Source organism: Puma concolor, chromosome F2 (genome assembly GCF_028749965.1).
Source record: "Puma concolor isolate L17-30 chromosome F2, mPumCon1.1.hap2, whole genome shotgun sequence".
Classification (NCBI taxonomy): Eukaryota; Metazoa; Chordata; class Mammalia; order Carnivora; family Felidae; genus Puma; species Puma concolor.
In genome coordinates, this window is record NC_141684.1 from 63,055,731 (window position 1) to 63,299,523 (window position 243,793).

General features: G+C 38.1%; 3 protein-coding genes, 2 long non-coding RNA genes and 5 pseudogenes across 6 annotated transcripts; 3 read left to right on the top strand and 7 right to left on the bottom strand.

Moving 5' to 3' along the window:
• Positions 1–104,192: 104,192 nt before the first annotated feature.
• Positions 104,193–143,536, bottom strand: XKR9 (XK related 9). 2 transcript variants are annotated; one of them, XM_086695682.1, is made up of 5 exons: positions 143,385–143,536; positions 140,900–140,980; positions 134,321–134,855; positions 113,364–113,584; positions 104,193–104,889 (listed from the first exon to the last, which is right to left on the bottom strand). In XM_086695682.1, the coding sequence occupies exons 3-5, from the start codon at positions 134,590–134,592 to the stop codon at positions 104,261–104,263; spliced, it is 1,122 nt and encodes a 373-aa protein (XP_086551808.1). In that variant the 5' UTR covers positions 134,593–134,855; positions 140,900–140,980; positions 143,385–143,536; the 3' UTR covers positions 104,193–104,260. The 2 variants fall into 2 exon arrangements, with proteins under 2 accessions (XP_086551808.1, XP_025778701.1); XM_025922916.2 differs by lacking the exons at positions 140,900–140,980; positions 143,385–143,536 and adding an exon at positions 138,132–138,337.
• Positions 136,131–136,670, top strand: LOC112859329 (mitochondrial import inner membrane translocase subunit TIM14 pseudogene; annotated as a pseudogene).
• A 68-nt stretch (positions 143,537–143,604) lies between the features above and the next one.
• LACTB2 (lactamase beta 2) lies at positions 143,605–176,514 on the top strand. The gene is made up of 7 exons (XM_025922615.2): positions 143,605–143,805; positions 156,447–156,610; positions 162,552–162,678; positions 169,481–169,659; positions 171,891–172,039; positions 175,610–175,691; positions 176,300–176,514. Exons 1-7 carry the CDS (start codon positions 143,684–143,686, stop codon positions 176,341–176,343), a joined length of 867 nt encoding a protein of 288 aa, XP_025778400.1. The 5' UTR covers positions 143,605–143,683; the 3' UTR covers positions 176,344–176,514.
• LOC112859647 (large ribosomal subunit protein uL15 pseudogene) lies at positions 163,007–167,832 on the bottom strand (annotated as a pseudogene).
• LOC147572058 (uncharacterized) lies at positions 169,686–191,143 on the bottom strand. The gene is made up of 2 exons (XR_015246852.1): positions 191,003–191,143; positions 169,686–170,156 (listed from the first exon to the last, which is right to left on the bottom strand). It is a non-coding gene; the product is annotated as an uncharacterized LOC147572058 (long non-coding RNA).
• A 240-nt stretch (positions 191,144–191,383) lies between these two features.
• On the bottom strand, positions 191,384–201,868 carry LOC147572059 (uncharacterized). The gene is made up of 3 exons (XR_015246863.1): positions 201,489–201,868; positions 192,221–192,383; positions 191,384–191,422 (listed from the first exon to the last, which is right to left on the bottom strand). It is a non-coding gene; the product is annotated as an uncharacterized LOC147572059 (long non-coding RNA).
• LOC147572060 (small ribosomal subunit protein uS2 pseudogene) lies at positions 196,764–198,328 on the bottom strand (annotated as a pseudogene).
• An 84-nt stretch (positions 201,869–201,952) lies between the features above and the next one.
• On the top strand, positions 201,953–234,806 carry TRAM1 (translocation associated membrane protein 1). Its single transcript, XM_025922753.2, has 11 exons — positions 201,953–202,224; positions 210,077–210,140; positions 212,155–212,276; positions 212,399–212,515; positions 213,967–214,025; positions 215,691–215,775; positions 223,023–223,093; positions 223,195–223,299; positions 224,856–224,999; positions 225,346–225,506; positions 233,235–234,806. The coding sequence occupies exons 1-11, from the start codon at positions 202,102–202,104 to the stop codon at positions 233,306–233,308; spliced, it is 1,125 nt and encodes a 374-aa protein (XP_025778538.1). The 5' UTR covers positions 201,953–202,101; the 3' UTR covers positions 233,309–234,806.
• Positions 231,148–231,489, bottom strand: LOC147572061 (small ribosomal subunit protein eS8 pseudogene; annotated as a pseudogene).
• A 1,538-nt stretch (positions 234,807–236,344) lies between the features above and the next one.
• Positions 236,345–237,517, bottom strand: LOC112859330 (spermine synthase pseudogene; annotated as a pseudogene).
• Between the last annotated feature and the right edge of the window lie 6,276 nt (positions 237,518–243,793).

Below are 243,793 nucleotides of genomic sequence, written 5' to 3' on the forward strand. Positions count from 1 at the left end.
CACCATTCAAGCTGAAGGTACATAATTTTTGTAGGTAAGTGTTTAATTTTCAGCCAATGGCTTGTGTGGCCAATATTCACTATAGCCATCAAGTAAAATCAGAAAATGAAAAGGTCAGCAAATGAAAAGAGCAGTGTGGCCTTGAGGATACAACCTGCCAGTTCTCCTTCTTCCGGCCCCAGAGCCAAAAGGGCTACACGCGTGCATGGAAGCTAATATGATGCTTTTTTTTTTTTCCATTTTGCTTTGTCAGCCCTCATAGAATGTTCTATAAAGTTGAATAATATGCTCAAGTCTGAGAATCACATGATCGAATTCTTCCTATTCCAGAAGAAGACTTAGACCTGTCAGACAGGTATTTAAACTCTACTTAAGGATACATGAGCCAAGTATGCTAACATGTTGGGGTTTCTTTTTAATATATCATTTTTGCATTGGCTGCCAAGGGTGAAGAATGTAGACTAAATAAAATCATAAATTTCCAACATGTGGAAGATCTGAGTGATTTTATTTAAAACCTGGGTCGAGGGGAGGGTGGGGAGGAATTGACCCTTCTAGCTAAACACAATTCCCAAGCAGTTATCAGAAAAAGGAACACAGTGGTCAATAAGTTATGAAAGAATGCTCAGCCTTGACCATTGTGAAAAGAAACGTAAATCAAAACAAGAAACCTTTTAAGGGGCTCCTGGGCGGCTCAGTCGGTTAAGCGTCCAACTTTGTCTCAGGTCATGATCTGACAGTTCAGGAGTTTGAGCCCTGTATCGGGCTCTGTGCTGACAGCTCAGAGCCTGGAACTTGCTTCACATTCTGTTTCCCTCTCTCTTTGCCTCTCTCTCTCTCTCTCTCTCTCTCTCTCAAAAATAAATCAACATTAAAAAAAAAGATAGCTTTTTTCACTTATCAAACTGCAAACATTTTTAAGTCTCCAGTCAAGCATGGGTGTGGAGAAATGGGCATTCTCAGGCACTATTTGTGGAGGTGTGTGCACATATCCTTCAAACTATGATTCCCTAGCTAGCAATTTAGCCTACAGATGTACTCACAAAAATATTCCAACGCACATGTATAAAATGTTGTCTCAGCATTGTCAGTAGCAAAAGATAAACAACTTATTAAATAAACTATGATATAGTCACAAAATGGAGTACTCTGCCACTTTAAAATGAACAAAGCAAATCTGTACGTGTTGATATAGAAGCATCTGCAAGATGTCAATTTTTAAAAACCAAAGGCGACAATTCCAGCCAAAATGGAATTAACTCTACTACTGCCCTCTCTCCCCCTATTGTAACTAACAACTCTTTACAAATTAAAAAGCAACTACAAAGGAACTGTGGAGAATTAATAATTGGAGCCAAATCGCACAGGGGACTCTTGACTTCGACTCAGGTCATGATCTCATGGTTTGGGAGTTGGAGCCCTGCATCGGGCCAGCGCTAACAGCGCAGGGCCTGCTTGGGATTTTGTCTCCCTCTCTCTCTTCCCCACCGCCACATTTCCCTCTCTCTCTCTCAAAATAGATAAAAATAAACTATAAAAAACAGTTTTTTCAAAAAAAAGAACGATCTATATATAATAGGGCTGAGTTTTGCCATTTTATTTCCTCCTTTATCATCCAGCTTTGACCCAAGGGTGACCCCAATGCAAAACTGAACAGTGGATACAGGCAGCAAAACCTCTGATAAAAAGCTGTCTTTCTGGGGAGAGGACTGGGGAAAGGGATCACAATAAGTAGAAGAGTATAGGAGACACCCACTGATTCTTTTTTGTTGTTCTTTTCTTTTAAGCCATTGAAGTCTCCGAAGGAGAGAAGAAAGAGTTTGATGCAGAAAGAAATATTCTAAGAAATTTGTTGAAAGTCATGAATTTAGAAAGTCATGAAACTCAACAAATCCTAAACAGCAGAAACCCAAAGAAAGGCACGCACAGACATATATCAACCAAATAACTGGACAACAAAGATAAAATTTCAAAATCTTGAAAGCAGCCACAGAAAAATGCCGTATTACACATAGGAGAACAAAACTTTGACTGCAGAATTCTCCTCAAAAAGCATGGAAGCCAGAAGGGAATGGGACATCTTTCAAGCAGTGAAAGAAAAGAACTGTTGAGTTCTACATACAGTAAAGCTATCCTTCATGACAAAATAAGGACACTCTCATCTAGAGAAAAAAATTAGATAACTTAAGTAACAAATTTAAATGGATAAAAATCTCAGAAAGTATGCTCTTGGACCATAATTAATTAGATATTACACTAGATATCAAAACAGAAATATATCTAGAAAATCCCCAGTTTGTAAAATGTAGACAGTACATTCTAACTAAGCCATGGGTCAAAGGGGAAGTCACAGAGGAAATTAGAAAATATTTTGACTTGGAGCACCTGGGTGGCTCAGTCGGTTAAGCGTCCGACTTCGGCTCAGGTCATGATCTCACTGTCTGTGAGTTCGAGCCCCGCGTCAGGCTCTGGGCTGACAGCTCAGAGCCTGGAGCCTGTTTCAGATTCTGTGTCTCCCTCTCTCTCTGCCCCTCCCCTGTTCATGCTGTGTCTCTCTCTGTCTCAAAAATAAATAAACGTTAAAAAAAAAAAAAGAAAATATTTTGACTGGATGAAAACGACAATACAAGGTACCAAAATTTGCAGCATACAGCTACAAGACTTCTTAGAGGGAAATGTATAGCATTAAATGCCTATGTTAGAAAAAGAAAGATCTCAATAATGAAAGAAAGTGGAAAAGGAAAAAGCAAAGTAAACCTAAATAGAGGCAAGGGAAAGACAAATCTGAGAACAGAAATCAATAAAATTTTAATAAGAAATTTGATGAAACCGAAACCTGGTTCTTTGAAAAGGTCAATAATATTTGTAAACCTCAAGATAGGCTGACAAAGAAAAAAGAGAAGACATAAATCAGTGGCAGGAATAAGATATCCCACAGACTTTAAAAGGATAATAAGCAGGGGTGCCTGAGTGGCTCAGTTGGTTCGGCAGCTGACTTCATCTCAGGTCATGATCTCACAGTGCATGAGTTCCAGCGTGAGTTCCACCGTGAGTTCGAGGCCCACATGGGGCTCTGTGCTGACAGCTAGGAGCCTGGAGCCTGCTGCGGATTCTGTGTCTCTGTCTCTCTGTTCCTCCCCCACTTTCATTCTGTCTGTCTCTCTCAAAAATAAATAAAGATTTTTAAAAAAATAAAAGGATAACAAGCAAATACAACAAGCAACTCTATGCCCGTTAACTCAACAACATATCAAATGGGCCGGTGCTTTGAAAGACAGAAATTAACGAGGTGCCTGAGTGGCTCAGTTGGTTAAGCGTCTGACTTCAGCTCAGGTCATCATCTTGCGGTTCATGAGTTTGAGCCCCATGTCAGGCTCTGTGCTGACAGCTCAGAGCCTGGATCCTGCTTTGATTTTTGTCTCCCTCTCTCTCTGCCCCTCCCCCAGTCTCTCTCTGTCTCTCAAAAATGAATAAATGTTGAAAAAAATTTTTTAAAGAGACAGAAATCAACAAAACTCACTAAAAACGAAAGAAATAACCTGAATATTCCTTTATCTATTAAAGAAATTGGAAACCTTCCTACAAAGAAAACTCCAGGCCCAGATGGTTTCACTGGAGATTTCTACCAAACATTTCTAGGAAAAAATAATGTCAATTTTATGCTATGTCTTCCAGAAAATGAGTTGAGACAATACTTCCCAACTTATTTTATGAGCCAGCATCACACTGATACCAAAACCAGAAATAAGACATTATAAGAAACTACACACCAATATCCTTATGACCATAAATGTCTAAATCCTCAACAAAACTCCAGCAAATTGTATTCAGCAACATATAAAAATATAACACATATGAGCAACCTGGAGTTTACCCAAGAAATATAAAAACTGGTTCAATAATTACAAATCAATGTAACTCACCATTAAAATTTTATCTTATTTTATTTTTAATGTTTATTTATTTATTTTGAGAGAAAGAGAGAGAGAGTGTGTGTGTTTGCTTGAGAGGGGAACGGGCGGAGAGAGGGGGAGAGAGAAAATCCCAAGGAGGCAGTGACAGTGCAGAGCCTGATGTAGGGCTTGATCTCACAAACTGCGAGATTATGACCTGAACTGAAATCAAGAGTCAGACACATAACAACCTCAGCCACCCAGGCACCCTTTTTTTCAAATCATAGATAATCTCAATTAATGAAAAAAGGAAGCCTTTCACAGAAGTCAACATCCATTCATGATAAAAACTCTCTGCAAAGTAGGAACAGAAGAGAATATCCTCAACCTGATAAAGGGCATCTACAAAAAAGCCTAGAGTGAATATAATACTTACCCAAGTCTTAATCCAAATTAAGCCTTAATCATATCATCTGTAAGATGAGGATATAAATATTTCCCTCCACTTATGAAAGTGAAAGTTGTTAGCATAATGCCTAGCACATTAAAGTTGGTGAAAATAATAATTATTATAGATGCACTAATAATTATTACATATGCAATAATAATAAAATTTGTATTCGTCACATATCACTACTGCATTATTGGTTGGAATGTTGCATAGTCCAGATCTCAGAATGTCTCCAGCATTAACACCACACACACACACACACACACACACACACACACACACACACACACAGCCTACATTGTAAAAAGCACAAGATGACTTTTAAAAAATCAAACAAAAAGGAAATAAAACTGGAAAAGGGAAATAATACCCTATGATTGATCACTCTTTATGGTAATGAGCATTAGTAGTCACTTTCTAAAATCTGACTCCATTGAAAAATAAAATGGAAAACTGAAATGGATTTGAGAAGAAACCTGCTGAAATAGTTTGAGACTCACAAAATCAGTTTCCTAGTGAAGGTGTTACACTTGTGGCTTTTCTTAAATCACAGTTCTCATGAAAGTTCCAACCAGTCTTCTGGAATTTGTGTCAGTTATGGATTTATTTCATTTAAAAAATGTTTTAAATGTATAGATGTATTTATTTTTGAGAGACAGAGAGAAAGAGCATGAGTGGGGGGAGGGACAGAAAGAGAAGAAGACACAGAATCTGAAGCGGGCGCCAGGCTCCGAGCTGTCAGCACAGAGCCCTACACTGGGCTCGAACTCAAAAGCCGTGAGATCATGACCTGGAGCCAAAGTCAGACGCCTGACCAACTGAGCCACCCAGAAGCCCCTGGATTTATTTCTTTCAGTGAGTTGAAATAGGATTGTCCAGATTTCTTCAAAGAGGAAACTTTTATTGATATAAACTAGGGAGCATTTTTCATGCTGGAGAGATTAAACAAGAGCCAAATCTGTGTGAGAATCAAGGGAGAAAAAGGATACCTGTCCACCCACCCACTTGCTAAGAATAAATCTTCTGATAAACAAAAGTAAACTTTCTGAAGTTCCTACTTCTTGCATCCAAGACTCAGTAATTCTAAAACTTCAGGTAGTATGAATCCTTCAGATACTTTATGCTTTATTTCAAAATATGGAATTCATACCACCCAATACCACCTTTCTATTGTGTGGGAATTATTTCTGTGTTATATATTTTTGGGTATTTGTGTGCCTATTATACTCTATTTACGTCCTCCTGAGTTTTTCTTCCCCTATATTTATGGTTTACTGATATACTAGGAATCTAGCTCAGTTTCTACCACCCTCAAAAGGAGTTTTTCTGTTGAAATTAAATAATGGTTTGGGGGTTATTTATTTATTTATTTACATCTTGAGTACCTCACACTATGACAAGGACTAGTTTAACTAAAGAGTTTTAGTCTTTGGGACTGCAGAAATTCATACAGAAATAAATTACTGAAGGGGGGACAGCAATATAATGAAACTGAATTGAATAATTCCAAATATATTCTTTAATGGAGTATACTGATCTTGTATCCTCATGGAAAGTTAAACTTAAAAGTTTCATACTGTTCTGATTGTTATGATGTATAGATTCCTTTATGACTCCATTGGCAGATGTTACTATTTTAAACACTCAGAAATCCATGAGGTTACATAGAACCATCCAGTTGGATGCAAAATTTAATTTTATAGAGCAGGATACATATTTTGTGTCCTCTTTACAAAGATTTAAAACTGCACCTCCTCAAAGAAAAAGCATCATGAAGTTGTGTAAATTATATTAAAAATAATTTGAAATGAAATGAATATAATCACACAACTTCATGATGCTTTTTCTTTGAGGAGACACAGTTTTAAATGTTCTTTGTAAAGAGGACACAAAATATGTATCCTGTTCTATAAAAGTTGATTTTATATCAATATCAAGGGATTTTGCTAACATAAGAATACATGTCTTCGCACCAAGTCAGGCCATATGGCCAAAAAGCACAGAGCAGTTTTTCTTCTATAAATGGAAACATTCTCCACTTAAGGATTTCACAGCCCTGAAAATCCCTGGTTGTAAACCATGGTCTCATAAAAAAAACTAATGAGCAAACCCAAATGTGTAAGATAGAGAAAAATTGGTGCACTGGGGTAAGAGAGAGGCAGCTGTCTGTGGAACCCACTGCTGTGATATAAGGCAAAGAACAGATAGGATCTTTCTAGATACTACATATTGCTAAAAATAATATAATGGACATCTGTATTCATGCCCTTTCCTTCTAGTAGCAGAAGTCTGATATTCCTCATTCTCAGCTCATGTGGTTTGGGTGAGACTGACACTCACCAGCTCCAAGAATGGGCATGTGACTCAAGACAGACCAACCAGAGCCAACGAAACTCAATTCTTATACTTGAATTGTTGCCAAAATAGAACATAAATCTAGAACTATTGACAGCTATTTTATCACCATTGGGGAAGAACTTGCTCCATAAAATGGGGCCAACACAGAGAAGCAGAGCCAAGAGAGAAAGACAACCTTACTGACATCATTTGGATCCCTGGATCAGACCATGTAGGTAAAGGTCTTGGCTTTTCAGATATGGAGTCAATCCTTTTTTTTTTTTCTTCTTCTTCTTTTTTCTTAAGCCAGTTATCAAACAAAAGAAAGTCCTCTCTAAAGGATTAGTCTAAGATACACTCATGGTTCACACTTTTAAATACTTGAGGAGAGTCAGTACTACAGTCACATAGCTCATATTCCAGTCTTAAAAGATGCTTTTGTTTGCAATGGGAAGAGTCTCTAGCAAGCACCATACTTTTGTGTTATTATTTATTTCTTAATTTGTGTATATTTCTACTTACTACAGATATTTCAGAGTATTCAAAGGCTTTCCTGTATTCATAGGAATCCTTGGTAAAGAATAAGCTTCTTCATAAATAAAGAGAAATGTACATATTAACAGAAATATCAGGATAGCCTATTTTTAACTTTCATAAGTTATTCACATATTAATAAGGAAGAAATTAAATGAAAAAAACATGAGACTAGTTATCTTTTTATCCTCATCACCTAGCTTAGTACTGGGAACTTAATATTGGCTAAATGAATAAATGTATGGACAAATAGATGAAAAAATGAATTTTTTAAATTAATGAAAACTCATTACCCAACATCCGACTCTTGTATTTTACCCATATAACATTATTTTTGTTGATTCAGTTTCTCTACAAGTAAAGTGTAAGTATAAATGACAACTTGGAATCACTGTATGTTATTAGCACAAATCTGGGAAATCCACTAACACTTTTACAAATAGTCCACGCTTGTAGCTGGAGAAAATACCATGCTTTCAGAAGATTTTGCAATTGACACACTTCTCATTGCCAGTAAAGAAAGGCTTGCCCTTATTTTTCTTTTTTCTTTTCTTTTCTTTTCTTTTCTTTTCTTTTCTTGTCTTTTCTTTTCTTTTCGTCTTACGGCTTTTAGCAAAGAAAAGTGAATGATAAAATCCTATGGTCTAAGTTCCACTTGTTACATTTTAGCAAATATGAGCTTCTAATTTATTCTGATCTTTCACAGGCTAGGCAAATATATAATAACCACATAGTTGTAGAAATAGAACTTTCCCAGATTATTCTATAGTCATTATCAACCTCCACAATAAACTGATGGTATAAATGTTAATATCAACTTTTAAAAAATTAATAAACTGAGAATCAAGATGCATGACTGACCTTCACGTGGCAAATTACCAGGCCTAGAGCACAAAAGCACCTGGCCTCCACATTTAATGAGACCACGCAATGGCGGGTCTCACAAACACAAGAAGTAATGCAAAAGTCCCACTAATATAACAAGCTTTTAGAGAATTCTCTTCCTTCTATTTGCCAGCCTAGGGGAACTCGGTTAACCTCCTCGATACTTGATTTATTTGGTTTTTTTTCCCATCTGTAAAACAAAAATAATAAAACCTACACTACAAAGGTGCTGTGAGGTTAAAAATAATGCATTTTTAAAAAGCTTCATACTTAGGACAAGTCCCATAAATGGCTACTGTTATTATTTATTTAAATATCACACTTCCGTTTAGCAGGGAGCTGTTCTATTGTTGGAATGCAATATTTCTTTCCATTATTCCATTGGTCTGAGACAAGGAAATGGTCCAACCACTCTTTAAATGAATCTTTCTAATAGATTATGCTCCCGAGCTCAGTGGAAATTCCTCAAGCTAGCTTAACTGGCTCATCCACAGCTCTCCACATTAATATCCAAATATGTAACTCTCCAGTGAAAACACCACTGCATCCATAATCACTTCCATCCCCCAGCCCCACGTTCTAGCCTTTCACATTAACCTCTCCACTTTTATTCTCAAGAAGGTACAGCAGGAAGTAACTGAGCCTTTTGTAGGCACGGTGCATAGTGGAAAGGGCATGGGCACCAGAGACAGAGTGGGTCACAACGGCAGCTCCTCCGCCGAGGAATTTCAACCCAGACAGGTGAACTTAGGCAGGTGTCTTAGTCTCAGTTTTCCTTCTTTATAAAATGGAGATGATAATGTACAGTTTACAATGTTATCAAGATTAATGAGGCTTTACATGCAAGGCACGAAGGAAACTCTCAGGGAAACAGAAACTACTGTTATTTTGAAAAGTGTTTTATTTGTCCCTTCTAAGGCTAAATTGTTGAATCTTATAACTTGACCAAATCAAACTATTTTATAAAGTAAATCAGCAATAGGATCTTATTTTTTCAGCACAGACAACCTCAGTACTCTCCTTCACCCTACATATTTAAAAACACGCAGGGGTACTTGGGTTGTTCAATCGGTTGAGCATCCAACTTCGGTTGAGGTCATGCTCTCACGGTTCGTGGGTTTGAGCCCCACGTTGGGCTCTGTGCTGACAGCTCAGAGCCTGGAGCCTGCTTTGGTTTCTGTCTCCCTCTCTCTCTTCTGTTTCTCCCCCACTCGCTTGCTCTGTCTTTCTCTCTCAAAAAATGAATAAACATTTTTAAAAAATTTTAAAGCATCCTAATCGGATTAATTTTTAGAAAAAAATTAATGAGCATTGGGTAAAGGTATATAGACATCTCACTTTCAGAAGCACAAGTCAGGTTTCAATATGAAGAATGCATAGGGATTTTTTTTTCTTCTATTATCCCTTTCAATTGAGATCATGAGTACTCTGGCTATTGCAGATATATTAATTTTACTAACCATCACTACTCTGCTCTACCTCTTTAAACTCATTCAAATGGGATGAGTATTTTCCAGAAAAACTGCAGTGAATCACCTGGGCTTGCCCTTTCTAAAAAGCAGAAAAATAAAATAATTCAGTAGTTGTAATTTCTATTTTTTAGTTTGAGACTGTGGAATTCAGTCTTGCACTGGAACTATATGCTCTAGCTTTATAATATTAAGAAGTAATTATGAACATCATTAGATTTTAAAAGATCTATTAGGATGTAGAAATCTTGAGTGGGACAGAATTTCAGGGTTGATCCCAGCTTCAGAAGGCATCTGATTTCCCTTTATCCTTCAAAAAAAAAAAAATGTTGAGAAGGACTTTTGATCAGTACATATAAAAGATTCTTTCTGTTGTCTGTCCAAAAGACAAATTCTTCCTTGGGGAAAATGCTTCACTCCTTTAAGTAAATCTCTCTACCAGCAAAGAAACTGTCAAAAGCACTACTCTCTCCCCACCCCTTTCCAGGTAATCAGTTTCAAAACCTGGGCAAATATGAAAAGAAAGGCACTTTGATACAGAACAACTGTCTCCTGGAAGAAGTAAACAGAGGAAGATGTCAAGCTGCCCCACTTTCTAATTAGAATGATTCACAGAAAATATCATGTTTTCTTGCCTGAATGAAGGCCACTTTAGGCCAAAAGGGTTGAAGTAAGCCTGGTAGGATAGTTTTCAATGAATTTCTGTGGAAAGTTTTTTTGATAACACATGGTGCTGCGGTTAAAACTTTAGGATCTGGAAAGGTTATTCTGGAGATCATCCACCCTGGGTAATGTGGTATCTGGAGACCCGATAAGGTTAATCCAAATTATCCGGGAGATTACCCCTGAGACAGCAAATGGTTCCATAAACATCACCATTGCTATCCCAAGCGGAGAGATGATATGCTTCACTTTTGTTAGCATTTTCAAGGAGACTAAACCTGAAAATGTCAGTGAAATGAAGGCTTGAGTTTATAGGCAAAGCTGTCACTGGACCTCTGAATTATGAGGCTAGACTTTCAGTAGCTGCCAAGTTATAGGTCAAGCACTTCTAGGTCAACTTTCACCTCTTTCACAAAACCCACGATGAAATTTCAAAGGCTTTCATGTGAAGTTTTATTAACTTAGGTTAGTTTGAAAGAAAAAGGTAGGCAGGGCAAAATGTGAAATCTCATTATCTTTGTCCATTGTTTTCTGCCCTTTTTGCTGCAATGCTTGTAGGATCGCACACGGATAATCAATTAGTCCGGACACACAGTGGGAAGGTAGACGAAAAGGCTAAAAGGATTCTTAAAACATTTAGGACATCTGGCACACAGTATTCAAGAACTAAAAAGTTTAACTTCTTTTTCCTTTTACATTTTAATACTTTTAACCCCCAAGCTTTTTAAAACTAAGTTGAAATGCTTTTGATTTTTTTCAGAATTAGCATACATGTTATAAAATTATGGGGGGATACAAATTTACAGGTCATAAACTAAAACCCGTTATTACCTGGCACAAAGCAGGTGCTCAGTAAATGTTTGTTGGCAAATTCTGTTTAATTTCTGCATTAACAACAAAGCCAAAGTGTTAGCCTGTGCTAATACTGACATGTGCAAATTTTGTTATTTCCATATCAAGTGGTTGTTTATACATACAAATAGTTGTTTGGAAAATGAAAAGTCTAAAATATATCCAGATATGCAAACATGAAAAGACAGTTTCATGTGGAGGAAAAAAAAAAGAATCACTATATTGGTGTAATTTAGGGAATCTTGTTTACCTTTCAGTCAGGTTACCTAATTCTAGCACTAATATGGGGATAGCATTCTATGAAGTCCTAACTTGTGGTTATTCTCTGTATTTCATTCGAAACAAAGACTAAACCAAGCCACTTGTGTCTTTCCAGCTCCACTGCCATCACCCGCCATATGCCTCCAGCATCTATTATCAGGACTACTGCCAACAGTCTCTTAATTGACCTCTCCAAATTCTCACGGGCCCCTCTAAAATCTGGTCAATTTACATTAAGAGTGTTTTTTCTTAATATGTATGCCTTGACTGCATCACTTGCCCTTGCATGCAATATTTCACTAGTTCCTTATTCACAGCCTATCTGAGAGACCACATGGCCTCACATTCATGAAAAGCCACACATTTAAAGTTTGGCCCTACCTCCAAGTGAGGATATATATATATACAGTCACGGAGACACAGTGCCAGGATTGAGAGAAGATGCTCATCATATAACTTAAGGTTTTTTTTAATGTTTATCTATTTTTGAGAGAGAGAAAGCATGTGTGCCTGAGCAGGGAAGGGGCAGAGAGAATGGGAGAGAAGATCTGAATCAGGCTCTGTGCTGACAGCAGAGAGCTGGATGCGGGGCTCAAACCCATGAACTGCGAGATCGTGACCTAAGCCAAAGTCAGATGCTTAAACGACTGAGCTACTCAAACGTCCCTCATTATACAACTTTAAATTGGTGTTTTATTACCAACCCATACCACCTGCTATATTACTTTAAACTGATCTTTTGTAAATTCTGTAATTTTCTTATGAATAGCATGCTTATATGGAATTGTATTTGTTTATATTTTCAGAATATTAAAATTAAAGCCTTAATTATTAGCGCTTTTTTTTGGCATTTCTTCATTTTTTTTTCATATACCAGAATCCATGGCCTAAGCTTCTCTCAACATCTGAGGGGTCCTTTCCCAGAGAACTTGGGACAACACGGGTACTTAATATGGCCCACAAAGCCCTAATTGCTCTGGACTCCTACCTAACTATATGATCTCATCACTGAGGCTACACTACACCCGTCCTTGCCTCTGAACTCTGGCCATTCTCACCTTCTTTCCCCTCTTGAGACAATCCATGCTCCCTCCTGCCACAAACTTTTGCATACAAATGCTCCTGTCTGCAATAATCTCCTTCCTTAACTCCCTGATGGCCCTGCAAGGTTATTCTCTGCTCATCCTTTTGACCTCAGCTCAAGCGCCCCTGCCTCAGGAAGCCTCCTTTGGCCTCTCCTAATACATACTCTCTCAATACCATGTTCTTACCCCAGGTATAATTATTCTTTTACTTACATGATGCTTAGATTACTATCTGTCTCCCCATCTGATGTAAGTTATAAGAGAAGAAACATCTTTTCACCAGAAGCAGGAGGGGCAGCGATGTGTGTGTGTGCACATACTTTCTCTTCACCCAGTACAGCTGGCTGACATTTATTAGAAGCTTAAAAGAGGAGAGCCTGGGTGGTTCAGTTGATTAAGTGCTGGACTCTTGATTTCAGCTCAGGTCACAATCTCATGGTTTATGACATTGAGCCCCCCATGGGACTCTGTGATGACAGCGTGGGGCCTGCTTGGGATTCTTTCTCCCTCTCTCTCTACCCCTCCCTCTCCCTGTCTTTCTCTCTCTCAAAATGAATAAAGAAATTTAAAAAAAAAAAAAGAAACTTAAAAGATATTTGGTTTTTTGTGTGTTTTTTTAAGGATATTTGTTTAATGAACGAATTTTCTTTATCTTTCCACGCTGCCTCTTTAAAAATGTGATCAGATTAATTATAATCTACGTTTAATTATAATTATATATTATAATCTATGTTTAATTTTTTTACTGTTAATTTACTTTTGAAGGAGAAAGAGACGGAGTGGCGGGGTGGGGGGGTTGCAGAGAGAGAGGGAGACACAGAATCTGAGGCAGGCTCCAGGCTCTAAGCTGTCAGCACAGAACCAGACACGGGGCTCAAACCCACAAACCGCGAGATCATGTCCTGAGCCAAAGTCAGACGCCCAACCAACTGAGCCACCCAGGCACCCCTACAATCTACGTTTTAGAGGGCAATATATCCAAAGTCTAATCTGTACTGGCCCAATTTATCTAAAACAAACAACTTTTCAAAAAATAGGTATAATACCAAAATACTGTCATACCCATTCAAAAAAGCATCTCTTTTGCTACAAATTTGCAGTTCTTAAATAAATAGGTCATAGGAATACAATGTCCAGCATGGTGATTATAGTTAACAATACTGTACTGTATATTTGAACGTTGCTTAAAGTATAAATCTTAAGAGTTCCCAACACAAGAAAAAATTGTAACTATGTGTGGTGATGAATGTTAACTAGACATAAGATGGTGATCATTTTGCTATATAAACAAATATCAAACCATTATGTGGTATGCCTGAAATTAATGTAATATGTCAATTATATCTAGATTTAGTTAATTAATTAAACAAACTTTACAGTAGCCTTAGGAGATAACACTACTTAGTTCCATTTTATAGTTAAGGAAAACAGGGATCAAGGTATTTGAGGCACGTTCACCAGGTCACACAGCCAAGTCCAGAGCCCAAACAAAAGAACTATGCTCTGTGGTCTTCTGAAGTTCTAGATTCTACAAAGCCCCCAGAATTTAGGTAACATATTTATCCACAAGCAGGATAAAATGGGTAGAAACAAAGCAGAGTTGTAGGGATGAGGGGCCTAAATTAACTAATTTCCAAGAGAATGCCTAATGTAGCAGGAGGAAATTTAATCACTGAACTAGTGATGTAGAAAAGAAAATATTGCAAATAAAGTTTAGAGAAGGTTTGGGAGGGCAGCTTTTAAAGAAATTAGAGATATGACAGTAAAAACTCAAATAACTAGTATTTGTATAAGAAAGGACTTGGGAATACAAATAATAATCACAATAGCAATAATCCTGATAGTGTTTACTAAGCATCAGACACTATTCTAAAGACTTTACATTTATCAACTCATTTAATTCTCAAAATCACTCTGAAAGACACATATTATTACTATTCATATTTTATAGATGAGGAAACTAAGGAACAAAGTTTAATTAACTTAACCATAGTCATACAAAAAGTAACTTGGGCAATTTAAGACAACCTATGCTATACTTACCTTTAGGATATTCATAGTGGGAGGCTGCATTTATCTGTTTAATAGGTGTATGTGTGATTTCATATGCCAAGTTCAGGTTAGAGGCAATCATTTTCATTGTGCTTTTTAAAAATAGTCTCTTAAGTCTGTATATTTCTTTTTTGAAGAAGGGATTATGATAATTTTCTGTGAAAGTGTGCTTTAGTATGAAACTTAAAAGGAACTAGTAAAGAAGAAATAGGAAACTATGGGCATGCTTTCTAACTTTAGTGATCATTAAAATCCCTGTTATCTATTTTAATCTATAATTTCATAGGTCTCCATTCTTTTTTTCTTCCTTCTCTCCTTCTTCAGTATGAAATTCATCAGGCAGACCTCATTAGGACTCAAATGGCATCAAAGTTGTGGAGAAAATGCAATCTGAGCAGCCTAACAGTGGCACCTCTTAAAGATGGTATTTAAACCATGTGGTGAGAGAAGCCTGGCTACAGCTGGTAATGACAGCTCATGTGAAGATGATGTTGGAGTAGGACAGCAGGCACAGTCTGACAAGGTCAGCAGTTGGTTATATAAAAAGGATTGAGCAAATGAGTAAATATATTGATGATAATGAGAACCAGGTTTCTCAATGATTGGGAAGAACCCCATGGTATTGGAGTCATTAATATGAATTTATAGCCTCAGAATATATAAATATAGATGTAAAAGGATGTGTGTATTTGTGTGTATTTCTTAGTTCTGGCCTGGGAACAGCAACACCCCATTTGCAATGAGCACACCCAGCACCCTGAACTTGGTTTCTAAATACCACTTTGCAGTTAAAGGAACTAGGACTTCTTGAGGGAATGGCTGAATCCAGGGCTGGGCAAGGAAAGTACAAGATGAGACTAAAACATTTTTTGGCCTCAAATGCTAAAAGAATGGTAAAGATATGTCAAAAGGACACAGAAGCTAGCTTGAAGGGGCAACTGAATGCCAAGTCTGGGTCATCAAAATAATAATGATAATAACAGACTATAAACCATTGAATAAAATAGGAATCAGTGCATCTATACTGATGTAAGTAAATAAACAAATGAGTGGAAAGAAAAGAAAACTCTGCCTATAGTGTAACAACAGCTAACAAATGTAAGAGAAATGACAGAATTAGAAACAACACCACTTAGAAACCATCATACTGATAATTAATTCAAGCATGAACAATAGATGCTAAAACTTGAGTGTGAAAGTGAGGTGAAGATCAGGTATTTATACAGTTTCAAAGAATTTCCACAAAAAACACTTACTTAATTACAAAGAAAAAAAAGCAACTTCACAGTGGAGACTCCTATGGCAATCAAGTGATCAGAATTTACACTACCACTGAGGGGACAAATCAACATCATGTGCCATCTGATTGGAATGCCGCATCATTCTGTAAAATTTTTCCCAAAACTGCATAACCTGATCATCAGGAAACATTTCAAAAATTGACTGACATTCTACAAAGTGACCGATCTATGACCTTAAATTTGAAAACGATATGAAACTCAAAGGAAGACTGAGGGACTGTTCCAGATTGAAAGAACCTAAGGAGATATGACAATTGGTTGCAGGGTGTGATCCTGCGTGGATCCTTACACTATGCAGGATATCAGTCGGGCAATGGTAAAACTTGAATGCAGGCTCTAAGTGAAGAACATACAGGAGATTTTTGTGCTGTTTGTGCAATTTTTCTGTAAGTTTGATATTACTGCCAAATAAATCGTTTCTTAAAATCTCAAATAGTTGATAATGTTGAATATGACATAGCATAAGACTAAATTGCAATTTGTACATTAACCAGAGGGTTCATGGATATCTGATAAAGTACTTAAGTAGGCAGAAATACTTATTTTTAATTATATACATACTAAAAGCTGAGAAATCACCCACTCCATCCTTTATACAGTTGGAAACTGAGGCTGCGAAAATAAGGAAAAATTGAATGTTATGATTTTATCAGATTTACAGAATATTATTCAGAGATAATGTTTTCTTTTAAAAATCTGATGTTTTTCTCTCATGCTTTAAAATTATCAAAGCAAGGGAAAGGGGGGTTGCCTTGGTGACTCAGTTAAGTGTCTGACTTTGGCTCAGGTCATGATCTCATGATTTGTGAGTTCAAGTCCCAGGTCGGGCTCTGTGCTGACAGCTTGGAGCCTGGAGCCTGCATCGGATTCTGTGTCTCCCTCTCTCTCTCTGCCCCTCCCCTGCTCATGCTCTGTCTCTCTGTCTCTCTCTCAAAAATAAATAAACATTGGGGCACCTGGGTGGCTCAGTCGGTTAAGCATCCAACTTAGGGGCATGGTCTCACAGTTGGTGGGCTCGAGCCCCGCATTGGGCTCTGTTCTGACAGCTCAGAGCCTGCAAACTGCTTCAGATTCTGTGTCTCCCTCCCTCTCCCTGCCCCTCCCCTGCTGGCACTCTGTCTCTCTCTGTCTCTCAAAAATAAATAAAATGTTTAAAATTTTTTTAATAAATAAATAAACATAAAAAATATTAAATAAATAAATAAATAAATAAATAAATAAATAAATAAATAAACTCGAAATATTAAAGAAAAGCGTTCCTGGGTGGCTCAGTCAGTTAAATGTCTGACTCATGATTTCGGCTCAGGTCATGATCTCACAGTTTATGAGTTCAAAGTTGGCATCCGACTCCACAATGACAGTGCGGAGCCTGCTTAGGATTCTCTCTCTCTCCCTCTCTCTCTGCTCCTCCCCTACTTGCTCACACTCTCTCTCTCTCACTCTCTCAAAATAAATAAATAAATTTTTTAAAAAATAAAATAAATATTAAAGCAAAAGCCTACTATTCACAGTGCAAATAATGCCTCAAGTAATTTCCATAAAGGATAGACAGAATGATACACATTTTTCAGCTACTGACCCACCCGGAACTCTGCAAATTTACAAAAAATTTACTCACATAAAAGGCATTTATTAATCTTTCATTAGAAATTACTATTCTTTTAACACCTTTTCCCCAAATTTCCTTGAGACTGAAGGAGCATATAGATCAACTTTAAAATAGATTTGAGAAAGAAACGATTTCCACAGATACTGTAGTGAACATTGTGAATTTCTCCTTAACTTCCATTCCAGTCCAAAGGATTACTGTTAGGCAAGCATTTTTTTTTTTAATTTTTTTTTCAACGTTTATTTATTTTTGGGACAGAGAGAGACAGAGCATGAACGGGGGACGGGCAGAGAGAGAGAGGGAGACACAGAATAGAAAACAGGCTCCAGGCTCTGAGCCATCAGCCCAGAGCCTGACGCGGGGCTCGAACTCACGGACCGCGAGATCGTGACCTGGCTGAAGTCGGACGCTTAACCCACTGCGCCACCCAGGCGCCCCATAGGCAAGCATATTAACCCCTATCCCCTTGCCAGTAGTTGGTTCAAGGATGCAGAGGCCTCTAAAGGGGTTTGGGGCACAGAAGTGAATCTTCTCTCCTGGATGATGCTGAACTGCTAGAAGCCATGTTATGATCATAAGACGGAGCCTAAGGATGGAGCAAAAGCTATGAGTAACAAAGTAGAGCTATAGAAGAACCTCAGTGTCCAGTAACATTGTTTATCCACTAAATTAACCAACCCTGAAAATTGTTTTACCTTAGGATTTTCTATTATAGAACATAACAAGTATCCTTATTATTTAAATTAGTTTGTTAAGGCGGCCGAGGAGGGTGCTCAGTTGGTTAAGCGTCCAACTCTTGGTTTCGGCTCAAGTCACGATCTCACAGTTTTGGGAGTTCGAGCCCCACGTCCAGCACTGCATTGACAATGCAGAGCCTGCTTGGGATTCTCTCTCCTCTCTCTGCCCCTCCCCCACTCGTGCTATCTCTGTCTCTCTCAAAAATAAATAACTAAACTTTTAAAAAAAGAAATAAATCATTTAAATTAATTTGAGATAGGTTTTCTGTTGCAACCAGAAGTTATCTCAATACATACACGTCAATAAAAAAAAGCGTAAGATCAGAGAAAATCGCCTACAAAATGAATAAATCTTAAAATGTGCTTTAAAATAAAAGAAAATATCAGCCATAGTTTTAAATTACTTAACACAGTTTCCATATCTCAACCAGTTTCTGGAAGGGTACAGTCCAGTGCAGGTGGATATCGTAAGCAAGAGTATAGAGGTCCGTAGAAGATAAAGGAGGGACATGAGGAGAGCTAAACCAGTCAACCAAATTCAAAACGACAGCCTTTTTGTTGTGGGGAAATCTTCAAGGTTCTTATTGATATAAAACATCAACATATTCTGCTTTAAGGTTTGCTCACAAGTTACGGTAATTCAATGCTTAGCATCCCAAAACATGGGTTCGTCAAGTGCAGGAGATCACAGAGGTGAGGACAGCAAATAGCCCCATCAAGGTCACTGTGGAGAGCAGTTAACATAAGTTGCTTGTTAAAAACGTGTGCTCCTAATACCAAATCCAGGCATCACGTTCAAAGCACCTACCCTAGTAGCCATGTTTGACCTTTAGGATGGCCGGCCACAAAATGCTGAGTGGAAGAATTGTCAGATGGAATGGAGAGATGAGATAATAGCTCAGAGATAATGTTAAATGGGTTCCTACCCAACCAAAGCTATCAGGTTTCTCTGAAATGGCATGTGACTTCACTGAGGTATCAGTTTACTTAGGTACTTGCCATGTGTCTGCAAGGAGATTCCATGTAGGGGGATTGCCATCTGCTGGTGGCTCCCTACATAGGGACAGATGCCCTTGAAATTTAGGGACTGTGCCTTACGCCAGAGCACACAGAATCACGCAGCAAGTAGCAGTTTCTTTTTCACTGTTAAAATTAGACTGTCTTCTCTGTTGATTAGACAGATAGAAAATTCCCCTGAGGAACTTGAACAAGATATCTCAAAAACCAGAAGAGGAAAAAAATAGGTAACAAATGCATTTTTGTCCAAGTGCCACACTGAAATCCTGCAGATAAAATTGTCATATTTAAGCAAGTAGTAACAAATTTTTACCAAATGGATGGTGATTCCTATGCATGGAAAAAGCAATGTAGTACATTGATTTATCTGAGAACATACCTAAGACTAAGTCTTAAAACCTCCTAAGAGACCTAATCTCCCAGGGAATATATTTTCCATGTGGCATATAAAAAGAAAAGAGAAACACTAGCTTCCAAGCACATAGCTGCACAACCAACCTTCAAAACAGAGGCTAAAATTCCCTTTTTTTTTTTTTAGTGAAATTCCTTGGAAACATACTGTTTTATATTGTAAATACAGTCATGCAGGCAAAACTCAGCCCTTCAGGATAACAAATATGGATTTTAGAATTATGAAGTTTCCCTTACTCTCTGTCCAGTATATCCCCAAGTCATAGAAGTATAAAAAATATGGAATTAGGTCATCGTATTTCACCCACATATTATTCTTCAAAGCAACACTTTTCTCTGGAACAATATTGCAGGACCACTATATCAGGAAACAGCCCCTCAGAACACACCAGGTTATGCTGTTTTCTTTAATGTTCAGCAACAACACAAAAAATCAAAATAAAAGGATAAGCAGCCTTGAAGCAGAAAGAAATCCTGTCACAGGCTACAACATGGATAAACCTTGAGGATGTTGTGGTAAGCGAAATAAGCCAATGACAAAAAGACAAATCCTGCATGATTCCACTTATATGAAACATCTGAAGCAGTCAAATTCATAAAGACAGGAAGTAAAAAGGTGGTTGCAAAGGACTTGGAGGGAAGGGGAATTGGTGTTTAATGAATATAGACTTTCAGTTTTGCAAGATGAAAAAGTTCCGGAGGTCTGCTTCACGACAATGTGAATATAATTAGCCCTACTGAATTATACCCTTAAAATGGTTAAGACAGTAAGTTTTATATGTTTTATTTGATCACAATTTTAAAAAGATAAGCAAAAATATTGGATGCTGAAAACATGAGCTATAAGTGAAGGGTAAAGGATTTGCCATCACAGTATTTAGTCTAGCAAAACCGAGCATATGCGGTTGCTTAATCACTTGGATTTGAAAAGAACAAACCCTTGACCTGTTTTCTCTACCTCTGCAGAGGACAGAATGAAGAAACAAAACAAAACCACAGAGCAGCTGCAGGATGTAGTAGAAAGAAGAACCAAATTTCGAGTAAGAAATTCCACTCTGCTAATTGTGTGACCTTGGACAGATTAAGTATCAGAAAAAGAACATCATAACTTTGAGGTAACATGGACTTTGGGAAAAGATGTGACTGCTTTTGATGTTCAGTTTTGCTTCGTTTCTGTTCAATGAATTTATGAGTTTGGGCCAGTCCCAGAGCCTCAGCTTTCACATTCGTAATTTTGGGGTGAGGGTACCTATCTGACAGGGATGTTACGAGGCTATGAAATTGAACTAACAGTGATAAAAATGCACTAAGAATGCCTGGCACATAGTAGGTGTTCAGTAAGTGTCCATTCCCTGAGTCTTTTTCAGCCTGTTTTCTTTTCTGTAAAAGTGAGGGCAATGATATGTACCTAGCAAAATAACATCCTAAATACCTGATATATGCTCTTTCTTTGCCTTCTCTGAGCCTCAACCTGGCCATCTATAAAAAGGTGCAATAATACTTACTACATAAAGAGAGACAATAAATATAAAATTGTTCTGCACTGAATATGGCACTGAGTAAGTACTCAACAAATCTGTGTTATCATCATTATTATTCTTATTTAGAAACATATTCAACAATCAGCTCTCAAAAAATTTGATCTATAATCATGCCTGTGTGTAGATCAGCTGGTCTTTTCAGCACCCTTGAAGTCTTCTCTAAAGGAACAAATATTTTTGTCACAAACCGTTAACATCCAATGACTGAACTTTTGTCTCAGCAGTGATATTCAAAATGTCAAGCCCTGACTAGGAAGGTGATTTTCAGTAACAGTGAAGGATCATGAACATGTAAACAAGAGATAGTGGTTAAAAACCTCAAGATATCTCATTCAACATCAATTGATTATTATTTTCACCACTTCTACGTTAGCTGCTTCTAATTAGCTCAATGTTGGAACAGAAACAGGGAGAATGTACATCCTCCGTGGCCTGGAGATCCTAAGAGAACACTGCTTCTCTCTCAATTTATATATAGGATCCACTGAAATCCAAGGGTAACAATAATCCACTAGGTGTTTTTGTTGCCTCCAAACCAGAACTGAGACCAGCACAACCAGGATTTGACTAATTGTGAAGTTTGCTAAGTTTGTTTCTCTTGCTCCCTTCCTTCCTTTTCAGTCCCTCAACCCATACCTCTTACCCTTTAAGTCCTTTTGCCAGGGCTGAGGCTCAGTGACCTGCCTCCAGAGCAGCCTTCTATTTTATATCCCACCTTCTAGAAGATTCATGTCCTCTGTCCCATCCCTTCAGCTTTCTGCTCTGTACACTAATAATCTGACAGACAAATCCACAATGCTATGACAGCATGTGTTTACAGGATTTCCTGCTTCAAGTTTCTCATTTAAATCCTTACAAAGCCTTGTCGGCACCTATGTCTTAACCCCAAATAGCTGTCGTAAGTCATTTATTCATCAGACATTTACTGAGTACTTGCTATTTTCCATGCAGTGAGCTTGGTACTAACATTATGCACATAAGTGAGAGACATAGTTGATTCAAGAAGCCCACAGTCCAGTACAGGAAGCAAGTGTGTGTGCAAATAATTGCAATACAATTAAATGAGAGGTATTGGAAGTATGTACAGGAGGCTATAATAGCAGGTAGTTGGGGGATAAAGGAGTCAAATAAACTGTTCCAGAGTACATAGCTGTGAGTGGTAGAACTGGGATTTGAGGGGCGCCTGGGTGGCTCAGTCGGTGAAGCATCCGACTTCGGCTCAGGTCATGGTCTTGTGGTTAGTGAGTTCCAGCCCTGAGTGGGGCTCTGTGCTGAGAGCTCAGAGCCTGGAGCCTGCTTCGGATTCTGTGTCTCCCTCTCTTTCTGTCCCTGTCCCGCTTGCGCTCTGTCTCTGTCTCTCTCAAAAATACATAAATATTTAAAAACTTTAAAAAAAACAACTGAGATTTGAACCCAGGTATTCAGGCTCCAGAGCCTGTGGTCTTAACCACCATGTAGTAGTGGGAACAGTCTCTATTGAACCTACTATTTTGAAAGAAGAATTACAAAATAATGTAGAAAATGTACCTGATCAACTTCATAAGATAAAACCTAAAAACAATACATTAAACCAGTAGGAGAAAAAAACATGACACACATTAGAAGATCAACTAGCCTTCACAACTGTATCCCTCCCCACTGCCTAACACAGTGCCTGACATATAGTAAGCAGCCAACAAATATTTAGTCTTTAAAATATGAAATAATATTTATAAAACTAAATGTACATTTACCTATAACCTAGAAATTCCACACCTAGATATTTACCCAAGAGATACAAAAACCTATGTCCAGAAGAAATACTGGTACAGGGGCGCCTGGGTGGCGCAGTCGGTTAAGCGTCCGACTTCAGCCAGGTCACGATCTCGCGGTCCGTGAGTTCGAGCCCCGCGTCGGGCTCTGGGCTGATGGCTCAGAGCCTGGAGCCTGTTTCCGATTCTGTGTCTCCCTCTCTCTCTGCCCCTCCCCCGTTCATGCTCTGTCTCTCTCTGTCCCAAAAATAAAAATAAAACGTTGAAAAAAAAAAAAAAGAAATACTGGTACAAAGATGTTTATAGCAACTTTTTTTGTAATAACTAAGACCTGGAAACAACCCACCCAGCCACCAACATTTGGCTTATAATGGATTTTAAAAACTGTGGTGTATTTATTTAGTAACAGAATAATAGTCAGAAATAAGAAGAACAGACTACCAATACAGGCGACAACACTGATGAATCTCAAAAATAGTATGCTGAGTATAAGAGACCATCACAAAAAGTAAATAGAGTACTTCTATTTATGTGAAGTTCTATAACAGGCAAACTAATCTGATATGAAGGGAAAAAAAAGAACAGTGGTTACCTTTGGGAGGGGCCAGGGATTGACAGGAAAGGAACTTGAGGGTAACTTCTAGTGTGATGGTAATGCTCTATACCTAAGGGGAGTTTAGGTGACACAGGTGTATTCATGTGTCAAAATTCTGCAAAGGTTCAGTTAAGATTTCTGTATTTTTGCACGAAAATTTTACCTTTAAAAACCTAAACACATATTGAACTCTACTTGTATATTATACATACTGAAGTGGTTAAGGGGAAGCATACTAATGTCTACAATTTACTTTGCAATGTACCAAAAAATAAGATGGATAGATAATGATAAGACAAATAGAGCAAAATGTTAATGGTAGAATCTGTGTAGGTAGTATATGGGTATTCACTATATGTTTAAAATTTTCCAGGGTGCCTGGTTGGCTCAGTCAGTTGAGTGCCCCACTCTTGACTCCAGCTCATGCTGGAATTCATGCCCCACTCTTGATTCCAGGTCATGACCCCAGGGTCGTGGGATCAAGCCCCACATCAGGCTCCTCAATCAGTGTGGAGTTTGCTTAGGATTTAATACAGGAATCTTCTCTACAACCTCCCAAAACAAGCAGATTGTGGCAGCCTCAGTTGACAAATATACGGTGCATGGAAGCTTGCTACACCCCAAGGTAGACTATTGTATCTTTGAACATGGCTAAAAGCAGTTAACTTACATTTAGACTATACTTAAGCAGAGCATGTGAGAGGGAGAGTATGAACATGGCTAAAAGCAGTTAACTTACATTTAGACTATACTTAAGCAGAGCATGTGAGAGGGAGAGTAAGAAGTACAGTCCAAGGAACTAGAAACCTGAGATTTAGTGTGATATCCCTCTTCCCAGGTCCTTACCCTGTTAGGTACTTGTTTGCCTAACAAGTCTATAGATTAGCCTATATTAACCTACCCAGCCTATAGATTTTTATGTCATTCATTTATTCATTCATTCAATAAATAAATAATTACTGAGTCCACATTATATATCTTAAGCCTTAATACCTGAGTGCTTTAAGGCAAAGAGGTAAACTGGATGATGCTGAGATCCCTGTCCATTCTAAAGCCTAATGGTTCCAGATGAAAAACTAACGAATTAGCTAATTGGTCTATTCCATGTATCTAACCAATTGAAAAAGAAGAAGAAATTTACTTTTTTCTTAGTGGAGGGGTTATATTTGAATTATATGTAACTCTCTTGTTTCTTTTCCCTTTGAAAATAAAGACTAGCTTACACATTTAAAATTTCCTCTATAAATGTCATTTTTGAGAAAGATCATTTTCTAAGATACGGCCTCTTTTCTAAAAGATTATCTTTGAGCTGCCACTCCCAATCAGAAGCCAGCCTCTTCCTTATTAGATCATAGCTCCTCCTTGTGGTTGACAGATGTAAGACCCTTAAATTCCAACCACAGAAACAGTTTTTTAAAAATTTAATATGATCATACTAGGATTAACTATGAGGTGAAAAACACCAGTATGATTTTGTTTTTATTCCATTTCCCTAGATGCTCATTCATTCACCTTTTTAACCAATCCAGCTCAATGAGTGTTACTTGAGAGACAATCCAGAGTATGATTTTCAGTCTCAGGATCTTTCTTCAATCTGTGGTGGTTTAAAGTAACATACATCTTTTAGCTGCTCAAATCTAGTTCTAAACAATAAATTCACTGCTTTTTCTTTTATCTATGCTAAATCCACACTATAGCATGGTAAATTATAGACTGCTTCATTGGGTAACAGGTCCTATCCTACTCAACATAATTCTTATCAATGGCTTAAATAATATATAGAAGGACTTTGTATCAAATTTGTGAATAACACAAAGATGGAAGGGGAGTTAAAACACCAGGTGACCAATTAATCCAAAAATAGTTTGACAAGCTGAAAAATGAGATGAAACTAACAAGAGAGACTTTTAAATGAAAACACAACCTCAAAAGCTTAAACATGAAATATAATTGGGACAAAATATAAATTGAAATGAATGAAAATGAAAAAATAAATTTTTTTCAGAAAATGAATTGCAATGGGATGAGAAAATCATAGATTAGCAGCAGCATATGGAAACATTAATCAAAAGTGTGAGTTGTTTATTCGAAAGGTAATATTAATTTGGACAACATTAAAATAAATAGAAACAGCCTAAATGTCTGTCAGCAGAGAAAGGATAAATATTGGTATAGTTACTACGATAGAATCTGATGTAATGATGAAAATAAATGGACAAAATCTTCATATAGCAACATAGTTGAATCTTACAAACATAACAGTAAGTTGGGATAGAATATACATATTATATACATACACATATATGTGTATGTATATAATATATATGTGTATATATATCTAAAGGTTCAAAAACTTTTAATGCAAAATGATGTCGTATATTGCTTAGGAATACATAGGTTTATAATTTAAAAAGAGAGAAATCCACGGTTACTTTGGGTGAGTGCATTTGAGGGAGTTTCAACTATAACTAGTTAATATACCATATGCTTAATCTGGTGGTGGGTCTATGGATACCCATTGCATTATTCTTTATATCTCTTTGTATGTCTTAAGTATCATGTTGATATTTCTTATATCTTAGATTTCATTTAGAGAAAGAAGGTAATTAAAAATCCTCTGTATTACACTAATTAAACCATATATTGACTTTCATGTTCTTTTCAGGGATACTAAGTGTTTAAAAAGAAAAATTAAGTACAGTGAGAGGGAAAGGCGCTATGAAGGTATTCAAATCCATGTCATAGTAGAAATAGTTTTTAAAAACTTATTTTTCAAATTTTTCAACTATAGTTGATACATAATGTCACATTAGTTTCAAGCGTTCAACATAGTGATAAAACAAGTTTATACATTATGCTACGTTCACAAGTGTAGCTATGGTTTATCCCCATACATCACTGTGACAATATCATTGACTATATTCCTTACACTGTGACTTTTATTCCCAACACTTATTCATTCCATAACTGGAAGTCTGTATCTCCCATTCCCCTTCACCCATTTTGTCCAACCCCTCAGGTCTCTTCTCTCTGGCAGCTATCAGTTTGTTCCCTGTATTTATAGGTCTGATTATGCTTTTTGTTTGTTTATTCATTTGTGCTTTGGTTTTTCTGAGTTTTTTAGATTCCACTTATGAGTTAAATCATACGGTTTTTGTCTTTCTCAGTTTGGCTTATTTCATTTTGCATAACACCCTCTAGATCTATCCATGCTGTCTCGGCACAATCTCATCCTTTTTTATGGTTGCATAATATTCCTGTGTGTGTGTGTGTGTGTGTGTGTGTGTGTGTGTGTGTAGACATACACCACATCTTCCTTATCCATTCATCTGTTGACAGACACTTAGGTAGCCTCCACATCTTAGCTATTGTAAATAACGCAGCAATAAACAAGTGTTCATATTTCTTTTTGAATTAGTGTTTTCATTGTCTTTGGGTAAATACCTAATAGTGGAATTATTGGATCACATGGTGTTTCTATTTTTAATTTTTTGAGGAAACTCCATACTGTTTTCCACAGTGACTGTACCAATTTACATTCCCACCAACAGGGCAAGAGGGCTCCTTTTTCTCCATATCCTCATCAACACTTGTTTTTCTTGTGGGGTTTTTGTGTGTGTGTGTTTTATTTTAGCCCTTCTGGCAGGTGTAAGATGATACCTCATTGTGGTTTTTATTTGCATTTCCCTGACAATTAGCGATGGTGAGCATCTTTTCATGCGTCTGTTGGCCATCTATATGCCTTCTTTGGAAAAATGTCTATTTAGGTCCTCTACATTTTTTTTTTACTCAGATTGATTTTTGCTGTTGAATTGTATAGTTCTCTTATATATTTTGGATACAGACACTTTATCAGGTATATCATTTGCAAATATCTTTTTTCCATTCAGTAGATTACCTTTTTGTTTTGTTGGTAGTTTTTTTTGCTGCGCAAAAGCCTTTTTATTTTAACAGAGTCCCAATAATTTTTGTTTGTTTGTTTGTTTCCCCTGCCTTAGGAGACATATCTAGAAAAATGTTTTACAACCAATGTCAAAGAAATTACTGCCTGTGTTCTCTTCCAGGATTTTTAAGGTTTCAGATCTCACATTTAGTGTTTAATCCATTTTTTCTCTATTTTTGTGTATGGTATTAGAAAGTGGTCCAGCTTCACTCTTTTTCCCAGTATATTCTTGCCTCCTTTAATTGACCATAAAATCATGGGTTTATTTCTGGGGTCTCTGTTCTGCTCCGTTGATCTAAATTGCTATTTTTGTGCCAGTGCTGCACTGGCACAAAACTTTTTTATTTTTTGGTTTTTTATTTTTTTATTACTACAGCTTTATAGTGTATCTTGAAATCTGGAATTGTAATACCTCCAGCTCTATTTTTCTTTCTCAAGATTTCTTTGGCTCCTTAAGGTCTTTTGTGGTTACACACAAATTTCAGCAGTGTTTGTTCTAGTTTTGTGAAAAATTCTGTTGATAAAGATTGCATTGGGTAATATGGATGTTTTAACAGTATGAATTCTTCCAATCCATGAACATGGACTGTCTTTCCATTTATTTGTGTCATCTTCAATTTCCTTTATCAGTGTTTTATGGTTTTCAGTGGACAGGTCTTTCATCTCTTTTGTTAAGTTTATTCTTAGGTATTTTATTACATTTGGTACCACTGTAAATGGAAGCTTTTTTAATTTCTCTTCTACTACTTTGCTATTAGTGTATAGAAATGCTACTGATTTCTTGGTACTAATTTGGTATCTTGAAAATTTACTGAATTCATTTATTACTTCTGGTAGTTTTTTGGTGGAGTCTTTAGGGTTTTCTATGTATAGTATCATGTCATCTGCAAATAGTAACAAAGATTGTTGTATTTTTTTAAACATAAAAGGGCCTAGCTCAAATATTAAGGTAGGCTCTAGACATATTATTCTATAAATTTTTTTAACATTTATTCATTTTTGAGAGGGAGATGGAGCATGGGTGAGGGAGGGGCAGAGAGAGAGGGGGAGACATAGAATCCGAAGTAGGTTCCAGCTCTGAGCTGTCATCACAGAGCCCAATGCAGGGCTTGAACTCATGGACTGAGTGATCATGACCCAAGCTGAAGGTGGACATTTAACCAATTGAGCCACCCAGATGCCCAGGCTCTAGACATATTTTTACAACTCCTCCTGATTCTATTGCACAGCCAGAGTTGAGAACACTGAGCTAGACGTTGGAGGCTCTACCTTTTATAAGATACTTCACATTTCTTATGATTTTTTTGCAATCTAACACATCTCAAAACAGAGTACCATCTATGTATATTTTATCTTTTATTTCTGATATTTAAAAAGGCTTTGAAAAATAGTATGTCCTTTATTATGTTAAATTCAAAAATTAATGAGGATCTGACATAAATCGCAAGACTAATAAATAGACAATAAGTTCCATGCAGGTCTAGATGTCTGTCTCAGTCATTGCTGTGACACTATCACTTGTTCATTCACCTGAATTTCATGAAAATCATAGAAATCAATTACTATAAATTATAATTTTGAGAAATACATCGGACTCAAATTGGTAAAATTCTAAACTTTCTCTCTACCATCTCTACATGGAGGTAAACTCAATATTTAGAGGTGGGAAGGAACCCTCTACTGATTAGCTAAACCTCTTCCCTGAATCTATAAAAGCTTCAGGGAAATAATACAAAAGTGCTTGAAGGAAGACCCAACTAACCGATGAGAGATTTTTTTATTCAGCTTTTAATTCCAGTATACTTAATGTGCAGTGTTATATTAGTTTCAGGTGTACAATATAGTGATTCAACAATTGTATACATCATCCAGTGTTCATCATTATAAAGCCACTCCTAATCCCCATCACCTATTATATCCATCCCTCCATCCACCTCCTGTATGGTGACCATCATTTTGTTCTCTATAGTTAAGAGTCTGTTTCATGGTTTGTCTCTCCCTCTTTTATTTTTCCTTCATTCATTTGAGTTATTTCTTAAATTCCACATATGAGTGAAATTATACAGTATTTGTCTTTGTCTGACTGCCTTTTTCGCTTAGCATCATATTCTCTAGCTCTATCCATGTTGTTGCAAATGAGAAGATTTCATCCTTTTTATGGCTGAGTAATATTCCATTGTATACATGTATATATATATGTATGTGTATATATATATATATATATATATATATATATATATATATATATATACCACATCTTCTTTATCCAACAAGAAACTTTTTATACATTATTAGAAAAGAATTAGTATGGTTCTGAGATTAGAATGGGTTTTATTCACTCCTCATTCATTCCTTTATTCCATAAATATGTATTGAATAAGCTCTAAGTGTCCACCCATGAGCCAGGCACTGGGGATGCAGCAGTAAAAAGACATTGCTTTCCCCTCATGGGGCTTACATTCTGGTAGAGGATATGGATAATAAACAAATAATAACAAAGCATGGTAGGTACTATTAAGGCTTTGTGTAGCAGTTCTACCTTACCCATTCTGTGATCTTGAGCAAGTTATTAACCTCTCTAAATTACATTTATAAAACAGAGAAAAAGTGTACCTTGCTCACAAATTGTTTTGAGAATTAATTATGAGTTAACTGTATAGAACACAGCAACACTTAACAGAGATTAACTAGTAATCTTAATATGAATATCCCAGTGATTTCACACAATTCCAGGTTTTTATATTTTTTATGTTAAAAACTGCTACAACTACTGAGGGTTGATGGGGGGTGGGAGGGAGGGGAGAGTGAGTCACAGGCATTGAGGAGGGCACCTGTTGGGATGAGCACTGGGTGTTGTATGGAAACCAATTTGACAATAAATTTCATATTAAAAAAAAAACTGCTACAACTAAACTTCCTTTCGGCTCATTCTCTCCTCAACATAAGTCCTTTTTTAATGTAAGTAAAGACTTCCTCTCTCAATTATCTTTTGTCTATATTGTGGGAATTAAGCGCCTTTCATTCCATTTTTGAAAATCTTTTCTTCTACTCCAACAGCTTTCGTGTCTATCTTTGCCAAGTACTTTCCATTTCTCTTTTCTTTTGCTTGTATCCAAAAAAAGAAAAAAAATCAATGTCCAGGTCTAATGAATGTCCAAACCCAGTTGTCTGTGGAAATTTGAAGACCAAGAGGGTTTGAAAACTGTAGGTCAGTATGTCCTCATCTAGTCTGGAATAATGCAAATGTGATACTCTCTAAGAATGAGCTCATAGAAGAGTGGGGCAATGTATTCATTTATAGAAAGGAAATTGCACTCAGGATACCTGCTTTCTAGATCAGTGAATAGATGGCTATCAAGCTAAAGTAAACCTCTTAAAAGTTAATTTTTATGTGTAAGTCAAGCTGTGCAGAATGACCCTGAGATGGAATTAGGTTTATGGGATGGGAACCAAGAAGTGCATTTACAGCTGCTCAGACACAGAAGAAAAACTGCTTCTAGGATCATAACAGGTGAAAAGAATTTCAATCATCCCCGCCAGGAGTCAGCAGGGTGCAACAGGAAAACACCTGAACTCTGAACATGGCACCAGGATTTACTAGCTGTGAGGCCCTGGGCAAGTTGGCAAACCATGTTTGTTCATCACCAGTAAGATGGAAAAGATAGTAATATCTACCTTCTGAACTACTGTGAGAATTAGAGAAGGTAAGGATTATGTATAGCATCCTGGATTTAAACATTTATGAGAGCCAGACATGGGTTTTATCACTGATGGAAAGAGAAAGAAGTGTGACTGATTTGGCAGAAACCAGCACAGATAGCTACAGGGGTAAAAATGCAGAGCCTTACTGAAAGATGATTTAAAAAATAAAAGAGAGAGATAGAGAGGGTTTATAACATGGAGATGACATGAATGAAAAGCCCTTACAAATAAGACATGATATAGTTCCTGACAAAGGGAAAATAAAAAGGAATTAAAAGATATGTTAATGAAAGCTGATGCCCCAATGTAAATATTTTAAATATAGATATTAGCTCAACAAATGTTCTTTCCTTTCCTCATCTCTAGCAAGGTACCTGGAGCAGCAAGAATTTGAAATTTTAAAACCCAAAGAAGTTATGTCCTTAAAAAAATATTTACTTGGTATATGTAAAGTTTTTCAAAAACATTCCAACAAATGAGTGAAGCACAGATTTGGAACGGGAGGATACGGATTCAAGTTCAGACTCTGCTATTCACTAGTTGTGTAACCTAAGAGAAGATACACTCTTTCTGAGAATTGGATATGTGATAGTATACTAATATCTATCTTCTACTCCATAAGGCAGTTGTAAGATATGAAATAAAAGTATAGAACGTATGTTAGAAGTGTTTTGTAAACTATAATGTGCTATGTCAACAGATACTGGGTACCTGATTGGCTTATATAAATATAAATTTATAGGGGCGCCTGGGTGGTTCAGTCAGTTGAGCGTCAGACTTCGGCTCAAGTCATGATCTCACACTTGACAAGTTCGAGCCCGGCATCGGGCTCTGTGCTGACAGCTCAGAGCCTGCTTCTGATTCTGCTTCTGATTCTGTGTCTCCCTCTCTCTCTACCTCTCCCCCACTCATGCTCTATCGTTCTCTGTCTCAAAAATAAAGATAAACATTAAAAAAATTTAATATAAATTTATATTTAATAAGAGACTTTTGCTGTGATTGTTGGTGACAAGTTTCAATCAGTAAGAGTGACTTCTTAAGCTCACACAAAGAAATGATTCCAAGACCTTGAAACTAATGAGTAAATTACTCCACTCTAGGACTTATTCTGAACTAACAGTTGTTTTCATAAATCATAAGAATGGGGGGCTTTTCAGTGGAAGAAACAACAAAGGAAAAAGATCAAGATATTTCACTATATAAGCACTTGAAATTTCTACATATGAAATATAAAATTAAAAGGAAGAAATATTTACAACAAATATGACAAAGGGCTAATATCCTTAATAAATAAAGAACTAATAAAAATGAATGATCAAAACAAGAAGACCTCAAAGAACAATAGGACAAGGACCTTTTACAAATAAGTAAATAAATTCATCTTTTTAATGTTTATTCATTTCTGACAGAGAAAGAGAGAGCAGGGAAGGGGCAGGGAGAGAGAGAGACACAGAATCCAAAGCAGGCTTCAGGCTCTGAGCCAGAGTACAGAGCCTGACGTGGGGCTCAAACCCACAAACCGTGGGATCGTGACCTGAGCTGAAGTCGAATTCTTAACCGCCAAGCCACCCAGGTGCCCCAAATTCGTTTTTTTAAATCAACCTATTTAATCATCAAAGAAATGAAAATTAAAGCCATAATGTGGTATCACGTTTGAACATAACAAAGATTCAATATAAATAATGGTGTGTTGGTATAGGTGAAATGGGAACTTTCACGGGTACCTTGGAAACATAAATTAGTAGAATCTTTTTGGGGAAACAGTGAATAATACATATCAAGAAGTTTAAAAATAGTCAAAGCCTTGGTCCAAAAAGTTATATTTCTTAATGCAGAGCTAGGTCGTAAAGACTCCCAGAATTTCTTTGTAATTAAAGTATGTAGTAACAAACAATAATTGTTGTAGCCAGCACTCATTGAGTGCTAATTGTTTTCAGTGACTTACTTGTATTTTCCTGTTTATACAGAAGTCCTATTATCTTTTTTTTTTTTAAGTTTATTTATTTATTTTGAGAGAGATTGCACACACAAGCAGGGGAGGTGCAGAGAGTGAGGGGGAAAGAGAGAGAGAGAATCCTAAGCAGGCTCCCCACTGCCAGCGTGGAGCCCGTGTAGGGCACAAATTCAGGAACCATAGATCATGATCTGAGCCAAAACAGAGACGTTTAACCAACTGAACCACCCAGGCACCCCCAGAAGCCCTATTATCTTCTTTATCTCAAATGGGTTGAGGCAGAGAAAGATTAAGTAATTTCAAAGGCTACACATTTGGTAAGAGAGGAACTAGGATTTAGTTCACACTTGGGCAATAAATTTCACTCTTTTTTTTAAATGATAAACCACAATGCAAGCATTTGTGACAATAAATGCCAAAGAAATATCATATGTGCCATCTATTTTGTTGGCAAAAACTTTTGTGACTTTCAACAGGAGGATTTCCCTTTCATGGAGAAAACAGTGAATTTCTTTCACAATGAAAGCAGTTTACTTCTCTAAATGGTAATCAGGGAAAATTGTTGGGGAAGTAACAGGTAGAGATGGAAATCAATAATGTATGTAAAATTCTTAGAATGGGCACTTGATTTTATTCTGAGGACTCTTAATTACCCAATAGATGATACAACTAGAAATAATTAAATTTTCACGGTCATTATATACTGTATTCTCCTAAGCACCATTTCCTGTCCCCACCCCCAACAAATCCTTTTTACACATTAAATCGAATGGTTAGGTATTCGACCCACAGCCCCAACCTAAACCTTGGAAGTCCCTGTCCTACTCCCCATATGGTACCCCAGCCACTGGTCTTCTCCTTATATATTCATAAGCTGCAGAAGGGAGACCAATCATATGAAATCAGTGTAAACTAAGGGATTTATGAATTGATTAATCATACATCTAAAATCCAAAGTTTACTTGGAATTTAATTTTTTATTCATTGAAAACTTTTCATTAACCTTTATCTTCTTTGAAAATGGAAGCCTTGGGGCGCCTGGGTGGCGCAGTCGGTTAAGCGTCCGACTTCAGCCAGGTCACGATCTCACGGTCCGTGAGTTCGAGCCCCGCGTCGGGCTCTGGGCTGATGGCTTGGAGCCTGGAGCCTGTTTCCGATTCTGTGTCTCCCTCTCTCTCTGCCCCTCCCCCGTTCATGCTCTGTCTCTGTCTGTCCCATAAATAAATAAAAAGGTTGAAAAAAAAAATTAAAAAAAAAAAAAGAAAATGGAAGCCTTACCTATAAATCAGTATACTGTTTGAAATCCTTAAAGGAGTACCCAGCTTTGGTCAATTCTTTCAAAAAGTGCCATGAAAATACCGGAAAATGCCAAGCAGCAAAGTTGAAATAAAAACCTAACTCTACTCACCCAATTGTTCCTATGTTACATATTAGAAAGTGTCTTACATGATGTTCAGCACTCACATTTTATGACATTGTTAATAATGAAAATCTTGTGCAAAAAGCATTATAAAAGTATAAAGTGATTTATTTATAAATAAGGTGCTCACTGGATTTATAAAGAAATATTAAAATGGGATCACAAAATTTGATATTTTAACAAATATCTGTGATAAAAATGGGAAAATCCCATTTAAATTCTAGGTTAACTATGGATTAAGCATTTTTTTTTTTATTTTTCTTGCTTAAAACCTTTCCTTTCTTGGTATATTTTCATATATATTAGCAATATGAAAATGACTTCCTTTTTAAAAAAAATACATTAATAAGCAGTGCTGACATTTCTCTGGACTTTACTTAAACTGCCAGAGATTTTTGGCATTTTGCCAAAAGTCTAATTGCAGTGTATGTGGATGCCAAGAAATGAGCTTTTTTGCTTCAAAAGAAGTATGTATCTGTGATCACTAAAGTGACATATAAAAATACACTACAGCCTAGATAGAGGGCCTGAGGAATATTTCCAATGTCTCACAATATAGCTAAAAGATTTTTTCAACATCACAAGCTTACCATACATCCCTCTACTCTCCTAATTAAATAAGCTACATATGTAAAATGCCTGCACACGATAGCCTCTCAGACATTAGTGCTCTTCTCTCTACATATATATGGAGGCAGAGAGAAGGACAGGGTGGAAATTGAAAGAGCACTGGATAATCTTGAGTCTCAATATTTGGTAAACACATTCACATCCAGACTTGACTGACATTTGTTTGTGTCATGCTGTTTTTCTTTCCTGCCTATCAGTTTTCCAAGAACTAAATTTTATAACTATTTATTAAAATAAACAACACAAATAATATATACACACATACACTTATATATTTTGGCATAATACATATATATGTGTATGTCTGTACATAGGGATAGATTTTAATCATGGAATAAATATTCCATCAAAGAGACTTTTATGTTCCACAGAGGCAGTTCTCAAATGACTTTCATGGTATCATGTTAAAAACCAGAACACGGTCCATTTTTACAGTAGATTTACTGAATCACAGTTACTAATCAGATTAGCACCGCTTTTATGTCTAACAAATTTTAAAAGTTGGGGGATCATTAGAGAAGCTACATATTATGAGCCTGTAGCCTGCACTGTGCTTTACTTGTTAACCTTTAAAAAAATGGTCTTCAGAAAGTCACTTCAAGGAATTATTTTTCTTTTTTAAACTATACTTAGAATAGGATACAAATGCATCACCAAAAAATTATTCATTTTTAATGTTATAACATAAGCATTTTTATTTTAAAAGTTGTTAATCCTTTATTTATATTAATATATTAAACAGCTAATCTCCATTTCTATATACACACTATTTGAGACTAGGACAGCAATGTTACCTGCCGAGTTTCTCAAATTAGCTGTAACAGAAAAAAGATCTTCCAAATATGGACAATGGAAAGCCTGCAAAATCAACCAGACTGGCTTATTATAACTCTTAAAGGAAGTAACATAAATCAATATAAAAGATTTTACATGGATAGAAAAGGCAAGTTTCCATGCCTCTAAATTTCTCATAATTGAAATATAAGAAATATTTAAGTCATTTTGTTTGACTTAAATTAGGCTAAACTGATGTCTTTTATCCAAAAAAAGGCAAAATTTATGTTATCTACTTATGTCATTAAAAGTTGGGGGATCATTAGAGAAGCTACATATTATGAGCATTTGCTTGATTGACATTCACTTGACAATGAAAAAACATAGTAGACAAACCAAAAGAAGTCAGTGTTTGATTTGCCAATAATAGAACAAAAGCAAATAGACCTTTTACAAAGGTCTTCCAACATATCATAAAACTAATTAGCTCAAATTTCATTTCCTAATTTCTACACTCCACACTTTAAAGGATATAGCAAGATCTAGTCAAAATTTGGGAAACCAGAGCAGAAATTTAACATTTGAGAGTTTATTGTACAAATGCCTTGACCCAACACAGTTAATACAGTTTTTCCTTAGAAGACAAAGACCCAAAATAAGCTGTAATTACAGCCTCACTTTTATCAACATACATTTATCTACTACTCTGAGGTTTCTGATTCTAATTTTTCCTAATGAATTATTCTAACTACATACCCTACTTGAAAATCTAACTACATACCTTTATTTAAAATCAGTTGCAAAATAAATTATAAATATATAATACATAAATATATAATTTATAAATATATATGTATATGTGATATCATCAAAAGAATAAACTGGACCTTTCTAAAGGAAGTATAATTTGTTTTTAAATCGCTTTGCAACAAATTCCTTTTTCCAGCATAATCTTTGCAGGACTGGAGGAAAGAGGAAGGAAGTTGGATAGTTAATACAGCGTGTCCATAGATCCCACAAATGAATGATCAATTTTCAAAGGATTCTTAAGTTTCCAGGTGTCTGGTAGATTTCCCCATGGCTTATCTATTAAAATTCTAGATGACAGCAATGACATTCACAGACATGGCTGTGCAATTTGTTTGGGAAACATAGAAGTGACTGAATCCTCATCAAAAAAGCTCTTCAGGGTGGTCCCATGAAAGAACTAAAGGAACTCTGAAGAGATGACTAATAGCCAGTCTTCAAGGAAATGTCCTTTTTCCTAGAATATGAAGATAATAAGATGAGATATCTTGCCTGGATTCTATGAAAGAACTTTATGAGTTTAAAATATTCTCTTAAATCTAGAAAAACTTTGAGGGAAGGCATAAAAGGAGGAAATAAATTTACTAGGCAATGGGATTTAGAAAAGAATTCAGGCTAACAAATTTTCAAAATATCTGAGCAAAATGTTCAATGAAGTAGGATGAGCAAATCAACCAAGTCCAACTGAGAACCCCAGCAGCAAGAAGAAAGTGTGAGATATGATCAGTATGGGAGCAGAGCAAAGTGGAAGGGGGAGGAAGGAACAGCTACAAGCTACAATTTATCATTCACCAAATAACTCAAACAGAGCAAAGAGAACTTCTAGAAAATCTTCAGTCAAAAATCAGGCTAACAAGTCCACACAAAGGAGAAACCAGAAAATCATGATGAATATGGAACTCCATTCAGCTCAAAATAAGATACTCTTGCCACTGAAACTATCCTGGATGTTTTAACCTTATTTTGAGGGTTGAGAAACCACAGAAATTTGCAGGACCTCTGTTATCTTATGATTATTAACATTTCTATTAGTACTAGAGAGTATTTGATCCCCTAAATAGCTATTGTACTTGAGAGTTACTTCTCTTAAGAAGTGCTTCCGTTTAAATTGAGCCCACCAAAATCTAAGACCATATACCACAACTCAAGACGACCATAAAATAGTTTTCATCATATAATCATAGCTATTCACTAGATTTTTTTTTTTGCCCTTCCTAACATTCTAGGGTATAAATGTCTGCCCATGAATCCTATACAGAATTTGAAAGAGAGAATATATATAATTACTTAGTCTTCAATTTCCTTTAGGTCTTCAGTATGTAGTTGGCAAGAGGATATGATCCTCTTAACAGAAGATTTTCAAATCAACACAGTCCTCATTTTGGTCTTTTACATAAACCTATTTTGGGGATCTATCTGAACTAAAGCAGTAAAAAGCATTTTGCTTAACGTGGTTGTTACGGGCTGAATTGGATTACTCCAAAATTTATATATTGAAGTCCTAACCCCCATTACTTCAGACTGTATTTGGAGATAGGGCCTTTAAAGAAGTAGCTAAGGTAAAATGTGGTCATATGAGTAGGTGCTAATCCAATATGACCGGTGTCTTTATCAGAAAGAGAGATCAGGACAAAGACAACACACACAGAGTCCGAAGGAGGATCATGTGAGGACATAGACAGAAGGCATCACCTGCAAAGCAAGAAGACAGGCCTCAAAAGGAATCAAATATGCTGACACCTTGATGGTGGACTTCTAGCTTCCAGAAATACGAAACAACAAATTCTGTTGTTTAAACCACCCAGTCTGTGGCATTTTGTTAAGGCAATCCTAATAAAGTACTACAGTGCTAATGAAAAAAACTTCAAAATATGATTATTAGACTAGGAAGTAGAGAGCTAAGTTAGAAGGATGAGTCCTAAATTAAGAACAGAGCTATAAAACCTAATGAAGAGAAAAGCAAGCATAGGCTCCAGTTCCTCTAAGTTCTAGATTGAAGACAATAATCTTGTGTTAGTATTATACTAAACAATGTATAAGTGTTGTGTACTTACTTCATGTCAGACACCACACTAACATTGAAAACAGGTAAAATAGAGTATAGAATCAACCAAATGTTCACATATTCCTTTTCTAAAAGACACAATGTCTGAAAATGGTCAGTGGTGTTTTCATAACCAAAAATGGTCTGTTTTGTATCTCCTTAGGCACTATCTCAGAATCATAGTGTATACCAGCTAATTTTTTTCCAGTATTCTCTGCACAGCATTATATTTAAGCTAATCCACCTCTAAAGATATTGTGATCTAATTTTTTTCATTAAAAAATTCTCAAAAGACTACAAATTAGTTTGATAATACATTCCAGTGATTCACAATTCCATGGCGAGAAATTTTTGCTATAGAAACCAGATTTCAAGTTCTTTGAGAATGGAAGTAAAACAGTGAAATGGACAAAGTTTATCTTCAGCATTCTTAGTGCCCTTCCTTCAGCATCCCCCTTAACTCCTTTATATAATCCCTGTCCACTTCATGAAGGACTCAAGGGCTCTTGTTCCCCTTTTCCTCCCCAATCCCCATCCCCATCCCATCCCCATCTAAAACTTCTCTCAGGGGGGGCGCCTGGGTGGAGCAGTCGGTTAAGCATCCGACTTCAGCCAGGTCACGATCTTGCGGTCTGTGAGTTCGAGCCCCGCGTCGGGCTCTGGGCTGATGGCTCAGAGCCTGGAGCCTGTTTCCGATTCTGTGTCTCCCTCTCTCTCTGCCCCTCCCCCGTTCATGCTCTGTCTCTCTCTGTCCCAAAAATAAATAAACGTTGAAAAAAAAAATTAAAAAAAATAAATAAATAAAACTTCTCCCAGGGGATAATCTCATAAACCCACCTACCTAATTGAGATATGAAAATATTGAAAAAATACTAAATAAAAACAGTTTTCCCCAAGTACAAGAATCTTTTTCCAATGACAATTTTCTCTAACTAGAAATTCTAGTCTCCCGCACGCTTTTTAGCTACCATGCGCATTTGAGTTCCAGAGTCCCTAAGTTATACCTCATTCCTATGAGAGTGAAGTAAAAAAAGAAGGAACTAGTGATTAGGATTGGAAAAGATAGAATGGAAGGGCCAGCAGCAATAAGAGTTGTCTCATTGGCCCCTTCCAGAGATAAAGGAAGCTAAGGAAAAGTAATTGTACTTGGAATTGTACTTCTACTCCTGTAAGGAAGGAAGTTGAGTTATTTTGCTGGTGGTATGTTTTTATGAACATTGCAGTGATCAGAGCCAAGGACATAGAATCTTGAGTTGAGGACATCATTTAGGAAATATCTATTTAGTTCTGTCAAATATGTAAAATAAGGCTACCCAAAGTTTGGTAAATGTAAATCCATAAACTATGCTGCATTTCTGGGACCACAGTGGAAACTGGAGATTGGAGTCAATATTCTGGACTATTTTTTTTTTTATTAAATTTTTTTTTTCAACGTTTATTTATTTTTGGGACAGAGAGAGACAGAGCATGAACGGGGGAGGGGCAGAGAGAGAGGGAGACACAGAATCGGAAACAGGCTCCAGGCTCTGAGCCATCAGCCCAGAGCCCGACGCGGGGCTCGAACTCACGGACCGCGAGATCGTGACCTGGCTGAAGTCGGACGCTTAACCGACTGCGCCACCCAGGTGCCCCTATTCTGGACTATTAAAGTTCAAACAGCATTCAAACAGAGCAACAGACACAAAATAAATAGCCCTTTAGTATTTGTGCTATCTCCCATAAGGCCAACTGGACATATTTTTACATCTCACCGAAACTCAAGTATATAGAGATCCTGAAAATGTTCTAAGAAGCAAGCAGATGATTGATGGAAATTAGTTGTAAAGTGTCCATTATTATTAATCTCAAGTGGTTAAATGATACTGACTCTTCTCTATTTCATGTATTATGCTTGTTGTTTTATTTTCTTGACTTTAAGATTATTTATAAGAACTTTTCTAGGATCCTAAAATCTTCAATCTTTCTAACTGTCTTATATTCTTTAACTATGAATTGTCCTACCAAAGAATCAGGAACTTGGCCCTCTCAGTGTGTGTGTGTGTGTGTGTGTGTGTGTGTGTGTGTGTGTGTGTGTGTTTGTGTGTGTGCACGCGTGTGTGTGCTGGGATTGGGGTGAGGAATCTGCTCTTTTGCATTTTCAGAGTACATAAAGTCTTAAATCTGGAGTCTGGAGCAGGGACAGAAGGAAACAAGTCTAGTTGTTGCTAAAGCTAACCTTGCTGCTCTGAACCAAGTTTCACTGAGTAGTGACAGTGTCCATTTCACTATCCTGGGCAGTTATTAAGTTAAAGTGATTATCTAACTTATATTCCTGCTGCCATAATTGGAACCAATTCCCTTTTTCTTTTCTTAATGTAAATTATCATTATTATTTATCATTATATTTATCATTATTAAATTATTACAAAAATATCATCAATAAATTATATTTCTAAGTTTTATGGAAAATGTAAGTAATATAATAATTTGGGGGAATTAGATTCAAATATTTAAAAAAGAGTCCTTTATCTTCTACTTGTATTACTGATGGCCACAAATATTTCTGTTCTTCCCAAACTATCTGAAATAATTTTGATAAGATCTTTTTCTATGACAATTATGATAAATGGACAAGATCTATAATTAAACCACTAAAACCGTACTGATGAAATTTAGATGAAGAAAATAAGATTGTTTTTCACCAAAAATTGTTGCTTGGGGAAAATATTAAAAATATTATGCAACACAACAAGCTAAACTGATTTTTAATTAGGTTGATAAATATGTCAAGGGTATTTCTGTTTTCCTTTAAGTAAAGTGATGGGTTAAGCCTATTAAAGTAATGCATCTGTAATCCCCTTTAATAACTACATGCTAATGATGCTCTTCCAAGTATATGCTTTGTATCTGAAGTCTGTACTTCCATAGGGGCTTTGCTAGAAGAGACATGACAAGGAAAAGGATTTTATACAAGCCTTCTTTTTGAAAGCTGGCAGGTCACTTAAAAGACTCTAGGGTTTCCTCCAAATTGCATCATAGAGTCTGACACCTGTTCTGTCTGAAAAAAAAAAAAAAAAGTATGACCCTAGAGGAATAACTAACTAATGGTTGAAGAATGTTAACATTTTCTTTAAAGAAAAAGAGAGGGGGGAAAAGCTTTGGCAAGGACATAGTACTTTACATTTGCAAATAGCTTTACAGCATACAAAAATCAAATAAAATAATGGATGTGAGGACACTGAGTTAGGTAGAACAGCTGTTATTTCCATTTTACATAAGGAAATTAAGGCTCAGAGATGTTAAGTGACTTTTCTAACATCCTCAAACTGTTAAGTAACAGAATCATAATTTGAACCCTTCTTTAAATTCCATGAGCAACACTCTTTTCTCCACCACTCAGACAATTGAATACTAGAATACCAGTGGACAGCTTCCTGGAAATACCATCCAGGTTCAGAATGGCAACTCTTTATATGTTATTAACATACTAAAGATTTCTAAGAGGTATGATTCTTTTTCTCAATTTTCCTAAGATATCATTAAACCTTTTATTTTAAGGAAGCAGCAGAGAAACAGGAATGTTATCTCAACTTTTCATCTGAAGGTGGAAAACTCTAAGACATCTACAGTCATCTTATCAATAAGTCAGACAGAGAGAAGTTGGAGGTGTAATAAACAAAGCAGAAAATCAGTTCCATGCAGTGCTAAACAAATAGCTCAAGGGGTGGAAGAACAGATCCAGGCTGCTGTTCATTGGGCAGCCAGCTCTCTTTCTTCTCAGCTTCCTGGTGTAAGTCTTTGCCTGTAAGCAGTGTTATGAAATAGTGTGATTTTAATCAGCTTTGACTGTACCTTGCTCTAAAGGTTTACTCAGTGCAGTCCTTAGAGGCACATTACCATTCGGCCCCATTCCAGGGAAGAAGTCTGTTCTTCATCAGCTTTAGAAAGACAGCAGTGCTTTTGTCTCACCATTCCAGAGCTACAAGAAGGACCTAAGACACAGATGGCCAGCCATAGACTCGGCCTTGCCAAACTGCAACCCCACTGTAAATAGGCCAGTGTGTAACCCAATTTGGTAGCAATGACTTAGGAGAGGTATGTCAAACTGGCACTGTCTCTAAGACCATTCAATCCCTAGTTACATTTCCCAATAGCAAGCTAGTACAAACCAAAGTCCCAGACTATCAAATGTATTCTGCATAACACAGCATGAATGCTACCTAATGCTACCAATATGTTTGGCTCTCAGATTTCATAGATTTCTTCAGAATCTCTGAGAACCTTCAGATATATTAATTCATTCATTTAACAAAGTACTAGACACTGGTTATATGCTGATAAACAGTCACAGTTTAAGAGTTGGTTACATTACAATAAATAAAAATGATAAATCACTACACTCATAATGGTTTTTTTTTTTTAATTTTTTTTTTCAACGTTTATTTATTTATTTTTGGGACAGAGAGAGACAGAGCATGAACGGGGGAGGGGCAGAGAGAGAGGGAGACACAGAATCGGAAACAGGCTCCAGGCTCTGAGCCATCAGCCCAGAGCCTGACGCGGGGCTCGAACTCACGGACTGTGAGATCGTGACCTGGCTGAAGTCGGACGCTTAACCGACTGCGCCACCCAGGCGCCCCCTCATAATGGTTTTAATCCAGGTGAGAGATCGTTAATAAATGATTAAATTAGTAGATAAACAGAATGTAATTATAAGGTAAGAAAGATGCCACAAAAGAAAAATAAACAAAGCACTGTAATAGGAAATAACAGTGCCTGGATGGGGAATGATTTTTAGATAGGGTGACCAGAGAAGGATTTTCTGAGGATTAGCTGAATTTTGAAAGGTGAAAAAGAGCTTATCATGTAAAAAAATCACTTTGGAAAGCACTCCAAGTACTGCAGGATCATTGAGCACAACAGTCGAGAAATAATTCTTGAGATGTTTTATAGTGTAACTTAGTTTTTTTTAAGTAGCACAGGGACAGGACCAGTGGGCAGAAAGAGCTGCACTTTTGTTGTATAAGCTGGTGCTTATGAGCTTAGTGCTCAAAGGGGAGGGGACATGCAGGGAACGTTAGATCATAAATTTTTTTTTCAAATTTCTACTCGTAAAACTACTTCCAAGATATTTCTCTGATGCTTATCATTCAGTTCATATTAACTATCAGTGAGATGTACAGGCAGTCAAGAGACCCTTTAAGAATGTGGCAACCAGCATGTATTTGATCCTTTTTGAAACTATGCAGGCTATAGGGCGGCCTTCTGGGCTAAAGATGAACATGTTTTTTGCTACTATGCCTCATCATTCCCCCTGACCAATATTCAGTTCTTAAATCTTTAAGGTTGTGAAAGGGTGAAGGGCTCATCCTCTTAAACTTTTTCAAACTGGCAGGCACCATAGAGATGTCCCTACTTATGGACCAAAATTGGTCACTCTCTGTCCTTACAAGTAACTATTATGGAAGGCCATTGCTGAGAGTGCGGACTGGACATCAGAATGAATTTGTTTCAAGTAGTTAGGACCATCTGTCATCTGGGTGAAGGAGTCAAGAAGTGACTGTGTTTATCTCAACAAAAGGACAGAATAAAGCAAAAGAGACAACATATTAGGATTAATATTATAATTTAAAAAAAAAGAGGTGTGATAAGAAGACTCTTTAGGGTAGAGCACAGTCCACCACCTGACCAAAAATTTAACCAATTATTAAGTGACAATGTAGGGTCTAAAGGCACCAATTTGGTTATTTATTTCAGCGAGTAATTCTATTATATTTTTATCATAATCTGGAACGTAGACACAAATTCCAATTTAATAATGGCACATGTTCCTCCTTGTGCTGCTAAAATATCTAATGCTATTCTACTTTGTATAATTGTTATACTCATTTGAGTTACCTTAGTGTTCAATAATGTAATACTATTTTGAGTCATTGAAGGTCTTTTGTTATTTTATTTTTTTAATGTTTATTTATTTTTGAGAGAGAGAGAGAGAGTGAGTGGGGGAGGGGCAGAGAGAGAGAGGGAGACACAGAATCCGAAGCAGGCTCCGGGCTCTGAGCTGTCAGCACAGAACTCCACACGGTGCTCAAACTCTCAGGCCACAAGATCATGGCCTAAGCCGAAGTCAGACGCTTAATCAACTGAGCCACCCAGGCGCCCTAAGGCATCATTTAAGGTCTTAATTGTGTATTTATCAAGGGCTTCCATATGCCTTATGACATCTTCTAAACCTACTGATGTAAGAAAAATAGATGTCAGACTGTCATACCAACAGAACAAAGATCTTGTCTGTTGTTGTTTTGTATATGGAAGATCAGCTGGACTTGTGATAGGCCTAGCGCTACAGCCATGCATCCGGGCATAACCCATAGTACATTTTCTGATCTGGCCTGGTGGAAGCCATGACCACAAATTTTGCCCACATAACCACTGTGTTCCATTAGGTTCTAGCCATCTGATGTCTGGTTGCCTTGTCCAGTCAGTAGTAAACCAATCAGTTGCCTGTAAAACAATGGTGTGGTCACAGGCTTCTGGAGAGAGCTATCTCATTTGATGAGTACTATTGGGCCTTGAAGAAGGGTATGATTTTTCTGTTTCCATCATGAAAGGGCCTTTTGGCTTAGTTGTCCTATTGAGTAAGCCACATATATCCACTCCATATTTGATATAATCCCTCCTGGGGGTATTGATGGGAAGGACTACATAGTCAGGGAATTTGTTGTCATAAGCTTACCTGTGAGTTGGCATATTCAGTTAAAATTTTGATAGTTTGAGGATAAAAGCCCAGAGAGTCCCATGTAACATTTACCATAGGGCAGCAAGAAACATTTACCATAGGCCAGCCCATCCCCAGCTTGTGCTCCTTCCTTCAAAATAAATAAAATAAACTTTAAAAATATATATCAAAATGTATAAAACCATTAAGAAGACTTGTTTGCCTGATGTCTAGCCTTAACAATATCCTAAATACAAGAACCTATTAGCAAGTGGGAGATAACTTGTCCCAGCAGATGAGGGCATCCCCAATGTATTTTCCAATCCAAATATAAGGAACATGGGACCATCCATTATCTCCACAAATTCATAGTTAACCCAGTGGAAGAGGGTACACTCTAACTTTTAAGGAACAATTTTGTTATCCCAGCCATATCAAATTGATCAAGGTGACAGCTAAGTTATACAATTGTTGCGGAGTCCATCCCATTATCCAGCTGTTTAAATAATCATATGTCCATGGGGTCTCTTTTATTATCTGCTCAGGGTAACAAGGAGGAAGATTGTCTATATATGAGCTATTATGGGAATTTCTCTGAAGTTTATCTCTAGTTGTCTAGTTTAGGCAAACAAACATTTTTTTGGTTTATTTTTTTTTTTATTTTTTTTAACGTTTATTTATTTTTGAGACAGAGAGAGACAGAGCATGAACGGGGGAGGGTCAGAGACAGGGAGACACAAAATCTGAAACAGGCTCCAGGCTCTGAGCTGTCAGCACAGAGCCTGACGTGGGGCTCGAACTCACGGACTGCGAGATCGTGACCTGAGCCGAAGTCGGCCACTTAACCGACTGAGCCATGCAGGCGCCCCTGGTTTATTTATTTTTGAGAGAGACAGAGACAAGAGCACGACCAGGGGAGTAGCAGAGACAGAGGGAGACACAGAATCCAAAGTAGGCTCCAGGCTCTGAGCTCTCAGCACAGAGCCCAAAACAGGGCTTGAACTCACAAACTGTGTTATCATGACCTGGGCCAAACTTAAACACTCAAATGACTGAGGCACCCCTAGGCAAACAAACATTTAAAGACAATTAATCAAAACTAGAATCTGGGGGCCGCCTGGGTGGCGCAGTCGGTTAAGCGTCCGACTTCAGCCAGGTCACGATCTCGCTGTCCATGAGTTCGAGCCCCAAGTCGGGCTCTGGGCTGATGGCTCGGAGCCTGGAGCCTGCTTCCGATTCTGTGTCTCCCTCTCTCTCTGCCCCTCCCCCGTTCATTCTCTGTCTCTCTCTGTCCCAAATAAATAAATAAACGTTGAAAAAAAAATTAAAAAGAAAAAAAACTAGAATCTGGAGCTGCTGGGAAAATGGCTGCGTAGGAGGACACTGGGCCCACCGCATGTCCTGGTGATCACTTAGATTCCGCCTACACCTGCCTAAATAACCCAGAAAACCGCCAGAAGACTAGCAGAATGGAGTCTCCGGAGCCAAGCGCAGACGAGAGGCCCACGGAAGAGGGTAGGAAGGGCGGTGAGGCGGTGCACCCTACACGGACTGGCTGGAGGGAGCCGGGGCGGAGGGGCTGCCCGCTGGCAAAGCGGAGCCCCTAAGTCTGGCTTGCAAAAGCAGAGGGCCCTGACGGAGTGTGTTCTGACAGCAAGCGGGACTTAGCATCTGGAAGGTTATAAGTTAACAGCTCTTCTCAGAGAACCGGAGGGCTGGAGGACAACGGGAGGGAGAGTTGTTGAGCACAGCTTGGTTGGGAACAAAGGTGCTACCCAGCACCATCTCCCTCGCCCATCCCCCAGCCAAAATCCCAAAGGGAACCGGTTCCTGCCAGGGAACTTGCCTGCACCTCGCAAACACCCAACTCTATGCTTCTGCGGATCCATCCCTCCGGTGGCGGGTCTGACTCCCTCCCAGTGCCTCAGGGCCCCTCCTGAAATGGATCTCAGAAGGAAAAGCGAGCTGAGTCTGCCCCTCCCGCCCCCATGCACCTTGCTGATCCACCCCAGCTAATACGCCAGATCCCCAGCACCACAAGCCTGGCAGTGTGCAAGTAGCCACGCCACCCCACAGTGAATCCCGCCCCTAGGAGAGGGGAAGAGAAGGCACACACCAGTCTGACTGTGGCCCCAGCAGTGGGCTGGGAGCAGACATCAGGTCAGACTGCGGCCCCGCCCACCAACGCAAGTTATTCAAGACAGCACAGGAGAAGTGCCCGGCAGTCCCACACCACTCCAGGGACTATCCAAAATGACGAAACGGAAGAATTCCCCTCAAAAGAATCTCCAGGAAATAACAACAGCTAACGAACTGATCAAAAAGGATTTAAACAATTTAACAGTGAATTTAGAATAATAGTCATAAGGGGCGCCTGGGTGGCGCAGTCGGTTAAGCGTCCGACTTCAGCCAGGTCACGATCTCGCGGTCCGGGAGTTAGAGCCCCGCGTCCGGCTCTGGGCTGATGGCTCAGAGCCTGGAGCCTGTTTCCGATTCTGTCTCTCTCTCTCTCTCTCTCTGCCCCTCCCCCGTTCATGCTCTGTCTCTCTCTGTCCCAAAAATAAATAAACGTTGAAAAAAAAAAATTTAAAAAAAAAAAAGAAGAATAGTCATAAAATTAACCGCTGGGCTTGAAAACAGTATAAAGGACAGCAGAGAATCTATTGCTACAGAGATCTAGGGACTAAGGAACAGCCAGGAGGAGCTAAAAAATGCTATCAATGAGCTGCAAAATAAAATGGAGACAACCACGGCTTGGATTGAAGAGGCAGAGGAGAGAATAGGTGAAGTAGATGATAAAGTTATGGAAAAAGAAGGTGAGAAAAAGAGAGATAAAAAAATCCAGGAGTATGAGGGGAAAATTAGAGAACTAAGTGATGCACTAAAAAGAAATAATCTATGCATAATTGGTATTCCAGAGGAGGAAGAGAGAAGGAAAGGTGCTGAAGGTGTACTTGAACAAATCATAGCTGAGAACTTCCCTGATCTGGGGAAGGAAAAAGGCACTGAAATCCAAGAGGCACAGAGAACTCCCTTCAGTCATAACTTGAATCGATCTTCTGCACGACATATCATAGTGAAACTGGCACACTACAAGGATAAAGAGAAAATTCTGAAAGCAACTAGGGATAAACGTGCTCTAACATATAAAGGGAGACCTGTAAGACTCGTGACCGATCTCTCCACTGAAACTTGGCAGGCCAGAAAGGAATGGCAGAAAATCTTCAATGTGATGAACAGAAAAAAATATGCAGCCGAAAATCCTTTATCCAGCAAGTCTGTCATTTAGAATAGAAGGAGAGATAAACGTCTTCCCAAACAAACAAAAACTGAAGGAATTCGTCACCACTAAACCAGCCCTACAAGAGATCCTAAGGGGGATCCTGTGAGACAAAGTACCAGAGACATCGCTACCAGCATGAAACCTACGGACATCACAATGACTCTAACCCGTATCTTTCTATAATAACACTGAACGTAAATGGACTAAATGTGCCAACCAAAAGACATAGGGTATCAGAATGGATAAAAAAACAAGACCCATCTATCTGCTGTCTACAAAGACTCATTTTAGACCTGAGGACACCTTCAGATTGAAAGTGTTGAAAGTGAGGGGATGGAGAACTATTTATCATGCTACTGGAAGTCAAAAGAAAGCTGGAGTAGCCATACTTATATCAGACAAACTAGACTTTAAATTAAAGGCTGTAACAAGAGATGAAGAAGGGCATTATATAATAATCACAGGGCCTATCCATCAGGAAGAGCTAACATTATAAATGTGTATGTGCCGAATACAGGAGCCCCCAAATATATAAAACAATTACTCACAAACATAAGCAACCTTATTGATAAGAATGTGGTAATTGCAGGGGACTTTAACACTCCACTTACAGAAATGGACAGATCATCTAGACACACGGTCAATAAAGAAACAAGGGCCCTGCATGATACATTGGATCAGATGGACTTGACAGATATATTTAGAACTCTGCACCCAAAAGCAACAGAATATACTTTCTTCTCGAATGCACATGGAACATTCTCCAAGATAGATCACATACTGGGTCACAAAACAGCCCTTCATAAGTATACAAGAATTGAGATCATACCATGCATACTTTCAGACCACAATGCTATGAAGCTTGAAATCAACCACAGGAAAAAGTCTGGAAAACCTCCAAAAGCATGGAGGTTAAAGAACACCCTACTAAAGAATGAGTGGGTCAACCAGGCAATTAGAGAAGAAGTTAAAAAATATATGGAAACAAACGAAAATGAAAAGACAACAATCCAAACGCTTTGGGATGCAGCAAAGGCAGTCCTGAGAGGAAAATACATTGCAATCCAGGCCTATCTCAAGAAACAAGAAAAATCCCAAATACAAAATCTAACAGCACACCTAAAGGAAATAGAAGCAGAGCAGCAAAGACACCCCAAACCCAGCAGAAGAAGAGAAATAATAAAGATCAGAGCAGAAATAAACAATATAGAATCTGAAAAAACTGTGGAGCCGATTAATGAAACCAAGAGGTGGTTGTTTGAAAAAATAAACAAAATTGACAAACCTCTGGCCAGGCTTCTCAAAAAGAAAAGGAGGATGACCCAAAGAGATAAAATCATGAATGAAAATGGAATTAATACAACCAATCCCTCAGAGATACAAGCAATTATCAGGGAATACTATGAAAAATTATATGCCAACAAACTGGACAACCTGGAAGAAATGGACAAATTCCTAAACACCCACACGCTTCCAAAACTCAATTAGTAGGAAATAGAAAGCTTGAACAGACCCATAACCAGCAAAGAAATTGAATCAGTTATCAAAAATCTCCCAACAAATAAGAGTTCAGGACCAGATGGCTTCCCAGGGGAGTTCAACCAGACACTTAAAGCAGAGATAATACCTATATCCTTCTCAAGCTATTCCAAAAAATAGAAGGGGAAGGAAAACTTCCAGACTCATTCTATGAAGCCAGTATTACTTTGATTCCTAAACCAGACAGAGACCCAGTAAAAAAGAGAGAACTATATCTCTTTTTACAACTACATCATCAGGCCAATATCCCTGATGAATATGGATGCAAAAATTCTCAATAAGATACTAGCAAATCGAATTCAACAGCATATAAAAAGAATTATTCACCATGATCAAGTGGGATTCATTCCTGGGATGCAGGGCTGGTTCAACATTCACAAATCAATCAATGTGATACATCACATTAATAAAAGAAAAGATAAGAACCATATGATCCTGTCAATCGATGCAGAAAAGGCATTTGACAAAATTCAGCAAACTTTCTTAATAAAAACCCTCGATACAATAAAAATTCGGGATAGAAGGAACATACTTAAAGATCATAAAAGCCATTTATGAAAAGCCCACAGCTAACATCATCCTCAACGGGGAAAAACTGAGAGCTTTTTCCCTGAGATCAGGAACACGACAGGGATGCCCACTCTCACCGCTGTTGTTTAACATAGTGTTGGAAGTTCTAGCATCAGCAATCAGACAACAAAAGGGAATCAAAGGCATCAAATTTGGCAAAGATGAAGTCAAGCTTTCCCTTTTTGCAGATGACATGGTATTATACATGGAAAATCCGATAGACTCCACCAAAAGTCTGCTAGAACTGATACATGAATTCAGCAAAGTTGCAGGATACAAAATCAATGTACAGAAATCAGTTGCATTCTTATACACTAACAATGAAGCAACAGAAAGACAAATAAAGAAACTGATCCCATTCACAATTGCACCAAGAAGCATAAAATACCTAGGAATAAATCTAACCAAAGATGTAAAGGATCTGTATGCTGAAAACTATAGAAAGCTTATGAAGGAAATTGAAGAAGATATAAAGAAATGGAAAAACATTCCATGCTCATGGGTTGGAAGAATAAATAGTGTTAAAATGTCAATACTGCCCAAAGCTATCTACACATTCAATGCAATCCCAATCAAAATTGCACCAGCATTCTTCTTGAAACTAGAACAAGCAATCCTAAAATTCATATGGAACCACAAAAGGCCCCGAATAGCCAAAGTAATTTTGAAGAAGACCAAAGCAGGAGACATCACAATCCCAGACTTTAGCCTCTACTACAAAGCTGTAACCATCAAGACAGCATGGTATTGGCACAAAAAGAGACACCTAGACCAATGGAATAGAATAGAAACCCCAGAACTAGACCCACAAACGTATGGCCAACTAATCTTTGACAAAGCAGGAAAGGACATCCAATGGAAAAAAGACAGTCTCTTTAACAAATGGTGCTGGGAGAACTGGACAGCAACATGCAGAAGGTTGAAACTAGACCACTTTCTCACACCATTCACAAAAATAAACTCAAAATGGATAAAGGACCTGAATGTGAGACAGGAAACCACCAAAACCCTAGAGGAGAAAGCAGGAAAAGACCTCTCTGACCTCAGCCACAGCAATTTCTTACTTGACACATCCCCAAAGGCAAGGGAATTAAAAGCAACAATGAACTACTGGGACCTCATGAAGCTAAAAAGCTTCTGCACAGCAAAGGAAACAACCAACAAAACTAAAAGGCAACCAACGGAATGGGAAAAGATATTTGCAAATGACATATCGGACAAAGGGCTAGTATCCAGAATCTATAAAGAGCTCACCAAACTCCACACCCAAAAAATAAATAACCCAGTGAAGAAATGGGCAGAAAACATGAATAGACACTTCTCTAAAGAAGACATTCGGACGGCCAACAGGCACATGAAAAGATGCTCAACGTTGCTCCTCATCAGGGAAATACAAATCAAAACCACCCTCAGATATCACCTCGTGCCAGTCAGAGTGGCCAAAATGAACAAAACAGGAGACTATAGATGCTGGCGAGGATGTGGAGAAATGGGAACCCTCTTGCACTGTTGGTGGGAATGCAAACTGGGGCAGCCACTCTGGAAAACAGTGTGGAGTTTCCTCAGAAAATTAAAAATAGACCTACTCTATGACCCAGCAGTAGCACTGCTAGGAATTTACCCAAGGGATACAGGAGTACTGATGCATAGGGGTACTTGTACCCCAATGTTTATAGCAGCACTCTCAACAATAGCCAAATTGTGGAAAAAGCCTAAATGTCCATCAACTGATGAATGGATAAAGAAATTGTGGTTTATATACACAATGGAGTACTACATGGCAATGAGAAAGAATGAAATATGGCCCTTTGTAGCAACGTGGATGGAACTGGAGAGTGTGATGCTAAGTGAAATAAGCCATACAGAGAAATACAGATACCATATGTTTTCACTCTTATGTAGATCCTGAGAAACTTAACAGAAACCCATGGAGGAGGGGAAGGAAAAAAAATGAAAAAAAAGAGGTTAGAGTGGGAGAGAGAGCCAAAGCATAAGAGACTCTTAAATACTGAGAACAAACTGAGGGCTGATGGGGGGTGGGAGGGAGGTAAGGGTAGGTGATGGGCATTGAAGAGGGCATCTTTTGGGATGAGCACTGGGTGTTGTATGGAAACTAATTTGACAATAATTTTCATATAGTAAAAAATAAAAAAAAAATTTTAAAAATGTCGAAACTACCCAAAGCAATCTACATATTCAATGCAATCCCTATCAAAATAACACCAGCATTCTTCACATTCTTCACAGAGGTAGAACAAACATCCTGAAATTTGTATGGAACCAAAAAGACCTTAAATAGCCAAAGCAATCCTGAAAAAGAAAATCAAAGCTGGAGGCATCCTATTTCTGGACTCCAAGCTGTGTTACAAAGCTGTAATCATCAAGATAGTATGGTACTGGCACAAAAACAGACATTCAGATCAATGGAACAGAATAGAGAATCCAGAAATGGACCCACAAACATGGCCAACTAATATTTGACAAAGCAGGAAAGAATATCCAATGGAATGGAATAAAGACAGTCTCTTCAGCAAATGGTATTGGGAAAACTGGACAGTGGCATGCTAAAGAATAAACCTAGACCACTTTCTTACACCATACACAAAAATAAACTCAAAATGGATGAAAGACCTCAACGTAAGACAGGAAGCCATCAAAATCCTAGAGGAGAAAGCAGGAAACCCTCTTTGACCTTGGCCACAGCAACATCTTACTCAACATGTCTCCAAAGGCAAGAGAAACAAAAGCAAAAATGAACTACTGGAACCTCATCAAGATAAAAAAGCTTCTGTAAGGCAAAGGAAACAATCAGCAAAACTAAAAGGCAACTGACAGAATGGGAGAAGATATTTTCAAATGACTAATCAGATAAAGAGCTAGTATCCAAAATCTATAAAGAACTTATCAAACTCAACAACAAAAAAATAATAATCCAGTGAAGAAATGGGCAAAAGACATGAATAGACACTTCGCCAAGGAAGACATCTAGATGGCTAACAGACACATGAAAAAATGCTCAACATCACTCATCATCAGGGAAATACAAATCAAAACCACAATGAGATACCACCTCACACCTGTCAGAACGGCTAACATTAACAACTCAGGCGATGACAGATGCTGGCAAGGATGCAGAGAAAGAGAAATCTTTTTGCATCACTGGTGGGAATGCAAATTGGTGTACCCACTGTGGAAAAGAGTATGAAGTTCCTCAAAAAATTAAAATAGAACTACCCTATCTTCCAGCAATTGCGCTACTAAGTATGTATCCAAAAGATACAGGTACGCTGTTTCAAAGGGGCACATACACCCCCATGTTTATAGCAGCACTTTCGACAATAGTCAAAGTATTGAAAAAGCCGAAATGTCCATTGACAGATGAATGGATATAGAAGATGTGGTATATATACACAAGAGAGTATTACTTGGCAATCTAAAGGAATGAAATCTTGCCGTTTGCAACAATGTGGATGGAACTAGAGGGTGTTATGCTAAGCAAAATTAGTCAGAGAAAGACAAATATTATATGACTTCACTCATATATGGAATTTAAGATACAAAACAAATGAACAGAAGGGAAGGGAAACAAAAATAATATAAAAACAGGGGGGAGGACAAACCATAAGAGACTCTTAAATATAGAGAACAAATTGAGGGCTGCTGGAGAGATTATGGGTGGAGGGATGGGCTAAATGGGCAAGGGGCATTAAGGAGGACACTCATTAGCATGAGCACTTGGTGTTATATGTAGGGGATTAATCACTGGATTCTACTCCAAAAATTATTACTGCACTATATGCTAACTAACTTGGATACAAATTAAAAAAATAAAAAGTAAAAAAAATTTTTTAAAAAGGAAAAAAATTCTATTTTATGAATCTACTTGAAGATGAAACACATTTTTCAAGAACATCAGAACAATAACTATAAATGACAAACCCAGAAATGGACGTAGTTAACAGTCTGATATGAGGATTCATTATAATGAAATTGACAAAGAAATCCAGTTATTTCTGTGACACACATTTCAATAATTCAAATAGTGACCTTTTACCAGGATATACTAAAACTTCAGGAATTTCATATATTTCTTAGAATAATTAGAACATTTATCCATACAATGCAACATAAGGCCTATCATTATGGGCTTGACAGTGCTTTCCAAGTAATTTAACATAGCAAACAAACAAGCCTAACTAGTCAAAAAGACTTTATTTACCATTTAAATATTGGGAAGTTTGTTAAAAATCTCAGAAAGTTTTAAAGCATGTGCCTAAATAGGATTACAGAACATTATAAATTTAATATTTATATTTAACAAATGTGGCAATAAGGGGTTCTACAGGAAGCTATATAGTTGTTAGCAAAACTTAGCTCCTTTAACACTGAGAAGATTTAACTTTCTTAAGTAATCAAAGACCTGATAAAGACAAAACAAGAACTTTGGCTTTCTGGGCAGATAAAGAAAAAAAACTTTGTTTATATTTTCTTATCGAAAGCAGACCAACAATCCAAGAAAACTTACTCTTTTTAACAAAGAGAAAAGCAGAATTTCAGGCTTATACAAGTATATTTTTAAAATTCATTCATTTCAAGCTCAGTCCTGACCACACATAAAACTCTTTTTGAAAGATTTCCCCTCACAAACCTTCTACAATTTTCTTTTTCATTCTGATTTTGTCCTAAGCCTTTTCTCTCTAAACAACCAGTCTCAGGACAAAATTATTGTCTTTTACTCACAATAAAATATATTGCTATTCCTTATATATTTTTCATATATCTATTTTCCTACATACAGATTCTTTCCTTGTTTTCATCAGTCTTAATTACATTGAGCAGAATTTTAACTCTTAGAAACCTTAGTTCCAGCAAAAATTAAACAGTAACTAATTATGAAGTATTACACAAGAATTCTTTAGATCTGAAATACATTAATGCATTCCACAATTTCTTTAAAAAAAAAAAACAAAAACAAAAAACAAAACATGTTTTTCCATAGTACAATCTTTCAATAAAGCATACTTACCAACAGACCCAAGTATCTTCAGTTTCTCCATGATAAGAAGTCAGAGTAGATAAACCTACATTCAGGAATCAATGTTTTAGTATTTTATCTTATTTGGAAAAGACTTATATATCTAATGAATTCAATCCATTTAATTTGGCCAAACCTCAAAGTTTCAGGTTACCAAAAATTTCAAAAGTTATTTAAAAGTTTTACTAATAAAGATACCTGGGTGATTCAGTCAGTTAAGCATCTGACTCTTGATTTCAGTTAAGGTCATAATCTCACAGTTCGTGGGATAGAGCCCCGCACTGTCAGCACTGAGCCTGCTTGGGATTTTCTCTCCCTCTCTCTCTGCTCCTCCCCCGCTTGTTCTCTCTCTCTCTCTCTCTCTCTCTCTCTCTCTCCCCCTCCCTCCCCCTCCCTCTCTCTCTCTGTCTTTCAAAATAAATAAAATAAACTTTAAAAAAAAAAGTTTTACCAATAAACATTTTTATTTATTCAACTTATTTGTTCTCGACAATTACCCATGAAAACTCTTATGAGACAAAATTAACCAATCATTTAAGTCATCTTTTTGCTGACAAATTGCAAGAGATACCATAAGCATATTTGATCTTTAGTAAACATTGGTAGAATAAAAGTTATATTTAATGCTGATACGTCTGAAGGTATGTCTACCTTAATTAAACTAAAAAACTTAAATTACTTTAAATACTGAATATGTTGCAGCTGGGTCCACTAAAATTCAATTTATTCTCCACTCTCAATTTTTACTTGGAGCACCTGTGGGGGAAATCAAGTGGGCAGTTTAAGTCCAAGGGAACCTTTGGGTCCCTTCGTGTTAAGGAGGTGGCCCAACAGCTTGGGGTGCCCTTTGCTCTTTGGTAGAGTAGGAGAAACAGGAGCCAATGGTGCCAGAGGCATGGAGGATAGTATAGGAGGTGGTTATGCAAGCCGAACCCATGGTGATGCAGAAACAGGAGGAGGGGCAGGTGGGAGCAGAAGAGTTGAGGTGCCACCACAAGGCTGAACACAGATAAAAGCCCAGAGGGCAGAGAAAGAAAACTCCCAGTCCTAAAGCTTGTCCACTCAGACAGATGAACAGACACAGTTTCCTTCCACCAACAAAAAGTGAAAGTAGTCCATATTGGGCCAGAGAAGACAGGGAACCTCCCCAAACAAAAGGAATTTCAGCAGCTTCTTTGGAATATTCCTTCAAGTCCCTGTCCCAAGATAGACTAACCAGACTATTGGCTCCAATTATCATAGCCATTAACTTGGGTAATGAACGAAGGAGAAAACCCCACATACAACAAGTGCCAGGCAACATTCATCCAGTCCTCTCAAAATATATTCCAGATTTGACACACAAGAGAAGCCAACATTGAGGAGACGAGTGACTCAGGAAAAACATAGACAGGCATGTATAGGATCTTGGCAGCAACCAGCTTACAGGAGAGCTGCATACCCTGAGGGTTGGGTTTCTATCTTTTATAGCCCAAAAGCTTGGGGTGCTTTTTCTCTAAATACAAATTGATGCCAGTGTGCTAAAAGAGAGCTCCAGAGGGAATATTTTGAGATCAAGGAAGCTGATCCCAAGGCTGATTCCTACAAAACGAGGAGAGTACATTAACTAACTAGGAGTCCATTACCAAAAATTCCCTTCAGCTTCTGAATGGCATCCCATCAGGAATACTGCTGAAGGTTCCTGAGGTTCAGAATGGCAGGAGGCATCCCTCTTTCTTGAACGCTCTGACACCTTTGTACTACCTCCCTTTGCTTCCCCATTGCATTCCAGATTACAATAGGTGTTGGTGGATGAACTGAAATGCCAAAGAAATTGGGGCTGCCTCTTTCCATTTTGGAGTAATCGGTACATTTGGTGACCAATAATAATACCGTTTGTAAGCCTGTAGATCTAGTATTAATGAATGGGGTAGAGATTCTGGCCTTTGTTAAGAAGGGGCAGCTATTTTATATCATATTAAGCCACATATCTAAGCTAGAAGTACTTTCATTCTGAGAGCAGGACCAAGAACACCAAATCACCCATGGGTAAGAACAAATGAAAAACAATGGAAAAAAATGAAAGTATGGAACTCCTATCTAATTCAGGCACCTTTCTTGTGAGTTTTGTACATGATCCAGTCCCAAAGGAGTACACCAGATTGGATGAGTGCCCCAACTTGGTAATAGCTCCAACCAGTCCCTTTCAGGAAGCTCACAGTCAGATGTATCTTGGATTTTTCCTCACCAAAAGATCACACAGGGTTATTTAGAAGGAAGACTTACATAGGAGTCTTCAGATTCATAACTGTCCTAATAACATGCGTGGTCATCCCATGCCCTAGGAGAATACAAGTATTAAAAGAACAGGTAAAAAGAAGGATTTCCTGATTTCTGAGCTCAACACCAGTATGGCCAAGGTACTGGTGTCCAGCTGGGTGGCAGGAATTTGTCCCTCCCCATAGTGTATTCACAGGCAAGAGATTCCTGAGCACTCAGGAGAGACACATTTTGAAGGGTCATACTATTCAGGATATCCTCAAAAAAGAAAAAGAAGAGGTAAGAAACAAAGACTGGCAGTAAAGAAGACTTACCAAGTCTCATTGACACTCTTGAATTCACTCCATTGTGCCGGTCCAGGCCACCAAAAATGTTGCAAGATTGTTGAGCACAATGGTCAAGGAAGAATTCTTGGGATGTTTTATAATGCAACTTAGTAAGTTTATTTAAGTAGCATGGAGACCCATGGGCAGAAAGAGCTGCACTTTTGCTGTATGAAACTGGTGATTACATTCTTAGTGCTCAAAGGAGAGGAGAGATGCATAGAGTATTAGATCATAAACATTTTCTTAGAATTTATACTCCTAAAACTACTTTCACAAGATTTCTCTGGTGTTTATCATTCAGCCTGATATTAACTATCAGTGAGATGTACAGATGGTTATGAGACCCTTTAAAACTGTAGCAACTAACATGTTTTTTATCTTTATTGAAATTATGCAGGCTATAAGTCAGCCTTCTAGGCTAAAGGTGAACATTTTTCTGCTTCTATCCCACACCACAAGCAGATGACCTGAGTTTTTACGACACCTAAAGACCTGAAAGGAGATCATAGTGGATAGAGTATAAGCAAAGAGAAGAACATTGAGATTAGAAAGGCTAAATATCATAGGATAGAACATGTAAGATCTGCAGTCCATGACACAAAGTTTTGATTTTATTTATAAATACAATGTAAAACCAGTTAAGTGCTTTAAGCTAAGAACTAACATAAACCTACTTACATTTCTAAAAGCATTGACTCTCACTAATATGTGGAAATCAATTGGAAAGAGATAAGACAAAAAGAAAAACAGTTGGATGCTATTGCTATTTATACATGAAATGATGATGTACTGCCTAAGAAAATGGCAGCAGAGATGCAGAAATGTAAACTGATTCAAGATATATTTTGGCAATTACACATACTAGATTCAGCTAACATAAAAACTCTTAGTATGAAACCATTTTTAGAGAAAATAGTATGTTTTATAACTCCTTGTCCCTGTTTGTTATCCATGGATAACATATCTACCACCTTACTATACCTTATATCTCCAAGTTGTTTCCCAATTTTTATCTGACAAACAACAGCCATATGCCAGGTGTATGCTAAGAACTTTACATACACAATATCATTTAATTTCATTTAACAATTATCACATTTGGCAGATGTGAAAACTGAAGCAAAGAAAGGCAATAAAACTTGCCTATCTTCACATAAGTAATAAACTGAGCTGGGAAACTCAATTGACCAAAATTTATTTTCTTCCAGAAGTTTACACCTGAGACAACCAATATTTATGGTGTAATATATTTTTTATTAAAAAAAGTAAACTCATGTGGTAATAATGAAAAAAGTCTGGCGATGTATATAGATATAGAGATATAGATATAGATATATAGATAGATATAGATATAGATATAGATATAGATATAGATAGATACACACACACATATACACATACACACACACACTAGAGGGTTAGTTGCAATTATCTCAGGGGATAGAACTATAAATTATTTTCTTTTCCTTCTTAAGAATTATTTACATTTTCCATGATAAACAGGCATCACTTTTATAATCAGGAAAAATGTCCTTTTAAAAATAATAGCAATAACAAAATACTACTACTGTTGGTACTGATAATAATAATAAATAACAGTATGTTAACTAACAGTATAGAAATATACCTTATGTATATTAATTCATTTATCATCATATAACCTCATGAGGATTAATACTATTTTTTATTTCTCTTTTACAGATGAGGAAACTGAGGTATAGAGTAACTTGCCCACATTTACACATCTAAAAAGTCATGAGGCAGATATTTGAACCCAGTCAGTCATGCTACAGTCTTATTCTCTTAATCATTATGCTACATATACTATAAATAACATAGTCTATTGTTATATACAAAGCTCTCACTAGTTAAAATTAAAGTTTTTTGTGTGTTTATTTAAAAATCAAAATGGGAAATAGTCTAACTCATATTATTTGGCTAGTCGAGTTTCTCTTCTGTGACTGCAATAGTTTAAAAGCCATTCACAGTTACCATGTGCTCAAATAATTTTTGTAAAATTAATTAAAGGCTAAAAGTTCTTTACAAATGCAAACTATTATTATCCACAGTACTCAAAAGACTATACTATGTCACTTAGCATCATCACTACGTATGAATTTAAAGACTGTGCTTCAGGAAAAATGTTTTTGCAGTTAATGTCACTTGCTATATCTTTAATTTTTTTCACTTAAGTTTATTTATTTTGAGAGAGAGAGAGAGCAAGCAGGGGACGGACAGACAGAGAGTGAGAGAGAATCCCAAACAGGCTCCACACAGTCAGCACAGAGCCCAATGAAGGGCTCGAACTCACAAACCATAAGATCATAACCTGTGCTGAAACCAAGAGTCAGATGCTTAACTGACTAAACCACACAGGTGCCCCTAGATTTTTAATTTTTATTTGCCCTTATACAATACGAAAGTTTTAGGCATACCATCCCACTAGTATTAATAGCATTAACCAAATTTTATATATATGAATTCCTTATCACAGCATACAAAAGCTGATCTTTACATAGTAATTAATCTGTGCCTGGAAGGGTCCTAAGCAATTTATATAGATTAACTCATAGTAATCCTGTGAATAAATACTACCACTATCCCATTTTATAAATGGTAAACTAAAGCAAAGGGAAGTCAAGGAGTTCCCCAAGATCACACAGCTGGTAAGTAGTGAAGCTGAAATTAAAAACCAAGCAAACTGGACTAAAAGTCAGAGCTCCCATGTTTATGCTTAGCACAGTAGTATATGTAGTACTTAATTTCCAAGGCCCTTGGGTTAGAAAAAATATATTGCTGGAAAATCAAATAAGACCTAAACAGATGAAGAGATATCCCTTATTCACAGGTCCAAAGACTCAATATTAAGATGTAAACTCTCCTCAAATTGATCTATATTTCTACACAATTTCAATAAAAGTTTCAGCAAGACTTTCTTGTAGAAATTAACAAGCTAACTCTAAATTGCATATAAAAATGTTAAAGACTTAAAAAATGTTAAAGACCTATAATAGTCAAACAATTCTATGAAAAAAAATGATAAGAAAGTTCAATAATTTATACTACTTATTTCAAGAATTATTACAAAACTGTATAATCAAAACAGTATGGTGTTGGCATAAATATTAAACAAATACATCAATGGAAATGCATACAGTCCCAGAAATAAATCCACACAGAAATAGAAAACTGATTTTTGACAAAGGTGCAAAGAAAATGTAGTGGAGAAAATAAGCCTTTCCAATAAAACGTGATGGAATTACTGCATATCCATATAGAAAAAAATGAATGTGGATCCACATCTTGCAATAAAAAAAAACTAAAAATGGATGATAGATCTAAATGAAAAATCTAAAACTATAAAACCTCTAGAACAAACATAGGAGAAAATCTCTGGACCTTGGATTAGACCAAAGGTCAGCAAACTTTTTCTTTAAAGGGCCAGAGAGTAAATATTTTAAGCTCGGGATCAAGAGGGAAAAAAAATAAGAATATTATATAGGTACTTATATGGCAAGAAAGAAAACAAATTTCCATAAAATTTTGAAGAAATTCAAAATAGAATCATGATAACTGAGTGCAATCATTGTGGTGCATGTCCACAATATGGTTGTCAATATGAATAATGGAATTGGTGGAGGGATAATATTTCACTTAATTGGACCCCAAGTTAGTGTTTTCTAACATCAAAACTGATTTCAGAATGACATCAATGAAACTGGCAAAGTACATCCACAAGTTTGCCTCTCCATAAAAGCAACCAAAAAATGCCCCCCCAAAAATTGTCAAAATTAACTTTTTTGGAACTCTGGAAATTAACAAAAGGCTTGTAGCAATCCAGGAAGCATTTAATCAAAAAAAAAAAAAAAAGACCTAAATCTCAATAAGAAATTGAGCTTTGTTTTAACTTGCATTAGTCCCATAACCTATCCCAGATAGTCTTGAAAAAAAATTCATAGCTCACATTCTCAATTCCAGAGGGAGTACAACAAAATTCATCTCAAAGAATTATTCTTTGACCTATCTGGTGGTTCCCTGGAAGATTCCACTTAAAATACCTGCATTTATTGATCTCACTTGAACTTGTCCAGTACCAAATGTCTCTTTCTGGGAAGCATTTGCCAAATGCTTAATATCACACATACCTGAGGTGATGGATAACAGTTGGAGCAAACAATATACTAATCAAAAAGTTTAAAAGGAAAACCTGAGAAATGAAATGTCCATATGGGCTTTGAAAAAAAGATCTGACATATTCCCAGGCATGTAGAAGGCCATATGCCTGCCCAGGGCTATAAGTATGTTAAGGAAAAGACCTCAAAATGCCCCATTCTCTCACTTCTAACTGACCTCAAGTCTCTGTACAAGTAGGAAATGAAGGGTAAGGCAGTGTTGTAAACTTCTTGGCTGAGGGTTGAAAACATGTCTCAAAAAGCATTCATAATCCCTTGGAAAATACTGGGAAACCTAATGGTTCCAGATATTTAAGGAAATTTCTGTTTAATAGTTAGCTGACCACTCAGCTAACAAATGAAGACTTCAGTGGATTCACATAAAAAAGATACAAAGTTAGGTCAGAAAAGCCACTTAACAAACAAACAACCACCACCACAACACCAACAACAAAAAACTACTACTACTACAAGGAACAGTAAACCTAAATTCTAGTGATGGGACAGAATCTAATTTCCAGAGCACTACACTATATTATTTGAAATGTCCGGTTTTTCAACAAAAAATTTTTCAACAAAAAGTTACAAGACATGTGAAAACACAGAAAGAATTAGAAGAACTCAGGAAAAAGTTATCAACATAAACTGTCCCTGAGGAAGCCAGACATTGGACATACTAGCCAAGGACTTTAAATCAGCTATTTTGAATATGCTTAAAGAGCTAAGAAAAATATATTTAAATAAATAAAGTAGCAAATTATGTACATTCAAATAGAAGATATCAATAAAGAAATATAATTATTAAAAGGAATCAAACTGATTCTAGAGTTGAAAAGTAAATAAATGAAAACTTTACTGGAAGAACTCAACAGCAGATTTGAGCAGGCAGAAAAAACAATTAGCAAACTTAAAGCTGGTCCATTAATATTATCCAGTCTGAAGGACAGAAATAAAAAAGAATCAAGAAAAATGAATAGAACCTCAAAGACATGTGAAACACCATCAGATATGCCAACATACACAATATTGTAGGGGGAAAGAGAGAGAAAAGAGTAGAAAGAATATATGAAGAAATGATGGTCAAAAACTTCCAAAAATTGTTGAAAAACATTTATATGTACAATCAGGAAGCAGAACAAATTTTAAATAGGATAAGAATTAAAGATATCCACACTTATACAAATCATAATAAAACTGTTGAAAGCAGAAGACAAAAACAGAATCTTGAAAGCAGTCAAAGAGAAGAGACTCATCACATCATCACATACAAGGGAGTCTCAATAAGATTAACAGCTGATTTCTCATCAGAAATCATGGCGGCCAGAAGGCATTAGGATAACATTCAACTAGTGAAAGAAAAAAAAAAAACCTGTCAATCAAAAAGTTTAAATCAGGCAAAATTATCCTCCAAAAATGAAGGAGATAACACTAAACCTGTTCTTTTTTTTTATGTTTTTATTTTATTTTTGAGAGAGAGACAGAGCACAAGTGGAGGAGAGGCAGAGAGAGGGAGACACAGAATCCAAAGCATGCTCCAGGCTCTGAGATGTCAGCACAGAGCCAATGCAGGGCTCAAACCCACATACCATGAGATCATGACCTGAGCCGAAGTTGGACACTTAACTGACTGAGCCACCCAGGCACCCCTAAACCTGTTCTTTTTTGTGTGTTTTTCTTTTTTTAAAAATGTCTATTTTGGGCACCTGAGTGGCTCAGTCAGTTGAGCATCTGACTTAGGTCAGGTCATGATCTCATGTTTTGTGAGTTCAAGCCCCCCATCAGGCTCACTGCTGTCAGTGTAGAGCCCTCTTTGGATCCTCTGTCTCTTTCTCTCTCTGCCCCTCCCCCACTTGTGCTCTCTCAAAAATAAATAATACATTAAAAAATTAATGTCTATTTTGTAAAATGAAGAAGAAATTAGGATATTCCCAGATAAACAAAATCTAAGAAAATTTGTTACAAGCAGAACTGCCTTACAAGAAATACTAAAAGGAGTATTTCAGGCTGAAATGAAAGGATACTAGATTTTGGCTCTGGTCATAACATCATGATTCATGAGTTTAAGCCCCCCATCAATCTCCATGCTGATAGTGTAGAACCTGTTTGGGTTTCTCTCTCTCTCCCTCTTTCTCTGACCTTCCCCCACTCATGCTCTCTCTCTCTCTCTCTCTCTCTCTCTCTCTCTCTTTCTCTCCCTCAAAATAAATAAATAAACTTTTTTTAAAAAGATTAAAAATATATACACCAAAAATTTATAAGAGAATTAAAACATGTAGAAATATCCATTTAACACAAAAGGTAGCATTAATGGAGGGACTGAGGGGGAAAAAAAGAAATATGAGAAACAAATAGTGAATTGAAAGTATAAATTTTACCTTAGCAATAATTAAATTATATGTAAATGGATGAAGTTCTCCATTTAAAAGTCAGAAAATCGCAGACTTGGTTTTAAAAACATGATCTAACTATACACTGACTACATAACAGCTTAAATTCAAAGACAAAAATATGTTAATAGTAAAAGTCAGCAAAAGAAAATTAGAGAGTCTACACTAATATTAGACAAATTAGACTTTAAGACTAGTATTGATACTAGAATCAAAGAATGACATTTATAATGATAAAAGGGTGAATCATCAAAACGATATAACAATTATATAAATATATATATATATATATATATATATATATATATATAATAAACATCCTAAATTACATGAAAAAAAACTGCCAGAAGTGAAAGAAGAAATAGACAATTCAACAATTGTTGGAGGCTTCAATATCTCACTTTCAGTAATGGATAGAACCACTACACAGGAAACCAGCAAAGAAATCACAGGTTCAACAACAACTTAAGCCAACTAGATCTGACAGGTATCTACAGAACAACAGCAGAATACACATTCTTCAATGCACATGGAACATTTTCTATTATAGATCATATGCTAGGCTGTATAACAAGTCTCGATAAATCTTGAAAGATTGAAATCAAACAAAGTTTGACAATGACAATGACAAAAGTTTGAGAGGAAAACACATAGAGAAGAAAATGTGATAAATTTACAAATATATGGAAATTAAACAGTACACTCTTTATTTTTATTTTTATTTTAGAGTGAGAGAGAGAGAGAGAGCACCTGAGTGGGGGAGAGGGGCAAAGGGAAAGAGAGAATCTTAAGCAGGCTCCATGCTCAGTGCAGAGCCCAATGCAGGGCCTGATCCCACAACACTGGGTTCATGACCTGAGCTGAAATCAAGAGTTGGATACTGAACCAACTGAACAACCCAGGCACCCTCTAAACAGTGTGCTCTTAAGCAATGGTTCAAGGAAAAATCATAAGGCAAATTTAAATATAGTTTGAGATAAGAGAAAATGAAGAAACAGCATGCCAAAATCTATGGAATGTAGGAATAGCAGTATTCAGAAGTAAATTTATACCTGTACATGCTTATATTTTTTTTAAAAACCTCAAATCAATAACCTAATAATGATTACAGCTAAAATAATGAAATAGAAAATAGAAAAATAAACAGTAGGAGCACCTGGGTGGCTCAGTCAGTTGTGTCTGACTTTGGCTCAGGTCATGATCTCATGGTTAGTGAGTTCAAGCCCTGCATCACACTCTGTGCTGACAGCTCAGAGTCTGGAGCCTGCTTTGGTTTCTGTGTCTCCCTCTCTCTCTGCCCCTCCCCTGCTCATGCTGTCTCTCTCTCTCTCTCTCTCAAAAATAAACTTAAAAAAAATAATAACAATAACACAGTAAATCAATGGAACCTAAAGTTTGTTGTATGAAAAGATAAACAATTGACAGACCTTTAACAAAGGAAAAAAGAGAAGAAAACTCAAATTACTAAAATTATTAATAAAAGGAGAAACATTCCTATTAACCACACAGAAATATAAAGGATTACTAGGGAGTATAATGAACAATTATATGCCAACAAATTAGATAAATAAAATGGAAAAATTCCTAGAAAGACACAAACTGCCAAAATTAACTCAAGAAGAAATTAAAAATCTGAATGCACATATAACAAGTAAAGAGATTTAGTTAGTACTCAAAAAGCTTCCCACAAAACATTCCACTAATATCTATGAATCATCAGAAAGAGAAATTAAGAAAACAATCCCATTTACAATTGCATCAGAAAGAATTAAATACCTAGGAATTAATTCAAGCAATGAGGTGAAAGACCTGCACACTGAAAACTATAAGACACTGAGGAAAAAAACTGAAGATGGCATAAGTAAATGGAAAGATATTCCATGCATATGGAATAGAAGAACTGTTAAAGTGTCCATACTACCCAAAGCAAACCAGTTTCAAGGCAATCTCTATCAGAATTCCAAAGGCATTTTTCACAGAGCTAGAACAAATAATTCTAAAATTTGTATGGAACCACAAAAGGTAACAAATAACCAAAGCAATCTTGAGAAAGAACAAAACTGAAGGTATCACACTTCTTGATTTTAAACTATACTACAAAGCCATAGTAATCAAAACAGTATGGTGTTGGCATAAAAAGAGACACACAAATCAATGTAACGGAATAGAGAGCTCAGAATCAAACCAACACATATATAGGCAATTAATTTGCAACCAAGGAGCCAAGAATAAGCAACAGAGAAAGGACAGTCTCTTCAATAAATGGTGCTGGGAAAACTGGACAGCAACATGCAAAAGAATGAAACTAAACTATCTTAATCATACACAAAAATTAACTCAAAATGGATTAAAGACTTGAATGTAAGACCTGAAACCATAAAATTGCTAGAAAAAAATACAGGCGGTAAACTCCTTGACATTGGCCTTAGTGATATTTTTTGTGAATCTGATTCCAAAGGCAAGGGTAACAAAAGAAAAATACACAAATGGAATTACATCAAACAAAAAGTTTCTGCACATAAAAGAGACCATTATCAAAACCAAAAGGCAAACTACTGAATGGGAGATTTTTGCAAATCATATATCTGAACAAGGATATAATATTGAAAATATATAAAGAACTCACACAACTCAACAACAACCAACAACCTGATTAAAAAATGGGCAGAAAAGCTGAATAGACATTTTTCCAGAGTGGACATACAGATAGCTAACAGACACATGACAAAATCTTCAACATCACTAATATTAAGGATATGAAAATCAAAACCACAAAGAAATATTACCTCACACCAGTTAGAATAACTATTATCAAAAAGACAAGAAATAATAAGGGTTAGAGAAGATGTAGAGAAAGGGAACTCTTGTACACTGTTGATAGGAATGTAAATTGGTACAGCCAATATGGAAAACAGTATGGAAATTCCTCAAAAAAATTAATACTAGAACTATCGTATGATCTAGCTCTTCCACTTCTGGGTATTTATACAAAGAATTAAAAATGCTAATCTAAAAAGAGATATGTATCCCTATACTCAATGCAGCATTATTTATAATAGCCAAGGGTTGGAAACAAACTAAATGCCCATCAATAAATTAGTGGAAAAAGATGTGGAACATAGAATGGAATACTATTCAGCCACACACATACAAAAAAATCATTTATGACAACATGGATGGACCTTGAAGGTGTTATGCTAAGTTAAATAAGCCAGATGGAGAAAGACAACATGATTTCACTCATATATGAAATCTAAATAAGCACAAAAAACAAAAGAATAAATAAAACAAAACAAAATCAAACTCATACATACAGAAAACAGAATGGGAGTTACCAAAGTGGAAGAGGGGAGGAAGAATGGGTGAAATGAAAGAAGGGGGTCAACTGTATGGTGATGGATGATAACTAAACTTTTAGTGGTGATTCCTTTGTCTTATATATGTATGTCAAACTATAATGTACACCTGAAACATAATGTTATGTAACAATTTTACCTCAATATATAAAAAAGAAAAGAAAAAATCTATTAGAATAAACGAGTTTAGCAAGGTTGCAGGATACAAGTTCAATAAAAATCAGTTATAACCTGGCAATGAACAATCTGAAAATGAAATGAAGAAAACAAATTCATTTGCAAAAGCATCAAAAGATACCAAAATATTTAGGCATAATTTTTTTTTAATTTATTTATTTATTTTGAAAGAGGGAGAGCACTTGCATGTGTTAGAGAGGGAGGGGCAGAGAGAGAAAGGGAAAGAGAGAATCCCAAGCAGACTCTGTGCTGTCAGCATAGAGCCTGACCTGGGACTTGATCTCACCAACAGTGAGATCATGACCTGAGCCAAAACTAAGAGTTGGGTGCTTAACCGACTGAGCCATCCAGGCACCCCTAGATATAATTCAACATAAGAAGTATAAGAATTATACTTAAAAGAAATTAAAGAAATAAATATGTGGCAGATACACATCCTGTGTTCATTGAATGGAGCATTTAATATTGTTAAAATACCAATACTTCCCAAATTGATCCAGAGATTCAACACAATCACTTTTAAACTTCCAATTGCCTTTTCTTTCATAGAAATACAGAGCTGATCCTAAAATTCATATGGAATTACAAGGGATCCAGAATAGACAAAACAATCTTGAAAAAGAAGGGCAAAGTTGGGAGATTCACACTTTTTTATTTCAAATTCTACTACAAAGCTGCAGTAATCAAGACAGTGTGATACTGGTATAAAGACAGATATATAGATCAAAGGAATAGAGTTGATATTCCACAAGTAAACACATGCACTTTTAGATAGAGGTACCAAGATCATTTAATGGGGAAAGAATAATCTGTTCAGCAAATGGTGCTGGGACAACTGGATATCAACATGCAAAAACATTAATTTGATCCCATACCTCACACCATACACAAAATTAGCTAAAAATGAATCAAAGACCTAAATCTAAATGGTGAAACTATAAAACTCTTAAAAGAAAACATAAGTTTAAGTCTTAATGACCTTGGATCAAGCATGGTTTCTTATCTATGACACCAAAAATACAAGCAATCAAAGAAAAAAACATTACATGACTTCTTCAAAATTAAAAACTAGTATGTATCAAAGAATAATGAAAGACATTCACAGAATGGGAAGTGAAAGTGAAGAGACATCCACAGAATGGGAGAACATATTGTAAGTCATATATCTGATAAAGGTCTAATATCCAGAATATATAAAGAACACAACTCAACAATAAAAAGACAACCCAATTTAAAAATAGGAAAAATTTTTCAACAGATATTTTTTCAAAGAAGATACACAGTGACCAAAAAGCACATGAAAAGATGCAAACCACCATTACTCATTAAGGAAATGCAAATCAAAACCACAATGAGATACCACTTCACACACACTAGAATGGCTATATTAAAAAAAAGTATTAGCGAGGATGTGGAGAAGTTGAAGCCCTCAAATACTGCTGATGGAATTGTAAAATGGTACAGCTGTTGTTCAATCAGTTTGACATCTCTAAAAAAGTTAAACATAAAATTATATAACCCAGTGTATTCGTTTCATAGGGCTTCCAAAACAAATTACCATAAGATGGATGACTTAAAACAATAGAAATTTATTCCTTTACAGATCTGAAGCCTAGAAATTCTAAATTAGTGTGTGATTTCAGACCACACCCCTTCCAAAGATTCTAGAGAATAATCCTTCCTTGTCTTTTCTAGCTTCTGGTAGTTGCCAGCAATCCCTTGCTTTCTTGGCTTGGAGTTGCATCACTTCAATTTCTACTTCTGTCTTCACATGGCTGTCTTCTCTCTGTGTATGTCTGTCTCTCTGCCCAAATTTGTCTCTTCATATAAGGACATCCATCACTGGATTAGAGTTCATCTGAACCCAGTATGACTTCATCTTAATTTCATTATACCTACAAAGATCCTAATTTGAAATACAGTCATATCACAGGTCCTAAAGGTTAGGACTACAACACATCTTTGGGGAAGATACAATTTAACCCACAATACTCAGAAATTCCACTATAAAGTATATACCCAAAAAACATTAATAACAGATGCTCAAACAATGTCTTGTGCATGAGCACCCCCAGGAGTATTTTTCATAATAGTAGAACATGGAAACAATCCAAATATCTGTCAACTAATAAGAGAATAAATAAATGTGGTATATACATACAATGGAAAGCTAGTCAACCAGGAAAAGGAATGAAGTACTGAAATAGGATATCCCTGTATAAATCTTGAAAACATTATGTTAAGTGAAAGAAGCCAGGCACAAATGGCCATATATATATGATTTCATTTATATGAAATGTTCAGAATAAGCAATTCCATAGAGACAGAAAGTAAGTAGTGGTTGCAGGGGATGGGGGAAGGGGGAAATTAGTAACTACTAATGGTTATGAGGTTCTTTTGGTTCTGACGTAAGTGTTGTGGAACTGGATAATAGTTGTACAACATTGTGAAAATACTAAAAATGATTGAAGTGGATACTTTAAAATGATGCATTTTCTGATACGTGGATATCTCAATATAAAAAATAAATTTTAAAAAATATTTGCAAATGTGCAACTGTTAATGCTCATCTATAATGAGATTTTATAGATTTTTACCTTTGAAAATATCTTTCACACAGGTACTACAAACTACTGATATCAATCCATAATTATCTGATATTAATTGAGTATATTTATCATTATACATTTGCAACATAGTCCAAAATATGCTGCTGGAAAAAAAATGTCTGCTACAAATTTGTGTAGGAAAAAAGATCTCATTTCTTTTTTTAACTTTCAAAATAGAGAAAGTATATAAAATAGCTTGACATTACTTGTGATTCAAACAACAAAACTCAAGATGACTTTGCCTTGGTACAAGTTACATAAGTGCTGTTTTCCTTGTAATTTTAGGTTGAACTCATTAATACATTTTATAAGTTGCAGCAAAAGCCAATTTCGAAAGCTACTTGGTGCTTGATAATAGTAATTCAAAGACATTCTTCTCTTTCAGAAAAATTTCAATCTTGGCTCTGGGCTCAAAAAAATCACAATAAAACATTACCACTGCTAAGTCATTGAATTGTTATGTGAAAGAGAAAACGAGGATATTTCACTTCTGTTTCTGACAAAAATTCACAGAACTCATGATGGTTAAGTCCACAAGAGTGAATGAACTCCACTGTTAACACTACTGGTTCAATAACAAATGACAGATTGAAATATATCTTGCAAAGTGCCACTGAATAACCAAATAAACATCTTTTGTTTTCAAATGTTTTGTTAATTTGTTCAACAAAATCTTTCCTGCTTCACACATATTTTTACTACTATCAGTTGCAATACATTTTAGCAGATATCATCTTCAGGTTGTACTATATTAGCATTTTCATAACTTATTTAAAAATATTCTCACCTGGAGCTGTTCCATACAGACTATTCATAGGGCTAATACTTTACCATTTCAAACTTGGTATTTAATCTTGGAATAAGTAAAAACAATTGAGAAATATTAATAACATTTTCAACTCATCAAGAGTCAAGGAAAACCACTTGAAATAATTTGCCTTCTTTTTTAACTGATTACTGATGTTACTATTAATATATTAATATCCTCAAATCTTTGAGAAATTGCTTTTGCCAAAAGATTAATAATCTTTTTTTTTTTTTTTTTAACATTTTATTTTATTTTTGGGACAGAGAGAGACAGAGCATGAACGGGGGAGGGGCAGAGAGAGAGGGAGACACAGAATCGGAAACAGGCTCCAGGCTCTGAGCCATCAGCCCAGAGCCCGACGCGGGGCTCGAACTCACGGAGCGCGAGATCGTGACCTGGCTGAAGTCGGACGCTTAACCGACTGCGCCACCCAGGCGCCCCAAAAGATTAATAATCTGAAATGTTTTCTCTAGACACACTTTTTCTTCAACTGCTACAAACATGATTTAATTAATTCAGCATCAGAAATCCTTGCTTGGCTAACAAATGGGCCACTTGAAAACTAACTCTGGTTGCAGCTTCATTTTTTATTTTTGGAATGAAATTTTGCCATGATGAGATATTCCACATTGAATTTTCTAATTTTTTCTGTTTCTTTCCTATGAGTCAGGAACATTGTGATAGTCTGATAATGTTCATGTATTTTTCATTCTTTCAGCAGAGGTATGGTGTCACTGCATAATAAATACAAGGCTTTACCATCTGGTTTGTTAAGAAAATAATCTAAACTCCATTGTGCTTTATAAGCATGATATTCAAAGTCTGCTCTTCCTTTCTTTTCTTGTTACGACATGATGGGAATGCACTGGAAATTAAAATGAAATATAATGTAATTGTACGGTGATGTATGGTACACAAAATGCTGTCAAATTATAACTGCATCGTTACAATTTATAGTTCACTGAGCAGCAGAAGTCAATGAGATCACCACATATGGTCTCTGTAACAACTACTCCATTCTTCTATCGTAGAGCAGAAGCAGCCATAGACAATACATAAATGAATAAATGTAGCTATGCTTCGATAAAAGTTACGGACACTAAAATGCGAATTTCATATCATACTCATAAGTCAAGATATATTATTATTTTGACTTTTTCAACCACTTAAAAATGTAAAAACTGCACCTGGCTGGCTCACTCAGTAAGCATGCAACACATGACCTCAAGATTGTGAGTTTGAGCCCATGATAGGCATTGAGTTAACTTAAAATGTGAAAATCATTCTTACCCACACAAATGAGTACAAGTAAAATTGGAAATCTTAATAAGGTTTGTGGATTCTGTCAATGTCAGTATCTTTGTTGCGATATTAAATTGTATCCTTTTTACCATCCTTTTTACCATCCGGAGAAATTAGGGAAAGTGTTCATGGATACTGAAAGGGCGGGCCTACGCCAGCCGACTCCATCTTGTTCTGTGTCCTTCACCTTGACCACACCTCCTCCCCTTGAGTAACCCCCCCTCACCTGCCTAACAGGACTCGGACCCTTCCCCAGGACCCTTCCCCAGCCAATTGGCTGAGGCCACAGCCATTACCTCACCAACTGCCCCTAGGCCCCAATAAAACCTTTGTCCTTTTGAAACTCGCTCTCTTTCCCTGGTATCTCACCGCTGCATCGGTGCAGGTAGGGGATTGAGCTCGAGCTAGCTCGAATAAAGGCTCTTTGCTTTTGCATCGGACTCGGCTCCCTAGTGGTCTTTGGGGATCACGAATTCTGGGCATAACCAATACCTTGCTACATTTTGTTACAATCGCACATGAATCTACATTTACCTCAAAAATTTCAATTAAAATAATTGAAATAATACAAAAACAATCAGCAGGCCAGATTTGGACTCCAGGTCACAGTTGGCTGATTCCTGGGTTAGGCTAAAATTTCTTAAAGATAAAACAAAAAGGACAATTCTTTAAAAAATAAATTAACTGCTAAAAATAAATAAATTGACTAATTGTACTTCATCAAAATTAAAAACTTCTACTCTTTAAAAGACTGATAAGGAGAGGAAGATGGCAAAATAGAAGGAGCTCTAAGCTCATCTTGTCCCACCAACACAACTAGATAACTATCAAATCATCCTAAGTACCACCAAAATCGACCTGAAAACTGACAGAACTCCACAACTGAAAGGAGAGAAGAGACCACATTGAAGGTAGGAAGTGTGGAGACACGGTTTAGGGGATAAATGGATCAAAGGTGCTGCAGAGGGGAGGGAGCCATGGTCACAGAGAAGGGCAAGAGAGAGAGCAGCATACAGGGGAACACAGGAGGACATTTTCCAAAGCCATTGGCTTAGAAAATAAAAGGGGCTGAATTTTGTGGGTTCTTGCAACCAGCAGGGCTTAAAGCCTGGAGTTTTAAAGGTCATCAGGCTTGGCTGGGATATAGCCTGGAGGGCACTTCCCTGCTTCTGGAGAGAAGACAGGTAAACAACCTGAGCTGGGGGGGGTGTGGTTCACAGTGTGGGAACAGCATCAGAAGAATTCCTGAGGCACACACAGGGGAGATTAGTAGCTCTACTCTGAGCATGTCCCTGAGAGGCAGCATTCATGGAGACACCTCTGCAGGAACAAAGAGTGGCTGGCAACATTTCAGCCCTCACCTCTCAGCACAAACATAGAACCACCCAAATGAAGCAGCACAGCACTAACATGGGCTGACTAACTTGCTGCTTAGATCAAGCCCCACAACCCTACACTCTGGCAGGACTGCCCTTCTCAGTCAAGCTTGCCTCAGTCCCAGTGTGGTGGGCCCCTTCCTGAGTAGACCAGCACAAACTCCTGCCCACACCACATCTCTCAACCAGAGAGTTCTGCAGGACCTCAGTTCTGGTGGAGTTGGTGTCAGATCTCATTTCACAGGCAGACCAGAGCATACCTAGTTAAAACTTGCCACATTCAGGCCAGGGACCAAACACTTCCCACAACAGGCAAAGAGAGCATCTGCAGATAATTGGCCTGAAGGACAGAGCAGCCAAAACACAAAGGCAGAGTACATACAGCTCACACCAGAGACATTCCTTGAAGTGCCATGCCCTGGGCACTATATGACCTCTTCTTCATAAGGCCATTACTTTCAGGAGCAGGAGACATGCAGAGACTTAGATAAAATGCCAAGATGGAGGAATTTATACCAAATGAAAGAACAAGACAAGGCCATGGTCAGAGATCTAAGCAAAACAAATATAAGTAACATGCCTGATGGAGAATTTAAAGCAAACATCATAAGGATACTCACCAGGCTTGAGAAAAGAATAAAAGAAATCATTGAGACCTTTACCAGAGAGATAAAAGAGTAAAAAAAAGAATCAATCAGATGGAGAATGCAATGAACAAGTTTGGAAACAAGCTTCATGCAATGAACTGCAGGCTGGAAAAAGCAGAAGAATGAAGTAGATATGTCTCCTCAAGCAAGGGCAACAAAGGCAAAAATAAACTATTGGGACTACATGAAAGAAAGAAAGAAAGAAAGAAAGAAAGAAAGAAAGAAAGAAAGAAAGAAAGAAAGAAAGAAAGAAAGAAAGAAAGAGAGAAAGAAAGAAAAGAAAAAAAAAGAAAGAAAGAAAGAGGAAGGAAGAAAGAAAAGAGAAAGAGGAAGTGAGAAAGAAAGAAAGGAAGGAAGGAAGAAAAGAAAAATGGAGAGGGAGGGAGGGAGGGAGGGAGGGAGGGAGGGAGGAAGGAAGGAAGGAAGGAAAGAAGGAGCATACAGTCTGAAAGAAAAAGGTAAAACTGTCTTAATTTGCAAAAGAAATTACTGTGTACATAGAAAATGTTAAGAAATCTATGAAGAAAAAGCGACTAGAATTAAGTGAATTTAGCAAGTTTATAGGATACAAGATCAATATGAAAAAAATCAGTGTATTTATATATATCTTAGCATGAACAATTGGAGAAATTGAGAAAATAATATCATTTGCATTAGCATGAAAAATTAAATATGTACATTGAAATTACAAAATTACTGAGCAAAAATGAAGACCCACACAATGAGAAAATATTGGGAAACTCAATAGGCTTAAGATATAAGATATAAATCATCCCTGGGGTGCCTAGATGGCTCAGTCAGTTAAGCATCCGACTTCGGCTCAGGTCATGATCTCACAGTTCGTGGGTTCGAGCCCCGCAACGGGCTCTGTGCTGACAGCTAGGAGCCTGGAACCTGCTTCTGATTCTGTGTCTCCGTCTCTCTCTGCCCCTCACCTGCTCACACCCTGTCTCTCAAAAATAAATAAATGTAAAAACAAGATATAAATCATCCCTCCCTAAATTGATCCAAAGATTCAATGCAATCCTAATTAAACCCCAGGAGGCTTCTTTATAAAGGCTGACAGGTTAATTATAATATTTATATGGAAAATCAAAAGACCTAGAATAGTGAAAACAGTTTTGAAGAAGGACAAAGTTGTAGAACTTACACTACTTATTTCAATACTTACAGCTTATTTCAATACTTATAGCTACAGTTATCAGAACATTATTAATTGACCTTAGGACAACAAATAGAACAGGCTAAACCAGTGGCTATGGGCATATGTATGTATGTATGTATATGATGTATATGTATATGTATATATATACATATACATATATGTACGTGTGTGTGTATATATATATATATATATATATATATATATGCACACACAGTCAATTCATTATTTATAAGGGTGCTAAGATAATTCAATGGGGAAAGGACAGTCTTTTCAACAAATTTTGCTGGAACAACTAGAAAGCCATATGGAAAAAAAATTAAATTCACTCCTTACCTCATACCACACATAAGAATCACTCAAAATGGCTCACAGAATTAAAGTGAAGATTATAGAGCTTCTAGAAGAAAACACAGGAGAAAATCTTTGAGACTTTGGAGTAGCAAATATTGACTTGCTTTTGCCCAAAAAAAAAAAAAAAATGTGAATGGATATGAAGGGGCAGATTTAAGTGCCAGGGTATGATATAACATGTTCCTTTTCTCATGTAATCATGAAAGCATCTTTCAAAATGCAAAGTGCAGAGATCCTCTGTAGATGCGTAGCATGAGTGAGACTTAAACCTTTGTTATGTTAAACCACTGATATTTGGGCATTCTTTGCTACTGAAGCATATTCTAGACCAGTCAGTAATAAATGTTTTGGTTATACAGTTCATATGCTATTTTTCTTAGAAATGTAAGATCTTATTGGCACTTTTAATCTATAAATCTGGCAAATCATCAGTTGAGAACTTCAATCAAGCATGATATTGGAGGTAAGACTTCAATAAAGAAAAATGCTGTTAAAGGTGACTTGGGAAAAGAAAAAAAAATAGAAAAGTATTATTAAAAGAACACCAAGAGAAAAGTATGAAATCATTTCTAATAAACCACTGCTCTAGATTTTAAATCTCCATACTTTTATTCTACATAAAGATGACTCTGTACCAATAGCTGAGTTCTGTTTTCTAACTAAATCTTACCAAGATTACAAAGAAATGAAGACACCATTGCAACCAACTGGCTCAGGGACTAGTTAAATAGCTGGACTTCATGCTGGACTTTAATTCCAAATATTACAATGACACACTCATTTTGTCCATTCATTGTCTTTGTAGGTAGCAAATAGATCAATGTTTTTGACTCTGAACACTTCTCTTTTTTAACTGACAAATGGAAGTTAGAAATGGTATGCCAACATTTCACCATGGAGCTATCAATTTCTTTCCTGGAGTCTGATCCACACACATTCCAAAAGATTAACACACAAAATTTAATCCAAGCATTTCTTCCTTTTCTCAAAATGCACAAGTTGAGTCCATTTTACAACAATCGGGATCATCCAATTTTGCATGTGGAGTTTGTTAAGTGCTACGCCAAAAGAAAAGTCAGCCTGATGGGAAGAAAAAAAGCTGTGTTCCTCTATGACCATGGCCAGTAGATTGCATTCAGTTAACTTCTTTCAGGCATAATCCATCATTGACAGAGCCAATTTGTTAACACATGTTCTCTGCTGAATTAGGCCATAGCCCTGTTGCCCTGCATACCATTATATCCATAGACATGCCAAATAATACTCCTTTTTCAGTCGGGCAACCTTAATTAAAAATCCCTCAATGACACTTATAAACTGTTTACCTCACCATATCTGTTGGTTAGATCTGTTTATAACCACTCAAAGAACATTTCTGAGCACTCAGTAATCACAATATTGGGGCTTTTTACAAAGTAACAAGACCTCTCTCATAGTACAATAACTATACAGTAAGTTCATCATAAAAATGCATTTCCCTTACATGTATAAATAACCTTATACCTTAATATTTTCATGATCTATTAATTTCCTATCCAGCCTATGGACACAGCATTAAAAAAAATCAATTCTCAAAACAATTATTCAACTGGAACCAACATTTTTTGTCCTTGCCATTAAAATTCTTTGTTTCATACCAAAATATTCCCCTTTACTGGATACCTGGCTAGAAATGGGGAAAACTAAAAGATTTTTCAAGTCCTAACAAGCAAAGACTTACAACTCATAAATTAGAAATCAAAGGACTAATTTTGCTGTTCATCTTTACACAGATCTTTTTATATTTTAAAAATATTTGTATGAATAAAAAGAAAGAGTCACCATGGTATTTCAGCATGATGTTATGAGGAGATATCACAATTCAGAATATTTGCAGTCCATCAAATGAAATCTTACACAGCATACATTATTAAACTCCTATCAGTGTCATAAACATTATAGGATTCCTGGCTTGTTAGCTTATGGAGGCTGTGATAACCAAAGCATTTCATGGTGTTTTAAACTAGAGTACATTGCCAAGAAATCTGTTTCTCCCCACTATCCCTGCCTATTATTAAACTGGGCCATCCAAAATCCTTTCGGGGTCAACACAAGTTGAAATTCAAATCATTAGGTTCCTTTGTCATGGAGTATTATCCTAAGCATAAAACACTAAAAAGAGATATACATCATTTCCTTTGTGTTCTCTTTTACGAGTCTTTTGTTCAGAGATCAGCAAAGATCTATACAGACATCAAACATACCTTAAGTATTTACAGTGTTCCAATTATCATGCTACAGTCTAAGGTTGCAAAAGTGATTAAGGCACAGTCCTGGTCTCAAGTTGCTTACAGTCTAATAAAGAAAACATCCTTTAATTACACAAAAATAGAGGCATTTTCGTGGTATTATTGTATTAACTTTCTGATATATAAGTGTAAGTTTGGTAGTTAGCCAGACCATCTTAAATAAAATCTAACTATAAAAGTGTTCAATGGTACATTATACATGGCAAACAAAACATTTTTATTTTGTATATTTTATTTTGTTTACCTAAAGCCCATTTAGGAAATTTTCTTGGGGTTTTTTTATAAGCCAATTTTTATTTTTTTTAAAAGACTGGCAAAGATCTGTAAATATCCACAATTATCTTTTTGCCAGGTCCTAAACAATTCATGCTACGGCAGGACTGGATCATCTGCTTCACCCAATTCCCAGAAAACAGGGCTTGACAAATGTGAGTGGGTTCTCTGAAGGTCTACTCACAGGACACCATTAGTGGAACACACAGTCAAGGAACATTTTAGGTACTACCAGCCTTCTATCAATGGGTATAGGCCACATTTTCTTCTGAGATAGTCTCACCTTATCTTCATTTATAGGCTAATATCATATTCAAGCCAGATTAACTAAGAGTCACTTGATCTATATATAACAAGCATAATACTTTTTATAGTGTATCAACAGCTTTCCTCTTTTATATACCACAAAACATCATAAATTATCTATCTTCTTTGAAATTGGGTGAGGAGATTAGGATTGTGGCAGCATTAAAATAAGTAGAAATAAAAATTAGTAATCACTTAGACCACAACATAGAATTTTCAAGTCAATCTTTTCAAGTCAATGAGGATAAGAAATAGTCTTGAAAGCAGGCTTTGTAGGAGAGAAAAGGATTTTCTTAATTCCTTGAGGTCCCTGTTTAACAAATGAAAATGCATATCTGACTCCATCACAGATTTTTCTATAAAAGAAGTCTATCCACTCTCACCACTTTTATTCAACATAGTACTGAAAGTCCTAGCCACAATAATTAGATGACAAAAAGATATAAAAGGCATCCAAATTGGTAAGGAAGAAGTAAAACTTTCAAATTTGCAAATGATATGATACTACATATAAAAAAACCCTAAAGCAACAAAAAAACTCCTAGAAATGATCGATGAATTCAGTAAATTTGCTAGATACAAAATCAATGTACAGATATCTGTGGCATTCCTATATATAAATATTGAAGCAGCAGAAAGTGAAATTAAGAAAACAATCTCCCTTAAAATAAAGAAAACAATCACATTTACAATTGTACCAAAAAGAACAAAATACCTAGGAAAAAACTTTAACCAAAGAGGTGAAAACCTCTTTTTCAGGTGTACTATAAAAACTATAAAATATCAATGAAATAAATTCAAGACAATGCAAAGAAATGGAAAGATATCTTCATGGATTGGAAGAATAAATATTGTGAAAATGTCTATACTACCCAAAGCAATCTACAGATTTAATGCAATCTGTGTCAAAATACCAACAGCATTTTTCACAGAACTAGAAAAAAACAATCCTAAAATTTGTATGGAACCACAAAAGACCTCAAAAAGTCAAAGTAATCTTGAAAAAAGAAGAACAAAACTAGAGGAATCACAATTCCAGACTTCAAGCTATATTTTCAAAGTTGTAATAATCAAAACAGTATGGTACTGGCATAAAAATAGACATGTAGGGGAGCCTGGGTGGCGCAGTCGGTTAGGCATCCGACTTCAACCAGGTCACGATCTCGCAGTCCGTGAGTTCGAGCCCCGCGTCAGGCTCTGGGCTGATGGCTCGGAGCCTGGAGCCTGTTTCCGATTCTGTGTCTCCCTCTCTCTCTGCCCCTCCCCCATTCATGCTCTGTCTCTCTCTGTCCCAAAAATAAATTTAAAAAAAAAACGTTGAAAAAAAAATTAAAAAAAAAAATAGACATGTAGATCAATAGAACAGAATAGAAAATCCAGAAATAAACCCACAATTATATGGTCAATTAATCTTTGACAAAGGAGGAAAGAATATGCAATGGGAAAAAAATAGTCTCTTCAACAAATAGTGTTGGGAAAACTAGACTGCTACATGCAAAAGAATGAAACCACACCACTTCGTTACACCATTCACAAAAATAAAGTCAAAATGGATTAAAGACCTAAATGTGTGACCTAAAACCATAAAAATCCCATAGAAGAGCACAGGCAGTACTTTCTCTGACACTGGCCATAGGAACATTTATCTATATAAGTCTCCTCAAGGGAAAACAAAAACAAAAGCAAACTCTTGGGAGTACATCCAAATAAAAAGCTTCTTCATAGTGAAGAAAACAACAAAAGTAAAAGGCAACCTACTGAATGGGAGAAAATATTTGCAAATGACATATCCAGTATAGGGTTAGTGTCCAAAATATATAAAGAACTAATACAACTCAATACCCCAGAAAAACAAATAATCCAATTAAAAATGGTCAGAGAACATGAATAGACATCTCTCCAAAGAAGACATACAAATAGCTAAAAGACACATGAGAAGGTGCTCAACATTACTCATCATCAGGTAAACACAAATCAAAACTGCAATGAAGTATCACCTCACACCTGTCAGAATGGCTAAAATCAAAACCACAAGAAACAACAAGTGTTTGATGAGGATGTGGAGAAAAAGGAACCCTCTTACACTGTTGGTGGGAATGCAAACAGATGCAGCCACTGTGGAAAACAGTATGGAGATTCCTTAAAAAAATTAAAAATAGAACTACCCTAAGATCCAGTCATTGCACTACTGGATATTTACCTAAAACACGAAAACACTAATTCCGGGGCACCTGGGTGGCTCAGTCAGTTAAGCGTCCAACTTTGGCTCAGGTCATGATCTCACGGTTCATGAGTTCAAGCCCCATGGTGGGCTCTGCACTGACAGCTCAGAGTCTGGAATCTCTCTCTCTCTCTCTCTCTCTCTCTCTCTCTCTCTCTCTCTCAAAAATAAAATTAAAACATTAAAAAAAAACACTAATTCAAAGGGATACATGCACCCTGATGCTCATTGCAGTGTTATTTACAACAGCCAAATTATGGAAGTAGACCACACGTCCATCGATATATGAATGGATAAGGAAGATATGGTACACACACATGCACACACACACACACACTGGAATACTATTCAGTCATTAAAAAAGAATGAAATCTTGCTATTTGTAATGACATGGATGGAGCTAGAGAATATAATGCTAAGCGAAATAAGTCAGAGAAAGACAAATATCATATGATTTCACTCATATGTGGAATTTAAAAATCAAACAAGCAAAAGGAAAATAAAAAAGAAAGAGGTGTGCCTCAGTTGGTTAAGCATGGGACTCTTGATTTTGGCTCAGGTCATGATCTCACAGTCGTGAAATCTGGGCCCACGTCCAGCTCGATGCTGGGCAGGGAGCCTACTTAAGATTTTCTCCCTCTCCCTCTGCCCCTCCCCAGCACGTGTTCTCTCTCTCTCTCTCTCTCTCTCTCTCTCAAAAAAACCCCCAAAAAACAGAGAGAGAGACAAAGCAAGAAATACACTCTTATCTATGGAAAACAAACCAATAGTTACCAGAGGGGAGGTACATGAAGGGATGGGTTAAATAGGTTTGGGGATTAAGGAATGCACTTGTGGTGATAAGCACCAGGTGATGTATGGAATTGCTGAATCACTATATTGTACTGAAATATAACACTGTATGTTAACTAATTGGAATTAAAATAAACACTTACAATGGTTAAAATCCTAAATTCTATGTTATGTATATTATGTAACAATAAAAAAGGTAGTAACTAGTAAGTATTAAAACAATGCTTCATATGGTGTTTTGTAACAATGCACCCTACAAAAAGTCTCCAAGGGATACATGCTGTATACATTACAGATCTTAGTTACCGATGTGAATTTCCAACAGAAACAGATGAATCTGTTAATGGGAATACAAGTAAAACAGCTAAAATATTGAAAATAAAGATCAATAATTATCTCCTTATCAGAAGCCTTAACAATTTACAGACTGGATTGAGGGCAGTGTACATTTTGTTCTTACTTAGATGTACACTGAATAAGAAGAGATAAAAATATGTTGTAACAGAATTTGAAATAGCTAAAGAATGATACCTTTTAAAGATATGCTAGTTTCACAACTAAATATTTTTAAAAGTCACTATGTTTATTCTGTAATAAGTACCTCAACAAGTAAATATTAAAATATATATCTGAAAGTAAAAATATGAAATAATATGGTGAATACAAGCAAGTTAGAACACTAAGTCCTCTAAAGAGTTAAAATAAGCTGTAGTCTGTGAGCGGTCACCCTCTAGAACTGTGTCTTCATAAATTTGAATCATTTATAGAGTGTTTTTGATGATAGGCAATTCTTTGTTGAAAGTTAAGTGCTCTTTTATATGAATAAATAAAGAAGGCTTTGGTTTGAACTAATACATTATTTTGACAAATGTTTATTGGAAACCCAATTATGGGTTCATAAATCAGGGTTCATTGTGGCCCATCAGGTGAGCTCACCAATGCCACCAGATGTCATGGCACATACCGATAGGATAATTAAAACAAGTCCATGGAATGCTGTCCTTCTCCTACACAATGACAGTAGGGAAAACAGAGGAAGAAATAGCTTATTATCTTTAAATTACTAAAAAATAATAAAAGCTTATTATCTTTAAATTACTAAAGATGTCATAACCATACCTTAAAGGAAAAAGAAACACATTGCTTTCTATTTACTGCTGGATTAAAATAACAAGGTCAAGAATGATACATGATCTCTCAGACAGTTGATTCCTCATAATAAAAAGTGAAAAAAATCATCTGCATATATCCCCTGTCTGAACTATGTCCTTAGAAGAACTGTTCTTTGTTTATTTTTATTCTTCCCTTCCTTATCTTCCATCCCCCTTTTAAATAAGTTATTTCCTGAAGAAGTGAGTCTTATTAATAAGGCCTAGTGTACCGGGACCAGTATAGCACAATTCAGCAATATATTGCATGGATCTGAGTTGTATGAAAAATTCTATAAAAAAACTTACATTCTTCATTGCCAAAAAAGAAAACAGTCGACAAGAAAATTCTGGCAAAACCACAAACTCATTGCAACTGAAAATTGGAAAGACTCTTAACTCTAAAGACTTGTCAATGTCCCTCTATAGGCCAAATGTACCAACCATGAAAAGGTAGGGGAATGCGGTATGTAATGAAAGCACAATTTGTGTATTGTAACCAAGAGTAAGAAATTTTCTTGACATTAGACTGTCTAAACCTAGTGAAAGATGTAGAAAAATCAGATTTGAGTGACTAGCATGATAAATAAAATAAAATCTAAGAATTCTGCCTCTTAATATTACAAATTTGTTATAATTATCTCTAGCCATTATAAATCTTTCCTTGTTATAAGTGTTTTAATGACTCAGTTTTATTTTCTATGTGGGTATTTTTTCCTTTATAGAAAGAACAACACATACAATAAAAGATATTTGACTATATTCTGTGATGGAAACAGAAATTTTATGCTTTCTCATACAATACAACTAAAAAGGGCTTCTGCCCTTTTTGTTCACACACCACGACTTAGCAGTACAAAACGAAGGATCTCTGCCTGTCACAGATTGCTAGACAGACCTCTGCATAATTCATCCCAAACAATTGCAAGTAATGCAGGCCAACACATCAGAGTTCTGCCACTAGACCAGCCAGACAGCTCCACATGAAGTGCCAGCTGAGTCAGGCCACAAATACAGAACCCTGCCATTACTATATAACTGCACTGCTCAAGCCCGCTGGCTTGGCTATTGCTGATAATATAAACAAGAGGGTAAAGGACAACTGAAAATGCAAGGTGTTAAGCCACTCCAATCTTAAACCCAAGAAATTGTGTCACCAAGACTGACTTTTAAAAAGGCAATGTCTAAATGTAACTGTTATTTGTGAAAGACAAAAAAATGTCACCATCGTGTCACAGGAAAAGTGTTTAGAAAGAACGGAAATGGGAGCTGGGTCTCCAAGCACCCTTGATTTCAAACTATCTGGACAGTTTCGTATAAGGAAGAGCTCTATTTAAATGGGTGCCTAAACAGCCCTGAATTCTCATAATGAATTAAGAGACTTTCTTATTGGCTTGAGTTGGATGAATCTTCATAATGTCAGGTTAGTGGACAGTTGTCAAGAGCAACAGACCGCTATGAAAGCGGCATAACAGCACAAACAGCTCCACTGACTCATTCCCAAACTGGACAGGATTATTAAAAAGCAAGCAACTGAAGCCTCTGGAAATGGTCCTGTGGGTAAACAGCAAATGAAGAAAAACATCTTTTCGATAAAACCTAAGAAATTTCTTACAAGATAAGTGACAGTCTGTGGCATTTGAATGAAGACCACTTCTTCCACCCCACACCCAGCACAGTGAGGCAGACACTTCATTCAAGACTGCTGTGGCAGGGAACTCCTCCCTCTGTCCCCTGTTCTCTCCCAGAGAGAGAGAGAGCTTTCTTTCTGGAAGCTAGCAAGATTTCAGTGCTTCTCATCTTGCACCCGGCTGCCCATTGCTGGGGATAAGTCCCAGGCAAGTACAGTCACGAGGTGGGAGCTCTCTTCTTTCACCCAACTCCCACTTGTGGAACTGAGGTTCCTATGGTGGTATGTCACCCAAACAGAACCTGTCATTGTCCCCACTCCCAGCTCCAGAGCCCTTAGCCCACAGATTTTGCCTAGGGGAGAAGCAGCCATAAAACAGATAGTTCCTGATATTTTCGCAAAGCAATTGACTTCATCTGCAATAGAGCTTTGGAGAAGTTTAACCTAAGAGCACTCTTGAGAACAGTAACCTGGGTGTCTCAGTCAGTTGAGCGACTCTGGCTTAGGTAATGATCTCACGGTTTGTGAGTTCAAGCCCCACATCAGGCTCACAGAGCTGTCAGCACAGAGCCCTCTTCGGATCCCCTGTCCCTCTCTCTCTACCTCTCCCTTGCTTGTGCTCTCTCAAAAATAAATAAAACCTAAAAAAAAAAAAAAGAAAGGAAAGAAGGAATGAAGAGAAAGAAAGAAAGAAAGAAAGAAAGAAAGAAAGAAAGAAAGAAAGAAAGAAAGAAAGAAAGAAAGAAAGAAAGAAAAAGAAAGAACGAACGAACAGCGGAGGCTATGGTAAAAGGCCATTGGGAAGAGAATCGTGTATGTAAAGAAGAAAAGGCCTGGACTGTGGCCTGGCTAGTAATTTAGAGAACTGGGGAAGTAGAGAGCCCTCCTTGGGTCAGGACAAATATCACCCTGATCTCAGAAATGATTCTGTCCAAAGAGCCACAGTCTGATTGGATTCATTTGTAGATGAATGTATGCCCCAGGACATTTTTGTAAAAAAAAGAGTAACAGGCAGCAATTACAGGAGTTTTAACAGCTGAGTACAGTCAGGGAAAGAGTGGAAAAGAGCCCTACCACTGCTGCTGTCTTCCCAAAGTGATGGTGGGCACACCTAAAGCTGTGCCTCCCTGAGGAGCAACATCAGATTCATAACCTTGGGGGGGTGAGGAGGTGGGTGGGGAAAGCAGGGAATAGATTTCACTAAAATGATCCAGACAATCACTAAACAAATAAATAGGCAAGTAACAATAACAAGCTCCAGAATGAGGGGAACACTGCCCAGGGTTGCTACAATATATTGTCTAAAAAGGCCATAAAATTACCATATCAATAATACCAATAAAAATTAAGAAGCATGCAAAGAAGTAGAAAAGTATGACCCATACCTCAGAAAAAATAAAAGCAGGCAACAGAAACTTCTTGTGAAAGCAACCAGAGGTCTGATATAAAAGAAAAACATTTCGAAATAGCCATTATAATTATGTTCACAGAACTAAAGAAAACCATGTTTTAAGAAGTAAAGCAATGGGGCTCCTGGGTGGCTCAGTCAGTTGAGCGTCTGACTTTGGCTCAGGTCATGATCTCACAGTTCGTGGGTTCAAGCCCCGCATTGGGCTCTGTGCTGATGGCTCAGAGCCTGGAGTCTGCTTCGGATTCTGTGTCTCCCTCTCTCTCTGTTCCTCCCCTGCCCTCACTATGTCTCTCTCTCATTCTCTCAAAAATAAATAAAGATTAAGAAGTAAAGGAAGGTATATTGACAATATTGTACCAAAAAGAAAATATCAAAAAGAGATAAAAATTACTTAGGCATGAGTGGCTCAGTTGGTTAAGCAACTGTCTCTTGATTTTGGCTCAGGTCATGATCACACAGTTCATGGGTTCGAGCCCCATCACGGGCTCTTTTCTGACAGCATGGAGCCTGCTTGAGATTTCTCTCTCCTTCTCTCTCTGCCCCTCCCTCACTCATGTGTTCTCTCTCTCTCTCTCAAAACAGATAAATAAATAAATAAATAAGTTTTTAAAAATTACTTTTTTTCCAATATAAAATTTATTGTCAAATTGGTTTCCATACAACACCCAGTGCTCATCCCAAAAGGTGCCCTCCTCAATACCCATCGCCCACCCTCCCCTCCCTCCCACCCCTCTTCAACCCTCAGTTTGTTCTCAGTTTTTAAGAGTCTCTTATGCTTTGGCTCTCTCTCCCACTCTAACCTCTTTTTTTTTTTTCCTTCGCCTCCCCCATGGGTTTCTGTTAAGTTTCTCAGGATCCACATAAGAGTGAAACCATACGGTATCTGTCTTTCTCTGTATGGCTTATTTCACTTAGCATCACACTCTCCAGTTCCATCCATGTTGCTACAAAGGGCCATATTTCATTCTTTCTCATTGCCACGTAGTACTCCATTGTGTATATAAACCACAATTTCTTTATTCATTCATCAGTTGATGGACATTTAGGCTTTTTCCATAATTTGGCTATTGTTGAGAGTGCTGCTATAAACATTGGGGTACAAGTGCCCCTATGCATCAGTACTCCTGGATCCCTGGGGTCAATTCCTACCAGTGCTACTGCTGGGTCATAGGGTAGGTCTATTTTTAATTTTCTGAGGAACCTCCACACTGTTTTCCAGAGTGGCTGCACCAATTTGCATTCCCACCAATAGTGCAAGAGGGTTCCCATTTCTCCACATCCTTGCCAGCATCTATAGTCTCCTGATTTGTTCATTTTGGCCACCCTGACTGGCATGAGGTGATATCTCACTGTGGTTTTGATTTATATTTCCCTGATGAGGAGCGATGTTGAGCATCTTTTCATGTGCCTGTCGGCCATCCGGCTGTCTTCTTTAGAGAAGTGTCTATTCATGTTTTCTGCCCATTTCTTCACTGGGTTATTTGTTTTTCAGGTGTGGAATTTTGGTGAGCTCTTTATAGATTTTGGATACTAGCCCTTTGTCCGATATGTCATTTGCAAATATCTTTTCCCATTCCGTTGGTTGCCTTTTAGTTTTGTTGGTTGTTTCCTTTGCTGTGCAGAAGCTTTTTAGCTTCATGAGGTCCCAGTAATTCATTTTTGCTTTTAATTCCCTTGCCTTTGGGGATGTGTCAAGTAAGAAATTGCTGTGGCTGAGGTCAGAGAGGTCTTTTCCTGCTTTCTCCTCTAGGGTTTTGATGGTTTCCTGTCTCACATTCAAGTCCTTTATCCATTTTGAGTTTATTTTTGGGAATGGTGTAAGAAAGTGGTCTAGTTTCAACCTTCTGCATGTTGCTGTCCAGTTCTCCCAGCACCATTTGTTAAAGAGACTGTCTTTTTGCATTGGATGTTCTTTCCTGCTTTGTCAAAGATTAGTTGGCCATACGTTTGTGGGTCTAGTTCTGGGGTTTCTATTCTATTCCATTGGTCTAGGTGTCTCTTTTTGTGCCAATACCATGCTGTCTTGATGGTTACAGCTTTGTAGTAGAGGCTAAAGTCTGGGATTGTGATGTCTCCTGCTTTGGTCTTCTTCTTCAAAATTACTTTGGCTATTCGGGGCCTTTTGTGGTTCCATATGAATTTTAGGATTGCTTGTTCTAGTTTCAAGAAGAATGCTGGTGCAATTTTGATTGGGATTGCATTGAATGTGTAGATAGCTTTGGGTAGTATTGACATTTTGACAATATTTATTCTTCCAATCCATGAGCAGGGAATGTCTTTCCATTTCTTTATATCTTCTTCAATTATCTTCATAAGCTTTCTGTAGTTTTCTGCATACAGATCTTTTACATCTTTGGTTAGATTTATTCCTAGGTATTTTATGCTTCTTGGTGCAATTGTGAATGGGATCAGTTTCTTTATTTGTCTTTCTGTTGCTTCATTGTTAGAGTATAAGAATGCAACTGATTTCTGTACATTGATTTTGAATCCTGCAACTTTGCTGAATTTATGTATCACTTTTAGCAGACTTTTGGTGGAGTCTATCGGATTTTCCATGTATACTATCATGTCATCTGCAAAAAGTGAAAGCTTGACTTCATCTTTGCCAATTTTGATGCCTTTGATTCCCTTTTGTTGTCTGATTGCTGATGCTAGCACTTCCAACACTATGTTAAACAACAGCGGTGAAAGTGGACATCCCTGTCGTGTTCCTGATCTCAGGGAAAAAGCTCTCAGTTTTTCCCCATTGAGGATGATGTTAGCTGTGGGCTTTTCATAAATGGCTTTTATGATGTTTAAGTGTGTTCCTTCCATCCCGACTTTCTCGAGGGTTTTTATTAAGAAAGGGTGCTGGATTTTTGTCAAAGGCCTTTTCTGCATCGATTGACAGGATCATATGGTTCTTATCTTTTCTTTTATTAATGTGATGTATCACGTTGATTGATTTGCGAATGTTGAACCAGCCCTGCATCCCAGGAATGAATCCCACTTGATCATGGTGAATAATTCTTTTTATATGCTCTTGAATTTAATTTGCTAGTATCTTATTGAGAATTTTTGCATCCATATTCATCAGGGATATTGGCCTGTAGTTCTCTTTTTTTTACTGGGTCTCTGTCTGGTTTAGGAATCAAAGTAATACTGGCTTCATAGAATGAGTCTGGAAGTTTTCCTTCCCTTTCTATTTCTTGGAATAGCTTGAGAAGGATAGGTATTATCTCTGCTTTAAACGTCTGGTAGAACTCCCCTGGGGAGCCATCTGGTCCTGGACTCTTGTTTGTTGGGAGATTTTTGATAATTGATTCAATTTCTTCGCTGGGTATGGGTCTGTTCAAGCTTTCTATTTCCTCCTGATTGAGTTTTGGAAGAGTGTGGGTGTTTAGGAATTTGTCCATTTCTTTCAGGTTGTCCAATTTGTTGTTATATAATTTTTCATAGTATTCCCTGATAATTGCTTGTATCTCTGAGGGATTGGTTGTAATAATTCCATTTTCATTCTGATTTTATCTCTTTGGGTCATCTCCCTTTTCTTTTTGAGAAGCCTGGCTAGAGGTTTGTCAATTTTGTTTATTTTTTCAAAAAACCAAATCTTGGTTTCGTTGATCTGCTATAAAGTTTTTTTAGATTCTATATTGTTTATTTCTGCTCTGGTCTTTATTATTTCTCTTCTTCTGCTGGGTATAGGCTGCCTTTGCTGTTCTGCTTCTAGTTCCTTTAGGTGTGCTGTTAGATTTTGTATTTGGGATTTTTCTTGTTTCTTGAGATAGGCCTGGATTGCAATGTATTTTCCTCTCAGGACTGCCTTCGCTGCATCCCAAAGCATTTGGATTGTTGTCTTTTCATTTTTGTTTGTTTCCATATATTTTTTAACTTCTTCTCTAATTGCCTGGTTGACCCATTCATTCTTTAGTAGGGTGTTCTTTAACCTCCATGCTTTTGGAGGTTTTCCAGACTTTTTCCTGTGGTTGATTTCAAGCTTCATAGCATTGTGGTCTGAAGGTATGCATGGTATGATCTCAATTCTTGTATACTTATGAAGGGCTGTTTTGTGACCCAGTATGTGATCTATCTTGGAGAATGTTCCATGTGCACTCGAGAAGAAAGTACATTCTGTTGCTTTTGGGTGCAGAGTTCTAAATATATCTGTCAAGTCCATCTGATCCAATGTATCATGCAGGGCCCTTGTTTCTTTAGTGATCGTGTGTCTAGATGATCTGTCCATTTCTGTAAGTGGAATGTTAAAGTCCCCTGCAATTACCACATTCTTATCAATAAGGTTGCTTATGTTTGTGAGTAATTGTTTTATATATTTGGGGGCTCCTGTATTCAGCGCATACACATTTATAATGTTAGCTCTTCCTGATGGATAGGCCCTGTGATTATTATATAATGCCCTTCTTCATCTCTTGTTACAGCCTTTAACTTAAAGTCTAATTTGTCTCATATAAGTATGGCTACTCCAGCTTTCTTTTGACTTCCAGTAGCATGATAAATAGTTCTCCATCCCCTCACTTTCAACACTTTCAATCTGAAGGTGTCCTCAGGTCTAAAATGAGTCTCTTGTAGACAGCAAATAGATGGGTCTTGTTTTTTTATACATTCTGATACCCTATGTCTTTTGGTTGGCACATTTAGTCCATTTACGTTCAGTGTTATTATAGAAAGATACGGGTTTAGAGTCATTGTGATGTCTGTAGGTTTCATGCTTGTAGCAATATCTCTGGTACTTTGTCTCACAGGATCCCCCTTAGGATCTCTTGTAGGGCTGGTTTAGTGGTGACGAATTCCTTCAGTTTTTGTTTGTTTGGGAAGACCTTTATCTCTCCTTCTATTCTAAATGACAGACTTGCTGGATAACGGATTCTCGGCTGCATATTTTTTTCTGTTCATCACATTGAAGATTTTCTGCCATTCCTTTCTGGCCTGCCAAGTTTCAGTAGAGAGATCGGTCACGAGTCTTACAAGTCTCCCTTTATATGTTAGAGCACGTTTATCCCTAGCTGCTTTCAGAATTTTCTCTTTATCCTTGTAGTGTGCCAGTTTCACTATAATATGTCGTGCAGAAGATCGATTCAAGTTATGACTGAAGGGAGTTCTCTGTGCCTCTTGGATTTCAATGCCTTTTTCCTTCCCCAGTTCAGGGAAGTTCTCAGCTATGATTTGTTCAAGTACACCTTCAGCACCTTTCCTTCTCTCTTCCTCCTCTGGAATACCAATTATGCGTAGATTATTTCTCTTTAGTGCATCACTTCGTTCTCTAATTTTCCCCTTATACTCCTGGATTTTTTTATCTCTCTTTTTCTCACCTTCTTCTTTTTCTATAACTTTATCATCTAGTTCACCTATTCTCTCCTCTGCCTCTTCAGTCCGAGCCGTGGTCATTTCCATTTTATTTTTCATCTCGTTAATAGCGTTTTTCAGCTCCTCCTGACTATTCCTTGGTCCCTTGATCTCTGTAGCAAGAGATTCTCTTCTGTCCTCTATACTGCTTTCAAGCCCAGCGATTAATTTTATGACTATTATCCTAAATTCACTTTCTGTTATATTGTTTAAATCCTTTTTGATCAGTTCGTTAGCTGTTGTTATTTCCTGGAGATTCTTTTGAGGGGAATTCTTCTGTTTGGTCATTTTGGATAGTCCCTGGAGTGGTGTGGACCTGCAAGGCACTTCCCCTCTGCTGTGGTGTATAACTGGAGTTGGTGGGCGGCCGCAGTCAGACCTGATGTCTGCCTCCAGCCCACTGCTGGGGCCACAGTCAGACTGGTGTGTGCCTTCTCTTCCCCTCTCCTAGGGGCGGGATTCACTGTGGGGTGGCGTGGCCCGTCTGGGCTACTTGCACACTGCCAGGCTTGTGGTGCTGGGGATCTGGTGTATTAGCTGGGGTGGGTAGGCAAGGTGCACGGGGGCAGGAGGGGCAGGCTTAGATCGCTTCTCCTTAGGTGATCCACTTCAGGAGGGGCCCTGTGGCAGCGGGAGGGAGTCAGACCCACTGCCGGAGGGGTGGCTCCACAGAAGCACAGCGTTGGGTGTTTGTGGGGAGCAAGCAATTTCCCTGGCAGGAACTGGTTCCCTTTGGGATTTTGGCTGGGGGATGGGTGAGGGAGATGGCGCTGGCGAACGCCTTTGTTCCCCACCAAACTGAGCTCTGTCGTCCGGGGCTCAGCAACTCTCCCTCCCATTGTCCTCCAGCCTTCCTGTTTTCCAAGCAGAGCTGTTAACTTATGACCTCCCAGATGCTAAGTCCCGCTTGCTGTCGGAACACACTCCCTCCGGCCCCTCTGCTTTTGCAAGCCAGACTCGGGGGCTCTGCTTGGCCAACGGGCCTCCCCTCTGCCCTGGCTCCCTCCCACCAGTCCGTGAAGTGTGCACTGCCTCGCCGCCCTTCCTACCCTCTTCCGTGGGCCTCTTGTCTGCTCTCGGTTCCGGAGACTCCGCTCTGCTAGTCTTCTGGCGGTTTTCTGGGTTATTTAGGCAGGTGTAGGTGGAATCTAAGTGATCAGAAGGATGCGCTGTGAACCCAGCGTCCTCCTACACCGCCATCTTCCCTCCTCCTTCAAAACTTACTTTTAAAAAAGAACCAAATGGAAATCCTGGAGTTAAAAATGCAATATCTGAAATAAAAATTTACAAGAAGGGGATCAACGGTAGATTTGAGCTGGCAGAAGAAGGAATTGGTAAACTTGAAGATAGATTGATGGAGATTATGGGAACTAAAGAACAGAAGAGGAAAAAGAATGAAGAAAAATAAACAGCCTCAGAGAAATGTGAAACACCACTAAGCACAACAACATACAGATAAAGGCAGTACCCGGAAAGAAGAAAGGAAAAATCCATGATCAAGTGAATTTTTCCCAGGAATTCAAGATTGGTTTAGCATCTGAAAATCAACTAACACAGTACATCATACCAATAGAACAAAAAACAAAAGTCATCAATAATCATCTCAATCACAAAAGAATCTCAAGAGATTTTGAAAAAACCCATCACCCCTTCATGATTAAAAAAAACATTAAATAAACCAGGCATAGAATGGGATTTCTTCAACTTCATAAAGGGCATCTATGAAAAACCCACAGCTAACATTATAATTTATGGTGAAAGACTGAAAGCTTTCCTTCTAAGATGAAGAACAACACAAAGATGTCTGTTCTCACCACTTCTGTTCAACACTGTACTGGAAATTCTAGCCAAGGGAGTTAAATATGAAAAAGAAACCAAAGACATCCAGATAGGAAGGGAACAAGTAAAACTATCTCTACTTGCAGGTGATATGCCCTTGTATAATTGAAAATCCTAAGGTCCCACTAAAAAGTTATTAGAATTTTTTTTTTCAACGTTTATTTATTTTTGGGACAGAGAGAGACAGAGCATGAATGGGGGAGGGGCAGAGAGAGAGGGAGACACAGAATCGGAAACAGGCGCCAGGCTCTGAGCCATCAGCCCAGAGCCCGACGCGGGGCTCGAACTCACGGACCGCGAGATCGTGACCTGGCTGAAGTCAAACGCTTAACCGACTGCGCCACCCAGGCGCCCCTAAAAAGTTATTAGAACTAATAAATGAGTTTAACAAGTTTGTAGGACATAAGATCAATACACAAAAAAACAGTCGTATTTCTATACATTGGCAACAATCTGAAAATGAAATCAAGAAAATCATTTCATTCACAATAGCAACAAGAAGAATAAAATACTTAGGAATAATTTGATAAAAAGCAGTGTAAAATTCATACTCTGAAAAGCATAAAACACTGTTGAAAGAAATTAAAGAAGATCTAAATAAATGGAAAAACATCTCACATTCATGTACTGGAAGATTTAACTCTGTTAAGATAGTATTAGTTTCCAACTAATCTATAGATTTAACATATTCCCTATTAGAATCCCAGCCAACTTCTTTGTATAAATAAACAAACTGATTCTAAAATTTATATGGAATTGCAAAGGATCAGAATAGCCAAAACAATCCTGAAAAAGAAGAAAAAACTAGGGGCACCTGGGCAGCTCAGTCAGTTAAGCGTCCAACTCTTGATTTCAGATCAGGTCATAATCTCATAGTTTGCGGGATAGAGCCTGCTCGGGATTCTATCTCCCACTGTCTGTCTGTCTCTGTCTCTCTGTCTCTCTCTCTCTCTGCCCCTCTCCAACTTGCACGTGCATGCGTGTGCTCGCTCTCTGCTCCCCTCCCTCTCAAAATAAAAAATAAATAAAAGAAGAATAAAAAACTAAAAGGACTCATACTTTCCAATTTCAAAATTTACTACAAAGCAAAAGTAGTCAGCACAGCATGGTTCTGGCACAAAGAAAGACACATAGAGCAAAAGAATAGAATTAAGAGTCCAGAAATAACCCCCTTACTTCTGTTGTCAACTGATTTTCAACAAAGATGTCAAGACCAGTCAGTTGGGGAAAGAACAGTCTTTTCATGATCTCGAAGTTGCAAATTATTCTTAGATATTATGCCAAAATTATGAATAGCAAAAGAAATAATTGATAAATTGCACTTCATCAAAATTAAAACTTTTGTGTTTCAAAGGATACCATCAAGAAAGTGAAAAAGCAACCCCTGAGTGGGAGCAAATATTTGTAAATCATATATTTGATAAGGGACTTGAATCTAGAATATATGAAGAACCTTTACAAGTCAGTAATAAAAAGACAAATAACCCAACTAAAAAGATGAGCAAAGGTTCTAAATAGACATTTCCCCAAAGAAGATATACAAATGGCCAATAAAAACCTGCTGCTAATATCATCCTCAATGGGGAAAAACTGAGAGCTTTCCCCTTAAGGTCAGGAACAAGACAGGGATGTCTACTCTCGCCACTGTTATTCAACATAGTATTGGAAGTCCTAGCCTCAGCAATCAGACGACACAAAGAAATAAAAAGCATCAAAAACGACAGGGAGGAAGTCAAATTTTCACTCTTTGCAGATGACATGAAACTCTATGTGGAAAACCCAAAAGATTCCACCGAAAAACTGCTAGAACCGATTCATGAATTCAGCAAAGTTGTAGGATATAAAATCAGTGCACAGAAATTGATTGCATTCCTATACACCAACAATGAAGCAACAGAAAGAGAAATCAAGGAATCAATCCCATTTACAATTGCACCAAAAACCATAAAACACCCAGGAATAAATCTAACCAAAGAGGTGAAAAATCTATACACTGAAAACTATAGAAAGCTTATGAAAGAAACTGAAGAGGACACAAAAAAATGGAAAAATATTCCATGCTCCTGGATTGGAAGAACAAACATTATTAAAATGTCAGTACTATCCAAAGCAATCCACATTTTCAATTCAATCCCTATCAAAATAACACCAGCATTCTTCATAGACCTAAAACAAGTAATCCTAAAATTTGTATGAACCAGAGAAGACTCCTAAAAGACAAATCAATCTTGAAAAAGAAAACCAAAGCTGGAGGCATCACAATCCCAGACTTCAAGCTGTATTACAAATCTGTAATCATCAAGACAGTATGGTACTGGCATAAAAACAGACACTCAGATCAATGGAACAGAACAGAGAACCCAGAAATGGACCCACAAACGTATGGCCAACTAATCTTTGACAAAGCAGGGAAGAATATCCAATGGAATAAAGACAGTCTCTTCAGCAAGTGGTGCTGGGAAAACTGGACAGCGACATGCAGAAAAATGAACCCGGACCACTTTCTTACACCATACACAAAAATAAACTCAAAATGGATGAAAGACCTCAATGTAAGACAGGAAGCCATCAAAATCCTCGAGGAGAAAGCGTGCAAAAACCTCTTTGACCTTGGCCACAGCAACTTCTTACTCAACACGTCTCCAGAGGCAAGGGAAACAAAAGCAAAAATGAACTACTGGGACCTCATCAAAATAAAAAGCTTCTGCACAGTGAAGGAAACAATCAGCAAAACTAAAAGGCATCTGACAGAATGGGAGAAGATATTTGCAAATGACATATCCAGATAAAGGGTTAGTATCCAAAATCTATAAAGAACTTATCAATTTAGTAATGTTCTAAAATTGACTGTGGTAATGGTTGAACATGTCTGTAAATACACTAAAAAACACTGAACTATACAATTTAATAGGTGAAATGTATGTGAATTACACTTCAATAAAGCTATTTTTTTTTCAAAAGGACAAACTACCACTAATACCACCACTACCACTAATCTCCATATCCTTGGAAAATGCAAACAAATTATTTTACCCATAATTCTCACTCTACATACACAGAAACTGAGACTTAGAGACATTAAATGATTCATCAGGGTCACATAGGTAATAATGTCAAAGCAGGGAATCAAACTCAAGTCTTTGGGCTTTCAAATCAAAATTTCTGCAACACAATGAAAAACAATCGCTGGTTCAATCTAAGAAAGAGGCCTACTCAGAAAGATGTCTATGTCTACAGCCATGATCTATCAAAAATGATTTTTTAAACTAATAACAGCAGCACTAAAGGCAGCTTTCAAGTTCTGTACTAGGCCAGGCAAACAAAAAATATAACAGCCCTACAGACTACATCTTTTGATTTTTCTCTAATCCTTGTCTACTATCAAAGCAAGTATCTAGGAGAAAAAAATTACAAATTCCATATACTGTGTGGATCTTTATGTTTTGTGAGTTCATGTTTAGTATAAACTTAATCTACTAAGTTTAGTATCTTTAAAAAGTACTTCGATCTCGCTTTCATAAAATAAAAGGTGGGTCTTAAAACAATACCACTTAAGTGTGGCATTATCTCCATAACAAACTAAACCTATTATCAAAATGTAGTCTCTTTGGGAAACCACAAATAGTTCCTTTTAACCTCAAAGACTACTAGGTATATGTGCAAATGCTCACTTAAAGAAGTCCAACTTTTACTTTATCATGATCACTAAATGGGCTTCATCCAGAGTTAGAGCTGCATTATACATCTCTGACCCCCACAATCATAAGGACAAGCTTTGATTTATATTACAATTGAGAATGAGCTTCAAGATATTGTACAGGAAATTAATGTTTGGCTTGGGTATTCTCATGGCTTATAGCAATATTGTAGTTTATGGCATAAACCAGGGAACCTATTAAGCAGCACATCCAATTTGTCCATGGTTCCATTGCCCTCTAGTGGAGATTTTGCAACTAGTTATTAACGGTAGCCTTTGAAAGTCAGCAAGTGCTTCTCAAAGCGTGTAAGCAGATCAACATCATCAGCAACATCCAGGAACTTAGACATACAAATTTCAAGCCCTACCTAAGATCTAGTGAAAAGAAACTCTGTGGATGGTACGCAACAATCTGTTTCAATGTACCCTCCAGGCAATTCTGGTGCACAGTAGCTTTTGGGAACCACTCACTAGTCTAAGGGAAGCATTTTATTCAATTTGAAGTAAATGTGAATACAGATAGGTGCATGTGATGGTTAGTTCTGTGTGTCAACTTGACTGGACTAAGGGATGTCCAAATAGCTATTAAATAAAACATTATTCTTGGCGGTTTGTGACGGTATTTCTTAAAGAGATTAGCATTTGAGTTGGCGAACTGAGTAAAGCAAAAGTCCTCCCCAACATGGGTGGGTATCATCTACTGGGTCTAAAGAGAACAAAAAGGCAGAGAAAAAGCAAATTTGCTCTCTCTCTACTTGAGCTAAGACATCCATATTTTCCTGCCCTCAGATATTGGCATTTCTGGTTTTAAGATTTCAGACTCAGATGAATAATTACACCATTAGCCCCCCAATTCTCAGGCTTTCAGCCTTAGACTGAATTACACCACTGGCTTTCATGATTCTCCAGCTTGCAGACAGAGATCATGGGACTTTTCAGCCTCCTTAACCATATGAGCCAATTCCTATAATAAATCTCCTCTTGTATGTATGTATGTATGTATGTATGTATGTATGTATGTATCTATCTATCTATCTATCTATCTATCTATCTATCTATCTCCTATTGGTCCTTTCTCTGAAGAAACCTAATGCAGTAAATATAAGTGTTCTTTTATAAGAGTACTGCTCATAATTATTCCTATGCTTTTTCTGAATTTTGAAAGGTCTTTTATATGCACAGAATACTCTAAGAAAAGCTTACATTCATTTGGGGAGATTTAAAAGTGCTAAAAAGCCATGACTAACTGATACAGAAAAACATAGGATAAAATGAATAAAAGTAAATTCATTTTAAGACCTTGCTGACTAACCAAAACATCTGATCAGGATCTACCTATTTGTTACTTGTCTATAAGTCAGTGAGAAAATGTTTGTTCAATGAACTAAATATTAAATCCAGGTTTGGGTGGGGAATTTAATATCCAAGCTCTTTAATGGATGTATATTATTTTCTACCCATTTTTCCATTACGTAAATTGCTACTTCCCATTACATATATTGTTAATTGAATTATTCAAACGACCAGAGACAGTACCTCAGCCACATCCGGAGCTAAGGCCAAAAACTATGTAAGCCAGACTTTTTAAAAATTATATTTTGAATAAATATTTCAATAATTTTTAAATCATGTATAACTTAGTGTCAGCTCTAGGCTGCTAATGGTCACTTACTCTGTTCATCAGATAAAGATGGTGTGGTTCTACAAAAAGCAAAATAGACTTGAGGTAAAAAAAAACATATATATATATATATGAGATTTGATCTATGTGACCTTTGGTAAGTTACTTAAACTCTATAAGTCATGGTTTCCCAGCTAAAGAGTAGTGGAAAAAAATGATATCTATATTACTGAGGTTTTGTGAGGGTCAAGTACATAAGACTAAAGGAAGATTGAATGTTAAAAGAAACTTACACATCATGTTTAAGCAAATATCCCAGAAAGAATGGCATATATTACAGAGTATTAAAATTGTTATTGATTAATAAAATGATGGCCGTATCTCCTACTGCACAAAACCCTTACAAATAACCACTATGAACTCTGCACAAAATATAGAAAAAAACTACCTGAAAGCACTTGAGGGAAAAAAAGCAAGCAGACATTGAAGAGGGGGTCAACATTTATAAGAAAGAATGGCACTGAGCAAGGATAGACCCCAGTCAACACACTGAGTACACAAACACGGAAAACCTGAAGTCTTAGTGGTTAAAGCCTAGAAGACAGAGTATGGAGTGACCACAGCAGCTGAAAAGTGAGGGTGAAAATCCTAGGGAAAGAGAGAGCCAATAGAAAGTAAGCCTTACTCCATATATTAAATAGTCTTCCTAATTCTCTGACTCTGAAAAATATATAGAAGGGCAAAATCCAATCAGCACAATGAAGGCTAAGCAAATAAAGACCGTTCAGAGTTTGAAGTTCAGGTTAGCTGTCTGCTAAAAGAAAAAAAAATATTCTTCTGAAAAACAAACATGATCAAGGGAGGTCTAAAATACATCATTCATAACATCCAGGACACACAAATAATTAGTAGACCTATGAGAAAACAGGAAAATATGACCTGTACTCAAGAGCAAAGGCAATCAATGGAGACCACACCTGAGATGACTCAGATACTGAAATTAACACACAAGGATTTTAAAGCATCTATTACAGTTATGGTCAAGGATATAAAGGAAACATGCTCATAGTAATACAAAATCTTAGCAGAGAAATAGAAACCATAAAAAATGAAAATTCTAGAACATAAACATAAAATCTCTGAAATTTTTTAAAAATCCATTGGATGGGAGTGCCTGGTGGCTCACTTTGTTAAGAATCCAACTTCAGCTCTGATCATCATCTCATGGTTTGTGAGTTTGAGCCCCACATCAGGCTCTCTACTATCAGCACAGAGCCCGTTTCTGATCCTCTGTCCCCCTTGCTCTCTGCCCCTCCCCCCTCACATGCTGGCTCTCTCTTTTTCTCTCTCTTTCAAAAATAAATACAAACTTTTTTTAAAAATTCACTGGATGAACTTAACAGTAGATTTAAGATGAAGAAGTCAACGAACTTGAAAACAAATCCAGTAAGAACAGAAAACATAAATTGGAAAAAAAATGAACAGAACTTCTCAGAAATCTGTGGGATAACATCAATAAGTCTAACACGTGTCAATGGAGTCCAAGAAGAGAAGTAAAATGATAGAAAGAATATGTGAAGAATAATGACTCGAAACTTTCTAAATATGGTAAAAGACTAAAATTTACAGGTTCAAGAAGCACAGAGAGCCCCAATTAGGATAAATACAAAGAAAAACTACACCCATAAACACAGTAGTCAAACTACTGCAAACAAAACACTAAAGGTAAAACCTAAAAACATCCAGAGAAAAACAACCAATTACATATAGGGGATATAATTTGAATGATAACTAACTTCTCATCAGAAACAATGGAGGCCAGAAATTAGAAAAATGATCTTTAAAATGCATAAGGGGAAAAGAAAACTGTCAACCCAGAACTCTGTATCCAGAAAAAATATAAGAACAAAGGAATAATAAAGACATGTTGAGGGGCGCCTGGGTGGCTCAGTGGGTTGAGCGGCCAACTTCAGCTCAGGTCACGATCTTGCGGTCCATGAGTTCGAGCCCTGCGTCGGGCTCTGTGCTAACAGCTCGGAGCCTGGAGCCTGTTTCGGATTCTGTGTCTTCTTCTCTCTGACCCTCCCCCGTCCATGCTCTGTCTCTCTCTGTCTCAAAAATAAATAAACGTTAAAAAAAAATTTTTTTTTTAAATAAAGACATGTTGAGATAAGGGGCACCTGCGTGGCTCAGTTGGTTAAGCCTCCAACTCCTGATTTCCACTCAGGTCATGATCTTATAGTTTATGAGCTCAAGCCCTGTATCGGGCTCCACACTGTATTCTCAGTCTCTCAAAATAAATCAATAAACTTTAAAAAAAAAAAAAAAAAGACATGTTCAGATCAAAGAAAACAATTCATCATCGACAAACCTAAACTACAGAAAATGCTAAAAGATGTTCTCTAGGCTAAAGGGAAATGATAACACATGAGTATTCAAATCACCAGAAAGGAATAAAGAGCACTTTCTGTTTATGCCTCAAAGTGTGTCTTTTAAAATGACTCAAAGATTCTGATTAAAGTGCTACTAAATGGGCCTAACTTCTTTTCCCAACTTCACTTTCTCAAACATACATGTATACACAGCACCAAACATGCAGGGATGGGGAGATATTCAATAAGTGGTATTCACATATACAAGGATTAGGTGCCCAAAGTAAACTGTAGATTCTCTAGTTCCTGCAAGGTTTTTCCACACTGCCTATCTTTCTCAATGGAGATACTGAGTTTATATACTCTATAAATATAACCACTTTTGTTAGTCAATATTTTGTTTCACTTACTATAAAATGAAAACTGCAAACATTAAACATTCTGAAAGATAACTCATCAGTTTCTATAAATGCTTCAGTATATAACCTTTTCAAGGAACAGAATTCTATTATACACTTGTTTTTACCCTGAACAATACCTAACAGAATGCTGGGCAGAGTGAGTGTTTAACATTTACTTATTGTTTTCAAATAGCTTTCATAGTTAAAATGTGTTGTATCCAGTTAAGTTTAATCTCATCCCAAAAGTTATACGGTAGTTTTACATTAATTTAGAAGACTAGGGATGCCCAGATGGCTCAGTTTGTTGAGCGTCCGACTTTGGCTCAGGTCATGAGTTTAAGCTGCGTGTTGGGCTCTGTGCTGACAGTCCAGAGCCTGGAGCCCACTTTGAGTTCTGTGTCTCCCTCTCTCTGTCCCTCCCCTGCGCGCTCTCTCACGCACTCTCTCTCTCTCAAAAATAAATTTAAAAAAATTTTTAAGTTATAAGACTAAATGTGGAAATGGAAATTTTTTCTCCTGGTATTAGAGAAGGCTATTGTTTGAGGACTCATTCATTAACAGCTGACCCAAGGAAAAGAAAAGGTAAGAAACTGAAAAAGAAAAGAGAATCTGATGGAAAAAGTTTGATTATTTCCAGAAGTTCAACGTAATCTTATTGTCCTATTTACTCCTAGGACCAAAATTTACTTCTTACTGTAAGGAGTAATGCAAAAAACTATTAATATATGATTTGGTTAAAGTCCTTTCCCTATTTTTTAATCAGGCTATTTTAGTTTTGTTATTGTTGAGCTGTAGTTCCTCCTCCATTCTGGATATTAATGCCTTATCAGATACAGACATTTCCCTGAAGAAGATATACAAATGGCTAACAGGTATATAAAAAGATGTTCAACATCACTAATAGAGAAGTGCAAATCAACACTATAATGAGATTATCACCTCACACCTATTAGCATAGCCGCTATCAAAAATAGAAAAAATAGAAAATGTTGGTGAGGACATGAAGAAACTGGAAGAAACCCTAGTATACTATTAGTAGAACTATAAAATGGTGCAGCCAGCCACTATCAAAAAATGGTATGGAGATTCCTCAAAAGATTAAAAATAGAGTTTACTATATGATCCAGCAATCCCACTTCTGGGTATACATCCAAAAGAGATGAAAGCAGGATCTTGGAGAAATATTTGCAAACCCATGTTCACAATGGCATTATTCACAATACCCAAGAGATGGAAGCAACCCAGTGATGGATAAACAGAGAAAATGTGGCATCTGCATACAACAAAATATTACTCAGCCTTTAAAAAGAAAGAAATCCTGTCACACAGCACAACAGACAACATGCTACATAAAATGTACCAGTCACAAAAAGACAAAAACTCTGAGATTCCCCTTGTATGAGGTATCTAAAGTAGATACCTGTTTCAAATTTATAGAAACAGAAAATAGAACTATAGTTCCCAGAGGCTGGAGAGAGGAAAATGGGAAGTTGTTCAATGGGGAAAGAGTCTCAGTTTTACAAGACGAAAAAGTTATAGAGATGCACAAGGTGAATGCTAGTTAACACGATTAAACTGTGCATTTAACAATGGTAAACTTTATGTTTTGCTTTCTTCCTCTTTCTTTCCATTCCCTTTCCCTCTACCCAATCTGTCCCAAACTCAAAATATATGCACTGAATCAACAAAATAGAGGAAGGAAAAATGAGCATTCTGTTCTTCTCCTCCCTTTGCAGTTCTCCACAAGAAGCATTAGTTTTGGTTCAGAAACAGTGAGGGGAAAATTGGAGGGAAGCTCAATTCCAGGCTTCTGATTTGGGGGAACCAGAACATTTCTTCCAATTCAGGTCAAGTTGGCAACTCTACCAGGCAATAGGGAAACGTATCTGAGTACTCAAGATCTTTAAAGCCCAATGAGAAATTAATTTAAATAATAAAATATTACAATACTCTCTCATATTCATAGTTAATATACCAAAACTGATCTCAAAATAAAGGAAAGAAAGAGAGAGGGAGGGAAGAAGAGGGTACGAAGGAAGGGGGGGCAGGAAGGAGGCAAAAATAAGAAACAACACATACATATGACATTTTCTTTACTAACCAATGAAACAAAAAATAAAAAAACATATCTCATAAATGAATAGCTATTCCATTAGAAAATACTTCATTCTACAATCTCTTTCAGCTGCTATTCCATCAATTTCATCAGGTTTTGTTTCTTCATTTCTGTTTGGATGCAAAGTCCCATAATAAACAATAAGAAAAATAATTCCAAGGACCAGACTAAGAGCTATAGTGATACTGATAGGTATAAAATAGTCTGAATTAAAAATAGAGACTGGGCAAACCCAAAACACAATTGATATCCCCACTGTGACCAGTACCCTTCCAATATAATAACAGAACATTGGATATTTGGTGTTCTGTCCCTTAATATTAAAAAATGTAAAGGTAAGTATGAATCCAACAACAACTCTGTATAAGAATTCCATACTTATAGAAGCACAAAACTGAGTTTGCTTTTTAAATGCCCACAATATCCCTAAAAACCAAAGAAATAACAACAGAAATAATGCAATCTTAACATTTATGAACAAAAGAAGTACAACACTCAGCATCCAAGATAATAATGTAAACAATTTGTAAAAGAGGTATGTGAGTTTAGGACAGAATCCATTAAGGAGATTTTTATCAGGCAAGGATTTTCTTAAAGCTACTTGATAATCAACAGTCGACCAAGAAATAGCACAGCAAGAAACCATGATGGCAGCATCTACAAAACAAAAAATAAAAACATATATTGTTATAGGAATAATAATAGCAATATCAAATTACTATATGCCATACATGCTTTATCTGTATATACACATGCCCACAAACATGTCAGGTACCTTATATATTCATTTCATCTAATCTTTGAAGTAGAAATTAATATTCCCATATTACATATGAAAGAATTGATGCTTAGAGAATATACATATTACTTGACCCAAGTCACACAGCTAGCAAGTTGCAGAGATCTGAAGCTAAATCTGCCTGAGGGTTCCAAAGTTGGTTTACTTAAATGCTGTATTAGACTGCTTTATAAAATTTTAAATAAATTCACTGCACAAATCTTATTGAGCAACTTATATAATGAAAACTGCACACTCTAGGGGCGCCTGGGTGGCGCAGTCGCTTAAGCGTCCGACTTCAGCCAGGTCACGATCTCGCGGTCCGTGAGTTCGAGCCCCACGTCGGGCTCTGGGCTGATGGCTCGGAGCCTGGAGCCTGTTTCCGATTCTGTGTCTCCCTCTCTCTCTGCCCCTAGCCCGTTCATGCTCTGTCTCTCTCTGTCCCAAAAATAAATTAAAAACAAAAACAAACAAAAAAAAAAACGTTGAAAACTGCACACTCTAGAAGTTCTCTAAGAGACTACAGTTACAGTCCTAGTCTTTCCAGTCTTTTTGGCTTTGACCTTGGACATATACCTAATTCTCCAAGAGACAGCAAGATGGGGGATGGGGGTAGGAAGGGAAAGAGGAAAAGAGGGATGTTAAACAGAAAATTTAATGTCAGTATAAGGTATCAACAAGCTTAATTTCCATTTCTATAAGACGAGTCAAATGAGCAAATATATTCTAAAACTTACAAATTTCTATAGGTTTGACATCTTTGTCCCATTTTTTCCCCAACAAGTAACAGAAGAGTAAGTTCATTACTACTGTAAAAAGGTATGCCATTAGCCCCATTGCCAAAGCTGAGAACTTTAACAGAACTGAAAGCAAAGACATTAGAGAGTTAGAATTTAAAGCAGACTACAGAATGCTATTCCTTCCCATTTAGCCTCATTGGAGGTCTATATATTATGATAAAAAGGCAGACTTAAAGTAAACTGACCTATTAAAGAGGATTATGATGATTATAAATGCCTTCATCTACCCTCCTGGTTTTAGCATATTCCACTCTGGACCACACAATCAGCTGGACTTTTTTTCTTCTTCTTTAATTCAAACATATTTTAATTAAAGCATCTCTTTCCCCTAAATTTTGTTTTTTTCTAATTAGTTTTATCTTCTACCAAATACATATACATAACAATTGAACAAATAAACAAAAACAAATTAATACACATATATAACTTAAGTCAGTAAGTACTATAAAACTTATAAGAAAAATACCCTGTTCTACCCGCCTCCTCACTTCTCAGTCGCAACCCCCAGAAGAAATCACTATCAATTTCTAGTTTTTCTTCTGACACTTATTGCCATATTTGCAAATAAAACACACCTATTCTATTTCATAATTTATCTGCTTTAGACAGTACTTACTGATTTTCTATTTGGAAAGAGAAAAACTTAGCACATATACACATATATGCACATGCTCCTTGCATTTTCCTCTCCCTCCATCTGCCCAACAGAGTAACATCACAATTTTTGGTAAAAGTCTATATTCGGTGTTTATCTTACTATAACTACACAAGTAGAGCTTTTTTTTTTTTTTTACTGCTCAGCCAAGTATTACATTCATTATATTTTCTTTCCTTTAAAACTGCCCATTGCTCCTTTACTTGTTTAGTTTTTTATAACTGTATTAATATTTCTTAGGAAAATCTTCAAATTAATAAAACTCCCCTATATATATATATCTATCAGTTCTTATTTTTTTAAGAATATAATCCTCCTGGTCTAAGGTGGTTGTTCCCAAGGTTTGCTTCCTGCCTTCCAAGAACTTCCCTTCACTTCTCTTCGGTGTTGACTTCTGTTTCCTGTTCTCATGTTTCTTTCTCGCTTTATTCCCGTGTTTTTACCAAGCATTCTCCAGATATTCCTGAGAGAAGCTGCATCTAAGCAAAAATTTTTAAGACCATGTATGCCTCAAAATGTCTTTACTCTACCTTCAAATTTGATACACAGTTTTGCTAGAAATAGAATTGAGTGTTTAAAAATGTTTTCCAGGGGCGCCTGGGTGGCACAGTCGGTTAAGCGTCCGACTTCAGCCAGGTCACGATCTCGCAGTCCGTGAGTTCGAGCCCCGCGTCAGGCTCTGGGCTGATGGCTCAGAGCCTGGAGCCTGTTTCCGATTCTGTGTCTCCCTCTCTCTCTGCCCCTCCCCCGTTCATGCTCTGTCTCTCTCTATCCCAAAAATAAATAAACGTTGAAAAAAAAAATTAAAAAAAAAAAATGTTTTCCATTAAGGGGCGCCTGGGTGGCTTGGTCGGTTAAGCGTCCGACTTCAGCTCAGGTCATGATCTCACGGTCCGTGAGTTCAAGCCCCGCGTCAGGCTCTGTGCTGACAGCTCAGAGCCTGGAGCTTGTTTCACATTCTGTGTCTCGTCTCTCTCTGCTCCTCCCCTGTTCATGCTCTGTCTCTCTCTGTCTCAAAAATAAACGTTAAAAAAAAAATTTATAAAAAAAAAAAAACGTTTTCCATTAAAATTCTAAAGTCATTGCTCTATAAGCTCTAATTTCAAGTACTAGGGTTAAGAATTTCAATGCCATTCAGTTTCTCTATCCTTAAGTAATCTTTTTTTTTCTCTCAAATCTTACAGAAAGTTATCTTTATTCTTGCTTCTCTGAATGTTATAATGATGGGCTTGGTATGCCCATTTTAATTCATGCTTTCAATCTAATAACCCACATCCTTCAGTGATATGCTATTTTATTCTTTGGTGGTTTCACTACAAATCACAATATGCATATCAAATATATCAAAGTTATAAGTTAATGCTCTACCTCAGAGGTGGATTTACAACAATGGTAATGAAGCTTAAATTTCAGGGACTCACACTTGCCCAGGTTCCTTCCAAGCCTAGCAAAGCCCTAGCAATGTGTTCACTTTGTCATATATTTTTATAAGATTCAGGAAAATAAAACATTTTAATTGAAGTTGATTAAAATTCCTGTCTCTACCCCTACTTACTCTCTCTTACATTTTCCCTTGCTGTATTGAAGTAGTTGTGGGTCATTTTGGAGATCTGGCTAAAGGGAAATTGAGTTGAGAATACATTAAGTGTAGGTCTGAGGGACATGTTTATAAGATCTGTTTCAATAATTAAGATTAGTAAGTGACAGAGCTAGAATTCTGTTTGCCTGATTTTAACACTTCACTAGATTGCCATCAACAGGCCTTTGACTATGTAACAGGAAGGCACGATGATCTTGCCTCATCCAGTAGACGTTATTAGTTTGACACTACTTCCCATTTCTTACTAATCTATATGCTCTAACATATTTTTCTTGTAATTTAGCTAATGTAACATTGTATTATACTCTATCCAAACTGAATTCCTTGTCTTTGCCAAACCATGTCTTTGCCTATGTATTACACATACACAGATCCTTATTAATTTCTTTTTGATTTGACATTATTGACACCGGTGAAGAAAACCTAAGACTCTCAATATTTACTGAGCCATCAACAATAAACTAATGTTGTCAATTCACACAATATTTAAAATTAGTTACTTCATCTAAAAAAATTTTATATACTCTGATATTATAGCACATTATTGACAAAATTGCCAGGGTTTTTCCCAAATTTAACAAAATCAAAAAACTATGCATATTATTAATAATCTATGACATTGAATGAAGCTTTTCTAAGTTAAAATAAAAAACAAATTTCAATCAACTATGCTAAAAATCGGATTGAAATTTTCTATTCTCTCCATAAATATTATAAAATGATTATCAAATCAAGTCAGTCAGAGAGTACATGCCAAAAAATTTAGAAGAGTATCAAAATAATAAAAACATATTACTTTTTTCTCTCTTGTGAAATTTATAGTATTTGTCACTTTTCTTATATCTGTAATTTACTACAATTTATTTTATTTTTTAAAAATGTTTACTTTCGGGGCTCCTGGGTGGCTCAGTCGGTTGAGCGGCCGACTTTGGCTCAGGTCATGATCTCGCGGTCCGTGAGTTCGAGCCCCGCGTCGGGCTCTGTACTGACAGCTCAGAGCCTGGAGCCTGTTTCGGATTCTGTGTCTCCCTCTCTCTCTGACCCTCCCCCGTTCATGCTCTGTCTCTGTCTCAAAAATAAATAAACGTTAAAAAATTTTTTTTTTTTAATGTCTACTTTCATACCTTTTATGGACTGAACTGTGGTCCTCCAAAATTCATATGGTGAAGCCCTAACCCTCAGTGTGACTCTGTTTTGAGACAGTGCCTTAAAGAGGTAATGAAGATTAAATGAGGTCACATGGGCATGGCTCAAATCTGATAGGACTAGTGTCCCTATAAGAAGAAGAAGAGACACCAGAGAACTTTCGCCACACACAGAGGAAAGGCCATGTGAGGACACAGCAAGAAGGTGGCCATCTGCAACCCAGAGAGCCCTTACCAGAAACCAACCCAAATGGCACCTTGATCTTAGACTTCCTGTCTCCAGAACTATAAAAAATATATATATTTCTGATGGTTAAGCTATAAAATTCTATTATGGAAGCCTACACAGACTAACACAATACCTAATTTGTTTACATATTACATTCTTTTTCTTAAATAGGGTCTTTCTAAATGTTTTAGCTTTACACTTCAAAAAACCCAGATCTACCTTTGCTTTACCTTTTTTCTGGACTACACAAGGAACTTAAAACACTTTAGCTCATTATCTTTTACCGGACTTACACATTTTTGCTGTTTTATACTTTCATTCTATCTTTTTCTTAACCACATAGTATTATTTTCCTCTTATACAATCTTCATGTAGATTTACCCACATATTTACTATTTTCTTTCCTCTTTATTCCTTCTTGCATTTCAGAACACCTCCATTCTGTATGAAGTACATTCTTTGGAATTTCCTTTAGTGGGGATATGCTAAGGTATGAATTTCTTTCTACTTAGTTGCTTGTGAGATAAAGGGCTTCCTGAATCTGTAGGTAAGTGACTCTCATCAGTTCTGAAATTTTTTCAGCCATTAACTTCTCAAATATTGCCTCTGTTCCATTCTTTCTCTCTCCTTCCCAGACTCTGTTCAGATGTATATTAGACCTTCTCATCTCTTCTTCCATGTCTCTTAATATCTCTTACATATTTCCCATCTCTTTGTCTCTGTAAACTATAATCTGGATAATTTCTTCTGATCTAGCTTTGACTCACTAATTGTCGATACAGTTGTGTCTTATCTGCTAAGTTTTCATTTTCAATTCTTAAAATTTTTAATTCTCAAAAATTCTGCTCTTTTGTCAAATACACAATTCATTTTTTTTATTTTTTTAATGTTTATTTATTTTTGAGAGAGACAGAGACAGAACATGAACAGGGGAGGGACAGAGAGAGAGAGGGACACAGAATCCAAAGCAGGCTCCAGGATCTGAGCTGTCATCACAGAGCCTGACATGGGGCTCAAACCCACAGACTGGGAGATCATGACCTGAGCTGAAGTCAGACACTTAACCGACTGAGCTACCCAGGCACCCCTACACAATTCATTTTTTATAGCTTCCTATTCCATATTTTCAAGTTCATCATTTACCTCTTTCAACATAATAGGATGTATGTCATACATACTTGGCAACCATTAATTTCCAATATCTAAAGCCTTACTACATACATTTTTTTCTATTTCTGCTGATTCTTACTCATGATGCCTTATTCCTTCTGGTGCTATAAATTATTGTAAAACATTCATTCTCCTTGGAAAACTGTGAAAATTATTTGAGGCCTAAGAGAAAGTGAACTCCTCCAGGGAGGATTTATACTTGTTTGTGCTAGACAGGGTCACTATCAGTCTGGAACCACTTTAACCTATATTCATAGGTTATAGGCTTTTATTGGTTTGTTTTTGGGGGGGGGGTTTTGTCTTGTTTTGTTTTTTGGACTAACCAAAGGTGAGAATTTTGATTGCACAATTGTTACAGTGTGATGTTTACCTTCTCTACTCGGCGCCAGGCAATATTCCTTGCTGTCTCTTCAAAGTAGAGAGGGAGGTAAGTAACTTCACACTTTTATCTTGAGGAGGGTACGTTTTAGAGTACCAGTTTTACAGATTAGAATTTTCTACCAGATGTCCTTCCCTTGTGAGGACTCTGAGTTTTGTCTTCAGTCTTCCACACACTGGAAGCTATTGAAACTGAATCTATTATTTATAGGTTTGGTTAAAACCTCCAGGTAGGCCTTCAAAGTCTTACTTAACCCTGCTGTGTTCCCACTTTCACATATTTTGGCTTGTGGTATCAGATTGTTTTATGGCTTTAGGAAGGCTTTTGAAAATATTTATCCAATTGTCTTACATATTTTCAGAGAAAGGATTAATTCAAGTAATTTAGCCTTTCAGTGGTAGGGTTTATTTAAATAATCTGAGTTTTCCATCTGCTTTCCATCTTCTAAACATTTGTTGATATTTCTAATCTGCTATTCTACTCTGCATTCTCTTTGTCCTTGTGGGTTTATATTGTTTTTACTCCTTTACTCTCCTTTTTAGTATAATTTCAGGAAAGTGAAAAGATAAAGAATATGTTCAGTCTTCTGAAGTACTTCTATATATAACCTGATTATTTTTTACATTTTGAATTATTCTTCCTGATTGTCAAAACAATATGTGATTTCTGCAGAAAATTTTTAAATTCAGAAAAGTATAAAGAAGATGAAATAAAATCACTCATAATCCTACTACCCAGAAGCAGCCACAGTTAACATTTTTGCATATTTTCTTCCAGACATTTTTATATAATGATTTCTTTGTATCCTTAAAAGTATGCTGATAGAAAATTTCATAAACTGCTTTTTGCCTAAATTTTATTTTATTTTTAAAATTTTTTTTTTCAACGTTTATTTATTTTTGGGACAGAGAGAGACAGAGCATGAACGGGGGAGGGGCAGAGAGAGAGGGAGACACAGAATCGGAAACAGGCTCCAGGCTCTGAGCCATCAGCCCAGAGCCCGACGCGGGGCTCGAACTCACGGACCGCGAGATCGTGACCTGGCTGAAGTCGGACGCCAACCGACTGCGCCACCCAGGCGCCCCCCTAAATTTTATTTTAGATTTACTTTCTTGTCATCAAAAGTTATCTGTAAGTACTATTTCTTTTTTTTTATATATCATTTTTTATACTAACAGTGTACAATAATTTATTTGCTAATTCCACTGTTAGCCAATTAGGTTTCTCATTTTTGCTATTTTTTACTAATACCTCAACTTCTTACTTCATGAAGAAACTAAAGGATGAGGATAGAACCGTAACATAGAGCTAGCTGTCATTTGAACCCATTGCTAGTCTGGATGCTGTGTACTACTCAAAATCATCAGAAGATCCACCATAATATAGGCTGTAAATTCTAAATGTTGATCTTCCAGCTTCAGGAACTATATGATATAGAACTTTTAAGCCCAAACCCACAAAGTCTTTGTATCACAAGGAATAAAATGTCTCATAAGTAGGTTCTCTTCAATCTCTTACTATCAAAGGTAAAAACATTAAAAAGGGCTGCAGTCTAAAGGTTTATGGGAAACCAGAAACGGGAAGCCTGGGAGAATGAACTGATCTCATGGGTGACTCTACCACAGAAAGAACTCCAGGGAAGATGATAATCTGTTCCTCTGAGATGAATCATGTCTGCACAGAACAATAGTCATTATTGAAAACTGGGTCTATTATTTACCAAGTAGGTTTTTTTAATATCTAAATTAAATACCTAAAAAGGTTTTTTTTTAATGGAAATACCAGATTCTGGAAATTCCCAGAAGTTACCCTATGAATAAACTTCACACATGCAAAATGATGACTACATAAGATTACTCATTGTAATTTTACAATAGTAAAATATTAGAAACAACCTAAATTAATGTAAATTTGGGACTTGTTAAATAACTCATTGTACATCCATAATTTGTAATCCTATACAGATAATAAAAATGAATGAGGGAGCTCTTGCTGTACAGATATGGATAGATTTCCAACACATACTGTTAAGTTCAAAAAGCAAAGACAGTTTTTATGTTTACCATTTCTGTAAAAGAAACAATAGGAAAAAAGGATATGGGCTTTTTAAAAATTTTTCTGAAAGAATCATCAAAAAATTGACAATAATAGTTTCCTTTCTGGGCAGATGAAGAAAAGGAATGGGAATAAGGGAGAGAGAGACTATGTCTTCATATACTTTTTGATATTTCCACAATGTACTTCTTTTCAAAAAAAAAAAGAATAATTCTAAAAAGAAAAAATGTAAGAAAAATTCTAAAACCTGCCAAAGAGCTGTGTAGTTGACACAAGATCTCAGTGTATTCATTTAACATAGGGTGTGAGGAAAGACTTACACTGAGTGAAATTTGCTTGACCATGTTCCAGAAGGGTGTAGAGCTGCAAAACAAGCTGTGGGCAGCCTTCCAGGTAGGTCTCAAACAGCCTGAGCATGCTCAGATCAGTCATTCTATCTATAACTTCTTTATGCTGATCAATTTGTTCTTCCATGAAGTTATCAGTTTTGCTGCTGTATTTGAAAGCCACATGATAACCTTTTTTCAAGGCAAACCAATACCTGTAAACACAAACGTTTATCTCCAGTAATATATTCTTTTTTAAAAAAATTTTTTTAATGTTTATTTTTGAGACAGAGAGAGACAGAGCATGAATGGGGGAGGGGCAGAGAAAGAGGGAGACACAGAATCGGAAGCAGGCTCCAGGCTCTGAGCCATCAGCCCAGAGCCTGACGCGGGGCTCGAACTCACGAACCGTGAGATCGTGACCCGAGCCGAAGTCGGACGCTCAACCGACTGAGGCACCCAGGCGCCCCTCCAGTAATATATTCTTTATAAATGTATGTTAATATACATAATAATTTTGGAAAAGGTAACATGTTTAAGTATAGAATTTTCATACAAACTTTGTCTACTACAAAATTTCTTTCAATTCTGAATATTTCATAGTGGCTATATTGAGATTCAGACTCCATAAACTTTAATTGCATGTTTGATTTGTAGTTGTATGCTAGCACACATGCTAAGCATACATGATCTCAATTCATCTTCACATTAATTATAGGAAATGAGTAGGTATTATTCCATTTTCACAGATGAGAAATCTATGGCTGAGAATGTTAGAGTGATTCACTGAAAGCTATGCAGAGCATAAGAGGCAGACATAGACTCCAAACGTAGATCTTAAGATTCCTAGTCTTAACCACTACTTTCTGAAAGACAAATTGCAATTTTCAATTCATGCAATTTATCTTAAATACAAGACAGATACATGGTTTTATGATAATGTCAAGGTTGAAGATAAGACTGAACCTAGCAAACAATTACTCAATATCTGCAAAGTGCTACGTTCTTTGACCACTACCATCCTAGAAAAAAATGTAATTTCTCAAAGACTTTTAAAACATTCTTGCTCAAGCTCTTTTTAAAGAATTTTAAAATGAACATGATTTTTCACCATGCAAGTAAAACTAATAACAAAACATATTGAGACACTTATTTAGAAGAAATCTGGAGCTAGCAACAAGGCAACCAGGATTCTAGCCCAAAGCTTATCAAAACTCTTTATCTATTCCTCAGTTTCCTCATATATAAAATAAGGGCAGTGATATATACCTTCTTTCAACCTGCCTCTTCTGTCAATTTTTCCCATTTCAGTAAATGGTACCAACATTTACCATGCTGCTCAGACCAAAAACACGGAAATAATTTCTAACTCCTTTCTTTTTCTCACAACCTAAAAAAATTCCTCACCAGGTTCTCTTGGTTCTTGGTTCTAACTTCAAATATATCCAAATCTAAACACATCATCACTTCCACCGCTTCAATCCTAGTTTAAGCAGCCAACATCTCCAGTCTATATTACCTCAATAGTTTCATAACTGGGCTCTCTGATTCTATTGCTCCCAATGCATTCTATTCCATAGATAGCATCTAGGTTGAACCTGTTAAACATAGTTCTGATGTCACTCTGCTCAAAATGTTCCAATGATTTCCATCAAACTTAGAAAAAAAAACAAAGTCTTACCACTTTTTACATAGCCCTTCATAATCTGCCTCACATGCATTACTCCCGTTACCTTTCCATCATATTTTTCTCACACTTTTGGTATTCTCTTCTTGCTATTTTTTCCAATTTAAAGGCTTTATCTTTGCTACCCGCCTCTGCCTGGAACTCTTCTGGGTAAGATGTGGCAGACGCTGCTCCAGGAAGTTCTACACACGTGTGGCACCATCTCCTGTGAACACCCATGGGAGGTCATGCCTGATCTCTACTTCTACAGAGATCTTGAGGAAACTGGAAAAAAGAAGCAGGCTACTGCTGAAAAGGATGTGACCAAAGAGAAATTTTAGGGTGAATGGACTGCTCCAGCTCCTGAGTTCACTGCCACTCAACCTGAAGTCGCAAAATGGTCTCAAAATCTCAGGTGCCCTCAGTGAGGTCAGAGAGGTCTTTTCCTGCTTTCTCCTCTAGGGTTTTGATGGTTTCCTGTCTCACATTCAAGTCCTTTATCCATTTTGAGTTAATTTTTGTGAATGGTGTAAGAAAGTGGTCTAGTTTCAACCTTCTGCATGTTGCTGTCCAGTTCTCCCAGCACCATTTGTTAAAGAGACTGTCTTTTTTCCATTGGATGTTCTTTCCTGCTTTGTCAAAGATTAGTTGGCCATACTTTTTTTTTTTTTTAATTTTTTTTTCAACGTTTATTTATTTTTGGGACAGAGAGAGACAGAGCATGAACGGGGGAAGGGCAGAGAGAGAGGGAGACACAGAATCGGAAACAGGCTCCAGGCTCCGAGCCATCAGCCCAGAGCCCGACGCCGGGCTCGAACTCACGGACCGCGAGATTGTGACCTGGCTGAAGTCGGACGCTTAACCGACTGCGCCACCCAGGCGCCCCAGTTGGCCATACTTTTGTGGGTCTAGTTCTGGGGTTTCTATTCTATTCCATTGATCTATGTAGACACTCTTTTTTAATAAAATTTTTTAGTGTTTATTTTTGAGAGAGAGAGAGAGAGAGAGAGACATAGTACAAGCAGGGGAGGGGCAGAGAGAGAGGGTGACACAGAATCTGAAGCAGGCTCCAGGCTCTGAGCTGTCAGCACAGAGCCCGACACGGGGCTCAAACTCACAAGCCATGACATCATGACCTGAGCCGAAGTCAGACGCTTAACTGACTGAGCCACACAGCCACCCCACAATAGACACTCTTTAAACATAAATATACAGATAGTTTGAAAGAAAATTAGAAAAAAGTAGTTGGTAGGGTTATATTAATATCTCAGACAAAAGAGACCTCAGATCAAGGATTATTACCAGGGAAAAAGAGGGTCATGTCAAAACGATGTAAGAATAAATTCTTCATGAAGACATCTGTGTGTACCTAATATTGGAGCTTTAAATACCTGAAGCAAAAATTATCAAAAATAAAGGGAGAAAAAGACAAATTCATAATCTTAGTTGAGGATTTTAACATGCATCTCTCAGTAACTGAAAGAAAAAGGCCAAAAGAAAAAATCAATAAGCATACTGAAGATTTTAATAACACTATCAGCCGGGGCGCCTGGGTGGCGCAGTCGGTTAAGTGTCCGACTTCAGCCAGGTCACGATCTCGCGGTCCGTGAGTTCGAGCCCCACGTCAGGCTCTGGGCTGATGGCTCAGAGCCTGGAGCCTGTTTCCGATTCTGTGTCTCCCTCTCTCTCTGCCCCTCCCCCGTTCATGCTCTGTCTCTCTCTGTCCCAAAAATAAATAAACGTTGAAAAAAAAAAAATTAAAAAAAAAAAAAAATAACACTATCAGCCTAAACGCCCTAATTTACATGCATAGAACACTGCACCCAACAATAGCAAATTATAAATTCGTTTCAAATGCACATGGACTATTCACCAAGTTAGACTATATGCTGAGCCTTAGAAGAAGTCTCAATAAATTTGAGAAGGCTGAATCATACAAAGTATGATTAAATGAGAGATCATCAACAATAAAATATCTAGGAAAATCCCCAAATATTTAGAGTTTGAGGTAAAAGATCCAGATCCTAAAGTTTCATAAATATTGCAACCTAGGAAATTTGAACATTACTAAAGGACATGTCTGTAAAGAGTTTCAGGTAGAAAATAAATAAGAAAGAGGGTTCAACTATTTAATGCCCATTTGAGAAACTCTATAAAGAAGGGTGTAGGGATCTGTGGGAAGGAAGAGACTCATCGCCCATTGTATTCTGTTTTATACAATTTGAACTTTTTTTTACAATGTATTCAAAAGGAGCAAAAATAAATTCCATATTTTAAATAATTCAAATGTCTTTCATGTATCTATCAAAGGGAAGTCTCCTTTGACAAAGAAAAAGGTTTTATCACAAATCATACATAAAATGGAAATGCGAAAGGGTCATCTAATTTATATTCTGAAAAGTGAAACATTTTTTTCCACAGACCCCTGAGCAGTAACAGCATACTTACTAACAACAGGCACTTATATCTAATAAATAATTCATGTTGATATTCCTTGTCTTCCATTCTTTCATCTACCAACACAAACCCAATTTAGCTATCCTATAAAGAAATGAATCCATAATTCAGTATGTCTCAATTTTTTCTCTACTTAGTCTGGACAAACCCCGGGATAATTTGCCCATTTTTACTGTTTTAATTTTTGCTTATTTCTATTTGTCTCAGTATTCTGCCACTTCTTACACTAACTAAAACACAAAGAAAAAGAAAGACAAAAAGAAGGAAGAGTTTTTATCTAGCTGGCAGGCATTTTTCACTAAGAGCCAATCTAATTCAACTTTTTCTTTTCTTCTTTTGTTTAATTCTTTGAGCAGGCAAAATACATAATTCAAAAATCAAAAAATACAAAAAGTTATTCACTGAAAAAACTTCTTCCCACTCCTCTGGCCCAACTACCCAGTTTTTACCCTCCCCTATGACCACAAGAATTCACTGTTACTGGTTTCAGGCATACCTTTCTAGAGTTTGTTAATGTGTATGCAAACAAAAACAAGCATATAAGCCTTTCACCACCTTCTTTTACACAGATTGTATCATATCATACTTACTGCCTGCACCTTGTCTTTTCACTTAAAAATATATCTTAGAGGCACCTGGGTGGCTCAGTAGGTTGAGCATCCACCTTTGGCTCAGGTCATGAACTCATAGGTCATGGGTTTGAGCCTCGCGTCAGGCTCTGTGATAATGGCTTGAAGCCTGGAGCCTGCTTCAGATTCTGTGTCTCCCTCTCTTTCTGCCCCTCCCCTGCTCGCTCTCTCTCTCTCTCTCTCTAACTCTCTCTCTCAAAAATAAATAAACATCAAAAAAATTTAAAAAAATATATATATATACATACACACATACACACATGTATATCTTAGATAGCCTTCAACAAATGGTGCTGGGAAAAATGGACAGCAACATGCAAAATAATGAAACTGGACCACTTTGATACACCACACACAAAAATAAATTCAAAATGGATGAAAGACCTAAATGTGAGACCAGAAACCATCAAAATTCTAGGTGGTAACCTCTTTGACATCAGCCATAGCAACTTCTTTCTAAATATGTCTCCATAGGCAAGGGAAACAAAAGCAAAAATAAACTATTGAGACCTCATTAAAAAAAAAAGCTTCTGCACAGTGAAGAAACCAATCAACAAAACTAAAAGGCAACCTACAGAATGGGAGAAGATATTTGCAAATGACATATCTGATAAAGGGTTAGTAACCAAAACATATAAAGAACTTATCAAAATCAACATGCCAAAAAACAAATAATCCAGTTAAAAAATGGGCAGAAGACATGAAAAAACATTTTTTCCAAAGAAAATGTACAGATGGCTAACAGACACATGAAAAGATGCTCCACATCACTCATCATCAGGAAAATACAAATCAAAACCACAATGAGATACCACCTCACACCTGTCAGAATGGCTCACATTAACAACTCAGGCAACAACAGATGTTGGTAAGGATGCAGAGAAGAGGATCTCTTTTGCACTGCTGGTGGGAAGGCAAACTGGTGCGGCCACTCTGGAAAACAGTATGGAGGTTCCTCAAAAAGTTAAAAATGGAACTACCCTATGATCCATTAGTTGCACTACTAGGTATTTACCCAAATGATACAAAATACTGATTTGAAGGGATACATGCACCCCAATGTTTATAGCAGCATTATTAACAACAGCCAAACAATGGAAAGAGCCCAAAGGTCCACTGACTGATGAATGGATAAAAAAAAATGTGGTGTGTGTCTGGGGTGCGACACACACAGACACACACACACACACACAATGGGATATAACAAAGCCACAAAAACAATGAAAACTTGTCATTTGCAATGACATGGATGGAGAGGATTACACTTACCTAGAGAGTATTATGCTAAGTGAAATGAGTTAGAGAAGGACAATTATCATATGATTTCGCTCATGTAGAATTTAAAAACCAAAACAAACATATGAGGCGAAAAAAAGAGACGCAAACCAAGAAACAAACTATTAACTATAGGGAACAAACTGATGGTTACTGGAGGCAAGGTGGGGGGGGGCATGGGTTAAATAGGTGATGGGTATTAAGGAGGGCACTTGTAATGAGCACCAAGTGATGTAGGTGAGTGATTAGTCACTAAATTCTACACCTGAAACTAGTATTACACTGTATGTTAACTAGATGGAATTTAAATAAAAACTCAGAAAAAATACATCTTGGAGATCTTTTCATCTCAGTACATAAAGTACTTAATATTCTTTGTAATAGCTATGAAATACCCCATTGCCTTGGATATACCATAAACTCTCCCAACAGACATTTATTGAGACTGTTTCTATCATTCGCCTTTTACAAAAAAAAAAAAAAAGCTATGACTGAAAATTGTGTTCATATGTGTCATTTTACATGTATGCAGGTATGATAAATTCCCAGAAGAGGAACGTCTGGCCAAAAGGTATATATATACATTTGAAATATAATCAAATTGCCTTCACAGGGATTGTACCAATCCATCCTCCCATCAACGAAATATAAGAGTACCTGTTTTCCCATGCCTTTCCTACAGAGTATATTATCACTTGGATTTTTGCCAATCTGGTAAGTGACAAACATCTCAGTGAACTTTTAGTTGGCATTTTTTAAATTATGAACAAGGCACAGCACCTTTCACATAATTTAAGAGCCACCTGCATTTCCTTTTTTTATGAAGTATCTTATTCTTTTCGCATTTTTCTATTGGAAATTCCCATTTTATACAGGCAACATAATGGCAATAAATTCATATCTTTCAGTACTCACTCTAAATGTCAATGGACTAAATGCCCCAATCAAAAAGACACAGGATAACAGAATGTATAAGAAAACAAGATCCATCTATATGCTGTTTATAAGAGACCCATTTTAAACCTAAACAAACCTGCAGATTGAATGTTAGGGGATGGAGAACCATCTATCATGCTAATGGTTGCCAAAAGAAAGCTGGAGTAGCAACACTTATATCAGACAACCTAGATTTTTAAATAAATATTGTAACAAGAGATGAAAAAGGGCATTATATCATAATTAAGGGGTCTATCAAGAGGATCTAACAACTGTAAACATTTATGCTCCAAACATGAAATCTCCCAAATATATAAATCAATTAATCACAAACATACAGAAACTCATTAATAATACTATAATAGTAGGGAAATTCAACACCCTACTCTCAGTAATGGACAGATCATCTAAACAGAAAATCAACAAGGAAACAATGGCTTTGAATGACTGGACTGGATGGATTTAACAGATATATACAGAACATTTCATCCTAAAGCAGAATACATAGTCTTCTCCAGTGCACATGGAACATTTTCCAGAACAGATCATATACTAGGACACAAATCAGCCCTCAAAAGTACAAAGAGATCAAGATCATACTGTGCAAATTTTCAGACCACAATGCTATGAAACTCAAAATCAACCACAAGAAAAAATCTGGAAAGGTAACAAATACTTGGAGACTAAAGAACATCCTACTAAAGAATGAATGGGCTAAGACGTTAAAGAGGAAATTAAAAGTACATGGAAGCCAATGAATATGATAACACCACATCCCAAAACCTCAGGGACACAGCAAAGGCAGTCATAAGAGGGAAGTGTATAGCAATCCAGGCCCTCCTAAAGAAGGAAGAATGATCTCACACACACAACCTAACCTTACACCTTAAAGAGCTGGAAAAAGAACAGCAAATAAACCCCAAAACCAACAGAAGACAGGAAATACTAAAGATTAGAGCAGAAATTGATGCTAGTGAAACCAAAAAAGCAGTAGAACAGATTAATGAAACCAGGAGCTGGTTCTTTGAAAGAACTAACAAAATTGATAAACCCCTAGCCAGTTTGATAAAAAAAAAAAGGGAAATGACCCAAATAAATAAAATAAAAAATGAAAGAGGAGAGATCACAACCAACACTGCAGAAACACAATAAGAGAATATTAAGAGCAATTATATGCCAATAAATTGAGCAATCTGGAAGAAATGGACAAATTCCTAGAAACATATATATTACCAAAACTGAAACAGGAAGAAATAGAGAATTTGAACAGACCAATAACCAGTAAAGAAACTGAATTAGTAATCAAAATCTCCCAAAAAACAAGAGTCCAGGGCTGGATGGCTTTCCACAGGAATTCTACCAAACATTTAAACAAGAGTTAACTCCTGTTCTTTTGAAGCTCTTCCAAAAAATAATGGAAGGAATATAATAATGGAAAGATAATAATGGAAGGAAAACTTCCAAACTCATTCTACGAGGCCAGCATTAACTTAGTCCCAAAACCAGACAAAGACCCCACTGAAAAGGAGAACTACAGACCAATTTCCCTGATGAACATGGATGCAAAAACTCCCAACAAGATACTAGCCAACCAGATCCTACAATGTATTAAAAGAATTATTCACCATGATCAAGTGGGATTTACAGCTGGGATGCAGGGCTGATTCAATACCCACAAAACAATCAATATGATACATCACATCAATAAAATAAAGGCATGTACCACATGATCCTCTCAATAGATGCAGAGAAAGCACTTGACAAAATACAGCATCCTTTCCTAATAAAAACCCTCAAGAAAGTAGGGATAAAATTATCATACTTCAAGATCATGAAAGTCATATATGAAAAACCCACCGCTAATATCATCTTCAATGGGGAAAAACTGAGAGCCTTTCCCTTGAGGTCAGGAACATAACAGGGATGTCAACTCTTGCCACTGTTATTCAACATAGTATTGGAAGTCCTAGCCCCAGCAATCAGACAACACAAAGGAATAAAAGTCATCAAAAACGACAAGGAGGAAGTCAAACTTTCACTCTTTGCAGACGACATGAAACTCTATGTGGAAAACCCAAAAGATTCCACCAAAAAACTGCTAGAACTGATGCATGAATTCAGCAAAGTTGCAGGATATAAAATCAATGCACAGAAATTGATTGCATTTCTATACACCAATAATGAAGCAGCAGAAAGGGAAATCAAGGAATTGATCCCATTTACAATTGCACCAAAAACCATAAAATACCGAGGAATAAACCTAACCAAAAAGGTGAAAAACCTATAAATTGAAAACTATAGAAAGCTTATGAAAGAAACTGAAGAGGACACAAAAAAAATGGAAAAAGATTCCATGCTCCTGGATAGGAAGAACAAACATCATTAAAATGTCAAAACTACCCAAAGCAATCTACATATTCAATGCAATCCCTATCAAAATAACACCAGCATTCTTCACATTCTTCACAGAGCTAGAACAATCCTGAAATTTGTATGGAAACACAAAAGACCTTGAATAGCCAAAGCAATCCTGAAAAAGAAAATCAAAGCTGGAGGCATCATAATTCCATACATCAAGCTTATCACAAAGCTGTAGTCATCAAGATAGTATGGTACTGGCACAAAAACAGACACTCAGATCAATGGAACAGAACAGAGAACCCAGAAATGGGCCCACAAACGTATGGCCAACTAATCTTTGACAAAGCAGGAAAGAATATCCAATGGAATAAAGACAGTCTCTTCAGCAAGTGGTGCTGGGAAAACTGGACAGCGACATGCAGAAAAATGAACCCGGACCACTTTCTTACACCATACACAAAAATAAACTCAAATGGATGAAAGACCTAAATGTAACACAGGAAGCCATCAAAATCCTCAAGGAGAAAGCAGGCAAAAACCTCTTTGACCTCAGCCACAGCAACTTCTTACTCAACACGTCTCCAGAGGCAAGGGAAACAAAAGCAAAAATGAACTACTGGGACCTCACCAAAATAAAAAGCTTCTGCACAGTGAAGGAAACAAGCAGCAAAACTAAAAGGCAACTGACGGAATGGGAAAGGATACTGGCAAACAACATACCAGATAAAGGGTTAGTATCCAAAATCTATAAAGAACTTCTCAAACTCAACACTCAAAAAAAAAAAAAAAAAAAAAGATCCAGTGAAGAAATGGGCAAAAGACATGAACAGACACTTCTCCAAAGAAGACATCCATATGGCCAACCAACACATGAAAAATACTCAACATCATTCATCATCAGGGAAATACAAATTAAAACTACAATGAGATACCACCTCACACCTGTCAGAATGGCTAGCATTAACAACTCAGGCAACAACAGATGTTGGCGAGGATGTGGAAAATGAAGATCTCTTTTGTACTGCTGGTAGGAATGCAAACTGATCTAGCCACTCTAGAAAACAATATGGAAGTCCCTCAAAAAAACTAAAAATAGAACTACCCTACAACCCAGCAATTGCACTACTAGGTATTTATCTAAGGGATACAGGCGTGCTGTTTCAAAGAGGCACATGCATCCCAATGTTTATAACAGTGCTATCGACAATAGCCAAAGTAAGGAAAGAGCCCAAATGTCCACTGACGAATGAATGGATAAAGAAGATGTGGCATATACATATATATATATATACATGCAGTAGAGTATTACTCAGCAATCAAAAAGAATGAAATCTTGCCATATGCAACTATGTGCAATTAGTCAGAGAAAGACAAATACCATATGACTTCGTTCACATGAGGACTTTAAGAGACAAAATAGATGAACATAAGGGAAGGGAAGGGAAGGAAAAATAATATAAAAACAGGGAGGGGGACAAAACATAAGAGACTCTTAAATATAGAGAACAAACAGAGGGTTGCTGGAGGGGTTATGGGCTAAATGGGTAAGGGGCATCAAGGAATGTACTCCTGAAATCATTGTTGCACTATATGCTAACTAACTTGGATGTAATTTTAAAAAATGAAAAAAATGAATAAAAAAAATAAAATTCCCATTTTCTTATTCTATTTCTATTATATTTTTCTTTTACTTTTTACTTCACAAGCTCTTTAAATATTAGAAGACTAGGACGCCTGGGTGGCTCGGTTGGTTGAGCGACCGACTTCGGCTCAGGTCATGATCTCACAGTGTGTGAGTTCGAGCCCTGCATTGGGCTCTGTGCTGACATCTCACAGCCTGGAGCCTGCTTCAGATTCTGTGTCTCCCTCTCTCTGCCTCTTTCCCGCTCATGTTCTGTCTCTGTCTCTCAAAAATGAATAAATGTTAAAAAAAATTTTTTTTTAATATTAGAAGACTAGCACTTTGTCTGTTATAAGCTGCAAATATTTTTCTTCCCTGTTAATGTTGCCTTTTCTTCTTGCTTTGCTTTTGTTTTTGTTGACTTGGGGAATTTTTGTTTTTGTTTATTGACATGCATTTTTATAGGTCAAACCTATAATTTTATGGCTTATGGGTGAGTTATGGTTAGAAAGTTCTGACTCCAAGGCTATAAAGAAATTCTCCCATGTTTTCTTATAGCACCTTTTTTTTTTTTTGCTTTTTTACAGTAACTATTTATTTAATTGGAATCTATCCTGGTGTTTGATAACTTACCTAGAATATAATCCATAACATGCAATCTTAAATTATCCCTACTCTAAAGTTAATCAAAACTTTACTGTTCTAATGCTGCATATACTTCCTATTGTTTCCTCCTCTAGTCTGGTATATTTCTACAATCTGTGGTCTTTACATGGCATACAGACAAAAACACCTCTTTTCTTATCCTTGTGGTTTGGATTTGGAGGGGTAGGGAGTAGTGCTACCCTGGAAACAAAAGTCTTCCAATTTATCCTTTCATATGTTCTTCTGTCTAGCAGGAATTAGAACACATATTTTCTCACATAAAAGACTGGGAGGCTGAAGACATAAACTGCAACATTTTAAAATTCTCCCAATACCCACCTGTATGTTTCTATCAAGCTACTTCTAAAGAGTTCACCTTTATCACTGAACAAGCTAAACCCTTTTCAAGACCATGTGCCATGCTAGGTTATGGGCTAAGCCTGACTTTTATATGAAGGTCCAATCTAATTATAATTCACATATGCTTTTTTCCCCCAAATGGCTACCCAGTTCTCCCAACACACCTAACGACAAAGCAAGAAATCATTAAGAATGTAGAATTTCTATGTGATACTATCAACTACATTTACTAAATTTCATTTATAGAATACTACAACTAACAACAACAGAACACATATGTTTCAAGTACACATGAAATCATAACGATGGACCATATGTAGGACAGTAAAACAAACCAAAATAAATTTCAAAAGATTGAAATGTCAAAAGTATGTTAGCTGATAATAATGGAATTAATTAGAAATCAATATTAAAATATCTACAGAACACCTGAATACCTGAAAAATTCTTTAAATACAGCCTAAGATTTGGGTAAAAGATGAAGTCACATGGAAAGCAGTTTTTCAACTGATTGATAATAAAAGCACAAACTATCAAAATGTCTGGAAAACAGCTAATTCAAAGGTTTGGAAAATCTTTATAGCTTAATTACTTTTATTAGAAAAAAGAAAGGGTTAATAGTAATGATATAGGTTTTCATAGAAATGAACTACAAAAATAGGGGAAAAAAAGCCCTAAACACATAGAAAGAACAATAAAGATAAAAGCAAAAATCAATAAAATAAGTAAGAGACAAACATAGAAAAAACAAAGTCAAAACTTGGTTCTTTAAAAAGACATTAGACACTGATAAACTTCAAACAAGACTGCTGTGGGGTGGGGAGAGGTAAAGAACACAAAATGCCAATATCAGGAATAGAAAAGGTGATAGCACTAAAGAGCCTATAGAGAGCAAAACTACAATAAGGGAATATTAGGAGCAAGTTTACACCAATAAACTGAACAACTCTGATGAAACAGAAAAATTTCCTGAAAAACACAACTTACTAACACTGACAAACGATCAAACAGAAAATCTGAATGAATCTAATTGTTCTAAAAAATCTACTCCATCCATTAACTCCATCCAATACATTTTTTCAAACATTTATGGAAGAAATAGCACCAGCCTTATACTAACTCCTTCAGAAAATAAACAAAGAAGGAACACTTTCCAACTTGGGTTATGAGGCTAGCATAAAACTATCTACAACCTGCCAGTGAGGGGTGCCTGGTTGGCTCAGTTAAGCCTGATTTTGGCTTAAGTCAGGAGATCCAGCCCTGAGTCCAGCTCTGCACTGACAGCGTGGAACCTGCTTAGAATTCTCTCTCTCCCCCTCTCTCTGCCCCTGCCATCCTCCTTCCCTCCCTCTCTCTAAGTAAATAAACATTTTTTTAACTAAATAACAAAAAATAAAATCCGCCAATGACATTAAAGGAAAATTGTAGGGCACCTGGGGGGCTCAGTCACTTAAGTATCTGACTCTTGATTTTTGGCTCAGGTCATGATCTCACAGTTGTAAGATCAAGCCCTAAATCAGATTCTCTCTCACCCTCCTCCCTCTGCCCCACTTGCACACATGTGCACACTCTCCCTCCCCCACCCCCCCACCAAAAAAGAAAAAGAAAATTGTAAAACAATTTGTTGTAAAACAAATATCCCTTATAAGCATGGACACAAAAATGCTTGATGAAATATTTGCAAATGAAATTCAGCAATGTATTAAAAAAATCAAGATCGATTAGGGTCTGTCCCAGGAATGCAAAGTTGGTTTAATAGCCTTAAATCAATCAATGAAAAATGAATTAATGAAAAACCATATGATCTCAACAGGTACAAAAAAATATTTGACAAAATTAAACATCAATCCATAAAAATAAATCTCTCAAGATTATTAAAAGAGAATGAAATCTCTTTAATCCGATAAAGGGCAGCTATGAAAACCTTACAGCTAACACCAAACTTAACGGCAAAACATGCAACACTTTATCCCTGAGATCAGAAACAAACCAAGAATGTCACTGTCATCACTTCTATTCAATATTTTACTGGAAGACCTAGACAGAGAATGATGCAATACAAAAGATAAATAAAAGGAATAAGCATTTTTAAAAAGGAAATCAAACTATTCCTATTTGTAAATGACATGATGATTAACACAGAAAATACCAAGAAACCAAACAAACAAAAAATAGACTATGTGAGTTCAGCAAGTTCTCAGGAGATTAAGTTAAAAAAAAGGTCAGTTGTATTTCTACTCAGTGGAAACAAATAATTGAAAAATGACATTTTAAAGACAATGCCAATTATAATAGCTGGAAAACTGATTCAAATTTATGTAGAAATACAAAGGCCCTAAAATAGACAAAACAATTTTGAAAAAAAACATAATGAATATATAACTTCAAGACCCAACTATACATTGTCTAGAAGAAACACAGTTTTGACATAAAGACACATACAGATTGAAAGTAAAGATATGTCAAGAGAATGAGAAGACATGCTAAAGATTGGGAGAAAATAATTGTAAAATACATATGATAAACAACTGTTATTCAAAATATATAAAGAACTCTTAAAGCTCAACAATAAAAAAATGACCTGATTAAAAAAATGGGCAAAAACCTGAATAGATACCTCACTTGAGAAGATACATAGATAGCAAGCAAGCATATGAAAACATGCTCCATATCATATGTTATTAGGTAAATGCAAGTTAAAATGAGGTACCACTACCCATCTATTAGAACGGCCAAAATCCAGAATACTGACATCAAATACTGGCAAGAATGTGGAGCAATACAAACTTTCAGTCACTGCTGGTGGGAACAGAAAATGGTACAGCCACTTTGGGAAATAGTCTGGCATTTTCTTACCAAATTAAACATACTTAGAGCACCTGGGTGGCTCAGTCAGCTGAGCGTCTGACTCTTGATCTCAGCTAAGGTCATGATCTCACAGTTTTTGATTTTAAGCCCCATGTCAGGCTCTGCACTGATGACATGGAACCTGCATAGGATTTTGTCTCTTCCTCTCTCTGCCCCTCCCCCACTCATTTTTTTCTCTCTCTCAAAATAAATAAACTTTAAAAACACACACACATACTCTGTTAAAAAAAAACAAAAACTTACTCTTACCATATGATCCAGCAATACATACCAGTTCCTTGGTATGTATCAAATTAGTGAAGATTTATGTCCATACAAAACCTATACATGAATACTCACAGTAACTTTATTCATAACTCCCAAAACTTGGAAACAACTAAGATATCCTTCCTTGGGTAAATGGATAAATAATCTGTGATACATTCAGACAAAGGAATATCATTTAGTGCTAAAAGAAATGAAGAGATACAAAAGAATGTTAAATGCCTATTGCTGAGGGAAGGAAGCCAATCTGAAAGGCTACATACTTCATGATTCTAACTGTATAATGTTCTGGGAAAGAACTGGAAGACAGTAAAGAGATCAGTAGTTGCCAGGGGTTAGGGAGGCAGTAGGGATGACAGAGCCCAGAGGATTTTTAGGGCAGTGAAACTATTACATATGATACTATATGGTGGATACGTGTCATTATACATTTGTCAAAACCCACAGAATGTACAACACCAAGAATAAACTCCAGTGTAAACTATGGACTTTGGGTGATGATAATGTGTTAATATAAGTTCATCAATTGTAACAAATGTAACATTCTGGTAAGGAATGTTGCTAGTATAGAAAGCTGTTGATGGGGGATTAGGGGATATATGAGAACTTTACTTTCTACTCAATTTTTCTTTGAACCTAAAACTGCTCTAAAAAAGTAAAGTCTACTCTAAAGGAGTGAAAAGCATACATGACATAAAGAAGTATTATAAAGCTACGGTAATCAAGACAATATGGTTTCTTTCGAAACGGCATGCTTCCCTATGTAAAAAATTCCTAAAAAAAATTCCTAAGGAGTCTACAAAAGAGTTACTGTAACTAGTAAATGTCTACAAAAAAAGCTATTAGAACTAATAAGTGACCCTATCAAAGTCATAGGGTAGAAGATCATTATAAAAAACAAGAACGAAGGATAAAAATCATGATCATCTCAAGAGATGCAGAAAAACATCCGACAAAGCACAACATCCATTCATGATAAAAACTCTAACAAATTGGGCTTGGAGGGAACATACCTCAACATAATAAAAACCATGTATGACAAACCCAAAGCCAATATCATACTCATTGGTGAAAACCTGTGAGCTTTCGTCTAAGATTAGGAACAAGACAAGATGTCCACTCTCATTATTTTTATTCAACCTATTACTAGAAGTCCTAGCCACAGCAAAAAAGGAAATAAAAGGCATCCAGATTGGTAAGAAAAAAGTTAAACTGTCACTATTTGTAGATGACATGATACTATATATAAAAACCCTAAAGACTCCACCAAAAAACTATTCGAATTGATAAACGAATTCAGTAAAGTTGCAGGATACAAAATCAACATACAGAAATGTGTTGTGTTTCTACACACAAACAACTAACTGGCAGAAAGAAAGAAAAATCCCATTTACAAATGCATCAAAAAGAATAAAATACCTAGGGGGGTGCCTGGGTGGTTCAGTCGGTTGAGCATCCGACTTCAGCTCAGGTCATGATCTCGCAGTTCGTGAGTTCAAGCCCCACGTTAGGCTCTGTGCTGACAGCTCAGAGCCTGGAGCCTGCTTTGGATTCTGTGTCTCCCTCTCTCTGCCCCTTCCCTGCTCATGCTCTGTCTCTCTCTGTCTCTCAAAAATGAATAAACATTAAAAAAAATTAAAAAAGAATAAAATACCTAGGAATAAATTTAGCCAAGGAAGTGAATTTAACCTGTACACTAAAAACTGTAAGACACTGAAGAAAACACAACAAGTGAGAAAATATACCATGCTTGTGGATTGGAAAAACAAATATTGTCAAAATGTTCATATTACTCTAGTAATCTAAAGATTCAACACAAAATACCCTATCAAAATACCAACAGTACTTTTCACAAAACTAAAATGAATAATCCTAAAATTGTATGGAAACACAAAAGATCCTGAAAAACCAAAGCAATCTTAAGAAAGAACAAAGCTGGAGGTGTCATAATCCCAGATCTCAAACTATACTGCAAAACTATAGTAATCAAAATAGTATGGTATTGGGGCACCCGGGTGGCTCTGTCGGTTAAGCCTCTGAGTTCAGCTCAGGTCATGATCTCATAGTTCATGAGTTTAAGCCCCACATCAGGCTCTCTGCTGTCAGCACAGAGCCCGTTTTCAGATCCTCTGCCCCCCTCTCTCTCTGCCTTTATCCCGCTCATGCTTTCTCTCTCAAAAATAAACATTTTTTAAAAATACAGTATGGTATTGGCACCAAAAAAAAAAAAAGACACATAAATCGATGAATAGAATAATGTCCAGCAATAAACCCATGCTTGTATGTCAATTAATCCACAAAAACTAAGCAAGAATATACAATGGGAAAAAGACAGTCTCCTTAATAAATGGTGCTGTGAAAACTGTACAGCTACAAGCAAAAGAATGAAACCGGACCACTTTTTAACACAACAATAAACTCAAAATGGTTTAAAGACCCAAATGTAATACCTAAAACCATAAAACTTTTAAAGGAAAACACAAGCAGTAAACTCTTGACATCAGCCTTAGCCACATTTTTCTGGATCTGTCTCCACAGGCAAGGGAAACAAAAGCAAAAATAAACTACTGGGACTGCATCAAACTAAAAAGATTTTACAAAACAAAGGAAACCATCAACAACAAAAAAAGGTAACCTATCATATTTGCAAATGATATATCTGACAAGGGGTTAATATTCAAAATATGTAAAGAACTCATACAACTCAACACCAAAAACCCACAATGATCTGATAAAAAAATCGGCAGACAACCTGAAGAGATATTTTTTTCCAAAAAAGACATACAGACACATGAAAACATGCTCGACATCACCAATTATCAGGGAAATCAAATCAAAACCCACAATGAGATATCACCTCACACCAATCAGAATGACTAGTATCAAAAAGACATAAAATAAGTGTTGGCAAGGAGGTAGAGAAAAGCAAACCCTCATGCATTATTGGTGGGAATATACATTGGTACATCCACTATGGAAAACAACATAGTTTCCTCAAAATATTAAAAATAGAAATCCTGTACAATCCAATAATTTCACTTCCACATTTACCCCCCCAAAAATACTAATTCAAAAAGATATATGTACTCCTATGTGTACTTCAGCATAATTTACAATAACCAAGATACGGAAGCAACCAAAGTATCTATCAATAGATGAATGGATAAGGATGATGTAGTATATTCACAACAGAGTATTTTTTTAATATTTATTTATTTTGAGAGAGAGTGCATGTGCACGTGTGCAGAAGTGGGGAAGGGGCAGAGAGGGAGAGAGAGAATACCAAGCAGGCTCCATGCTTTCAGTGCAGAGCCCAACACAGGGCTCGATCTCAAGAACCGTGAGTCATGACCTAAGGCAAAATCAGGAGTCTGGCAGTTAACCGACTGAACCACCCAGGCACTCCCACAATGGAGTATTACTCAGCCATAAAAGAATGAGCTCTTGCCATGTGCAACAACATGGATGGACCTTGAAGGCATTATGCTGAGTGAAATAAGTCAGAGAAAGACAAATATCATATGATTTCACTTATCTGTGGAATCTAAAAATCAAAACAAGACAAACAGAAACAGACTCATAAATACAGACTGGCAGTTACCAGAAGCAGGGAATGAGAGGATAAGCAAAATAGGTGAAGGGGAGTAAGAGGTACAAACCTCCAGTTATAAAATAAATGAGGATAAAAAAGTACAGCATAGGATATGTAGTCAATAATATAATAACTTTGTGTGGTGACAGATGGTAACCACACTTATCCTGGTGAGCATTTTGTAACATATATAATAGTTGAATTACTGTGTTGTACATCTGAAACTAATATATAAACTATACTTCAGTTTTTTAAAATCCATTTAAAAAATAAAAACTATACTTTTATATATCAGCAATAAAAAATTGGAAATTAAAATTAAAAATAAATAGCACTTATAATAGCATCCAAAAAAATGAAATAATTAGGGATAACTATAACAAAGCATATATAAGACCTATACATTAAGGACACCTGGTAGCTCAGACTGTTGAGTGTTAGACTCTTGATTTCTACTCAGGTCATGATCTCGTGGTTCATGAGATCAAGCCCTACATAGGGCTGTGCACCGACAGTGCAGAATCTGCTTGAGATTCTCTCCCTCCCTCTCTCTCTGCTCCCCTACCTCTTACACATGCTCTTTCTCTCTCTTTCTCTCTCTCTCTCTCAAAATAAATAAACTTTAAAAAAAGACCTATACATGAAAAAAACCACAAAACTTTGTTTAAGGAAATTTTCAAAAGTTTAAATAAATGGACAGAAAAACCTTGTTCATGGACTAGAAGACTAAATGACTCAAAACTCTTAAGATGCCTTTTATATAGGTATATGCGCATCTTATCATATGTAAAATTATACCTTAATAAGCTGATTTGTTTAAAAACTGATCAGTATATTTATTGTTGACACAGACTTTCCTGGAACAGAGTCATATACCAGTTATGCATTACCTAAGTAAGACCAAGGAACCTCAAGCTAAGAATTTAAATGTAGATCCCATCTGATAGACCTTTTAGGCATCTCCTAAGAATAAACTCAAAGCCTCTACAGAGGGCTTGGTGAAGGCCCCACAAATAATTTTTTCAAGAGCAATGACCGGAACATGATCATTGACACCAGGTACACAGGAAAACAAGGCAATATGAGTACTCGATAGCAGAAGCAGAACCAGTTGGAACAAACCTGAAAAGGCTTCAGACATTGCAATTATAAATGAAACAACTAAGGAAATTATAAAAAGTAACAGAGCAGACTTGAAAAGAACCAAATAGAGTTTCCAAATATAAAAATTATAATAGTCAAAATTTGAAACTCAGTGGTTGGATGTAATAACATTTTGCCCACAGCAAAACAAAGTACTAGTGAAATTTTTTAAAGAGTTATGAAAAAAATTCACAGAATGTACCACAGAGAGTCAGAAAATAAAAATTGAAAACATCTAACATGTAACACTCACGTTAGATAGTGTGAGGTCTAATTTATATTTTCTTGGAATCCCAGAAGGAAATGTGGCAAAACTTTAGAAAAGACTGGCATTTAATTTCTGAATAGCAACAATGGAAACCCAAGAAAATATAATATGCAGAGACAAAATAACTACTCACTAGATTTCTAGAGCCACTAAAATATCTCTCAAGATAGATGGTTATTAAAATAGCCCAAATTCAAAATCTAACTGTAACAAAACAATTAATCCTATCATCTTAATATTTGTCTTTAATTTTTCTCTTTACCTAGAATATATATATTGCTTTTAACATAATTAAATTCCTTAATATAATAATGAAAATGTCAGATGAAATTAGACATACAGAAAATCACAGAATTCTCAGGACTATTTGGATCCTAGTTTCTTTAACTATAAAATAAGGTTTTGAACAAGATGATTCTTAAGGTTGTTTTTAGTTCTGCACATGGCTACTGCATTATTGCAGTAAAAATTTCATTTAGTTAAATCAGTGGCATAAGTAACTTGAAAAATTAAGTGCTCTATCAGAGTTGCAAGTGATAATCTATATTTACGTTATCAGGCTTAGAATATAAAATAGAAGATAAAAGATTCACAAGGCACAGAAAAGAGTCATTTCCCTCCTATATTAAGTGAATACATATCAGAAAAAATAACTTAATTAGGTAAATTAAAACATTCTATTAATGAACCTGGAAAATTCTAACAGTACAGCAATGACTCATATAAGCACTGATACTAAGGAGCAAGTAACCTTTGTGCTACATGCAAATAGGGGATCTTTGTACATTTCACTACCCAAACACAGAAACATAGTTTTTATTTGGATGAAGGAAAAATAGTGTTAATGATCAAAAGTGTATGCTCACCTTGTAAAAACTCCTCCTTGCAAGCAATGAAGTAGAAGAAAACAATGCTGACTTTCTTGGCCTGCTTTTTTTAAATCAGCCTTGAACCAAGAATAACTAAAACACTGAACCACAAGTGTTCCAAAGAACATAAAGCTTACTGTTAAAATACCAAAAACATATTGTCCTTCATGGAAAAACCTGACAGACACCCAGATGTCCACAATTAAATCAGTTATATAGATTACAATGCCAAGAACTGACATCATAAAATTCAATTTAGTGTATTTCATTATGAATCACTATAGCTCTTGGTTAGCTACTTTTTTCTCTCTCACACACACACAAAGAACAAATATTTGTGTCCATTAGGATAGCAATGAATTTTAGTTTCTGTTCCCTGAATTTATTCAGAAGAAAGAATAAATATTATGAGATTGGAACACTAAAACTAAAGTGACTAATTTTAATTTTCTTTTCTAAACCTCCTATCCAGATCCAATGTTAAAAGTCTTCATTCAGTTTTCTCAATGATCTTCATTACAGATGACAACACCTAAAATGAAAGATACATAAAAGATTCTAAAAATCTTGAGTATAATATTAGTCCATGACTTTATCAAACATGTACTTTTTCTAAAAACAACATATTACCACTACATACAGTTCTTATAATAGCTTTGGTAAAGTAAAGCCTCAGAAATAAACTTATTAGTTGACAACTTCCTGTCAGACTACTTACCTTTTAAAAACCATAACCTACTAACAAAAATATTTATCACTTGTCTATCTAAAGTGGCAAAAAACTAGAAATGATCTAAATGTGGCAACATAAGGAATTGGTAACTAATGGTAGATTCACAAAATGCAACATTACACAGCTACCAAAAAATATTTAACAAAGTTGCAACAGCTGTGAAAAATTTTAATATGGTTCTTAAATTTTATTTTAATTCATTAGTTAACACACAGTGTTATATTAGTTTCAGGTGTACAATATAGTGATTCAACTATTCCGTACATCACCCAGTGCTCATCACCACAAATTCACTTCTTAATCCCCCATCATCTATTTCACCCATCCCCCCACCCACCTCCCCTCTGGTAACAATCAGTTTGTTCTCTATAGTTAACTTTATATAGTTTCGATTCAGCAATTCCACTGAATCAAGCCTAGGGAAATAGTCACAAATGTGTACAAAGATATGTGCTCTTTGCAAAACCTGTTTTTAGAACAGCAAAAAGTTGAAAACTATTTAGATGACAAGAGTCCTAGTTCAAGAAGTTAATTTACCTCCATAGCAAAGAATATACTATGCAACTTTTAAAAAGAATGAAGCAGCTCTGTATAAATTGACTTCAGAAGATCTCCAAGATATGTTAAGCAAAAAAAAGCAAGTGCCAGAAGGAAAAATATAGCATTTATGGTTTTCAATTATATATGGAGAAAGTAAGGAAGTTGGGAGTAGAAAGTAAATGCAATTTCAATCCTGTAATTAATTACTCTTTTATATTGTTGGAGTTTTTTCCAGAGACATGTACTCATGTATTACTTATATAATCTCTTAAAATAAAAATAATAGTAAATGATACTTTTAAAGAATTTGAATGACTGGAAAAAATGCTTATGCTACTAATGTTAGCTAACATTTACTTAGCCCTATGTGTCAGGCATTAAACTAAATCTTATACAAGATTTAGATGTAAGGTTAAATTTGATGTAAGATTAATTCTTACATGAAATTTAGGAGATAGGTACTACTATTATGACCCCTATTTTATAAATGTGGGCTGAATGCAATCCACAGACAAAATCTGTCTGACTTGAAAGATGCTCCCACATTTCGTGGGGTGTGTGCGTCTGGGCCCTTTGGACTGGCCAGTGGTGCTCTCTGGTAAAGGCATGGAATTGGTGGCTGCAGCCTCTAGGCTGGGTAGAAGCAGGGGACTTAAACCAGACCCAGAGCCAGAGCCAGTACAGTGGTAGCAAATGGATTGACCATTACTGCTGCAGGATTTGCAGGCTGTTATAATTTTGTAAGCCATAAACCATACGGAGCCTAAAGCAAAACAAGCTTTTCAAAGTCTACCAAAATCTGCCTTCAGTGGTCGCTATTAGAGAGGTGGGTTTGAACCCGAAATGACAAAATGAGAAGCAGCACTAATAGCAGGAGTAAGCTAAAAAAATAATAGTAATAAAATAAAAATAAAAAATAAGTAGTAGGCATAAGCTCTACTGCCAATAAAGGAAAAACAAGAGATGCTCATCAATGAATTACGATTTTAAATCACCTAGAAAAGAGAGGATCTCCTTATAGCAGCCAAAATCAATGAAGCTACAGATTTACTACAAGGTCAAGCTAAAAAATGAAGTAAATATGCAATGATTTTTTTTTAATTTGAGAGGGGGGGGGGAGGGGCAGAGAGATAGAGAGAATCCCAAGCAGGCTCCATGTTCAGTATGGAGCCTGATGTGGGGCTTGATCCTGGGATCATAACCTGAGCCGAAATCAAGAGTCAGACACTCAACAAACTAAGCCACCCAGGTGCTGCATGTGCAATGAATTTTAAGTTCTTATTAGTTTATGTTTAAGAGTGCCAGCTTTTTATAATAAAAATGTTTCAAAGCTACAAAAAAAAGGAAAAAGAAAAAAAAGTTTGAGTCAACAGTGTTTTTTTTTTAATTTTCCTAAGTAATTGCCAATATTTCATATAAAAATCCAGATTTTTCACAGCTATCAAAAAACTGAAAGATCTGCTACAATAGGCTAATATTCCTTCATTAGTAGTGGATGCCTCCTACTAATGGGGGCATGCTCTCTCAAGTTCACCACAGTAGCAAGCCACCTAACTTCAGTCATTTCAGCAGCTGGGTCTCAATGCTAATACAGCTACCTACTAGCTGTGTGTCCTTAAACATGTTCTTTTACCTGCCTATGCCTTATTTTCTTTCACCTGAAATATGGAAATAATAATGGCATATACCTCACAGGGTTGTTGTGAAAACTAAGACAGGTAATATGTATAACACACATAAACCTCTAGCACTTGGCATACAGTTAGCGCTCAATAAATGTTAAGTTACCATCATTACCTTGCCTGCCTCCCTGATCCCTGTAAGCATCTGAGTTTGGCATCTTTGACTTCACTTTCAAGAATGTTAAGTAAAAATATGGGGCGCCTGGGTGGCACGGTCGGTTAAGCGTCCGACTTCAGCCAGGTCACGATCTCGCGGTCCGTGAGTTCGAGCCCCGCGTCAGGCTCTGGGCTGATGGCTCGGAGCCTGGAGCCTGTTTCCGATTCTGTGTCTCCCTCTCTCTCTGCCCCTCCCCCGTTCATGCTCTGTCTCTCTCTGTCCCAAAAATAAATAAAAAAACGTTGAAAAAAATTTTTTTTAAAAAAGAATGTTAAGTAAAAATAAATACTGTGGCATATTCTTATGTTGAAGTACTAACCACCAGTGTGACTGTATTTAGAGATAGGCCTCTCAGGAGGTAATTAAGTTTAAAAGGAATAATAAGGACAGAGCCCTAATCCAATAGGACTGATGCCCTTATAAAACAAAGTGACAGAGGTGCCTGGGTGGTTCAGTTGGTTGAACATCTGACTCTACCCCAGATCATGATCTCGCATTCATGGGTTCAAGCCCCATGTGCTGACACAGCCTGGAGCCTGCTTCACATTCTGTGTCTCCCTGTCTCTCTGCCCCTCCCCCTGCTCGCACTCTGTCTCTCCCTGTCTCTCAAAAAATAAAATAAAACGTTAAATTTTTTTTCAATGAAGTGACAGCACAGACCTATCTCCCCCACACACCCTCCTCCCATACACTCACATGAGGACACAGCAAGAAGGCAGTCATCTGCAACCAACAAAAAGAGGACTCACAAGAAACCAACCCTGCTGGCAACATGATATTGGACTTCTGGACTCCAGAACTGTAAACAATTAATTTCTGTTGTTTAAGCCACATAGTCTGCGGTATTCTGTTATGGCAGCCTGAATAGACTAACACCTGATATGCTCTACAAAGAACATTTATTACTTTAAAAACCAGGAAGGGGCAATGTTACTAAAAACACACACAAACCAATACTTACAGTGTTCTCGTTATTTTACCACGTATAAGTATTTTGTTTAAAAGTCTTCAAAATTATATTAAAAGGTATTTCACTCTTCTTACAGAAAAAAAAAAAAAAAACAGCTCGCTATTACTACTTTTCCTGTCAAGAATGCTGTGGCCAACAGGATAGAAAAAAATAATTTTAAAATCTGAGTTTTCCCTATCCAGCAGGCCATGAATTTCCCTGCAGTATGCTTCTTATTTTAAAATGAAAGACATCATGCCCAACATAAGCATGGAGTTTAGGAGGATGAGATTTAATCAGAAGGTTCTGTTCAATTGAATTAAATACTTACTTAGAACCTACCATGTGCTATTTTAGGCTTTTGGGATATATCAAATGACAAAAGAGACAAAAATTCCTGCCCTTGTGGAACTTACATCCTAGCAGAGGAAGACAATCAATTAACAACAAAAATAGTAAGTGAATGAAATATTATACTGGAAGGTGATAAGTATTATGGAAAAAAACACAACTCTAGGAGTTGAGAGTAGAGATAGGCTCATCATGAGTTGAAATTTTATTTTTTTAATTTTTTAAATATTTACTTATTTTTGATAGAACACAAGGTGGGGGGGGGGAGGAGAAGAGAGAGGGAAACACAGAATCTGAAGCAGGTGCCAGGCTCTGAGCTGTCAGCACAGAGCCTGATGAGGGGCTCAAACCCACAGACCATGAGATCATGACCTGAGCTGAAGTCAGTCCCCCAATTGACTAAGCCACCCGGGTGCCCCCCATCGTGAGTTGCAATTTTAACTTAGAATAGTCAGGACAGGCCTCACTGAGGAGGTAGACAAATGAGTAATGAAATTAGTTATGTCTATATCATGTGGAAAAGTTTTCCAGGTGAAAAGAACAGCTAGTTTGAAAATCTAATGTACTAGATTTCAAATATATCCTCCAGAAACAAAAGCTCCACCAAAAATTGGCAAATTCCTTACCATGGTCATACTGGATGTGTTCAATGTGCATCCAAACCCTGTTCTAATATCATTCTAAAAAATATAGTATTTTTGTAAGTTTTTATTTAAATTCTAGTTAATATATAGTATATAATATCAGTTTCAGGAGAATTTAGTGATTCATCACTTACATGTAACACCCAGTGCTCATCACAAGTGCCCTCCTTAATACTGATCACTCATTTGGCCCATCGCCCGCCCACCTCCCCTCCAGCAACTCTTAGTTTATTCTCTATCAATAAGAGTCTCTTATGGTTTGCCTCCCTCTTTTTTTTCTCCCTGCCCTTATGTGCATCTGTTTTGTTTCTTAAATTCCACATACGAGTGAAATCATATGGTATTTGTCTTTCTCTGACTGACTTATTTTGCTAGACATAATACACTCTAGCTCCAACCACATCACTGCAAATGGCAAGATTTCCTTCTTTTCGATGGCTGAGTAATGTTCCATTGTATAGATATACACATCTTCTTTATCCATTCATCAGTCAATAGACCTTTGGGCTCTTTCCATAATTTGGCTATTGTTGATAATGCTGCTGTGAACATCGGGGTGCATGTGCCCCTTCCAATCAGTATTTTTGTATCCGTTTTGGGTAAATACCTAGTAGTGCAATTGTTGGGTCACAGAGTAGTCCTATTTTTAATTTTAAAAATGAAATTTGTTAAGCTTCACTACCTAGGGAAAAGAATATCACATATATAATGGAAGAACAGATAATGGTAACAATAGCTACCACTGCTGAGGGTTTACTATGTGTGAAGTATTTTTAGACACATTTTATTTAATACTCACAAATCTCTATGAGAAGGGTATTATTGGCCAGAATTCTGAGGCTTGTGAGTTATCTCTAATGAGTAAACTGACTTTAATGTAGATAATTTCCTTAACGTTACAGACCTAAGCACTCCATGGGTACATTTCTTAATCACTATCCCCACAAAGATAGTTTCCTTTACCTGGCCTGGATATGGAAATCACTTGCAATTCTGAAACAAATTTTACAAAATGGCAAAAATAATTTCTAAGTTATTGGCAAAACATCAGACTCAATAGACTGATCTGACATGGCAACTTCTATATTCTTAACTTAGGCAGAACGTAATGCCAACTGGAAAGAAAACTACATAGCAAGGAAATAAACATAGCAGCTCTCATAAAGAGGCTCTCCAGCTCCTTCAATGACCACATAGTTGTATAAATTATATAAAGGATGGTTCCTATCTATCCCTACAGTATAATCACTGTTCCATTTATCACCTTAGGACAAATAATACCACCTACAAAATTTGACTTCATAAAGAATTTGTGATACGTGCTGACTTAATAGGACAGTTTCAATCCAATTTCAGTCAAAGGTCAACCCAGCTATGTGGCTAACTGGCTGCCAGCCAAAATAAATAACCTTTGCCCGCTGTGTGGGATCTCTTTGCAATAATCCAGACATCCGAAGAAATAAAAACCAGCAAACTTTCGTTTGTTAACCAAATTCAATACATATAAAATACAGACTTACTTGCCAAGTATAAAAAGCTGTCTTTAACTCAAAGTCCCTTCTGGAAAATCTTCATCCTTGGCATCTTTTATTTCTTCTTCACTGAAAATAAGTGTCATTAAAGGGTATGTAAACCTTTAAGATCGAATACTAAAATGAAACTGAAATCATCTGTTAGTCATATTATGGGATTTCCTCATCTAGTGATAACAGAGTTTATGTCACTGGAACTTACAGTACACCCTTTCATAACTATCACATTGGGAGAAGGAATCACATGGCCCCTTTTATAAGTTAACTAGGTTACAAGGTTTTACTGTATTCAAAATTTAAGTTTCAAGAAAATACAATTTGCTTCCCAGCATATCCAAGGAGATGACAAGTGTATGAAAAGGAAGGAGAGAGATTGTTCAATTTGAAGTACTCTGATAAAGAAATTTACGAAGTATTTTTAACTTAGTACCACCTACCTTTTTCAAACTATATACCTTCTCAAACCCTATGCCCCAAGAACATATGACTACTGGTTTCTCTTCCCCAAACAAATACTACAGTTCTTCTATTTCCAAGCCTTTTCTCAACATTATTTACTGTTTAGAATACCCTTCCTACCTCCATCTATCTGATCAAGTTCTATCAGTCCTTTAAGAATCAGTTCAAAGCCCTACCACCTTTAAGCTTTCCCAGATCTTCCCAGTTAATTTGATTCTCCCCTTCCCCCTTGCAATCCCACCACTTCAACTATACTTCTCTAGGATTTACCCACACATGCTTTAAAATAAGATAATGTATGTCTCCTTCCTAGTTATAAACCTCTAGAAAGCCAACTAACATTTTTAACACCCCCCCATATGTCTACAACAATACGTTGCACATTGTAGGCAGATGATAAATGATTGTAAATAAATTAACTGAACAGAATATAAAATATTTCATCTTATTTCTTGAAGAAGGGCTTTAACTTCAAGTCACATTTCTAAACATATCCACAAAGACAATTTTGTATCAGCAGCCTAGAACTCTTCTGAGCTCAACACATATATCCAACTGTCTATATATTTCTTTACCAGAATATCCCATAATCATCCTAATTTCAGTTTGTCCAAACCAAGTTCACTACCCAATCTCTGTTCCTCCTCTTCTGCTGGTGTCTAATGTCTCAAATCAAGTCACTCAACTTTTATATTATTTGTTGGGTCCATTCTCTGCCAAATGAAGAGCTTGGCAACGGATTAAAAGAACTTGAGATGGAACCCACAAAGGAAAGTCTAACTTAAAACAAAAAGTCGAGGGATAGAAGAATGGAGCTGCCCACAAGTCCCAGAAATTATTGTTCCACCATTTTCTCAAAGGTTGGCTGACTTTCCAGCTCAGGGATTTTAAAAAGGGAAAATGGAAGTAGCTTCCTGACTGAATACCCATTAAGTGATGGCTACAAATAAATAAAATTGGGAAGTTGAAAATGCCTGATGTGGGGAATTTTTATGATTCTTCCAAACATTTTTTTTAAAGGGCATATTGCCAGCCTTCCTATTACAAAGGGAATAATTTACGTGATTATTTCAGCAAAGGTTTTTGAAACACTTTTCCATTAAAAGTACATCTTTGAGACACAAGGCAAAGAAAATGTTATACATGATACAGGTGTGTCTTTCAAGAAATCTGGAATAGTAAACTAATAATTTGCAAAATAAATATTGTACAAATTAATAGCAGTCTTTTCTTCAGAAATACCCGCAAAAAAAAAAAAAAAAAAAAAAGTTAAACTGTGTTTCCTAAATTTTAGAACCACAAGCAACTACTGTCAATTTCTCATTTGTTTTGAAAAAGAAGTGGGCTGGGACAGTGGAGATGATCTAGATCGCTTTTGAGGTAGGGCTTACAGACGATTGTCGTAACTCAATGAAACTGGTCATAGGATCTGTGCATTTCCTTTCAGGTAACTTCTAACTAGATTTTTTTTTTTTTTTTAATAGGTAGCAGTGGTTAATACTGGGATAGTTAGTGCTGAACAGCTTAGAAAGGGACTCCTTATAGAGAAAATAACTCCCTTAGGTCTTAGGCACACAACTCCTCACGGCCGACCGAGGTGTCTGGGCAGGAACACGGCCCGCGGAGGGAGTGACAAGCTCCTTGAACGTGACCAGATGGGGGCAAAGCAGCAGACGCTGAGCGGGGGTTCATAGCTGTCACCTGGGCAAGTCTCCAAATCGTTTTTCATTTGTAAAGCGGCCATAAAAATAGCGCCTACGTCTTAATGTTGTGAGGGTTAAATAGTGTCTAGAGAAAGCACTCAGCATAGCAGTAAGGACGAAGTAAATATTAGCTGCCGCTATTATAAAAGATTCACAAGCTCCTTCTCCCTCACACACACACTCACACACCGCCATGGCCTAAAAACAACGAGAGGCCAGTGTTTTGTAACCAACCCCACACCTGCCTGCCCTTTGCTCCACTACAAGACTTCCTGGGTTAAAACGTCTCTCGACCACTGAGATGAACTCGCCTGTCTGGACACAAATCCCTGTGAAGGCACCAGGCTCTGTGACAGGCGACAGCGCCCGACGAGCCGGAACCCAACCCGGCCTCAAGAGGCCTCGAGCCACGCGCCTTCGCTCGCCCGCCCTCCCGCCAGTGCCGGCGCAGCCCGGGAGGCGTCCTTTGACCTCTGGCCCCGCCCCCAGCACAGCTGAGTTCTCCTCCCGTCGGGCGAGCGCTGCGTCAGCTGACTGCCGGCCCCGCCCCGAGCCTAGTCACCAGTTCCGCGCTCAGGTCTCCGCGCGTCGGCGGGTGGCGGAAACCGAGATGTCGACTATCCTGCAGCGCATCGAGCGGCTGTCCAGCAGGGTGGTGCGCGTTCTGGGCTGTAACCCGGGACCCATGACCCTGCAGGGCACCAACACCTACTTGGTAGGGACCGGCAGCAGGTAAACGTCCCTCTTCCTCTCCGACAAGCACCCGGGCCTGCGGGACACACGGAACTGGGGTTGCGACGACTGCTCGCCGGAGACGGAGAGGCTGTGAGCCGGCACCCTGGAGCTCGGTGACCTGCCCGGGCCAGGCTGCCCCACTCAGGACCACCGTCAGATGCCCCGATTCCAGCCATCCCCTAAATCACTGTAGTACCGGGTGATAGCCCCTCTAACTGACAAATAGCCGATGGGGGAGAAATAATGGAGGAGGGGGAACCTTCCTGTTTTTGAAACCCCACTTACTTTGCTTGGTGTTGAATGTCAGAGTGAGTGTATTTAAGATGTTGAGAAATTAGGATCGCCTAGAGTTAGTAATCCAGAAAAGCGTTTACTTTGCTCACCTTCTGCCTTTGACCTAGTGTTTTGCTCAGAGTATAACTTGCCCTTCACGAAAGTAGATTTCTTGTGCTGAGACCTTTTTCTTAATTCAGCAGCAGAGGGCAGGATTTTCTTGCTTGCAAATTGCTCAAGTCTAGAGCCCCCCCCCCCCCCCCCAGCTCTTGGGAAAGAGGAGCCCACTAACAGATTTTGGGTTTTGTTACTATTGTGTGGCCTCATTTAAGTTATTTTGTTGGTGGAATAACCTATCTGTATTTCTAAGATTTTTCTCTTATTCAGCTGCATTGTTTTAGTGTAATTCTGCAGAAGTGGGGAGGTGTTGTACTGCACAAATGTGCATTGAACAGTTTTTGTAGGCTTCGTCTTTAGTATATATCCTATGTAATACAAAATAAAAATAAGGTAATAGTTTTCCTTGAACCTAGAATTGAATCGTATATTTCAAGATGTGATTTCTAAAAACAGTTTAGTAAGAATAATTGGAGTTTTCATTTGAAGTGTCTGCTGTATTTGCTGAATGTTAGATAGAGCAGGATGAAAGGAAGTGGAAGTATTAAAGTCAGGAAAACAAAACTTAAGGAATCGGAAATGCTAAAGTCAGGAAAACAAAACTTAAGTTCAGAGTAACAAGGTAGGATCAAGTAGGTACAAAAGCTTTGCTTTGGGCTGCCTCCAGAACTAGAAGGATAGAAAATTCAGCAGAAAACATACCTCAGAGCTAGGATAGACTCTGTCTTGGCTGGGACTCCCTCACCCCAGGAAGTCCCTAGGCATTTCTTCTCTCTTCAACGTGTCATCTTAAACTAGTTCCCACGTCAGTACCATGATAAAATGGAATATAGTCAGAATTACCCTGAGAAGTCTCTTAGGAGGCACTAAGTTGGAGGTCGTGTACTATCTAACAATGAGTTCAGTGCAGCCTGCTTTTCTTCCAGCAATGAAGCAGATGGCTGGTTCTGTTTGAAAACCAGATGACGAAGTTGGCTTGCATTTAGGGGCCATGTTGTATGAAAAATACATACTGTATCTTTAAACACTGGAATCACTTTCACTGTAGCAGAGTGCTTGTGGTAAAAGGGACATAGAGAACCTGGAAGTGACTAAGGGAAACGTTCATAGTTTCCCACTTTATACTGCTTATGTTACCACTCACGTCAACTCATGGGGTGAAATGGCCAGTGGAATCGCTCATATATGACATATATATGACGAATTCCTACAGTGGAGCTAGAATAACGTGCAGATGATGTTACTCTACCGTATAAAGTAGAAGTCAGGTGGCAAGAGATGAATATTAATTTGGTACAAATAAGAGATCAGATATTGGTATCCACTTGTTCTGCACAAAACAGTTCTAAGATCACAGGTGGTGCTTATATCACCAAACCTAATGATATTTCTCCATTCCTATCTTACTTGGACTTCAGTACCTTTTGACACTATTGACCATTCCCTCGATTTACTAACACCACAGTCTCCTGGTTTCCTGTTACCTCTCTAGCTATTATTTCTCAATCTTCTTTATAGAATCAGCCTCTTTACCAGATCTTTAAGTGTGTGAGTTCCTCAGGATATAATCGTAGTTTCTCTTCTATTCTCATGCTATATTCTCTATCTAGGGGATCTTGTCTACTTCCTTGGCTTCACGTATTATCTATCCATTAATAGCTCCCAACGTTATAGCTCCAGTTTGAGTGAAATACAAACTTGATCTTCAGACTAGGATATCCAGCTCCTTTTCTTAAATCTCTACTTGGATGACACAGCCACTTGAAACTCAGTGTTTCACAAGCTGAACTCCTGTGCTTTCCACCAAACCTGGTCCTCTTCCAGTCATCCATATCTTGGTAAACAGAACCATCCCCACATTTGATCGGTGCAAATGCTTAGCACCCTCCCTGCCACTTCTCAGCTTCCTGCACACACTTCCATGCCATTTGGAGGATCTCTCCATGTCCACTTCTGTCACCCAGACTGCGCCAGTATGACTGTTCCTTACGCTTCTAGAAAGCCTAACTGGCTTCTCTGGAACTGTTTTTGTCCTTCTTTAATCCATTCTCCCCCATGTGGCAGGAATAGTATTTTCAAAATTAAAATTAGAAGGTCTTGCATTTGTGGCTTCCACTTGTCTCATCAACCTCATCTACAACCTTTCTCCATCCCAGCCAGATGGGTTGTATTCATTCTGCCCCCTGGCTTTCATGCAGGTTTTCCCCTAAGTCTCCCACTTATCCCTCTCCTCTTTACCAAGCTATCTTCACTCATCCTGTAGAGTTCAGGATGAACTCTTCCAAAATGTTTCTTCAAGGAAGCTGTCCCTGGCCCCTTAGACTATGTTAGGTTGACATAATGCACTGTGTTAGCACTCTATGCTTTTCATGGTCCTTGTCTTAGTGGGGAAAAAAATGATTTTTTTTCTTTTTTTTTTTGTTTTTTGTTTTGAAACTTATTGTCAAATTAGTTTCCATACAACACCCAGTGCTCATCCCAAAAGGTGTCCTCCTCAATACCCATCACCCACCCTCTCCTCCCTCCCACCCCCCATCAGCCCTGAGTTTGTTCTCAGTTTTTAAGAGTCTCTTATGCTTTGGCTCTCTCCCACTCTAACCTTTGTTTGTTTGTTTGTTTTTTCCCCTCCCCCATGGGTTTCTGTTAAGTTTCTCAGGATCCACATAAGAGTGAAAACATATGGTATCTGTCTTTCTCTGTATGGCTTATTTCACTTAGCATCACACTCTCCAGTTCCATCCATGTTGCTACAAAGGGCCATATTTCATTCTTTCTCATTGCCACGTAGTACTCCATTGTGTATTTAAACCACAATTTCTTTATCCATTCATCAGTTGATGGACATTTAGGCTCTTTCCATAATTTGGCTATTGTTGAGAGTGCTACTATAAACATTGGGGTACAAGTGCCCCTATGCATCAGCACTCCTGTATCACTTGGGTAAATTCCTAGCAGTGCTACTGCTGGGTCATAGGGTAGGTCTATTTTTAATTTTGTGAGGAACCTCCCACTTTCCCAGAGGGGCTGCACCAATTTGCATTCCCACCAACAGTGCAAGAGAGTTCCCGTTTCTCCACATCCTCGCCAGCATCTATAGTCTCCTGATTTGTTCATTTTGGCCACTCTGACTGGCGTGAGGTGATATCTGAGTGTGGTTTTGATATGTATTTCCCTGACGAGGAGCGACGTTGAGCATCTTTTCATGTGCCTGTTGGTCATCTGGATGTCTTCTTTAGACTTTAGAGAAGTGTCTGTTCATGTTTTCTGCCCATTTCTTCACTGGATTATTTGTTTTTTGGGTGTGGAGTTTGGTGAGCTCTTTATAGATTTTGGATACTAGCCCTTTGTCTGATATGTCATTTACAAATATCTTTTCCCATTCCGTTGGTTGCCTTTTAGTTTTGTTGGTTGTTTCCTTTGCTGTGCAGAAGCTTTTTAGCTTCATGAGGTCCCAGTAGTTCATTGTTGCTTTTAATTCCCTTGCCTTTGGGGATGTGTCAAGTAAGAAATTGCTGTGGCTGAGGTCAGAGAGGTCTTTTCCTGCTTTCTCCTCTAGGGTTTTGATGGTTTCCTGTCTCACATTCAGGTCCTTTATCCATTTTGAGTTTATTTTTGTGAATGGTGTAAGAAAGTGGTCTAGTTTCAACCTTCTGCATGTTGCTGTCCAGTTCTCCCAGCACCATTTGTTAAAGAGACTGTCTTTTTTCCATTGGATGTCCTTTCCTGCTTTGTCAAAGATTAGTTGGCCATACGTTTGTGGGTCTAGTTCTGGGGTTTCTATTCTATTCCATTGGTCTAGGTGTCTCTTTTTGTGCCAATACCATGCTGTCTTGATGGTTACAGCTTTGTAGTAGAGGCTAAAGTCTGGGATTGTGATGCCTCCTGCTTTGGTCTTCTTCAAAATTACTTTGGCTATTCGGGGCCTTTTGTGGTTCCATATGAATTTTAGGATTGCTTGTTCTAGCTTCGAGAAGAATGCTGGTGCAATTTGGATTGGGATTGCATTGAATGTGTAGATAGCTTTGGGTAGAATTGACATTTTGACAATATTTATTCTTCCAATCCATGAGCACAGAATGTTTTTCCATTTCTTTATATCTTCTTCAATTTCCTTCATAAGCTTTCTATAGTTTTCAGCATACAGATCTTTTACATCTTTGGTTAGATTTATTCCTAGGTATTTTATGCTTCTTGGTGCAATTGTGAATGGGATCAGTTTCTTTCTTTGTCTTTCCATTGCTTCATTATTAGTGTATAAGAATGCAACTGACTTCTGTACATTGATTTTGTATCCTGAGACTTTGCTGAATTCATGTATCAGTTCTAGCAGACTTTTGGTGGAGTCTATCGGATTTTCCATGTATACTATCATGTCATCTGCAAAAAGTGAAAGCTTGACTTCATCTTTGCCAATTTTGATGCCTTTGATTCCCTTTTGTTGTCTGATTGCTGATGCTAGAACTTCCAACACTATGTTAAACAACAGCAGTGTCGTGTTCCTGATCTCAGGGAAAAAGCTCTCAGTTTTTCCCCATTGAGGATGATGTTAGATGTGGGCTTTTCATAAATGGCTTTTATGATGTTTAAGTATGTTCCTTCTATCCCGACTTTCTCGAGGGTTTTTATTAAGAAAGTTTGCTGAATTTTGTCAAAGGCCTTTTCTGCATCGATTGACAGGATCATATGGTTCTTATCTTTTCTTTTATTAATGTGATGTATCACGTTGATTGATTTGCAAATGTTGAACCAGCCCTGCATCCCAGGAATGAATCCCACTTGATCATGGTGAATAATTCTTTTTATATGCTGTTGAATTTAATTTGCTAGTATCTTATTGAGAATTTTTGCATCCATATTCATCAGGGATATTGGCCTGTAGTTCTCTTTTTTTTACTGGGTCTCTGTCTGGTTTAGGAATCAAAGTAATACTGGCTTCATAGAATGAGTCTGGAAGTTTTCCTTCCCTTTCTATTTCTTGGAATAGCTTGAGAAGGATAGGTATTATCTCTGCTTTAAACGTCTGGTAGAACTCCCCTGGGGAGCCATCGGGTCCTGGACTCTTGTTTGTTGGGAGATTTTTGATAATTGATTCAATTTCTTCGCTGGTGATGGGTCTGTTCAAGCTTTCTATTTCCTCCTGATTGAGTTTTGGAAGAGTGTGGGTGTTTAGGAATTTGTCCATTTCTTTCAGGTTGTCCAATTTGTTGTTATATAATTTTTCATAGTATTCCCTGATAATTGCTTGTATCTCTGAGGGATTGGTTGTAATAATTCCACTTTCATTCATTATTTTATCTCTTTGGGTCATCTCCCTTTTCTTTTTGAGAAGCCTGGCCAGAGGTTTGTCAATTTTGTTTATTTTTTCAAAAAACCAACTCTTGGTTTCATTGATCGGCTCTACAGTTTTTTCAGAATCTATATTGTTTATTTCTGCTCTGATCTTTATTATTTCTCTTCTTCTGCTGGGTTTAGGTTGCCTTTGCTGTTCTGCTTCTAGTTCCTTTAGGTGTGCTGTTAGATTTTGTATTTGGGATTTTTCTTGTTTCTTGAGATAGGCCTGGATTGCAATGTATTTTCCTCTCAGGACTGCCTTCGCTGCATCCCAAAGCGTTTGGATTGTTGTCTTTTCATTTTTGTTTGTTTCCATATATTTTTTAATTTCTTCTCTAATTGCCTGGTTGACCCATTCATTCTTTAGTAGGGTGTTCTTTAACCTCCATGCTTTTGGAGGTTTTCCAGACTTTTTCCTGTGGTTGATTTCAAGCTTCATTGCATTGTGGTCTGAAAGTATGCATGGTATGATTTCAATTCTTGTATACTTATGAAGGGCTGTTTTGTGACCCAGTATGTGATCTGTCTTGGAGAATGTTCCATGTGCACTCGAGAAGAAAGTATATTCTGTTGCTTTGGGATGCAGAGTTCTAAATATATCTGTCAAGTCCATCTGATCCAATGTATCATTCAGGGCCCTTGTTTCTTTATTGACTGTGTGTCTAGATGATCTGTCCATTTCTGTAAGTGGAGTGTTAAAGTCCCCTGCAATTACCACATTCTTATCAATAAGGTTGCTTATGTTTATGAGTAATTGTTTTATATATTTGGGGGCTCCCGTATTCGGGCATAGACATTTATAATTGTTAGCTCTTCCTGATGGATAGACCCTGTAATTATTATATAATGCCCTTCTTCATCTCTTGTTACAGCCTTTAAAGTCTAGTTTGTCTGATATAAGTATGGCTACTCCAGCTTTCTTTTGACTTCCAGTAGCATGATAAATAGTTCTCCATCCCCTCACTTTCAATCTGAAGGTGTCCTCAGGTCTAAAATGAGTCTCTTGTAGACAGCAAATAGATGGGTCTTGTTTTTTTATCCATTCTGATACCCTATGTCTTTTGGTTGGTGCATTTAGTCCATTTACGTTCAGTGTTATTATAGAAAGATACAGGTTTAGAGTCATTGTGATGTCTGTAGGTTTCATGCTTGTAGCGATGTCTCTGGTACTTTGTCTCACAGGATCCCCTTTAGGATCTCTTGTAGGGCTGGTTTAGTGGTGACGAATTCCTTCAGTTTTTGTTTGTTTGGGAAAACGTTTATCTCTCCTTCTATTCTAAATGACAGACTTGCTGGATAACGGATTCTCGGCTGCATATTTTTTTCTGTTCATCACATTGAAGATTTTCTGCCATTCCTTTCTGGCCTGCCAAGTTTCAGTAGAGAGATCGGTCACGAGTCTTACAGGTCTCCCTTTATATGTTAGAGCACGTTTATCCCTAGCTGCTTTCAGAATTTTCTCTTTATCCTTGTATTTTGCCAGTTTCACTATGATATGTCGTGCAGAAGATCGATTCAAGTTATGTCTGAAGGGAGTTCTCTGTGCCTCTTGGATTTCAGTGCCTTTTTCCTTCCCCAGTTCAGGGAAGTTCTCAGCTATTATTTCTTCAAGTACACCTTCAGCACCTTTCCCTCTCTCTTCCTCCTCTGGAATACCAATTATGCGTAGATTATTTCTCTTTAGTGCATCACTTTGTTCTCTAATTTTCCCCTCATACTCCTGGATTTTCTTATCTTCTTCTCAGCTTCCTGTTTTTCCATAATTTTATCTTCTAGTTCACCTATTCTCTCCTCTGCCTCTTCAATCTGAGCCATGGTCATCTGCATTTTATTCTGCAGTTCATTTATAGCATTTTTTAGCTCCTCCTGACTGTTCCTTAGTCCCTTGATCTCTGTAGCAATAGATTCTCTGGTGTCCTTTATACTGTTTTCAAGCCCAGCAATTAATTTTGTGACTATTATTCTAAATTCACTTTGTTATATTGTTTAAATCGTTTTTGATCAGTTTGTTAGCTGTCGTTCTTTCCTGGAGGTTTTTTTTTTTGAGGGGAATTCTTCTGTTTTGTCATTTTGGATAGTCCCTGGAGTGGTGCAGGACTGCGGGGCACTTCCCCTGTGCTGTCTTGAATAACTTGCGTTGGTGGGCGGGGCCGCAGTCAGACCTGATGTCTGCCCCTGGCCCACCACTGGGGCTGCAGTCAGACTGGTGTGTACCTTCTCTTCCCCTCTCCTAGGGGCGGGATTCACTGTGGGGTGGGGTGGCCTGGCTGGGCTACTTGCACACCGCCAGGCTTGTGGTGCTGGGGATCTGGCATATTAACTGGGGTGGGTAGGCAAGGTGCACGGGGGGCAGGAGGGGCAGGCTCAGCTCGCTTTTCCTTCGGAGATCTGCTTCGGGAGGGGCCCTGCAGCACCGGGAGGGAGTCAGACCCGCCGGAGGGATGGATCCGCAGAAGCACAGCGTTGGGTGTTTGCGCGGTGCAGGCAAGTTCCCTGGCAGGAATCGGTTCCCTTTGGGATTTTGGCTGGGGGATGGGCGAGGGAGATGGCGCTGGCGAGGGAGATGGCGCTGGCAAGCGCCTTTGTTCCCTGCCAAGCTGCGCTCTGTCGTCCGGGGCTCAACAACTCTCCCTCCGGTTGTCCTCCAGCCCTCCCATTCTCTGAGCAGAGCTGTTAACTTATAACCTTCCAGGTGTTAAGTCCTACTTGCTGTCCGGACACACTCCGTCTGGCCCCTCCGCTTTTGCCAGCCAGACTCAGGGGCTCTGCTTTGCCGGCGGGCCGCCCCTCCGCCCCGGCTCCCTCCCGCCAGTCCGTGTAGCCCGCACCGCCTCGCCACCCTTCCTACCCTCGTCCGTGGACCTCTCGTCTACGCTTGGCTCCGGAGAATCCGTTCTGCTAGTCTTCTGGTGGTTTTCTGGGTTATTTAGGCAGGTGTAGGTGGAATCTAAGTGATCAGCAGGACGCCATGAGCCCAGCGTCCTACGCCGCCATCTTTCCTCCAAAAAATGAATTTTTGTGTAAGAAGAAACTTCATGTCTTTCCTCACTTCCACTCCCCACCAAACTAAGTGCAATGAAGGCTTACTCATCACTGTATCCCCAGCACCTCACACAGAGCTTTGTACATGGTGCAGTAGTACAGTAAATATTTGCTGAATGAATGAATGAGGGTTCTCTAGGTTTTCTTTTCATTTTCAGTACTATGATGCAAAGATTTCTGAATAACTGCAGTTGTAGCTGGTATTCTTCATTCTCATTAGCCTGTGTATGCCAAATAAATTTCCCTAAAGCATTACTAACCATCCTGTGATGCCCAGTACACAGGTATTTGGTAAACATTTGAGTGGACAAATAATAGCCAGATCTTCTGACAAGTGTTTCCGTGTTCCTCCTCTGCTCAAGAATCTCCAAAAGCTGGGGCACCTGGGTGGCTCAGTCGGTTGAGCGTCCGACTTCGGCTCAGGTCATGATCTCACGGTTCATGGGGTTCGAGCCCCGCGTCAGGCTCTGTGCTGACAGCTCGGGTCCTGGAGCCTACTTTGGATTCTGTGTCTCCCTCTCTCTCCCTGCCCCTCTCCCACTCATGCTCTGTCTTTCTCTCTCTCTCAAAAATAAATAAACATAAAAAAAAAAAAAGAATCTCCAAAAGCTGCAAGTTTAACCTTTACTATCAAAATTGTCACTCCCTTGATGGCAAATAGTATATCTTTTAATAGGAAAAGGCAGTCTAATGTAGCAACTAGAGTTAAGACTCTGTACCTAAATCTGGATCCTAGCTTATGACTTCGGACAAGACAGTTGACTCACTTAAGCTTCAGATTCCTTATTTGTGCAATGAGAGTTGAATAGTATCCACCTCAAAGGGTATTCCTCATATCCAAAGAAAATGTGCATTGCAGTTAGAAAGGTATGGATGCAATTATATTCTCTGCTAGAGTTTGTGACTCTGAGCAAGTTACTATATTACTTATATGTCTAACTTGTCAAGGCCTCAGTTTCTTCATCTATATAATGAGAGAAGAATCTCAGGATTGTTTTGATAATTAAATAAGATAAAAATAAAGCCACTGCTTCCAACAAACATTTATTCCCTAGTACATGCCACTATCTAGGTTCCAGCAAAGCCAGACAAGGTTTCTGTCCTCAGAGAGCTTAAATTTGTAGGTTGTGGGAGGGTATGGAGATAGGCAATAAATAAATAAACATGTAAGTATATAACGTGTCACATGGTAATAGGTGCTACGGAGAAACAGCAAGGGAAGATGGCTGGAATGTCATCAAAATTCACCCTGGCCCAAACCAGATTTATGTCACATTTGTTCCCTCCAGTGTTTACAGTCCTGGTTAATGACATACCAGTCATCTCACCTAGAAACCACAGAATCGTCAACTCTTTCCTTTCCCTTCCGACTCCAGTTGTTTAAAAAAAAAATCCTGTTGAGGTGCCCAGGTGGCTCAGCTGGTTAAGTGTCCAACTGTGGATTTCAGCTCAGGCCACAATCTCATGGTCGTAAGAGCAAGCACAAGTTGGGCTCTGCACTGAACATGAAGCCTGCTTAAGATTCTCTGCCTCTCTCTTTGCCCCTCCCCACCACATGCACGCACAGATGTGCGTGCACGCTCACTCTGTCTCCCTCAAAAAAAAAAATCCTGCTGATTGTGTCAATGTTTTTTAACCATCTCCTCCTTACGTTTCCACTGCCTACAGGACCTCGTAATGCATTCTTGGGCCAATATAACCATCTAGTTTCCCTGTCTCCAGAAGGGACAGTTAGAATACTATGTACTTGTGAAGTATGGCCACTGCTCCATGGAACTTAAGGTGTAGATAAAAGGCTGTGGACCACAAGGCCATTCATACCCCCCCCACACACACAGAAACACCCCAATCCTCCAAGCAGACAGTTTGTTTTTATTGGGTCTCTGGGAATAGGGTTAGGGAAACAAGCCATCCAATATAAAAGAGCCATACGGTTTCTTCCTGTCATTTACCCCATATTAATGTTCTGCAGAATGCTGAACTGTTTATCTGTCAACTGTTACTGTTTGTTTTCATAGCTCTTCCCACCCTCCACTAGTATAAACAGGATTTTTTGTCTTGTAAGAAAGGCATGGCATATAGTAGATAATTCATACAGTTATTATATTAATGAATGACTCAGACTTTTCATTAAGACTAATCTTCTCTCCCCCAATATAAATTAGGGAGGTGTTACTGTGAAGCAGCATAAATTAAGAAGTTTGTGAGCTGGTTCTTTAGTTCAGGAAAACCTCACAGAGAAAGAACATCATCCCATAAAATAGTGAGGAAGGACAAACAAAGTATAAGGAAGGTTCAGAACCACAAAGCCGAAAAATATAACAGGGTTGTCTAAGTCAAGAAATAAAGCAACTCAGGCATTTCCCCATGTTTCCCTCCTACCTTCATTTTTATGTGGAAGGGAACCAATGTAAAACTTGAGTGTAAGTTTTTATGTAGTGCAGAAGACGAGGTTTCTTTAGGAATACTGTTGAATCTAATTCTTCCATATCTATGAGACATTTGAGGATGTCATACAAGATCTCAAAGGGTGGATAGGAGCACCTGGATGGATCAGTCAGTTAAGCCTCCAACTTCGGCTCAGGTCATGATCTCATAGTTCATGAGTTCCAGCCCCCCATCGGGCTCTCTGCTGTCAGCGCAAAGTCTGTTTTGGATCCTCTGTCCCCCTCTCTCTGCCCCTCCCCTGCTCATGCTGTCTCCCTCTCTCAAAAATAAACATTAAAGAGAGAGTGCATAAAAGCACATTCTGGAGCCAGAATATCTGGGTTTGAATGCTGGTTTGGCCATTTATTTGCAGAGTAACCTTGGGCAAGTTACTTAATTTCTGGATATAATAATGAAATACCTATTTTTAAAACATTTTCTTAATGTTTATTTTTGAGAGAGAGACAGACAGTGTGAACAGGAGAGGGGCAGAGAGAGGGAGAGACGTAGAAATGGAAGTGGGCTCCAGGCTCCATGCTGTCAGCACAGAGCCCCATGCAAGGCTCAAACTCACAAACTGTGAGATCATCAGCTGCTGAAGTCAGAGGCTTAACTTACTGAGCCACCCAGGCACCCCATGAAATACCTATTTTAAATAGTTTTATGGGAGTGAGGTGGCCTGGGTGGCTTAGTCGGGTAAGCATCCCGTTTCGCCTCAGGTCATGATCTCGTGGTTTGTGGGTTCAAGCCCCACATTGGGCCCTGTGCCGACAGCTCAAAGCCTGGAGCCTTCTTCAGATACTGTGTCTCCCTTTTCCCTTTGCCTTTCCCCCCGCTTGTTCATGCGCACTCTCTCTCTCTCTCTCTCTCTCTCTCTGTCTCTCTCAAAAATAAACATTAAAAAAAATAGTTTCATAAGGAACATAATTGTTAAAATATGTAAAGTCCTTAGAACAATGCCATATTTAAGTGCTATGTAAGTATTCAATATTATTGTGCCTTGAACTTGCCAAGTTGAGACTCACATTTAACTATAGGTTTTGTTTTGTTTTGTTTTTTCTTTCTTTCTTCTTGAAAGAAAGAGCATACACACACAGGCTCTGGAGAGAGGCAGAGGGAGAGAGAGAATCCCAAGCAGGCTCCACAGTCAGCACAGAGCCCGACATGGGGCTTGATCCCACAACCCTGAGATCATGACCTGAGGGGGAATCAAGAGTCAGACGCTCAACCGACTGAGCCACCCAGGCGCCCCTATAAGTTTTTTTCAAAGAACTTTTCTTACAGTGAGATTACTGTGGTTAAGGCAAAGTATCCTTTAGTTGGTTTTTGAGGAGGTTGAAAGCCAAGCAATTTATGTAGTTTCTTAAATGTAATATGAATTATCTATGTGAGACATATGCTGATACTCTCTGTTCCAATTGTGTGATTATCTTCCATTTAATTTTCAGGAGAATCCTCATTGACACTGGAGAACCAGCAATTCCAGAATATATCAACTGTTTAAAGCAGGCTCTGACTGAATTTAATACAACAATCCAGGAAATCGTAGTGACTCACTGGCACCGTGATCATACTGGGGGCATAGGAGATATTTGTAAAAGCATCAGTAATGGTAAACAGAAAGCATTAATTGAGCTCATTGAGGAAAAGTACGTTTTCAGAATAATTTATTTCAGTTACATAATTATGTAAGCTAGTTGGTCATTTACTGAGTACCTTATATATTTATGTCATACTTTTAGAAGTTAATATACTTTAATACTGCCCCAATGTTAACAAAAGAGGAGAGGGAAAGTCCTGTTTTCTTTTTTTAAATTTTTTTTCAACGTTTTTTATTTATTTTGGGGACAGAGAGAGACAGAGCATGAACAGGGGAGGGGCAGAGAGAGAGGGAGACACAGAATGGGAAGCAGGCTCCAGGCTCTGAGCCATCAGCCCAGAGCCTGACGCGGGGCTCGAACTCACGGACCGCGAGATCGCGACCTGGCTGAAGTCGGACGCTTAACCGACTGTGCCACCCAGGCGCCCCGGAAAGTCCTGTTTTCTACTTCAGATCTCTTATCCCGCTTATTTTTCCCCTTTGCCCAATGATGAAGGTCGGTTTTAATTTTGTCTGTGTGACAGTTACTACTTCAGATCCAATAACTAACCAGTATTGAGCATTTACTATGTGCCAGGCACTGTGCTAAACGCGTTACAGGGAGCAGCTGTTTTTGTCCACGTTCTAAACCTGGTCTCAGGTCCTCTGTAACTTTAAGGCACTTACTGCAATACACTGAAATGCTGGTAAATTGCACTGATAATTCTCTGTACCTGAAACCCATTCAGAACTGACACTTTACTGTTTCTCTCTTTATTCCCCCATCTCGCCATCACACACAGATTCATTCATTCCTTCCTTTAACAAATACCCAAGTGACCACTATATCCAGACACTGTTCTTGGCACAAGGGATATAGCAGCGAACACCACAAAGGCTCTGCTGTCCCGAAGCCTGCATTCTAGTAGGGAAGGTAAATGGTAAATACATAATAGGTCAGATGGCGATAGGTGCCATGAAGAAAAAAATAAAGCTAAGTAAAGTAAAAGGGGAGAGAAGCCAAAGTGGTGGAAGGGCAGTGGTTTGTATCAAGAGTGGACGGGGAGGGGGAGTAAGCCATACAGTATGGCTGGCTGGCTGGCGTGTCTGAACAGATAGAAGGCATTGCAAGAGCAGAGATACTGGAATTGGGGTGTGCTTGGCAAGTTCAAGACACATGAAGGACAGAAGGTCAGGAGCATTCATTCACAAAAGGAATGCACATCTGCATTCAACTCATGTTTTAAATATTTTTAAGTGTCATCTTTTTTGGGCTTGAGATTACATTTGGGACACCAAGATATTTTCAGCCAGGGCACCCAATATCACCAGGCCCATTATTTAAAAACACTCCAACATTTGTTACCTTCTTAGCTCCTTTTTTTTTTTTTTCTGATGTTTTATTATTTATTTTTGAGAGAGAGAGAGACAGAGTGTGAGTGGGGGAGGAGCAGAGAGAGAAGGAGACACAGAATCCAAAGCAGGTTCCAGGCTCTGAGCTGTCAGCACAGAGCCCCATGAGGGGCTCGAACTTACAGTGAGATCATGACCTGAGCCAAAGTCGGACACTTAACTGACTGAGCCACCCAGTCTCCCCCTCTTACCTCCTTTCTTACAATCCTAGGGGACCGTATGCCATAGGAAATCATTATCTCTCAGTGTCACTTTTCCTCACCCTTCTCTTATCTGTCTACCCATTAAATTTTGTGAATTAAAAATCAATGCTGAAGGTTCTTGACTAGCTTTGGCCAACTCTTTTAGCATGAGGGTCAGTTTGAAATTTTTTAATGTTTATGGCCTACTGTTTCATAAATCAACCTCATTGAACTTGAATTTATATACATAAAGTGTGCCCATTTTAAAAGTATAGTTTGATAAACACCTTTGTGACCAATCCAGTCAAGATAAAGAACACTCTCATGCCCCTAAAAAGAGGTCCCCTGGTGCCTCTCTGCAGTGAGTCTCCCTCCAGCAGCCATTAATCTGCTTTATTTCACTATAGATTAGTTTTGCCTGTTTAAAATGTCACATAATGGGGGCGCCTGGGTGATGCAGTCGGTTAAGCGTCCTACTTCAGCCAGGTCACGATCTCACGGTCCGTGAGTTCGAGCCCCGCATCAGGCTCTGGGCTGATGGCTCGGAGCCTGGAGCCTGTTTCCGATTCTGTGTCTCCCTCTCTCTCTGCCCCTCCCCCGTTCATGCTCTGTCTCTGTCTGTCCCATAAATAAATAAAAACGTTGAAAAAAAAAAAATTTAAAATGTCACATAATGGGGGGCACCTGGGTGGCTCAGTCTGTTGAGTGTCTGACTTTGGCTCAGGTCATGATCTCGTAGTTCGCAAGTTCAAGACCCACATCGGGCTTGCTGCTGTCAGCGTAGACCCGCTTTGGATCCTCTGTCCTACTGTCTCTGCCCCTCCCCTGCTTTTGCTCTCTCGCTCTCTCTCTCTCAAAAATAAATAAGCATTAAAAAAATGTTTTTAATAAATAAAATGTCACATAATAGAAGCATACAGAATCACTCTCTGGCTTCTTTCACACAGCGTCTTGTTTTTGAGATTCACCTAGGTTTCATATATCAGTAGTTTGTTCCTTATTGCCTAGTGGTAATCCATGGTGGGACTATACCATGATTTGTTTATCCATTCACCTGCCAATGGACATTTGACCTATTTCTTTAAATTAAAAATTAAAAGTTTTGGGTTCCATATAAAATAATGAATATTTGTATAATAGATTACCTATTAGGTTGATTTAAAGAAAATTGAGAAGGGGCACCTGGGTGGCTCAGGTCATGATGTCAGGGTCGTGAGTTCAAGCCCCAAAATAAAGAAAAAAATTTGACACTGCTCTATAGCCACTAAAATTTTAATATTTTGAGAAGTAACTTGTTGACTTTCATTCTGAACTTTATTGAAGCTAGACCAACTGTATACAGACCTTGAGTTGCTCAGCACTGAAATCATACAAAGGTACCTTTCAGAATCTCCCTGCAAGAGTCCCATGTATTTCTTCATTCTCTAAATCCTTAATTACTGGCATTCTTGTTCCATTTTATTTTATTACTTTCTTTGCTCCATATCATTTTACTATTTTTGTTAACTATCAGATGGCAGAAATTTTTCAACTGCTTTATGATGCTAACAACCTGTGGTTTTACAGGCCACACCTAAATTATGAATGCCATTTATAAGACTTCTGTGACCAGGTGCCTGGGTGGCTTAGTTGGTTAAATGTCTTACTTCGGCTTAGGTCATGATCTCACGTGGGTTTGTGGGTTTGAGCCCCACATCAGGCTCTGGGCTGACAGTTTGGAGCCTGGAGCCTGCTTTGGATTCTGTGTCTCTCTTTCTCTCTGCCCCTCCCCTGCTTGCTCTCTCTCTCTCAAAAATAAACATTTAAAAATTTTAAGAAAAAAAAAGACTTCTGTGAGAAGATACAGTAACTTCGAAGCATCCTGCTTTCAAACGTTTAATATAAATCAGTGTATAATTTAGGAACTCCCAGTAGCTGGCAGGAAACCAGAATTTTACTAGACATGAGAACTATATAGCCCCAGCCTGCCCCAATATTTTGGTTTATTTTTAAGTAAATCTTACAAAATATATTTTGTAATCTGATAGCTGTTATTTTGCAGCTAAAGCTGGGTCTTTGCCGTTTATTTCCCATCCCAGTCTTAAGAGTCAAATGTTTGCTTCTATGCCATTCAGTTAGAATGTATTCTCATTAGAAGGTATTATAAACAATATCACTTGTATCAGCTTCAGTGATTAGCATTAACAATGATGTTATAAACCATTATTCGAACCTTAACAAATGACTGAGGGTTTCCCCCTGTTAAAATAATTATATGATTGATACAGAAAGTAGGTAAGTGGTTGCCAGGGGCTGGAAGAAGGAGAGAATAGGGAGTGACTACAGTTGGGTAAAGGGTTTCTTTGAGGGATTTTGAAAACCTTATAAAATTAGATAGCGGAGATAGTTATACAGCTCTTTGGATATACTTTTTTTTTTTTTTTTTTTAGTTTATTTATCTTGAGCGAGAGGGAGAGAGAAAGAATCCTAAGCAGGCTCCGCGCTATCAGTGCAGAACCAGATGCGGGGCTCAAAGCCACCAACTGTGTGAGATCATGACCTGAACTGAAACCAAGAGTCAGATGCTTAACCAACTTAGCCACCCAGGCACCCCTGGATATACTTTAAGGACACTGAACTGTACACTTTAAAAGGATGAATTTTATACTATTGAATTATCTCTCAATAAGCTTTTTATTAAATACAATTATTATTATATGATTGCTTTCAGCATGCCCTTCTCCATCCTGCCTATATAGATTGTTAATTTGAGGAGGACATGTGTTTTCATATTTGCACGTAACTTTAAAAACTAACACAAAGTTATTGTACGACATTTGTTTTATAATTTTGAGATAACGGTGAGTTTTTTGGAAGGATTGTGTACCAAAGGTCTCATAACCAGAAGAAATGTAATACCTCTTCTTCTCTACTGAAAGACAAAATTATACAGATTAAAAATAAACACATACCAAAAAACCTCCCCATCTCACTCCAGAATGAAGACAGCCTTATTATGTAATGCCAGTTCCCAGAATAGCATATTATTTTTTGCTTCAGCCTCCAAGATACAAAATAGTGGAGTTTGGGGCTGGAGAGGGAAGGTCTGGTCCCAGTTGTTTTATTTTTATTACATTTGCAGTATTTCTATCTCTTTTCTCTTCCATTCTAGCCTGATTTCTGTGCCTTGTCAGTGTTTCCCTGAATGTCTTCTTCTCCATGTTGTCCACTGCTGTCACCTTAGTTCTGACACCTAGTCATCCCCTCCTGGTCTTTCTGATCTCTTCCCCTCCATTGTCCCACCTAGAGCTGCCATATTGATCAACGGGTTAACATTATTTCATTTTCTTTCCAAAGAGTGTACAGTGGCCACATACGGTAAAGTTTAAATTCCTCTATTCTGTGAAAGGCAATATAAGGCCCTCCATGGTCTGAGCGCATCTAATCCCACTTTATCTCCGCTTCTCAGCCAGTGTTTTGCATTAGACAGGTTGGTAGACGCACGTGGTCATCTCTGTGCTTTTCCAGATGCTGTTCCCCTTATCTATAAGTCCTTCTCAGTACCTTTTCCCAAATTACTCATCCTTTACGCCACGCTTCAAGTTATATCAAGTCTATGAATTTTTTTCCTAATTGTTTCTTCTTTCTCTTAACTAGCATTGCATTTATGAGCTGAATTGTCCACGTAGTATTCATTAAATGAGACCAAGGATAGTTCTTTAATTATTTCTGGTTTGTAAATTTTATGTCCCCAACTGTGACAGTTTTTAAGCATCTGGATGTCATGGTGCTTCTATTCACTATGTATAGTATACCGGTTAGATAATTCACACTCAGCTATTGATTGGTTAATTGATTTTCTTAACGTCAGTGAGAGGTCCAGTATGGGTTAAATTTATTTTAACAATTTAATATCTTAGCCCCGGGTTTGAGGCTTCCGTTCAACATTCACAGAAAGAACACTGTGCTCTCATCCTTTTATTATTAAGTACTGCCATGATGCCATGACTACTTCTACTCTATGTTAAGACCTAGATAGAAAGAAAATTCTCAGGTACTGTATTACTGCCTCTTCAACACCCATCTTGATAGCAAAACTAGCTGAGATTATGAAGAACTACTTTCAAACTTTTGTATAAAATAAGGGTGATTAGAAAATCTCAAGGGCGTTTATGTAGACCTAGAAGCACATGAAAGAATAAAAAGCTCTTTTGTTGGGATAGAAAAAATACTATTCCAGAGGTAACGCTGCTATAACCCATCATTTACTCTTGTCTCTCTCTTAATGTTAGTATTTTTTGCCGTCATGCACAGTGTTAGTTCTATGAAAGCTGATCTCTTAAAAGGCTGAATTGTCATTGAAAGTATGACTTAATCTATTTTACATGTTTTGTTACTAGACACTGCCTATTGCATTAAAAAACTCCCACGGAACCCTCCAAGAGAAGAAATTATAGGAGATGGAAAGCAACAATATGTTTATCTGCAAGATGGAGACATGATTAAAACTGAGGGTGCCACTCTCAGGTCAGTAAACATCCTTTAGCCAGGGAAGGGGGGAGGAGGTTATGTATGTCTTATAAAAAGTAAATAGGGGAAGATTTCTGCATATTTGCTTATAAGAGTGAAGAGTATCTCAAGAAGGATATAAAAGATCTGATAACATTGGTTACTCTGGGAAGAAAAACCAGTTGCTTGAGAAATAGGGGAAGAGACTTTTCACTCTATCTACCCTTTTAAAATTAATTTGTTTGAATTATAGGATTACCATTTTTTAATAAAATTTAAATTAAAAAAATAGATCAGCATTTCCTGCCAGAGTGGTTTAGAGCTCTCAGTCAAATTAAGGACCTTCTCATGCTGTCAGTTCCAAAAGATGATCCGTACCTAAAGTAAATACATTTTAGGCCAGACCCGTAATCTCCCATAACCTAAGTGAGATTGAAGAGTTGTTTCAAACTCAGTAGTTTAAAAACCGAACTACTGATGGTTCTCCTCTGTCCCCCATGATCGACTTGCTTTCCGACTTCAGAACACCTATTGCTCTCAGCACATAAGATTTTAATTTTTCTTCTAAGATGAAAGCTGGCTCTACTTCACCTTTATCGCTCCCCCTTTCCCCACCCACCACATCTAATGAGGTTAGTTTTTACCTTAAAAATATTTGTCTATTCTGTCCCCTTTTCTTCGTGTCCACCACCACTGCTTCTTACTTAATATTTCTGTCTCCAGGCTCCCCTTTTCAATCTACCCTTCACACCCCATGTCACTTGAAACCTTGAATAACTCTCAACTGCATACAAGATCATGTTTATTCTCCTTACCATGTCACTGTCTGGCCCCAAACCACTTTCCTGGCCTGAATTCTACCACTTCCTTGTAAACACAATTAACCGTATCCAAATATTCCAACTTCAGTTCACATGTTACTTACCCAGGCAGAATTAACTGCTCCTTCCTCTAACTTTCATATAACTTGTATTTTATTATAGTAATTATTGAGTTGTATTGTAATTTTTGTGTGTGTGAGTAGGTATTTCCTTAAACGGTAATAAACCCCTTAGGTTCACAGTGTTAGTTAATGACAGTTGCTGTAATAAACCAATCCCAAAATGTATGATGGTTCATACATGAATTAAGTTTTCTTCCCAGTCACATAAAGTCCAGAAAAGCTTCCTGATTTATCCAGTGCCCCCTGCCCCTGCAAATAATGTTTCGGATACCTTTCATCTTACGACTCCACCATCCTCAATAGTTGGTTTTCAAGGTCACCTTGTTCACCTCAGTCAATCCATTGGGTTGTAGAGAAGGAGCATGGAAGGGATCTTTCATGGGAGGCTTTCACAAACCAGACCTTTTGTTACATCGGCTGTAAATTCAGTCATGGTGGGCCACTGCTGACTGCAGGGAGGCTGGAAAAATGGTTTAAATTCATGCCCAGGAAAAAGAAGAAAGGTTTGATGATAAGCTGGCTATTCTCTGACACAAGGCAGATACCAGATTCATCTTCAGATCCTCAGTCCCTGGCACATAGAAGGCACGGAATATTTACCAACACATAGTAAATATCTACAAAGAGGGAAATAGATGAACAGATGAATGAGAAAGAGAAGATGAAGAACTAGGTATCCGGGCCCTCTTTCAAACCAGTGTTCCCTTTTTCCTACTATGCCATTGATTTATAAATTTAATTCATAAACCATACATTTATGGGCAATTTTCTAAAAATGCTCTTGTTGGAAATACGGTAGTATCTCCTATAATTTGTTCATGATACCTAAGGATAATAAACATTACATTACTACTTCTTCAGGGAGTATTCTCAGCAATGATGAATTTCCCCCATCACACAGTAAGGGTCTGTCTCAAAGGCTTGGGAACCATGGTACTGGTTTATTAGTTATTACAGAATCATGGATATTAGATTTATACCTAGTTTGCAGATTGAGAACATTTGGTCCCAGGTAACTAATTACCACCCATCTGCCATGAACAGACCATATCTTTTTAAGCTTTTTATTAAAGTATACAAAAAGAAAAGTGTACATATCATCAGTGTGCAACATGGTGAATTATTACAAACTGGACAAACCATGTGAGCAGCACTGGATCAAGTGATGACAGTATCAGTGCCCTAAAGCCTCTCATGTGCGTGCTTCGTGTCACTGCCTCCCCCTCACTTGAATGTGATCTTAGATTCATGGGGTGAATTGATGCCAAAGCCCTCGATATTATCTGAATTGCATTTAATTTTTCACTGAATTCTGATTAAGATGAATTATGGGAATCTATTTTAAGATCTGGGAGGTAAATGAAAAGAATCAAAAAAAGTAGACACACTTTTTAAAAATGACTTAGTAAATAACCTTTGCACAAAAATCTAATTATACCAGAGTTTGATTCTCCTTTTTTTTTTTAATGTTTATTTATTTTTGAGAGAGAGAGAGGCAGAGCACAAATGGGGAAGGAGCAGAGAGAGGGAGACACAGAATCGGAAGCAGGCTCCAGGCTCTGAGCTGTCAGCACAGAGCCTGACGCAGGGCTCGAATTCACAGACTGTGAGATCATGACCTGAGCTGAAGTCGGACACTCAACCGACTGAGCCACCCAGGCGCCCCAAATTATACTAGAATTTGAATAAAACATTTAGTTTACTGATGACACGGTTTCCAATTTCCATCTTTAATAAAGTTAGTAAAACCCAGTTTTAAATGTTAACGAGAAGATTCGTTAAGCAAAAGTTCCATAAACAGAAGATTAAAATCTACTTAAGTCCTCAAGTACTTCATGTCCAGTTGATCTGGTCTACTTGCCAATTTGGGGGGAGAAATACAATAGAGATAGAGACAAGACCCACCAAGAACCCTTTAGTGAAAAAGAAGAAAGCAGGTGTTTCAGTAGGATTTGATTCTGAATATAACCTTCAAGAATTTTCTAGTGACCTAAATTCAATTTCTCAAAGACAAGTCAGTCTGACAGCTTTTGTTACCTGTTCTAAATCTTTTAAATCTTCTAAATCCTTATAAAGTCTGCTGTATCACACAAGTGGCAGAACTAGATAAATGTGGCACCTGATGAATGGGAAGGCCACAGCTGCAGTCCCTCTGATCTGTGGCAAAGCACCTCTGATGTCATCTCCTTTCCTCCCCCTGCCTATGTGAAGTGAATTTTAATACCGTTTTTATGCAGATGAAAGCATTTGCTGCCCAGGTGACTGGAGAACTGGAATTTCTGATCCCCTAATTTAAGAAATCTTATTGCCTTGCTTATCAAAGAAAACCATTACTGAGTTCAGGAGTAGGGAATGGGAGGGAAAAAGAAAGGATGCATTGCAAGCACAGTGACAGATAAGACAGTCCGCAGACTCTGAAAAAGAGTGCTTCTCCTGATCAATTTTTGTAGATAAAAAAAAAAAAAAGATTGGGGTTCTGTTTATAAATGCATTGGATGTGTGATTGTTCATAAGATTGTCCATAAGATATCAAACAACCCACACATGTTTATAGCTGTGAAAATACGCCTCCCGGAATTATTTTCATGTTAACATTGAACCAGACAAAAGAGATGTCTCCGTATCACTTTTTACTTTCCCTGCCCCAGACCTGGAGCCAGCCATGTCTTCAAGAACCCTGACTTCATTAAGTGGGAAATGGTATTTAGAAACAAAGAACTAAGTGTGAGGTGTGCTCATTACTACCGGAGTATCATTACTTCTGGGCCTTTCATGGAGCTAGAAAAAAAAAAAAATGAATTCATAATGATTCCTCAGTTCAGATGAGAAACAACCCAAAACCTTAATTCCCTCATTCATATATATTTCTTCCTTATCCCACAGTAAAAACCTTGCTTCTCAACATCAATTTACTTACTTGTTTATACTATGATACAATAAACACAAAATAATCTCAGAAACACGGTAACCTTCACACTGCCAAAAATAAACCTATTAAGCCAAGTTCAAAATCCTTCCAGTTCTTTTAATCTTGGGATATATTCTATTAAGGATGTATAATCTTAGTACTTAAAAGTTACTGGAGTTAACATTAGTATGGCTGTTATCTATCTGATGCATAGTAAGATTGGCTTCTTTCTGTATTCAATGTTAATGTTTTCTTTCACCTTTTATTTAGTTTCATGTTTAGAATATATTAGCTTAAAAGTTAAAACCAATAAAAAGTTACTATCAGAGACTTCTTGCTTGTATCTTTGTTCCCTACATCCTACCTGCCTACCCCTATAGGCAACTACATTCATTCATTTTATTTATCCTTCTTTTCTTTTTACAAAAATAAGGAAATAGATACATTTTCATTTCCCTAACTTTCTATACAAAAGAGCAATTATCAACACTCTTGCACACTTTGTTTTTAAGAGAAAAGCATCTGTTAGCCTTTAATGAACCTCCCTCCACATGGCTTCAAGCTACCAGGACACAGCCCCCCCCCCCACCACACACACACACACACACACACACACACACACACACCCTTAATCTTCTGCTCAGCTCTCCCACTGTCACTGTGTCTTCAAGGTGACAGGCTGTCTGGGGAATTTTCCCTTCCCCAAAACTTTGTAGTACCCCGATCACACCACGCCAGTGATAGGAGCAGCTCCAGTCTTATTCTTGGCAGCATGTACCCGTGTCTGCCCACTGGCTACAGTCCACAGTTTATCAAGGTTTACGGTTGGGCAGAAGCCCCGGTTCCTCTGTCGTGATGCCTCATATCAACTTTCCCAAAGCAAGCTGTATGATACTTGTCAAAGTCGGTCCCGTGGTGATGCATGCCACCAGCATTATCCCAGCCTTCTGGGCGCTTCCGTGCTTACTGATGGGTCTGTGGCTGTGGCTCCCGTGGCCCTGAAATTTCCAGGTCTTCCTCAGTCTGGATGGCTGTGTGGAAAAGGTGCTTGGTGATAAGGCCAAATGGAGACAGGGCAGGGGGAGAGCTTACCCAACTGTGAGGGGTCTGTAGGCGGAGGGAGGTCAAGGATCTGCTTCGTGGCACATTCAGCAAAGTTGATGTTAGGGGCTGGCCCAGGGCCACGCGCTCTCATCAGGGCAGTGCGGGGTGCCGGAGTACAGCTGCCTGTGTGTCTCCGGGGTCCAAACGCCAGGCCAGACATGCACCCGCAAGCTCCCAGAACCATACCAGCCACCTCGTCCTGAGGCCCACCGCGCATGGCCTGAAAGACCGGGGTGCGACGCCAAGTAGACTTGGCAGCCTGTACCAGCAACAAAGCAAAGCATGAAAAGAACCACGCTTTGCTCTCTTTTTTTTTTTTTTATCACTTGACCGTATATCCTGCGGATTACTCAATATCAGTTCATAGAGAGTTTCATCTTTTTTTTTTTAATTTTTTTTTTTTTAACATTTATTTATTTTTCAGACAGAGAGAGACAGAGCATGAACAGGGGAGGGGCAGAGAGAGAGGGAGGCACAGAATCCGAAACAGGCTCCAGGCTCTGAGCTGTCAGCACAGAGCCTGACGCGGGGCTCGAACTCACGGACCGTGAGATCATGACCTGAGCCGAAGTCAGACGCTTAACCGACCAAGCCACCCAGGCGCCCCTCATCATTTTTTTTGATGGCTGCTGCATATATTCCATTGTGTGGATGTACCACAATGTGACCACAGTGTCCTATGGATGGGTATGGGGTTGTTCCTAATACTTTGTTTTTATAAATAGCGTGATGAATAACTTGTATATATCTTTTGTTTTTGTGAAGGTATATCTTCAGGGTAAACTTCTAGCAGTGGGAGCGATGGGTCAAAGGGTTATGTAATTTTGCTAGAAAATGCCAAATTCCCTTCACTGTGGGCTTTACCGTTTTGCTCTCCCACCAGCAACTCACGAAAGTGCTTTTTTCTCATAGTCTTGCCATAAAGTATATTGTAAAATAAACATATGCAAAGGAAATTGAAAAAAAATTGTTTTTAAATAATAAAAGCACTGTCTTTGAGTAGTGCAATGATTGTGAATTGTTGTCTCCTTTAAGTATTTTCCTTTCTCTTTTCAAAATTTGTTGTAATCAGTGCATGCTTATTATTGAGAAAAAGGTGGGAAAGTATTGAGTTTGCACTTCAGAATGAGAAATCTGATTTAAAGGAGAGAATTTTCTGGTGATAATTTTCAATGGGCCACAAGAAAAAAAGGACTTTTTGTTTGTTTTTTGGTTTTTTTCCTAAGGCGCCTGGGTGGCTCAGCTGGTTAAGCCTCCAACTTCGGCTCAGCTCACAATCTCCTGGTTCATGAGTTCGAGCCCCACATTGGACTCTGTGCAGACAGCTCAGAGCCTGGAGCTGCTTCAGATTCTGTATCTCCCTCTCTCTCTCTGCCCCTTCCCCACTCGTGCTCGCTCGTGCACTCTCTCGCGCGCGTGCTCTCTCTCGCGCGCGCGTGCTCTCTCTCGCTCCCTCTCAAAAATAAAAACAGTTTTAAAAAAAATGTTTTTTTTAATTTTTTTTTTCAACATTTTTATTTATTTTTGGGACAGAGAGAGACAGAGCATGAACGGGGGAGGGGCAGAGAGAGAGGGAGACACAGAATCGGAAACAGGCTCCAGGCTCCAAGCCATCAGCCCAGAGCCTGACGCAGGGCTCGAACCCACGGACCGCGAGATCGTGACCTGGCTGAAGCCGGACGCTTAACCGACTGCGCCACCCAGGCGCCCCAGTTTTAAAAAATTTTTAAAGGAGCTTTCTAACAGGTTAACATCATTTATTTGTGTCTTACTGAGATGAGGACAGAGAATAGTTTACTTCTCAAAATTTCTTCTAAGCCTAAGAGTCTATAATTGTTACTATTTCTTCTTTGTCTTTTAACTAGAGTTATACACACACCTGGCCACACTGATGATCATATGGCTCTACTTTTAGAAGAGGAAAATGCTCTCTTTTCTGGAGATTGCATCCTAGGAGAAGGGACAACTATATTTGAGGACCTTTATGATTATATGAACTCCCTAAAAGAACTGTTGAAAGTCAAAGCTGATATTATATATCCAGGTGGGTAGTTTCTTACATGTAGCGATCCACGTGTGTGACATGATGGAGAAGGTTCATTTTGGTTTGTCTGTATGTGTATTTATGTTTTCAGGGCTTGAAGAGATAGACAGTGCTTCTTTAAATCACCCCCCCCCCCCAGGTCTTATCAAGCCATGCAATTAAAAAGGCTGAGAGTAATATTAGTAACTTTATATAAAGATATAAGGGTTATTTTTTAATATCTACACAGCTATTAATAGAACTGTTAAACAAAGGAAATAAGTTTACATTTTCATTCCACAAACTGTCTTCACTTCTGTCAATTTGATTTCTGTTGTAGACTGCATGTTAGCAGTGAACTCTGAGCTCTAGTTTCTTTAACTCACGCTATTGAAATATCAGTAGCTTCCATGTCAACTGTAAAATTGTGTATTCATTTCACTTCTCCAGAAAAAGAAGCCTGTTTTAGTATCTCAGCTGTCACGGCATTGCTCTTCAATATGAACCTCCCTTTTATCCTAAAAGTGAAGAAAGACATAGGACTGGACAAGAGGGCCCAGAAGGAAAAAGAAACGAGGTTACCTAATTGTTTAAGTCCTTCCAACTTGTTCCTAACCAGAGAGCCATGGAGAGACTTGTAATTACAGTGTCTTCAATCCCCTTATATTCTTTCATGAGTTTCTACTGCTGAGGGGATAGGAAACATAGTGGAGCTGGGCATTTGGATTTATTATGACCTAAGAGGAATGGAAGCTGACAGCTGTTTTTAAAGAGAAGAGAGCACATGTTTGATGTACTCACATTGGAGTAAAACTAATGAGAGGCTGCCTTGGTAAAGGTTCTTAGAGTGTTTGCTTTAGTGACTCCAGTGAACTGGCCTACTGGCATAGCAGGAACTTAAAATACATTCTGTAACCATAGCTACTATATATTAAGGCCTGCTACCTCTCAGGTACTGTGCAGGGACCTTTACAGTGTTGTCCTCACAAAAACCCAGTGAAGCAGGTCGTGGGATCTTCATTGCACGGCAGAAGAAACAAGCTCAGGGATTCAGACTTCTGATGGCCACGCAACTAGTAAGTGATAGTCAATATTCCAACCAAAGCCCATGCTCTGTATATGGTAACAGGTTAGTCTGCTGAATTTGTTCTCAAGTATTTTAAACATCCCTCTTGCAGACTTGGGTCATACATAATTTGCACTATCTGAAAGAGCAACTAAATTTCAATATGACTTAGGGGCACCTGGGTGGCTCATTCAGATAAGCATCTGGCTCTTGGTTTCATCTCAGTTCGAGCCCCACGTCAAGCTCTGCGCCAATAGCATGGAGCCGGCTTGGATTCTCTGCCCTCCCCCCACTCGTGCTCTCTCTTTCTCAAAATAAATAAATGTTAAAAAAAATTTTTTTTTAACTTAAAAAAAAACTTTTACTAGAACTTAATCGGGGTTGTCAGCATTTCTGAATGACTAGCCTATACATAAGATGCTTAAAGTTTTACTGTGGTTCTTGTGAATTTTTAATAGATCTTGGTCACTTACATGAAGCTACTTTTTACATTCCTCCTTTCAATCTTTTATAAGTGTGGCATGGTGGGTAAGAGCACAGAGTAATTAAAAGCTCACAAGTCAGAACCCCAGCACCGTCCCCTCCTCACTGTTGAACCGTGGGCAAATTATTTACCCTCCTTACACTCCCACTTCTGTTATAAAGAAGGTATGATAAGAGTGCCTACCTCATCGGACTCTTATAACAATAATATATAGAGGGTGGGTGATGGGCATTGAGGAGGGCACCTTTTGGGATGAGCACTGGGTGTTGTATGGAAACCAATTTGACAATAAATTTCATATTTAAAAAAAACAATAATATATATTATGCATTTAGAGCAGTGCCTGGCAGATAATGAGCACACTATAAATAGTACCTATCCTTACTCATGTGCTTACTGTTTTTGTTGTTAATTTTTTTTTTTTAAGTATATAGTAACACTTCATGCAGATTTTATCTGATATAATACTCTGGTTTTGGCCAGAGTTTGTATGTAATTTTTAAATTTTGTATGTAATTTTTTAAATTTGTATGTAATTTTTAAATCTCTTACACCTGTATCATTTTCCACAAATTCATATTTAGAACACTTAGTATGCTTTTTCAGTACATCATGTGCATTATTTTTAAACAGACTGAATTAATTTCAGTTGTACTTAGTGTTTTTTATCTGTTTGAAATAAATATTATAATTCTAATTCAGGACACGGCCCAGTAATCCATAATGCCGAAGATAAAATTCTGGAATACATTTCTCACAGAAATATGCGAGAACAGCAAATTCTTGCATTACTTCATGATAATTTTGAAAAATCATTTACAACAATGGAGCTGGTAAAAAACATTTACAAGGTAATTTTCATTTATCTTATTTGTACATAGCAACAGTTTTATTAGAATACTCTACACAGGGGTACCTGGGTGGCTCAGTCGGTTAAAGCATCAGACTCTTGATTTCAGCTCAGGTCATGATCTCACAGTTTGTGAGTTCAAGCTCCGCATCAGGCTCTGAGCTGACAGAGCAGAGCCTGCCTGGGATTCTCTGTCTCTCTCTCCCTCTGCCCCTCCCTGCTCTCACTTTCTCTCTCTCAAAAATAAATAAATAGATGAAAAAAAAAAGAAGAAGAAGAATCTATGTAATAGAACACATATGGTAGACTTATCACATCCCAGAACAGAATAAGTCTGTTCATTTTATAAGTAGTGCGCTTGTATAAATTTGAGATCAACAATCTCAACTTTCTAGAACACAGAAGTTAAACAAAAATGGACACGGGAAACCAAACAAACCATTCTGAACTATCATTAAACCTTATGTACTTCATTCTGTAGGAGAGACCATTACCAACAGCCTATAGCGATTTATGTATTATTGTATCCCTCTTGATTGTTGGTGTCCTAGTCTGTAGCAAGTGAGAAGGGTTATCTGCTAGAGACATACTGGGATAGCAGGGAGAAGTAGCAATGCCTAACAAGGAAGAAGGAGAAAGTACATGTAACAGAACATGAGTAAATAACTTAGTATATAGAGAAAAGAAACCCTCGCGTCAGTGGCCTCTGAGCATATCACGTATAACTACTACCACAACCTGTATAGCCATAAGATACATGGGAGGATAAAGATGAGCTTGAAAAGTACCTGGGCCCAGTTATAATTAGTAAAGAACTGTAACGTTCCATAGGCCTAAGTTATCAAGACAATCACATCATACTCAGTGTGCTTTGTTTTAAAAAGGAGGGATGAGTGGTTAAAATGGCTAAAGATAAAAAGTGCCACTGGCAAAGCGGTAATATAAAGTTTCTTTCTCTGAGAGAGGGGGAGAGAATGCTTATGCATGAGTAAGGGAGGGGTAGAGGGAAAGCCAGACAGAGAATCCTAAGCAGGCTCCACATGTGGAACCCAACTCGGGGCTCAATCCCACGGCCATGACATCATGATCTGAACCGAAATCAAGAGTCGGATGCTTAACTGCCTGAGCCACCCAGGAGCCCCTGGTAACATAAATATTTAAATTCTGTGAAAGAGTTCATTTCCTCATAATACTAGAGTATAGCCACTCTAGACTATACATTGGTACACTGGGGTTTTCTCTCCTAACTTAAGTATAGACAGCAGAACTCATAACCCTCCCAGATGAGTCACATTAAGCAGTTTCCCATACCCTAAAAAATGCTGGTTCTGCATTCAGAGGTATGTTCAGAGGTATACTCACTGTATATATGTGTCAAGTACCTGTTGCATACAGAATAGTACTAGGTATTACACAGAGATGTATTCAGTCAACATTTACTAGATTCCTGTGCCACACAATGGACGAGATACAGAGTTACACAGATGATTAGAGATCCCTGCCCTCAAAGGACTCATAGTTTAGTGAAGACAGACACGTTCAACACATAGTTGTAATACTAACTCGCATTTTTTGAACACATTATTATGTGCTAGATGCTGTACTCCTTGTTTCACACTTACAAATGTAATTTGAGGTCCTTAATTCATATACCTCGAATTCTCAATACATGAAGATACTATTATTCCAATTTAATAGACTTAAAAAACAAAAAACTGGGGCGCCTGAGCAGCTCAGTCAGTTAAGCATCTTAGGCTCAGTTAAGCAACTCAGTCAGTTAAGCAACTTAGGCTCAGGTCATGATTTCATGGTTCGTGGGTTCAAGCCCCGTGTCGGGCTCTGTGCTGACAGCTTGCTCAGAGCCTGGAACCTGCTTCAGATTCTGTGTCTTCTTCCCTCTGTGCCCCTCCCCCACCACACTCTGTCTCTCTCTGTCTCTCAAAAATAAATAAATGTTAAAAAAAAAATTTTTTTTTAAACTGACTCAGAAAGTTTGAGTTAAGTAACTTCCAAAGGTACACCACTAGCAGATGTCACATACTCAAAAGTGAGATGTCAGATACTACTCATATCTTGCTTTTTCTATCACACCAGGCTTCCTCCAAGACCTCTTTATAGTATATCAGAGCATTAAAGAAAGAAGAATAAATTATATCTGATGGAAGATGCAGGGTATTAAGGCTTGCCTGGAAAAGCTTTAAAATTTTAATCATTTAATTGAGTCTTAAAGAGTAAGCATTTCCCAAGCCAGAGTATAGGAGAAAAGAAGCCATTCTAGACAGAAGGAAAAACATGCCCTGGGAGTAATAAACCAGCATTGTGTACATTTGAAAACCCACAAAGAAACTGCATATGACTGGAGCACACAATGCATATGGGGATGGGCAGGAAAGGAATCCCAGGGAATGAGGCAGAAAGGCAAGCATGATCAGATCATGGAAGCTTTCACCACCATGCTGAAAAGTTGGGCTTTAGCCAATAAACCTGGGCATAGCCACTCAAGGATCTTGGGAGAGGAGTCACATAATCAGATCTTGAAGATCACAATGCTGGGGGCGCCTGGGTGGATCAGTTGGTTGGGCATCCAACCTCCACTCAGGTCATGATCTTGCAGTTTGTGGGTTCGAGCCCTGCATTGGGCTCTGTGCTGACAGCTCAGAGCCTGGAGCCTGCTTAGGATTCTTTGTCTCCCTCTCTCTCTGCCCCTCCCCTGCTCTCTCTCTCTCTCTCTCTTTCTGAAAAATAAACATTTAAAAAAAATTAGAAGATCACAATGGCAGATATGGTAAATGGAGCTTAAGGGAGAGTTGGGGGTTAGAAGTTTATATTTGGAAACATTAATATCTGATACTGCTGTGCCAAGTTGGTTGTGTAAGAAGTGAGTCAACAATACAACTCATTGTTGCATGAATGCTTAGGGGTGCCTGGGTGACTCAGTCAGTTGAGCATCTGACTTCAGCTCAGGTCATGATCTTGCAGTTCATGAGTCCATGCAGAGCTCACTTTGGATCCTCTGTACCCCTCTTTCATTGCCCCTCCCCCCAAAAAAACTTAAATAAACTTTTTTTTTATTTTTAATGAGTGTTTTAAGAGAAGTCTAAGGAAATTTTCAGGATGAAAACTAAATGATGGGAGAGGTAGTATAACCAATGGAAACATACAAAGATACTATCATGTAACCTAATAAATAAACCATAGGGCCAATGGATCTGTGGCATCATCAAAACTATCTAGAATAATTTTTATAGTTATTTATTTATTTATTCATTCATTCATAAAATGTGGAGTTCCTACTCTGTGCCATTATGCTAAGCACTGGGTATTCAGTGATGAACAAAACTGACACTATTAACTGTCTAGACTGTTCAGTCTATTTGATCTACAGGTATATAGATAGAAATACAGTGGCCTAAAGCAAGACATGTACAAGGTGAAATCATTTTGATTATTCCTCTATAAAAATGTATTTAAAATTTTCCCCTTTTGATGCATTTTTTCTTCAATAGTTTCAAAACGATTTACTTCTTTTTTAAAAAGGAAATATTTTCTTTCACTCTTGTCTTTCTTTTAGACTGTTCCTGAGCATTTATATAAGATGGCTGAACATAATGTCTTGCTTCATTTAATAAAATTAGAAAAAGAAGGAAAAATCTGTAAGTATACTTCCAAACTTCACTTCTTTTATTACCAGCATCTAAAATATTTTCTTACAAGTCCTTCCTTGAACGTCACTGTAAGATGGAGAAACGCACTAGGAAGGGTTAATAGTGAAAGTGGACCACAAGTTGGAACCTAAAGTTCCCACAGGAATTAGAATTTTGCTTAGGGGTTGCAGTTCTTACCCACCAGAACTATAATCAAAGGCGTGTAATGGAAAGATAGTTTCTCCTCTCCCAACCACAAGACCACAAAGAATTTCACATGTAGAAGGCTTGGGAACAGCCAAATGTTTTAGCAGTAGTAAAGGTAGTAACACAAAGATATTAAAGCAGTCAATCTGTCTTTACTAGTTTTAGGTTAATTCATCAAATTAATCTTTCTAGAAGTTTAATCCTTAAAATCAAGAAGCTTAAAGCTTGAATTTTGTGTAGAAGCCTCAACAATGCTCTTAAATGTCCAAAAATAAAAAAAATACCCACTTTATATTGAGCAATAAAATTATTTTAGGAATGAATGCTTTTACTAGCCACAAAATAACTTAAAATCCATTAAATTTGCTTATCTGTTGTTAAATTTTTACTCTCTAATTTTCTTTCCACAGTTAGCAACATGGATCCTGACAAGAAATGGAAAGCTAATCTTTAGTTGCAGATTGATGCAAGCTTGTGTTGGTTTGTTTTTAGAGAATGGTGTGATTTTCTTAACTGTTAATTATTTATACGAAAGACAGAGTATAGAACATTGAAAACAACCCTAGATATACTTTAAAATATTGTCATATTTTCTTCTAAAATAAATATTACATTTTACATTTTACATGTTACTTATCTAACCTGAGTCGTATAACATTTTATCAAAAATTCAGAATCCAACAATGTATCCATGTTCAACAGATTCAATAAAATGGCTACTTTAAAAATAATAGAATTTGTGTAATTTAAAACTGAATATTATTCTTGGAGATTAGTTATCTATTACAAATGGCCAATAATACCATTTTCTCCAGCTGCTGCAGTTAACAGCACAGATTTCTACATAATCCTTCTTTACGTCTGTAGATAACAGCTTTGTTTTCATGCTTCTATCAATTATGATTTTATTTTAGTTCTATAGCCCTGTATCTTGTATATTTTCTTATAATGGTATCCCACAATAATTTATGAACATCAACATTGGCATAATGCCAATTAAAGTCATTATATAATAATTATTTCTGTAGTCCATTACTACAACCAACATACTTTTTCAAGTTTAGTTTTTAGTATGTAGTCATCAGCATATATATGAATTATATACCAAAAGTTGTTTTTTTAATTAATTAGAGGATTTATAAGACAGGGCATTTTTTATATAAGTAGTGTTCTTGAATAGGAGTTAGGTTCTCAGGGCAGCTCTCCAGTGCTTATTTAACCCACAAGGTTGCCAAACTACAATACTAAAATGAGCTCAGAATCCTGAGAAATGGCCCTTTTAAAATTCTTTCCTAAAGGTAAGACTACAAAATTTTTTTAAGCTTTTTTTGATATCCTCACCTCTTTCTGCTCCTTTTCCCAAGGTCCCCAGCATGTTCATACTATTCTAGACACTTATTCTCATGCTTTAGAGACCTATTGTGTTCCTGAAACCATTTCACATTACAAAATAACTGTGAACTCAACAATAACAAAAATAAACAACTCCATTCAAAAATGGGCAAAGGACTTAAATAGACATTTCTCCAAAGAAGATAAACAAATGGCCAATAAGCACAGGAAAATATGCTGGACATCACTAATCACGGCAGAAATGAAAATTAAAACCACAATGATATACCACTTCATCCCTATTAGAATGACTATTATCAAAAAAAATAATAATAAAAGTATTGGGGAGGATGTGGAGAAATTGGAACCCTCGGGCATCACTGGTGGAATGTAAAATGGTGCAGCTGCTATAGAAAACATTGTGGTGGCTCCTCCAAAGTTAAACATAGAATTACCATACAATTCAACAATTCCACTTCTGGTATATACCCAAAAGAATTGAAAGCAAAGACTTGAATAGATATTTACACGCCCAGGTTCATGAAGGCAGTGTTATTCAAAATAGCCAGAGGTGGAGGCAACCCAAGTATCTATTTAAGGATGAATGGGTAACTAAAATGGTGTATGTACAGACAATGGACTATGATTCAGCCTTAAAAAGGAAGGAGATAGGGGCGCCTAGGTGGCTCAGTCGGTTAAGCGTCCGACTTCGGCTCAGGTCATGATCTCACAGTCTGTGGGTTCGAGCCCCGCGTCGGACTCTGTGCGGACAGCTCAGAGCCTGGAGCCTGTTTCGGATTCTGTGTCTCCCTCTTTCTCTGACCCTCCCTGTTCATGCTCTCTCTCTCTCTCTCTCTGTCTCAAAAATAAATAAATGTTAAAAAAAAAAAATTTTTTTAAAAAAAAGGGAAGGAGATTCTGACACATGCTACAGTATGGGTGAAACTTGAAGACATTATTCTAAGTGATATCAGCCAGTACAGAGGGACAAATACTACACGATTCCACTTATTTGAGATACCTAGTGTAGTCCAATTGATAAGAGACAGAAAATAGAATGAATGGTGGGGTGCCTGGGTGGTTGAGTCGGTTGAGCCTCCGACTTTGGCTCAGGTCATGATCTCAGTCTGTGAGTTCGAGCCCCGCATCGGGCTCTGTGCTGACAGCTCGGAGCCCGGAGCCTGTTTCAGATTCTGTGTCTCCCTCTCTCTCTGACCCTCCCCCGTTCGTGCTCTGTCTCTCTCTGTCTCAAAAATAAATAAACGTTAAAAAAAAAATTTTTTTTTTAAAAGAATGAATGGTAGATGCCAGAGACTGGGAGAGACAGAGAAATGGGGCATAAGTGTTTGGTGGGTAAGGAATTCAATTTGGGAAGATGAAAAAGTTCTGGAAATAGATGATTGTGATCATGATTGTACATAAATCATGAATGTATTTAATGCCACTGAACAGTATACTTAAAAATTGTTAAAAAAAAAAAAAAAATGTGGGCGCCTGGGTGGCTCAGTCAGCTAGGGCATCTGACTTCAGCTCAGGTCATGATCTCCTGGTTCGTGAGTTCGGGCCCCGCGTCGGGCTCTGTACTGACAGCTCAGAGCCTGGAGCCTGCTTCGGATTCTGTGTCTCCCTCTCTCTCTGCCCCTCCCCCACTCATGCTCTGTATCACTCTGTCTCTCAAAAATGAATAAACATTTTAAAAACTTTTTAAAAATGTTAAAAAATGGCTATAAATATTTTCCCCAACACCACCACCAAAAAAAAAAAAAAAATCTGTATTCCCATTCCCTAAGTATAGCAGATACCAGCAAAATTTAGACAAGAAGTCTGATTATGTGTGTATGTGAATGTTTAGTTTACCTCTTAATTTGCATGTCCTCCATTCTTTCCAATCTCTTTGAATAAAACAGCAGTTGATCAAACCAGAAAACCCAATAGTTATTTTTGATATGCCCCATCCCTCATATCATATCCAGTTCTTCATCAAGTACATACTGACTGTTCCAGCTCTGGAACTTGTCTCTGCCTCTTACTCCACCAATAGTCCTTAGCCCAGGCTGTCACCCTTTTTTGCTTGGACAACTGCCATAGCCCATAACTCTGGTCTCCCTACTTCTGTTCTTGGAGGGAGTGAGGGGACAGGGATGAGAAGGGCATTCTGAACTGAAGAAATCTGCACAAAGCCATGTAATCATGGTCTTGTTTAAGTACCATGGCACCACTACAAGTGGACCTATTGGAGGAGGGGTGATAATGGAAGGCCCTTCAACTTCCTGATTTTTCAGAGTCTAAGCAACTGACCTTTAACAAAAACAATGGCATTCATTAAATACCTGCTTTGTGCTGGGTACTGGATCAGGCACTGGGGACACAAAGGGGAACAAAACAGCATCTCTGCTCTCAAAAGAAGCTTATATTCTAGTTCTGGAGATACATAGTTACAATATGCGGTACCATGAAATTTGGCTGGGTTATAGAAAGCTTAGAGGATGGGGCACCTGGGTGGCTCAGTCGGTTGAACCCACTAGGTTTCGGCTCAGGTCATGAATTTGAGCTCCACGCTCCAAGCTCCTGCTTGGGATTCTCTTTCTCCCTCCCCCTCTCCCTCTCCTCTGCCCCTCCCTGCCTCTCTCTTTCTCTCTCAAAATAAGTAAACTTTAAAAATTAAAAAAAAAAAAAAAAGCTTAGAGGAGCCTGAGCCCAGTCTTCAAAGATGAGTAAGTGGTATCCAGGTAAAGAAGTTAGAAATGTTTACATTTTTTTTTAATTTTTTTGAGAGAAGAGAGAGAATGTGCAGGGCAGAGACAGGGAGACAGAATCTGAAGCAGACCCCAGGCTCCAAGCTGTCAGCACACAGCCCAACGTGGGGCTTGAACCCATGAACCATGAGATCATGACCTGAGCCAAAGTTGGACACTCAACTGACTGAGCCACCCAGGCACTCCTAGAAGTTAGAGATGTTTAGGAGATGAGAAGAATTGTTCCAGTTGGAAGAAATAGTGTATGCACATAAACAGATATGGCAGAGCATCACATGGTTGGAGAACTAAGTATAATGTTTGTGGGTTGAGGTCTTAGAGACAAAAAGAATCAAGGGAACATAGAAATTTCACAGGAACCAATGTATTGTCATCCAGCCATGCTTCGCACAGGCTGGAATATGCATAATTTAGGAATTAGAAAGTTAATCATATGGGAATGCGAGCTGGTGCAGCCACTCTGGAAAACGTATGGAGGTTCCTCAAAAAACTAAAAATAGAACTCCCCTACAACCCAGCAATTGCACTACTAGGCATTTATCCAAGGGATACAGGTGTGCTGTTTCGAAGGGACACATGCACCCCCATGTTTATAGTAGCACTATCAACAATAGCCAAAGGATGGAAAGAGCCCAAATGGATGAATGGATAAAGAAGATGTGGTTTATATATATATACAATGGAGTATTATTCAGCAATCAAAAAGAATGAAATCTTGCCATTTGCAACTACATGAATGGAACTGGAGGGTATTATGCTAAGTGACATTAGTCAGAGAAAGACAAAAATCATATGACTTCACTCATATGAGGACTTTAAGAGACAAAACAGATGAACATAAGGGAAGGGAAGCAAAAATAATATAAAAACATGGAGGGGGACAAAGCAGAAGAGACTCTTAAATATGAAGAACAAACAGAGGGTTACTGGAGGGGTTGTTGGGTGGGGGGCTAAATGGGTAAGGGGCACGAAGGAATCTACTGAAATCATTGTTGCACTATATGCTAACTAATTTGGATGTAAATTAAAAAAATTAAATTAAAAAAAATTTTTTTACAGTTAATTATAGTCTAGAGCAGTTGTAGTATTATTTTGTTGTCTTCCCAACAGCAAGAGTTGGTTCCCAACCATTGTGATTTCATTCCTCTTTGTTTGTCATAGCCAATTACTATACCCTCCTTTCAATATATCCTTTCAGTAGTTTTGAATTACTCACAGCTTCTGCTAAAACACATTTTCTGTTTACTCAAGAATTTGCATTCTCCTTGTCATCACTTTTGCCTTTCTCTGTATATCTTCAACTTCTGTTTCACAACAACTGAGTAGACCTGTACATGTCTCAGATGCAGATCTCCTCCTAGAAGAGGACCTGCTTGGTGTAATTAACCTTCAGTGTCCCTGTTCAAGAGTGCTTTCCTGCCATCCCATCTTTTATATTACTGACCAGCCTTTATGTAACTACTCTAGACCAATCATCTGGGACCAGAAGGGAGCCCCATTCAACAGTGGACTGGGTAAGGATTCTGAGATTGGCCTTTTCAGTACAGTGAGAAGAAAAAGAGCAGCAGAAGGGGTCTCAAAGGTAGTAGAAGACAGGGTATAAGAAGTATTTAAGAAAAGGAATAGCACTTAGAAACTACTAGATCTTGAAAGAGGGGGATCAAGTAGAAAAGGAGAAGTCTAGTAGAGATCTAGATTTCTGGCTTGGGCATCTGGGTAGATGTTGACCTGATAACCAGGATGAGAAAATACAGGAAATAGAGAAGGCAGAATGGGTTAAGGAAGGAAAGATGCATTGTACTATAGATGAGTTGGAAGTACCAAGGAACATACAGAGGGAGATACCTAGGAGGCACTTAGGTCTTTGGAACTGGAGCCGAATAGGCAAGATCTATTTTGCTGCACGTGACAGAAACTTATTTTCAACTAGTTTAAGCAAAAGGGGAAGTTGGTTGGCACATGTAACCAACCTAAGAAGGATAAGGGTGGAGCCAGGCTTGCGAACAAGAATAAAGATATGGATCCCATCAATACAACCCCAAACCTCTCACCTCTATTTCCTTTTTTGCGGATCAGACTGGCTTCTTCACAAGGCAGGAGACATGGCTACAGGCCTCTCTGGGCTCATATCCTAACCGCTCCATAACCAGCAAGCAAAACTGATGCTTTCAGATTCTGTTTGAAAAAATCCTAGGGGAAGGGCTCCGTGACTTACACTGGCTCATTACCCATTCCTTAGGCCAGTCTCAGCTGTACAGGACATAAGGTACTGTAATTTGGCCCAGGTTTGGTCACATGCCTACCCCTGTAGCCAGAGTGGGTGAGGTCTGTTCTCAGATAAAGAAGAGTCGCAGGAAGATTCTAGAGCAATATGGATTCCTTACTGAATTGCTTTCCTCTCCTTCCAGTGTATAATAAAACAGTTCCCTGCAGTAGCTCACAGAATGTCCGGACCAACTCTATGCAAACTGAACCTTTCCTGTGTATTTCTGTGAGAGTTTTTGAGTGTTTTTAAGTTATTTGGGAGTATCTTCACGTCCCCGATTGTCACTTCAAGAAAAAGTAAAATTGGCTAGTAGCAGGGAAGCTAAAATCCTAGAGAAAACGAGAAAAGATTCAAGTACAGGTGTTTCTTCAACCTGCCAGGACGATACATTAGCACCACCTCCCTTGCAAATCACTCTGTGCTTACCAGAGCGTGGACCGGCGTGAGACACGCTACGAACTTCAGGCATTGTTGGACCGGGAAAATGCACCATTATCGGTCTTTCCCCCATTCCGTTGGGCGGGGGAGGGGGGGGCAGGGTGCTTGAAAGGAGACTTCATTTTGATAGAAGAAAAAGGTTCAATATTTGAAACATTGATTGTGAAAGTCTTACTTCCAACCTCCATGGAGCTGGGCCTTCTGAAACATTTGGAATTAAAATGGAGGAGGGATATGTATAGGTGTATTTACTTGCATATGCAGAAAATATCTCTGGAAAGATACCAAAAATAGCTTGATCAAGGATAGGGTAATCACTAGGACAGAGGTGTTTTACCAGCCAAAAAAAAAAAAAAAAAGGTCAGTAGTATTAAATAAAGACTCTTATGTGTTGTTTATGCTTATTTTACCCATTATTGGATTATATAACATTAAATCCTCAACAATATTACCACACTGTTACTGCATATTACCAATTTTATCCTGAAAGATTGCACATAAATGCTAAAATTCTGAATCCCCAAGAAATCCACATTAAAATCCATTAACATTACAGGCAGTTTTAAAAAACAGTAAGCGTTATTCTTTGAGAATGTAATTCTATTTAGTACCATTTGTGGCAGATTTACTACATGTTTATTGCTACTCCTTTCCAAGACCCAATAAAAAATAATACATACTAAGTATACAGAGTTATAGATTAAAAAAATAATAGTAAAACGTATAAACCTGAGAAGACAGAATGCAAGAGGGGACTGCATAGATTACAACCAAATTTTGCAGGACTACAGATAGAGCTAGGGCAGAGATAAAACTATATCCTGAAATTGCTGTAGGAAGGAAGAGAGCCAAGTCACCCTAACAACCCTTTCAGAAGATTAGGACTTACAGGCACCAGGTGCTACAGAAGGTGGGGGCAGTGCTCTGTTCTAAAAGTGGGATTGTTGAAAGCTTATATGTGCAACATGCCCGAGTGATACACAGCCAGGCAACAGCTGCCCCAAAAAAGAAACCAAAGTTTATTCTTAGAAGTGGAAGGCCAGAAAAAAAAAATTAAGTGAAAGAACAGTAAACTCCCATTCCCCTTTCCTTACCTGTCCCCAGAACAGTGGCTTCCAAGGAGATGAATGTTAGATAGAATATTGGGAATTTCATCTCTAGAGAAAGTGAATGGTACAGACAAAAAAAAAAAAAAAAGAACTTTACATAAATTTGTATAGGAGTTCTCCAACAGATTAGCTGTATCTCCCTCCAGGGAAGCCCACCCACACATATATACAGTTCCCAATCAATATCTCTTAATATAAACAGAAATCCAAAGTTCATAAGAAATGAAAGAACAAAATAAGCAGGGATAGGGAAAAAAAGAGTATACAAAAAATATTTTAATTATTAGTGTTCTTAGATAAGGGAAGGTATTATAATTTGTAAAACAAGAACAGGATGCTGTGAAAAACAGCTCTAGGAAAAAGCCTGATTAAGTAAAGATATAACCAAAATAAATAGAAATTTTGGAAAACAAAACAAAGATGGAAAACAGAAGGGAAAAGATAGAAGATTTTGGGAGAAAACTGGGAGGTACAACATCAAAGTAATTGGGGTTCCAGAAAAAAAGGACTGAAATTGGGCAGAAACTATCAAAGGAGAAGTACAAAAAAATTTCCTAGAACTGAAGGACATGAGTCTTTCAGTTGAAAGGGTCTACTAATGCCCAGCAATACAAAAAAGATAAAACAACCCACACTAAGTCATAACATTATAAGATTTCTGAGCATAACGTTATAAAATTTCAGGGGCTAAGGAGGAGATCTTAAAAGATTCTGGGTTGTGGGTATGGTAGTAGGATTGGGGATTTGGAGTCACTTGGAAGGGAGCATGAATCGAAACGGCACTGTTTTTTTGTTTTTGTTTTTGTTTTTCAGTGTGTATTAGGACATAATGCCTTCAATAATCTGAGGGAGAAATTATTTGTCCTAGAAGTTTATAACCAACCAAGCTATCAGCCATGTGTGAATGCAAGGACTCAAAAAGTTTATGTCTGCCATGCACCTCTCAGGAACTGCTGGATAATGTACTCCAGAAGAACAAGAAAAAGGCACACAACTGATATAGTAAATCCAAAATAGAAAAATGTCAAAAGTACATTCTAAGGCAAAGGTGTGCCTAAACCCTGCTCTAGATTTATTTATTTATTTATTTATTTATTTATTTATTTATTTATTTATTTATTTATTTATTTCGGGGCAGGAGGAGTTAGGGGCTTCAAAAAGAGATCTCCAGAGGGGAAACTGATTGATTATCTGGTACTCCTGAGCCTTTGGGAGGAAAAATCTGTGGTGGTCCTACAACAGCACTAGCTGAACAACTGAAACAATGGTCAGTAAATAGAAAACTATACTGGTGGGGGAAAAAATGAGGCAAGCACTGATTCCAAAAAACACAAGCTACACAAGGAAGGAATAATTATGAAATAGTTTTGGTCTCTGCAATTCTACCTAGGCAATAATGTAAACACTGACTAAAAATTGTGTCAAGGGGGCACCTCGGTGGCTCAGTCAGTTAAGCATCTGACTCTTGATTTCGGCTCAGGTCATGATCTCTTGGGTCCTGGGATCCAGCCTTGTGTCGGGCTCCATGCTGACAGCATAAGGCCTGCTTGAGATTCTCTCTTTCCCTCTCTCTGCCTTTCTCCTACTCATGCTCACTTGCTCTTTCTCTCTCCCTCTCCCTCCCTCCCTCTGTCAAAATGAGTAAATAAACTTTTTTTTAATGTGGTATAAGGATAATAGAGGAAAGGAAATAAGAGGTTGTGAGTGCTGAATCATCACCTATGATAATAAAAAGTCAATAAAGTCTAAAATTGATAAATCAGGAAATAAAAGGGTTAGAATTTCATTAATGCCAGAAAAGGCATCTTAAAAAAAGGAAGAGATTGGGAAAGGGTTTTCCTGTTGGCACTATTTGATTTTTAAATAAACTTTTAAATATTTTTAAAATATTTTAAATAAAAAATTTTAAAAGAAATTTTTAAATAAATGTGATATAAACTAAACATTTTAATGTCAAAATAGTGATAGTATGCAATGGGTAAGTTCCAACTCTTTTAGTCCAGTGGAGCAAGCACTTTTGTCATAGAATTTGCTCTTGCAAAAATCCTCAGGAATTGTAAACAATAAGAGACACATGCTTATTTACTGTTCTCTTAGCCCAAAGGGTAAGAATCTTCCAAGTTCATAATCCTTAATGGATACAAATCTCAAGCATAAAGATTCCCCTAAGAGGAAATCCTATACCTAGTATCTAGACTGTAGGACCTGGAGAATGAAGGTGAACTGGACGTCCATGGCCTTTAAAGTTTCACTGCAGTATGAAACCATCTAAAGATAACTAGACCTGAGGTTACCCGAAGCCAGCAGAGTGCTATTTATAGCTGTATGGTAGATCACAACTTTGTATTCCAATCATAACACAGTACAGTACTAAAGATCTATCATAGTTCAAGTTTCTCCCATTGAGATCTAAACTGAATTTAGGATTCAGTAACTAGCCAATGTAAAGAGAAACAGATTTTGCCTCTATCTCTCAACAAATACTTTCTCTGTGGTTGGTCAAGTTACCCACTACAGAATTTGCAGGCAAGCTAACACTAAAATGACAGATTTCCTCACTTATGTTTACTAGCGTTTTTAAGAACTTTGGCCCCATAGAAGCACTCCTCTGAAGAAAATAGTATTTTTCCAAATCAGAGGTTTCCAAATATAAATTAGGCTGCAGCAATCCAGGCTATAATGAACTTATTTTGTGCATGATTATAATACTACTGTGATATCCTTGGTACTTAAGTTTGGAGGAAAGTACTTCTCTGACAAAAGACCAGTTACTTAGTTTTCCCATGTTTGTCCCCATAATTCCATGAGATTTTAATCCATTCAGTATCCATTTCCTCCTTTTAGAGTGAGACTAACATCTACTCTGGAGCCATATAAAGCAACCTATGCTCTTCATATTTTCCCAAGAGGTGAAGAAAAATTTTTATTAGCAGAAGCTCTCTGGTTTCATACCACAGAAGTCTTCCCAGCATACTTTGTGGAAGTAGATAATCCAGCCTCCTTCTCCTGTTTCAGTTTTCAAAAAAGGTAAAAATGTCTATCAAAAATGGTATATCTCAAAATTTTGTATCTAAACTTGAAACTCCCAGGAATACTCTTAGCCATCTAGTCTCTCAGCACAAAATGTGCTCTTGGACCACTTGGATCGCTATCAACTGGGGAGCTTACTACAAATACACATTTCTGGAACCTCCCAGATTTACCAAATCAGAATTTCTAGAGAGGACCAAGGAATATAATTTCTTCTATCAACCCAGATGATTCTTTTCTGATACCAATAGAATTCTAAGTTAGCTGGCACAAAAACCAACACTCAGATCAATGGAACAGAATAGAGAACCCAGAAATGGACCCAGAAAAGTATGGCCAACTAATCTTTGACAAAGCAGGAAAGAATATCCGATGGAATAAAGACAGTCTCTTCACCAAGTGGTGCTGGGAAAACTGGACAACAACATGCAGAAGAATGAACCTGGACCACTTTCTTACACCATACACAAAAATAAACTCAAAATGGATGAAAGATCTCAGTGTAAGACAGGAAGCCATCAAAATCCTCGAGGAGAAAGCAGGCAAAAACCTCTTTGATCTTGCCCGCAGCAACTTCTTACTCAACAAGTCTCTGGAGGCAGGGAAACAAAAGCAAAAATGAACTATTGGGACCTCATCAAAATAAAAAGTTTCTACACAGCAAAGGAAACAACCAGCAAAACTAAAAGGCAACCAACAAAATGGGAGAAGATATTTGCAAACGACATATCAGATAAAGGGTTAGTATCCAAAATCTATAAAGAACTTACCAAACTCAACACCCAAAAAACAAATAATCCCATGAAGTAATGGGCAAAAGACATGAATAGACACTTCTCCAAAGAAGACATCCAGATGGCCAACCGACACATGAAAAAATGCTCAGCATCACTCATCATCAGGGAAATACAAATCAACACCACAATGAGATACCACCTCACACCTGTCAGAATGGCTAACATTAACAACTCAGGCAACAACAGATGTTGACGAGGATGCAGAGAAAGAGGATCTCTTTTGCACTGCTGGTGGGAATGCAAACTGGTGCAGCCACTCTGGAAAACAGTATGGAGGTTCCTCAAAAAACTAAAAATAGAACTACCCTACGACCCAGCAATTGCACTACTAGGCATTTATCCAAGGAACACAGGTGTGCTGTTTCAAAGGGACACATGCATCCCAATGTTTATAGCAGCACTATCAACAATAGCCAAAGGATGGAAAGAGCCCAAATGTCCATCAATGGATGAATGGATAAAGAAGATGTGGTATGTATAGACAATGGAGTCTTACTCAGCAATCAAAAAGAATGAAATCTTGCCTTTTGCAACTATGTGGATGGAACTAGAGGGTATTATGCTAAGCGAAATTAGAGAAAGACAAATATCATAAGGCTTCACTCACATGAGGACTTTAAGATACAAAACAGATGAACATAAGGGAAGGGAAGCAAAAATAATATAAAAACAGGGAGGGGGACAAAACATAAGAGGCTCTTAAATATGGAGAACAAACAGAGGGTTACTGGAGGGGTTTTGGGAGGGGGGATGGGCTAAATGGGTAAGGGGCCCTAAGGAATCTACTCCTGAAATCATTGTTACACTATATGCTAATTTGGATGTAAATTAAAAAAAAAAGAATTCTAATTTAGTATTGGGTTGTTGGCTTTTATTTATCAAAGGTTGCTGTGAGATACACACAAATAAAATCTCTATCTTTTTTTTTAATGCTACCTATCAAGGACATTGTCTATTTTATTATTCAGTGTTCTTTGGTTTCCATGGAACAAAATCCCTTTCAGATTTCAGAGCTGGATAAAAGGTTTTCTTTTCTATGAACTGCTGTGCTTTCTTTATTAGACTAGTGTTCATCAAATTTGGCTAATTATCAAAATTGCCTGGGGAAATTTTTAAAAATACATGCATCCCAGACCCCCTGTAAAACCCATTCATGAGATACTCCAGGTAAAAGAGAATCCATGTAAGACTAAACATTAACCATGTTTCAAAACTATACGTGAGATGATGTCTAGATAATTCACCATGTTCACTTTTTGCCTTGGCTTCCTGGAAACTAGTCTTAAAGCAATTTTTCTTAAAATTCAGTTCTTTAATGTAATTATTCTCCTTTTCTTTCCCTCATTTTATTACTTGTCTGGTTCAGTATTTTTTAATGAGTTTCAACTTCAGAGGAAATAACTTGTAATAATACTATCCTTTGGACCAGCACATTCCTTGCAAGGGCATTTTAGCCTAAAATAAATCACTTATTGGGATTATAGAGTAAAAGAATCTGGTGGGCTTAAAAGTTTCATCATTCAGATTTTATGGAAGCTTCATAGGAAATTACTGTTTGAAAGGCACTCTGAAAATCATTGTTATTAAATGCCATATACATAATTAAGTTTCTGATCCCTTTTCAATCTCTTTGCTAAGGGTACTCCCCAGACTAAATACATTGTTTCTTTCTTTTTATTCACCACCTCAAAGATCGAATCCATTTTAGTGGTGTCAACCATTACCATCATGCTGAACAATTTCCAGATGTATGCTTGAACTTGAATCATTCACTAAAGCCCCAGGCCTAAATCCTTTGCTAACTGCAGAAACTCTTCATTTGGCTGTCTCCCAAAGACCACACATCGATGTGCAATTTTACATTCCTGATTACTGCCCTCTTCCAATTCGCCCTTTAGGTAAATAGCATCACCATTTTTTCCACATCCCCAGCTGAATTAGTCCTTGGTTACTCATTTCTTTTAATCCCCCTCCACTTAGCAGGGCAATATTTATGCCCTAATTTGAGGATGTGGATGCAGTCTGAAGACCAAAGAAAATGCCCGTGATTATGAGTGATCTCAGAAGGAGTGATAAATTGCCTAGGAAATAAAACTGCCCTGTTTCACAGGGACAAAACTTAACATTTGTCTTAGTCTCAGGGATAGACCCCTTTCTGTTTTCCCCAGTCTGGTACTCCTGCCCCAAATTAAAGTAAACTACTGATTTCTCTGTATTCGTTCAATTCCTGTTCTCATTCATCGTGGTGCTGGCGGTGGTGGTTAACGGTAATGGTTTAGCAATAGTATTTGTCCAACCAATTTCTCATCTGAAGAAAAGGAATGGTAACAGTACCTAACTCAATAAGTTGTTATGAGTATTAAATATCCGTAGTGTTCAGCATAATGCTTGGTACCCAATAAATATCAGTTGCTATTATTTTTGTTGTTGTTATTATTGACAGAATATAGTCACATAGTCCTTATGATTATTTCACTTTGATTTATACCAATTAAACTCCACAAAACACCAAATTTGCTCTCTGGTAAAATCTTACATAAGATTATGAGATTTTTATAAGATAGAATTCACATTCTTCATCTTGGGAGTTAAAATGTAATAGTTGTAAAACCTTAAACAAGTCATTTTGCTGAGCCTCTGTTTCCTCATTTGAAATAGGAATAACATTAGGTTCCAGGTTGACATGAGGTAAAAATTAATATTATGAACAGCACTTGGGAGGCTGCAAGAAACTATACACATTTTAGTTGTTTTCATTGGTGCTGTAAGCTTTGTCTTAGAGGCACTGAGCCCTATACCATTTTTGATGGCTCCAAGATATCAACTCAGTTCAATCAGTCACAAATCCCCTGAGGCACAAGACCTAATGTTAAAAGCAGTTTAAGAAAGCATTTTGCACAGAAAGATGGGTTCATTATTTCATCCTCCTCAGATGAAAGTGATCTACTGGATGGCCTCCCGGGCAGATGTAATTGCCCAATTATTTTATGAAGCATCTCCCAAATGTGACAACCTCCCCAGGAACTGCTTACCTACTACCATTTTCCTGTCTGTTCCTGAGAACTAGGACCCTCTTGAAAGCACAACAAATTCAAACTAAGACCCCCTTGTCTATCTGTGTCTGCTGAGATTGTTTCCGAAATCCTTACTACACACGTCTCCACGGTCCTCGACCGTTGCCTCAAATACGAGTCACCCCACCCTCTGTTACACTCATTCACTCATGCTCATGCTGCTGTTGGATTTTTCTCCCCTGATCCAACCACTTCCTGCTGTTCCTCCACCTCCAGAACCTTTACACCATGTTCTCTGAAGCACCTGTGGTGGTTCATGTTATTTGCCCAACACCCCTTCTTCCACACCCTCCAGTAACAAACTCACTTACCCTACCCACAGGGAAAAGTGGGTGACCACAATGGGCCATAAAAATGGACCCAGGAATGATCATGCTACCAAGCCAGATTAGTCTGGGTCTTTCCTTGGGATTATTCTGATAGATCTTCCAAGAAACCATGTTCTATGCCATATAAATAAAGTCCATTTATGGGGCGCCTGGGTGGCGCAGTCGGTTAAGCGTCCGACTTCAGCCAGGTCACGATCTCGCGGTCCGTGAGTTCGAGCCCCGCGTCGGGCTCTGGGCTGATGGCTCGGAGCCTGGAGCCTGTTTCCGATTCTGTGTCTCCCTCTCTCTCTGCCCCTCCCCCGTTCATGCTCTGTCTCTCTCTGTCCCAAAAATAAATAAACCTTGAAAAAAAAAATTAAAAAAAAAAAAAGTCCATTTATAACAGGGAAAAATGAAGCCAAGCTGAAACAGAAGACAGAAAAAAAGGAGATATGTTGAGAGTCCCGATAAGGTCAAATGCCTGGTTCTAGATTCTAAGATCCACAACGGCACTCTAGCTCCCTAAGCTTTTTTTGTTTTCTTTTTTCTTTTTCAATCTGTTAACTTTCAGCCCACTATGTCCTCTTTTCAGTCACTTGCAACTAGAAGAGTTATGACTAATACAATCCATTCCATTATAAATAAAATCCCCTACATCCTCGACTGTTCCACCAAACATTCTCTTCACCACTTGCTTTGGCTATATCACAGCCCTCCCCTCAACCCACCAATCTCCTTCGGCCCTCTTGAGTGGGACTGACAATCTCCTTCCTCTCCAAACCGCTACAGTGCCACCCTGGGAAAAACAAAAACAGAAACAAAAAACCCTGCTCCTTCAGCCATCTTTCTTTCCACTCTTACTGCCATTTGTCCCCCTCCCCCCACTCATTCATTCCGAAGAAGAATCTCGCTCCCAGTCTTCCTTACACTGCCTCTCCTGATCTCACCACCCAAGTGAGTGGGGGAACCTCTACTCCCAGATCTACGACTGCCTTGTCCCTACTGACCTTTCCTCCTTGCTTTCGGGGTGAAAACTGGCATCCCCTCCTTTGTAAAGTTACTCCTCTATCTATGCTCTGTCTACCACAGAGACCTCAGTCCGTTGGTGCCACCTGTTCCCATTTCCGCAGTGTCTTCAACTCTCCCTCTCATCCCTCCTCCTAGTCATCCGCACAGGCACAACTGTCAGTCACAGCATTCGAAAGCCTGCACAAAATCTACCTTGGCTCCCTTATTCCTCCGTAGTTGCAGACCCTGCTTTCTCTTCCTCTTCAAAGTGAAACTTCTTGGAAGTATTTACTCTCTCGTTTCCATGTCTTCCCTAGGCGTTCACCGCTCTCTGAAACTGATCTCTCTTCTACCAGAGAAGCTTTGACTCGGGGTCCTTGATGTGTTAAATAAAGTAAGATGAAACAAAGTTAAATCAGTTAAATAGGTCAAAGGGGAGAAAGCCCACCTTGGGCCCCTTAAGCCTCTAGAGTCATAATCCCATGACCTGGGCCGACTCGTGTCCTAGCCCTGGAGGAACACAGGAGTGGTCTAGGTGGGTCACAGACTCTAACTGTTACCAGCCGGCTCTCCCTCAATGGTCAGACCCACCTGCGGGCGTGCTGTGTCACCTCCTTCCAGTCTGCCTTACTAGTAACGGTGCAGCCTTATAAATTTGGTTTACAATTGCCACAGCAGTAAAATTTATACCCAAGGAAATTATATAATTTCCAACTATGAATGGAACGAATTTGCTTCCTCATAGAAATACAATTTATTCCTTACAATATGAGTGCAATTATATGTTTTAACAACTTACCACATATGATGTAACAATGGCATGTAAACAGATCAATGACCTGCTTTTATTTATTTTTTTTATTTTAATTTAATTTAATTTTATTTTTTTTAACGTTTATTTATTTTTGAGACAGAAAGAGACAGAGCATGAACGGGGGAGGGTCAGAGAGAGAGGGAGACACAGAATCCGAAACAGGCTCCAGGCTCTGAGCAGTCAGCACAGAGCCCAACAGGGGGGCTCGAACTCACAGACAGTGAGATCGTGACCTGAGCCGAAGTCGGACGCTTAACCGACTGAGCCACCCAGGCGCCCCATGACCTGCTTTAGGAAAAAAAAAAAAAAAAAAGTGAGGCACCTGCGTGGCTCAGTCAGTTACGCATATGACTTGATTTTGGCTCAGGTCATGATCCCGAGGTTTGTGAGATCGAGTCCCACATTGGACTCTGTGCTTGGGATTCTCTCCTTCTCTCTCGGCCCGTCTATCTCAAAACAAATAAATAAACTTTAAAAAAATGTGCCGTGTTTCTATGAGGGCAGGAACTATAGTCGGGAATGGATTAGGTTGACAATCACTGTTCTCTGGAAGTTCAACATCTTCCTGGTAAGTGAAGCTCCTGGAGGAGTACTTACATGAAACGAGAACGTGCTTGGCAAACAGATTACTAGCCCTGTGACTTTGGGCAAATTACTTAGCATCTCTGAGCCTCAGTTTCCCCATTTTTAAATTAAAATAATAACACCTAGGGCACCTGGGTGGCTCAGTCGGTTAAGCATCCCACTTCAGCTCAGGTCATGATCTCATGGTTCGTGGGTTCGAGCCCCGCACCGGGACGTCTGCTGTCAGTGAAGAGCCCACTTCAGATCTTCTGTCCTCCTCTCTTTCTGCCCCTCCCCCACTCATGCTCACTCACGCTCTCTCTCTCAAAAATAAACAATAAAATTTTTTTTGAATAAAATAAAATAACACCTATTTCGTAGGGTTTTTGTGAAGACTAAATGACATAACCCATGTGAAAGCAAAATGCCTGGAACACAGTAGGCATGCAACAAATAGTTCCTCTCCTCTCATCCTTCTGTCATATAGGAGGGGCTGAAATGCAACAGTCGCATTTTCCTTCTCACTCAATCAGGCACTTTCTTGCATGTGACTCTCACGTCATCTCAGAAGGGTTTTTTCATCCCTGGGTAGGTCTCATACGGCCAGCTAGAGATAACCTCTTTGAGGGCAAAGATCGTCTTTCTGTTTCTTTCCTATTTCTCAGAACTACAGCAACCCTATGCCAAACATTTTCCTGGGTAGACGCAAATCCACATAATCTGCCTTTAGTCCTTTTCTGAATCACTGAAAATATCCTGAGAATCCCAACAATTGAGGGCCCAAGGTACATTTGCCAAAAAATCACTTACCCAGAATGTGGTGACTGTACACACTTTGGTCAGCACTATGCTGGACACGCGATGGCCCCCACAGTGGGATACACCTGAGCAACCAACCTGCTTAAAAGAATCCTCCAGAGCCCCGAGGGCCTTAGTAAGACCACCTTCCCCGCTACCATAACCCACGCTTAGAGGACTTAGTGGCAGTCACCCCTCCTTATAATCTCTTTAATCCTAAAAGGGAAGTTAAAATTAGAGTAGATTCCCCACTTTCCCCTAAAAGACCACCAGGATAATTCTATCATGCATAAGAACACTTCCCACCTTGATACTCTCCAGAAGCAAACCTCCAGCGTCACCCATCGTCACCATTGTCTCTTCCCCACATGACTCTGTTCATCCCCTTAGTGACTTAAACTAAAAGCCAACCCTCCCCCCACCAGCCCCTTAACCCTTCTACTTTATCCCCTAGGACCCCAGCTGTGTTACCCCCACACTTTCCACCACCTTCTTCACCGTCTTACGCAGAAACCTGGCTACAGCTCTAACTGAAAACTGAACGCTGAAAACTGAAACCTGTTTTCCTTTGTGCCTTGTCGAAAGGTGGCTATTTTTTCCCTCCCGCACCTCACATACCATAGAACTCAGGGGTGGAGTGGGTGTTTTGCATGATCCTTATGGCTGATGACAGTTTTTCTCCCTTGCTCAAAAGCCCCAACTCTTCTGGGAACCCCTGCCCTCCACCGTACCACCCACTATCCCCCTGTGGCAATCATCTGCTAAGCTCTCTGACTCCTCCTCGTTCATGGCAGCCGTTGGCAGCTGGCCCCTTCCCTGGCTCCCTTCTGATCCTACTCCTTCAGTCATCCTTGGTGACTGAACATCCATGCAAAGTGTGTGTCAAGCCCCCTAGCCTCCTGGTGCCTTGACTCCTCACTTCCAACGCATTCCTCCTACCTCCACCTCCGCACCCTCTCCCTTCGTCACGCGCTCACCGCCTCACGGCCCCGGTGAGGGCACAACACCTGAACTCACTCCCAGCATCCCACTCCCTGACTACTTCCTTCTGGGCCAACTAGTCCCACCCCAACTGTCTTCAACCCCATGGGTGCCTCCCATTCAGAGGTCTTAGCACTATTGGTCTGTCCTCTGCGTCCGTCAGAAGACTGGCAAGGGATAGATGGCATGTTCAGAAGGGTTAAACTGCTGAGAGTTTAATGAAGGGCCTGTTCACAGAGGAGCGGGCAGGTAGAGGGAAGTAACAAGAGACAGGGAAGTTCCTGGGGATAAGGAATGTGGGAAGCCATGACCACAAACAGCCTGAAGAGGCCAAGGAGAGAATAAGCTAGCTCACTGAGCCCAGGGAGAGCTGGAACAGTGAGAGAAAGGCTACCTGACTGGGCTATGGCCACAGGAAACCACAGCCACTGCCAGAAACAGTAAGGCGAGGAGGAATCAGGGACCATAAATCCCCAGAGCTCTCCTCTGATTTTTGGCCAGTGTCTTCCCTCAGCCGAAGTCAATGAGGAGTCAGAGAGAGTGCGAGGGAGCCTCAGGGATGCAGTCTATAGAGGTATGTCTTTCACAGCAGAAGAGTGGATTGTAGGCTGGAGGGTGCTAGAGGGTCAGAGCACAACTACCCCTCACACCTTCACTTCATGAGCCCTGCCCTCATCTACACGCATCCTCAACATCCTTGCCCCACTGTCATACTGGCCTTGCAAGACCCAGCCTTCTCCACACCTATATCCAAGGGGGGGGTGTGGCTGGAGACAGTTGTGTGACTCTGCTTACAAGTGTCACTTTGAATTTACGTCTACAAGTCTCAAGAAGTTTCTGCGGTCTGGTTACGTTCCCCTAATCCATTCACCCTCCCAGTTTCACCCCATTCTCTCTTCATTGTACTATCCCCGTTCCTGATGATTTCATTTCGTATTTTACTGAGAAAACAGAAGCGATCAGAAGAAGACAACTTCATCTCTCCGTCGTCAACCTCTCCATAAACTCCACTCTCCCTCTAGTTACTGTGGGTATCCCAAGCCTGTTATTGTGGGTGCTGCACTTCCACACCATCATCTTTGGAGTGCGTGGAGGGAGCCCCCAGTCCCTGACACAGCAGTGGTGGAAGGTGCCCCCCCATTTCTGCCCAGCGTGCTGGTGCTCCCCACTGGGCTGTCTGAAACCTCCTCAGACTATAACTTCATCTGAGGATCTTCCTGCCTGGTCCTCCTTCCTTCTGGTCTCAGGTGTCAGGCCTGAGATTTTTTTTTTGCCAAAAAAATCTCTTATGCTTCTAACTCTGTCGCGTCCGTTTCCTGGATAACCCAGACTGACGCAGTCAGACAACCCCTGCCTTGCCATATCCAATGGTCATCTCAAGTCCTGTGGCTGCCCAGAGTATGATAGGTTTATGAAACTGAAAGACCAATGGAGGATTTTCCCATAAAAGAGTAAAAAATAACTAAATTTTTAAGGTTTGAAAGAGGCTATTTAAATTTAAAAACTCACTTTACTGGAACGATTAGTTTCCAAATGACCAAGAATATTCCTATCGCCCCCTGCACCAAGCAAGTCTCGAAAACACCCATCACACTGGTGAGTACTCGTTTATCATCTTTTATTCCAGGTACGGGTTTCCCCTGTTATGGGAAAGTAGAGTGTTCTTTTGAAACCTTTTGTAAGCAGAAATGGCAGAGAGCAAAGAAACAATTATCATTAATGTATATGAAAAGGTTTTTAGCATTCTCAGACCCAAAAAATAATCTTTCTTGGGCTTTTCTGATACCCTAGGACCCGTCTTGCCAACAGATGTACAAAATAAATTGAGATAAAGCACAGATGCTCACAGCCGCAGTTTAAAGCAGCTTGATGCTGAGATGCCGAGTTCCCGGGGAAGGTCCAGGGGAAGGAGCTTGGCAGGGTCACTCTCGCGGCTTGGGATGCACACTGCCTCTGTAACCACTCACTGCAAAACAGATGCTGAACGCTATTTTTGCTTCGCGCCTTTTTGAGAAAATCCTCTTTTGGATTTCTTTTGGTCGTCAAAAACAAGTACTAACATTGGTCTTTCATAAAGGGAAGTGTTGTAACGTGAACTTTTGAAAAGCAGGGGACACCTGTACATGAGCTTCAGAAACAAATATTAAATCTGTCTTGTTCACAGTTATATCCCTAGTGCTCAACATTTGCTTAGTGCATTGCAAGTGCTATTTATTTATTTATTTATCTACCTTGAAACTGTTCACTTCTGTTAACCTTATTTCCATTTTGTTTGCCTTTGTGGAGGGGCAGCTTAAGACCACTCCGGGGTTGTTCCCACCAACTCAGTGCCCGGAACAGTGGGAGCTGCACACCGGTCCGCACGGCAGGCTGAGAGCGCCAGGCTTCAGGAGGGAACTGCTGAACAGGCACAGAGGGCACCCGCTGTGCCTGCAGCTCTGTGCCTGCAGACCAGTCTGCGACTTCAGGTTGAGTAGCGGTGACCTCACTGGAGCTGGAGCAGTCCATCCACCCTGAAATTCCTCCTTGCTCACAGCCTTTTCCTTTTCAACCTCTTCAGGTTCTCTGTAGAAGCAGAGATCAGGCGTGACCTCCCATGGGTGTTCACGGGAAATGGCGTCACGCACGTGCAGAACTTCCTGGACCACCGTCCACCACGTCAGACCCACTGAGCGAGCTCCCTTGTTGTTGCAAGGCGCGGCAATGTCCACACGGCGCAGAGGAGAGTTTGTGTTACGCAGAGTGATGGCAGGGGGGTTACCAGAAGACGCCTCTGTGGGAGGGTGGTGGTCAGCCCTGGGATCCTAACCACCCCAAGTCTCGGCTCCCGGAAGGCTGCCTGGATCGGGTTAGTGAAGGTTCCAGGAGTGAAGTGGCCGGCAGTGGGACTGGCTCCAGTAGCAGCCGCAAACTTCAGCCCAGCTCGCTGGCCAGGATTCCTGGGTGATAGGACACTGACGGGAGCCGTTTTCAACAGCAACAATGGCACAAGCTGCCAGCAGAAGCTTCTCCCACGTTCTCTTCAGATGCCATCACATTTCCTTTTATAGATGTAGTTCCATCTGGAAGTCAAGGTTGGCGCCACCTAAGTGGGTTCCTGCCGCAAGGAATTTTAGGACACCCTCCTCCTCCTTCATTTACAGGACATCAAGGGCTCTGGACATTATGAAAGTTTCCTTTAACGACAGGAATGCAGAACAACACCATATGGACCCTTCCCTGGGTAGCGTGGAAAGGGCACGTGCTCTTTACGTGTCTTCAAAATCACTAAATTTGTAGAGCCATGATTTCCATTCACCTTTATATTTGTTTGTTGGGTAAACTATTTTAAGTTTTTGTCTAGGCTGCGTGAAACCTTGTTCCTTTTCATTCACTCAATAGACATGGGGCATCAGAGACTTACATATAAAAGCCAAAACTATAAAGCTCTTAGAAAAAAGACGGTAGTAAATCTGTGTCATCTTGCGTTAAGCAATGATTTCCAAGGCCACAGAAAGCAAGTGATAGAAGAGAAGACAGATAAATTGGGCTTCCATCAAAATTTAAACCTTTTGTGCTTCAAAGGACACCAGCAAGAAAACAGAAAGACAACAAACAGACTGGGAAAAAATATTTTCAAGTCACGTGTCTGATAAGGGACTCGTATCTAGAATACATTTTAAAAACTCATAACTCAATCAATTTTTTAAAAAATAACCCATTATAGAAACTAGCAAAAGACTTGAATAGACATTTCTCCAAAGATGGCTAGTAAGCATATGAAATGGCTACTGATAAACAGCATTAGTCAGTAGGGAAATGTACATCTAAGACACACCCACTGGGATAGATAAAATTAGAAGACAGAAAATAACAACTGCTGGGAAACATGCACAGAAATTGGAACCCTCAGACGTTGCTGGTAGGATCGTAAGATCCTTTAAGTGGTACAGCCACTTTGGAAATCAGTCTGACAGTTTCTCAAAAAGTAAAACATAAAGTTGCCATATGACCAGCAATTCTACTGTTCCACTCCTAGGTATACAGCCCAAAAGAACTGAAAATAAGCATCCTTACAAAACTTATATACTAATGTTCACAGCAGCATCACTCACAATAGCCAAAAAGTGGAGACAAACCAAATGCCTATGAACTGATAAATGGATAGAGAGGATGTGATATATCCTTACAATGGATATTATTTTGCCCATAAAAAGGAATGAAATGCTGCTACATGCTACAACACGGATGAACCTCAAAAACCTCACTTATGGTGAGTGAAAGAAGCCAGTCACAAACGACCACAATTCTGCGTATATGAAATGTCAGAACAGGCAAATCTAGAGATGCAGAGAGATTAGTGGTTGCCAAGGGCTGCCAAGACTGCCTGGGAAAATGGAGAGTGAGTGGTAACGTGTATGGGATTTTTTTGGAGGATGACAAAAATGTCCTTAAGTTAGAATGTGATGATGTCACACAACTTTGTTAATATACTCAACACCATCAAATTGTGCACTTGAACTATATGATATAAATTATTAAAAACTTAAAATTTCAGCTTAAATTTTTTTAATGTCTGTTTATTTTTGAGAGAGAGAAAGAGAGAGCACAAGCAGGGGAAGGGCAGAGAGACAGAGGGAGACACAGAATCCGAAGCAGGCTCCAGGCTCTGAACTGTCAGCACAGAGCCCGACGCAGGGCTCGAACCCATGAACTGTGACATCATGACCTGACCCGGTGGGACACTTAACCGACTGAGCCACCCGGGCGCCCCTAAAATTTCAACTTAAAATCTTAAAAATGTGTTTTAAAAAACACAATTGAATCATAAGCGACAGAATGCCTAGATCAGTCATAGAAGTCAGTGAAGGTTTCAAAGAGATCACACATGAATGTGACTTGGAGAAACAGTGGGAGTGTGCTGGGTGTATGAAGGGGAAAGGAGAAAACATTTCAGGCAGAAGCAGCAGCAGGCACAAAGCCAGGGGAGAGAGCATGCTGTAGAGTGTATAGTGTGTGAAGTCAGTAATGCTTGAACTAAGAAATTGGAGTTTATTACGGCAGGGTTTGAGCCTGTCTGGGTAGGCAGGGGCCAAAACATGAAGAGCTATTTAGTCATGCTAGCTTTCCATGAAAGAAAAGGAAAACCGCCGAGAAATCTTGAGCCTGTTCAATGCACCATTCTAATGTAAAAACTGAAAGGTGATTTGGAGGTAAATGAAACTAGTAATCATTTGACCAGAAAGAAGAACATTCATAGCTAATGTGTATAGAGCCTTAATTCTCTACGAAGCACTTTCCTGGAATTATCTCATGTAATTGCATCTCATTTAATTACAATCATCTCCTCTTTATAGAAATGATATCAGCATGGCTTGATCCCTCAACTCTTTCAAGTCTTCAGGCAAATATAACTTCCCCACACTTCCCTTACTCCATTTGCTTTATTTTTTTGTCTAGGACCCTCATCTCAACTTAACATATGTCTCACTTTTTAAATCCTGTTTAAAGATCCTCTCCACTCTCTAAAGTGAAAATGCCCAAGAACAGGTTAATTTGTATTTCTCATTCAGTTCTGTATCTCCAGTGCCGAGCACATGGGCAAACACTCAGTATTTTTTTCAATAAATGAATACACAAATGAGGAAATCGAGTCTCATAGAAATTAAGTAACTTGTCCATGGTCGTTCAGGTCATAAGTGGCAGAATTCGGACTCAAAAAACCATCATCTTAAACCACTCAGTGATTCACCAGAGTTGTAATGTTGTAAGCAAGAAATAAGTCCCCTCCTCAGGCTGTGGCAGTGGTAAAGGTGCAAGGGGATAGAATTACCTGTGTCTGACAATAGTTTGGATGTGGAAGAATGCTGAAAGGTATCAGTCCAGGATGACTTCGGTTTCTAGATTTGGCAAATGGGTAAACAGTGGTGCAATTTAAAAGAAAAAGTACAAAAATAAATAAATAAATAAATAAATAAAAATAAAAGAAAAAGTACCAAGAAGTCTTGGTTTGAGAAGATAAAAGAGGAAGACCTATCTAGTCCAGAAACCTTCTCTCTCTAGATTACTCTAGAGATTCTCTAGAGAGAAACCATCTCTCTAGATATACTAAGAAATGCAAATAGGAATCAAGCAAGTAAACCCAAAGTGATGGTGATTGTTTTCAGTGAGAGACCCAATGGGGGCAGGGAAGGGCGGACGATGGGTAGGTGGGGCTGAATAGGAATTGTTCCTTTTTTAAAACTCATTCAAGCTTTCAACAGTTTTTTTTAAGTCACCAAGAGAGTTCAAAATAGCTCTGAAGTTAATTTTTAAAAGATGCTAAAACTGAAGGATGCACCTTACCCTTGTGTATGTAGTTAGGCTGTGGTCGTATTTAGATTATCTTGATGGCGGCTGCGGCTTTCAAGAAGTGACTATCTATATGGAGACAAGCACTGACACCCAAGCCCAGCGTGGGCAGGTGGGCGGGAAGGCATGCTTGCGACCCTGCACGCTACCGCACGTGGCCGCTCTCCCACCCGCCGCGGACTCAGCCTGTTAACTAGGCGCTGGAAGCTCGCGCCTCAAACGACTCCCAACCTCCGTCCGGCAGCGGAGCAGTGGGCGTGCCGCTCTGGTTCAGTACCCAGGCCCGGCCGTGAGCCGACGGCCTCCGGTCCCCAGGCGGCGCTGTGGGCTCGCAGGGGCGGCCCCGGCACGAGCGAGCGCCGTCTCCCCGGTGCGCATGCTCACCCCCGCTGTGGGCTTGCCTTTATTTTTTTTATTTATTTATTTTTTTTTTCGGGCGGCCCTGGCGGCTGCGTACTGGCTGTGGGATGGGAAGTGAAGCCCCAGCGAGTGGCAGCGGCGGGGCTGTGAGGAGCAGGCAGGGGGAGGCGGCGGCGGCAGCTAGTCGGTGAGCAGCTGGAAACAGCGGAGCCGGGGAGCACCTGCAGGCACGGGCGGTGGCTTCACCATGGCGATTCGCAAGAAGAGCACCAAGAGCCCCCCGGTCCTGAGCCACGAATTCATCCTGCAGAATCACGCGGACATCGTCTCCTGTGTGGCGATGGTCTTCCTGCTGGGGCTCATGTTCGAGGTGAGTCCGCCCCGCGCCCCAACCGCCCGCCCCGCCGCCCCCTCCCCGGGCTGCCAGCCTCGGGCCCCCGGCTCCCCCGCCCCTCGGCCCCTCGGCCCTGGACCGCGGGGGACGGGGCTGGGGGGGGAGGTGCTGGCCCCCTGGACCCCGAGGTGCAGGCCTGTCCTGCCCTGCCCCGCGCGGGCCTGGGGATGCCGAGCCCCGGCAGGCCTGGCCACCGCCCGCAGGAGCTGGGGGCCACCGCGTCGCCCACTTAGCCTCCGCGCACACCCCGCCCCCGCCCCAGTCCCTGTCCCCGTCCCCTCCCGCCGGCCGCGCCGCGCAGTTCCTGGTTCCCGCGAAGGGTTACGTGGCAGCCGGCGAGGGGCCGGCGGGCGGCGGGGGCGGCCCCTGTGCCGCCGAGCTGGCTCCCGGGCGGGTGGGCGGGCTGGCTGGGGGATGGCCGGCCCTGGGCGCCGAGTGCGTCCGACCGGCGCGGGCTGGAGACTAGGGGAGGCCAGGCCTCGGGGGGGCCCTTGTAGGACCGAGTTCGGGATGAGCGGACAACAGCCGGAGCCAGGCGTCTGCTGCCTATTTGAAGGGCGGTGGCCGCGGGGCAGCGAGTGATCTCCACGAGTTCGGTACATTGAGGCACACCCGATTGTTTTCATTCTTCTCTCCCAAGCTGGTATTATTACCAGTCACTTACCGAACTTTTTGCCGTGACTCTTGCTTTTTCCTTAAAGAAACAAGATCTGATCCATAAATGTAGCTTCTGAACAGCCGTGCCAAGAAACCGAGTGATTTTCTTTTTGTTTCTTGAAGTATGAGAGAATGGAAATGTCAGGAGTGTGTAAATTCTCTTCCCACATGCCTAGTATTTTGATGACTTATTTAACAGCTGTTGAATAGGGGTAATAAACTTTGCAAGGTGAACGTGTATGTAACATCCTACGGTTTTCTTTCCCTCGCTCCTCAGTACACACGCCCATTCCTTACCTTCTTTTACTTTAAAAATTTTCTATATAGCCGCTATGCCCCATCAGATATACTAATTATTTTCCTTATGTATGGTTTGTCTCCCTCCTCCTGGAATATAACTTCGGTGAGGGCAGAAACTTTGAGGTTTTATTAGTCTGTTTCCAATGCCTGGAATAGTACCTGGGATATAGTAGGTGCTTTAAAAATATTTGTTGAATGAGTGACATTAAGAATTCTTGAGAAAAACTAATAGAACGAGACTGCCAGTGACAGATGAATAACTTTTTTTTGTGAACAAGATGCATAAAATTTTTAAGTGGAGTCGATGTGGGTTTTATAGATGTTATTAGGTAACTTAACATTTTAGTTTACTTTTACTTCTCTTTTAATAGGCTTTTCTGGACCTAGATAGATTTTTTTGATTCCTGATAGTGTCATTTATTCCACCCAGTCCACTACTAAGGAGGTAGTAGGTATGGTGGAAGGAAAAGTTAGAAGGGAACTAACTAACACACGTCCCACGCTATTCGGCTGGCCCTATGCTACTTACTTACTGGGTGACTCAAGTCTAAGCCTCAGTGTTTCTGGGTAAGGAAATAACAGCACCTGTGGCATTCTCACAGCCGCTGTTACAAGAATCAGGGAATAAGGTGTGAGAGCATCTGATGGTTGTGTAAAGTACTATATGGATGTATGATATTAAAAATGCAATTCTAAACATTTGTACTCACTTTCCGAATTTTGCATTTGTATATATTTTCTGCCTTGGTATTTGAAGTAATACTTTGGTATGTACAATTTTGTAAAGACAGTTTTGTAAAAGTTGCCATAACCCATCTCCACATGTTAAGAATTCCTGACTTTAAAAATATAATTTAAGAGTAATATTACCTGCAGGGTATAGTTGCATTGTTTTCAATGAAATGGAATATAAATCAGAAATCCCGACACTTAAAAATGGTATAACTTTGCTTTTATGTGAGAGATTTCACACACTTCTACCGTATTTTGGGGGGAGTTCACCACCTATACCTTGCCCCACGTCAATGATTTTTTTATATGGTGAGTGGATTTTTGACTCTATGTAATCTGTAAAATTTGTAAATCTAAAAAGACACAACAAAGACTTAAATAGAAGTTGAGGGAACATTAAAGTAATATACAGAAGAGGGGTGTTTGTGCAAATTGTACATGTTTCTTACCACACATTAAAGTTTTAGAATTTGAATGCATGTTATCTACATATCAGAAAAACTTAATTAGGTTAGTTTTCCTACGTGACTTTTAAAATAATTGCTGCTGAATCTCAAATTAACTAACATTAACATAACTATAGAATTACAGTATTTGTGCTAGAATAATAGAGAAGTTGATGTTTTTGCTGTAGAACCTGCTAAGCCTTTTGTGTAAATATATTGAGGAAATGTCAGAGGATTTATGGTGAAATTGACAAAGTGATAACAGATACTGTATTACTAGCCAAAATGAAAAATCGATATAGATATACTGTAGAAGCATAGATGCTGTAGCTAAAGGGGTTCATGTTAAAGTTAGGGCTCTGCAGCCTGCTCACTGCGTGACCTAGGGCATATCATTTAACTTCTCAGAACTTGTTTCCTTTTCTGTAAAACGAGGCTCATTGGGTTACTCTGAGAATTAAATTAACTAATGTGTATCATGGCTTTAGTTCAGTGTTTGGCTTACAGGAGCCATGCCATAAATAGTAGCTATTATTATTCATTAGATATTTATCAAAGTTGAAAATAGAAGACAGCATTTTTTTTTAATGTGTATTTTTGAAGGAGAGAGAGAGAGAGAGGCAGAGCTTGAACGGGGAAGGGGCAGAGAGAGTGGGAGACACAGAATCCAAAGCAGGCTCCAGGCTCTGAGCTGTCAGCACAGAGCTGGACGTGGGGCTCCAACCCACAAACCTTGAGATCATGACCTGCGCCGAAGTCAGACGCTTAACTGACAGCCACCCAGGCCCCCCTAGAAGACAGCATTTTTAAATGTGAGAGAAGAGTCCAGTGGTTAGCATTTAAAGAGATTCATATACAAAAAAGGTTGAAAAAGAAGTAGACTGTTTTGGAGAAATCGAAGTTTAATTTCCAGGAAACTTCATGTTATCAAAAATTGCTTGTAACTTAAAATCATGGTTTTAGCAGTCAGTATCTGTCCACATAATGCATATCACGGTCTATAGCTAATGACTTCATATTTGAGTTAGGAAAATTTGAACAATCAAAAAATACAAGGATGTTTGGGAATTCAAGTGAGGATAAGAGGAGTTAGGGCTTTCCAAGAGGAATATTTTCATCTGGAAAGGAGCTTCTTTGCAGGAGGCCGGGTTGTGTGTACCAAGCAGACTTGAGGGAGCATTTACAACTGTAGCTATCTTGGAAGAGTTCTAGAGGCTTGTTGTATTTTTAAGGATGATGTGCCTTAATGCTAACATTTTCTTTCCATCTCATTTTTTAAGAACTTAAGTTTATATAAGCTGGTGGGGAAGTGGAATTTGATACTCAGAAATTGTCTTTATCTTTCAGGCATACAGTCAGTATAGTAAGTCACACCTTCTTCTAACAAGCACAAAATAATTTTAGCAAGAAAAAAATACCAAGCCCCAGCTGGTGACCACTTGATTAAGCAAACATTAGGATATTCATGATATTACATACTCATAGAATTAGGTAATTCCTCAGGATTTATGTGACCTGTTCAAGATGTATCTATATGTCTCATTCTTTTCTTGTAAATGTCCAAAACTGTCATAAACTCAGTTATTTTTACTTCTGAATGTAACACAGGTTTTTGCAACGTATTTTATTCCAAACTAATTTTTGTCTTACTATTAACTGATTGTAATATTAATTTAAAGGATTGCTAGCTGGGGTGTGAGTCTTAGGAGGCCTGGGAATGGCTAATAGCATGATTACTGGTTTGCTTTTTCAATAAACTTTTTGGGATGTGTTGCTTGTATTTTTCCTCTTGCTCTACTTAATGCCACATGCGAAAGTAGCTGGAGGCCAGGTTTTAATTGTATTTGGAAGCCCACCATAAAAAGATAATCCAGTTTTTGTTGCTTTTGGTATTTGATATTAAATTTATCTTTAAAGAATTTCACTTGTCCTTTTTAAAGGACTCCTAAGTAGTTTTCTTAGCTATGATAGTGGTGACCTCATATTCCAAACTAGAAACAGGTATGTGGTGAAAGTATGTTATGTGCTGATGTGTGAGAAGTCTAAACAAAGATATCAAAAAAATGAAATTTAGTAATCAGTCAACTTTATTAAAAATAATCACGTGAAAGCAGTGTTGCCCTAGAAACTCATGCCCTCATTCTGCTCTAATGCATCCGTATGAATGACCCAAATGGTAATACCAGAAGCCTACCTCGCCTTTTCTATTCGAGTGACCTTTACATATCTACCACAGTTAAGCAACTCACTTTAGTGCCCATACTGTGGACTTTATCACGTAGCCTGCCTTGTTTCCAGATTCTGAATTCCAGTAGAACAGAACACAGCCACAACCTACATATTGTTTCATCTCCCTCATTCTGCTGTTCGTTTGCCAGCTCTCTACCTAGTCTAAGCTTTTATGGTCCCTTGGCCCCCGCATTGCTTTGCTTTCTTCCTGTAGACTTTAACTACTTGTCCCCACTCACCCCAGGCCCTCAGCTCCCTTTCCTCATGGTCTTTCTCCATATTAGCCCTGCAAATATCCAACCAGCATCCGCCTTTTATGTGCTTCTCCATTCATGGATTGCTGAGGGTTGCCAGAGAAAGTGCTACACTTGTGCGGATAGATTGTGTTACAAATCAAAGGTTTCTAATCTCAGACATCAGTAACACCCAGTGATCTTTTTTACTTTTCCCTGGCCAGCTCCTTTCCCTATAGGAACAATATAAATATTCATCATCCAAATCCCCCATTATGCTTAACAGATGGCATTGCTTTTTTGTCCCCCTACAGAGAAAATAAGAGTTTATTAGATGTGAATTTCTTCAGTTTTCCTGCCTTTTGCACTTATCTGTCTCATCCATTACTGCTTCTTCATCTAAGAAGAAAACTATTCAAAATTAACTTCTAGCTCTATCCTTACATTTCATTCCTTGTGAGATCTTCCTGTCCATTATCCCCTTCTATGCTGAATTTCTTCCTTTTCCCTGGCACCTTCTTAATTGCCCCCACACGAGCTCAGTCTCTCTCATCATAAAAACATTAATTTTGACCTGGCATCTATTGCTAGATACCATTTTCTTTCTCTTGTGTTCTTCAGTCCACTATATATGGTTTTTGCTCTCACTGCTTCATTGGGATCACTCAAGCTATGACCACTGTTGACTTCTTAAACTGTCCAGTCGATTGTACTCTTTTCCTGCCAAGTCTCTTTTGAAACCTTGACTTTATTAGCCATACCTTTTTGCCATGTTTCCTCCTTAGCTTCAAGGGCATCAAGCCCTCTTCATTCTCTTTCTGTCTCTCTGATCATTTCTTCTCATTTTGCCACCAGCTTTTTCTCTGCCCACTCCGTGGCTCTGATGTTGTCCTACTTCTCTACAAACACTGTGCACTCTCCATAAGTGATTTATGTACCCCCAAAGCTTCAACTACTACCTGTAAAATAGAGACTCCCCAGTCTTTAAGCAAGGGTCTCTCGGCAGAGTTCCAGGCGTAGGCATATATGCCCACTGGTCTTTCCACCTGTGTATCTCACAGAAATCTAAGTTCATCTAAAACTCAGTTTTTTCCTCTTTTCCCCAAAATCTGCTCCTCCTCTTGTATTCCACATTTTTATTAATAGTGTTACTTTTCACCTAATTGTTCAAGCTGTAAGTGTCCGTACATAATCTTTGACTCTTTCCTCTTACTCCCCAAGCCTTATTCTGCCTCTATCCCACTATCACCGTGTTAGTTCAGGTCTTACTGTCTTTCATGTGGTATCTTGCAGAAGTTTTATATTTTGATTTGTGTACTTCATTTTATGTGTTATCGAGTATTTATTCAACAGTACCGATCAGTCAATCTAATATGGGTCGGGAGGCCCCATGCTGGGCTCTAAGCATGTAATGAAGAAACAGGCATGGTCCCAGCTCTTACGGAGCTTACTTTCTAATGAGTGTGATAGAAATTAGTAATATTATCACACCAACAGTATGTGTTTTGAAAGAAAGGAACACAGTTTTCTGAGATAATCTAACCAAGGAAGTGACCTACTCTAAGAAGACAGGGAAGGCTTCCTTGAAAAGGTGTGATTGAACTGAGATCTGAAGGGGGAAGGTTTTCAACAGGGTTTCAGATAGAACTTGCACAGACCCTGTAGTGGGAGGAGTGCGGGAGGCGGTGGTCTGAGGTAGGGCTGGAGAGAAGGGAATGGGCACAGATTGTTGTATGGGCCGCGTTAAAGATCTTGTTCTTTATCCTACAAAGAATGGGAATCCAGTGAAGGATTTTTAGGGTGGGGATAAAGGATGGGTGGCATGGGGAAAGGGGTTAACATGGTCAGAAGGTGATTCCGGTTGAAGTGTGGAGAATGGATCTGATGCTTTAGAGACCACTTAGTAGGTTACATCCATGATCTTTCTGAAAAACACAATTAAACTCCCCCCGCCCCCACAATTCTCCAGTTGTGCCAAAATAAAATCTAAACTATTTAGTTCAACAAACAAGGCCCTTCCTAGCACTCGATAAGTTTTCTAGTCTTTTCTACTGCTTACTGATGCATATCCATGCCAGGCCTCATGTTTGCTGCTACTCAACCTTTGTGCTTTCTCTTTTATCTAAGCTGCCCTCTTCGTCCCTCTTTATGAGGCTAGGGGACTTCTGTTTCCAACAAGAGACAGTTCCACGCCACATGCTCTGAGAAGCCTTTGCCTCATTCCCCACTCCAGGAAAAAAGCAAAAACAAAAACAAAATGCATTCTTTATCCTGAGTACCTGTTTGCACTGATTCTATAGAATTATAACACTTTGTTTACTTATCTTCCTGACCCAACTGAGCTGTGAGTCATCAAGAATTGTATCATTCAGGGGCGCCTGGGTGGCGCAGTCGGTTAAGCGTCCGACTTCAGCCAGGTCACGATCTCGCGGTCCGTGAGTTCGAGCCCCGCGTCGGGCTCTGGGCTGATGGCTCGGAGCCTGGAGCCTGTTTCCGATTCTGTGTCTCCCTCTCTCTCTGCCCCAACCCCGTTCATGCTCTGTCTCTCTCTGTCCCAAAAATAAATAAAAAACGTTGAAAAAAAATTTTAAAAAAAAAAAAGAGTTGTATCATTCATCTTTGTTGTCCTTTCTTGTCTAGCACATTACCGGTGCCTATAAATATTGAATAAGCATCCCATCTTTCTGTTCTGACCACTTCACTTTTACCAGTAGTCAGGTCAGTTAAGTATTTATTGACCACTTAACTGTCCCAAATGTGTGGGAGATAAACATACACCACAGACCCTACCTTGGATCCATTTTGTCATGGTAACTGTGCTTCCTTTTCTGTATGAATTTACATTCCAGTTTTTTCTTGATAGGAACTTTATTCATGGTACAGAGTAGAGAGTCTTATTTGGATCAAATCCCTATTTACTGAAACTGCAGAGTGTCCCTTTAGAAATCTAAAGTTAGGAATAACACAGACTCATCTAAACTGCAGCACTCTCAGGTGAATTATGTTCACTCCCAAGCTCAACTCCTTGGTGATCAGGAATTCCAGTTGGGCCTGTCATGGTGCCACAGGAACTAGGGTGCCCTTGGTTCTTAGATTTGGGGCAGAACTTTTAATGGTTTCCTCCCCGGTCTTCTATTTGGGAGAAGGTCACAGATTAACTTGATCTTTTTTTTTTCTTTCTTTCTTTCTCTCTTTCTTTCTTCCTTCCTTCCTTTCTTTATTTCCTTCTAGATAACAGCAAAAGCCTCTATCATTTTTGTGACTCTTCAGTACAATGTTACCCTCGCTGCAACAGGTAGGTAGTTTTCTGTTAGTTTACTTGAACAAACTTGGAAATTTCCATGAGTACTAAATTCCTTCATTTTAACAGATTTCATTCATGATTAGGCTGAACATTATTTTGATGATTTTGTAATGCAGAAATGATGTTTTTGTTGGCTGCACCCTATGCACTATATGAAAATCGGAATTTATGTGTTTAATGTTTATTGTGTATTTTCTAAGTGGACTTGACTTTCCTTTTTTTTTTTTTCTTTTTGCCTTCTCTTCCTTCTGATCTTTTCCATAAGAAAATTCTAAGAATAGATATTGTTAAAGTGTATTGTTAAAGTGTTATCATTCAATCAAGGTTTCTAAAGGTACAGTGTTTAGGTTCAGTTTCTCTGACCTATGAGTTATGTTTTGGACCTATAACAATCCTTTTAAGCCTGTTTTATTTTTGTGTTTTTGTTGTGCTCTACCTGTAATAGTTGTCAGTAAACTCTAGGAGTTATAATAGCATGCAAACTACACTTTCAGGCTTTAAAAGTTTTCTTTCTTTCTTTTTTTTTTTTCTTTTTTTTTTTTTTAATTTTAAGTAGGCTTCACACCCAACATGGGGCTTGAACTTACAATCCTAAGATCAAAAATCACATGCTATACCACCTGAGCCAGCCAGGCACCCTTAAATGTTTTATTTCTAAATTGGGCTATGTGAAAATCAAGTTGTTATTGGATATTGGTTGCAATTAAATACAGTAATACAGTTAACTAGCATGGGTGAGGGTATTTGGCTAATAAAATATTAACATATTCAGACAAGTATTTGGCTCTGTATTTAGAATGCAAGATCAGATAGATGTATATATGTATATATATGTATATATGTGTATATATATATATACACATATATATATATATATAAAACATTGAATTGGATTTAATTCAGTTATATAGTTGTATAAATACAGTTGACCCTTAAATAATGCAGAGGTTAGGGGCATCGACCGCTGCACAGTCAAAAATCCATATATAATTTTTGAATCCCCACAAACTTAGCTACAATAGCCTACTGGTGACCAGAAGCCTTACCAATAACATAAACTGTCAATTAACATGTTTTGTGTATGTATTATATACTGCATTCTTATAATAAAGTAAGCTAAGAGAAAAGAAAATGTTATTTAAAAAAAGAAAATGTTACTAAAATCATAAGGACAAGAATGTGCATTTACAGTACCGTACTGTATTTCTTGAATCGGCAGGTAAGTGGACCCATGCAGTTCAAACCCGTGTTGTTTAGATGTCAACCATATTTGATTTAGTGACTTAGATATCAGATCCCTCAAAATCACAAAGTTGTTTTGAAATTTGAATATGCCAGAGAAGAATAATGCTTCTTTTCCCCAATTGTTTCCATAATCGTAAAGCTTGGTAATAATCTATAGCAATTCACAAGTATTTGATTAAGATTTGTTTTGAAAAATGACAATTTCAAGGATTAAAAACAATTTTAAGTAGCAGTTGCTTCTATCTCTACTGCTTGTAGATCAAAACTAATTCATATATAGATTAAATCATTTTTTTCCATCAGAATCATAATGAAGTGTTTAATTTGAAATGAGGTAGAAAGTTTCAAAATTCCATGAAAAGACAGACATACAGGCTAAGTATAACTTTGTGTAACCTAAGTATAATCTGATCTCTACCTGGGATAATACCAATTTTACAGTCTTTTCGAGGATCTGAGTATGGCCTCCCTTTCCCTGTTTTTTGGTCTTTGATGGCTGTAATGGCTGTAACTAACACGTGTCAAATCTTTTGTAAGTAATTTCTGAGGCCTTAGATTTCTAGGTGGTGTCTTCAATTTTCATTGCTCCTAAGACTCAAAATGTCTAAAGGCAAATTACCTATGATGTTTCTGTGGGATTTATTTATTAGGTTATTAGTCTTCTTTTGTTTGTTTCCATAACTATGTTGTACTTAGTGCTGTTTTTATAATCTTAATGTATATTTTTGTGTATGTGTGTCCTGTCCTTTTTGGCCTTCAGAAGAACAAGCTGCTGAATCAGCGTCCCTTTATTACTATGGTATCAAAGATTTGGCTACAGTTTTCTTCTACATGCTAGTGGCGATAATTATTCATGCCATAATTCAAGAGTATGTGTTGGATGTAAGTATGCAATCTTAGAAATCTATACTTTGTAAAGTACTAGCTCTCCATACTGTGGTAGTCATGTATTAAATATATTTTATAATATATTCTTAATTACTAATGGTTGTTTTTATTTTTAGAAAATTAATAGGCGAATGCACTTCTCCAAAACGAAACACAGCAAGTTTAATGAATCTGGTCAGCTTAGTGCATTCTACCTTTTCTCTTGTATTTGGGGCACATTCATTCTAATATCTGTAAGTATATACTGTGCTAAAGTTTTCATTTCTCAAAGTATTTATGTTGTATACCCAGAACAAAAAATGATGTCCTATTTTTAATGCTCGTAAGCAAATCCTGAACCTTAGAAAATCCCTCTTGTATTCTTGTTCTTATCTAAGATGAGGAATTCTGTTTGAACTAGTATAAATCAGATTTCAGCGATAAATGGCTCTTTTGATTAGTTTTTATACAGCAGAAATTCTAAACTATGTCTATGTTTCAGAAAGTGATTCATTTTCAGTCTGAATGTCGATTTTGTATCTTGTAGTCATTTGTAGATAACTCTCTATTAGCAAAAAGAGTCAGAGGTCAGTGATACTTTTAGTGGGTTCCATGAGTTGTAATGTTTCCAGTCATTTCCTCTTTTAAAAATAGTCTGAGGGGCTCCTGGGTGGCTCATTTGATTAAGTGCCTAACTCTTGATCTCAAAGTCATGAGATCAGGCCCCATGTTCGGCTCCAAGGTGGGTGTGGAGCCTACTGAAAAAAAAAAAAAAAGTCAAGTATTGTCCAAGCAACTTAAAATATTATATAACTTTTCAGTTAAAGCTATCAAAACCTTTAAGTGTATCATTCTAACTAATGAGGGGGAAGGGAGTATCTACATCAGTTTTAATATTCACAATCTCTGAAATTTATATGGACTCCAGAGTGTACAAATTTTTGAGTTTATCAGAACACACAATTTTTTTGCATTACTGTGTTAAAGATGAGTAAACAGGCAAGTGTATGATATTTAATGTTGGAAATACACTAAAACTCAATCTTTCCAGGGCTCATCCCATTTTATACTGCTGTTTGTATAATACTTTATAAATGTATGTAATTTTAGCTTAAAATCTAGTGTACAATGTTTTGAAAAAAATATAAAAGTACACATTTCAGTGGGAAATTATTTTTATTAAAGATAAGTCATTTGAGAGGTTTTTTTGTTTGTTTGTTTTTACGTATACAATAATTCTCACTGAATAGATCGGGTCGGTGTGTGGACATCATCCTATAAAACTTGGCAACACCTTCACCCTCCATCCACTGCCAAGTGCCACGTCTTTCTCAAAACCCTCCTCCGATTACCCGAGACAAAATTCATCTCTCCTGTAGCCACTGTTAACCTCTGTTATGTACATTACTGGTTTTGGGTTGTTTTATGTTTGTTCACCTACATGTATTTTTTACCCTGATGAATTGAAAGAATTTTGAAGGCCAGGAATTATTCTTATTTGACCTCATGTCTTTCCTAGTGGTTTTTACTTTGCTAAAATAAGCAATTCAACAGACTCAGAAATAACTAAAAAGTTCAACTTCAGTAGGACTCTTTGGAGCCTGGTCTGGGAAATTATAAATGTTCAAGAAATGAAAATACAGTGTTATTTTCCAAGAAGTTTGCATTGTACTCCATAGGCTAATTTTTATATCTTCTTTCTTAGGAAAACTACATCTCAGACCCAACTATCTTGTGGAGGGCTTATCCCCATAACCTGATGACGTAAGTCATTTTTAGCAGGCTTTTCCTAGTAATGGACCATGGTCATGTCACTTTTAAGCAGAATCCGTTCTTGTCATTCTCTTTAGGACTTTGCAAATTCATACAGTAGCTACGTCATCGGCAGTCCTGCTGCCATAAGAAAAAAAATGTGCTTTTTTCATGTATATAATATTTCCAACATGTTCATTAGCTTGAGAAAACCGATTTTAACAAGAATCGGAATTTAGTTCTCTGTTTTCCCTTCTCCCTCATCCTTTCTGCTCATCAGTTCTCCATCTTCTCCATACTTTTGCTCCTTTTCTTTATCCTAGTCTCTTTTTATTCCTTTCATTTCTTGTTCTCTTACACTGTAAACTTGAAGGTAGGGATTGTTGTCTCTTTTATCTTCCTAGCCCCCAAGGTGTCTATATAGACCTGTAAAACAGCCCAGTGTTGCAAAGACATTCTGCTAAATGACTCATTCTTCAAGCCCAGCTCTAGTAGGACTATTCCGCATTATTTTTCCTTGCTACTTTAGCCTGTATTGTCTTTTGCTTTCCTGAATTTGTCTTTTTGGTGTATTTTGGTAATATCTCTATATTGTCTTGAATGTTCTATAATTGCCTCATTTGTGTAAGTTATATTGTACCCATGCCCACCAAGACTCTGTGTACCTTGACAGCAGTAGGAACTATCTCTATATTATATATCCTTCGTTGTGCCAGGCTGTATGTAGGTGTTCACCACCTAGACAGTGTTCAGTAAATGCCCTATGATGTAACAGTTGGAGAAAAAGATAAGAAGGGAACAACATGGCCATGCATACCTTTGTTTTAGGTCCAGCAGTAATACCCATACTGCTGAGTCATTCTGACTTTAAAAATGATATTAATTCAATGAGCTTTTATGGAATAGGATGGTAGACATCAGGTTTATATGGGACTATATCTCCCCTCTCCGCAAAAAACTTATTCCCGATTGGCTTTGTGTTTTCTATTATAGAAATCTGGAGGAGTAGGAGAATGGAGAACAAAGAGAAAGCAGGGGCTCTGGAGGGTTATAATGTCATGAGACTGTTGATTCTAGGCTGATTAGATCTATCTCCAAGGGAACACTTCTATGCCTTATCCCTCTTTCTAATTCTGGTTTGCCTCCATTCTTTTGAGACTCTCTCAGGGTTCCAACCAGGTAGAGTTTCCCTAAGAAAAAATCCAGGGGATATCTGCAGTTGGGATTATACCAGTTTCGGGTGATGGTTTATCTATACACCTTCACTTTTGTGTCTGTCTTTTTGCGCTTCCTGCTTTCCTTTTGATGAAACCTTACAGGTCTGTGAACTGATTCCCTCGGTCATGTTCCTTATGTTTTCAGTACCTAACACGACATACTAATCAGTATTAATTTGCTAATAGACAAGGGGCTCTGGTACCTCTCAGCCAGCTTGCACGTCATCAGGGTTCTGCAGATACTGTCTTTGCATCTGCTGTTTAATCCCGAGGAATTGACTGGTGGTAAGAATATTCTAGGGAGGTGGGGAAGTGGCTGCTGGGGGGGTGCAGAGTATTGCAGGGGGGACATGAAATGATAACACAAAGGGAGCTCCGTAGTACACCCTGATTTCCAGTGTTTTACTTTATTCTTTTAAAATATTATGCTTTAAAAGACATTTTTTGCTTTCTTGTGCAGATTTCAAATGAAGTTTTTCTACATAGCCCAGTTGGCTTACTGGTTTCATGCTTTTCCTGAACTCTACTTCCAGAAAACCAAAAAAGTAAGCTGAGATTTTGTAACTTTGAAAGCTGTCTTGTCATTTTTTCCTTTTTTGAAAAGTCACTCTAAATTAAACATTTCCTCATGTGTGTAACCTCCCCCCTTTCCTTCCCACCTCAACTCTCCCATTATTCTCCCACCTCCCCTCTTTCGTCAGAGACTAAATACCCTCACGTACCTCTTGATGTAAACCTTTCGTCCTATTTTATCTTCGAGTGGAATCTTTTACATGTGACATGTTAATCACTTGTCTTAAAATTGTATTAGTGGTAATTTAAAATAAATTAAAATTAAAATTTCAAAATGCAACATTAGTTTTATATTATTGATACTCTTAGGAGTTTCACAAATGAGACAAAAGGATTAATCAAATTATTTTACAACTAACCGTTCTATGTGCTAAGTCGCAGTGAAAAATTCAGTATAAAATAAAGTAAACCATAGTTAAACACTCAGCGGTGAAACTTTTCCTGAAATGGGTGGAGCATACTTTTAACATGTGGGAAAGATGTTTGTTTGTTGTTTGTTGTATTTGAACAAATAACTACCAGAGCAGTGCGATATCCTTCTTTCTGCTTTATCCTCCGTACTCCTGAAGTCGGATGTCCGCAAAGTAAATTTTAGTTCCCTTATTTAACCCTTTCTTCTCTCAAACCTGTACCACTTCCCTGTTGCTTTAAACTGCTCAGGGCATCTGGGTAGTTCAGTCAGTTGATTTCAGCTCAGCTCATGATCCTGGGATCATGGGATCGAGCCCTGGTTCAGGACTTAAGATTCTTAAGATTCTCTCTCTCTCTCCCTCTGCCCTACTCATGCTCCCTCTCTCTCTCAAGAAATAAATAAGTAAATAAAATAAAATACAGCTGTTCACCTGTCCTCTATGGGTTTTTGGTATATACAACCTCCTCTCTGCTCCTTTTTTCCTCTTTTCTCTCCTTGGTCTTCATTCACACTGATAGTCTCTAGTTTTATGATCCCAGCACATCAGTTCTTTTTCCGGGAATACCTTTAAACTAATCAAATGCTCTTATTCCCTTTCTCAGGGAGAGATTATTTATAAAATCCCCATATAGGAAACATGGGTGGGAATATGGACAAAACAAGTTTGGTCCTGAGTTAACAAGTATTAAAGATGGGTATGGCTACATGGGGATTCTTTATACTATTTGTTATATATGTATTTACATTTTTCTGCATTTAAAGCCTCCTTGCTTTGAGAAGCTTTTCAGGATAGAAGTGTAATGTGACCAGTTTATCTCTGCCTTCTCCAAAGCCACATTTATTTATGTACTGCAAATAGTTAATCCATGAGTATAGATACCTGATTTACTACTGTTTTGTGTCTGTGTTTTTTGTGTCCTATGTGTTTGTCATCAACAACATCTGTCCTGATGTCTGCTATGATTAGAAAATAGCACCAATTTAGAGTTCATGTACTATGTCTCGAAAGAAGTTATCTTTACATTAATTTCTTGTATCAAGAAGAATGTTTTTCTAGTTAAGTTGATTATAAGGATAAGGATGAAGATCCATAAAACTTTTGGCTTAGAACTATGTTAAGATAAGGGGTGGCTCAGTTGGTTGAACTTCTGACTCATGATTTCAGTTCAGGTCATGATCTCACAGTTCATTTTATGACATCAAGCCCCACAGTTGGGCTCTGTGCTAACTGCATGGACCCTGCTTGGGATTCTCTCTTTCCCTCTCTCTGTGCCCCTCCCCTGCTCATGAGCTCTTACTCTCTCTTTTTCTCTCTCTCCCTCAAAATAACAAAAGAAAAAAAAAGAACTGTGTTAAGATAAGATTCTTAGGCTCACAATTTCCAGAAGCCCTTCCATATTCATTAAGCACCTAATGTGAACCACAGATGTCCTAGAGCTGTATTGTCCAAAACAGAAGCCACTGGCCACATTTAAAGTAACTACAGTTGGGGAGCCTGGGTGACTCAGTTGGTTGAGTGTCCAGCTTCAGCTCAGGTCCTGATCTCGCAGTCTGTGAGTTCAAGCCCCTCATCAGGCTTTGTGCTGAGGGCTCAGAGCCTGGAGCCTGCTTTGGCTGTGTCTCCCTCTCTGTCCCTGCCCTTCTCCCACTTATACTCTCTCTCTCTTTCTCAAAATTAAGTAGCAGCAAAAAAAATTTTTTAATACGTGAATTAATTACAATTAAAAACCAAATTTACTTTCTGAGTCACACTTAGCCCTATTACAAGTACTCACTTAGCCACAAGTGGCTACATGTCTGCCATTTTGGATAGAAGAGATAGAGAACATTTCCATCATCGCAGAAACTTCTGTTGGGCAGTATTGCTGAGAACATCATAGTTTCTTGATGTCTTACTACCATGGCTCAAATATTTAAAGCTTTCTTCATGTATGTACTTGTATACCCATGGACATAAGACGTTTGGGCTTCATTATTAATCCATATGTCTCTGTCTTGTTCCTTGACCATGTAAATAAAGAGGGACATTTCAAAGTGAATGTTCATTTTAGTTTTCAAAGTTCTTTCCTTATCAATTCCTGCCAGATGGCATTTCTCCAGAAATGCAATCTAATTTTTATGGAATAATTTGCATAACTTAGAACTTAACTGAAACTATTTTTAACACCTACATATGACAGTCGAAAGTAACTGTTTCAAGTAATTAACATAATTTGAAAGTAACAGCTGCATATGTGTTAAACAGTTTCTTAAAATTTACTCTATGAAAATTATTTTTGGAAGAACTCTCTACTGGAAGAAACTAGTACAGTGATTGTTTCGAACTGATCCTACAGAGAAATGAAGAAAGGAAGGAACACTGTTAGTAGCAGTTCAAGGGGTGTGTTAGTCACAAATAACTCAGTTTCTCCTGAGGAGAATATTTTAATTGCATACGGTATGTATGGCTCCATATAAACATTACTCCATTTTGCCCATAAGAAGATTAACCATGTAATTTCTCAGCCAACTTGAATATATGAGCTTTCAGGGAAGTCTAGAGGAGATAGCCAAATACTTTATTTCCAATATTCAGTTTATTTCGTTTAATTATACATGCATATTGCATTGTCATATGAAGTATTTTAAATTAGATGTAATGCATTTTCCCATTCCCACTTCATGAAAGTTATATTCACACTTTCCACATGCAGCTTTGTTGTTCATACCTGTCATTCATCACTAGAGCCAATTTTGAATCCTCTAACTCCGTTTCTCCAAAGTGCATCATCTTCCCTCTAGTGATTCCTCTGTTAGACCTCTATAAGCACTTAGAAGTAACATTGATTAAGGTTCTTCAGGCTGTGTAACTTCCCCAAACATATATTTGTTGCTCAAAATAATGATCTAGATCCCTATAACATAAGAGCTTTGAAAAGATTTAAATAGGAGGTGGCTCCATGTGTGGTTTAGGCGAAAATCTTTGCCTTGTATTTGGGCATATTTAGGCTATTCCATTTAAAGTCAAGTTTTTAGTAGTGTGTAATTAAGAAAAGCATTTTCTTATAAAGATAGAATTTTACTGAAGTATATGCCTGATCTTTTTAATAAAAAGATGTTTGAATAACAACTGAAAATGTCACTTGAAGTTATTTATAATTTTAGAACTTGTTTTGACTTAATGTCCTATATTTACTAGATTTTCCATAAAAAATGAGACTATTAGAATTTTAATTCATCATTCATAAGAATGAAATCATTCTTATATAAACTACTTAAACATTAGCATTAAGAATATATAAGAACTTGGGGCGCCTGGGTCGCTCAGTTGGTTAAGCGGTCAATTTTGGCTCAGGTCATGATCTCACAGTCTGTGGGTTTGAGCCCCATGTCGGGTTCTGTGCTGACAGCCCAGAGCCTGGAGCCTGCTTCGAATTCTGTGTCTCCCTCTCTCCTTGCCCCTCCCCCGCTCGCTCGCTCTCTCTCTCTCTCTCGCTCTCTCTCTCTCTCTCAAAAATGAATAAACATTAAAAAAATTTTAGAAAAAAGAATATATAAGAGCTTGATAAAACTTTTCTAATAACTCATTTTCATTATATATTTTTTCCACTCAAATACAAAAGAAGTTTATTAATCTTTTTTTTTTTAATTTTTTTTTTTTTTCAACGTTTATTTATTTTTTTTGGGGACAGAGAGAGACAGAGCATGAACGGGGGAGGGGCAGAGAGAGAGGGAGACACACAGAATCGGAAACAGGCTCCAGGCTCTGAGCCATCAGCCCAGAGCCTGACGCGGGGCTCGAACTCCCGGACCGCGAGATCGTGACCTGGCTGAAGTCGGACGCTCAACCGACTGCGCCACCCAGGCGCCCCAAGTTTATTAATCTTTAAACAAAATAAACAAAACCTAATTTCTGGCTCCTGGTAGAAAACATTTGTTTACGTAATAATATTATAGGATGCTGTGTGAAAATGTCTTGAGAAGCCAAAACAGCTTTCTTTCAGCAATTCAGCTAGACACTAGATTGTAGAACAATGATCGATGCTCTTGGACGGTCTGCTGACTGCCTAACTGGAATCTCTGATGTGGCCAGTGAACTAAGATGGCCAGGTTTCACCCAGCCACCTCTGTTTCCCATTCCCCTCACTCCATGGAAATGTGTAACCCCAGAGACCATAGTGCTAGGCAAGGTTGTTGTTGGCCTCAGACATATAAGCACCCTGCCAGTGGAGCTCTAACCCCACAAGGATTGGAGAATGTTGGAGGAGTTTGGCCTAAAACAGGGGTGCCATTATAGCCATGATCTAATTGAAATATAGGTAAAATTTCTCTTTTAAAAAATCATGTTATATCATCCCCATTGCCTTTGTAATTTTAAAAGAATATGGGAATGTCTTTAATGTAGAATGTGTGTTCTCCAGTTCACAACAATCTCCACCATTCCCTGTAGTATTAACACTCCTCTGTGTCACCCGTTTTTACTTAAACTTTTTCTCTGGTTGGACTTTCAAACATTCCTTTATAGACATTGGTCAATTTGTATATAGCTGAAGGGAATGTTATTTGGAAAAAGATTTCTTGATCCTCTGTCCTTTGGAAAGTTGTAGAAACTATTTTAAAAGCTCTTTCTGGGGCACCTGGGTGGCTTAGTCAGTTGAGCGTCCGACTTCAGCTCAGGTCATGATCTCACAGTCTGAGTTCAAGCCCCTCGTCAGGCTCTGCACTGACAGCATGAAGAAGCCTGCTTGTGATTCTCTCTCCCCCCTTCCCTGCTCTCTCTCTCTCTCAAAATAAATAAACATTTTTTAGAAATTAAGTATTTTTTAATCCCCTCCAAGAAGTTAGATTCTATAAAATAGTTTTTCCTGCAGTCATTCCAGAAAATTAATTCCATTGTGTTACACAAGTTTTTATGTAAGAAAATGAGTTTAGTGTTCAGTCAGTAATTTAAACACTTCAGAGCTTTTGTTACGGGTATCGAGAGTCTCCCTGGTCTCTTTTCGCCTCAGAAATTTGGAGCATTGATTAACACATCTGAAGGAATATGGCAGTATTTCCCATATCAAGTCATTTACATGCCACTTGCTCTAACTTAAAATATTTTAATTAAAATTATAGTTAAAAGTATTGTAACTATACGCAACAAAAGTATTTTGTTGTGTACTATCTAAAATTATTTTGTACAGTGCCAGTGCTATGAATACCACACTCTAGGAAACATGTATATCATGTATATATTTAGTGGCACCTCTATTCATAGCATATGAAAACACATTTATAACACTACCAGTGAGCTGTTCTAAAATTATTGTAAGAGCAGAAAAAGGTTCCCTTGTTGAATTTTTAGCATGTTAGTCTTGACATTGTTCTCCCTCTCTCGTTTTGTAGGGAGAAATATTTCATTGGAAGTTTAAAAATTATGTGGAGAAAATCTTAATTAAGAAAGTTCCTTTTCAGAGATCCTTCTCTTTCCAAATGGAAGAACCTCTCTAAAGTTGATGTTCTATCTTGGGTTTTTTCTCTGACAGTCCCAAAACATAGTACTATGTGTGGTAATATCTGACTCTTCTCCTACCTTTCTAACACTTGATCTTTGTACCATTCTTACTAGAGAAGAGTTTTCAATTTCAAAACTACAATTGTAAAATCTCTGTTCTTTCTCCAAAGATTTGGGGAAGTAACTCTACTGAACTGTAGAGACCTGCACTCAGCTGTACTAGGTGGCAGACATGAGTTTTGTGAGGTTCCAGAAGAATACAGTTCAGTCCATTTAACATCAACCCACCATGTAAAAAATTGTAATTAGCAGCTGTAGTACATGAATAGTACTAACCAGATTAATACAGCTTTATACTACACGTAGATCAGGCTAATGTAACTATGTTTTATACACACAGGCACACATACACACAAACATACATGTGTGGAAGAGCAAAAACCAGAGAGAGTAGAAATGAGAAGTCTATGCATTTCATTAATTAACAAGTGTTCATTGGGTTTAACACTGTCAGTTTTTACAAATATTTTTGACTGCAAGTCAAGATGAAAAATCATATTTTACATTATAATTTAATGTGTATATGTGTGTGTGTGAAAACCATAATAAAATTTTCATGAAACAGTGCAATGTGCTGTACACCCTAGTATTTTCTAGTTTATTTCATATTTTAAAAGATACTAGTGTGACTCCTAAATTGATTTCATGATCCACTAGTAGCTCTTGACTCACATTTTATTTTAAACACGGTTTTTAAGATAACCAGGTCACTAGGGACTGTGGAAGAAAAAAGAAAAGCAAAAAGTAGAATCTGGATATGTGGCTTTACAGGGTTATTAGAAGGAGAAAGACTATATAACAAGGTAGTATCCTAAGTGAGAAGATAAAATTTTAACCTTCAGTTTTAATGGTTATAACGGTTAAAAGGGATTCAAAGCATGAGCTAAAAAATATGAATACTACTTTAAATAAAAGCATCTCTACTGCTATAAACATAGCAATTTTAATATTAGAAGGGCAGCATTGTGATTATCAACATTATGTCATTTAATAGATGTTTATTACAGAAAGAAACCATAGGTTTTGGCCCTGAAAGGGATTTTGAGTTCTTCTGATTCAGGCAAACCCAAGTATTGAGTCACATTTTCCAGGTGAGACAGCTGAAGCCTAGAAAGGTGCTAAAGCCGTGTAGCAGCTGGGGTAGAATGCTGGGGCTGAATATGTCTTCTCTAAGGTCTTCTCTAAGAGTGTATTTTTCACTCTACCACACTGCTACTAAGGAACGGAAATGTTTCGGCATGTTTTAATCTGTAATGCATCTCTGTTTACAGGAAGATATTCCTCGTCAGCTTGTCTACATTGGTCTTTACCTCTTTCACATCGCTGGAGCTTATCTTTTAAAGTGAGTTGGGATTTTGTTTGGATGTGTAAATGGACTGGGTAGATAGTATGCTAATCTGTCTGCTAATTAATCTTTACATTTTAAATTTGTTCTTTTAACAGCTTGAATCATCTGGGACTTGTTCTTCTGGTGCTGCATTATTTTGTTGAATTTCTTTTCCACATTTCCCGCCTGTTTTATTTTAGTGATGAAAAGTATCAGAAAGGGTAAGTTGCTTAGCCATTCTGTTTCTTGTGTAATTAAAGAGTCAGGGCCTGTATTGTCAAGGACTGTGCTATTGCCAAGGTTCCTGCTGCCGGCAGTTATATCACTCTGTAAGCTGTTAGTAGTAGCTTTAAATAAAATGAAACGATTTTACAATTCAGGATGGTATTTTATTCTCTAAAATGGAGTCTTGTCTTAGTTAGCCAGATGTTACATTGAAACTTGTAATTTGGAAGAGTTTTAGGGTTTACTTTTCTATTATAACTTCTCTTTTGTTTAATGCATGTTTTTCTTTTGGAGGAGGAGTAATAAGGAAGTGATAATAGGGATAAAAGTAACAGGGAAGAAGATTAAATAATAGATTATATAAGATGCTAAAACATTTCAGTGGCACAATTGGACTGAAAACAGAATTAGAGCACTATGACTTGTTTTTAAAAAAAAAAGTAAAAGTAGGCCTATTAAATGGGAATGGGTGTTCTGTTAACAGGATAGCTTTTGTTTTGTCTTATTTAGCATTTTTGAAAATTTTTCTATGTACCGATAATTTTGAGGATCATTAATGATAGTTATACTTAAAAAAGAGATCAGCTAAATAAAAATTAATATTTCTTTTTTTTAATTAAATTTAATTTTTTTATTAACTTGTTTTATTTATTTTTTTTTTTAATTTACATCCAGATTAGCATATAGTGCAACAATGATTTCAGGAGTAGATTCCTTATGGCCCCTTACCCATTTAGTCCATCCCCCCTCCCAAAACCCCTCCAGTAACCTTCTGTTTGTTCTCCATATTTAAGAGTCTCTTATGTTTTGTTCCCTTCCCTGTTTTTATATTATTTTTCTTTCCCTTCCCTTATGTTCATCTGTTTTGTCTCTTAAAGTCCTCATATGAGTGAAGTCATATGATTTTTGTCTTTCTCTAATTTCACTTAGCATAATACCCTCCAGTTCCATCCACGTAGTTGCAAATGGCAAGATTTCACTCTTTTTGATTGCCGAGTAATACTCCATTGTGTGTGTGTGTGTGTGTGTGTGTGTGTGTGTGTGTGTGTGTGTGTGTGTACACACACACACACACACACCACATCTTCTTTATCCACTCATCCATTAATGGACATTTGGGCTCTTTCCATCCTTTGGCTGTTGTTGATAGTGCTGCTATAAACATGGGGGTGCATGTGTCCCTTCAAAACAGCACACCTGTATCCCTTGGATAAATGCCTAGTAGTGCAATTGCTGGGTCGTAGGGTAGTTCTATTTTTAGTTTTTTGAGGAACCTCCATACTGTTTTCCAGAGTGGCTGCACCAGCTTGCATTCTCAAAATTAATTATTTCTTTATTGGACTTCCTAGAATCTTAAATATGCTGTTATGTATCTTCAAGAGTGTGATATAGTATATAGCATATCCCAGACATTTTACTTCCGAATCTCTTTTGCAGAACAATAGGAAATGCTGTCTGAATATGCATTTACTTAATAGGAATCCGATTCATATTAGAATCTTTTCATATCTTTGCAATTTTATGAATTTGACTTAGGATATTTTTCTTACAGGTTTTCTCTGTGGGCAGTTTTGTTTGTTTTGGGAAGACTTCTGACTTTAATTCTTTCAGTACTCACTGTTGGCTTTGGCCTTGCAAGAGCAGAGAACCAGAAATTGGATTTCAGTGCTGGGAACTTCAATGTGTTAGCTGTAAGGTACAATCGATTTAACATTTTTCTCACTTTGTCCTGCCATATAGTATGTATTATCAATTTATGATACAAATCCCCTTTAAAAAAATAGAGACAAATATGGGGGGAGCATATTTATTTGATTTGATATCAGACCTGTTGCAGTTGCATATGTCTGAATTGAAATACTAAAGGATCTCTTTGACTTTGGGGATTAACTACTAATGGAATAACTGTTTATTAACATAATCTTGTCAGCTTGGGAATTTAGCACTAAGTTAATTCTGTCAGTGCAAGATAGAATGCTTCATTCAATGACATTGTTTTGATGTACTCTTAATGTTTTGTTTATTGACTTTAATATCCTCAGAATTGCTGTCCTGGCATCCATTTGCATTACCCAAGCCTTCATGATGTGGAAGTTCATTAATTTTCAGCTTCGGAGGTGGAGAGAACATTCTACTTTTCAGGCACCAACTGTGAAGAAGAAACCAACAGTGACTAAAGGCAGGTCTTCTAGGAAAGGAACAGGTTTGTATTCAGTAAGCAGTGGAAAACATTTTTTTTTTAAATGTTGTGGGGTCTTATTATAAACGTATTAAGATTTAAAATCTTATAAAGAAATTTTTTTCTCTCTCTTTAGCAAAATTAGAGGCAAAGTAAAACTTGCCCCATTCTACAGTTATTGTGTGAGGTCAGTTATTCCCCTCAAAAGCTGTCCACTAAATTTCTCTTTCCCAAGCTTTCCATTAGACTAGTATGTTTGGGCTGTTTTAGTAGCCAGTAACTAACCTAGAGAGTGGTAGTTTGTGCTTTCAAGCATCTTACTAATATTTAGAATACAAAACCTCTTTACAGCCCCTTCCCATCTGCCCTTTAGTCCCAACTGGAAGAGCTCTTTCTATAACTTCTTATTGCTTGATCTTTCATATTTGAGCCTGCATCTGCCTTCTTTTCTCCTCTGGATTTTGATTGAAAAGGCATTGACATTGCAATAATTTTTTTGAACTTCTGTTTGGTGTTATACTTGGAACTGTGACACAGGGAGTTCCAGTTTTATCGACTCTGGTTTGCTTGTTGTATGTCTTCATATTTGATAGTTTATGTCCTCCAGCCTTGTCCTATTCAAGCTTGTCTAAGTAATTCTTGGGCCTTTGTATTTCGTATAAATTTTTGTACATCTTTGTCAATTTTCACCCCCGCCCTCTCCCCCTCCCCCCAAAAAAAACTCTTGCTGAGAAACTGGATTGGAATTACATTGAATCTATAGATCATTTCAGGGAGAATAGAGCACTTCAGGGCATAAACATGGTTTATACTTCTATTTACCTAGGTTGTCTTTAATTTCTCTGAGTAATATTTATTTAATACCATACCAAATTTAATCATATACCATAAAATATAACCTTTAAAGTGTAGGTTTCAGTGGTTCTTAAGTATATTCACAAAGTTCGTGAACCACTATCTAATTCCAGAACATTTTTATCTCCCCAGAAAGCAACCCCATGCCCACTAGCAGTCATTTCCTATCCCTTTCTTCCCCCTACCCCTGACAAATACTTACCTATTTTCTGTCTCTATGGATTGGTCTTTTCTGCATATTATATGGAATCATATAATATGTGATCTTTTGCAAATGATTTCTTTCACTTAGCATGTACCTAAGTGGATGTATATGCACATATGCAACATATATACATTGCAGCATATGCCAATACTTTATTCCTTTTTATGGCCAAATACTATTCTATTGTGTGAACATACCAAATTATGTTTATCATTTATTAGTTGATAGGCATTTGGATTGTTTCCAGTCTTTGGCTACTATGAATAATGCTGCTGTAAACATTTATGTACAAGCTTTTGCTTGAACCCCTGTTTTTGCTTTCTTGGATATATACCTAGGAATGAATTGCTGGGTCCTATAGTTAACTGTGTGTTTAACATTTTCAGGGAAATTACTAAACTGATTTCTAAAGTAGTTGCACCATTTTACATTCATTGTTTTTACATATGATATGCAGTTGTCCCTTGCACCATTTGTCAAAAAGACTAACCTTTCTCTATTAAGTTGTCCTGATATTCCTATTGAAAACCAGTTGGTCAAGTGCTTACAGGGCAGAATAAATAACTTGTTTTTGGCGAGGGGAGAAAATCGGTTGATCCAAAAGTAAGAATTTATTCCTGGGCTCTCGATTCTATTCTGTCAATCTGTGTACCTATTCTTATGCCAATACCACACTGTCTTGATTACTGTTGCTTTCTCGTTAGTTTTGAAATCAGGAAATGTGAGTCTTCCATTTTGTCCTTTTTCCTGCTTTAGTTACTCTGGTCCCTTGCACTTCCATGTGAATTTTTTTTTTAAGATTTTAAGTAATCTCTACACCCAGCATGGGGCTTTGAACTCATGACCCCCAGACAAAGAGTCACATTCTCTAATGACTGAACCAGCCAGGCACCCCTCCATATGAATGTTAGGATCAGCTTGTCAATTTCTGCAAAAAAGCCAGCTGGGCTTTTGATGTGGATTACTTTGACTCTGTATAGATTTACTTGGGAAGTATGAACATGGATGTCTTTCCATTTATTTGGGTCTTCTTTCATTTCTTTCAATTAAATTTTATAGTTATCAGTATGTAAGTCTTGCATTTCTTTTTATTCCTCAATATTTTATTCTTTTTGATGATACTGTAAATAGAATTGTCTTCTTAATTTCATTTTTGTGTTAATCATTGCCAGTATGGAATTGATTTTTCCATATTTATCTTTTATCCTGCAACATTGCTGAATTTTTTAGGTTTATTATTGACTAGTGAAGTTTTGTGTGGATTCCTTGCCATTTTCAGTATGTAGGATCATGTCATCTGCAAATAGAAATGGCTTCACTTCTTCTTGTCAAATCTGTATGATTTTTATTTCATTTTCTTGCCATATTGCCCTGCCTAGAACCTCCAGAATAATTTTGAATAGAAGTAGTGAGAGCAGACATTCTTACCTTGTTACTGATTTTATCAGGAAGGCATCTAGTCTTTTCACATTAAGTATGATGTTATTACCTATGGGTTTTCCTAAATGTCTTTAGCAGCATGAGGAAGTTCCCTTCTATTTCTCGTTTGTTAGTATTTTCATTATGAAAGAATGTTATATTTTGTCACTTGCTTTTTCTACATCTACTACTGAGATCATCAGATGGTTTTTGTCCATTTTTTTGATATCATGTATTCCTATTAATTGATTTTTGAATGTTAAGCCAACAGTGCATTCCTGGGATAAATCCCATTTGGTCATGGTATATAATCCTCTTTAAGATGTTGTTTGATTTGGTTTGCTAGTATTTTATTGAGCATTTTTATATCTATATTCATAAAGGATATTGATGGGTATTTTTTTGTAAAATACTTGTTTTCAGATGTAAAACCAGTCTTGCATTTATGGCATAAAGGTGATGATGATTAATGCATCACTTTTAGTAGATTGGTGTTTTCAGTATTTTTTTAGAATTTTTGCATCTGTATTCACAAAAGATTGGCCTCTAATTAATCTGTTTTTCTTCTTGTTTTTGTAATATTTTTGTCAGATCTTGGTATCAGGGTGATGATGGCTTTATAAAAACTATTGAGGGGCACCTGGGTGGCTCAGTGGTTAAGTGTCCAGCTCTTGGTTTCTGCTCAGGTCATGATCTTGTGGTTTTGTGGGTTTGAGCCCCACATCAGGCTCTGTGCTGACGGTGCGGAGCCTGCTTGGAATCCTTGGTGTCCATCTCTTTCTGCCCCTCCTCCACTCACACTGTCTCTCTCAAAAATAAATAAACAAACCATTAATAGCTTTATCCTTTGTGTGATTTCAAGCATTGTTTCGTACTTAAATGTTTGGAAGAATCCATCAGTGAAGCCATGTAACCTAGAATCTTCTCTAGGGGAGGATATTTACATTATTTAATAGATAATAGGATTATTCAGATATTTTATTCCTTATTGTGTCTCTTTTGGTAAGTTGTGTTTTCAAGGAATTTGTCCATTGCAGTTATATTGGTAAAATTATTCATAATATTCTTTTATTAATTTGTGTACAACAGTGGTATCTTATTCCCTATGTTAGTAATTTATGCCTTTATCTCTTTTTTTTTTTCATTAGCCAAGAACCAACATTTGTGGGGGATTTTATTGATTTTCATAGTCATATCATTGATTTCTGTTCTCATTTCCCTTTTTGGGGCTTGATTTGCTGTTTTGTTATTTGTGGTTTACCTTCTTGAAATGAATTTTTATATCATTGATTTTCCACCCATCTTGTGAATTACTTGCAATTAAGGGCAGACTTTCCCTTTCAGCACTGCTTTAGCTGCATTTTACAAATTTTGATATGTCTTTTTCATTATCATTCAGTTCAGGATATTATAATTCCAATCTGGTTTCTTCTTTGACCCATGCATTACTTATTAGTACATTGTTTAATTAACATCTACTTGGGCATTTTCTAGTGGTTTTGTTGTTGTTGTTACTCATTTCTAGCTTAATTCTGTTATTGTTTAAGAACATGTTCTGAATGATTTCAGTTCTTTGGAGTTTATTGAGACTTTCATTATGGCTCAGCATGTGTTCAGTTTTGGTAAATGTTCCATTTATACTTCAAAAGAGTGTGTTTTCCATATTTGTTGGGTATTCCATTATATATCAGGTCAGATTTGTTACTGTATTGTTCAGTCTTTTATATCTCTACTGTTTTGGTGGAAGGAGTTCTGTTTGTTCAGTCAGTTATTACAGGAGATATTGACCACTTCTCCTTGTAGCTTATAAGTTTTTGCTTTAAATATTTTGAAGATGTAGGTACATCAAAATTTAGGGTTGTTCTAAATTCCTATTGAATATGTCCTTTTCTCTTAATGAATGTCCACCTTCATCTCTAGTAAATGTCTGAATTTACTATAGCTACAACAGTTTTTTTTTTTATGTTTATTTATTTTGAGGGAGAGAGAGTGAGGGAGGGGCAGAGAGAAAGGGAGAGAGAGAGAGAGAGAGAATCTGCCGGACAGTGTGGGAAAGACACAGGGCTCGAACTCACAAACCATGAGATCATGACCTAAGCCAAAATCAAGATTCAGACGCTTAATTGACTGAGCCACCCAGGCACCCTGCTACACCAACTTTCTTTTGGTAAAATGTTGAGGTGTATCTTTTTCTATATTTTTTCTACTTTAAACCTTTCTTTGTTATTAAATATAAATTGTGTCTCTTGTAAACACATATAATTGGATTTATTTTCATCCAGTGTGATAATTATTGTCTTTGTTTTTTGGCAGTTATACTGTGATGTCCCTGGGTGTGGTTGTCTTTGTATTTATCCTGCATTCTGTCTATAGAGTTTCCTGAGTCGTGGCTTAGCTTCTTTTACATTTTTGGAGAGTTCTTGACCATAATTTCTTCAAATATTCTTCTGTCCCATTCTCTCTCTTGTCCTTTTGGAACTCCAGTAATATGTGTTAAATCCCCTTCCCCTGTCTCTTACATCTTTTCATACTTTCTGCATTTTTCATCCCTTTTCTTTGAGTTTCAGTCTGAGTATTTTTTCTGGTTCACTGGTCTCTTCTGTTGTGCCTAATCTGCTGTTCATTTGTTAAGTCTGCATTTTCAGTTACTGTATTTTCCCGTTCTAGGATTAAAGATTTTAGTTCTCTGGTGAAATTCTCCATATTTTCATTTCTTTCTTTCTGGGCCTTGATTTTCCTCAAATAGAATTCCAGCTTCTTGCACTCTAGCACATAGCAATCTGCTCAGCCATACTGACCTGGTCTTCAAGCAATGCACACAAGAAGCTTGCCCTGATGGAACTGTTCCTCCTAAAGACTGCTGATTATGGCATTCTTTTTCCTGTCGTTACATTTCTTCTGAAATTTCTTTGATTCTTTTTTGTTTAAAATCTCTTCCTCCAGGGGCGCCTGGGTGGCGCAGTCGGTTAAGCGTCCGACTTCAGCCAGGTCACGATCTCGCGGTCCGTGAGTTCGAGCCCCGCGTCCGGCTCTGGGCTGATGGCTCAGAGTCTGGAGCCTGTTTCCGATTCTGTGTCTCCCTCTCTCTCTGCCCCTCCCCCGTTCATGCTCTGTCTCTCTCTGTCCCAAAAATAAATTAAAAACATTGAAAAAAAAAAATTAAAAAAAAAAAAAATCTCTTCCTCCTTAGGAATCAACTTGGCTCCCTGCTTGCAGCCCATAGTGGGACTCATACTGTTGTCAGCATGGTGTGCTGTCATTGAACACAGTACAATTCCTCACTAGTATCTTGGTGTGGACTAGTTCACTGTTGGATGCATTGTAGACAGTGTCAGTAATTCCACTCAGAGCCCCAGGAGAAGTTCCCCACATCCAGCCTCAAGGCACAGTACTTCTTATTGCCTCCCCAGATTGGGACTGTGTGTATGGGGCAGAGCATCCCAGCTCATACTTCTGCTTCTTGTGGAAGAGCTTTCTCTTGCCCCTGGTTTTGCAGGGCTTGTGCCAGTTGTCCCGTGAGATGCCCATCACCTGGTGCTGGCTGAAAAGAACGAAGATCTATTTCTGATACATACTTTTTTTCTCTTGGTTTTTAGTCATTTGGTCTTGCTTTCTGATGGCTGGTAATTTTTAATTGAATACTGGACATTTTATATAACAATGTGTGTAGGCTCTAGATGTGTGTATAGAGGCACTGGGTTGAATATGGGTAGATCATTCTATCCTGTCACAGTATCCATTTCCAGTTTGCCCTCATTCCTAGGACATCAACAACTATTTGTACAATCTGTCTTCTCTGACAGATTCTGAATTCAAATTTTTTTCTTCCTGTTATTATAGAGTAATCAGCTCTCTTGTACTTGCAAAGGAAGTGCTCTCTGCTGGACTTCTCTGAGTCTTGCTTTGTGCATGCGTGTTCAGTAATTGGGAGAAATACACAGAGCTGCCTTGTTTGTATTTTTTTTCATTGTCTTCAAACAGCCAAGTTTTGTATTCCAACTTTTTTTTTAATTTTATTTTTTTAATTTACATCCAAATTAATTAGCATATAGTGCAACAATGATTTCAGGAGTAGATTCCTTAGTGCCCCTTACCCATTTAGCCCATCCCCCCCTCCCATAACCCCTCCAGTAACCCTCAGTTTGTTCTCCATATTTATGGGTCTCTTCTGTTTTGTCCCCCTCCCTGTTTTTATTTGGTTTCCCTTCCCTTAGTTCATCTATTTTATCTCTTAAAGCCCTCATATGAGTGAAGTCATATGATGTTTGTCTTTCTCTGGCTAATTTCACCTAGCATAATACCCTCCAGTTCCATCCACGTAGTTGCAAATGGCAAGATTTCATTCTTTCTGATTGCCGAGTAAGACTCCATTGTCTATACATACCACATCTTCTTTATCCATTCATCCATCGATGGACATTTGGGCTCTTTCCATCCTTTGGCTATTGTTGATAGTGCTGCTATAAAGATGGGGGTGCATGTGTCCCTTCGAAACAGCACACCTGTATCTCGTGGATAAATGCCTACTAGTGCAATTGCTGGGTCGTAGGGTAGTTCTATTTTTAGTTTTTTGAGGAACCTCCATATTGTTTTTCAGAATGGCTGCACCAGCTTGCATTCCCATGTATTCCAACTTTTATGGATCTTTTTGGAGAGATGAGTCTGACATTAGTTATATACACACACATACACACACACATACATACATACATACATACATGCATACGTATATATATATATATCCATCATAACTTGAAGAAGAAGGCAGCCATAGTACACTCCTAAACATAACAGTTATCCTAAATACCGACTCTGTGTATTGTAAAGAAACATATCCCTAAGAACTTTGCAGACAAATGTGAAAAGGTTCTTTATTTCTATCAAAAGTACTGCTCTTAAGACTACTATTTTAAAATTCTTGTAATTGATTTTAGAATTTTTTGTTTTCTGTCACTTTTTTAAAATTTTTTATAAATTATAAATTTACATATAGTAATTGCCTTTTTCTAATTTATATTTTTTGAGATACAATTGACATATTATAGTTTTTTTTTTTTTAATTTGCTACTTTTGGTTCATTGTGTTACATGTTACCAGGTTTTATGATTGGTTAAATACTATTAAAAATTAATTACCACTAAGTTTTACATAAGGACAAACGGATACACACGAGGTTTTAAATTTCCTTTTCTGAAGGTACTTTTATGAATAAAGATGATATTCTTTGCATTTCTTTAGAAAAGAGAGTAACCCTGATTCTTTTCTCTTTTCAGAAAATGGTGTAAATGGAACAGTAACTTCAAATGGAGCAGACTCTCCCCGTAATAGAAAAGAGAAATCTTCATAATGAATTATAATCTAATTGATTAATGTCCCCAAAGAAATCTGCTTTTTACTATATCTTTCAGCACTAGAGATTTTTTTCTGTCCTTGAAAATACAGTTTGTGCTCTTTGATTCTTGCTATTGTACTGTTTCATGCATTTTTTTAAAGGGCATTTGAGGGAAGGATGATTACTATGAGTGAAAAAAATATTTAGCTTAGACTAAGCTACCTGCCTTCAAAATAGTTTAGGGACCACCACCATATTTTATTTTGTTTTTTATCTTTGAACGTTTTTCTAATGATTTGGAGAGATAACTATTTACAAAAATTCTACATATCAGTGATAAAATTTCTTGCTGTCACCAATTTTTTATATTAGCAAGATGGCCTCTTCCAGCAAGGTCATATTTTTTAAGTTATCTTTCAGGGTAAAATGGAAATACTATAAAGTTGGAAGTCAAACTTTAATATGTTTTCAAGTATCCTCTAATTTTTAGGAATTTTTGTAGTCTTTACACCTGGGGAAAAAGATTTGTAAATTCGCTAAAATAATTGTGTGCTTTATTATATAGGTAACGGTTGTTAATGTCACATCCCCATTTAAAAGAAAACATACTATTGGTTACGATGTGTGGAGATTTATTGCCGTATGTATTGAATCAAAATATATGAACATAAAACTACATGTGAAGAAAAATCTTTCTTGTGCATTTTCAACACTTATAAACTGGAAATCAGAAAATTAAATATTTACTATAAAGAAGCAAAGTTGACTATAGCCCTTTTTGATATGTTTGTTAATAATGATTCTTAATGGGGCTTGTTATAAGTTCTATATGCACAGCATCTTAGAAAAATACTGTTTAACCTACAAACCCTTTTTAAAAATAATGCCTACTTTGATTCATATCTATAAAAAGAATGTTGGGTAATTATATTTGGAAAACACTGCGCTAATCTTAAAGAAATCAAAAATTGAGTTGGATAAATAGTCTTATAAAAGCCAGTGCTTTATGTTATAACTATAGCTTTGGTCCCATCTTTAATTGAGAAGCATTTATCTGTATAAAACATATTTTTGGATAAATATATATATATATATTTGTATCTCTAAAGAAAGGCTCTAAAAAACATTTGAGTAAAACATTTGGTTCCCTTTTCTATAATTATCCTTAAAAATTCTTACAGCTATATTTGGTTTTTTGTTGTCTTCACAGGACCTATACTGCTCCTTTTGGTGTTCACATCTTGTTCTCCATTTCTCACTTTTGTCACCAGCTCATGTTTGTGCCATTTTTAGTATATAAGTTGCAGGCTTGTTAGGTCTGCAGCTTAATAAGTTGCCATGCTGCTAGAAAGTTTTGCTTTCTATTTCCAGCTGTTTACTTCCTGGAAAAAGTAGTAGCTCTCTGTAGCATCATGGAGTTTCAGTGGAACCAAATTTTTGCCATTAAAAACTGGCATTATATTGAACTATATACATTGAGAAATCAATCAAAATAAAATTTTTACTTTCACAAGCTGTATCCTGGACATTTTCTTTATTAGCAAGTTTTATGCTTTTAGTATATAATCTCATTTAAATGTACCATGTTTAAACAGTAAACTCTTCACAGACATTCAGAATAGCCTTTCCCAAAAAACTTTTATGCAAAAAAAGGTGATTAGTTTCATACAATTTATGCGAGCTACTGAGGGAAACAAATGGTCAATAAATTCAGAGACTGCTGAGTTAAAAGGTGTTTCTTTACTACAGAACTTTTCACCCCTTTATATGCCAATATGCTGATGCACCAAGAATATCTGCAATGGGGATATAATATGTAGTGTAAATCCTTTGTATGTAGCTAAAACTTCACAGACACACATAAATACCCAAGTGTATTTGTGAATTATATAAGCTCTAGACCCCCTTGTCCCAAATGCTCTCAAGAAAGTCTTTCTTTACTGGCCTCCAGGTCATGGCAGAATATGACATTGTCACCTGGCCTCAGGTCAGCTTTGAAGCCTGATGGGAAGCATGCAGGACCGCCAGCTGTCAGATTCATTGAGTAACCTTGAACTAGTTGCTTTACCATTTTGGGATTCAGTCTTTGCCTCTGTAAAATGCCTTTTTGCTTGCTTGATTTTAGAATATGGTTGTGGGTGGTCCAGGTGGACTATTCTGGAACAAAAGTATTAACTGCATTCTTCTAAAATTCAGTAATTCTGCACAGTCAAAACCAGAACTAATCCCAGAACAAAGCTTGTATAGATGAAGAAATGAGAAATTTTTTGTGGCACATTTTGTTAGCAATATCCAATGACACCCTGTGTCTACAAGGTGTTCCCAAATGTTTTCACTGAAAACTAATTCTGCCTGTCTACATAAAACAGTAAGAATTGTTTTCAAGAAGTGATAGTTAACATTGATAGTTTCCTTTTTTTTTTTTCTAATTTATACTTTTCTCTGAAACGTTGCCATTCATTTTTTCTTAACTCTTACAAGCACCAAATTTCAATATCTAATAAGTCAATTTGGGGAGAAAGAAGCACCATCAAGAACTTCCCTCCAGACCAAAACAGTGATGTTCATTCCTCCAAACAACTAAATTCAATCATTGTGATCTTGATGATCACAACAGAAACGAAAAGCCCACACACAAAAAAAGTAACAAAAGTCACATTCTAGGGGTTAAGTGCATTTAGCCATCGCTGTGCTGTCTGTTCATCCTTAAGCTGACTTTAAAAAAAGAAGAAACACCCTAGCCCATCCAAATATACTTTTTCCATTTAGTTTTTTTTTTTTTTTTTTAATGTTTATTTACTTTTGAGAGAGCACGAGCAGGGGAGGGGCAGAGAAAGGGAGACACGGAATCTGAAGCAGGTTCCAGGCTCTGAGCTGTCAGCACAGAGCCCCATGCGGGGCTCGAACTCATAAACCGTGAGATCATGACCTGAGCCGAAGTCGGCGATTAACCGGCAGAGCCACCCGGGTGCCCCCATTTACTTTTTTTTAATTAAAAATAAGAATTAGAAAAAAAAAAAGAAAACTTGAAAGAATTCACTGTTGCCTGACTCATTTTGATGTCGTATACAGCATAAGAAGGTCAGGAAGGCTTTTTGCAGCATGCATGATTAGGGGATACTGGTCTTCAAGGTTCTTTCTACCAAACAGTGTAAATACCCACAATTCCAAGTGTGAAAGAACATCGATGATCCCTTAGAATTCCATAGGACAGTACAGCCTCCCGAGCTGATCATGGAGTTGACAGTGCTTCTGTCAAATTGACAGTTACCATGTGTAAAATATTTCCTATCCTGTTCCAGTACTTTCATTGAGAGTTCAAGAATTAGCCTGAGAAACTCCCATGTGGAACCTTCCGGAGATGTGGAGATTGGAACAGCTGTCAAATCATGAATCACATAAACTCTCTTTGGTGTATCTCTTCAGTACTGGGATAGAGTCTTCTATTAGAACCTGAAAGTAGGCTCTTTCAAGTTTTGTCTAAGGTGACGCCTCATGTTTTTCACATGCATTTCTTACATTCATCAATCACCATTTGGTCAATCTCTACCATAGGGACCATCACTGGTTTCAGTTTGACTATTTCACATATGTCCCCATCTCCACCCCCTAGAATCAGTGCCACTGTAGTCTTTTCCACTGCCCACGATGGTTTGGATATACCTAAATCACCCTCTGCCAGGTTAACACCCCCACTTAAGGATGAGAATATTTCCAAATTTCTTTGAGTGTAGAATTGTAATGTTCTGAAAGGTGAATCTTCATTACACCAGGCACCTCTGTGTCATACTCAACCAGGCAGCCATCAGCAGTGGGCCACTATCTGTCCATGGGTGGTCATCGCTTCAGTTCTTCTTCCATTCTCTCTTCTACTTTTTCAAAAGACTCAACTTGGCCTTGCGAATCACCATCATAACTCTGAAGTGCCAACAATACCAATCCATGTGGGTGAATTCTCAAATTGGCAAAGCTGCCTTTTTGGTTTACGAAGGCCGCTAAATAACTGTGGTCTTGCCAGTTGTGCACCAACTCTGTCATCGCTTGCTCCTGGAAAATGGACTGGAGGCCTTTTAGAACAGTCTCACCATCAGCTTTGGCGCCGAGCATGAAGGTGAGCGCGCTGTGCCCCGCTGTTGGCATAGTGAGGCGAGGCCCTGTGCCACACCTGAGGGAGGAGGCGTCAGGAGCCTGGGGGGCTGCTCAGCCTGTCAGGCTGCGGCCTGCAGGGAGGGCCCACTGGTTTGCATTTTACAAAAATGTTCTTAACGTTTATTCTTGAGAGATAGAGACAGAGTGCGAGCAGGGGAGGGGCAGAGAAGGGGGAGACACAGAATCCAAAGCAGGCTCCTGACCTGACACGGGTCACGAACTCACAAACTGTGAGATCATGACCTGAGCCCAAGTCAGAGACTTAACCGCAGAGCCACCCAGGCACCCCTGGTTTGCATTTTTAAAGGAGCGGCTTCAAGAGGCACCTGGGTGGCTCAGTCGGTTAAGCGTGTGGACTTCAGCTCAGATTATGATCGCGCAGTTTGTGAGTCCAAGCTGCGCATCAGGCTCGCTGCTGTCAGCACAGAGCCCGATTCAGATCCTCTGTCCCTCTCTCTCTGCCCCTTACCTGCTTGTGCTCCTCAAAAATAAAAACATTTTAAATGTTTTTATGAAAATGAGAAAATAGAGGAATGGCTTCAAAAGTAATCCTGGGGAAATTCCAGGGAAATGCTCAAACAGATGGTTCTCCCCAAAGATCACCCTTGATGTGATAGGTGATTCAGTTAATCATCAACTATAAAACTTCAACACAAGACAGGTTTGGGAATTTCAAAGCAGGCATTAGCAAGTATTTGTTGCAAGAATGAAAGATTAGTAACCCAGGACATGGGAAGGGAATGAATGGGGTTAGACTGCATTGGAAGCCCAATCCACTAACTAGGATGAAATGAGGCATTATTTACAAAAACAAACCAGTCCTGGGTTTAAGCATGATTTGCTTTACAAAATTAACCAGCTTTATTCAACACCATTCGGGAAGAGGCTAAGCCAATTTGTCTAACTATTTTCAGTGAAAATACTTTGTTGGCTTAAGGCTGAAATCAAACATTTGGGTGTCCTGAAAGCAAGCAAATCAGAAAAAAGCAGTTAAGAGGTTTAGGCCCATCACATAGTCTCATGCATAACTATTAGTAACTTTGAGGTTAAGTGAGCCAAAGAAAAAAAACATAGTCTCTTGTGAAGATTCACACGTCAACCAATTCAAGTGATAAATAACCTTGTTGACTTCTGTTAACATTAACAGGCACAAAATGGTTAGACTAGCAGACCAGAGTCCAAATCTTGACTTCTCCACTGATAGCTCTGTGTGGCCTAATGTCTGTGCCTCAGTTTCCTGAGATACGTAATGGCGCCTACCCCACAAGGTAGTTCTGCAGACTAAGATAATGCGCATAAACTGCGTTCCTCCATGCCTAATGTTCACTAGATGTTAGTTGTAGGCTCACAACATTGTGACAAACACAGTAAAGGAATGATTAATACTATTAAGTAAGTTTAGTTGTTACTACTTCTCCATATATGATTCATTATACAAGGTTATAGAGCAGTCCTGTTCTCGAATGCACATACCCTTGAGCAGGCAGGCCAATAAAGTTGCATGAGATGCTCAGGCCAACATTACGGTCATTTAATCATCACAAGACTGCAAGCATGCTTATCTAGCACAAAAGTTCATAAATCAAACATCCAAGTCTGTACTGAAGCATTTATACTTATGTGATACCATAATTATATGTTTATGAATTTTTTTAGAGAGAGAAAGTGTGTGCACATGAGCGGGGGGGAGGGGGGTGGCAGAGGGAGAGAGGGAGAGACAGAATCTTAAGCAGGCTCCACACTCAACAAGGAGCCCTAGGAAAGGCTCAATCTCATACCCCTGAGATCACTACCTGAGCAGAAATCAAGTTGGATGCTTCACCGACTGAGCCACCCAGGTGCCCCTATGATACCACAATTATAAAAGCCATAAATAGCTTATATAGTTTCTAAAGAATGATTTATTTTACTTTATTTTATTTTATTTATTTTTTATTTGAGAGAGAGAGCATAAGTGAGGGAGAGGGGCAGAGAGAGACAGAATCTTAAGCAGACTCCACGCTCAGGGTGAAGTTGGATGCAGGGCTTATCCCATGACCCTAGAATCATGACCAGAGCTGAAACCAAGAGTTGGAAGCCTAACCAACTGAGCCACCCAGGCACTCCAAGAATGATTTTTTTTAATTTTTTTAATGTTTATTTTTGAGAGAGGGAGAGAGAGATAATGTGTGAGCAGGGGAAGGGCAAAGAGCAAAGGAGACACAGAACCCGAAGCAGGCTCCAGGCTCTGAGCTGTCAGCACAGAGCCCAACGCAGGGCTTGAACCCACGAACTGTGAGGTCATGACCTGAGTCAAAGTTGGATGCTTAACCGACTGAGCCACCCAGGTGCCCCAAGAATGAGTTTTAAATCAGATACCTAGGGTTTATGAAATCATAGTTTCACTTCAATGGTGTGTACAACTTCTAGAAAATTTTTAGTTGCTTGGAGTTGCCTTACCTTCTACTGGGAAGAATCAAACTCCATCAGGGAAATGAGAATATTTACCTGGGATAAGGAAAAACATGTATTACAAGCAATATTTATCAATACACTTGAACTAATCTCAAAAAAATGTCCTACAAATTACAATTCCACAAGTGGACGGAAGGCCCGGCCGTAATGGTGTGTGTGGGATATACATAAAAGTGTGGATAATGCATGAAATGGACTAAACTCTGAAGACTAAGGTCGCTACTTTATGGTGTCCTTGCTGATTAACTTCTGGACTAATCCTTTTTTCCTTCATCAACTATGAGAAACTATTTTATGAGAACGATTAGAGAATACTTTTTTAAATGCTATTTTACAAGACTAATTTAGGTTAGTCGTGACCTCCTAACCAGGGTGGCCCTTTTCTCTTTTTTGCTGATTTCATTCACAACAAACAAACAAAATAATAAGATACAGGTTATGTGTAACTTGGGTCAGAAGGGGAAAATGTCTATACTGTAAATAAGTATATGAAGAAGAAAAAATTAAATGTGGTTTTTTGGTTTGTTTTGAGAGAGTATGTGTGTGCACATGCACACGAGCAGGGGAGGGGCAGAGGGAGAGGGAGAGAGAATCCCAAGCAGGCTCTGCGCTGTCACAACTATGAGATCAGGACCTGAGCCGAAACCAGGAGTCGGATGCTCAACCAACTGAGCCACCCAGGCTCCCCCAAACGTGGTTTTTATTTTTTTTTATTTTTTATTTTTTAATGTTTATTTATTTTTGAGACAGAGAGAGAGCATGAATGGGGGAGGGTCAGAGAGAGAGGGAGACACAGAATCTGAAGCAGGCTCCAGGCCCTGAGCTGCCAGCACAGAGCCTGATGCAGGGCTCAAACTCACGGACCGTGAGATCATGACCTGAGCTGAAGTCGGATGCTTAACCGACTGAGCCACCCAGGTGCCCCATAAGTGTGGTTTTTAAAAAGTGAATTCCATTCTGTAGGATTAAGGCCTAGAAGACTACGAGGAATGTCAGAAGACCGATATGCGTAAATCCCAACACACATAAGAAGCTTTGAACATTTCAAAAGAAAGCAAGCAAGGCTTCCTTCAACTTGATCTTCAAAGAGAACTTACGTTAACTGCCCTCAGTGAATCCAAAGCCAAGGTTTACACCCAGAAGTCCTTTCCCTGTTGTTATTACCCTATGGTGGGTCAATTCTGCTTCGGAGCAGACACAATAATACCAGCGGCATAAAATGAAGATGGAGAGATGGCCAGGTAGCAAAGCGGAATCTCTTTCTGAAGAGAAATGCTCTACAGTGCTTCTCATTGCAATTTACAGAGCACATCTCTAAACACTGGCCGTTGTACAGAAAGCTCAGGCTCGTCTCATGTATTCTATTAGATGGCATCTGAATTTTGTACGGTCTGCGGGGGTTTTTTGTTCTTTTATGAACGCTGAAACAATAGAGAATTTAAAAAGCAAGCCATCTTGTAGACTATAGCTTCAGGTTTGAGTAATCACTGCTCTCCTTGTTTTACTGTATTTTGATGAGAGCCAACATCCTAATTACAGCCCAGCATCTCCAGTTCGGCAGGCGGTGCCAATCACACCCCATTATCTATTGATGTGGAGCAAGTGCCCGTTAGGGGCTGCTGCAATCACCACCCTCATTTTCCGCTCTCGCTCCATCCACGTCAGCGATCTCGTCTCCAGAGGTAAGAGCAGCTGTACTCTCTGTACTCATTAACCCAGCCGCCCTTGACATTTGTTCCCTTTTTTTTTTTAAACCTAATGTCGCAAATTCTCTACTAAAAGAGAGACTTTCAGCCTGTGATTTTTTTTTTTGCATTGATTATTTCAGCTGTTTTCCAGGATCTGCACTTGCATTTAAAATAGTACTCTTACATTTCACACATTGAGCTTCAGAATTCCAAACAGAAGACCTGTGCCTTACTGTGATTTGATGCGCTAGAATGGCCGATGGTGCGGGGGTGGGGGTGGGGGTTTGGGGAGGGAGACCGAGTTGAATGTAGGTCCGGAACTTCACTCATGGATCTGAATTTGGCTTTAAAAGCATTAGAAATTTGTTTCTCCCTGATATTACCAATTGCCTGAAGACCTGAGGCGATCAGTTATGTAGGATATATTTTTTTACACGTAGTGATTCTCATTCCAGAGAAGCTTAGTTTTGATGGGCTCCTTCTCTGCTCTGACTCTCCGTTAGCTCTCCACATGTCCATTCCTGGCAGGATAGCTTAGAGTAATTACACTGCACCTTCATCTTTCCCCACGTGCAGTAGGGTTCCAGTGTCTTCTGAAAGGGAAGAGATGGGGAAAAGACAATTGCATTTTTATATTCTCCTATAGCAAAGGCCCAACCTCTCCTACCTCTGTCCCCAAAATACCCTCCCATAGTCCATTCTTTATCCTCCACAATCTTTTTTTCCATAAGGCACAATAATATTGTACTTTATTGATTCTAAAATAAATAATTTTAGAATATTTATTTTAAATATTCTAAACAGGGGCACCCCCCATTATTATTAAATATAAAAAACGGGGGCACCCCCCCATTATTATTTTTAAGTGCTTTCCCAACCCCCTCATTTTGATCCTCCACAGGAACCCTATGAATAGGTATGGACCATTCTTAGCCCCATTTTACAGAAACTGAATCTCAGAAAGATGAAGTGACTTCGTAAGTGACAAAGCCGGGCTTTGAACATAGGTCTTTGATCGAGAACCTGTTCTTCACTATGTTCTAACACACCTCTCCTCCAGCCAAGCCTGTCCTTGGAAGACGACCATTTTATTTGATCTTCAGTGTTCTTCCTTCCAAAGAGTTTCACAAAGATCAGGTTATCTCTAATTGTAGATTATTAATCGTGTAAAGTAAAATCGCTTATTTATTTTATTCAATAAACACTAATACACTTTTTTCTGGATGTTATGAGAATGCAGAAATTCCTAGAACACAGTCCCTACCTTCAAGGGCTCACAGTCCAGTGTGAGAAGCAGACATCCCAGACAATAATATCAGCAATGGGGAAAGTTCTAGAGCAGGGATAAGTACCAGGTACCTCAGATGTAAGGCTGAACTTGAGCCGGACTATCTGGCTGCTGAAAGGCTTTTTTCAGAAAATGACCCTAAGGTTGAGTTTTGAATCATGAGAATTTACTTCAGGCTTCATGTACAGTGTAAGATGATGAATGAATGAGTGAATGAATGAATGAATCCATAAATCGGTGAAAAAAGGAATCTACTATGGCTTGAAAGAGATTGAGCCCACAACTTGGGGACATGGATGTGTCAGGAAAAATCATTGAGAGACAAATCCTTGGGGGAGCCTGAGAGGGGAATGGAAAGAGGTGAAGAGATGCCAGAGGCCATGGAAACCAAGCAAAGGGACTTCAGGAGGACATAGTCAGCAGTGTCCAAAGGTGCAAAGAAGAAAAAAGAAAGCCTGAAAAGAGTTGGTCGACTTTGTTTCCTTGGAAGTCTCGGTGCCCTCAGAGAAGAACAAACAGGATGTTACCAGTTTCCCTCTGCCTCATTTTCGCTTATGGACCTAAGGCCTAGAAGGATCTGGTGGGCTCCTTGTGTGGCCTCAGCTCCCACGTGGACAGCAGATGCTGGACCTCTCCCAGCACGTGGGGAGAGGTTGTGAGCGCAGTTTTGCAGCTCACCACCCTGCCCCAGCCTGCGGAAAATCCAAATTGGAAAAGTGCAGGCGAGGGCGGTGGGGGTGCTGGCACGTTGACCCCAGCCCTGACCTCACTGAGCGTCCTGTGAGGGCATTCCTGGACTACTGTGCACGGGGCCCACCAGAGGAGCCAAGTTTGGGCAAACATTCACAGGTTTTCCTCAGGCCCCTGGTTTCAGCTGTAACTACGAATATATCAGCTCTTGTGACTGCAAGTGATTTTTTT

Excerpts from the sequence above, each read along its gene's own strand:
- LACTB2 (XM_025922615.2), top strand. The coding sequence starts at position 143,684 with ATGTCGACTATCCTGCAGCGCATCGAGCGGCTGTCCAGCAGGGTGGTG. Across the intron at positions 143,806-156,446 it reads TTGGTAGGGACCGGCAGCAG|GAGAATCCTCATTGACACTG; the intron begins GTAAACGTCCCT and ends TTTAATTTTCAG. Across the intron at positions 175,692-176,299 it reads AGAAAAAGAAGGAAAAATCT|TTAGCAACATGGATCCTGAC; the intron begins GTAAGTATACTT and ends TTCTTTCCACAG.
- XKR9 (XM_086695682.1), bottom strand. The coding sequence starts at position 134,592 with ATGAAATACACTAAATTGAATTTTATGATGTCAGTTCTTGGCATTGTA. Across the intron at positions 113,585-134,320 it reads CAAGGAGGAGTTTTTACAAG|GTATTGGTTTGCCTTGAAAA; the intron begins GTGAGCATACAC and ends TTGTGTTTACAG. Across the intron at positions 104,890-113,363 it reads TCAAGCAAATTTCACTCAGT|ATGCTGCCATCATGGTTTCT; the intron begins GTAAGTCTTTCC and ends TTTGTTTTGTAG.
- TRAM1 (XM_025922753.2), top strand. The coding sequence starts at position 202,102 with ATGGCGATTCGCAAGAAGAGCACCAAGAGCCCCCCGGTCCTGAGCCAC. Across the intron at positions 212,277-212,398 it reads TTCAAGAGTATGTGTTGGAT|AAAATTAATAGGCGAATGCA; the intron begins GTAAGTATGCAA and ends TTTTATTTTTAG. Across the intron at positions 225,000-225,345 it reads TTCAATGTGTTAGCTGTAAG|AATTGCTGTCCTGGCATCCA; the intron begins GTACAATCGATT and ends TAATATCCTCAG.